The sequence below is a fragment of the Diabrotica virgifera genome, chromosome 3 (assembly GCF_917563875.1).
Source record: "Diabrotica virgifera virgifera chromosome 3, PGI_DIABVI_V3a".
Lineage (NCBI taxonomy): Eukaryota > Metazoa > Arthropoda > Insecta > Coleoptera > Chrysomelidae > Diabrotica > Diabrotica virgifera.
The window spans coordinates 113,010,303-113,293,766 of record NC_065445.1 but is presented as its reverse complement, the minus strand read 5'-3'; the positions used below and the strand labels follow the sequence as shown (position 1 = coordinate 113,293,766).

The window sequence follows — 283,464 nt, the reverse complement described above, 5'->3', positions numbered from 1 at the left end:
ATTCATCCCCTAAATATTCATCCCTAACTTACAGAGTGCTATTAAAAAAAATAAAGTAAAGGGTTGTAACTAAGGGATGAATATTTAGGAGATATTTTTTTTCTAGGCCATATTAAAGTGTATTACAAATGTAATAGATCATTTTTGTCCCATTCGAAAATCTCTATTCGTTTATGAAATATAGCCTTGATAAATTAGTCTGGGACACATAATTAACAAAACTAAACTGATATTTTCTTGGTTATTTACGAACCGATTTTATTTTCAAAAAATGTGTTGAATAGACGATAGAAGACCACATCCAAAACTATAAAAAAATATATAGGGTGCTATTAAAAAAATTAAAGTTAGGGGTTGTAACTAAGGGATGATTATTTAGGGGATGATTTTTTTGTACGTTGTATTAAAGTGTATTACAAGTAGAATATATCACCTTTTGTCCCATTCGAAAATCTCTATTCCTTTAAGAGATATAGCGTGGGTAAGTTAGTCTGGGACACCCTGTATAAAAGAAAGTCAAGTTATGTTAGTTACACCGTTAATAAGTCGAGAACGGCTCAACAGATTTTTATGAAATTTTACACGTGTATTCTACCGGACTGGGAATAGGCATAACCCTGATTTCATGCCCGTACGTCATAAGGGGGCTTGCCCCCCTGATATATTTTTTAATTTTTTGACAAACCATTTTTTCTTAATTTTGTATAATGTAGAAGCAAAAGATACATACAATCCTAAATTTTCACTTTTTTATCTTCAACCATTATTTTTTAATAGCCATTTAAATATTTTACATCTATATAAATATATAAAAGAAAGTCGAGTTATGTTAGTTACACCGTTAATAACTCGAGAACGGCTCAACAGATTTTTATGAAATTTTACACGTGTATTCTACCGGACTGGGAATAGGCATAACTCTGATTTCATGCCCGTACGTCATAAGGGGGCTTGCCCCCCCCCTGATATATTTTTTTAATTTTTTGACAAACCCTTTTTTCTTAATTTTGTATGATGTAGAAGCAAAAGATACTTACAATCCTAAATTTTCACTTTTTTATCTTCAACCGTTATTTTTTAATAACAATTTAAATATTTTACATCTTTGTTGCCATACTCCTCCAAAACGAATTGACCGATTTTTATGAAATTTGGCAGGTAGACTCCCTGCTGAATTCCGAACAAAACGCTGCTATTTTTGCTTCTCTAGCACAGTCCGTTTCCGAAATAGCGAACCGTAAGCCGTAGAAAAATTCTGAGCACAGAAGAAAAATGAACGGGAAATTTCATAAAAAAAAAGTGCAACAGATTAACTTTTGGACTCAAATTGGATAAAATATGAATTTTTTAATTTTACGCAACTTTCAAAAAATCTTGCTTTCGCCTGGGCAAACCATCCAGTTTATTTATGTTTATTAGATGAACTAACGAAAAATATCATGTACACTACCTATTGCATGTATTAAATGCATTCTTTGTTATTGTCATAATTAATTAATATTTAGAATTTTAAGCTTTAACTGCCCGCGCATCAAAATATAACATAGCTACACGCGTGGCGTACTTTATACACCACAAGAAAATACACTTAAAAACAGCGGATTTGTTTTTTTTTTTGAAAAATTACACTTATTTGTTTGTTATAAACCTTACTCGGCGTCAGCGAATACTTGGATTTCCTTCACAGTAAGAAAATTGGGATATATAACTGGAATCTGATTCCATGATAAATAAAATTGCTAATAAAAATTTTTTTTAAATATTTTTTACTTGAGAAAAAGTATTGTTTATAAAGAAAAATATATTTTGTGCCATAATGACTAAAAAACAATCGAAATATGTACTTATATTACTAATTGTATTACTATAATTGTGGCGTATGTTATCCACTACAAGAAACAACAAATAATAAACTATAAATTACGACCTTCCTAGAACGCCGATTATAACGAAACTAAATCCAGTGTAAAGCACATTCCAGTGATAGGTTAGATAAATAAACAAAGACAAAAATTAAATTTTTAAATACATTTGTAATAGAATTCTTATATGTGGCGTACAAAAATAGCGTTGTAGTTAATAGTTCAGAGAAATAAGGAAAAAAAATAGCCTGTTGGTGACACAACCCCCTCCAGGCCGAAACCAAATTTTTTGAGTAATATGGACATCTATAATAATAACCTATATATTTGCTGCAGCCGATTTTGATGGTATACATAGTTATAAACAAATGAAGATCAAAAAACGGTAAATTTTCGCTTTTTTCGTCTATTACTAAGAAAATAGGCATTTTAAACAAATTTGAGAGTAAGAAACTCATAAGCGGTATACAAAACTTCAATATGGCGTTTGCTTAATATGTCTATCCTTATTAGTTGCTTAGAAAATTGCAAAATAAATCATAAATTTTGAGTTTTTATAAATATTTATAACTTATGTAAAAATTAACTTGAACCTTCTTATTACATGGAATGCTGAGACTTATGGTGCTTAATTCATACCCTAAATTTCGAAGAAATTGATAAAATAGTTTAAAAGTTATTTAATTTGTTTATCCCAAATTTATTTTTTTTGCAACACTGTAAGTCAGAAAATGATGAAGCTACAGTAATACTTTGGATAGTTTATGGAAGAAGGAAATTTACAGTATTAATTTAATTAAAAAAAAATACAAAAAATAATTATAAATATTGCAAAATTATTTTGCAAAAACGTGTGAATTAAATAAATGGGGGGGCTAACTTTGTCCCTAATTGTCCTAGGACAGTTGAAAAATAAAAATGAAAAAATAATTTTTCTACAGGTAACGGTTAAAAAGTTATTCTAATTGTTTTTAAGTAAGCAAAAAATCGACATGTTTTTTGAAAATAATTTTACTCTGTTTAAAATAATTTTTTGTCATTTATTTTTAATAATGGTAATAGTATAAATGTTCTTCTTTCATAAACTGTCCGAAGTATGATTGTAGCCTCATAATTTTCTGACTTGTAGTGTTGCAAAAAAAATGAATTTGGGATGAACAAATTAAATAACTTTTAAACTATTTGACCAATTGCTTTGAAATTTAAAATATAATTTAAGTACAAGAAGTATCAGCATTCCGTGTAATAAGAAGGTTCTAAGTTAATTTTTACATAAGTTATGAATATTTTTAAAAATTCAAAATGTATGATTTATTTTGCAATTTTCTAAGCAACCAATAAGGATGGACATATTCAGCGAACGCCATATTGAAGTTTTTTATACGATTTATGAGTTTCTTACACTCAAATTTGTTTAAATTGCTTAACTTTTTGGTAATAGACGAAAAAAGAGAAAATTTAGCGTTTTTTGATCTTCATTTGTTTATAACTATGTATATCATCAAAATCGGCTGCAGGAAACATAGAGGTTAATAATATAGATGTCCATACTACTCAAAAAATTTGGTTTCGGCCTGGAGGGGGATGTGTCACGAGAAAAATCTTATTTCTCTGGACTATAAAGGTTAAGGTATGAATTAAAATAATAAAATTTATTTTACTTTAAAAACTAAACAGTTTTTCCATTTTCTTAGGCCAAAAATATTTAGCTACCTACTACATTCTCATATTTTGGCGTTTATTTGTGTCAGTCAAAATGATTTGTCAATTTTGAGGTTAATGCCCCTTAATGCTAACAACCATATTGTCATCGAGAAAGCTCAGTTGCCTCAATTATCTCAATATAATACAATGTATGTATTCATGTATCTATCTAAATCTATGTATTGTATGTTCCCTATGTCCAGCTGAACGATTTACGTACTGTATACGTGGAATATCATATAATTTGTCATATTATGTATCGTATTTATGTATTGTAAACTCGGAGATCGCTGGGAAAATTTACACTCAAAATAACAAAATCCAGTTTAGCAACACTGTATGAATGTTGATAGTAACATATCCCTTTTAAGATAAACAGAACTGTAATTTAGTCCAGACAAATTAATATATTTTTGCCAACAAAAATGAGATTTTTCAATAAAATATTTTTCAAATATGATGTGCAAAATAATTTTTAATTGGATTCTGCTAATGAGTTTGCTTTTTTGTCATTAAAGTAAAAAAAATAAATTTCACTCATTAAATCGTTATCGTCCAGTTATCGTCTTAATTATTTTAACTTTTAATAACCGTCGACTAATTCTGAATGATTAATGAGCTGTTAAAACATTTTATCTGTAGCGGCTTCTGGAATGCCTTAAAACTATCGAATTTCATTCGATAATACCAACAAATTTTTCATTATTGTGAAAAAATATTTGGACATATAATTTTTTTTAACCGAGCAAATTGCATTTCGATCAATTTTCATGTCTAGCAATTCATTTTCGAGCAGTTGATTTTGAGTAATTGATTTCTAGCAATTGCGTTCAAGAACTGATATAAGTTCATAAGGTCATAATCACAATTATGACAGATTATTTAATTATGACACACTACCCAGCAAACAGGTTTGAGCCCAGTTACGTGATTATTACGTTAAATTTACGGCAAATTTCAACGAATACGTAACTCGGTGATTTATGACGGGGAAAAAACGTATTTCAGTGCCAAATCATTCACCTATATATTAGTGCTTCCTTTATACATGTTTAACATTAGAATAATATAAAATCATAATGACTAATATAGTATACATGTTTTTTATAATAGGTGTGAATGTCGGTTACATCGCAAAGGTACGTTTATTTCACGTAATAATGACGAAACAGAAATAACTTCCTTTGGTTAATTTTTGAGAAATATTTTGGAAAACAAAATTTTACAACGACGTTGGTTAAATACGTATCGCTTGAATTTTACTCTCTGTATTTTATGGACGTCGAAGAATTAGATGTATTTCACGTAAAAGTAATGTAAATACGTAAATAATACCAATATTTACACAAAATGTTTATGATTTCGCTTTTAAAATCATTTAGCGTAACTATTTCAATCCAACCTTGATTTGAAGCTTTTTTTGCTATTTTTTTCTTTAAAAATATCACAGCAGCTAAAATGTTAAGTCTAATTTTCAAATCGCGCGTGGTGATGACGTACTACCAAGCATTTCTCCTCCTTTAAATACTATCACGTGACCATGGTACGTGAACATAGTTGGTTCGGAAACTAAATTAATCGATTTATCGAATAATAGATACGTTTTGATAGGATTATTTTTTTATATTATTCTGGTATTGAAATAGATTTTTAGTAAGACCAATTAGTTAATAGTAGAAGAAATTTAAAAACAAAAAGATAATACGTAATACTAATTTAAAGTAAGTAAAATAGTTTAACTGCAATTTAAAAATAAACGATTTTTATAATCGATGATCATAACCTCTAATATCAGCTTCTCACTGCTTCTCACTCACATTTTTTACAACAAAAACAAAAAGTGAAAGTGAAACGTGAAGAGCTTTATTTCCATCGTTTTATTTTAGGCGGGTTTATTTATAATAATGTCTTTCATATTAACGTTTACCTCACTGCTCGAGGGTTGAAGTGCCGATGATCCAATTAGAAAAAACAAGAAAGTGTCCTCCTCGAAATAAAAAGTGACCTGTGTTGTGTTTTGTGTTGGCAAATTTTTTAATGTGTCTTTAGGTCGGTACCATTTTTGGTTCATTATCTTGTATAATAATTATACAAGACAAATGTTTTAAAGTCTCTAAATTCTACTAAATAAATACATTGTTAATACTTTATATGCTTGTTTTATTTATATGTTAATTTATTTTATTTTAACCCCACATTTATTACAATCTATCTATACAATCTAAACCTAAATGTTTAGGTAGATAACAGACAATAAGTAATAGGACTGACAATAATTAGGAATGACATGTAGGGAGGCATCCAGTGATGCACCCCTTTTTTAAAACTTAGCCTACAACACTGACTATTTCTGACATAAACTTATACACATTAATTTAGTACCTATTGTTCACTTAACTCTAACGGAACTTTTCGTTTTAACCTACGAACAGTACGCGGTTTATTCACTAAATTTTTTGCTAACACGTTTGGATGCACTTTAAGTTTTTCTGTATGTTTTTTCGCGCACTTTTTGATGTCATCTTTGACGTATGGTAGTCCGGCGTCCCGATGGATGGCTTCATTGGTTATGAACCATGGAACTCCTAGTATTGATCTCAATATTTTGGACTGAAATCTTTGTATGATTTCAATGTTGGAATGTGCGGCGGTTCCCCATAATTCTATCCCATAAGTCCACACTGGTTTTAGGATGGATTTGTAGATTAATATTTTATTTTCAGTTGATAGTTTTGATTTTTTGCCCAACAGCCAATATATGGTTCTTAACTTATGACCCAGTTGTTTTCGCTTAGTAAATATATGCTTCCTCCAGTTTAATCTTCTGTCCAAGTACATACCTAGATATTTGACTTCATCCACTTGTGGGATTCCTTTATCGTTTAAGTATACAGCCGGACATGTTTCCCTACGCGTGGTAAATGTTAGGTGTAGCGATTTGTTTTCATTAATTTTGACTCTCCATTTTGTCATCCATTGTTGAATTTTATTTAGATTATTTTGTAAGATTTCTGAGGCTATTTTGGGATTTTTGTTCGATGATAGTATTGCCGTATCATCCGCAAATGTGGCTGTAGTGATATGTGTATCTGTCGGTAAGTCAGCAGTGAATATAAGGTATAATATAGGTCCTAGTACACTTCCTTGGGGCACCCCAGCGAGAATTTGTTGTATGTTTGTGTATTCATTCTCATACTTTACCTGGAAGTTTCTGTTGGTGATATATGACTTTAAGAGTATATAGTAATTTGTAGGTAAATTCTGTTTTAGTTTACATAATAGGCCTTTATGCCAGACTTTATCAAATGCCTGACTTACGTCCAGAAATACCGCCGAGCAGTACCTATTATTTTCAAAGTCCTCGTTGATTCTCTCTACAATTCTATGTACCTGTTGTATTGTTAAATGTTGTTTTATAAACCCAAATTGGTGTGGTGGTATTAGTTTTTTGTTTTCTAGTATAGGCATTAGCTTAGTAAGTGTCAGCTTTTCAAAAACTTTGGATACCACGGGAAGAAGACTAATAGGACGGTAGGACTGTACATTTTCTGGTTCTTTTCCTGGCTTTGGTATCATTGTTATTTGTGCTAGTTTCCACTGTGATGGGAAATGACCTAGTCTCATTATAGAGTTAAATAACTGTGTCAGAAATTGGAAGCCTTTCTCTGGGAGTTGCTGAAGAGTTTTTCCTGTAATCAGGTCGTATCCTGGAGCCTTTTTTGGATCGATGTTGTGTTGTATAATATTTTTTACCTCATTTTTTGTGAATCTTTTTTCAGGAAGTTCTAGTTGATAAGGTTTTGTGAGTATCGAAATAATTTCTTCTTCAGTTTGTAGTGAGTAACTTCCCTCATTTGATGTAAAGACTTTTTTAATGTGTGTCGCAAATGTTTCGGCCTTTTCTAGAGGACTTCTCGCCCATTGTCCTGTTTGTGTTCTTAGTGGTGGGACTGTATAGTTCTGCCTTCGTAGAGTCCTTGTAGCCTTCCATAACGAGTAGTCAGTAGCTTGAGTTGCATCTAGTTTTTGTAGGTATTCCTGAAAGCTTGCATTTTTTTCTGCTATTATCAATTTTTTTAGGTCTTTTTGTGCTTTATTGAGGTTTGTTTTACTTTGAGGTGATCTTGATAATTGCCATTGTTTTCTGAGTCTTCTTTTCTCAATTATTTTTTCATGTATTGTATTGGAACAGTGTTTGTTCATATGTCGATTTGTAGGTAATGGTGTTGAGTTCCATGCTGCTTCCTGTAAAACTGTGTTAAAATGTTCTACTGCTTGTTCGATTTGTTTATCGGTCTTTAGTGGGATGTCTAAATTGATTTGATTATTTACTTGATATCTAAAATAACTCCAATTTGTTTTGTTGTTGTGTAATATACAGCTTCTTTCTATTTTTGTTATGTTTTTGCTTACAGTTATGATAACAGGTGAATGGTCAGAGGATAAATCGTAACAAGACTTTGGTTTAAAGTATTTTTCATTTATTCCTCTCACTATAACAAAATCGAGGAGATCTGGAATTTTCGCAGGGTCTGTAGGCCAGTATGTTGGCCCCCTTGTGGTTACTATGTTCAGATTATCTATTAGTATTTCTTTTTGTAGTTCACGGCCTTTGGTATTAATAAGTCTAGATCCCCACATTAGATGTTTTGAATTGTAGTCTCCGCCACAAATAAACCTAAGTCCAAGTGTATCAAAAAAGGTTTTAAATTCTGGTTGTTTAATTGAATGTTTTGGTGGACAATATATAGCTGAAAAAGTTATAGGTCCTGTCCAGTCTTCTACAACTACATTTGTGGCCTGAATATGTGCTTTTTGATAGTGAGTTGTCTGGTAATGTTTGATGTTGTTTCTTATAATGATTGCTGTCCCACCATGTGCAGTTCCATCTGGATGTGTTGTGTGATATATTTTATAGTTGTGAAATTTTATGAAACTTTTTTTCGTGAAGTGTGTTTCTGAAATCAGTATTATGTCTAATTGGTGATTAGCTATAAATGCATACAACTCATGTTTGTGTTGTGTCAAGCCATTAGCATTCCATATGGCAAATTTTAGTGTATTAGCCATTAGTTCATTTTTGAGACAAGTGTTGTTAATAAGTTTAGCATGGTGCTCATTTGTTCCATAAGCCCTTTCATCATATTCTTTAACTCCTGCATGTCATTTGCCTGAGTGACCATTGTAATATCTTGTTGGTTGGTATTTACCATTTGAGCATATGTAGGTCTTTGTGTTGTACTTATATTTGTTGTAGCCACTGGTAGCTGTTGGTTTTGTAGTTGATTCGGTGACTCTTTCTTTCTTAAGGTTGGAAATCTTGCTTCTTGCAGTTGTTTATGTACACTGCATCCTCTGTAATTCGCTGGGTGGTTATTACCGCAAAGTACACACTTTACTAGATCAGATCTAATTTTGTTAGGGCAATCAGCTGTTTTGTGATTTAGAGCACATTTTACACACCTGTATTGATGATAGCAGAAATTTTTTGTGTGACCATATCTTTGACATCTGGTACATTGTACTAATTCTCTTTTTAGCCTTGGGGCTTCGACATCAATTTTTGCGTTGAGTAAATATTCCATCTTATAAATTTCTTTATTATTATCTTGCATTTTTAAGTCCACAAAAAATAGTGGTAGGGGTTTTTTTGTAATTCTTTGTAGTATATTCGTTATTTGTAGAACTATATGTCCTTGGCTCTCTATTTCTTTTTTGATTTCTTGTATATTCACTGTAGGATGAAGATGGCGAATCACTACTCTAAAGGGTTTATCTTGCTTCTTACGATATGTATGATATTCGGTTTTTTTCTCATCAAGTGCTTTTATTATACTGTCGTATATTTCAATTGTTTGGGCCTGTACCTTGACTTGTTCTTCATTCAACACTCTGATTAAATGTTTATCTTTGGCTATAGTGTTTAGTAGTTCGTTTAATGGTTGGATGTTTTTAACACCGGCAATAAATATTGGTGGGGGCTTCTCTTCCTGTTTTTTTTCCTGTTTAATATGTTAATTAAGGTCGAATTATTTACGTGAACCGAGGACGTATCTTTCACGTGAATACTAATATATACATTCCCTAAAAGATACGTTAATCAACACGTATTTGCAATGTGAATTTCCCGAAACATTTTATTGCTATTTAAGGTAAATAACACGTCCATTGAAGACGAGTTATTCACGTAATTTAAAGACGTATTTTCAATGTGACATTCCAACCAAATTTTCACGTGAAATTCACGTAAGCAATTTACATATATTGGTGACAAATGTACCCAAAATTCACGTAATTAACACGTCGGTCTGTTTGCTGGGATAAGGTGCAACGAAGTTCACCGGGTCAGCTATTGTTTGTTTTTTAACCAAGAGGAGTGATTCAAATTTACCGCGCCATAATGCTTGTTTCTAATTGGTCCAACCGCAGGCAAGTTTACTCCACTGTTATTAAATTTTGACACTAGTGACATTTATGAAATTTTGGCACTTCTGTCATTTTATAGGTTAATTAAGTATATCGGTGATTTTTTGTGTTTTCTGGATTATTCCTTTAATTTTTAGATTTTTAGTCTACTTTTATAAAAAAACAGTTGTTTTTAGAACTCTTTAGCGATGTGTTAGTATAATATAATATGTATGGATTATCATCGAAAGGTGATATGATCAACGAAAAAAGAAGATGAATTTGGTGACTTTTCTAGTAACTTTCTTGGATGTGAATCTGTCTTTTTAGTTTACTCCTCTTGGTTAAAAAATTAACTATAGTTACAGATAAACAGAAGATACATTGTAAAATAGTTGAAGTCATTTATAATTATTTTGCGCTGCCACCTTTTCAGATCTATTGTGGCCCTCCAAACCTAGATTACATTCTAACGACCCTTTGTAAAAGGTCTAATAACTTCGAGTTTTCCATTTAGCTCTTTCCGGTCGCTTTTCTTCGCCTAAAGGCCGGGACGTACATGGCCAGCCTTGCTCTGTCTCTGCTCGGTGCGGTTATGTGTGTTCCGGCCTTAATGGCCTAATGCAAGGAACAGCACATTTGCCAGGCAGTGGCACTGACATAATAGGCTCCACTGTTTCTTATTCTAGGTGACAGAATCTGCATAGGTTATCATCTGCCAATCACATCAGCTGTAATTGCCCATTCAGCTTACAGTGCCCTGTTAGCAGACCTACTATGGCTCTGACTGTTTTCTTGTCTTTGCTTATTAGCTCTGCGGTAAATTTTGGCGAATGTTCTATAATTAACTATTTCGCCTGTCTTGGTCCTGGTGAATTCCTCCACCATTCCAGAGATATGTGAGCTACTCACTTCCTTGTAGTTATTCCTGTTACTTCGTTTTAAACGCCGCAGAAGAGTTCCGGTCCAACGTTTTGCGTTGATGAGCATTGTTTGGCCATTTCATTTGCTTTTTTATTGCCCTTATAAACCTCGTGACCCGTTTTCCACGCTACCCAATTGTTTGAAAGCATATTCCAGAACTGCCGTAAAGAGTTTGGGAGATAAAGTGTCTCCCAAAATCTTCCTTTGGTTTTTAAATATTTTGTATCTGGGAAGTCTTAAGGCCCTGGTTGCATTATTGTATATATGTTCTCGATCAGTTTGGAGTACCGATATTCTATACAACTTTCCTCCAACGCCCTCATTACGCTGTTAATTTCTATCGTATGGTGCTTTGATATCGTAATACTTTGGGAAACTCTACGAAAGCCAGGACCAATGGTCGGTGCATTCGATAGATTTTTCCATAATCCCTTTTATGTGGATGTGGTAGTTAGTGCCAAAGTTTTTCCTAAAACCTGCCTGCTCTCTAGGTTATTAAGAATCTAATTTTATTTCCAGTCTACTTGTTATTATTCTTGTGAATAAATTTTAGAGGTGGTCAGAGTTATGGTTCGGTAATTCTCGAGGTCTGTTGGATCGCTCTTTTTGTGCAATTAGATCATAAAGTGCACTGTGTCATTCATAAATAAAAACCGTAATAATTAATAAATCAATCCTTTTTTTTTAATTGTTATTGCTGAAGTCAGGTATGTGTGTGAAAACGTGAAATGTCTTGTGTCGCTCTAGCAACACTTTTCGTTGCGGTTGTTCCTTAGTTTCCTGACCTTCCGATGAAACGCAAACCAAAAGACATAAAAAAGATAAACCCAAACTACACAAAACATATAAATAATAACTTTGTATGCATTAAGTTCCCTTAATTTTCCTAACTAGCGGGTTTATTGGGTTGAATTTGTCTGTGGTTCAAATTCCATGTCAGCTAATATATTTTTTATGTTCCAACAATTTTTTTCTTTAATTTTGGGCCGTGTTGGGGATATTTCCCCTGCCCCCCTGCAGATCCACCACTGTTCAGTAGTTTTCTGAAGATACGGCGTAACTGCAGCTATACTTCTTCTTCTTCTGGTAGCAACCCAAGTAGCAATTTTTCGACGCATTGGTTGTCAGTACAAACAAATGCACTGTATATAACGTTGCCACAGTGGACTTTCAGTTGTTTCGGCCAACGACCCCTAACCCGACTGACATTACGATGTCACAACGTTAAGTAATATCTTCAGTTATATGGGCAACTAAGTTATTACTATTGTGACAACTATACATATCACAGTTAAGTTTTTTCAACAATCGCAACTACTTAAAAACGTTATAATGCTAAACTAATTTACGCCCATGGGTTTTCTGGCCGACCAGGTAGTTGTCTCTCACGACCCCAGGGCCTTTACGTATAGTTCTATAGATGTGTGACACGTTTACGGCAACTTCAGGAGCAAAAAAAGAATTTACTTTATAACCGTACTTTTTTCTTATTATTTTATATTTTATTTTGCTGGAAATTTTCGATTTATTTAACAACCTGTTTATTTGTTTTTTATTAGCTGGTTTCTCCATTGTCCATTGTTTTATCAGTAGATTTGATAAGCTTAAATCTTTGTATCAGCTTTGCTAGACAGGGTTGCCAGGCCAGTTCTTACTCTTTCAGTACTATATCCGTTGCAAGATAATTTGGCTGAAACTCCGACAAAATATGTACTTTTTGTACATATTTTGTCTGAATTCCATCCGAATTATCTTGCAGCGGATAGTAGTTTTGCTTTCAAAAATCAATAGAAATCAGTAGATTCTTTTTAGGCCCTGTAAATACAGTAAAATCTGTGTTAACGGCTACCTGTCAAAATCGCCCGGTTTCATAATCAACTTAAAGTAAACATTAAGTAAAGTTCACTTTAAAGTTGACATTTACCCATATATGAATTGTGATAAAGGTAGGTACCAACTTACTTAAAATTTAAAATCCTTAACTGATTATGAAACCGAGCGTTACAATCATTTTGAAAATTCTCCAAACCAATTATATGAAGATTTCCTTATTTAGATCTGGTATTTACCAGTTTCATTTCTCTGTCCATCTATTATCATCATCTACGTCCTGAATCTTATTTTCGGTAATGACATTGGGAAATTGTAACAAAATGTCTGAAAATTAATTTAGAAATGGGGTGAATACTATTAAAAAGCAAATTTTATTTTAGTGATAACAAAATATGGAAATATACCAAACATCTAAAAAAAACATTGCCTACTAGAATTTTTTAAATAATATCAAAAATATACCAAAACAATAGATATCTACTAAATGTGGCAACGTTGTTAAGGAGAATGATGCACTTCATTGCACTGGTCACATGACCTCTGTCACCCAATAAGAGGGTGCGTTCTAAAGTGGTTGGGATAGTCGGTCCAGGCCGTGTTTGGTCGGCGATTGGACTTCTCGGTTGTCTCATCCGTCTATGGTTGGTAATAAGGTATATTTTAAGTAATATTGGTAATGTTGTTTAATGCACCATTTTGGTTTTTTTGGGATGTAAAAAAAAAATAAAAACACAAAATATAAAGACTAAGTTTTCACTCTAATGGCATACAACATATCCCACCAGAATGAAAACAATGGGAACCTTCTCTGGTTACACCTCCGAGGCTTCTACAATTTGCAAGCCATACGGATGCTGAGACTAAGGAAGATGAGGGAATTCTACAATTTACAATTCACGTCACATCTGCTCAGCGCGGTAAAGTTCCAACGAGACTGGTTCCCTTATACTCCACACAGAGTAAATGTAAATCAAAAATGAATAACCACTTTCAATTTCGTTGCAAAACGAAAATACAGCCGAACCATATTCCAGTCCAATCAGAGAGTGCTGCAAGCACCTCTACCGGTTTCGAAACTTATTAGTCTCTCATCAGGAGGCACATATGCTGCTCTCCCTGATCCAACCAAAACAAACCCCAGCGTGCAGTCCCGAATTGCAACGAACGAAATGGCATAGATGCCCTAGCGGCAACTGCTAGCAAAAGACTAAGTTTTCACTCTAATGGCATACAACATATCCCACCAGAATGAAAACAATGGGAACCTTCTCTGGTTACACCTCCGAGGCTTCTACAATTTGCAAGCCATACGGATGCTGAGACTAAGGAAGATGAGGGAATTCTACAATTTACAATTCACGTCACATCTGCTCAGCGCGGTAAAGTTCCAACGAGACTGGTACCTAAGGGAACCAGTCTCGTTGGAACTTTACCGCGCTGAGCAGATGTGACGTGAATTGTAAATTGTAGAATTCCCTCATCTTCCTTAGTCTCAGCATCCGTATGGCTTGCAAATTGTAGAAGCCTCGGAGGTGTAACCAGAGAAGGTTCCCATTGTTTTCATTCTGGTGGGATATGTTGTATGCCATTAGAGTGAAAACTTAGTCTTTTGCTAGCAGTTGCCGCTAGGGCATCTATGCCATTTCGTTCGTTGCAATTCGGGACTGCACGCTGGGGTTTGTTTTGGTTGGATCAGGGAGAGCAGCATATGTGCCTCCTGATGAGAGACTAATAAGTTTCGAAACCGGTAGAGGTGCTTGCAGCACTCTCTGATTGGACTGGAATATGGTTCGGCTGTATTTTCGTTTTGCAACGAAATTGAAAGTGGTTATTCATTTTTGATTTACATTTACTCTGTGTGGAGTACTAAGGGAACCAGTCTCGTTGGAACTTTACCGCGCTGAGCAGATGTGACGTGAATTGTAAATTGTAGAATTCCCTCATCTTCCTTAGTCTCAGCATCCGTATGGCTTGCAAATTGTAGAAGCCTCGGAGGTGTAACCAGAGAAGGTTCCCATTGTTTTCATTCTGGTGGGATATGTTGTATGCCATTAGAGTGAAAACTTAGTCTTTTGCTAGCAGTTGCCGCTAGGGCATCTATGCCATTTCGTTCGTTGCAATTCGGGACTGCACGCTGGGGTTTGTTTTGGTTGGATCAGGGAGAGCAGCATATGTGCCTCCTGATGAGAGACTAATAAGTTTCGAAACCGGTAGAGGTGCTTGCAGCACTCTCTGATTGGACTGGAATATGGTTCGGCTGTATTTTCGTTTTGCAACGAAATTGAAAGTGGTTATTCATTTTTGACAAAATATAAAAATTGCAGGCATTTTCTAATACCTTTAAAAGCACCATCAATACATTAAATTTATACAAAACATCTTTAACATAAATTCTGGCTTTTATATTAAAATTAGATTTTTTAAATATACATATTTTTTGTTAAAAAGGTGATAAAAAATGAGCGCGTGTGTTTTTTAAAGGTGGAATATCCATATTTGACGGTAATCTGAGATGGGTTTATAAATTTCACATCAGGTAATTTTGTTTAAGTCCTTATTTATGTATTTATATAAATTTAAATACCTGATATGCTGTCAAAATAGTTTACTTTTTATATAGGTAAAAAAACCTAACGAGCCCGACTCTTTGAGCAACCATTGCACGCAGTCACTTTTTATAGTCGCTTCAGTTGTCTTATGCAACGCTTAAGGTTGCCTAGGCAACGTCAAGACAACTCAAAAATCGTCCACCAAATTAGTGCAGAATTGGGTCGTCTTCTAGGCAATAACAACGTTGTAACTAAACGTTGCCACGCGGTAGACAACGTTATCGCGTCGACAAATTGCTACTTGGGAATACAACCCGGGGTGGGTCATGACTCATGGCTGACTGCACAACTCGCTTCCATCTCGAACGGTCGTCCATGATAGTTGGGTCAGTGGGTACCTAGCTCCATTGTTCTTAAATCTGACCATGTGGGCGTCCTAAGGGCCTTCTTCCTGTGGGGCTTCCTCCCAGATCAGCTTGGAAAGGCGGTTATTAGGGAGTCTATGGAAATGGCCATCCCATCTTAGACGCCGAGATTTAATTTCTGACCTCCGCATTTGTTCTCATTCGGTATTGGTTGCTATTAGGGTCGTGATAAGGTCCAAAGATTCTTCTGAGGATTTTTCTCTCAAAACCTCTAAGTTTTCTTTCAATTGCTTTGGTCAGAGTCCACATCTCACACTTATACATGAGCACCGGTCTAATCACTGTTTTATATATTCTGATCTTTGATGCTCGTGTTAGGCTCTTAGATTTAACAGAATTGTGGAGGCTATACATACATCTGTTTGCTGCCTGAATTCTCCCTTTAATCTCTTCCGTTACTGCAGTGATTGTTGCTCCAAGGTATTTAACATTCTCCACTTTCAAAGTTATATGGGTCTATCGTAACATTTTGTCCTATTCTATCTCGACCCTTTTTGTTGATGCACGTGTATTTGTTTTTTTCTTCATTTACCCTTAGCAGCTATACTGCTATTAGATAAGTGAAGCATTCATGAAAATATGATAATTCTTATGTCGCTCTAGCAGCATATTTTCTATCGCTCTTCTTCAGTTTTCTGAGGTCTTTTCGGAGGTTTTCTACGATGCATTTATTTTTGACCACGGATTCATATGCAGCACGAAAATATGCATGAAAGGAATGAGTCTCTGAACTTTCAATAATAAATATTTTAAACTAAAAGGGAAGTTCCCTAGGTTGGCTGTATACCATATAGTTAAAAAACTCTAACAAGAAGTAAAACCACTTCTATGTAAATTGGTATATTTATTAAAACTTAAAAATCCCAATGGATTGAATAAAATATGTCCAATTCAGAACGTTTTCAGACCTATCGGTCCATCATCAGTGAATGTGCATACTTGCTAAATAGCCCCAGAACCAAACAATGGTTGAATTTAAAATTCGATTTACATTATTTAAAAATAATATTCAACAGGCTAAACGCCGATGTTACAGGATATTGCCTATGGGAACATGGTGAAACCCTACCAAAACCTCAATCAACCATCTTAGGCCAACTTTGACTATAAAGTCTGAAAACGTTCTGAATTGGACATATTTTATTCAATCCATTGGGATTTTTAAGTTTTAATAAATATACCAATTTACATAGAAGTGGTTTTACTTCTTGTTAGAGTTTTTTAAATATTTTAAACTTAAAGGGGTAGTTCCCTGGGTTGGCTGTATACCATATAGTTAAAAAACTCGTAACATGAAGTAAAACCACTTCTATGTAAAAGGTATATTTAATAAAATTTTTAAAATCCCAATGGATTAAGTAAAATAGGTTCATTCAGAACGTTTTCGGACCTATCAGTCCATCATCAGTGAATCTAAAATCGAATAAGTAATCCCACATTAAAATTGAAAAGATGGTTGAAATTATGAACGTTAAAAATGTGGTTATGATTACTTATTCGTGAATACTTGCTAACTAGCCCCAAAACCAAACAATGGTTGTACTTAAAATTCAATCTACATTACAGTATTGTGAAATTGGATAGGCTAACCGCCGATGTTATAAGAATACCTCCGGGAACATGGTGAGACTCTAAACGAGAACCCTGACAACCATCTTGGGACAACGAGGTCTGCCAAGTGTCAAAAGTTTGTAAGGGACTACTGGTCATGAAAATGACAGTTAAGGAAAAGGTAGTCGATTTTCAAAAGTTTCAACATAAGATCATGAACCAAAACAATGATGTGGTAGAGATTTTAATATCTGAAAGGTCTGCTATTTAAATCTATTGTTTTTAAAAGAGAAAAAGACAAATGTGTTTTGCAGAATTTAGAATTTAAAATTATTTGAATTTAACTGTTACTAAAAATCGACTATAAAATTACACTGATCAAATTAATTGAAAAGAAGAATGTGATCCGATTTGTAATAAATATTTTCGTTCACCTGTGGACCGATTCTATAAGATCAACGCGAAACAATTACGTTCGTTATCCGACGGTTTGCTATTCTGTAAGCTCATTCGGGAAGAACCGGAGAAGCAGATCACGAAGCCGATTACAAAGCGAAAGCGATAACTTTTGGCTTGCGTTTCGTTTCGCTTTCGATAGTGATTGGTCGATCATTTTCACGTGGTACACAAGCGCAAGCGCTAAGCGAGTTGTTCGTTGTTGTTGATTCCACAAGAATTTTGTGTTTTTTGTTGATAATGAATTCGTGATGCTCTTACACCATATCTTCCGTAAGTTCCTGTAGCTCATCAAAAAGGAATCGAACTAGTTCTTTGCTTAAGCGAAAAATATCAATAAACCTTATATAACCTTATCTGTTAAACCAAATGGTTCACTTCTATCTCGAAGGAACCCGCTTTCCTCTCGCGTTAACCGTAGCTGGTTTCTTCGCGAGTTTTCCATAATATAGAACAAATTGCACTGGCAACATTTTTATTAAAATATAATAAAAATATAGTTAGTCAAGGAAATAATTCAATCAAACTTGTGATTATAAGACAATAAGGTTATATAAATACGTCATGTAACTGCTGTTACTCTTCTTCTTTCTTTATTTCTTCTTTTTTTACTCCCTGCACGTATATTTGCAATGTTGCCGTAATTATTTATTCATACGTCGTTTAAACTCGTATATTATCGTATGCCGCTATGATAACGAAGCGAAAACTAACCTTATAGAATATGAACATAAATCAACTTCGCTATCGTTTAGCTTAGCTTTCGCGATAATAACGAAAATTATAGAATTCGCCTACTGACTGTGAATTAGTGCACATAACGTACACTGAACACCTGAATCCAATAACTTCAGAAGGCTGTAGCTTCAGAATAATAGGTTCTCAGACCTAGGTCCCCTGGACTTTTTTAATATATACACTGAGAGCTATCATTGACCGAACTTTCGTTACAATTTGACCGAGGGCCACTTTTCAAAGGAGTGTTGCGGGGTTCTTTATGTAAAAAAATATACAACATATCGGTAATATTAAATTTATTAAACAATGTGAAAATCTTATAAAACCCATCTGTATTAACTAATTTCCTATTTTCCCCATCCCCAAAGTCCCTTAACGAAACCAGAAATACCAGCTCCCTGTTTCTGTTTGGGTTTTCCATCATCCAACTTCTCAGAAAGATCGGGAAATTCGGCAAAATTCAAAGCTAAATCGAAGAATAATGGTTTTGCTGGCACTGGTTCCATAGCAGGTGGCAGAGTAACAAGATTGGGATTTTTGGACAGCAACTGCGGATCTTCTCTAAACTCATCCAATCTTTCGACCAACGGTTTCTTGCTTTTGTAAGTTTTTTGGCTTTGTGGAAATTGTATCGTTGATTCATCCTGTTTAAGATCCAATACCATGTTAGCTTTAGCCGTTGCGATTTCAATTTGTGATTTGTCCTCAATCCTTTGTAAAATTTCTTTAACTTCCAATTCAAATTTACCTAAAATAATAACAAGTAAATCAATCATGTTTTTATTCAAAGATCATCAAGATGTAAAATCAAAAATTAATAAAAAACTAAAAACGAAGATTATACGCTGCTCCAAGAAATTAACGCACCATCTACAAAAACAAAAAAGCGATTTAATGGTGTTTTAAATTAAATTGTATTTATTTGTGTATTGAATGCACCATGTATCTGGAATGTTTTTATCAGGTTACTTGTATTGTTTTTTGTTCCAACCGGTTTCTAAGGAACACAAAACAAAGATGCTGTAAATTTGTTAATGTCTATAAAAGGCTGGTGTCATTTTTAAGTCGTTGTGTGAACTATTGCTGTTTGTTGCCAACATTTTGCTATTGTTTTAATCAAAATTTAACGCGAATCGAGAAATTTGAATAATGAAGAGTGTGCTCAAATACAGTTTATCCCAAACCCTTCTTTGAGTGCATCATTTATGTTTATATAAATATCATATAGGTCTGGATCCCGCGTATGAAAAAAAAGTTGATTAATAGCAAGCTGAAAATTTGTTAATAGCTTAAGGGTGTCTAGTCGAATAAACTTTGATATATGGGAACACTGAAACAGGGGTAGTTTTAATTGTGGAACAGGTTAAAAATTTGGAACGGTCACAGCACGAAAACGGCACATTTGTTTTGTCCGACAGAACAGACTTAAACTCTACGAACAGAGATTAAACTCTCATGAAAAAATCAGACTGCTATTTATTACCTGTCATAATTCCTGTCATTTGACATATTCTACATGTTCCACTCATTAAAACGCCCATTTGGTGATAAATAGCAGTCTGATTTTTGCATGAGAGTTTAATCTCTGTTCGAAGAGTTTAATAGCCAGTTGCACCAACAAATAAACGATTGATTTTTTGATTTGGATTGCCCGTTTATTTTAAAATGCGTTGCACCGACCATTAATCGATTAAAACCGACAGTTTTTGATCTGTCAAAAGTAACCACCCGATTTTCTGCGGTTATTTAAAAAATCGACTGTTTTTTACCTGACGTTTGACGTTTATTCCAATAACCTATAAAATTCCAGTTGTTGATAAAAATTAAAATAAGATAATTGAAAAGAGTAAAACCACGTAAAACGTTAAATTTAATTATTTTGTCATTTAAAGATGTTTAGAGAACATCATATATCCCATAATACTCATCGTTCAATATGGAAGTGTAATTGAAAATACCTACTACTTTAGTTTTTAAATACTTTTGCATTATGGGTATATAAAATGGGGAATTTCTGGAGAATATATTATTAGGGAATAGTGGATATCCCAGTCCTCAACTACAACTACCCAATGACACATGACACCATTGCAGAATATTCAGACAGAAGTTGTGTTTTACAATGGATCACAAATCCCTTCAAGAATTGTTATTGAAAGAACATTTGGTATTTTGAAGAGATTTCCCATTTTAACATAATGTAATGAGATGCAAGTTACCTTTTCTTCAAAGAATAATATCAGCTTGTTCAGTTTTACACAATATTGCAGTAGATAATAGAGAAAACCTTGAAATAGTGGCAAATGAGTGTGCTGTTGATATTTATATATTAGAAGCTGTGGCAGTACATTTTCAACCAGAAGCTAATCTAATGCAACTAAATTGTGTGTGTGTGTGTGTGTGTGTGTGTGTGTGTGTTTGTTTAAAAATATTGTTTGACATTTAAAGCTAGCTTAAATTAATTTTATTTTTATTGGACTGCAGTTTGTTAATAAATTAATATAAATATTATATTGGTGACTTTATGTTCATTAGCAGGTTTTCAATAATAAATTTATAAATATTATACATATATTATATTATTGGTGTTTGATCTTTTATCGTTTAAAATATGTTCATTACGATCCATTATGACCCTCTCTTTTCACCTCTGGATAACTAGTTATCAGGAAGTTTATCTGACAGATTAGATACTAACAGATATCTGACAGAGAAAAACTTCCTGTTAACTAGTTATCAGGAGCTGAAAAGACAGATACTAAGGATACTGCTATCTAAACTTCCCAATAATTAGTTATCTGGAAATGAAAAGACCTCTAATATCTAATCTGTCAGATAAACTTCCCGATAGACAAAAATATAATAGAAGAATTAACCTTTATGGTGGTTTTTTATTAATTTTTTTAGCAGTGTTTAAATAAACAAATACTGAGGGCATGAAATGGATCACGAACAAGGATGTTCTAGGAGGAATGAAAAAAGAATTGGAGATTGTGTTTACCATTAAACACATAAAACTGCATTATCTGGGACACATATGAGAAATCAACACTGTTACTCCCTGATGCAGTACATATTGCAAGGTACAGTCAAAGCTAAGCGAAGACCCAGTAGAGGGAGAAGATCAATGGAACTGTTTCGAATCGCAGCTAGCAAGGTTATGATTGCTAATATGATTTCCAACATTCGAAACAGATTGGAATCAAAAGAAGATGGCATGAAAATGAAAGTGTATTACCTAATACTTTTCAAAATCCACAAGGAAAAAAGTTTTCCTGTAGTTGGCTGTATACCATCAATCACAAAATTGGAAAGAAATCCTTTGTAAAAGGTATAAAAATTTTTATTAAAAAATCCCTTAAAAGGGCTACGTCACAACAAAACGTTTTCGATTTTTATAAAAAATCATCATCAGTGTTCGATAAACTGGATGCTAGCTGAGCCACAAAAGAAAAATATCTGGGTAAAAACCCTTTACATAAAATATAGATGCCTTAAAAGTGCAACTGAGTTGCCATTAAGTCATTGAAATGTGATCAACTCAATTTGGATCCCACGTGTTGGGAAACCTGTATACTTTACCTTAGGGCATTATCCTGTTTTCCATGTGACCATCACAGGCCTTTTTATTGAAGTATGCACTTTTAAGGCATCTATATTTTATGTAAAGGGTTTTTACCCAGATATTTTTCTTTTGTGGCTCAGCTAGCATCCAGTTTATCGAACACTGATGATGATTTTTTATAAAAATCGAAAACGTTTTGTTGTGATGTAGCCCTTTTAAGGGATTTTTTAATAAAAAAATTTTATACCTTTTACAAAGGATTTCTTAATTTTATTTTGGATGTTAATTAGGGGGTGATTTTCGCGATTTTTTTACCAAAAAATAAAAGCGACCAACAACATTTTGAGCGTACCTCACTTACTTTTAATGGTAAAAGTTTTTTTAAAAAACAAAAATAAACCTTTTTTAAGCACTTTAAAAAGTTATAATGAGTTTTCCCAGGAAACTGCTCCGTTTTTTTTTTGTCATTTCACTTCGAAATATTAGATTTTGGAATTGGATGAATAAGAACCTACTTTTCATTAGCTATAACTCCGCTGCTGGTGGGTATGCAGACTCTACGCATACACTATTTTTTTCACATTTTTGTAGGTTATATTTTTGTTAGGAATATTTTTTTCGATAATATCCTTACTTTTTGAGGTATTTGCGAAGAACTGTCCAAAAACATGTTTTTTTTTTTGTTAAAAATGAACGTATTCACTCGCAAATAACTCGAAAAGTATTGACTTAGTGAAAAAACTCTATAGAGCAAAAGTTGCTCAGAATTAGCCATTTTATCCAATTCCGAACTTATTTTGAATGTATATTTTTCACTCATGAGAAGGGGTAATCCCCTCCATTTTTGTAAAATGGTGGGGGTTTAGAATTGTAAACTTTCTCTTATATAATAATAGACAATTTCAACTACCCATTCCCAAATTTTCATCCTTCCTTTATTTTTTTGGAGGTTTTCGTAAATTTGTGTGTTCCTTGATCGGGCTATATCACTCAGAAATCAAATCAACGAAATTTTTTGCACAAAAAAGGGCAAACATGCACATATTTATTATTGTTAAATAAAGAATAAGCATAAAACAAAAAATATATCGACAGCGTTACCTCAAGGAATGTCAACATTCCAGGTGAGTCGGTCAAGTAGTTTTTGAGTTACAATGTCTACAGCCTTTGAAAAAGGCAGTTTTCAGGAAAAAGCCTTTAAAGTATTGTCAACTTTTATTTTCAATTTCTGTTTTATTTTCAGTTTGTCTGTCAAATGGTAAAATTATGCAACACCGGAATATCTTTTTGAATAGCGGAGTAATTTACAAAAAAATGAGAACAGCTGTTGACCATTGTTCAATACGTTCAAGCGTGCTGACGCGAACCTGCTGCAAAGCGAGTTGAAGATAGGGATATTCCACACTATTATCTCCCTACCTTCAACTCGCTTTGCAGCATCTTCGCGCCAGCGTGCTTGAGCGTAGTGAGAAACGGTCAACAGCTGTTCTCATTTTCTTTTGTAAATTACTCCGCGATTCAAAAGCATATTCCGGTGTGCATCACTTTACGATTTGACAGACAAAAAAATTGAAAATAAAAGTTGACAATACTTTAAAAGCGTTTTTCTCAAAACTTCTTTTTTCAAAGTCTGTAGACATTGTAACTCAAAAACTACTTGACCAACTCACCTGGATTTTGTAAATATTTTCTTTAGGCATTCCTTGAGCTAAACACTGTCGAGATATTTTTTGTTTTATGCTTACATTTTGTTTAACGATCATAAAGATGTTGATTTTCACCATTTTTCTGTAAAAAATTTCGTTGTTTTGACTTCTGAGTGATACTAAAAATTCACAAGATCATTAAAACTAAAAGAAACTTGACAGCGTTACCTCGAGAAACTCATAAGCTAATAAAATATTTTTGAATTTTTTGTCTACCATGATCCAATGATAAATTCCGATGTCCACCGCAAAATTCATTGTTTTTTTGAGGTGTCTTTAAAAATTTGCCACTGTTGGCTTAATTTTCAATATTTTTTCTTGAATTTTTTTTAATATTCTTTGATTAATACTTAATATGCTTATTTAATTTAAAAATAAAATTCTTCTCTCATACATTCAAAAAAATTTCTCAAAAATGTGCTTAAAATGTTGATTTCAACCCCTACGGCCCCCTTAAGGATAGCTATGACACGATTTTGATAGGCAACCCATGCTGGTCGTGTTTGTCTATGTATGAAATTTAATAAAAAAAAATGTTTCGTCCGGCAAGCAGATGGGTAGGGACGTCCTATTCGGATCCCGTACTATCAATATTTAAGTAGATATATACATATTTGCCAGAATATTAATATTTAAAATATTTTAAGGAAACAGTAAATAAATGCCTATATAATAAAATTTCACTATACAATGTCCGAATATACCAATGACATAAAATATATTTATATTTACGTCTTTGAGAAAAACTAACCTAGAATTACAATTGTCATTTTACTCGTTAACACTGTGAAAGTTCTGTCAATATATATTGCTTTTGTTTCAAATTATCTTTATTCGCATCATGGATTGAATATCTATTTAGAGTATTGTAATTGTCAACCAATTATATATCTATAAAGTATAAGTCGCTTTAATATGGAAATACCCTTCAACGAATACATAATTTTCGAAGTTCTAAGTATAATATATATTGGAAAGACACAATACATGACAAACCTGGTACCAAACGAAAATCCAAAAGTCGACGTCAACGAAATAGCATTGGCCCTAAATATAAATACTTAGGGCATGAAATCCAAATTGCCAGGGACAATCAAACTGCCGAATTACAGAGAAGAATCACCTTAGCATGGGCCGCATATGGAGCTCTATCAGACATCTTCAAGAGCAACTTGCCAAATTATTTGAAAAGGAAGACGTTCAACCAATGTGTGCTTCCAGTCAGGACTTACGGCGCCGAAATATTATCGTTAACCCAGGCCACAGCAACGAAACTTAGAGTGGCCCAAAGAAGAATGGAATGGTCACTACTTGGACTGACTCTCAGAGACAGGGTCAGAAACGAAGAAATCAGAAGAAGCACAGGCGTCACAGATGTCATAGAGCGAGTAGCACGGCTGAAGTGGAATTGGGCGGGCCATGTAGCCAGAATGAAGGACGGAGATGGACCCAAAAAATTACAGTGTGGAGACCAAGAGAAGACAGAAGAAGTAGAGGTAGACCACCTACACGACGAACAGACGACGTCAGGGAATTGGTTGCAGAAAGCCCAAGATCGACAAAACTGGAAGAAATTAGGGGAGGCCTATGTTCAACTTTGGATGCAGAAGGCTGGATGATGATGATGATGATGATGATGATGATGATGATGATGAGATGATGATGATGATGAAGTATAATACGGATTGCACGTTTTTTTCTGCCACTTCGAGCTTAATGCGTTGGAGCGAATTGGGCAAACTATGACGCACTGAAAAAAGGATTTGGGATAAACTGTAACAAGAATGTTGACCGGGCATGCACCACTAAGAGAACTTACAATGAAGACCGCAAAAAAACGAAAACTACAGATATGAAACAAACTTTAGATTGTACAATTAAACTCACCTTGTTTTAAAACTTGCGCAGAATTGTAGGCAGTATCAAAGAGAACAGCAGCTTCTTTCCAACGTTTTTGAGCTCCTTGAGATTTCGCTAGATAATAATATCTAAGAGTTTTATACGCTGCGATTTGGGACTCATAGTATTTTTGGGCATTAGTATTGTCCTTTATTATGTCATTCTGTGATAATTCATTAGTCTGTTGAATGTTGATGTCTAAAAGACGGACACAATCTTGTGATTTTCTAAAACAAAAGTTTAGTTTTAATATAATGAATCTTAACTGCAAGTATGTTGTGTTATAGACCAAGAGGCAGCGCTGAAAAATCTCTTTGAATTTACTATAACTAGATTTTTCACAGTTGATTACTGTGAGTGTCTAGAGAAACATACTGCGGTCGGTCAAGCGAAACGTAGAACAGGGGTTACTGAGAGGGTATCAAAGTTTCTTTCCTACGAAGGTAATTAAATTCATTTACTAAGGCTGAAAATCAGTACACACATTCTAAATTAAATATAAATAAAAGTTGTTATAGTCGGTCAGCTGTATGACGGGACAGAGTCGGCCCCAATAGTCGATTGTGGAAATTAAGCATTTTGGCTCGCAATTTTTCGTCCAGCATGGATTTACTTGAAATTTTCACAGAAGGTAGGGTCCATCCAAGGATCATTTTATATATCATGCCCCTATCATACGCTAAAACCTTGGGGGTGGGAATTTTTTATTACATTTTAACCATGTAATTCGATGGAAAAAGTGATTCTAAGAAAAAAATGTTTTTTGCATTTTCTTCGTAAAACTAATATTTTTCGAATTATTCGCGCTTGAAAATAACAGTTTTTCGACGAAAAAATCGACTTTTTTAGAGGGTTTTTTTGAGAATACCTCGAAAAATATTCTATATATTTTTGGTGATAAAAAGTTTCTTCAAAAACGATTTTGTAGGATTTTTAAAGAGCTATAAGACTGTGTAAATTAAATTCCGTAAGATCCCTTAGTTTTTAATTGGGGCGGGTTTAAAGGGCTCGAATAAGGGGGTGTTTGCTGGTAAATAGAGGTTTTAAACAGCTATATCTGGCTAACTATTCACTTTAATGAAAATCTATGCACAATTAAAAAAGTTACAATTTAGTAGTTTATAATTTTTTCGTATCTTCAGTATTTTCGGAGATATTTTGAAGTAAAAGATGAAAAATACCAAATTGCAAAAAATCTATTTTTCTTTAAATTCAAATTTTTCCAAAATTAGGCATTTTAAATAGGTCAAACTCCTTGAGTGTATTGATAATATAAATATAACTACAGAAAGGTGAAGACCAATTTTGAATTAGGAAGGTAGTTAGGGGGTTGTTTTCACTGATTTTTTCGTAGAGAAAAGCAGGTACCGACATTTGTTTGATTATAAGTCGCTTAATTTTCATGCTAGAAACTTTTTATTATTTTTTTTTTTGAAAGGTCTAATTGTATACTTGAAAAAAGATTATTTAAGTTTTTCTCGAAAAATGCAAATTTTTCCCATTATTTGGCTTTGAATATTTCAAATTATGCATTTGATGAAAAAAGCTAACTTTAACATGCCGTATCTCGGTTTGTATTGGTCTTAAAGATATTATTGGAAAAGAATTTGGTTTATGTTACTAAAAGATACAATTTTGATATCTACAGTTTTTTTGATAAATGCATATTTTTCGAGGTATTCTCAAAAAAGCCTCTAAAAAAGTCGATTTTTTCGTCGAAAAACTGTTATTTTCAAGCGCGAATAACTCGAAAGATATTAATTAGTTTTACGAAGAAAATGTAAAGAACATTTTTTTCTTAGAATCACTTTTTCCATCGAATAACATGGTTAAAATGTAATAAAAAATTCCCACCCCCCGAGATTGGGTAGCAACCACCCCCAAGGTTTTAGTTATGATAGCGGCATGATATACAAAATGATCCTTGGACTATTCCCTACCTTGTGTAAAAATTTCAAGTAAATCCATGCTGGACGAAAAAATTGCGAGCCAAAATGCTTCATTTCCTCAATCGACTATTGGGGCCGACCGACCGGCTCTGTCCCGTCATACAGCTGACCGACTATAATAACTTTTATTTATATTTAATTTAGAATGTGTGTACTGATTTTCAGCCTTAGTAAATGGATTTAATTACCTTCGTAGGAAAGCAACTTTGATACCCTCTCAGTAACCCCTGCTCTACGTTTCGCTTGACCGACCGCAGTATGTTTCTCTACACACTCACAGTAATCAACTGTGAAAAATGTAGCTTTAGTAAATTCAAAGAGATTTTTCAGCGCTGCCTCTGTCTATTAAGAACGCAAAAAGTGGAGTCTTGAAATTTGGCACATAGGTACCTGTTAGTGTAAGAAAGAACTCTACTGAAGTTCTATGTTTTACTTGGATCTTTCCCTGAATGATCAGATGTAAAAGATCATATTTTTCGGGGTGTCCTATAATGTGACCGAATTATTCCAGGTTGTGTCTCTTTATTATATTGACCAGTTGTGTTGTTTGGTTCAACTGTCTAAGCGCCTCCTCATTTCTTACTCTGTCAATTAGTAGTCGTCTGTATATCCACATCTCAAAGATTTCCCAGCGTTTAAGCATAGCATCACTTACTAGTCCATGCTTCCACTACATAGAGTAGAACTGGAAACTGTAACTGGGAACTGTACCGTAACTTTGTAATTTGTAAGTTTTCTAATAAAAACATTCAAAATTAAAAACGTTTACACTAATTGACTCAAAAAAATGATTATCAATCAATTATAAAATTAAAACTTAAAAGGGGTAAACCCCCCTTTCTAGCTGATGTTTTTATGGATCATTTAGAATCCAATTATATCATGAAAAATCCTGAAATTCTACATTGGTTCCGTTACGTAGACGATTGTCTCGTTTTTGTGGATAGTCAGCAAGACTCAGCTAATCACTTTTTATTCAAAATCAATCAAATCCATCCCAATATTAAATTTACTATGGAACTAGAATCATCTAATGCAATTAACTTTCTAGATCTATCTATTACCAGACTCAACAGCCAGTTCAACTTTGGTATTTACCGCAAGCCTACACAAACTGATCATGTTATCCATTCTTCATCCAACCATCCACTGTCACATAAATATTCTGCTTTTAGGAGTTTCATCCATATATTACATAAACTACCTCTATCTACAGCTGAATTTAACAAGGAACTTAATATAATCAAACAAATAGCAGTTAACAATGATTACAACCCTAATATAATCGACAAGCTCATCCGGAAAAGAGAATCCAATCGCCTTCAGCAACTAGCAATCAAATCCAGTCATCACTCCAATCTATAGGTCCCTACCGTTTCACAAATCTGTCATATCTGAGAAGTTCAAACACATTCTCTGTTCTTCGGACAATGTCCACATACCATTCAAAGTCAATAACACTCTCAACAAAACCTTATCTAACACTAAAGATCCAATCAACTATATGAATCGTAGTGGTGTTTATAGATTATCTTGTTCTGATTGTGATGCCTCTTATGTAGAAAGAACCTATAGATTACTATCTACTAGAGCAGCAGAACACACTAAACGTGACAACACATCTGCTTTCTCTCACCATCTCAAAGTCAACAAACACCACCTTAACATCCCAGATGGTGTGACTTTGATTCATAACATCCAAGATAAAAATACCCTTCGTTTAGATCTATATGAAGATTTAGAGATTGTCAGAGACACAAGGACAAGTCCAAACTGTGTTAACCGTCAACTTTCTCTTAACCGTGACTACTCCCATTCATCGACAATTATTTCCATAATTCTATATTTCAATCCACCTTCACATTGACTTTCTTTCCTATACATACCACTACAAACCTTAAATTAAAAAATCCAAACAATATACTCAATCAAATAATCCTTTAGTTTCTTTTAATTTCTTTCCCTCTGTGCTTCTGATAATACTCTATCTCTTTCATCTCATTCTCTCATTTTTTTCACTTAACATAATCATTTTCTCATTATGTCCAAATCACAACCTAGAACCCCTGATCTTTTCGGATATGACATTCTAATATAGGCAATAACCAAAATTTTGTTGAATTTCTAACATGTGTTCACTGATTCACTCTGCTTTTCGTTAATATTAAAATTAAAAATAAATCTCAGCTATCAATATTTAATAAATTTACTCCATCTCAACACTGATCAATACAATATTCAAATCTAGAATTTCAATAGTTCAATATGTGACATACTTTTTTACATTTAGAGCTTACAATCAAAAGTATTTTTTCCTTTTTGGTTAAAACATGTACATTTCTTTCAGCACAATTTTTCCTAATTTAATGTCAGTCTTAATCCATTTAATACTTCACAGAATTTATATTTTTTAATAGTATTTCTATTTTATTTATTAGTCCCCTGAAACATATACAACTGACCTTATTATCCGTTTTCAATAATTTTCAAAATTTAAAATTTCAATAGTTCAATATGCAGCAAACTTTTTACATTCAGACATCACAAATTTAAAAATTGTTCGATTAAGATATGTACATTTGTCAATTCCACTTCCCTCATTTAATATCAGTTCTTTTCCTTTAATACCTCCCATAATTTACATTACAGAACTATAGATTGATATTTTCTTATTATATTCATTAGTTCCCTGAAATATATGCAACCAACCATTCCCTTAGTTGCAATTCTTTCAAATTCTATAGATGTTACTCCATTAAAATACCATGTGTTTTTTAAATACATTTTCTAAATATTTCTAGATAATTTCAGTAATATTTATCCATCACAACTCTACTTAACTAAATATAATTATTTTCACTCAGTTACATTTGAAAAACAGTCTATGACGTCACAGCATTTGAGTAGATTTTTGCCTTTGATTTCGGTCCACTAATGAATATATTACAGCCCATTAACCTTTATTTACAAATTAGAATTCACAACAAACATTTTTAATAGTTGCATATTTCCAATATAACAATTAAAGTTAAATATTAATTCTCTTTGTCAATAATTTTTTGGATGACATTTGAAAAATCCACCTATCTTCCTTTGACATCTTGTCATAAATTTTCAGGCACCAATCTGTCTAATCAGTTGGTTGTAAACCTCTCACCTGATCACAACAACCTTGTGCAATTTCCGAGCAAGGATGACGTACATCCACATGTGATATTTATAATCTTAAGACATCGACTTAATGTCGACTACTATATAGCATATAATGTAGCAATAATGTTATTTAGAGGTTTTTACACCTATTGAAGTGGCTAGTTTCAATTACTTGTACACTGGACGTAAGTAACCACATTTTCTATTTTTAACTGTCAAAATTTCACCCCTTTTGCATTTCAATCTAAGTGGTTCACTTATTTCCAGGTTTACACTGATGATGGTCAGTTTGACCGAAAACGTTCTGTACTTCCACTCCCTTGTGGATAAATTTTAAGAATTTTAATAAATTATATACCTACATACAACAGAAGTGTTTACTTCATTCTACGTTGAATTATGAAATTGTTAAACATATGCAGTTAGGAGCTCACCTTGTCTGTAAAATTAGCAAAACATTTCTCTGGGAAGTACGCTCAATACGTATAGACAACAGATAAGCAATCAGCTGCTGATATTCCTTTGTTTGCTTGGCTGTTAACTTATCAGACCTAGAATTATCTCTTGCCAATGATATTATATCTCTCAAATCAATAAATAGATTCTCTAAAATCTTAATCTTTCCCTGATTATCTTCAGCATGGTTTAAAGATTCGTTTAAACCTTCAATACTGACTAAAAATAATCTTATTCTTTCTATTCTGACTGGAATGTTCAGGTTAAACCATTTCACCTACAAAATAAAAGTTATACTTTTAATATGAATGCTGTTTAGAATATGTAATTTTTTAATAATAAAAATGTATGTATGTATTACACCGTTCTTAGGCGTCAACGCCCTTCGGTAGGGATCTATGCGGGAGTATCACCGAGCCGCAAGCCCTTGTCCCTTGCCGTACTGCTCCCTCATAGGTCGATCAGATGCCCGCATATTCCAGTCTAAGCGCCAGATTCATATTTAGAATTTTATACTGGCGCGTTAGCCTTTTTGTTTTTCCGATGGCCTGGGCTGGGCTTGAACTCACATACCTCAAGGCGAAGTGAAGTGTGGATCAGCCGCTAGTCGCACTGAGCTATCCGATCGACTAATAATAAAAATAATGTCAAATAATAAAATCACATTATAAAAACTCCGCAAAGAACTCAAGAATCAATTCTGTATAAATTCGTCTATACAGGGTGTCCCCGAAAATAGTGCGTTCCTTTAAGGTATGGATGTAATACACAATTTAGAACAAAAAAGTCCTATAACATTTTTTTCTAAAGATAACCGTTTCCAAGAAAAAAATTACATTGTTCTCCATATAAGTGAATTTTTATTTTCATAAATTTGAATGACATGGCAACGTAGCCTAGAAGAACTTGCTGTGACTGTGGAAATTTAACCTAATAACACCTTGTTTATTTACTTTGAGGTGTGATTTTTGGGGTTGTTGACATCGTAGGTACCTACCTTCAAAATAATGGATATGGGTTTGCTTGATATTTACATTATTTTACCTACCAGATGCAACTGACCTACATACCTACTTTTTTAATCTTTATATTTTTGAGTTGCGCGTTGTTGCCAGACTTCAATCTGCATATCAAAATGTATTTTCGTTTTTTGGTCAAACGGATCAATTTAGAAAAAAATGTTATAAGACTTTTTTGCTCTACATTGTGCCTTCTACCTATACCTTTAAAGAACGCACTATTTTCGGGGACACCCTGTATAGGTGTCTTCTTCGCCTTAACCTAAACCTTTCTTCTCCCCTGCCACACAGTCCTTCCATCTTCCCCTCGGTGTTCCTCTACCTCTCCTTCCATCGAATTCTAACAGCTCTTCCTTCCTCCCACATAGTTTTCAAACCATTGCAGTCTTTGTTCTTGAACCTTTTTTGAGACTGTAGTCGCCCCTGTTCCTGCCCCTCAAGTCTTACCCAGCATCCACCATAACATTTTCATTTCAGCTACCACCATCTTCTTTTCTTGAATCTTCTTTATTGGGACCGTGCAATTCGGAAGAGCGACACCTGGTTTCATAGCTCAGCAACATTTTTAGCACTTTTAATTATTATATTGGCCAATTATAGTGATGAGCGCGCTAATAACCGGCAAAATAGCTCAAAAGATGGAAAACATAATACATTGCGAAACAAAAAGAGACGAAACTAGTGGAGGTGGAAATTATCGTTATAAACGTCTAAAATAAAGGCGGATTCTCACTTGTCAGTTTCGCTTAGGCAGTCTGGCTGATTCATTAATAATGAAAAATAAAAAGCGACGTTTGCATTCACACGTTTCATGTTTTGCTACATTCAATACGCAGTTAGTCCAAACATTTTATATTGTGGTAATGAAAATGGTTAAAAAACTTGAGACCAGCTGTTCGAGAAGTATGTTTACAATAATTAATAAATTAATTACAGAATATTCTAGTGAATCAAAAGAAAAGAAAACATCGTAGATACTGGGTCAGGTCCTGGATATGGGGTGCTAGTGAAACTATATTGAAAGAATTAGCTTTGGAAGATTGTGATTCATATACAAATCACTTAAGAACTAAGACAAATTTCAACAGATTCTGCAGAAATTGCCCAAAATTGCTTTTAAAACTTGCCACATTAAAGAAATCACGAAAATTTATGTTTTCGTGCTTCAGTTTCTAGTCATTATACGATCATGATCAGTCAAAAATGATAAAAAGTAGAACTGGTTTTCACTTTAACTGAAAGTATGAATGTACTGATCATTTAAAATGAAAATGTGTTCTCATGTTCATTATTTGTTCAGTATCACTGAATCAGCTAAACTGCGTCAGCGAAACCGACAAGTGAGAACCCGCCTTAACATTACATTACATAGTTTCCCACCTTTAGACGTATCAGAGGAGTATGACAACTGTCACTGTGGCAGTAGAATTTTACAAAATACTCCCATAGAGGTATATATTAACATAGAGGGAGCCTACCTTCCGCGCTTCCTGACGACAAGATCTCAGGGACTGGTTTGCTGCATCTCCTTCTAACACATTGTATCGAGAATCTATAATGACATTCAGTGTGATTATAGCCACGGAAGAGGAGGACAACTGTAGCAGCTTTACTATGCGTAAGAGTGAAACAGCACTAATCCAAATAAAAAAGATGGTGTCGTCACTTCGCTCTGAATGACACTCTCTCTATGCTAATATTTAACTCTATGAATACTCCTGTCACAGGCCACGGTTCTTAGACATTACTATGGTTGCCTAAATCGACTAACCAATGAACATTAAGGGTGAGATTACGTCACGAGAGTTTACTGTCATTTAAATCGTAATAAAATTTTTTTCGAATCCTGAGAAAACCAAGTATTTTAGAAAAATTTAAACGCAGCATGCAAGATTACATTATTACCGAGGGCGGAAAGCCCCTTAGAATAAACAAGCAGATTCTATTGAATGAAATATTTGAAATTAAATATCACACTTCTCTTTTATTTTCAGCCCTGTAACTTATTAAAATAAACATTATAGAAGTTTTCAGGGACTTTCAGCCCTCGGTAATAATTTAGTCTTTCATTCTGAGTTTAAATTTTTCAAAAATATTTATTAGTTTTCTCAGGATTCGAAAAAAATGAATACAATTAAAACACATTGAGAATTTTGACATGCGTCAAAATTTTGCATTAACTCAATGTAAAATTCTGAACTGTTGAATTCCACCTTCCCTAACAATTATTGTACATCAAAAGACATTAGAATTTATTTGTAGAGGATTGAAATCTGTATTGGAAATAACTGTTAAAATTGGTGTACGTAATTAAACACACTCCAAAATTTTGTAAAAATGTAATACATTTTAGTTTTCAGCCCAAACTTAGGCCACACACAATGCAATAATGTTCACATTTTTGAACTGTCAATATTTTTATTTTATCATCTATTGTTTAAAAACAATACAGTTGATAAGATACCCTCAGTTGCGGAGAAAGGATTAATAATAAAGATTTTTTTAGTCAATGGTGTGAGCACTGTCAGTTAAATAGTAACGTGTGGCCTTACTTTTACACGCATACCTACCTATTGTGGCAAATGTATCATATTTTTCAAAATTTTGGAATGCATTTAAATCGTAGAACAATTTTAACTTTTGATTTTAATACAGATTTTAATTCTCTACAAGTATTCTCTCATGACTTTTGATGTAAAATAATTAGGGAAGCAGGAATTCAACAATTCAGAATTTTACATTAAGTTTCCTTTGGCCCTTTTTACGATTCACCACCCGGTATAAGATAAAATGTGTACTATTTGTCTAATTATTTCATAATAACACAAATAATACACATATATACACAATAACACACATTCAATGATCGAAAATCATTTAAAAATATGGGAATGTAAACTCTTGTGACGTAAAGTCAAAAATATAAGTCTCCCCACCACCGTCGGACAAGACAACCGTAATAAAGTCTAATAACCGTGGTCACAGGCGTCTAAAAGTGGGAAACTATGTAATGTAATGTTAATTTAATACGTTTATAACTATAATTTCCACCTCCACAAGTTTCATCTTTTTTTGTTTCGCAATGTATTATGTTTTCCATCTTTTGAGCTATTTTGCCAGTTATTAGCGTTCTCATCACTGTATATTATCAGTAGTAATTGCACAAGAGCTCTAAAATTATTGAATTTTTCCCGATTGTCACTTTGGCAGTTTTAATTTTACGAGCCGAAGGCGAGTGAAATTATGTCAAAGTGTCACGAGGGCAAAAATTCTATACGCTGTGAGCTTCGCTGGTGTCGCTCCTAGCGGACTACTATTCAACTTTCACCGGTAATTTTTAAATTTATTATTTAATTGTTATCGCTTAATATTTACAACGCAAAAAAGTAATTAAATTGTAATGGATTTTTTTAAGATTTTGCTAATCATTTTGACGTTTTATTGACAAAATATGAATTTCTTACTTCGGATACTTTCACAATTATCGTGTAGATGGCGCTAAGATTAATGGATTAATAGATTAATAGAACATTAAAAAAACTTAATTTCAGTATTTAAAACGTAAGCATATTTAAGGTAAAAATATATACCACAGCTTTGACCAACTAATATTTTTTATAATTAATGTTTTTAATATTAATTTTAAATTAATCTCTTTGACATTTATGTCAAATTTCCGGTAAAGGTTTACAGACTTGTCACTACTGGCGTTCGCGAATTTGTAAATATCCCCTCTACGTACGAGCTCACAGCGTATATTAATTTTAGAGTTCGAGTGCAATTTGTTGCGATTATTTCATGAATAAAACTGTTCAAAACCAAAATTTTATTGTAATTTATATATGTAAGTACCAATTAGTGAAATTAAACACACAGTTGTTATAAATATGTATTTGACGGTTGAAAGTCATTACTTTTATAATTTTTAAAACATTTGTCATTAATGTCACTGAATGTATTTTTTCGTAGCAACGAAGGGCATCTGACGTAATATGCTTAACGACGGGAGATTATCAAAAATTATCACCTTAATTTGCATGTCTGTAGCTTTCTATTGGTCAGAATCTCCTATGAATGAAATAATCAATAAAATATGGTCATATTGCCTCTCAAAACAAATTACGGGATAAATCAGATTTTTATAACATTCTAAGTGCTCTAAACTTTGTTGCAAAACATGCTAAACACAGGTGCTCGAAATAACAGTGTAGTACCTCCGTGGTCCAGAAATATACTATCGAAAAAAAATCTGACTATGAAAATACAGCCATACATACAATCACAAGTTATGTAAAACATTACTTAGTTATAGCTTTTAGATAATTTTTAATATAGTTGAAGAAAGAAAGGTAGACTTACCTCATACAGAACATCCTCATTCTTTTCTTTATTCTGGGATACAAGAGCATCAAAGTTCTCCAATACTCCCTGACTACGTAGTTCCAAAAGATCTACAGCTTTTTCATCCCCGATATTATAGGCACAATATCTCAAACTTGGACTAATTTCTTCCACTCTCTGTTTATAAGGTAGCTGTTCCTCTTCAGGCAGTGTAGACGATATCTTTTCATAGATTACTTGGGCTTTCTTCAAATTTTCAGCAGCTTGCTGCCAGAGTTGAAGTTCAAATTGAAGAGAGCCTTGAATCCAAGCAAGATATGCTTGTGATTCTAGCTTAGTCCGAACATCACATCGGTCTTGCTACAAAAAAAAATAGAATATTACAAGTAAACATAGAAACTTGATTCAGATAGTGCTAACAATAATTATGAATCTCACAATAAAACACTGAAAAACGTTTGTTTTTCTATACTTTCACAAAATTTATTACAACTATGTTATTACTACAGCTGTTTCGGCAAAGTGCCTTTCTCAAGTGATATATTTTACAATGTGTTTGCCTTTTTAAAGTCTTTAACTGAAGAGGTTGAGGAGTGGGGAGCTGTTTGTCTCGAGTTGGTCATTCAGAATTATATCTGTATTTTTCAATTTATTAATTTCCATTGATTCTAAAAGTGATAGCTTAAGGCCTTTATTTTGAATATGTAGAATTTGAAACTCTTCATTGAAAGAATGATTATGATCTAGAAGGTGAAGTGCGTATGTAGAAGTGTCTGTTTTTCTATTGTTGAATGCCCTTTTGTGTTCTGCTATCCGTTTGTCAAAAGTTCTGCCAGTTTGACCGATGTAAGTTTTCGGACAGTCACCACAAGTTAGTTTGTACACACCACTCTGTAGTTGCTTTCTCTTTCGGCTTTTATTGTTTTTAATATGTTTGCTTAAGTTGTTGTTAGTTCTGAAAGCTGGTGTTATTCCTTTCTTTTTTATGTATCTGGCTATTTTTGTTGTTATTTTGCCAGTATATCTGAGAGAGCAGAAGGTACTGGGTTCTTTCTGTGGTGGTGGATACACTAATTTCAAGGCTTTCTTATGGAGTTTTTGGTTTAAAATGTTGTTAACTGTTTGTTCGTTATAGCCATTGTTTACTGCTATTTGTCTAATGATATTTAGTTCTGTCTCGAAGTTATTTTTTGTCATAGGAATTTCTGTCAGTCTATGTATCATGCTATGGTAGGCTGCTAATTTGTGTTGTGTAGGATGGGATGATGAATTGTGTATAGTTGTGTCAGTATGGGTAGGTTTATGATATACGGAGAACTCATGTTTGTTGTGTAGTCTGGTAATCGTTACATCTAGAAAGTTTATGGAATTATTCTGTTCTGTTTCTATTGTGAACTCAATATTACTATGAAGTGAATTAATGTAAGATAGAAATTGGTCAAGTTGTCTGTTAGTTCCTGTAAAGCAGACTAGTATGTCATCCACGTATCTCCACCAATATAAGAACTGTTTAAATAAGGGGTGTTTAGAAATTGTTGTTTCAAGTTGGTTCATAAATATATCTGATACTAACGTCGGATCAAGTAACGGTCGAATCCATCAATAATTATGAAGTTTTACGATTTTTTATAAATTATGAAGTTTTACGATTATGTATAGTTTATGATTTTTAGATTACGTACATTAGAAGTAATTCTGAATATTTGTCATTTCAACAAATAAATCAGTGAATAGTTACTCGTTGAATAAAATGTATTATTCAATTATATTTTTATTGTTTCAATACCATTTTGATAATTTAACGTTAAACTGACGAATTTTCTTTGTTATAGATATTTAAAGTGGAATTAACTTGTCAATTTATACGAAGAGTAAATATTTATTTACTCTTATTTGAATACAATAAGTCTTATTTGATGTTAGTGAAACGTACAGTCCGTCTAATTTACTTACCGTTACACGTCATTAACTACGTTAGAGATCTAAGTTGACATTGTTGCCCAATCACAAAAAATTCTTGAATTCATTTTAAATCAAATACATCACACAATTTTTGCGGAAGTGGATTATACAGCAAAGCAAATTAATATTCAATGTAAATAAATAAAAACTTTAGAAATAGAAAACAAGAATTAAGTTATAATCTTACGTTAAAGTACATAATAAAAACAGTAAATATAATGAAACAAATATTTATAGTAAAGAATATAAACAAATATGAAGTGTCATCACCGCAACTGTCAAATAAACGTTACCAATTTATGCCAAAATATCACCTTCGTTCGATTATAGTTACAGTGTATTCCGAACAAATGTGCTTCATAAAAACGCTTTATAATACATTTATACAAATTAAATGAAACATATTATTGCGTATTTCTTTAAGTTAACATTAATAAAAATCTTTAAATATTATTTCTGCGCGTACATAATAAAATGTCTAGTGGCTGTAATGCCAGTGTACTCGGCAAAGTGATTCTAAAAAAGAACACACCTATCGCCTAAATATTTCGTGTTGGTATCATGTGACGTCACGGGCTATGACGCGGATGACGTGCAACGGTAAGTAAATTAGATGGAGTATATACAGTACGTAAATCGTTAAGCTAGATATAGGGAATATACATTGAGAGAATTGTGGCAACTGCGCTAACCTGTGTTAGCTGAAGCTTCTGTTCGAGTACGAGTTTTTGGTGCAATAGAGCTGTTAGAACGAATAGAATAGTGAGGGTTGAAGCAAGGCTGTCCATAAATAAATCAAAAACAAAGTTTATGATTAATGAGTTAATAATTTTACTTTAATTTTTTAAATATTTTTTTATTTAAAAACTAATTTCAATACTAAACAGTTTTCCCATTCCTTAGGCCAAAAATATTTAGCTACTACCTACTACATTGTCACATTTTGACGTTTATTTGTGTCAGTCGAAATAAGTTGTCAATTTTGAGGTTAATGCACCCTTTTTTGTGTTATGGCATGGACTTTATGTCAATCAGCCAGTACGTTAATACCCCTTAATTCTAACAATGGTCATCGAGAGAGCTCAGTTGCCACAATTATCTCAATGTAATACAATCTATGGATTTGTGTATCTAAATATATACAATGTATGTTCCCTATGTCCAGCTGAACAATTTACGTACTGTATGTGTCAGTTTTATTGGTTGAATAACTTTATTCATCGAATTAACTACTATTTGTCGTTGGTGAAACCGGCCATAAGTTGAGTGATTTATGCCAAATAAATGCAGCCTATGCAGAGATAGAATTAACAGATTTCAACGTAAGACAAAGTTGACATATCTCCACATAACTCAAAACAGTTGATTTTTCTTAAGGACAAATCATTGAAATCTGTTGATTACTGTAGGAGTTCCTTATTCGCGCGCTTCCTTTATTCATGTTTTCGCTATTCGCGGATTGAAAAGTATGACCCAACTCCTGTATTCTAGGCCCAAGATTTCATTATTTGCGGATCGAATCAGTACATATATTATATCTAAATAAAAAGCATTCGGTATCCTTGTCAACACGCCGGTAAGAGTGAACTAATAAAAAACATTAAAAGCATCTTGACGCACATTTTAAAGAACCCGGGCCTCGATTTTTTACCCTTCGCTTCGTTATCGAACGTATTTGCTTCGTATATGTTTAGTATACGTAAATAATAAAAAGTTTCTAGCATGAAAATTAAGCGACTTTAATCAAAAAAATGTCGGTACCTGCTTTTCTCTACGAAAAAATCAGTGAAAACAACCCCCTAACTACCTTCCTAATTCAAAATCGGTCTTCACCTTTCTGTAGCTCCTTTTATATGGAAAAATATTATATCTCACTGTGTACTGATTTTCAGCCTTAGTAAGTGATTTAATTACCTTCGTAGGAAAGCAACTTTGATACCCTCCCAGTAATGAGACCCCTCAAAAATGATTTTGTAGGATTTTTAAAGAGCTATAAGACTGTGTAAATTAAATTCAGTAAGATGTCTTAGATTTTAATTGGGCCGGGTTTAAAGGGCTCGAATAAGGGGTGTTTGCTGGTAAATAGAGGTTTTAAACAGCTATATCTGGCTAACTATTCACTGTGATGAAAATCTATGCACAGGGCAATTTTAGTCATTAAAAAAGCTACAATTTAGTAGTATATAATTTTTTTCATATCTTCAGTATTTTCGGAGATATTTTGAAGTAAAAGGTGAAAAATACCAAATTGCAAGAAATCAATTTTTCTTTAAACTCCAATTTTTCCAAAATTATGCATTTTAAATAGGTCAAACTTCAAACTCCTTGAGTGTATTGATAATATAAATATAAAAGGAACTACAGAAAGGTGAAGACCAATTTTGAATTAGGAAGGTAGTTAGGGGGTTGTTTTCACTGATTTTTTCGTAGAGAAAAACAGGTACCGACATTTTTTTGTAAGTCGCTTAATTTTCATGCTAGAAACTTTTTATTTTTTTTTGAAAGGTCTAATTGTATGCTTGAAAAAAGATTATTTAAGTTTTTCTCGAAAAATGCAAATTTCTCCCATTATTTGGCTTTGAATATTTCAAATTGTGCATTTAACGAAAAAAGATAACCTTTAACATGCCGTATCTCGGTTTGTATTGGTCTTAAAGATATTATAGGAAAAGAATTTGGTTTGTGTTACTAAAAGATTCAATTTCGATATCTACAGTTTTTTTGATTAAATGCATATTTTTCGAGGTATTCTCAAAAAACCCTCTAAAAAAAGTCGATTTTTTCGTCGAAAACCTGTTATTTTCAAGCACGAATAACTCGAAAATATTAGTTTTACGAAGAAAATGTAAAAAACATTTTTTTCTTAGAATCACTTTTCCATCGAATTACATGGTTAAAATGTAATAAAAGATTCCCACCCCCGAGATGGGGTGGCAACCACCCCCAAGGTTTTAGCGTATGATAGCGGCATGATATTTAAAATGATCCTTGGACTATTCCCTACCTTCTGTGAAAATTTCAAGTAAATCCATGCTGGACGAAAAAATTGCGAGCCAAAATGCTTCATTTCCGTCATACAGCTGACCGACTATAATAACTTTTATTTATATTTAATTTAGAATGTGTGTACTGATTTTCAGCCTTAGTAAATGGAAATAATTACCTTCGTAGTAAAGCAACTTTGATACCCTCTCAGTAACCCCTGTTCTACGTTTCGCTTGACCGACCGCAGTATGTTTCTCTACACACTCACAGTAATCAACTGTGAAAAATCTAGCTTTAGTAAATTCAAAGAGATTTTTCAGCGCTGCCTCTTGGTCTATAACAGAAAGTTATCCAGAAGACAAACGAAAGTTTCACTTTTAATACATACTGACCATATTAAAAACAAAACTTTATCAAAACTAATCTTCTGATTACACCATTTGTGGCTTCTAAAATTTGCAAGCCAACGAATTGCCGGAGCAAAGAAAGGCTGAGGGAGATCTATCAAGTTGCATCTCACTACCCGCCTGTCCAGCACAGTAAAATGCCAACAAAGATTAGTTCCCAATACTCAGAATAGGTGTAATAAACCAATAAAAATAATAAATAATCATTTCGTTGTGAATCGAAACAAGAGTCGTCTTATTTTAGTTAGTTCATAGAGCGCCAAAACTGCTCTAACTAGTTTCAACTTTTGTTAGAGTCTCTTCAGAGAACACATATTTGATTCTCTCTGAACCACTAAAACTCTGGCCGCCAGCCTCGATCTACAAACGAAAGATTATGATGACATGGATGCCATGGCGGCATGACGAACGAAAGTTTCACTTTTAATTTTAATATTAACAATATTAAAAACAAAACTTTATTAGAACTAATTTTCTGGTTACACCATTCGTGGCTTCTAAAGTTTGCAAGCCAACGAATCGCCGGAGCAAATACGACATTGAGGCTGACGGTCAGTTTTAGTGGTTCAGAGAGAATCAAATATGTGCTCTCTGAAGAGACTCTAACAAGAGTCGAAACTAGTTAGTGCACTTTTGGCGCTCTCTGAACTAACTAAAATAAGACGGCTCTTGTTTCGATTCACAATGAAATGATTATTTATTATATCCAGAAGAATTTGTAAACCTGAAAGCTGGTGAAGGATATTCACCTGAGCAAGTATTTAATGCAGACGAAACTGCACTGTTTTGAAAGAGAATGTCAAATAAAACATTCATTTATAAAATGAACAGGCTGTCCCTGGATTTAAGGCAGCAAAGGATAGAGTGACACTGCGGCTTTGTTCTAATGTGTTATTAAAACATCGATGCTTTAAAGAACAACCTGTTAGTTTTTTGGAGTGCTAATAAGAAAGGGTGGATTAAAGTGCTATTTTTTTTATTGGTTCTCGAATTTTTTGTTTCTTCAAATTCTTTATTCAAATAGAAATCCTACTAACAATAAATATAAAAATTGGCTTAATTAAATGTAATATACAACATACAATACATGCAATATACAATTTATACAGACTTATTAAAAATGATTTTTAACCAGATAAAATATATGTTTTTAGTAATTTTTTAAAAGTTGGAACTGTCACTGCATTCTTAATACTGAGGGAAGATGGTTAAATTCATTCATACATTTGTAAAACAAGGATGTCATTGTACTATGTTTATTAGTTTTTTGAATTTCAAAATCTTCAGTATTTCTCGTGGTATATGAATGAACATGAATGTAACATATTCATTAAAATATGCAGGCAACATTCATTTTTTTAATTTAAAAATGAAAACCACAGTAAGGTACCTAGTAAAGCCTTTGTCGAAGTGAAAACCAACCTAAAGTAGAATACATAATCTCAATTGGTGCAATATTACCTCTATTTGCAAATTGAATTGAATTGCAAATTGCAAACAAAATTTGCAATAATTATTGAATTGATCCTTTATCACCTAGATATAAAACACTTGAACAGTAGTCAAAATGGGACTGAACTAAACTTCTAAATACAGTGATCCTTGAAAATAATGATAGATCTTTGCTAATTCTATTAAAGGAAAATAATTTTTTAGATATTTTCTTGCAAATATATTGAAAATGAGGTTTCAGAGAGTGTGTTATCCAGTATAAATCCAAGATATTTAATTTCGGATGACAGATGAAAAATCCACCTAACTTCCTTTGACATCTTGTCATACATTTCTGACACCAAACTGTCTAATAATCAGTTGGTTCGTAACCTCTCACTTGAACACAAGTACTTACCTTGTGCAATTTTCGAGCAAGGATGAAATACATTCACATGTGATCTGTAAAATCTTAAGACATCGACTTCATGTCGACCACTTTTTAATATAGAATGTAACAATAATGTAATTGAGAGGTTTTTATATCTATTGAAGTGGCTAGTTTCAATTACTTGTACATGGGACGTAAATAACCACATTTTCTTAAATTTTTTCAACTGTCAAAATTTCACCCTCTTTCTTTTTAATCTTAGTGGTTCACTTATTTCCAGGTTTACACTGATGATGGTCAGTTTGACCGAAAACGTTTTGTACTTCCACTCCCTTGTGGATAAATTTTAAGGATTTTTAATAAATTCATATGCCTACATACAACAGAAGTGTTTACTTCATTCCACATTGTTATATTGAAGGTATACAGCCAACTACAGGGTTTACCCCCTTTTTAAAGTTTTATATTTAATTTCATTGACCCATTCAATGCATTTATTATTAACTTCTAGTTTCAAATTCTCCATACTTATACTGTTTAATTTATACTGACTAGAGACTATCATTGACTTTCTTTTACTCACATTAAGTTTTAACTTGTTAGCATCCAAAAATATCTCAATTCTTTTAACAACCACTGCATCCTTCTAACAACCTAAACAATATCATCACCACTGCATACAATTAATGTGTCATCTTCTAAAAAAGACTAATAAATTCCAGACCCTCAACATAATTTACATCATTGATGAAAATAATAAAGCTCCAAGTACACTGCCATGTGGTACATCAAAACAATTAGGTACTTCTGTTGATTTACTTTGGCCTAACTGCACATAATGAGTTCTTTTTTGAGATATTCATTAAACCATTTTATAACATTTTGTTTAAAAATATAGTACCTCAATTTTTTAATTAACAAATATATGTCTAGAGTTTCAAAAGCTCTTCTAAAGTCTAAGAATACAGCTACTACATATTTATTGTTATCAATAATTAGTTTCCGTTTTGAGATGGTAAGTTGTATTGCTGTTTCGCATAAGTGACCCTTTCGAAACCCAGACTGATTGCTAAGAAAAAGATTATATTTAATAAAGTATTCAATTATTTGGTTGTAAACGGCTTTTTCAAGTACTTTCTCTATACAAGGCAGTGTACTGATTGGTCAATATTTAGATACATTATTCTGATTTAATTTGAGTTTTTGGGACAGGTGTAATGGAGCTAATTTTTAAGTTTTTAGAACAAAATTAAGAATAGCATAGCCAGTTGTCTCAAAAGTTTTCTTTAAAAATTGTGAATTGATATATCTAAATTTTTGCAGTTTTTTAAAGAAAATATGATGTGTTTTAGTTCACATATTGTTAAGGGCTGAAATTCACTCATGTAGCATTCAACTTCAGTAAACTATTATCAGACCAAAAAGCTAGATACTATCTCCTCAATACTCTTTGTAAAATAAGTATTAAGCAAACATACATGTAGTGTACAAACATATTTTTTATTAATTTCTTTAAGCATTTCCACATTTCCTTTGAATCATTTCTATTGTTATCAATCACACTTTCATAATATTTAACTTTTTTTTGCTTTAGCAAATTTACAACTACATTTCTCGTCTTTATTCATTCCATAAATTATATATGAAGTTAAAACGTATTTGAAATCAAAGACTTTAAAACAGTTTCAGTTTTGGACAATGCATCAGGTCATACTCTTGAACTATACATCCAAATATAAAAGTGACATTTTTATTTCCCAATATGATGGCTTTGCTTCATCCTATGGACCAAGGAATTAAGGAATAATCAAGGCCTTTAAGCTCTATTAAATATTACTTAGACGAACCTTCAAAATGACACTGAATAATATGGAATGTGATCCTGATATGGATGTTATCGAATACTGGAAGAAATTTAACATAGCAAAATGCATCATAACTATAAAAGAATCATTGCAAGAACTGAAGCTATAAACAATGAAATCATGCAGGAAAAAACTGTTGACTGTTCTTACTGCGGGAAATAAAGAAGAATCTGTGCAATTTCAAAACTTAACTGGAAACCTGAAATTGCGACTAGAAAAGCATTAGATGGATTAGAACAGATATTAATCAAGTGGCATTCAGGAGCAGCTTGAAACACAACATGAAGATTTGACTGAAACCAACTGAAGAAAATATTAAATTCACAGCTCATTGAAGGAGAGGCTTTAACAAGCACTGGCAACGTGATGTTTAATTTGAAAATTCTTAGTTAAAGTTAAAGAATGACAGATGAGCTTTGTGATTTCTTTATGAAAATGGATGGATCCATGGAACGAAGTCTTATTTTTAAGAGACAAATTACTACTGCCACCATTGCATATATCTGAATTGAGGAAGTTTTTAGAAACTGCCAAGTTCTATTTAGTAAATTATATTAACGAAAATTATTAAATTCTTTAAACCATTGCCTTAACCTGAAAGTAATATGTAATTAATTAATATTTATGGTCAAAAACTTCTATTAAACTTATATTTTTTATGTATTTGCTTTTATATTTCGTCACCTAGGAATGTATCTCCTATACACCATATAAATTACCATTCCATATTCACCGTTTCTGTATTTGAGGTATATTTACCAACATTTACCCAGCGAATAAAGAGCTTCTACTGTACTTCAAATTTTACAGTATTTCAAACTTATGTGAGTTGTATAGCTATTATGACAACTTTCGACAGAATTATCTCAATTGTACACTTTTTGTTTGAAACTTCATTTACCTTACACAGCTCATCCAACTGTAGAGCATACACACAAGCTTTTCTCATCTTCTGAACTAAATGAAACTTCTTTCTAGGCTCAGTATTGGCCTCTTGTCTCAATTGCATTGCATATGCCCAATTTCTCTCTGCTAGTATAAGAGGAATGTGTAGAAATCTATCGTCAGATTTTGGATTTATTATGTGAGCTTCAGTAACGTCTCGTTTTTTGAAGTGTCGACGATCTCCTTGAGGAATTTTGAGTACTTTACGCAGTCTGCTGATCCTTCTGGAGCAGTAACCTCTGTATCTCTGATAATCTCCATGTCGAAGACCGTGTTGTTGCTGACAGTCTTTTATTAACTTCAAAACTAAAAGAAAATAAAGAAATATTTAGTATAACTTATTTTAATTTAGTCATAAATTAGAATGCCCATAGTTAACAGATGTCAACAAATTAAGATCAGTTCTACAATATTCTTCGCTTGCACTTACTTTCTAAAGTAAATGGTAGAAGAGGTTCTTGCTGCACTGGTTTATTTTGTGTATCTCCTGATACATTATCTATGTTTTCAGTTCCCATTTGAATTTTATTTAATTTTATTAAACTCACGTTACCTGACGTCCCTCGTCCCTCAAGACGTTTCATACAGTACAAAACGTCACACAAAACGTCAACGTCAATTTTTTGACAGAAGGAATTTGCCAGTGACGTGTGAGCCACGTGAGCATTGTTAATATTCATTCAGCTGACACAGTTTATTGGTCTTAGTTTATTATCAGAGTCGTCTCGGCCATTTGCAATCGTAATTATAATAGTTTTGATCACGGTTATTAGACTTTATTACGGTTGTCTTGTCCGACGGTGGTGGGGAGACTTATATTTTTGACTTTACGTCACAAGTGTTTACATTCCCATATTTTTAAATGATTTTCGATCATTGAATGTGTGTTATTGTGTATTATTTGTGTTATTATGAAATAATTAGACAAATAGTACACATTTTATCTTATACCGGGTGGTGAATCGAAAAAAGGGCCATAGGAAACTCAATGTAAAATTCTGAATTGTTGAATTCCTGCTTCCCTAATTATTTTACATCAAAAGTCATGAGAGAATACTTGTAGAGAATTAAAATCTGTATTAAAATCAAAAGTTAAAATTGTTCTACGATTTAAATGCATTCCAAAATTTTGAAAAATATGATACATTTGCCAGAATAGGTATGCGTGTAAAAGTAAGGCCACACGTTACTATTTAACTGACAGTGCTCACACCATTGACTGAATAAAAAAATCTTTAGTATTAATCCTTTCTCCGCAACTGAGGGTATATTATCAACTGTATTGTTTTTAAACAGTAGATGATAAAATAAAAATATTGACAGTTCAAAAATGTGAACATTATGGCATTGTGTGTGGCCTAAGTTTGGGCTGAAAACTAAAATGTATTACAATTTTTACAAAATTTTGGAATATGTTTAATTACGTAGACCAATTTTAACAGTTATTTCCAATACAGATTTCAATCCTCTACAAATAGTTTCTAATGTCTTTTGATGTACAATAATTATTAGGGAAGCTGGAATTCAACAGTTCAGAATTTTACATTGAGTTAATGCAAAATTTTGACGCATGTCAAAATTCTCAATGTGTTTTAATAGGGCTTTTCATTCACAGTCATTTGTTTCGAGCTTCTGTCATATGTTGTATAATCCGTGTATACTAATATTATACACGGATTATGCGACATTTGACAGAAGCTCGAAACAAATGACAATCGATGAAAAGCCCTATTGTATTCATTTTTTTCGAATCCTGAGAAAACTAATAAATATTTTTGATAAATTTAAACTCAGAATGAAAGATTACATTATTACCGAGGGCTGAAAGTCCCTGAAAACTTATATAATGTTTATTTTAATAAGTTACAGGGCTGAAAATAAAAGAGAAGTGTGATATTTAATTTCAAATATTTCATTCAATAGAATCTGCTTGTTTATTCTAAAGACCGCGTCCCACCATCAAATAATTTGATCAAACTGGTTTGAGCAAACTGAAAGTGACAGTTAGTGACGTCACATCCTGAGTGTTCATTGTGGATAAATAATGAAAAATTTTAATTTTAAATAAAGTACAAACAAGTTAGACAACTCGATACAAAAAATTTGATCAAACTAGACTGATAGTGAGAGCACAGATTTTTAGAATTTCAAAAAACTGCAATTGTGACGTCACTTTGACGTACTTCCTCAAGTACGTCAAGTTTGCTCAAACTGTTTGATCAAATTATTTGATGGTGAGACGCGGCCTTAAGGGGCTTTCCGCCCTCGGTAATATTGTAATCTTGCATCCTGCGTTTAAATTTTTCTAAAATACTTGGTTTTCTCAGGATTCTAAAAAAATCATATTACGATTCAAATGACAGTAAACTCTCATGACGTAATCTCACCCTTAATGTTCATTGGTTAGTCGATTTAGGCAACCGTAGTAATATCTAAGAACCGTGAGTTTTGATGTTGTTTTGAAGCTATTTCCTTGTGGCCAGTGGCGTGCTGGCCATATAAATGAATCTTTGCAATGTGCCATCAGCGAGAGGCCGCGGCCTCTGGAGGCCGGTCAAATAGGTTTTCACAAAATTTTTTAGATGTATCCATGATACTATAAATAACATGTAACAAATGTTACATACTATGTAACAAAAAATACTTTTTCTACGAGCGTGCAAAAATGTCTACTTTCGCGCACGCATTTTAGTTTAGAAAGTTTCACTTTTCCGCACGCGTGTTACTTTTCCGCACGCGGTTTTTACTTTTCCGCACGCGTGTTAATTTAGATTTGTTAATACGGCCTTAAAGTAATTATAATACATGCAATAAACTAATATTTAGATATCATTTACTAATTTATTTCAAATATATCTTATTGTGTTCCTGTTTTAATGAAATTAACGCGACAGTTCGATGAAATAAAATTATTTTGACATAATATTCGAAAGTCAAATCGATAGACAATAACAGTCGTTTTGAATCATCGTCATGGAAACCAAGATCGTCGTCATGCTAACTAATTATATTGAAAGTTTGGTTTTGACAACCTTGTCAAAGAATTAATTTGTGTATGTATTTTCATATTAATTAAATTAATTGATTAAGTTTTGGTAATTTTTTAAAGACTCTTAGAAAAAATATTGTTCCTAACTCTTGCAGAAAGTCTCTTTTCCGCACTAGACTGCTTGCCGAACTCTCGCTTCGCGTCGTTCGGTAAACTGCAGTCGCGTGCGGAAAAGAATGACTTTCTGCACTTGTTAGGAAAATAACTATTTTTAATTTCTAATCAGATGTTAATCTTGCTAATAAAAATAATAAAACATTTTTGTTTAAGTACCTAAATAAGCAAGTTCGGCAAAGCGACCCCTATTTCTACGCTCTATACTAAAATTCGCACTTTTAATTATATTGGCCAATTATATTAGTCCTGGTTACTGGATAATTGTCAAGGCCATAGTCCAAAAAAATAATAAGAAGAAAAAATAAGATTCAGGTTATGTTATGAAAACGTCAACAATTGTATGTAGTAAATAAAATTAGTTATTAAAATGCAGTACTGCAAGCAAAATAAAATTAATTAAATTTACCTTTATATAATAATTGCATATCATATCAATATTGTGGAGCAATATATAATTTTTCTGCTTCATTGACAGAAGGTATGAAATATACGTCAATTTGACAATTTCAAATGACAATATGAATTATTTAAGATCGTTGCAATATTTCTCCGCGACTCGCGCAGGGTCGTTTCTCGTTTCCCCTTCCAAGTACTTGCACACCGCGAATACATAAACAGAGTATAATTAATTTTCATACGTTCAAGTATATTTATGGTTTTCCAATTTCTTTCAAACATGTATGTACTCTGCAGAATAAAAAATGGAAAAACGTCTTGCACATTTTTGACTGAATTAATGGAAGTATCGAAAAACAATTTGATTAAGACAAATCAAATCGTTTTATGATGATATAAGCAGTCTACATCCTAGAAATTATGATACAATAAAAAATGCCTTTAACGGCATTTAAATCATTTAACTGAAAAATTAAGAAATTTTTATCCTACCATATCTGCGACTGCAATTAAAGAAGAACTGGTGGATTTCTCTGATAAATGGATTGTATTAAAAATAGGATTTTGCAAAATACTGAGATTATAGAAGAAATAGTATAATATAAAGTATTTATTAACTCTTTCAGTGACACAAGTATCTTGCGAAAAAAGCTTTTCAACATTGAAATACATAAAAAAAATGGTTAAAAAGTACTTTAATACAAGATCACTTTTATGCTAGTGGCTACAGAAGCTTTGTATGAGCTTAAAAATGATGAAATAATCGATGAATTTGCTAAAAAATCTAATTTAATGCGGAAATTATTGATCGAGAGCTAAGTAATTATTTTATAAAATAATTGCAAAAGAATATTTAGATTATTGCGTTGTATTAACATTTTCATCATCATCATGCAACCTCTTCTGTCCACTGCTGGACATAGGTATCTCCCATTTTTGGCCACTCTCCACGGTTCTGTGCGTCTTGTTGCCATTTCTTGGATATTCGTTTAATATCTTCCATCCAGCGTGTTGGTGGTCGTCCTCTGCTGCGTTTGTCTTCTCTTGGACGCCAGTCAATTAGTTTTCTGGTCCATCTTGAGTCTTTCGGTCTCGCTATGTGACCTGCCCAATTCCATTTTAGCTTGGCTATACGTTCGACGACATCAGTGATAGACAGTTAGATAGACAGTTCGACGACATCCTTTTTCCTAAGGAAGAGAACAGGGAAAAAATATTAACTTTTTAAATATTGTTAAATTAAAGTATTTGCACTGTACTTGTATTTGTACTCTTCTTCTCTTCTTCTTCTTCTTGTAATAGGACTATGTCCTGTTTCTTCTGTTACAGTCTTTGCTGCGATCCGGAGCTCCAACTCTCGTACCATCGTTTTTTGGGTCTTCCTATGGGTCGCTTGGTGTTTGGCTTCTGTGTTTTCGCCCAATGCGCCATACGTTCAGGGTCCATCCGATCTACGTGGTCCCTCCACATGCGTCGTCTCGCTCTTGTCCATCTCACTACGTCCTGAACGCCTCTGTACTCTCTTGGATAATTGATTTACTAAAATTCAACTTAATGTATAATTGAAAAATTCTCAAATTTTTATTTTACCTTTATCTTAATTACATGAAATTCATATATTATATTTATTCAGAAAATTATGGTTTCTGCCTTACGGCATACAATATTGCCCTACATGTCATTTATTAATTGTAAGATTATTATTCTTAAATGAAAAAATATAGCAAATTTAAAAAAAATCATTGAATTCAAAATTTATGTTTGATTCAAAAATAATTTATATTTTTGTTTTTTTTTTAATGAAGAATAAAACATGCTGATAATGGAAGGTAAAATGAGGATGGGACTGATGGGAGGCCGGTTTTCTATAAAATCACCGGGCCGCTTGAAAAGTTCCAGCACGCCACTGCTTGTGACATTTTTATAATCAACTATTTTCAATGGGAAATTTAGTATTATTTTGTATTTTGATAACGATACCCAACTTGGGCGTCGAAACGTTAGTAAAATAATTTTTTTGGTAAAATTGTGGCTTATTTCCCATTGAAAATAGTTGATAATAGTTTTGGGAGCATACTATTGGGTCTCTACGTTTCAATTATTAAATATGTAAAGAAATTTTTAAACAATTGATTTATATAACGTAACGTGAAGCAAAACTCACTGGTGTAGTTGGTATAAAATTTATTAAGAATTAAAATTCTAAAAATCCAAAAGGATTACATTAATTGTTCAGAACGAACGTTTTCGAACTTATCAGTCCATCATCAGTGAACTCCGTGTCCTTGCATAATAGTCACAATGCCAAACACTAGATTGCCTCCAGGAGCATGTGAGTATCTGAATTCGCTCTACCGAGATTCACTTTGACACATTCGGAATAGGAAACATACAACACAAAAATTCCTCCTCACACAATAAACTGCTAAAATCAACTTAATCTTTCATTAACAAAAGAAGAATTAGAATAGCATTATGTTGTTTTATATGCCATTAGAGTGAAAACTTAGTCTTTTTGCTAGCACTTGCCGCTAGGGCATCCATGCCATTTCGTTCGTTGCAATCCGGGACTGCACGCTGGGGTTTGTTTTGGTTGGATCGGGGAGAGCAGCATATGTGCCTTCTGATGAGAGACTAATACGTTTCGAAACCGGTAGGGGTGCTTGCAGCACTCTCTGATTGGACTAGAATATGGTTCGGCTGTGTTTTCGTTTTGCAACGAAATTGAAAATGGTTATTCATTTTTATTTACATTTACTCTGTGTGGAGTATGAAGGGAACCATTCTCGTTGGAACTTTACCGCGCTGGGCAGATGGGACGTGAATTGTAAATTGTGGAATTTCCTCATCTTCCTTAGTCTCAGCATCCGTATGTCTTGCAAATTGTAGAAGCCTCGGAGGTGTAACCAGAGAAGGTTCCCATTGTTTTCATTCTGGTGGGATGTAGAATAGCATTATGTTGTTTTATATGCCATTAGAGTGAAAACTTAGTCTTTTTGCTAGCAGTTGCCGCTAGGGCATCTATGCCATTTCGTTCGTTGCAATCCGGGACTGCACGCTGAGGTTTGTTTTGGTTGGATCGGGGAGAGCAGCATATGTGCCTCCTGATGAGAGACTAATAAGTTTCGAAACCGGTAAGGGTGCTTGCAGCACTCTCTGATTGGACTAGAATATGGTTCGGCTGTGTTTTCGTTTTGCAACGAAATTGAAAATGGTTATTCATTTTTAAAAGAAGAATTATTAGAAATAGTGGAAGTGTTTACTAATCTCATAAAATTTTGTGAAGTTTATTTCTACAGAATATTTTTATTTTGTACAATAAATAATTTTCTCATTTGTTATCAATACATTATAATGGTGTAAACAAATAATTATTGATTGGCGTAAGGTTTATGTTATTTTTATGTCTGTTTACTATTAATAATATTGGCTATGAGCAGGTAAGTTGGTTGTGTAGTAATTTCCAGTCACTTCTGACAATTGAACTTCCCAAAAAAGAAATTACTAACGTCAGTGTCAAAGTGAATCTTGATAGAGCGAATTCAGTTATCTACTTTTACATTTTACTTTTAGTACAACAAGTACAACTAGACGAAAATACAAATCCCATCCCTATTAAGAGAGGCGTGAGACAAGGAGACGTAATATCGCCAAAGCTTTTCAACCTAGCACTAGAAGACGTCTTCAAAACGACAAATTGGTCAACCTATGGCATTAACGTTAATGGCAAGAAGCTAAATCACCTCAGATTCGCTGACGACATTGTGATTATAGCGAGCTCATTCGAGGAACTGCAAATTATGATAGAGGAACTCGCAGGCAGCTCCCAATGCGTCGGTCTAAAAATGAACATGAAGAAAACAAAAATAATGACAAACACAGATGACCCCAGACGCATAACTATAAATGGCAGTGAGATAGAAAAAGTCCAGGAATATATCTACCTAGGCCAAATCCTGAAACTTGACAAAGAAAACCAAAGTGCGGAAATTAATAGGAGAGCAAGACTAGCATGGGCAGGATTTGGAAAACTTGGTTGGATACTTAAGAACCGCAAAATACATCAATATTTGAGGACCAAAGTGTTCAACCAGTGCATCCTTCCTATCATGACATATGGGTGTCAAACCTGGACCCTAACCAAGGCAAATATGAATAAACTAGCTACAACAGAAAGAGCTATGGAAAGAGCAATGTTAGGTATACGACTGTCAGATAAAAAGAGGAGCGACTGGGTAAGATCAAAAACAAAAGTCGAGGACATAACAACAAAAGTTGCCAAACTTAAATGGAGCTTTGCAGGCCACACTGTTAGACAAAAAGACCAACGTTGGAATGCCACGATACAACATTGGAGACCTTACCAAAGTAAACGACCGAGAGGAAGACCACAGATGAGATGGGTTGATGATATTAAAAGAGTAGCCGGAACGAATTGGAAATATGTTGCTCAGGATAGAGACCGATGGAAGGAGTTGGGAGAGGCCTATGTCCAAACGTGGACGATAGAAGGCTAAGAAGAAGAAGAAGACTTTTACATAGTTTTAGCTTTGGTCCACGTGTCTGCCAAAATCATTGATTGATTGATTTATACCCAAAAAAAAAAGAATGTGTGTGTACTTTGTACGCACGTAAGAAGTTATACTTCTATTATATGATTTAAACGAAATTAATATACTTTTTATTTATATTTTGTTTAAATATTAAACTAATTTATACTTACTACTTCTCAAACATTTTTATTAGAACAGTGCCAAAAATTAAAATAATAAAAGAATAAAACACACACAAACACATTAAACAAGCCACAAATGATGTCTGAACATTAATTGTCGAAAATGTTTTTAACTAAATACGTATTTTCTGAAAATACAATTATATAATAAATATACTTACAATCATAAAATGTATTAAAAAAAACAAAAAAGAAAGTTTCTATTGGGACTCGAACCAGCGCTGATAAGAGCGGTTGGTATTGGAATTCATTTGCCTTCTCCGCTTAGCCACGGACACTATGTGTCATTATTTACGAAGATCAACTAACTAAACGGATTAAACTTGTGATATTTTGATATTTTGAAAATCGATCAAATTATTTTAATTTTGAATTGAAATGATTTAGAATTGAAAAAATACAACAAAACATAGAGTAAAAAAACAATATATTAGGTGAATATTGATAGAAATTTTGATGGTAATCAAATTATATAAATAAAAGTATTACATACTATGTATTTTGGCAGATCAAATAGGTAGGTTTATACCCATGATACATTAACAATTATTACGTACCTGTTGCTTTTAAAAACTATTTAAAAGTCACTACAATATTATAAACTTTTTTGTTTCTGTCCTCACAACAATAAAACTAATATATTATACATTTGTTTACCTTTACCTTTACCTCCAAACCACAGCTGCCATATAGGATAATTTTTGACATGTCATTTGAACATCCAATCAGAACAAAGTTATAATGCGCATGCGCCGGGCTGATAGGTTTTAACATAAAAAAAAATTACCCTCTATCGCCGGTAAAGAAGTATAACTTCAAAAAAAAAAAAAACGATTGTGTGTACTTTGTACGCACGTAAGAAGTTATACTTGTATTATATTATGACTTCAACGAAATAAATATATTTTAAACATTTTATTTAAATATTAAACTAATTTTAATACTTACTACGTTCCAAAAAATTTTATTAAAACAATACCAAAAAAAAGTAAGGCAAGGCAACAATGTTCTGGCGGTAACACCTGCAAAGGCAGGTGTTCCTAAGCGGTCACCCATCCAAAAATAACCCCGCTAAACCCTGCTTGACAAGGGTTATCGGGCGACAACCGTTTAAAGTCAGTGCGATATGGCCGTAAAATTGATACCAAAATGAATTATTTTGACAGATTGTACAAATAATATTAAGATTGCTTTAATCTTCTTTTCATAATATTTTAATACAAATTTATGTATTTATTATTCTATTTCTAACGCAGACAAATTCAAAGACACAAAAATTATAATAAATATATTTACTAAAAGCACCAATATATTTTTTCATACTTTATTTGCACTGATACATACGTAACTTGAAAGATTTAGCAACTAACTTCATACTGTCTGTGTACGCGTAGTTCATACTGTACGCATTTCTATAAAAACTCACACTCAACATTTTTCCCAATCGCGCCTAAAGAAGTATAAGCTCAAAAAATTAATGTTGCATTCGAAAGAACGCCAACAGAAGTGCAAACTTTTGACAGAATTGGAAAGTATAATTTTTTAAATATTTAATTTCACTTAATTCTTACAATAATAATTTAAAATGTGTTCATCATCACCTAGCCTCGTAAGTTCACTGCTGAACACTGACCTTTTCCTAACCCACCCAATGGGTAAAGATAGGATTGGTGTTTTCAACTTTATTGTCTCTATTAACTAGCTCTAATCCAGTTTTTAATTAATAAACCGGGAGATATTAACAGAACTTCAAACACGATTTTCTAAGTCATGCCCTTTGCAATACTGGAAGGTTAGAAAAAATACTTACAATTTATGGAAAAATCCACGGGTTTCCTGTGACATTTTCCTGCGAAAATTAGATTTTTCATGAGGAAAAAATGGGGAGTTGCGATGAATTTCTGAGTTCTGCCATATCCATTGAATGACAGGATACTATCAATTTTATGAAGAAAATTTTTTGGGCAGGAGGGTTGCAAAAGGACTAAGGGAGTATATAAATATACAAACATGTAATGAAAATAATGAAATTTTCATAATTTTCTGTGTCCTGCAAACTTAATCAATTAAACATAATTATTTGAAAATGATCGAAAAAAATGTTGGCATGACGTTTCCTAATGTTTAACTGCACTTGTCCCTTTTAAAATTCTGTGGAAAATTTTCAACGTGGTTCCGTGATTTTCTGAGTCATAGATTGTATTATAAAATAATTAATTTAAGTAGACATTATTTAAAATGGCAGGATGTTTAGTTACACCTTTTTTCCTATACATAGTTAAAAAATGTGTAAGAAAATTTGTGGAAAGTTACACGATTTTCTGAGTCATGCCATTTTTCACATAGGTATCTCAAGAGTATTAATATAAAGCTCTTTACAAAGAGGCATGATGGTTGTGTAGTTATTTTGTATATAAAAATAAAATTTTAAGTCTGTAAAATTATTGCTGTTTATTATACAAACATATTCATATCACCACAATTTTCTGAGTCATGGCACGTCAAGTATGCTTAAAAAACACTAATCTAAAACCGTTTACAACGTCACAAAGATATTTAATACATAAAAATTATTTTTTATATCGTTAAAACAATCGTACGGTATTAAATATTATTTTCCTGAGTAATTTCTCGGATTTTTACACACCTTTCAAATCTAATACCAAACTGTAAGATCTTTATTTTAAGCGATTAGATCATAATTTGTATCAAGTTAACGTAATAAAAGTAATAGGAAGAAAATCACTAATTTTACAATTAATTGGTTATAGGAGGGATTGTACCTATTATACAGGGTGTCCAGAAACTCTTCTAACAAACGAAGCCCGGATATCCCTCGGATAATTTTAAGAAAATTTAACTCAATTCACCTAGTCCGAAAATGCTTCCTAAGGAAGCTAAAGCTCTTTAAAGATGGCGTATTGTAATTAGTTTTTTTTTAAATAGCTCCAGAACACTTCTATTTAGAAAAACGAAAATTGGTACACCTATTTATTTTTCAAAGATAAATCGATTCCATCAATTGTCAATTTTTAGTACCGGTCATAGGCGTCCGTTTAGGGTAAGGAAACGGATATTTTATCGCATAACTTTTCTGTGTTTAAGTTTTAAGCATTTTTCACACTGGATTATTAAACTATGGGGTATTCTTGTACTAAAAGGTACTCTTGCTTTAAGTCGGTAGGATACGCCAGGTTCTAGAAAAATAGATTTGAAAAATTTTGCGGTTTTTGAATTTGAAAAAAAAAATAAAAAAAAAACTATTTAGAAAAACGAAAACTGGTACGTTTATTTCTCTTCCAGAGATGAATCGATTTTATCAATTGTGAATTTCTAGTATCGGTCATAGGCGTCCGTCTTGGGTAGATCAACGAAATCTCATAACTTGCTTTAATTTTTAAGCATTTTTGACAGTAGAGTATTAAATTATGAGGTATTCTAGTACTAAAAGTTACTCTTGCTTTAAGTCGATAAATAAACCGTTTTTTTTTATTTTTTTATTCAAATTTTTCTTAAATTCAAAATACGAAAAATTTTAAAATTGATTTTTCTAGAAAACGGTGCATCCTACCGACTTAAAGCAAGAGTACCTTTTAGTACTAAAATACCTCACAATTTAATAATATAGTGTCAAAAATGCTTAAAAGTTAAAGACAAAAAAGTTATGCGATAAAATAACCGTTGTCCTACCCAAAACGGACTTCTATGACCGGTACTAGAGATTCACAATTGATGAAATCGATTTATCTCTGGAAGATAAAAAGGCGAACCAGTTTTTGTGTATCGAAATGGAAACGTTCTGAAGATATAAAAAAAACTAATTACAAGGCGCCATCTTCAAAGAGCTCTAGCTCCATTAGGAGCTAGAACATTTTTGGATTAGGTGAATTGTGTTAAATTGTCTTAAAATGATCTTAGGAACCTTAAAATTATATACATGGTGTTCCATTTAAAAAAACATAACTTTGTGTCGCCCTGCCAATACGAGTAGCCCTGTATTAGAAAATATTTTTAAATTATGATCCAATCTTTGCCCCACGTTTTACCTAAATAACTTGTTTTCGTATCTCTTACGACAAACGAGTAATTGGACTTTGTCACACTAACGCCCCACCCTGTATACGAAATAACTATAAAACCATCCTGCCTCTTTGTAAATAGACTTATATTAAGATTCTTGAAACATATGCAAAATGGCATGACTCAGAACATGGTGGAATTTTTCACGAATTTTCTTACAAATCTAGGACTCCTGCCGTCTTACTAGAACCGTTTAACCTTCCTGCCGAGTACCGAAAAAGTATTGATTGCATTTGAGTAGTATAACTTTTTGAAGGCAGGACTCAGAAAATCACGGAATCAGGGTGAAAATTTTTCGCATGGCTCCGTGCGTCTCCCCTCTACTTACAGTCACGTGACACGCTGTCAGATTTTGTAAGGACGTTTTAACATTGAGTCTTATGGGATTATTTTGTTAAACTTGAATATTTTATTTTGTAGTGATAATAACCAAATACAATTGTTAGAATTCATTAGTTATTAATTTATACTGTAATTTATAGTGCAACAAAAATATTTTCTTTTTCGTTAATAAAGATTTATTGACATAAACTGCGATAGTGAGGTTATGTATACAAAATCAAACTGATAATCAATATTGGAAAGTAAAGAATTTATATCAGATTAAGTGCGTTTTTATTTTCTGTTTATATTAATACATAATATCACTAGCGTGACACGGCATTTTTTTAAATGTCTCATTTAAACATACACAAAGCGTCCTGATAAAATTTCAAAAAACCTCCACCAGGAGCAGGTCGGTCGATTTTGCTTTGACACTTTGTTATCGCTCAGAGCGGTTTAGGAGACATCATGCCAATATTTTTTTTTGATCATTTTGAAATAAATATATTTAATTTATTTAGTTGGCAGGACCCAGAAAATCATGAAAATTTCATTATTTTCCTTACATATTGGTATACATATATACTCCGTTAGCCCGTTTGCAACCCTCCTGCCCAAAAAATTTTCTTCATAAAATCGATAGTATCCTGTCATTCTACGGATATGGCAGGACTCAGAAATTCATCTCAAAACCCTATTTTTATTTTTGGGGAAAATCTAGTTTTTACAGGAAAATGTCACAGGAAATTTGTGGATGTTTCCACAGATTGTAAGTACTTCGTCTACCTTTCCAGTATTGCAAAAGGCAGGACTGAGAAAATCGTGGCTGAACTTCTGTATAATATCTCCCGGTCTATAACCTTATTCAATTTAAATTAAATTAAACCAGTTCATCGTGTGGGTGGTCAACCGACGCTTTTCTTGCCTTCCCTTGGTCTTCATTCTATTAATCTCTGTCAATCTCCCATCTACCATTCTAGCTGTGTGTCCTGTCGATCTACATTTAAGTCAGGCCATTCTTTCGATGTTGCTACTCACCTTGGTTCTTCTCCTGTTCTCTTAGATTTTACTTTGTCTTTGTGAATAATTTAATAGTCGAAGTTTTTGTTAAGTATTCCTGTGGTGTCCAAAAATGGAGGTCAATATATGTTTGATAGTGAGGTTTACCCTCAGGGCCAGTAACCCACATTGTGGGGTACGTTGCCGTGAGGTAAAATCAATGAAAATTTCAAACATCACAATATTTTACACAAAATTGTAACTTTATATTAAGGGAATGGGTACGTATTTTCGGCTGCAATGCTATTCAAATGGGGATTCATTTTTTTGGAATCCTGAGAAAACTAATAAATATTTTTTAAAAATTTGAAGGCAGAACGAAAGATTACGTTCTTACCGAGGGCCGAAAGTCCCTGAAAACTTCTATAATGTTTATTTTAATAATTTACAGAGGTGAAAAACTAAGAGAAAATGTAGTGTGATTTTTAATTTCAAATATCTCATTCAAAAGAAACTTTTTATTTATTCTAAGGGACTTTCGGCCCTCGATAATAATTTAGTCTTTCATTCTGCGTTTAAATTTTTTAAAAATATTTATTAGTTTTTTTAGGATTTGAAAAAAATCTACACCATGTCCGTGGTGATATTTTCCAAATCGAACATTCGCCATCTTTGCCATTCAACGCACTGAGTCAAATAGAATACGATGACAAGACACTGACAGTTTTAAATATTTGACATGGCATCGGGAATATTTTGAGTTGTTGATTAAATAATATTAATAGTATATTTGATAAATAATTTATTTAAGATGTAAACTTAATAAAAAGTTAATTGTTTGTGATTTATGGACGATCCAAGCAGAGAATTGACCAGGATATATTATGTGATCCAAGTAGTATTTTGTTGTTAAAGATGTTCAAAATTGTAAGGTTCCATAGAATGTAACAATACTATGATGAGCGCACTAATAACCGGCAAAATAACGCAAAAGATGGAAAACATATTTAGTTGTGAGATTTTTTTTTGGCTTAGACTTACCGTCATACTGCCAGACACATAAGAAGTTGTGAGATAAAAAGAGACGAACCTAGTGGAGGTGTCAAATTTAGCGATAGGAACTTATAGATTAACATTATATTGATTGTTTCCCACCTTTAGACGTATCGAACGAATTTGAGAAATGCCACTGTCACAGTGACAGTTTTAGTTGACATACTTCTCTGATACGTCTAAAGGTGGGAAACAATCAGTATAATGTCAATTTATATGTTACTACCGCTAAATTTAACAACTCTACTAGTTTTATTTCTTTTTATCTCACAATTTAATATGTTTTTCATCTTTTGCGCTATTTTGCCGGTTATTAGCACGCTCATCACGTTATATTATTAAAAAATCACTTTAACACTTTTCCTCTTTTCTCGATTGAGTATCAGTTTTTCTTATAAATTATTACAATCACTGAATACATAGCTAGTGAAAAAAAAGAATGTGTGTACTTTGTACGCACGTTAAGAAGTTATACTTCTATTATATGATTTCAACGAAATCAATATACTTTAAACAGTTTCTCTACTACTTTCCAAAAATTTTTATTAAAACAATACCAAAAATTAAAAAAATAAAAGAATAAAACACACACAAACACATTGAAAAATGCCACAAATGATTTCTGAACAATAATTGTTGCCAAACATTTTAATTAAATACGTATTTTCTGAAAAAAAATATATAATAATATACTTACAATCATAAAATCTATAAAAAAAATAAAAAAATGATATAACTTGCATTGGGCTTGAACCTACTTTTTGTGTATCCCGCCGTACGAGAGTCTAAGCGATTTCAAACTGCACCACCTTCGCGTATACGTCATGTGGGAATATACACAAACTGAACAACTTTTTGACATTTTGTTTATATGAATTTTTATTAGTTTGATTTTTGTCGAATTAAAATACAACAATATATAGAGTAAGAAAACGATACATTAGATGAAAATTTGTAGAAAGTTTGTTCGTAATCAGATTATGTAAATTAAAGCATTGCCTACTAGGGGTATAGCATAACAAGTACTAGGTAAGTACATTATTTTTTTTACATTTTCCAAATAGGTATGAAGATAATTTTTTATTGGAATACAATTTTATTACAACTTATTTATTGGAATAATAAACATTTAGAATTACGTACCTGTGGCTTTTCAAAACTATTCAAAAAGTCACTATAATTATAAATTTGATTTTATTTCTGTCCTCACAATAAAAACTAATATATTATAAAACATTTTTTTTACCGATAACCTCCATATTGAACAATTATTGACAGATCATTTCAACACCCAATCAGAGCCCGTATAAAGACTAATACCAAACTGTCGGTGTGCGCATGCTCGCAGATCAATATAAATTCACCCTCAATCTCAATCGCGCCTAAAGAAGTATAACTTCAAAAATTATCAGTAGTAATTGCACAAGAGCTCTAAAATTATTGAATTTTTCCCGAGTGACACTTTGACAGTTTTAATTTCATGAGCCGAAAGCGAGTGAAATTATGTCTAAAGTGTCACGAGGGCAAAAATTCTATATTAATTTTAGAGATCGAGTGCAATTTGTTGCGATTATTTCATGAATAAAACTGTTCAAAACCAAAAATTTATTGTAATTTATTTATGTAAGTACAAATTAGTACAATTAAACAAACAGTTGTTATAAATATTAATTTGACGGTTGAAAGTCATCACTTTAATAATTTTTAAAACATTAATTGTCATTAATGTCACTGAATGTATTTTTTCGTAGCAACGAAGGGCATCTGACGTAATATATTTGACGACGGGAAATTATCAAAAATTATCGATTTAATTTAGATTTCTGTAGCTTTCTATTGGTCAGAATCTCCTATGAATGAAATAATCAGTAGTAATTGCACAAGAGCTCTAAAATTATTGAATTTTTCCCGAGTGACACTTTGACAGTTTTAATTTTACGAGCCGAAGGCGAGTGAAATTATATCAAAAGTGTCACGAGTGCAAAAATTCTATATTAATTTTATAGATCGAGTGCAATTTGTTGCCATTATTTCATGAATAAAACTGTTCAAAACCAAAATTGTATTGTAATTTATTTATGTAAGTACAAATTAGTACAATTAAACACACAGTTGTTATAAATATTTTACGGTTGAAAGTCATCACTTTTATAATTGTTAAAACATTAATTGTCATTAATGTCACTGAATGTATTTTTTCGTAGCAACAAAGGGCATCTGACGTAATATACTTGACGACGGGAAATTATCGATTTAATTTAGATTTCTGTAGCTTTCTATTGGTCAGAATCTCCTATGAATGAAATAATCACATTAATTAACGGAATTAATAATTTACAATTGAATCGCTTATTTTAGAAACACCTAAATCACATTTTAGTGATTTTGAGTTTCAACATGTTTTTCTGTGGTTTCAGAAATAATATATGAATATTTTAAATCGTTATAAAATCAACTATGCTTACGGGACTTAGGTGTATTCTGCATTAGATTGTGCCACAGAAATATAATGGTTTAATAAACTCAAAATCGCCAAAATGTGACTTAAATTGTTTCTGAAATAAGCGAATCAATTATACAAATAACAGTTATCCAAGAACATTCAAAAGCCATCTCTTTAAAGTTAATGATGATATTATCAAGTACAATGACATTATAGTAATGTTACATCATATCCATACCAGTGCGTGAATTTTACTACACGTAATTTGCCGTGTAAAAACAGAAAAAGTAGGGATATCCGTAAAATATTTGCCAATTACGTACCGATGGTCTTAAGTTTAAACCATTTAAAGGGTTTTCACCAGAGATATGTAAAGAAAATAGATCTGGCTAGTCATATGCTACTCAATGCATCGGGGTATAACGCCGATATCAAGTACGGTGGTTTAGCTATCTTTGTCTGTCGTGCGAGTGTGAGCGTATCTACCAAGAGGTAAGAGTAACGGAACGACAGTGACACACAGGCGGCGGCCATCATATGCTAGAGAGAGAAAGTTAAGCGCCGGTAGAGAGAGATGGATAGACCACCGACCAGAACTGCTCCGCGTTACGCTATTTTTCCGAGTTGGCCAAATCTATGAGTATAAGATCTTTGGTTTTCACCCAGACATTTTTAGTGGCTCAAAGCATATATACCTGTAAGCAGCACGGATGATGGAATTAGTATTCCGAAAAAGTTCTGTTATATAGCCCGAAAGGGTCTTTTTTAATATAAATACATATACCTTTTTTAAAGGATTTTTAATTAATTGTTTCTGATTTATGGTATACAGGCCGACAAGGCCGACATGATCAATCTAAAAAGAAGATGTATTTGGTGATTTTTCTAGTGACTTTCTTGGGTGTGAATCTGTCTTTTTAGTTTACTCCTCCTAGTTTAAAAACAAACCAGAATGTTTATAGTATTTTTACTACAAAAGCAAGATTACGTAGGTCAAAATTTTTGAGGTATGAGCACTGTCAAAACATTAGATTGTGACTTTTCATCATGGCCACGTTATTATGTCATTACTTGTCAGAGATAATTTTGTTTGTTTTTGTTTACTATAAGAATAATATCTATAATTATTTATTCTAATTAATGATGTCAATTGGTTTTCATTACTTGCCGAAATATATTAATTAGCAACAATATTATCATAGTGTAGATATAATGGATATAATCATTAAAATATATTATTTCACAGCGATTGACCGCAACCAGCAACACACTGTCATTTGCGTTTGAATGTATGGGTAGTGTACGAATGTCTAAAATATTTAACTAAAATTATTATTTTTTGGAATATTGAACTTAAATAATTGTTGTAGAAAATTTATATTATTGATACCTATAATAATTTAATTATATAATAATAATTCAATATAAAATAAATAAATAAAAATAATAATTCAATAAATAATTCATTAAATTTAAAAAAAAAGACTACCAACTCTCTTCTGAAAATAGAGTCTGTCTTTATAACTTAGAAGGGAGTTGATGGTACCAAAAATATTTTAACAAATGTATATTGTTTATTTAAATTTGTTAAATGTAATTAATAGATTATGGCAAATTAGTTAATAAATTGTAAAAATAGATTTAGTAGTTTAGTAAAAAAAATGTAAAAATATAAAAAATATCTGTAATCCCATCAGGAAAAAACGACCTGGATTAGTCACTAGAGGCCAGGTCATATGTATAAACAAAAAAATAAATAAAAAAAAATAAATATTGATACCTATAATAATAAATGTTTTTGGTTATTTTCTAAAATTTTCAATGTAATCGCGATTACGTTTTTTTTTATTAAAATATCATGTGGACGCTTATACAAGATCGGGCAGTTCCGTGTTGGTGTCGTATTTTAGGTGTGTACACAAATTTCGATTCTAGAGTTGATGTTATGGAATATCATTATTTTCGTTAACATTAACAAACATATTTCGGCAATTGATGAAATCCGATTGACATCATTAATTAGAATAAAGAATTATAGATATTATTTTTCCTTGTGGGATCGGTACTCACCGGAGGGACCGCAGACGTTCGGATACAATTAGCGTCTCTTTGCAAAGACAATGACGTCGACTTTGCAAAGTAACAAGACACTTACTCAACACACACACTACACATTACTCCCCTGACTTAGTGATAAGTTATACAATTACGTGGCTAAAGGTTCTAGTTCTAAACCAAGGCCAAAATCAGAGAGAAAAAAAAGATATTATTTTTATAGTAAACAAAAACAAAGAAAAATATCTGACAAGTAATGACAATAACGTGACCATGATGAAAAGTCACATTCTAATGTTTTGACAGTGCTTTTACGTCAGAAATTTTGACCTACGTAATCTTGCTTTTGTAGTAAAAATACTATACATCTTCTGCAGCTTCCATACCAGTGAAGTAATTTGCCGTGTAAAGAAAGAAAAAGTAGTGATAGCCGTAAAATATAGTCGTTAATTAGCAGCCAAAGCGGACGGTTGTCTAAAAAGCTTTGATAAACAAATCTGGTTTCGTTATCCGAATAACAACTATTTTATTGTGTCCAATAGTGATGAGTGTTATTTAAAGTGTTTGGAGAACTTTTCACGCGAATAAAAGATGTACTTGAACATGCAAAGTCTCCGTTGTCTCATAAGAAACATTTATGTCATTTTCAAGAGTGTTTTTGTTCCGCGCGAGTACTAATTAGTGAAAAAAACTCGAACTTTGTGTCAAAACATTCTTCGGTTTGGTGTAAGTGTTGACAACAGTATAAAGGTGGGAATCACCGCTCCAAAGTAACGTATTATTTCATTATTATTATTTAAATAAATATTGCAATTTTATAAATATAGAGATTACAAAAGCATTAAAAAGGCCGACGGGGGTTAATTTTCCGCAGGGTTGAACTGAAATTAACCCCTCTCGCGGTTTTTTTTTACATCACATCAAGAAAGATAATAAAAATTAAAAAAATAAGAAAAGTAGAACAATATTTTATTATACCAAAAACTGTTAACTGTAAATAAGAGGTGTTTAGCTTCAAAATTATTGATAATAAAATATATTATTTAATAACGCATAAGAATATGCTTCAGGTCTTAACGACTTTAAACCATGAGTCAAAATTATAATACTCAGTATGTACATTATCCACAACAGGACATTACTACAAATCCATCACTAAATTCACTAAACCAATGTGCAGGACCGTACGCGCAAATTCAATATGTACCAATTCAACAGTCCTTATATAATAACACAGCTCAGAGTATTCAAAACGTGCAACCGCATTTAGTTTCACAACCGATGCAGCCTTCTACTAGTGCAGCACAATATTATCCTGTAGTACCTGTTCAATCGCAATCCCAAGCTGAATCTGCACCAGATGATTGGACACACGTACATAACAAAAAAAGAAATCGAATTGATAGCCCGGAAAAATATATTAGAGCAACAAAACAATCCAAAATAGATGATTACTGGTTAAACTCACCAATATCGACCTCCAACAAATTCTCTGTATTACAAAAAGAACAAAACGATGCAAATCAGGATACAGCTACAGAAGAACAAAACGATGCAAATCAGGATACAACTACAGAAGAAAACCAGAGCCAAAATACAAATACAACTACTAAAACGCCACCAATATTTGTCTACAGTGTTAAAAATATTACTCCGCTTACCAAACTACTACAAACGATTGCAAAAGATGCTTATGTATTAAAAACTCTCGCCAATGACCAAGTAAAAATAATGCCTCAAAATAATGAAGTCTACTCTGTCATAACAAAAGCACTAGAAGACAAAAATACTGAATTTCATACCTACCAACTCAAAGAAGATCGCTCATTCAGAGTTGTACTAAGAAATGTACATCCATCTACAGATATCAACGAAATTAAGGCGGAAATCCAAAGCGTAGGGCACGAAGTCATAAATATCAATAACATTCGTCAATCAGGTACTAAAAAGCCATTACCACTGTTCTACGTTGAACTAAAACAAGCCGAGAATAACAAAGATATATATGAGATCGATTCATTGTTGAACTATAAAGTAATTTTTGAACCTCCACATAAAAAGCGTGTAGTACCTCAGTGCATAAAATGCCAACGCTACGGCCACACCAAAAATTTTTGCTACCTTTCTCCAAGATGTGTTAAATGCGCGGGTAACCACAGATCTGATCAGTGCTCTTACAAAGAAAGAAACAACCAGGTGAAATGCGTGCTGTGTGAAGGAAATCACCCAGCAAACTATCGTGGGTGCTTAGTCCACAAAGAGCTGCAAAAAAGAGCATTTCCACAACTGAGAAGCAAACCAACAAGTCAGCCTGTCCAATCAAACCAACACTTAGTAGTCCCGAATGTAACCTATGCTCAGGTAGCAACCGCTGGTAATCAAATACCATCAAATACAGCTCCCAGTCTTCAACAATCCACTGACATGCTCGAACTTAAAAATATGATCAAACAATTGGTAGAACAAATGAGCACAATGTTAAACCTCTTAACCGCTATCATTGCTAAAAAACCCTAAGATGGAGGCGTTTCTAAAACTAGCTTCATGGAACGCCAATGGCTTATCACAACATACACAGGAAATCAAATACTTTCTACACCTTCATAAAATAGATATACTGCTAGTATCCGAAACTCACTTTACACAAAAAAGTTACCTTAAAATTCCAAACTATACTATATATACTACTAATTATCCAGATGGATCAGCACATGGAGGCTCTGCTATTATAGTTAGAAATACAATAAAACATCATAATGCTGGCGAGTACCAAACAAATCACATTCAAGCGACCAATATTGTGGTTGAAGACTGGGATGGACCACTTACAGTATCTGCGCTGTATTGCCCCCCACGACACTCTATCACAAACGAACAATTTAAAGATTATTTCAATTCACTTGGGAGCCGCTTCATAGCAGCAGGGGACTATAATGCCAAACATACCAGGTGGGGATCAAGACTAATCACTCCGAGAGGTAGAGTTCTCTTAAATATCATAGAGTCAAATAATATGGATTATTCATCAACCGGCGAACCAACATACTGGCCCTCGGACAGAAATAAAATCCCCGATTTGGTCGATTTTGCTGTAGTTAAGAACATCCCTAGGTCTAATATAAAAGCTACATCATGCTACGAATTATCTTCTGATCACTCGCCTATACTATTCACAGTTGGAACCCAGGTACTTATTAAAGAAATATCCCCCTCACTTTATAACAGACGCACACACTGGCCAAAATTCAGATCTATCCTGGAGAACAAGGTGTCTCTAGACATTCCACTAAAAATCAAAGAGGACATTTTTCTTGCTGTGGAACAACTAACTACAAATATCCAATCAGCTGCCTGGCAAGCAACACCAACAATACAAAATAAATGCATAATAAATGACTGCCCACAAGTTGTCAAAGAAAAAATTTCGCTAAAGAGAAGACTGAGGAAAAGATGGCAACAGACCAGAGATCCTGCTGATAAGCGTAGATTCAATAGTGCATCAAGGGAATTAAAAAAGCTCTTCGAAGATCTCAAAAACCAATCACTTCAGTACTACTTGGAAAATTTAGATTCCACTAAAGATACCGATTATTCGCTATGGAAAGCCACGAGAAAACTGAAACAACCCCAGAAACCGTCACCTCCAATTAGAAAATCGGACAGAGAATGGGCTCGTAGTGCACAAGAGAAAGCAAGTTGTTTTGCAGAGTATTTTTCCGAAGTATTTACTCCCAATCAAGTGAATTCACCTGTGGAAGTAGACGTATTCTCATTTCTTCAAAGTCCATATCAAATGAGTTTGCCTATTCCGAAATTTAAGTCGTCCGAAGTCATCTTGGCTATTAATAATTTAAACGATAAAAAATCTCCAGGGTACGATTTGATCAGTGGAAAAGTATTGAAAGAATTACCTATCAAATGCATAAAACTTGTAACGTTTATATTCAATGCCATATTAAACTTAGGTTACTTTCCTGATCAATGGAAAGTGTCTCAGATAATAACCATTCTAAAACCGGGGAAACCTCAAGAAGAAACTAGTATTAGTAAACCTCAAGAAGAAATTAGTAAAAAAACTCGAACCCTGGATCAAAAATCTAATTCCAGACCACCAGTTTGGATTTCGATCCCATCACTCAACAATCCAACAAGTTCACAGAGTGGTAAAACATATAAATGCTGATTTTGAGGCCAAAAGTTACTGTTCAGCGGCATTTCTTGACGTTAGGCAGGCATTTGACACGGTATGGCATGAAGGCCTCCTATACAAGCTAAAAAAGACATTACCGCACAGCTTTTACATTCTTCTTGAGTCATATTTGTCAGGTAGGTGTTACTTTATTAAATACCAAGATGCAATTTCCAAACTCTATTCTATCAAAGCTGGCGTACCACAGGGTAGCGTGCTGGGACCTACCTTGTATCTCTTGTTTACCGCAGATATACCTCCACCTCTTCAGGAACCACTAGAGGAGAGACCACTTACAGAAGAAATGATGCTAGGAACATTTGCCGACGATACTGCAATCCTAGCCTCACACACAGACCCTATTTATGCCTCGCATATCCTTCAAGCGTATCTAGACAGAGTACAAATTTGGTTTTTGGAATGGAAAATTAAAGTGAATGAAGGAAAATCTATTCAAGTTACATTTACAACACGAAGAGGAACTTGTCCTCCTGTAACTTTAAACAATCACCAATTACCATCAGCCAACGAGGTAAAATATCTTGGTATTCATTTGGACAGAAGTCTCACATGGAGGAAACATATCTGGACCAAGAGAAAGCAACTAGGTCTCCAATTCAGAAATATGTATTGGATAATGAGCCGTTCATCAAGACTATCTCTGGATAATAAATTGCTGCTCTATAAGGCAATACTTATGCCAATCTGGACATATGGGTTGGAACTATGGGGAACAGCCAGTCACTCCAACATCGAAATCATCCAACGCTTCCAATCAAAAACCCTCAGAACCATCACTAATGCACCTTGGTACATCAACAATAGAATTATTCATCGAGACCTTAAAACTGATACGGTACAAGAAGTCATCACAAAACGTAGCGCTGCTTACATTGCCAAGTTGGAGGATCATGAAAACCAGTTTGCACTTAACCTCCTAGACAATTCCCAAGAACAGCGTAGGTTAAAGAGGTTCAAACCATTGGACTTACCATTTAGAGTAAACTTTTAAACTAATGAGTTAGTAGTTATGAAATGTAATTATTTTGTACAGAACTTTATAAAAATTGTACTTTGATTTTGCCAGTGGGTAAAATCTTGCTTGTCCTTAGTCAATGTAATTACTTTTGTTTATTGTTGACACTCAACAGATTGCAAAATAAATTTAAATATAAAAAAAAAAAAAAAAGCCGTAAAATATTTGCGCCTACGCTCTTAAATATTTTACACATTTTTAAAATACTTTTCATTTTCCATTCATTTATATTATAATTTATTTTAAGTTAATCCCATTTTAAATTTTAGTCCGTCCCTGGTCCGAATCTTACAAAAATCGCAACGATGTAAAAATATGAATAATTTGTTTTACAACTGTTCGTTAAATCAAATCTGCTCAGACCAACCCTTTCCATTTGGCAACATTGTCTGTTATGTTTATTTTCGTATAAATGACGTCATCACTACATTTAAAGTTTTGGTTGGAGAAGCCGTTTTAGGTGTGATTTCCTATGAAAATTTAGGAGAATATTCATACACACGAATTAATTTTAAATGCGGTAAGTACACTAATTAATTACTCTGAGGATTTTCTATAGATTTAAAATGTTTCTGAATGTTATGTAAAATTTTGTTTTTCTGTTAGAAAGCTGAAGTTAAAAGAAGGTTGTAGTCATAAAAATTAACATAAATGTGGATATATTCTTGTTAAATCGATTCGATACACTGATATAAAACTTAAAATAGCTATATTCTGTCATGTATCCTGTGTAAAAATTAGGGCCCTAATTTGTAAAAACGGCTTAACCTTCGCCTAGTTTTCCTTTTCATTTACTCATTTATGTAATGTAAACATGTGTATGTGTTTGTTTATAACACCCATACTGTTTCCTTCTTGTAGTTGACAGATACTTCTTAAAATAATTAAAAGTGGAGGGAACTACTAGGAACTTATTTTTAGATCCATCTAAGGGGGAATTTGGCACTTTTAAATACCCTGTTATTAAAAGACTCAGTTTTAAAGTGCTTGTATTAAATCTAGCAATGGTTTTTTCTAATTTTAGGAAGTATTTATTGGTGACTTATTGACATGGATATTAGATCAAGGAGGTCAAAATCAAGGACTCCTTTTACCCAGGTGGAGGAGTTTAGTAAAGCCTTCCTGGAGAAGGAGGTAATAGTTGAAAATAATGTGCGTGTCACCAGGAGCTCTACTTCATTCAAGTAAGTTTTGAAACATTTAATAAGCTTGGTTACTAACTTTGAAAGATTTATTGCATATCAGACACTTATAAAGGGCATTACTGTGTGAAGATGAGTCCCTGAATGTGTTGACAGATTTTCTAGAGATTGTATTTAAGTATATAAAATATGTAAACATTTCCCTTTGTCATAACAAAATTATTTAAAGCAAGAAATCAATAAATTTGAACTTTTGCACTGAAGCTAAAAAACTCAGATATATTGCAAAATGTTTAAAGATAGTAATTTTATAATGTGCAAAATGTTAAAATAGTTTTGTCTATATTTATTGCAAATAACTATAAAAGTTAATGATATGGAAAACAATTTTTAATTCAACTTTAGACATATATGTTAAATAATTTTAGAAATAGTTTATTATTTGAGTCGCCCACTTGCAAAACTCGTGTCCATTTTTTAAAATTTCCACAAACATCAAAAAACTGTAGAATAAAAAATAATGTATATTGAAAGCTCCTTTTAAATTTGTACTAAAGGTGCGTACATAATGAATGACCAGTGTCCTAAAAAAGATAAGTTAACATTTAGGGGGGTTTATTTTGGACATAACGAGTTTTGTTACAGTATACTGGATTAAACGAGTTTTGCTGCACTATATGGGAGAGAAATATTAAAATAAAGAGAGAGCTCATTTTAAAAACATGTTTAATGTAACAAAACAAAAATGTTGCAGAAATATATACAAATAAAATGTGTAGATTATTTCTGTTTAAATCTATTAAATGTCCATGCTTATATATAGTCCGTCCGCCATAACTTTTCCCATGTGGTATGATTCATTTTCAATCAAATTAAGTCAAAACAGAAAGTGAAACGTACGCCGATGTGTGTAGTATATAGTATACAGTATACAAAATGTATATACACATCGACGTTCATTTCAATTTATGTTTTGACTTATTTGATTGAAAATGAATCGTACCGCATGGGGAAAGTTATAGCGGACAGACTATGGCTAACTTTTCTCCTGCATCATCGATCTCACCAATGTCTGATTCGTTGTCTTGAGGATTAGAAAGAGCTTTCTGTTGGTAAACAAGTTTTTTAAAGAAAGTGAGATCCTGGATATGTTCCCATTCCTTGTAAAATGTTTTGTCAGAAGTGTATTTAAGTCCGTTAATTTCAATTTTTTATAGATATCATTCCTTCGCAGGTTTTGAATTCAAGGTTGACAACTGTTTCCCAGGCTTAATAATACTTTTCCGACGCCTAAGCCTAAACTATAATCGTTGTCAAAAATGTTTTTTGAAAATAATCATACTTAACTTTAATGAGAGCCTTGGTACCTACTGCTGCTAAAGTCCTCTGATGGTTAATTCACTTGGGAGATATTGACTGGTTACATTTTTAGCCCCACAGTTATGTCTTGTACTTAAAGGGACTCTATAAAAGCTTTTACAGCATTTTTTTGCCTAGATATTTCAATGAGCTTGCATCCCCACCACGTTGGTCTTTGGGTACATATCCTTATTCAAAGAACTTTTTATGCAATAACTGAATTGTATCTCTTGATACACCTAGGGTGTTAACAAAGAGATTTTTGCACACTGGAACTAGTTCTGGCTGACCACATCTTAAAACAGGTATGAAATATTTCGTTGATACCTTTTTCTTCTAGTTTCCCTCATCTCCATTTTTGGCCTCCGATATCGTGTTGCTGCCAATCCGATAACATTGCGATAACACAAACCCTATAATGTCCCAGAATTTAATAAAAATAGCGTACAGCGAAGAATTGTGTAAGCAGAATCATACATATTTCAGAATGGACATAACGAATTTTGCAACAGTTTAATTATTGGTAATCCACTTTGTTATGAGACATGACGAGTTTTGAAACAGTTTTGTTATGTTGAACAAAACGAATTTTGCTGCATTATGGAAATGGATGTTACGTGTTTTGCAACATTTATTGATTTTCTGATATGTTTTAAACAGGTTTATAACGACTTTTGCAACACGACATATATGTTTTTGGATGCAGGAGAAGAAACTCTACAAAATGGCGGTCTTATCTCAATTTTGAAAAAAATGGACAAAACGAGTTTTGCAACTGGGCGACTCATTTAATATGTAACCTGTTCACTACCAAGGGGGTATTTAAATTTCGTCCTCACAGACCACAGCTTTAAATTGCCATTATGTGTAATGTGATCCCAGGCTCACCAGTGAGACGTTGGACTATGGAAAGATATGGCTCATATATGAGTCACTTGGCAGCGGGCATATTTTAACAGTAAATCACAAGTAATTTATGGTTGAAAACTTGACAGTTTTTATAATTGCTTTCTGTATTATTGTTGGGTTGGTGGACATTTTTCCCCTGTGCCACTTAAATCTACCTCATTCTTTTTTTATTTTTCTCCTGTGCGCTTATTCTTGAATCGAGAGAAAATTTTACTCCCCACTAAGCTAACTCACTTTTCTACTCCTTCATAATTTCTCTCGATTTTAAAAAGCTGTATTCTTGAACAGAGGGAGTAGAAAGGGAGGAGAGAAACTACGAACAGTGTTGCCGGATTGTTGTTGAAAATTTCAACCAATCACAAAAGTTAATTATTGGCAAATGACATGATACTGTCTTACCGTCAACTGTCAACCTGATTATTTGTTTTTGTTTACAATTACATTTTACATTATTTTTCAACAAATAAAACAGACATAGTTTTTCTGTAGATTGTAGAGTCTCTGAGTATTTTCCTAAATAGATCTCTTGGCTAGTTGTTTTGATTGTGGCTTTCAATTTCTTTGCATATACATGTGATAGTAGTATTGCACCTTTGTTTTATTTCTTTGTTGAAGTTTCTTAAACTCAACATTAAACCAAAGAATACTCCATGCAATGGATGGAGTATTCTTTGATTAAACGGTGCTTAAACTAGCCTTTATTTTCTCTTTCTGTATGTACACAACGTTGACAAAGAGTTCTCATGTTCTCACTAACTTTACATGTTTTGTTTGTTATTCAGTGTCAAAAATACGATTTATTTTTGTGAAATACAATTATTTTTGTGAAATACAATTATTTTTGTGAAACACAATTATTTTTATACTGACAGCTTTTGACATAGTTCCTCATCGTTCCACGAATGTATTAAACCAAAGTATTTTTCATACCCTCGAAAAGTTATCATGAAGGTAATACCTTTGGAATGAGGTAGAATGGAAATCATTAATGAGTGTGATACATTTTCTGCATGAATTTAGACCTGGTGTATATCCTTTTTAGTTTGAACATTGATCTTAAATTCAGTTTTTTTACTTGTAAAGCACCCTTTATATTCTGTGGAAAGTCATATATCATATATCAGGTAGCTGTTATAATATTGTTTAATATAGATACATAAAGGAAGTGTTGTAAGGAACACCCAAATACATAGAAAATATAGAAACAAGGGGACGTGTATTTTGTCAAATAGAAAATTTATAAACCATATTGGCCATTTTGTAATAGAATATTTCAAAAATATTTTAGCAAACAACCACCTATTTTGTTAATACCCCTATGAGTTACCCTTCGTGTCATAAAAAGCAATATCCTTGTTTATTATGTATATCGTAAATTGTGTAATCGTAACAGGCAAGCCCTCTTTTATAAAAAAAATCACTTCTGCCTCTGTTTGGAACAACCTGAACTGCTAGCAAGTTAAAACAACATACTACAGTTGACGAAGAAGACAGTTTTAAATCGTTTTATTTTTCTAATTGACTTTGGTTCTTTTTATTAATCTGAAGATCAAAGCTTTCCTGATTTTTCATTGGATAGATTTTTAAAATATTCACAGAAAAAATATGCATCTTTTATTGGCTGAAAAAAATTTAAATATTGTACTCAGTATTGAAAGAAAATATTTCCATATAAATGCTTTTTAATAGACTGATAATTATTTTCTTTGCACTGCTTTAGACACTACTAATATACACTTCAGATAAGTTCAAGTCCCCCGTTAAATATATTCTCTGTGTGCCAGCTCAGCAGTACTAAGATTCCATTACAGGAAAAGAATCGATATGCCTTCTTGCGAAAATATTTCTTTCATCATATATCCTTGGACATTCAGTCTTTGAAAATTTTTTTCACGTTCAAAGCCAACTCTGAAGTGTAAAATTTAGAAATCTAACTGTTTGCGACTGAGAAAATAAAACGCTTAGGAAAAAATCACTTACAAAATGAAACAACTCGAATTGTTACACTTTGGAACTAAAATAATTACCATTTTATGACAAAATACATGTGTGACATCTTCACTGAACGTTATTATAGAGTTCTGAAGCTATTTCTTGTGGCATTTTTGTAATTAACTATTCTAATTGGGAAATAAGCCACAATTTAATTGAAAAATTAATTTTGTTAACATTTCAACTTCCAATTCGGACGTCATTGTCAAAATACAAAATATATTTAATATCATTAATCCGAATTGGAAGTCGAAACGTTAATAAAATTATTGTTTCAATAAAATTGTGGCTTATTTCCCAATTAGAATAGTTAATTATAGAGTTGTTACCATTTGTAATTTGTAAATATTGGTTATTGAAGCACTTCCCAATATTTAGCAGGAAACCCCTATAATTCAAACTTTTTACTTATCGGAATATCTATGTATAGATATGTAATAGACATTATTCTATAGATACAGTCGGAAAAATGAAAGAATACCCATGAACGATCACATCAATCACTTATTTTGTATTTGCTGTCTTTTTCTATAAAAAACATTTGTCATTTATAGAAAATGACAGCAAATACAAAATAAGCGATTGATGTGATCGTTCATAGGTATTCTTTCATTTTTCCGACTGTATGTAGATAGAAACTTATCCATAAATCTGCATATAGAAGTTTGTGGATTGAAGGATAAGTTTCTGTGTAAAACAACAAGATCTAGCTATGACATTATTAACCCTCTCAATAAAAAACCTCTCTAAATTGTAATTAAAAACCAGAGGCTTAAGAGTTAGATACAATCTGATCAGCTAAAATATTTCAGACAGAAAAGATTATATTATGTGACAGGCATACATAGAAGACTTACTATTGCAAAAACAGCTATGAATATGATGAAACTGGTATATAACAATTTGGAAAAATTTAACCATAACAATGCAAACAAAGTTAAAGCTGGTAAGAGCTCTAATTTTTCCATATAGGCCATTAAAATGTTACATTTTTTAGGCCATACCTTGCATTTGTTAGAGGAGTCAATTTTATTTCTTTAATGTGTAGGGGGGATCAGTAGAAGCTTAAGTTTAAGTTTTTGGGGTCGCCACCCTTGTCCCCCGGCCGCCATCTTGGAAATGGGGTGCAAAGGGGTTTCGCGCTATATCTCGTAAACTACAAACCCTACGGAAAATCTAATTAAACATAAAATGTAGCAAATTAAATTTTCTACAATATTGTTTCTATTACTTTCTATCGTGAAGTGACCAACAAAATAGATATAAACAAAAATAAGTACAAATTTTTTAACAAGTTTCTTTTGGAGGTGATAACTTTTTTTCAGTTCATTTTAAAATAAAACAGTATATCAATTTTGTAGAGGGTGTTTCAGTGAACAATTTCCACTATAAGGTTGTTTAATTCTATTTATTTATATAGGTTTTACAGCGCTCCAAACTTGGCCAGATGCTCGAATGCTCATAGGAATACAATAAAAACAAAACGTTAGGCTTACTTTTATATCTATATATATTTCTTATTCATACAATTTATTATGATTTAACATTTCTATGCTATTATTAATCTATTTTGACCTTTCTCCCCACTATAAAACTTATAACCCTAAGCATATATAGAAAAGGCCCAAGAAGTTGTTTGAGGACAAATTCGCCCGTCCAGAAGAAGAATGACGCAACCGCAAAATGCAAAATTCTTAAGAAGAGCGAAAAAACGATTTTTGATATCAAAGTCATAAAGTATGATCAAAATTAGCCATCCACCACACCGTGACCAGGATCTCGAGATATAAGCGTTTTTTGGGGTGTGCCGCTTGTCTATGAAGTAACATAACTTTTTTCCTATTGTATATTTTGACTTAAAATTTTCCAAAAAACTTCTTCATTAATCATATTTTATTGTTGTTGGTTAAAATTATAAATTAAAAAGTTTGTCACTCAACTTTTTTAAGTAAACATGAAACTAACGGAATGTGATGACAAAATGTTTAAAAATTAACAACTCCTTTTATAATGTGTTTAAACATTTTGGACAAATTTCATTGTTATCTACATACTTCAACGATAACACAGTAAAATTTCAAAAGGAAATATTTCCAGCGACCAAAGATACAGCGAGGTAAATTTGAAAAATCATCAAAATTGATTTTTGGCATTTTTGTATAAATTTGATTTTTGAACATGCTCCACCAACTTTAGATAAAAATAAACTTCATATTCGGATTCAGCGACCTCAAAAACATAAAAAATGATCAAAATTGGTCATTTATCTTAAATTTGATTTTCGTGGTCGGCATAACGTAATTTTAATTATTAAAGTATTGTTTTTATTGTATTCCTATGAGCATTACAGAATCTGGTGAAGTTTGCAGCGCTGTAAAACCTAGATAATAAATAAAATTAAACAACTTTATAGTGAAAATTGTTCATTGAAAAATCCTCTACAAAATCGCTATGATGTTATTTTATTGTGAAATAAACGGAAAAAAAGTTATAACCTACAAAAGGAAACTTCTTACAAAATTGTCTCTTATTTTTGTTTATAACTTTTTTGTTGGTCACTTGACGATAAAAAGTAATAGACGTAAAATTGTAGAAAATTTAATTTGCTACATTTTATGTGTAATTAAATTTTCTGTAGGGTTGCTAGTTTAGGAGATACAGCGCGAAAGTCCTGTGCACCCCTTTTTCCAATATGGCGGCCGGGGGACAAGGGTGGCGACCCCAAAAACTTGAACTTAAGCTTCTACTGAACCCCCCTACAGATTAAAAAAAAAATAAAATTGACTCCTCTAAGAAATGCAAGGTAAATGTAACATTTCAATGGACTAATAGCCACATATGCATGGGAAACATGGATATTGAAGAAAGCAAATAGAAATGGTTTTGAGACCTCGCCGCTTTTTTAGGGTTATGTATTGTTATTTTCACTCCCATTTTCAATTTCTCTTACATACTATCAATAGAAAATGTTACTCCCTTGGGGAGTGACATTTCTCTCAAAAATTAAGAGAATTTGTTTCAAGAATACAGCATTTTCGGTTTTAGTTAGCCACGCCCACTTTTACGTCACTTTCTCTTACCATTTCTACTCCCCGAAATTCAAGAATAAGGGCCCTGGAATTCTTTTGGAGTCATAGTAATCAATTATTTTTACATAAGTGATTTATCTTAAGATTGTTATTCTTGCTTTTATTATTATTTTATGGATTCCATGCACGTGTTTCATGGCCTTGTTTCATTCTCTTTGACAAGCTTTTGAGTTTTGTTGTCTTTAAACATTGACAGCATTTTGAGACATGACTTATCTGTAGTACTCACTGGGTCACTTGCAGTTATAACCGGTTATTCCAACAACCCGTGTTCAGTTTTTTTAATACATTGCCTGCCATACGCCTTTTTTAAAAACTTTCATGGAGCACCACACCATAAAAGTTGTTTTTTCTTTGGGGGCCATGTTGGTCGTATATGACTTACACGATAACTTGTGAATCTCAAAATTAAGTGACAGTCTGTGGATTTTTAAATGCAATTTAGTAGTTGTGGTGCACAGTGAACGTTAAAAAATTGGTGGTGCACCAAGAAAAAATATTTTTTTCTTAGATTTTGTTTTCATGTTGCTCACACGAAACAACACTGTCACTCATATATGACTAACATGGCATGCTGCAAAAAATTTGTGTCAGTCAATTTTGGGGGACGTGGCAGGCAATGTGTTGAACAACAATACCCAATACCGAGACAAAAAAAAATGAAAAAATTAATTATTGCTGAATAAAAAACCAGTCTTACGTTAAAACCGATAGGTTTTTCCCACCCCTACTCAGCACGTCTAGGAATTTCAGAAGAAACATCCAATTTTTGTCTCAAAATGCTATAAAAATGATTGTCAAAACTGGAATTGGCTGTTGAAACTTCATCTCTTGGATGATGTTGAGTATGTTCATTATATTATGGCTTGTTGCTTTGTTTAACACATTAATGGACACGCTTCACATGTAGCCATGTCTTCTTATGGAGTAAGTGACTTCATCTCGCCGGTCTAGATTAAGAATGACGTAACTGCAAATTTTGTCAATTCCTGTTTATTGTGTAATTAACTTAAAATACTGTGTACAGATGATGCAAAAGCGACAGAACTGTAACTATGTACTGAGCCACTACAGTACAGAGTAGTTGCGCCGTTATTGAAATATGCACCATTTTAGACGTTGTTTCAGATGAATAATGACGCAACTGTAAATAGGGTTGAAAATGGGGGGGATTAAATTAAGATAATGAAATTCGGACCAATAGGGATGAAAATAAAAGCTATTGCTGTGATAATAAACGGCATACTAAATATTTACATTTACTGTTGTTAGCCAGTAGAGCCAGTAGTTATTGCAAACTTTTTGACATAAAATTAAGAATTCTATATTCACTATTGGCGCGCTTACGGATAATGGTTAGAATTAAAAAAAAAATAATACGCCACTTAGATACATATTTCAAATTAAATTTCATTTTTGAATGTGACAAAAAAAGAATGTGTGTGTACTTTGTACGCACGTAAGAAGTTATACTTCTATTATAATATAATCTAACTTCATATTATGATTTCAACGAAATCAATATACTAGGTCTGGATCCCGCGTATGAAAAAAAAGTTGATTAATAGCAAGCTGAAAATTTGTTAATAGCTTAAGGGTGTCTAGTCGGATAAACTTTGATATATGGGAACACTGGAACAGGAGTAGTTTTAATTGTGGAACAGGTTAAAAATTTGGAACGGTCACATCACGAAAACGGCCCATTTATTTTGTCCGACAGAACAGACTTAAACTTTCCGAACAGAGATTTAACTCTCATGCAAAAATCAGACTGCTATTTATCACCTGTCATAATTCCTGTCATTTGACATATTCTACATGTTCCACTCATTAAAACGCCCATTTGGTGATAAATAGCACTCTGATTTTTGCATGAGAGTTTAATCTCTGTTCGAAGAGTTTAAGTCTGTTTTGTCGGACAAAATAAATGTGCCGTTTTCGTGGTGTGACCGTTCCAAATTTTTAACCTGTTCCACAATTAAAACTGCTCCTGTTCCAGTGTTCCCATATATCAAAGTTTATCCGACTAGATACCCTTAAGCTATTAACAAATTTTCAGCTTGCTATTAATCAACTTTTTTTTCATACGCGGGATCCAGACCTATACCTATCTACTTTAAACAGTTTTTTTTGTATTGTATTCAAATATTAAACTAATTTTAGAAAGAACAAAATGAATACCAAAAATTAAAAAAAAATATATGACTTTGTCAGGATTCGAACAAGGGACCTCTCGATCCCTAGGCGAATGCTCTACCGATCAGCTACCACCGCTTTTGTATTCAGTCGATCATTTCTCGGACATAATTACAATCACGGTGACAGATACATTAATTGAAAATAAACATTTTCAATAATACTTATAAGAAGGAAGACAAATCCACAGACATAAAAATTATAATAAATATAAAAAAAATGAATGGGTTGCATGTGTTAGTCCATACTATTGTAGTAAAGAAAAGAGAGACGTTCTCACAAACAATTTATTTTACAACTGACGACCGGTTTCGCTGTCTACAATATTCACAGCATCTTCAGGTCACGGTAAAAGTAAAATTAAATGCTACAAATAACAAAAAACCAGAGTTAGTTAAGTGGTCTGGTTGAAATCAAAAGGGTAATGATCAAGCCAATATTAAAGTATATATATTCAGCATACATATAAATACTAACATGTACGTAAATATGGTTTACAACCCTCACACTCACATACATGCACGCATTCAAATGTAGTGGCAACAAAAGTATGTTAAGTATAAGTATAAAATATACACTTACTTTCCGGTATAAGGGAAGAATATAGTAGTATTCAATATCATACTTTTTCTCTATATTATGCTAAAGAGACGGTAGAGGGACAGATTTGAATGTAATGCATTAACAAAACCAAAATAATTGGCAGGATCTTGAGGGGATTAGTAAGGAAACACGACATTAAACCGTGAAACCAAAAAAATTGTTAGTTATATATAAAGTGATGTTATTTTTATATTTTTAATTAATAGTGTATATTTTAATTTAGTTGGGATTATTAGATGTTGTTCTGGATGTTCAAGAACTAATAGATGTAAGATTGGTTGTGCAATTTTCCTAAACCAGAATTGGTCAGTTGTGTATTAGTTGTGTATTAGTTGTGGTGTGATTTTGAAAATATTTTAATTTGTTTTGTTGGAGATATTGAAATTAAATTGAACAATAGTAATTAGGTAAAATTTGCTAAAAATTTTTAATATTAAAAGTGTCAAACAATAAAATCATTAATAAATAATTCAGAATTAAAGTCAAGTGTAAAGGTAACTGTACATGAAATTAAATTTATAGTAATATAAAGTTATGATTATTTGTGCAGCAATGAGATTGTATGAGATATTACTTACTAAAAAAGTTAGAAAAAGTTAGAAAAGGCAAATATGAAAAAATGAAAAAATCATGAATGATTTTTTCCTATGTCCTATCCAACGCAGCCGTCCTATTTTAATGAATGTTATGATATCCGGATCCTGGTATATTTTGTATAGTTCAAAGTTGCCATAATATATATATATATATATATATATATATATATATATATACATATATATATATATACATATATATATATATATATATATATATATATATATATATATATATATATATATATATATATATATATATATATATATATATATATATATATATATATATATATATATATATATATATATATATATGAGTTAGTTAGAAGCAACCTACCTTGCTCGTTTCGGTACGAAACCGATCTGTGCCTCCACTTTGAGGCCACGAGATGTCACCTGGTATTTATTGAAAAATACCTACGGCGTCAAACAAGCAGGAAATAATCGCAACTTTCTACTTTTTAAAAAGTATGAAAATAATATGTAAAATATTATACGGGAAATAAATATTCTACCTTCGTCTGTGCTGCCATCTTGGGAACGTTTTCGCTGTCTACAGCTCATCAGCCAAGCTCTCAGAACAGACGAAGATGCAGAATATTTCCTCCGTATACCCGAGGCCGTAAGACAGCCATGCAGTCCTTATGGGACTAGCGCAATCTGAGTTAGTTAGAAGCAACCTACCTTGCTCGTTTCGGTACGAAACCGATCTGTGCCTCCACTTTGAGGCCACGAGATGTCACCTGGTATTTATTGAAAAATACCTACGGCGTCAAACAAGCAGGAAATAATCGCAACTTTCTACTTTTTAAAAAGTATGAAAATAATATGTAAAATATTATACGGGAAATAAATATTCTACCTTCGTCTGTGCTGCCATCTTGGGAACGTTTTCGCTGTCTACAGCTCATCAGCCAAGCTCTCAGAACAGACGAAGATGCAGAATATTTCCTCCGTATACCCGAGGCCGTAAGACAGCCATGCAGTCCTTATGGGACTAGCGCAATCTGAGTTAGTTAGAAGCAACCTACCTTGCTCGTTTCGGTACGAAACCGATCTGTGCCTCCACTTTGAGGCCACGAGATGTCACCTGGTATTTATTGAAAAATACCTACGGCGTCAAACAAGCAGGAAATAATCGCAACTTTCTACTTTTTAAAAAGTATGAAAATAATATGTAAAATATTATACGGGAAATAAATATTCTACCTTCGTCTGTGCTGCCATCTTGGGAACGTTTTCGCTGTCTACAGCTCATCAGCCAAGCTCTCAGAACAGACGAAGATGCAGAATATTTCCTCCGTATACCCGAGGCCGTAAGACAGCCATGCAGTCCTTATGGGACTAGCGCAATCTGAGTTAGTTAGAAGCAACCTACCTTGCTCGTTTCGGTACGAAACCGATCTGTGCCTCCACTTTGAGGCCACGAGATGTCACCTGGTATTTATTGAAAAATACCTACGGCGTCAAACAAGCAGGAAATAATCGCAACTTTCTACTTTTTAAAAAGTATGAAAATAATATGTAAAATATTATACGGGAAATAAATATTCTACCTTCGTCTGTGCTGCCATCTTGGGAACGTTTTCGCTGTCTACAGCTCATCAGCCAAGCTCTCAGAACAGACGAAGATGCAGAATATTTCCTCCGTATACCCGAGGCCGTAAGACAGCCATGCAGTCCTTATGGGACTAGCGCAATCTGAGTTAGTTAGAAGCAACCTCCCTTGCTCGTTTCGGTACGAAACCGATCTGTGCCTCCACTTTGAGGCCACGAGATGTCACCTGGTATTTATTGAAAAATACCTACGGCGTCAAACAAGCAGGAAATAATCGCAACTTTCTACTTTTTAAAAAGTATGAAAATAATATGTAAAATATTATACGGGAAATAAATATTCTACCTTCGTCTGTGCTGCCATCTTGGGAACGTTTTCGCTGTCTACAGCTCATCAGCCAAGCTCTCAGAACAGACGAAGATGCAGAATATTTCCTCCGTATACCCGAGGCCGTAAGACAGCCATGCAGTCCTTATGGGACTAGCGCAATCTGAGTTAGTTAGAAGCAACCTACCTTGCTCGTTTCGGTACGAAACCGATCTGTGCCTCCACTTTGAGGCCACGAGATGTCACCTGGTATTTATTGAAAAATACCTACGGCGTCAAACAAGCAGGAAATAATCGCAACTTTCTACTTTTTAAAAAGTATGAAAATAATATGTAAAATATTATACGGGAAATAAATATTCTACCTTCGTCTGTGCTGCCATCTTGGGAACGTTTTCGCTGTCTACAGCTCATCAGCCAAGCTCTCAGAACAGACGAAGATGCAGAATATTTCCTCCGTATACCCGAGGCCGTAAGACAGCCATGCAGTCCTTATGGGACTAGCGCAATCTGAGTTAGTTAGAAGCAACCTACCTTGCTCGTTTCGGTACGAAACCGATCTGTGCCTCCACTTTGAGGCCACGAGATGTCACCTGGTATTTATTGAAAAATACCTACGGCGTCAAACAAGCAGGAAATAATCGCAACTTTCTACTTTTTAAAAAGTATGAAAATAATATGTAAAATATTATACGGGAAATAAATATTCTACCTTCGTCTGTGCTGCCATCTTGGGAACGTTTTCGCTGTCTACAGCTCATCAGCCAAGCTCTCAGAACAGACGAAGATGCAGAATATTTCCTCCGTATACCCGAGGCCGTAAGACAGCCATGCAGTCCTTATGGGACTAGCGCAATCTGAGTTAGTTAGAAGCAACCTACCTTGCTCGTTTCGGTACGAAACCGATCTGTGCCTCCACTTTGAGGCCACGAGATGTCACCTGGTATTTATTGAAAAATACCTACGGCGTCAAACAAGCAGGAAATAATCGCAACTTTCTACTTTTTAAAAAGTATGAAAATAATATGTAAAATATTATACGGGAAATAAATATTCTACCTTCGTCTGTGCTGCCATCTTGGGAACGTTTTCGCTGTCTACAGCTCATCAGCCAAGCTCTCAAGTCCCATAAGGACTGCATGGCTGTCTTACGGCCTCGGGTATACGGAGGAAATATTCTGCATCTTCGTCTGTTCTGAGAGCTTGGCTGATGAGCTGTAGACAGCGAAAACGTTCCCAAGATGGCAGCACAGACGAAGGTAGAATATTTATTTCCCGTATAATATTTTACATATTATTTTCATACTTTTTAAAAAGTAGAAAGTTGCGATTATTTCCTGCTTGTTTGACGCCGTAGGTATTTTTCAATAAATACCAGGTGACATCTCGTGGCCTCAAAGTGGAGGCACAGATCGGTTTCGTACCGAAACGAGCAAGGTAGGTTGCTTCTAACTAACTCAGATTGCGCTAGTCCCATAAGGACTGCATGGCTGTCTTACGGCCTCGGGTATACGGAGGAAATATTCTGCATCTTCGTCTGTTCTGAGAGCTTGGCTGATGAGCTGTAGACAGCGAAAACGTTCCCAAGATGGCAGCACAGACGAAGGTAGAATATTTATTTCCCGTATAATATTTTACATATTATTTTCATACTTTTTAAAAAGTAGAAAGTTGCGATTATTTCCTGCTTGTTTGACGCCGTAGGTATTTTTCAATAAATACCAGGTGACATCTCGTGGCCTCAAAGTGGAGGCACAGATCGGTTTCGTACCGAAACGAGCAAGGTAGGTTGCTTCTAACTAACTCAGATTGCGCTAGTCCCATAAGGACTGCATGGCTGTCTTACGGCCTCGGGTATACGGAGGAAATATTCTGCATCTTCGTCTGTTCTGAGAGCTTGGCTGATGAGCTGTAGACAGCGAAAACGTTCCCAAGATGGCAGCACAGACGAAGGTAGAATATTTATTTCCCGTATAATATTTTACATATTATTTTCATACTTTTTAAAAAGTAGAAAGTTGCGATTATTTCCTGCTTGTTTGACGCCGTAGGTATTTTTCAATAAATACCAGGTGACATCTCGTGGCCTCAAAGTGGAGGCACAGATCGGTTTCGTACCGAAACGAGCAAGGTAGGTTGCTTCTAACTAACTCAGATTGCGCTAGTCCCATAAGGACTGCATGGCTGTCTTACGGCCTCGGGTATACGGAGGAAATATTCTGCATCTTCGTCTGTTCTGAGAGCTTGGCTGATGAGCTGTAGACAGCGAAAACGTTCCCAAGATGGCAGCACAGACGAAGGTAGAATATTTATTTCCCGTATAATATTTTACATATTATTTTCATACTTTTTAAAAAGTAGAAAGTTGCGATTATTTCCTGCTTGTTTGACGCCGTAGGTATTTTTCAATAAATACCAGGTGACATCTCGTGGCCTCAAAGTGGAGGCACAGATCGGTTTCGTACCGAAACGAGCAAGGTAGGTTGCTTCTAACTAACTCAGATTGCGCTAGTCCCATAAGGACTGCATGGCTGTCTTACGGCCTCGGGTATACGGAGGAAATATTCTGCATCTTCGTCTGTTCTGAGAGCTTGGCTGATGAGCTGTAGACAGCGAAAACGTTCCCAAGATGGCAGCACAGACGAAGGTAGAATATTTATTTCCCGTATAATATTTTACATATTATTTTCATACTTTTTAAAAAGTAGAAAGTTGCGATTATTTCCTGCTTGTTTGACGCCGTAGGTATTTTTCAATAAATACCAGGTGACATCTCGTGGCCTCAAAGTGGAGGCACAGATCGGTTTCGTACCGAAACGAGCAAGGTAGGTTGCTTCTAACTAACTCAGATTGCGCTAGTCCCATAAGGACTGCATGGCTGTCTTACGGCCTCGGGTATACGGAGGAAATATTCTGCATCTTCGTCTGTTCTGAGAGCTTGGCTGATGAGCTGTAGACAGCGAAAACGTTCCCAAGATGGCAGCACAGACGAAGGTAGAATATTTATTTCCCGTATAATATTTTACATATTATTTTCATACTTTTTAAAAAGTAGAAAGTTGCGATTATTTCCTGCTTGTTTGACGCCGTAGGTATTTTTCAATAAATACCAGGTGACATCTCGTGGCCTCAAAGTGGAGGCACAGATCGGTTTCGTACCGAAACGAGCAAGGTAGGTTGCTTCTAACTAACTCAGATTGCGCTAGTCCCATAAGGACTGCATGGCTGTCTTACGGCCTCGGGTATACGGAGGAAATATTCTGCATCTTCGTCTGTTCTGAGAGCTTGGCTGATGAGCTGTAGACAGCGAAAACGTTCCCAAGATGGCAGCACAGACGAAGGTAGAATATTTATTTCCCGTATAATATTTTACATATTATTTTCATACTTTTTAAAAAGTAGAAAGTTGCGATTATTTCCTGCTTGTTTGACGCCGTAGGTATTTTTCAATAAATACCAGGTGACATCTCGTGGCCTCAAAGTGGAGGCACAGATCGGTTTCGTACCGAAACGAGCAAGGTAGGTTGCTTCTAACTAACTCAGATTGCGCTAGTCCCATAAGGACTGCATGGCTGTCTTACGGCCTCGGGTATACGGAGGAAATATTCTGCATCTTCGTCTGTTCTGAGAGCTTGGCTGATGAGCTGTAGACAGCGAAAACGTTCCCAAGATGGCAGCACAGACGAAGGTAGAATATTTATTTCCCGTATAATATTTTACATATATATATATATATATATATATATATATATATATATATATATATATATATATATATAAACAAGTGGTTTATTAGGGTTGCAGTCAGAAGTTTGGCCAGGATATCAAAGAAACACTCTTTTGACTTTTTGTCTAGCTTTCGGGGTTGTTTGACCCCTTTATCAAGACTCTGTAATATAAAACAAAAATGTAAGTATTTTAAAATATTACATTGTTTTAGTAAACCTACTAGTCGTTGAGATTATTAAAGAGAAGCTTGATGATGCTCAACATTTCAAATTAACACAAATATTGAAAACAGAAAACAAAGGACACAATACATTTTAAAATTTTTGAATAATTAGCAGAAATACAATAATTATTCTGTCATGTTAACCTACTGATAATGTAAGTCAAAACTCTGACACATAGAGAACAGAAAGAAGAAACAATCAAATTAAAAAGTATCAAATAAAAAAGTAATTAAGTGTTATGATTATTGTGGTTCTTTTTAAAGCATCAGAGGCCCATACAAGGTGTGTTCAAATTCACTAACTGTACTTAAGAGTATGCAACTCATTATACGTCCATGTGTGTTTTGTAAAACAAACAAGTATTTTTATGTTTTGGTTTTTAGTGTTGCGCAAGTAGATAACAATATATGTTGCTAAGTTTTTCTATATCTGATTTTTTATTTATACATGAGTTGCTAGATTTTATGCAACACATTTCCACAAAAACGCGTTTACAGTGGTTTGTTTCCCTTGCCAAAATACAGGAACCCTCGAAATTGAACTCATGTTTCAATGTTATAGCATGTTCTGTTAGTGCACATGCATTTATTTTGTTAACTTTTATGTCACTACGGTGACTGATGGCTCTACTATGGAAATTACGAGATGTTTCGCCAATGTACACGTTGTTACAATTGAAACAAGGTATAGAATATACAACATTCGAAGATTCCTGCATAGTGAAGGGATCCTTAGTTTTTGTGTATAACATAGACACCGTTTTCACATTCCTTGTTGCGATTTTTAAGCCATTCACATTTTTGAAAATGTTGAATAGCTTCGGTGTCAGATCAGGAATGTAGGGCAAGGAACCAAAAGTTATTTTGGGTGGTACTACTGATGTGTTGCCTGTCAGTTGTCGGACTTCATTATTATGACAATTTCGTCCGTCAGCTGATTGACAAGAAGGAGAACCAAAAATAAGTTTGTTTAGAAGCCCTATGGGATAAGAATTTTCTAATAATATGGATCTCAGCTTTTTTAGTCCCCTATCCCTAAATTCCAGGTGCGACAATTTAGTGACTCTACTTTTTAAGGCCAAAACCAAGTTTGTTTTCATCTTAGATGGGTGTTGGGAATGAAAATTTATGAAACGGTTACTAAAACAAGGCTTGCGATACCACTCAGTCTTCAGAATGCCATCCCTGCCACGATGAATGAGCATGTCTAAAAAAGGAATCATATTATCCGCCTCCCTCTCAACCGTAAACTTAAGGTGTTCACATTGGTTATTAAAAGTGTTTAAAACATCAGTTACTTTGTTCTCTGGAACCGATAAAATCAAGTCATCTACATATCGTTTAATAAAAGGTATGTGAAAAGGTATCCTTTCTTTACACGTTGTTATAAGTTCATCCAAAACAAAATGATATTTTATTTGATACTTTTTAATTTGATTGTTTCTTCTTTCTGTTCTCTATGTGTCAGAGTTTTGACTTACATTATCAGTAGGTTAACATGACAGAATAATTATTGTATTTCTGCTAATTATTCAAAAATTTTAAAATGTATTGTGTCCTTTGTTTTCTGTTTTCAATATTTGTGTTAATTTGAAATGTTGAGCATCATCAAGCTTCTCTTTAATAATCTCAACGACTAGTAGGTTCACTAAAACAATGTAATATTTTAAAATACTTACATTTTTGTTTTATATTACAGAGTCTTGATAAAGGGGTCAAACAACCCCGAAAGCTAGACAAAAAGTCAAAAGAGTGTTTCTTTGATATCCTGGCCAAACTTCTGACTGCAACCCTAATAAACCACTTGTTTGTTGATATTGACAGTCACTAATATCCAGTATTTCTTATATATATATATATATATATATATATATATATATATATATATACAGAGTGGGCCAAATAAAAGGAGCCACCCCGATATTTGGCAGTATTTATTAGATTTTAAGAAAATAAAAAAACAGGTCAATTTTTGATCTAAGGGGGACACATTTTTACGGTACAAACATCTGTCATTTGTCAACTCCCTCCCTTCCACTTCTCCCACCCCTTATTTTTAAATAGGGAATAGGGGTCGTGTGCTAGCTCATTTGAAAGGTTATTTAATTCTCTATTTAGTAATATCAACATTGACATAAAAATTTATACAGGGTGTCCAAGAAAAATTATTTCAAATTAAATTAATTGACTCAAAAAGAAGAATGTATGTAATTTATTTAACTCAGAATACATTCTACTGCTGATCAAAAACAGAAAAAAATGTTTATTTGATAAATAAACACTGTTTGTTGCTTAAATTCAATATTCAACCTACCAAGAGGCAGATGAGTGGAAGCTTGAACATTAAAATTAAGCAAAAAGCAGTGTCTATTTATCAAAAAACATTTTTTTCTGTTTTCTGTCAGCAGTAGAATGTGTTCTGAGTTAAATAAATTACATACATTCTTCTTTTTGTGTCAATTAATTTAATTCAAAATAATTTTTCTTGGACACCCTGTATACATTTTTAAGTCGATGTTGATATTACTGAATAGAGAATTAAATAACCTTTCAAATGAGCTAGCACACGACCCCTATTCCCTATTTAAAAATAAGGGGCGGGGGAAGTGAAAGGGAGGGAGTTGACAAATGACAGATGTTTGTATCGTAAAAATGTGTCCCCCTTAGATCAAAAATTGACCTGTTTTTTTATTTTCTTAAAATCTAATAAATACTGCCAAATATCGGGGTGGCTCCTTTTATTTGGCCCACTCTGTATATATATATATATATATATATATATATATATATATATATATAAACTTATAAACACTTTGTAAGCGTTAAGATGTTCTAGATTTTGCATGAAAATGGCTCGTCTTATGAAAAAATGAAAAAATTTGTGTCACAAATTGAACGAGGAATTGAAAAATGGTTTTTCGTTTGAAATATCTCAGGGGCGTACTATTTTTTTTTCTTAAAAAAATTCAAACCATTTCCCGTCAGCGCGCCAATGGTGAATATACCTAAAATTCTTAATTTTATGTCAAAAAAATTTGCACTAACTACCTCTTAAAACCCTTCTTCTTCTTCTTCTAATGGCGCTACAACCCTTTGTGAGTCTGGCCTGCTTAACAATGTTCTTCTATTCTGCCCTGTCGGATACTTTCCTTCGCCACTGCCTGGTTTTAAGATCCCCCTCTACGTCGTCTATCCTTTTACGGGGCCTTCCTCTTGTTCTATTTCCTTGGGGCTTCCATTTCTGGATTACGTTTACAGCTCGATTATATGGCATTCTTTTTAGGTGACCGAGCCAGTTTAGTTTTTGCGACTTTATAAATCTAACAATATCTGCGCCCTTCATTAGTTCATCCAGCTCATGGTTCATTTTAATTCTCCACGAACCATCGCTGCATTGGGTTGGTCCAAATATCTTCCTTAGTATTTTGAGTTCAAATATTCTCAGTTGATACCTCTTAAAACCCACCAAATTTCATTTGCATAACTCGACCAGTTTTAGAGCAACAAATAAATCGGCAGTTTTTAAGAAAAAATTTAACAATGTATAAACATTCTCAATTTCTTTGCAACACGAAAATGCAGCAGCTGCATAATACTCTGGTTAAATCGGAGAGTGCAGTAAGAGTCTATACCGGTTTCGGAGGTCTTTTCCCCCTCATCAGTAGTCCCATATCCTCTTCTCTCTGATTTCTCCACGTATCATACTTTGGGCCTTTCCGAATTGCAAAGAAAGAAATGTCACGGATGAACTAGAGCCATCTACCGAAAAACAAAGTAATTTATCAATCGAAGTAGCACAGAAAACGACAATAAATATCGTTCCCATACCACCAGATTGACAACAGGAGGAATACTTTCTTTGGTTACACCTCCTGAGATTTTCAAAATTTATAAATCAAACAGGATGCCGAGGAAATTAAGATGAGAGAATTTTGCCCAATGTATCTTACAAGATACATATATGATTTTATAATTGATTTTTTAACTATTGCAGTGCAGGCTTTTTCAATAGTTCGAACCTTGGTTGTCACAATCATCTGTTCTTTCTCTATACAGAAATAATAATAATCTCTATACGGAAATAATTTTAAATATAATTTTTGTTTAATTGGGCCCTAAAAAAATAAAACGCTAAAAGGAAATTATCATGGGTTGAGGATTTCTTCCTTTGGGAAAAAGAGAGTTAAAGTTTGTCACACTTATTTAGAAACACCCTGTATATCTCACTAAATGTTCCTTTCTGCACAGACTCTAACTTGTTGTTGTAACAAATAAATCGGCAGTTCTTAAGAAAAAATTAACACCTCGTATCTCGGAAACAAGCCATTTGCGGAGATACGTTTATAGATCAAACTGTCATTATTTTTTCATGTAGAATTACTCCTTAACCCTCTTTTGCCCAATGTATCTCACAAGATATATATGATTTTATAATTGATTTTTTAAATATTGCAGTTCACGCTTTTTCAATAGTTCGAATCTTGGTTGTCACAATCATCTGTTCTTTCTCTATACAGAAATAATAATAATCTCTATACGGAAATAATTTTAAATATAATTTTTGTTAAATTGGGCCCTAAAACAATAAAATGCTAAAAGGAAATTATCATGGGTTGAGGATTTCTTTGTTTGGGAAAAAGAGAGTTAAAGTTTGTTACACTTATTTAGAAACACCGTGTATATCTCACTAAATTTTCCTTTCTGCACAGATACTCTAACTTGTTGTTGTGTTGCACCTCCATTAGTTTGTCATGCCATCTCTTCAAGGGCGATATATGTATCACTCCAGGGATTTTACGTTCCCACACTAGCAATTTATTAATTTCATTTTTTGTTCAGCTTCTATGTTTCGCTTCCATACGCGACTGCTTGTTCTATTGTGGCCTTGTATATATATCTGGATTTTTGCACCTCGTGAGAGAAATTATTTCATTAGATAATGCATTGCTAAGAAACATGTTTCCTGCCATTATATGTGTTTTAACTTCTCATTCTATTTTGTTGTCATTGGTGATTGTAGCTCCTAACTATTTAAATTCTTTTCACTTCGAAGTTATGATCGTTTATAGTTTATAGTAACATTTTGCCTTATTCGCCCTCGTTCTCGTTTTGAAATGACTATGTACCTATTTTGTTTCGTCTTCATTTAGTCTTAGACCAATATTTAATGCAGAATCTTTAAAGCTGGGGAAAATATCTTTAACTGTAAGTGTTAATTGTGCTACTGCATCTACGTCATCGGCAAAGGCGAGTAAGATCTTTGCTCCCCGATGCTTTGGGGAGTTAAACATCAATGGGGACAATGGATCTCCCTGTCTCAGTCCAGAATTTACGCAGAAAACATTTGATGTTTTTCCCTATTCTAACTTGTGCAAATGAATAATAAACAATCTATCACAAAGATTTCATGAAAAAAGTAATCCAGAGGTTCGAGGAATTATATTGGGACCGTGCAAGTTCGGAAGAGCGACACCTAGTGTCATAGCTCATCAACATTTGTAGGTAGCACTTTTAATAATAAACTGCTCGTCAAAAGTTACGGATATAGAAAATTCCGCTGAATTTTTATAGTAGATTTTTTCGTGAACAGATTAACGGATTCCTCTAATTTTTGTTTATTATTTTAGACTTTTCTTTAGTATTTACACAGTTATGCAAAGGTTTACTCAAACTTTTTTTTGTACTTATACCGGGTGGAAGAAAAGAAATGTTTTTCTTATGTTAAGTTTGAGATGCCCTGTAGGGAGAACGAGGTACAAATGGGAGTATATATCGAAATCGTATTGTAGACTTATATTTTGTGAAAATTTTGTTTTTTGAATGTCCCTGATATCTTGAGAAATAAAAGAAATAGACGGTTTTGTAATTTAACATGTGTTTTAACCGAAACAAAACTTTGAGACACCTTGTAGGAAGAAAAAGTCACAAATGTGAGTATACCTCGATATTTTGTTGTAGTCTCATATTTTGTGAATATTTTATTTTTTTAATTTCTCTGATATCTTTAATAACAAAGAAACTAGACGATATTACTCTTTAATATGTGTTTTAACTGACGACATGCGTCACATCACACATGTGAAACATAGAAAAACATATTGAAGAGTAATACCGTCTAGTTTCTTTGTTATTAAAGATATCAGAGAAATTAAAAAAATAAAATATTCAAAAAATATAAGACTACAACATAATATCGGGGTATACTCACCTTTGTGCCTTTTTCTCCCTACAAGGTGTCTCAAGCTTTTGTTTCGGTTAAAACACATGTTAAATTACAAAACCGTCTATTTTTTTGTTTCTAAAGATATCAGGGACATTCAAACAACAGCATGTTCACAAAACATAAGACTACAATACTATTCTGATGTATACTCACATTTGTACCTCGTTCTCCCTACAGAGTGTCTCAAACTTAACACAAGAAAAAAATATTTTTTTCTTCCACAAAAAAAACTGTGTAAATACAGCAAAGGCTAAAATAAAAAAAAATAGCGGAATCCGTCTGTTCGCGAAAAAATCAACTATGAAAATCAGCATAATTTTCTATATCCCTAACTTTTGACGAGTAGTTTATTGGCCAATTATATTAGTCCTGGTTACTGGATAATTGTCAAGGCCATAGCCCAAAAAAAGAACAAAAAAAGTAAGATTGAGGTTATGTTATTAAAAGGTAAACATTGTATGTAGTAAATAAAATTAATTAAAGTAATTTTAATAATTGCATATCATATCAATATTGTGCAGCAACATTAATGCCCGATTTCATAATGACAACCTAAAGTACACTTTAACTAGGATTAGTTTTAGTTAGACTAAAATGCATAAAGTACATAAAGCTACTTACTTCTGCTTTATTATGAGAAGTCCACTTCTCTCTTTGTATTAATTTGTGCTTAGAAGTTGGAAACGAATAGAACTTAAATTGACAATTTTTTGTTGTATTTTTACAATTACACAGCATGTTACACGGCATTTGCGAAATCCCATTTTCTTCAATGACAGTAGGTATGAAATATGCCAATATGACAATTTCAATTGACAATATGAATTATTTAAGAAAGTTACACGATTTCTCCGCTACTCGCGCACGATCGTTTCTCGTATCTTCTCCAAGTACTTGCCCACAGCGAATATGTAGCCGGCTGCCACAACGTATAAAGAATCTATTGATGATGAAGATAATGATCTTCGCATTATTCCCGAAATACTAGTACCGGTCATTATTCCCGAAAAAGAATATTTATCTTTTCGAAACTACTGTAATTACCTCCCGTGAAGTATAGTATTGTCCTTTTCATGATCATTTTTCAGTGCGTAACAAATGATAGGAAAAAGGGTAAGTCCGTGATAATACACATTTATGACATATTCTAACATGACATTTTAGTTAAATCTGACAGTTGTCACATTTTATTTTCAATTTGGAATAAAAACAAATTAAATGTGTTTCTTGCATTTATAAAACGGTATTTTCTTTGATTTGTATAGTCTTATAAATTATACAGATTATATTTGTAATATTATTATCTAATTAAAAATAAATTATTTGTTTATTATGGCGCCATCTATCGACAACTAAAATAACTAGAAATAAATGTTATAAATGTCACCGACGAAATGTAATCACCGACGTGCGTTTTTTTCTGTCACATACAATTTAATGCGTTAGAAAGAAATCGAAAAACTGTGACGCACTGAAAGATGATCATGAGAAAAATAATATATTATAAATTACTGTCGAGTGCAAATTAAGGTCGAGTTGAGATTTTCACATCTTTAGAATGGCATTATGCTTACTATTAATAAATATATTAATATTTTGCTTTTTCCAATATATTCCTGGATCCCGCGTAGTAAAAAAAAGTTGGTTAATAGCAAGCTGAAAATTTGTTAACAGCTTAGCGGTGTCTAGTCAGACAAACTTTGATGTACGGGAAGACTGCAGCATGGGAAGTTTTAATTGTGGAACAGGGTAAAAATTTGGAACGTCAGACTACGAAAACGTCCCATGTATTTTGTCAGAACTTCCAATTGATTTGTTACTCTTTCATTAAACTCTCATGCAAAAATCAGACTGCTATTTTTATCAACTGTCATAATTTCTGTCATTTGACATGTTTTACGTGTCGGACTTATTAAAATGCCCAGTTGGGGATAAATACCAGTCTGATTTTTGCATGAGAGTTTAATGCAAGGGTAACAAATCAATTGGAAGTTCTGTCCGACAAAATACATGGGACGTTTTCGTAGTCTGACGTTCCAAATTTTTAACCTCTTCCACAATTTTAATACTTCCCCTGTTCCAGTGTTCCCATACATCAAAGTTTGTCCGACGAGACACCGTTAAGCTATTAACAAATTTTCAGCTTGCTATTAATCAACTTTTTTTTGGTATGCGGGATCCAGGCCTAATATTTTCCACGGAATTTTAACTGAAAAAAATCAAGTGTCAGCACTCTAAAAATTTTTTTAATGAATTACCAGAACGTTTGTTAAACATATTAGTGCAGTCACTGAAGGTTTTCACCTCCGATTTCGTTGAACCTTCATCGATTTTCATTAAAATTGGTGAGTAGTTAGAGGATACCTCAAGAAACAAAGGTGACATGATGCCAACTTGCTCTTTTACCCTGGGGGGTGGATTCCACCCCTTCTCGGGGGGTGAAAATTATTTTATCAAACATAATACCATATATCGATCTTTTAAGTGCCGTCTCCTCAATGGAGGTTGGCTACTACAATTGCAAACTCTTCTCTGTCTTCAGCTGTTCTTATTAGCTATTCAAAATTTAGCCCTGTCCATTGTCGGATATTTCTGAGCCACGATAGTCTTTTCCTTCTTAGTCCTCTCCTTCCCTCGATCTTTTCTTTCACTATAAGTTGAGCATATTGGTACTTTTTTGATTTTTTTCGAAATATTTTCTGGCCTGTTCTATTCTCGATCTTATTTCCAGATCAGGATTTAGGCTGCTGTCGATCCAACATCCCAAGTACTTAAATCTATTGACTTGTTCTAAAATGTGCCCATTTATTGTGCAAGGTTGAGGTACGTTTTGGCTTTTTCGGATTGACATCACTTTGGTTTTTTTAATGTTTATTTTCATACCAAACTGCTCACAGGTCGAGTTGGTCTTGTCGATGAGTCGTTGTAGACCCAAGTCGGAATCCGCAATCAACACCGTATCATCGGCGTATCTGATGCTGTTGATATTCACCTTGACTCCATCCTTGGAGTCCTCCAGTGCCTCTTTAAATAGAAACTCGGAGTAAAGATTAAACAGCAGAGGCGACAGAACACATCCCTGTCTAACTCCCCTCCTAATATCTACTTCTGCGGATGTGGAACCCTCGATCCTAATTCTGGCGTTTATGTTCCAGTACAAGTTCTTTAGTAAATTGATGTCTTTTCCATCTAAACCGACTTCTTCAAACGTTCTAATAGTAGGTGTGTCTTACTCTAGAGGGACTCATATATCGATAGAGGGACAAATTCTAATCAAAATTTGTTATATAAAGTTCTTCTTCTTCTTCTTCTTCTTGTAATAGGACTATGTCCTGTTTCTTCTGTTACAGTCTTTGCTGCGATCCGGAGCTCCAACTCTCGTACCATCGTTTTTTGGGTCTTCCTATGGGTCGCTTGGTGTTGGGCTTCTGTGTTTTCGCCCAATGCGCCATACGTTCAGGGTCCATCCGATCTACGTGGTCCCTCCACATGCGTCGTCGCGCTCTTGTCCATCTCACTACGTCCTGAACGCCTAGCTCTCTCAATGTGTCTTCGTTTCGTACTCTATCTCTGAGTGTGATACCTCTTATGGATCTTAGGGTTTTCATCTCTGTTGTTCTCATTATCTGTTTGGTCTTTGTTGTCTCGGCCCTTGTCTCAGCTGCGTATGTCAGTACGGGTCTAACACATGTCTTATAAATGCGGACTTTGCTTTCGGTGCTCATATATTTATTCCGCCAGATTATATCCCTCAGGAAACCAGATATTCTCGCTGCTTTCATTGCCTGCTGTTTTGATTCTTGCCACAGATGCCTGTCGCTAGATATTTCCACACCTAAGTATCTGCAATCCATTACCTGTTCGATTATATGGTCGTCCACTACTAACTTACATCTAATTGGGTTCCTGGATATTACCATCGATTGAGTTTTCTCTATAAAGTTTCTATATAAAGTTATTAATATAAATCAATACTTTTTGAGTTCTTAAAGATCAAAGATTTTATTTTTTCGTAAAAAAATGCATGTTTTAAAGCTGTTTTTCATGTATAAATAAAAAACTATAAGCTTTTACAAAAAAGTTATTATTACCAAAATTGAAGACAACAAAAAATTTAAGACACTCCTCACTTAAAGAACTAAACTAATGTTAATTCAACGTGAGTTAGGGGTCATTGAATGTATATTTTTTTCGACAAGTACTCAAATCTAAGTATTAAATCTTAAATAACGGGAAAACAATGCATTTTGTAAAATATACCTTTTAAACACTTGTCAAAGGACTTCGAAATACCTATCAAATACCTAGAAGAAGTTAATAGCATCAAAATTAAGCAGGTTATGATGAAAATAAGAGAACCCTTTCGAATTTTTTAGGAAAAAGTGAAAAATAAAACATACGCGATTTCCACAAAAATTAAAATTCATAGTAATCCTTACAAGAATTTCTTTATATTAGCAAAAGTAATCATTTCTACAGTTGTGACGGGTTTAGAATGCATATTTTTGAAAGAAAGATTTAATTTTCATTTTCTTTTGATAATACCTCCAAAAATACTCAATATACGTAAAAAATGATATATGTATAACCAAATTTTAGTTTTTTCTGTATTAAATATTTTACCTGTTTTACTATTTCTGTAGGGTAAAAAAATTACCGAGATAGAAACGTTTAAAGCTTAAATTTTGCTGCGAGAACCATGTAACCGAGGACATTTAACCTTTTATTTTAAAAAAAGTAAGGGGTTTAAAAGATTAAATTTATCGTGATGTAATAGCCATAGCCCTTGAAATTAACTTTCAAATGGTTTTTAGGTGAACCTGACATCGTAAAAATTAACGGAGGTATTTAAAAAGCAACCGTAACATTTTTTGGAAAATTTTTTAAAAGATAAATTTTGAAAAAATTTTGGAGCATAAATTTAATGCTATCAACTTGTTCGGGGCTGATTTGATAGATATTTTTAAGTACTACTAAGTGTTAAATAAGTTTCTAAAATGCATCATTTTCCCGTTATTTAAGCTTGAATACTTAGATTTGGGTACTCGCCGAAAAAATATACATTCAATTACCTAAACTTACTGTTAGTTAATTCTAAAAGGTTTTTCTAGTAAGTAGTTGATTTAATTTTTTATTAGCTTCAATTTTGGTAATTATAACTTTTTTGCAAAAACTTATAGTTTATGAGTTATTTATGAAAAATCGGTTAAAACATGCATTTTCTCACGAAAAATTAAAATTTTGGATCTTTAATAACTAATAACTCAAAAAGTTTTGATGTATTTTAATAACTTTATTCAACAAATTTTGCTTAGAGTTTATTCCTCTATCGAATTTTTATGGGATTATTTTATCCCTCTGTTATGGGATTATTTTATCCCTCTATGGGATTATAATAATTTTCACCCCCGAGAAGGGGTGGCATCCAACCCCAGGGTAAAAGCGCAAGTTGGCATCATATCACCTTTGTTCCTTGAGATATCCTCTAACCACTCAACAATTTTTATGCAAATCGATGGAGGTTCACCGAAATCGGAGGTAATAGTTCATATCCACCTTCAGTGACTGCACTATATTAAAAATTGCTACTTATGCTACCAGAATATTGATACTTATAACTTATAACTAGGTTTTTAAAAATAGTATTATATGAATACCTCCTGGGTTACGATTCAATTAAAATTAGCTAACCGACCACCTGTCATTAACAAAATTCCTAAGATTTAGGTCTCTGCGTATCTGGCCTTGTTCTCATCTTCAGACAGACCTACTTATTACTTACGCTAAAAGCTATTTATGCTACGGGAGTATTTACACATTTGTTTACGATTTGTTTCGAGTTTATAATGATGTATCTATGCACACGTGAATTGTAATGTTCCTTTTGAAAATATCACACCCTGGCAAGAAAAGTGACATGACCCAAAAACGATACTTTTGAGAAAAATTGACTAGATAATTATACAGGGTGATTCTTAATAAACTTACGTGCATAGAAATCGGCCCATTTAAAAATTTGGTGATTTTTTATGTCTCATATTTCCTAAACCTGTAGGCCGATTTAAGTGATTTTTTAAACATCTTATATAGTTTCGCTAAACTCAGACGCAACTTTCTAGATATTTTAGTCGGTAATTTTGCCAATTTTAATAAAATGGGCAAAAAATAATTACTAAATAGTTAATAATCAATAAATAGTTAGTAATTTTGCAAATTTTTGCAAAATTGGCAAAAAACAAAAAAACTATCGACTAAAATATCTAGCCAGTTGCGTCTGAGTTTAGAAAACCGACTATAGCCTAATTCTTTAACAATACCACTGTAATAATATTGTTGCTAAACAGATAAATGTTCATTGTATACCGGGTGTACCAATCAAACTGTGTTTTTTTCTAAAAGTTCGCATCACCCTCTGGAATATTCTAGCATTTAAAAAATACTGAAATTAAAACCCAACTATAGACTCAGGTTTTCTTAACATTCTGTTTTTTGATTAATTCATTTATGTTGGATAATAAAAAAGTTAGGTACTTTAACAACTAGACATGTTCTTCATCGATACACGGTGTTTCTAAATAAGTGCGACAAACTTTAAGGGGCAATTCTGCATGAAAACATAATGACAGTTGGCTTTATAAATGTATGTCCGCAGTGTTTCCGAGATACGGGATGTTGAATTTTTTCTTAGAAACTGACGATTTATTTATTGCTTTAAAACCAGTTGAGATATGCAAATGAAATTTGGTGGGTTTTAAGAGATAGTTATTGCGGATTTTTTGACATAAAATTAAGAATTATCTATTCACCATTAGCGTGCATACGGGTAATATGATCGGTCATATTACACGTATGCGCGCTAATGGTGAATATTAAATTGTTAATTGTATGTCAAAAAATGTGCAATCACTACGTCTTAAAACCCACCAAATTTCATTGACATATAACCGGTTTTAAAGCAATAAAATAAATCGTCAGTTTGTAAGAAAAAATTCAACATCCCGTATCTCGGAAACGAAACATTTGCGGACATACATTTATAAAGCCAATTGTCATTATTTTTTCATGCAGAATTACCCCTTAAAGTTTGTCGCACTTATTTAGAAACACCGTGTATTGATGAAGAACATGTCTAGTTGTTAAAGTACCTAACTTTTTTATTATCCAACATAAACGAATGAATAAAAAAACAGAATGTTAAGAAAACCTGAGTCTGTAGTTGGGTTTTAATTTCAGTATTTTATAAATGCTAGAATATTCCACAGGATGATGCGAACTTTGAGACAAAAACACAGTTTGATTGGTACACCCGGTATACAAAGAAGATTTACCTGTTTAGCAACAATATTATTACAGTGGTATTGCTAAAGAATCAGGCTATAACATGCTTAAAAAATCACTTAAATCGGCCAACAGGTTTAGGAAATATGAGACATCAAAAATGACCAAATTTAAGTGGGCCGATTTCTATGCACGTAAGTTTACATTAAAAATACCATGGACGGCTATGCTGACAAATGTGGCAGTCCTTAAAAAAGCAAATTCTACTCGCGAGCTGCTTGGTACTATCAAATGTAGAAAGTTGGCTTATTTTGGATTTGGCTTATTAAACATTTAAATTTAATTTCAAAATAATGACAGGTACTTTTCAATGCGAAACTCAGATTGATGTAATAGCTATAAATGCTACATAATGTAACAAGGGGAATCCCCGAATAGGGCTTTTCATTCACAGTCATTTGTTTCGAGCTTCTATCATGTGTCACATAATATGAATATATCTACGTCATACGTTATTGATATAACCAATGATACAAACCAAAGACGTATGACCTAGATATATTAATATTATGTGACACATGACAGAAGCTCGAAACAAATGACAATCGATGAAAAGCCCTATTGCAAACCCTCAGATTACTGACATCTGGATGGGAATAGTTAATATTAATTATATTATATAGTTGTTAATAATAGAAATTTTTGGATGAAATACAGAAATACAAACCGCACAATTTCAAAATCGCATTAAAATAATCCGCATAAAGACCTTACAATATGTAACATATAACATGGGATGATGAATTGTGTATAGTTGTGTAAATATGGGTAGGTTTATGAAATACGGAGAACTACTCATCTTTACAATAATTTTAAGACTGAAATAGTTTTTGTACACACTTATGACTACTGAATGACAGGGAGAGAAAGTACTTACCTTTTACTTACTTTTAACCTTACCATGATCAAACTTTTGTAATGTGTTTTTTGTGAGAGTCCTTTGTACCTGTATTAGATGTTTTTTCAATGTAACAAACCAAAATTTCACAACCGACAACAATTTTTCTCCAAACGTCGAACAAAGTTTTTTCAATCAATAAAAAACTGCACAAGATAAAGTTTTTTCAATCTTATATATATGGTATCCTTCTCTCGTCAGAGTGGTATTTTGAGATTATTGACGTAAGTTAAACCCTTTGAATTCTAAGACCAATGATTCATTATAGAGATCGTTTATTGTAGCATAGCTCTGAAGATGGCTTTATAAGCCGAAAGCGCTCAGCTAGGAACTAAATTTTTTACACACTTGAAAAGTACTCTTCTCTCCCTGTCATTCAGAACTCATGTTTGTTTTGCAGTCCGGAAGAAATTATTTCAGTGATACCTTTATTTTTTCTTCATTTATAAGCCGGTATTGTGTGAAAATGTTAACAGCACCTCTATCTTTTGTTACAGAGTAAAGGATAGCACATCAGAAGCGGTAGATGAGGTAACATCTACGAACGCGAGACCAATTACGAAATCCTCCTCCCATCAATCAGAACGTGTCAGTCGACAATGGCACAATACTTCGGATTATTCGTCCGAAGGAGAAAACGAAGTTTCTTCGACCAAAACTATATCACAGAATGAGAGGAATCAAATGATACAGGACGCTAGAGCTGCCGCCAACGGTGGTAGTGAAGTATCGGCGTTAGATCTCTACAAAAAATCCGGAAGATATTGGGAGTGAGTAAATTTTGTATCGAATAAGTAAAAGTAAAAATATAAAGTAAGCGGTCATTCATTAAATCAAAAGGGTTTTCAATATTTTAGAATAAATATTTGCTAGAGATAAGATTCGTTCATGCTATAAATAAGATTAATATTTTTTTGTTTTTTTGGTTGAAAAAAAAATACAAATAGGCTAGTAAACGACCGTTTTGGAATGTAATTTTCCACGTCACGAAGGATTTGCTTGAAATTATTTGGATTTAGGCTCTTTAGACTCTTACCATCTACTTCACTTTTGGACTTAAGACCTAAGGCCAGGTTTTATTTTACTTGAGGGGTGAAACACACTCCTTCTTGGGGAAAAACATACGTTCAAAATAAGTTCGGAAATGGAGAAACTGATTAATTTTAAGTAATTTTTGTTCATGTTTTTCTTTATCATTTTTTAAGTACCTACTCCAAATGTATTTTTACTATGTACATTATTCTGAAAACCGTTTTATTTTTTTAAAAAACCGTGGTCAGTCCTTTCACTTTCTAAGTTGTTCCATAAGATTGCACAAATATACAGGATTCTCATGGTTGCAAAAATTCGATATAAATATTTGTTTTTAACCCCAGGCCACCAGTATGACATACAAAGTGGCGTAGAAATTATAAATTGAGACATGGTAAATCAGTCAAAACAAATTAGGTGTCGATAAATCCTTGTTTTCGAAAAACCTTTTTTTGACGAAACCATCAAGAAAATGAAAACAACGTATCTGGGTCACATCATGCGAAACGAAAAATACCAGTTCCTTCAACTTATAATCGAGGGTAAAATAATTGAAGGCAAGAGAGCAATAGGACGCAAGAAACTGTCCTGGCTCCGAAACATAAGGCAATGGACAGGGATTAACGACATACAATATCTGCTACACATTGCAAGAAACAGAGAGTTAATGGAAAATGTGGTCGCTAACATCCATAAGTGAAGGTGCATCTGAAGAAGAAGAAGAAATCTTTGTTAAATGGTTTATAGTGCCTACAAAATAACTTTTAAAAAATTTCTAAAAATATTACACATTATACTTATTTATTAGTATAACCCAGTGTAGTCAACCTGAGGGCTGAAGGGTCTAGGACGGGCGGAGCCTGCGTGACATCTGAAGCACCTGTACTGTTCAAAACACAAACCTTCCCGTGCCTTGGAGAACATCGAGGTTGGTACTACTGCTCTCCGAAGCTCGGGAAGTATCGTCCCATGACATTGATGATTGAGAGATCAGAAGGCTTATCCCCGAGGCAATTTGGTTTTTGCAAAGGGAAAAGAACGATTGATGCAATCATGAGGGTATTCGACGTACTGCGCAACAGTGGGGATGAACACCGCTGAGCGGCCCTGCTGTTGTTCGATGTTAGGAAATACATTCAATACGCTGCAGTGGAACGAGTTAATGAAGGCAATGAAAGAAAAAGAATGTCCCGGTTACCTGATGAATGTAGTGGCGAAGTATCTGTCTGAGTTTGGTTCGAGTAAAGGCACAATCGTCGATGTGAACGCCGGTTCTCCAGGGATGTCTGTCTTCGACTAGACGCTGTGGAACCTGGCATATGACGGGGTTCTGAACTGTGACCTGTGATTACGGATAAACCGGGAGATATTAACAGAAGTTCAACCACGATTTTCCAAGTCCTGCCCTTTGCAATACTGGAAGGTTAGAGAAGGTACTTACAATTTGTGGAAAAATCCACGGGTTTCCTGTGACATTTTCCTGTGAAAATTAGATTTTCCATGAAAAAAAAATTGGGAGTTGCTATGAATTTTTAAGTCCTGCCATATCCATAGAATAACAGGACACTATCTATTTTATGAAGGAAATTTTTTGGGCAGGATGGTTGCAAAAGGACTAAGAGAATATACAGATATACAAACATGTAATGAAAATAATGAAATTTTCATAATTTTCTAAGTCCTGCCAACTTAATAAATTAATCATATTTATTTCAAAATGACCAAAAAAAATGTTGCCATGACGTCACCTAAGGTTTAACTGCACTTCTGTATAAGATTTTCACTCTGGTTCCGTGATTTTCTAAGTCATAAAATAAATTTTGTTATAAAATAAATAATTTCAGTAGACATTATTCAAAATGGCAGGATGTTTAGTTACACCTTTTTTACTATATATAGTTAAAAAATTTGTAAGAAAATTCGTGGAAAATTACACGATTTTCTAAGTCATGCCATTTCGCACATATCTCAAGAAGGTTAATATAAATCTATTTTCAAAGAGGCAGGATGGTTGTATAGTTATTTCGTATAAAAAAATTAAATTGTGTGTCTGTAAAATTATTTCAGGGTGTTATACAAACATATTCATATCACCACAATTTTCTGAGTCATACCATGTCGAGTACGCTTAAAAAACACTAATCTAAAACCGTTTACAACTTGGCAGGATAACCGCAAAGATGAATAATACAAAAAATTTATTTGTATATCATTAAAACAATCGTATCCTATTAAATATTATTTTCCTGAATAATGTCTCGGAATTTTTACACACTTTTCAAATCTAATAGCAAACTGTAACATCTTTATTTTAAGTGATTAGATCATATTTTTATCTAAGTAAAAGCAATAAAAGTAAATAAACAATTTTTACAATTTATTGGTTATAGTAGGGAATTTACCTGCCCATTATATTATACAGGGTGTCCAGAAGCTCTCATAACAAACGAAAACCGGAGATTCCTCAGATAGTTTTAAGAAAATTTAACTCAATTCACCTAGTTCAAAAATGCTTCCGTGGAAAGCTAAAGCTCTTTAAAGATGGCGTCTTGTAATTCATCATCGTCATAATTCAACCCGGATCTATCCAATGCTGGATATAGGTCTCCCTCAGTCTTCTCCATGCATTTCTGTCCTGTGCTGTCTGCATCAAGTTTCTGTCGATCTGTTTGATGTCATCAGACCATCTGGTTGGCGGACGACCTCTACTTCGATTTGCTTCGTCTAGAAGAAGCATATCGAAGTCTTGTAATTAGTTTCTTTAAAATACTGCAGAACGCTTTTATTTGGAAAAAACGAAAACTGGTACACTTATTTATCTTCCAGAGGTCAATTGTCAAATTTCAATTATCAATTGTCAATTTTTAGTACCGGTCATGGGGGTCCGTTTTGGGTACGGAAACGGATATTTTATCGAATAACTTTTCTGTCTAACTTTTAAGCTAACACAAGCATTTCTGACAATGGATTATTAAATTCTAGGATAGTTTTGTACTAAAAGGTACTTTTGCTTTAACTAAGAAGAATACGCAGTGTTCTAGAAAAATCGATTTGAAAAATTTTTCGTTTTTTGGTTTTTTGAGTTTAAAAGAATCTAGAAAAATTCTATTTAGGAAAAAGGAAAACTGCTACGTTTATTTCTCTTCCAGAGATGAATCGATTTTATCAATTGTGAATTTCTAGTACTGGTCATAAGCATCCGTCTTGGGTAGATCAACGGATATTTTATCTCATAACTTATTCGTCTTTAAATTTTTAGACATTTTTGAGAGTAGAGTATTAAATTATGAGGTATTCTAGTATTAAAAGTTACTCTTGCTTTAAGTCGGCAAATACACCGTTTTTTTTAAATTTTTTTTTAAATTTTTTTCAAATTGCGTTGGAAATTGCATTTTAGTGCATAACATGCATCCAAAAGTGCATAAACCTGTCAAAATCAGTGTATTAAGGGCAAAATTTTGTTATTTGGGAGGTTTTTGGAGTTACGAATACACAAGCAGAATCGACCTCCGAATCACCTAGTGCCCAGAGTTGCTGCTAAGGCACGTCTTCTGGAGTTTCGTGGGATATCGGCAATAAATTAAAGAAGACAGATTATTCGAGGGTTTTTGGGATGGCCGAACACGAATATGACATTACAACCGAACCTCGGAGCACCTGGTGCCCAGGGTGACTGATCTCGAATTTAGAGAGTTTTTGGAGGTCGATTGTGATGGCGTATTCATGTTCAGCAACCACAAAACTCCTCGAGAAATCTACTTGCATCACTTTAGTGTCTGAAAGCCTCGAAATTTAAGAATATGACGTGTATATTAGTCACCCCGAGCACTAGGTAAAGATCTGTTTTAATGTGACATTTTTGTTCAGAAACCCCAAAAACCACCTGAGTAATCTGTCTGTATCAATTTACTGCCGAAATTAATATATAAATATGGTACAGAAAATGCTTAACAAATAAAAAGGTACCATAAAATACCATTTTATTATAATACTAAAATACAGGGTGTCCCATTTAAGAAAACTCAGAAAATACTCATTCCAAGTTTCAACCAACCCCGTATATTAAAGTTAAACATTTTGGTATACTATTAATAACTGACAATAGTAGACTATATTAAAAATCGTTTAAACATAAATTAATAGAAGTTTATATATCAAATCACTAACAATATATATAGGGTGTGAATGTTCCTACAAAATTAACAAAAAAAAAACATAATTATATTTTAAACTACCTCGTATAATATTTCAAAACACTATATTTTATTAAAGAGAACATCGAGTAGAATCCAAAAATGTAAAAATATACAGGGTATTCCATTTAAAAAAAAAATAAATTTGTGTCACCCTGTGAAAACGGGTAGCCCTGTATATTAGAAAATACTGTTAAATCATAGTCCTATCTGTGGCCCATGTTTTACCTAAATAACTTTTTTCGTATATCTTACGACAAACGAGTAATTGGACTTTGTCACACTAATGCCCCACCCTGTATACAAAATAACCATAAAACCATCCTGCCTCTTTGTAAATAGACTTATATTAAGATTCTTGAAACATGTGCAAAATGGCATGACTCAAAAAATCGTAGACTTTTTCACGAATTTTCTTACAAATCTAGGACACCTGCCGTCTTACAAAAACCGTTTAACCTTCCTGCCGAGTACCGAAAAGGTATTGATTGTATTTGAGTATTATAACTTTTTAAAGGCAGGACTAAGAAAATCACGGAATCAGGGTGAAAATTTTCCGCAGAATTTTCCAAGGGACAAGTGTACTTAAACATTAGGAGACGTCATGCCAATATTTTTTTTGATCATTTTGAAATAAATATGTTTAGTTTATTTAGTTGGCAGGACCTAGAAAATCATGAAAATTTCATTATTTTCCTTACGTGTTTGTATACATATATACTCCGTTACCCCGTTTGCAACCCTCCTGCCAAAAAAATTTTCTTCATAAAATCGATAGTATCCTGTCTATCTACGGATATGGCAGGACTTAGAAATTTATCGCAAAACCCTATTTTTATTTTTTGGGAAAATCTATTTTTACAGGAAAATGTCACAGGAAATTTGTGGATGTTTCCACAGATTGTAAGTACATCATTTACCCTTCCAGTATTGCAAAAGGCAGGACTTAGAAAATCGTGGCTGAACTTCTGTATAATATCTCCCAGTCTAGGAGAGGATATATCCCCATTCGAATTCGCGGATGACCTCGCTGTGCTGGTAGTGGCACAGGATGAGCCAAATCTCAAATACCTGGTAGTACCTACCTGCAGTATAGGCATCCATCCGAGTCGACCTTTTCTTTCAGGAGGATTTTAGCAGGTAGTCGTTCGGCTTCAATTCAGCGATGAGAAGGCGTTTTAAAGTACCTCAAAGCACTAGGTCAGTCAGAGGGCGTCCTGAACCGAGATGTTTTTTGAAAAATTTTAGACCCCCTCTCTAAAGACAAAAAAAACTTTTTATTTTAATATCAAACAAAAGATGTATTTTAAAGGTAATTAAACATATTCTTCCGTTTCTAATCATACTGATAATGTTGTCGAATAATTAATTATATTAATAGGCCATATCAATAATTATAAAGGAAATATGTTCCGATTATGTAGGCAATATACTGTATTTTATTATATTTTTGAATACATATAATGAAATCTTTTATAGTAACAAATGGACCAAATAAAATACCTGTGCTTTCCAAATGACCATTCCCTCCGACATGGCAAAATATGACATAATGACCCAGTGCCCGTAGCGCAAAGCTCAACGGTTGAAAACCAGTCTCATCTGCGAACGGTTTATAACCAGTTTACAACCTAATTAAACCTGTCTGTCCACGGAGTGAATGGTTCTGGATCAGTTGTGTTTATTTATCCGAACATTGTCGTGGTTTTACTATGTTGAGTTCTAATGGGGCATTTAGACGGGCTAGTTTTTAAAGCAATATGTTGCCGGCAATATATATTCGGTATGTTGCTGGCAACATTGCAGGATCTAATGAAAATATCGCCGTAGCGCCGAGCCATGTGGCGGAAATATTGCTGGTATTTGAACACTATTGCAGTTAGTGGCTGATGCGTTGCCGATAAGTTCGAATTGCTGTGGAAAATCTTGCATGTTGCTCGGCTACTCTGTTGAAAGTTAACTTGGATTTGTCAAACATACAAAGAAAAATGAATTTGTGGTCAAATGAAAACACAATAAGTAATAATTGGACTTGGTAAGTCATAGGTTTCACCACTACTTTCAACCAAAGTGGACGAAAGTAGAACCGCAAGTCGATATTTGAACTTTTCGTGTAACTTTACGTCAATTCATATCGCGACGGCGGAAAAGCAGGAATTCATTAGTGGCAAGATGATGATTTTACATAAGACCAAAAAAAACCGAATCATTTTTAATGTTTAAACGGAAATGACTTCAAAACCGGAACTAAAAATTGAAGCTCGACTTTATACGCTTCGATTTATATGTCACATATACTGTTTCTGCGACTATAATATGACACTTCCGTTTTGAACTTTTTAACCGGAAATGATATAAAATCCGAAAGGATACATTCTCATCTAGCTAAGGCACGTCGAATAATATATCGCTTACGCTTTTTCGGTGACTTCAAAACGGTACTTTCGGATGCAACTTGAAAACCTGAAGCCTGAGGTCAAAAATCCTTATATTTAATACGATCTTTGGATTATAAGCTTTCATTCGACACCTCATTTGTGATTCTATTCTATCTGTATTAATAACGGAGTAGTTATATTCGCGGACGGACGGACAGACAGTCGTGAAACCGGACGTATATATTTGTTCTCGTGTTTAGTAGTCTTCGGCGACTTTAAAACAGTACTTCCGGTTACATTTCTAAAACCTAGGTCTTAGTCCTTGGATGATAAGCTTTCATTCGACAGCTCATTTGTCATTCTGACTGGTACATATTATAATGACGGAGGAATTGTGTTTACGGACGGACAGACGGACGGACGTGGATAATTCAACGTTTTTACATTTTTTCAAAATTGGGTGAAAACAATAGTTCAGCGGTTCCCAACCTGGGGTACGCGTACCCCTTGGGGTACGCAACGACCTGGTTGTGGGTACGCCGAAAATATTTGGTAATGGCGGATTTTATGTGTTTGTCGTACGTTACGTACGTGGTGGTTGAAAAGTACAGTACAGTACTGGCGCGCCGAATCGTCCGATGGTCTGACTCACGCTCGCTCGTCAAGGTCAGTTCGCCCTCTGCCGCTCCCCCTCCCCCACTCACTTAGCCACTATCACAATGCACTGCTATTTATCGTACCGTCAGGCGTCAGTCAGTGCTCGCCATAGATTAGGGGGTGAGGTAGATAGGGAACTCTATAGGCCAAATTGGTCCCATATTCCAACGCCGTCGATATTTTTGGAAGCCAACTAAGCCTTTACAGTTGGAAGATTTCTGTAACGATTTGGAAGATCTCTGTAACATTTTGGGAAGATATCTGTACCGTTTTGGAAGCTTCGCTATTCATACCAAATTCTATAATGTGCACGTTATTAATTTTTAGTTTTTGCAATAAAAATATTTTTATTACAGAAACCATAAAAATAAAAATAATTATTGCACAAACAAAAAATTAATAACATACACAAACATAGAATTTAGCATGAGCAGCGATTATATTTAAAAAATGATAAGTATGTATGTAAGAACAATAATGAAACCAACAAATGACAGTAATAATTATTATTTATATAAATTTTTACATGAATTCATTGTTTTCATAACATATAATGTAAAATAATTGTCTTTCTACCTTAGGAATTATTAACATTACCTGGAAACAACTAGGCACAGTTGAGGGAAGAAAAATAATTTATACACTGTAAAAATGTCTATTAATAACTAAAATATGAAACATTCACTTCACTAATCACTTGGGTACGGGATAAAAACTTAATACACAAATATTGTATAAAATTGATATAAAACCAATTATAAAACGCATACACAACACAACAATTACAAAATGACGCACTCAATTCAATACAAGACAACGTTGCCGTATTTTATTTAGGAAATATATTGCATGCTTGGCTAAAATCTACTAAATCAAGAATTAAAACTTTATTAACTTATTTGAATATAATTTAGGTTTTTTTATAATAAAAACAGCAGCTAACTTAACTAGAAATAAATAAGTATAACGTGAATGTAAAAAAACCAAACTTTTTTTATATTTTAACAGGGAAACAAAATGACCTAGGTACTTAATTAATTTTTATCAGTTTTATATTTAATATTTTTATATAATATTTTGTCATCCATTGATTTTAACATATGCATGTCTGGATCAAATTTGGTACAATTCCCAACCTCATTCATACCTTCTTTGACAAATAATCATGAAAATACATTTTTTTCTACAACCGTGTTAAAAATGCAATTTTTAGCACTCCATACGAGCGTTAAAAATGTTACTTCAAGGAACTAGTGCTTTAAAAATTTTAAGGCACTGCAGTTCGTATTGACCGCAATACGGCAATTTGATGTAATGTCAAAAAAATATAAAAATGGAATGTCAGTCAAGTTCAAGTAAAAGTTTTTGTAGATATTGTCCTGTAATTACGTTTGTAGAAAAAATATTGTGTGATATGCGTGTTAAAAAGTACATGTTTAAGGCACTCATGTGAATTTGCAGAACTCGCTTCGCTCATTCTGCAAACTGTGTACTCACATGCGTGCTTTAAACGTGTACTTTTAACACTTATATCATAAATAACTATTTATTCAAAAGTTTATTGCGATCATCAGTTGTAATACGATTAAAACCGGAAAAAAATCTTTCTCATTTTACGTTAATAGAAACGGGTAAACACATTATTTTTGCAAAGTTACATTTTACATACATATTTTAGTTTTCCGTGGTTAGCTTAATTTTAATAGCCTCACCGAACCGAATGTCAAAACTCTTCGTTATATAAATATTATCCGAAACACTACTGCACTGCTGCTTGAAACAAGAAAGTTTGGTATCAGACTCCAGTTTCATTTCTCTAATCTCTGTATTCATACCTACGTCCTGAATCTTATTTTCAGTAATGACATTAGGAAATTGTAACAAGATGTGAAAAATGTAAATACTATTAAAGAGTTAATTTCATTTTAGTCATAATGCATATAGCACAGAAAATGTTGATATACAGTGATGAGCGCGCTAATAACCGGCAAAATAGCTCAAAAGATGGAAAACATAATACATTGCGAAACAAAAAGAGATGAAACTAGTGGAGGTGGAAATTATCGTTAAGGCCGCGTCCCACGATCAAATAATTTGATCAAACTGGTTTGAGCAAACTGAAAGTGACAGTTAGTGACGTCACATCCTGAGTGTTCATTGTGGATAATAATGAAAAATTTTAATTTTAAATAAAGTACAAACAAGTTAGACAACTCAATACAAAAAATTTGATCAAACTAGACTGATAGTGAGAGCACAGATTTTTAGAATTTCAAAAAAACTGCAATTGTGACGTCACTTTGACGTACTTCTTCAAGTACGTCAGGTTTGCTCAAACTGTTTGATCAAATTATTTGATGGTGAGACGCGGCCTTTATAAACGTCTAAAATACCATTACATTACATAGTTTCTCACCTTTAGACGTATCAGAGGTATGACAACTGTCACTGTGAGAGTAGAATTTTATAAAATACTCCTGTCACAGACGTCTACAGGTGGAAAACTATGTAATGTAATGTTAATTAATACGTTTATAACGATAATTTCCACCTCCACTAGTTTCATCTCTTTTTGTTTCGCAATGTATTATGTTTTCCATCTTTTGAGCTTTTTTGCCGGTTATTAGCGTGCTCATCACTGTATACCAAAAACCTACTAAAAAATATTGCTTACTAGAATTAAAAAAAAATATATCAAAAATCTATCCAAAGTAGAAATCTGCCGAATGTGGCAACGCTGTTACAAAATAAACACCACTGTCCAACTCAAAATTCAATTGTCAAATATTCTTCTTCTTTTCAATTAGCCTTGTACCACATATATTAGCGATCTACATTATGTGTCGCCATCTCTAATTCCGGAAGCTCACTATATATATGGAACCAATTTTTTCCATTGAGTTCGCAGCCCATGGTGCTCGCATAGTTCGCTTGCATAGTAGTTGACTGTCGTCTGTCGCTCTTCATTACGTGTTTTTATGTTCCGTTTACTTTTTACTTGCTTATTGTGCGTGTAAGTTTTTGACTGATTTGTAAACGATTTAACTGTAATCAAGAAGATGGAAAAGTGGTTAAAAACTGGATCGGTTAAAACAAATCAGATTGATACGGCAAGTCAGGTGCTTAGCAAGCCTAGTACGTCCCGGGACTCAGCAGCAGAACATTCTTCTTGTGTTAGTACCAGTGATAGTAAACCTCAGAAATCTAGTACTAGTACTGGAACTTCCTCAAAGAAACGAAAATATTCAAATGAGTACTTGAAATATGGCTTTTCGTTTACTGGAGAGGAGGAAAGTCCAAACCCACTATGTGTTGTTTGTGGATAAGTTTTAAGTAATGGTAGCATGAAACCTTCCTTACTTTTGCGCCACCTTGAATCCAAACACGCCCAGCACAAAAATAAAGAAATTACCTATTTTGAACGACTTTCAAAAAATTATGGGAAAGATGGCGTGGATTCCTCTTATTTCGCATCAGTTAATAGAGATAATGAAAATGCTGTGGAAGCCTCTTTCAGAATTAGCTACCATATTGCAAAAAGTGGTAAAAACCACACAATAGGTGAGGATTTGATAGCCCCTTGTATAAAAGATGCTGTTCAGTGTATGTTTGGTCAGGACTTTGTTCGTAAGGTGAACTCCATCCCGCTGTCAAACAACACAGTTTCACGGCGAATTCAAGACATTTCTAAGTACATTGAAGAAAAAGTGGTTCAGCAATTAAAAGACAGTGATTTTTTTTCCATCCAAGTTGATGAAAGTACGGACATTGCTGCCCTAGCAATCTTACTTGTTACTGAAAGGTATGTAAATCCCAACAAGGAGTTTGAAGAAAATCTGTTGCTGTGCCATCCATTAACTGAGCGTACTACAGGGGAAGATGTATTCAATGTGATTTATAGCTACTTCTGTGAAAAAGAAATAGACTGGGGTAAATTGTGTGGTATATGCACTGACGGAGAAAAATCAATGTCTGGCATATATATCGGTCTTCGGGGGCCCGTAAAAGAAGTGGCCTTCCACGTAGCATGGAGCCATTGTTGCATCCACAGACAGAGTCTTGCAGCCAAAAAGTTGCCGTCTTCTTTGAATGATGTTCTCAATGAAGCAGTTAAAGTAGTCAACTTTGTTAAAGCCAATGCAACAAACTCCAGACTGTTCAAAGTGCTTTGTGAAGGTATGGGTGGCATTCACTCCACGTTGCTTTTGCACATGGAAGTAAGGTGGCTATCTCGCGGGAAGGTTCTTACAAGACTTTTTGAGCTCAGACATGAACTGAAGTATTTTTTGAAGAGCATCCTTTTTATTTAGCGTCCAAGTTTCATGATAGTGACTGGCTCCAAAAGCTTGCTTATTTAGGTGACATTTTTTCTCGGATCAATAAACTCGACTTAGAGTTACAGAACAGCTCAATTACAGTATTCAAAGTTGCTGACAAAATTGAATCCATGCTGAAGAAAATTGATTTTTGGAAAACCTGTATTCAAAACAATCAAGCTGAAGTTTTTGGCACGCTTCATGATTTCTTGAGTGACAATAATCTGCCCATATCTGACAAAGTGAAACATCAAATAGTGACACATTTGACAAACCTGAAGGACTCTTTTAGAAAGTATTTTCCTAAACGAGATGACGGAGAGAACTGGATTGCAGATCCTTTCAATGAAGAAAACGTCAAGACTGCTACATTGACCGTTCATGAGATGGAAAAGCTCCTGGAACTTTCAAGTGACTCCTCCTTGAAGTCCGAGTTCAAGAAGAAACCCCTTGGACAATTCTGGGTGAGCATTAGGGATGAATATGGACCCTTAACCACAAAAGCCCTTCTGGTTTTACTTCCTTTTACAAACACAGAACTAGTGAGATCGTTCTCTTCCTATGCTTTCATTAAGAATAAGTATAGGAATAATCTAAATGCAAGTCCTGATTTAAGAGTGTATTTATCAACCTTTGATATTGATTTCAAAATATTATGTGCAACAAAACAGGCCCAAGGGTCACACTAAAACAGTTTTGACTTGTTTTAAGAATAATTTTGATTTCTTTTTTTTTTTCAATAAACTTATTTGTTAATTCTAGTATGTTTTTGTGATAAGGAACATTGTATTTACTTTGTTATTTTTTTTATAGTTGGTATTTAGAATTTACTAAGTTTACTAGAAACATATATAGGCCTAATTTTGGAATAATAACTTTATTGTCAAATAAAAGATAAAAAAACTCTGGCGTAAATATTTACTTTCCATGATTAATGTTCTTGCAACTTTTTTTTTCTTGGGGGTACAATTTGAAATAAATTTATCTCAAGGGGTACGGCAGTGAAAAAAGGTTGGGAACCGCTGCAATAGTTCGAAATCACTTTTTGACATCCTTGTAAAATTCATAAACAAATAATTATCTAATTAGCATTATTTCCATAGTTAAATTACTCATTGTTTCGCGTTTACTTAAAAAAGGGCGTATCCACATTTTCTGCTTTTTATTTTTCTTTTTTATGTATCGTCGTAGCACGATTAAGGACGAGCAATTTGTACAATGTCGGACATCTTTATTTTTGACTTCGTCTTGTCAATATTTCAAAAAGGTATTTTTCATCTAAAACGGAAATATAATGCAACAAGCAAGGCTGGAAATATTGCAGTAAATATTTTTTATTATTGTTGACAGGCCATACGTAATATATCTGTTTTCACAAATATCGCTGAGCAATATTTCTACTAAATATTGCCGAAAATGTGCAATTTTAGTGGCCCGTCTAAAGGCCCCTTAACTGGGAGGACATGATTAATTACTATGAGTACCGCAGGGTTCGTAGGGTTCATGGAGAGTATTGGGTCCATCTTACTTTTAAACGAATGCAAAATCTATAGCAAAATATGGATTTTATATCTAGGACCAACGTATAGGAAGCAAGGGCAATAAAATAGGTACCGCAAGTGGAACTATTAAAAGAAAAAAACGAGCAAGGGACAAAAGCGTATCTGTAAGAATAAATTTTAAATATACTATAGTTTCATATAGTTTCATTAATAATTGTCCATATAGTAACTGGAGAAACCTTATCACAAAAGTAAGAAGATTTATCTAAAAAAGTGTTTTATATAAAAATTTAAAAACTATTTTTGCTCGGCATTTTAAAACTATTCGACGTATCCTTTTCATACTTAGCAGGAAGTATAGCTACTGTACAAACTACTAAATTATGTTAAACAAACGTTTCTGGCTATTACCAGAGGCGTACGACGGGGGAAAGTGAATGGCTGACTCTTTCCAAATTCTACGGCACTGGCGGAATTGCTATATTAGTTCAATTTTTGGATTCTCCAATACTTCCTATGAAAATAATATACTCTTCATTCGTAACGATAAAGTCATTAGTTTTCGAGATCTTTGAAGTTCAAAATGAAACGACTCTGTTATTTTGATTAATATTAGTCCAGGGCCCATCTGTTTTGAGATGGACGTTGAGAGGTGACTCAAATTTTTTTGCAGAAATTGCTTGAAAATAAATCAAATAATAATATTTGAGTTATCCTCCCTCTCAAAAAGGTCCGGAACATTGTTTAAATAATCAAAATGTCAAAAAATTAAGGAAAAATTCGATTTTTTTCTTCGTTTTTTAATTATAACTTTAAAAGTATTCATTTTCGAGAAAAGTTGTACTGACATAAAAGTTGCGTAATAAAATTTCCTACAATATAGAATTGGTCAAAAATTTAAAAAATAGTCACCCTAGTTTCAAAATAGCAATGATTGCGAAAAAAAACCATACAAAAACAAGTATTCGCGTTTTACGTTTTTCAACCATTTATGCTACACTTTGGACCTTCATATTTAACCCAGAAATACTTTATGATACAGTAAAACAATACTGTAAATTTCATTAAGATCGGTTTAATATATTTTGCAAAATAAATTTTGCAATCCAGCTTTCGCAAAGAAAATTCATTTTTTCAAAATGTTACAGGACTGAAAATAAAGCAGATAGCAAGTTGAATTTTTTTTTACTTATAGAAGTGTACTGTACCTTTCATTTGCAATTTGCAAAATTCAAATCGATTAATTACCACGGCGTCAGAAATTTTTTTAAATAAACAATAATTTTTGGTGCTACGCGCAGGACAACGGTGTTCGATTCACACAAGTGGATTTCCACCAAAATTTCTTCTAATGTTTATCTAATATATTATTTTCTTACTCTATATTTTGTTGTATTTTAATATTTTAATTCCACAAAAATTAAACTAATTTTATTATTGTTTGTGAGATATTGTTTAAACAATTGCATATGTTTAAAAATAATAAACTTTTATTTTTTAAGTTGAAATATATGAACAAAGAAAGTTTTTTCTAATAAAAGTGTCATTTCAAAGGATAGAGTATGTGTTTTTATTTTACAATAAACAAATTTATTTATTTATATCGAAATTTAATAAAAATTAAAATGTATTAGTTATTATCAAAGGTCATTGGAATGCCCAATCAGAGCAAACTATCCGCTGTCCTGCGCGTAGCACCAATAATTAATGTTTATTTAAAAAAATTCCTGACGCCGTGGTGTTAATCGATTTTAATTTTGCAAAATTGTAAATAAAAGGTACAGCAGACTTCTATACGCAAAAAAAATTTCAGCTTGCTATCTGCTTTATTTTCAGTCCTGTAATATTTTGAAAAAATGAATTTTTTTTACGAAAGCTGGATTGCAAAATTTATTTTGCAAAATCTATTGAACCGATCTTAATAAAATTTACAGTATTGTTTTATTGTATCATAAAGTTTTTCTGGGTGAAATGTGAGGGTCGTAAGTGTAGCATAAATGGATGAAAAACGTAAAATGCGTATACTTGTTTTTGTATAGTTTTTTCGCAATTATTGCTATTTTGCAACAAGGGTGACTATTTTTTAAATTTTTAACCAATTCTATATTGTAGGAAATTTAATTACGCAACTTTTATGTCAGTACAACTTTTCTCGGAAATGAATACTTTTAAAGTTATAATCAAAAAACGAAGAAAAAAATCTAATTTTTCCTTAATTTTTTGACATTTTGATTATTTAAACAATGTTCCGGACCTTTTTGAGAGGGAGGATAACTCAAATATTATTATTTGATTTATTTTCAAGCAATTTCTGCAAAAAAATTTGAGTCACCTCTCAACGTCCAAATGTACTAATATTTTTACAGATGCGCCCTGGTCTATATGTATTGTGTCGCTTCATTTTTAATTTCAAATATCTCGAAAACTAATCATTTTATCGTTACGAATGAAGAGTATATTACTTACATAAAAAATATTGGAAAATCAAAAAATTACACTAAAATAGCAGTTTCGTCAGTGGCGTAGAATTTGAGAAGGGTCAACCAGCCACTATCCCCTGTCGTACGCGTCTGGTAGTAGCTAGAAACGTTTATCTATCTTAGTTTGGTAGGGTGTACAGTACCTCTTTCTTAATACCACTTTTCCAATACCACTTTCTTCCAAGTATGATAAGGATACGCCAAATAGTTTTAAAGTACTGGGTACAAATAATTTTTAAATTTTAATCATATGAATCATATAAATTAATTAAAATAACTGTGACGTTTCATATTTAACTTCAGATATCTCTAAAACTAATGACTTTATCGTTACCAATGAAGAGTATATTATTTACGTAGAAAGTATTGGAGAATCTAAAAATGACACTAAAATAGTAATTCCTCCAGTGGCGTAGAATTTGAAAAGGGTCAACCATTCACTATCCCCTGTCGTACTCCTCTGGTAGTAGCTAGAAACGTTTGTTTATCATAATTTAGTAGGGTGTATAGTAGTTGCACTTTCTGCCAAGTATGAAAAGGATACGTCGAATAGTTTCCAAATGCTGAGCAAAAATAGTTTTTAAATTTTTAGATAAAACACCCGGTAACTCAGTAAGGAACTACATTTTATTTAAGTGTTTTAGGTTAAATCTTCGTATTTTGTGCTAAGGTTTCTCCAGTTACTATACGGACAATTATTAATGAAACACCCTGTATAAACAATTACTGAATTACAAAAATTTACGGACTTGCGAAAAACTTTTTGAAGGACTTTTAAAACTTCAATCGAGTAGAGCAGTATGAAAATAATTCTATGAGTAAATCGAAAAATCGTACTCGGCGTTACTTCCGGAGATTGTCAATTTCTACAATAATACAAGGAGTGGTATTGATCACTTATAGGTATATACCGGATCTGAAAGGCATTCTTGCAATAACAGAATGGTAATGGGAACGTAGTATGGCCATAATTTGGTTTTATGTATTTTTTTCCATTGTGTGAGCACTTATATGTTTTTTTCGAAGTACTGACTTATAATATAAACACTAAAATCTATACTAAAGTCACAATAAGGATGCACTAGGAATAAACAAACCAAAAGACGTTGGATGTTACGAGAAGCACTCCCGAATCATGATTTATTACATGTATCATCATCATCATCATTGGCTCGACAGCCCTTTCTGGGTCTTGGCCTGTTCCAGGATTCTTCTCCACTCTGATCTGTTTCGTGCTTTTTTTCTCCAGTTTTTTATTTTTAAGGTTTTTATATCATTTTCTATTTGTTCTAAATATCTCAGCTTCGGTCTTCCTCTTGTTCTTTTTCCTACTGGCATCTGTTTGAATATTTTGTTTGGTATTTCGCCTTCTTCCATTCTTTCTACATGTCCCATCCAACGCAGCCGTCCTATTTTAATGAATGTTATGATATCTGGATCCTGGTATATTTCGTATAGTTCAAAGTTGTACCTTCTTCGCCAAATTCCATTTTCTTTTGTGCCCTTATATATGTGTCGCAAGATTTTTCTTTCAAAGGTGGCTAGCAATGTTTCCTCTCTTTTAGTGAGTGTCCAGGTTTCTGAGCCGTATGTGAGTACCGGTCTTATTAGGGTTTTGTATATTTGGCATTTTGTTTTCCTTGCGACGTTGTCTGATGTTAGTTGCCGAATTAAGCCATGATAACTTTTATTGGCAATAAATATTCGCCTCTTCACTTCCTCTGCTACGTTATTATCAGATGTGACTAGGGATCCCAAGTATGTAAAGTTTTTTACCCCCTCAATGTTGTATTCTCCTATTGTTATATTTTGTGGCTGCCTTATTTCTGTGTTTTTACTTACCTGCATATATTTTGTTTTGTTCTGGTTGATTTTCAGGCCACTATTTTGTGCAGCTCGTTCTATTTGATTGAATGCCTCTATCATTTCTCTTCTTGATCTTGCGATTATGTCAACATCATCTGCAAATGCTAGTATTTGCACGCTTTTATTAATTATTGTTCCTCGAGTATTGACTGTTGTGTCCCTCATTATTTTCTCGAGTACAATGTTGAACAAGATGCATGATAGAGCGTCTCCCTGGCGTAGTCCCTTTTTCACATCTATTGTTTCCGTTAGTTCGTTTTGTATCCGGATTTTACTTTCTACTTTTAGAGATTCTTTTATCAGTTCTATTAGTTGTGTTGGTATATTAAATTCTTTCATTGCTTTTATTAAGAATTCTCGGTTTATATTGTCATATGCGCTTTCGAAGTCTATGAAGAGATGATGTGTGTCGATGTTATGTTCACTTGTTTTTTCAAGGATCTGTCGCAGAACAAATATCTGGTCTATTGTTGACTTCTGTCTGCAGAAGCCACTTTGGTACCTGCCAACTATTTTTTCAGCGTGTGGTCCAAGTCTTTCATAAATGACGTTGGACATTATTTTGTATGCTGCATTCAGCAGCGTGATTCCACGGTAGTTTCCACATTCTAACTGATTCCCTTTTTTATGTAATGGTACAATAATACCACTATTCCACTCCGCTGGTAGCTGTTTATTTGACCATATCTTTGTTATCAATACATGTATTGTTTTCTGTAGTGCGTCTCCTCCTTCCTTCAGTAATTCCGATGCTACTTGATCCGATCCCGGTGATTTATTGTTCTTTAATTTGTCTACTGCTGTTCTAATCTCGGCTATTGTTGGTGGACTCTTTTCTCTGTTGTCTGCTTGGTCTAATGGTATATCAGGGTTCGTCTCACTCCCATCTCCTTCAAGCTTTTCCGTAAAATGTTCTGTCCATCTTCTTAGTATCTCTTGCTGTTCTGTCAATATATTACCATCCTTATCTCTACACATCGTCGTTCTCGGTTTGAAGTCTTTTCTGCTTTTGTTCAGTTTCTGATAAAATTTTCTTGTCTCTGTCGATCTACTTAGTTCTTGCAGTTCCTGAAGTTCTTTGTTCATATATTCTCTCTTTTTTCTTCGGTGAGTTTTCTTTTCTTCTCTGCGTAGTTGTTTATATTCTTCCTCTGCTTGTCGGGTTCTGTGCCCCTGTTGCATCAGTAAATATGCTCTGTTTTTTCTGTCTGTTATAATCTGACATTCTTCGTCAAACCAGTCATTCGTTCTTGTTCTTCTTTCTTTACCTTCTATGCCTAACACTTCTTTAGCTGTCTCTTTTATGATTTCTCTGCACTCTTCCCACTCCTTATTTGGGTTTTCATGTTTTGGTCTGTTTTCTAGTTTGATGCTTATCTTTTCTTTATACTCTTTATTTTTGTTTGTTTCTTTGAGTCCTTCTACCTTGTATCGTTCATGTTTAGAGCCTCTTTCCTTTTTGATGTTTGAAATTCTAGCCCTTACTCTACTTTCGACCAGGTAGTGATCAGAATCCGCATTTGCCCCTCTTCTGGTGCGGACGTTTATTATTACATGTATAAACTTTGTAAATTATGATTTGGGATTTACAATGTGTGTATACAGGGTGTTTGGTAGGTCGATGGAAATTTTTTAAGGGATAATAGGGGACGCCATTTGCAACATTTTTTGCTAATAATGTATCGCTCAAACTGTTAAGGTTTATATACCACTTCATAGCAGGTAGATTGTTTGTTAGCATAGCAGGTAGATTGTTTTTTGTTTGTTATGCGTTCGGAGAATGACGATAGCTGATGGAAATTGTATGTGATGAGTCAGTGTTGTAGGTTTACATTTTTATTCCATTCGTAAAACTGGGAGGTAGTACGCCTAGATAATTTTTAAACGTGAAATAGACGGTTGTCGAATATTGACAAATTTAAGTTTATTTCGGAAACCTTAACAGTTTGAGCGATACATTATTAGCAAAAAATGTTGCAAATGGCGTCCCCTATTATCCCTTAAAAAATTTCCATCGACCTACCAAACACCCTGTATACATTGCAAATTATGATTTGGGAGTGCTCCTCGTAACATTCAACTTGTCTTCGTTTGTTTATTTCTAGTGCATCTTTATTGTGATTGTATAGTCTAAAACCATTATATGGCGTTGTTTCAGATTTTAAGTTATAGTTCTTTAAATATGTACTAAAATAACTATACAAGGTGTTCTAAGTAGACGGCTTATTCGATCTATCTCTGAAATTTATCGAATTTGGCACTTTCGCATAGCTGTAGCTGATCTAGAAGTTTAAAATGTTTACAGTCATCAACTTTCATAATAGACTGAATTTCGTACCAAAACTGACATACGGGGAGAAAGTTTAGTGCAAACTTATTCCATGCAGACCAGTATTACCATTTCTTAAGTTTAAGGAGGTTGTACGATAATGCCCTGGAATTACAGCTGTAAAAAACAACTTAATATATACGTATATAAGAGGATAAAATAACTTAACAACAAATAAAATCAATCGTTATTATCTCCAGACAAATAACTAAAAGTGACCTGCATTTGTTTTATTAACTTAATAAAATCATATTAATGTCCGTGTCCAATTGTAAGATGTCATACATCTTCTACACAATAGACAAAGACTGCATAAACTTACTGAACTATATAAATCCGATTAGAAATCGGATTTGCCAGGGAGGCGCATTTAATTTTCGCATTATAAGGAAGAAGTGCCTCGTTTCTCCAATTGGTAGTATGATACAGTTGATCCAAAGCAAGGCGTAACCCAGACATCCAAAGTAAAAGTTATCCTTCAACACCAAATGGTCCACATATTGTTCAGTAAAAAGTTATACCATTTTGAGCGTCGGGTTTCGGGGGGAGGTGTAGAAGAAATCGGTAAATTAGTAATTTAATGTTCTACATTAAATTTTAAACAAAAAAGGTTCTATACATAATCCTTCTAAAATGAACGGTTCCAAAGTTACGGAGGTAGTATCGTATAATTGGTCCAAAAAAGCCCTAACCCCGTCATCCCAAAGTTTTCCTCCAACACCAAATTGTTCTATATGGTCCACGTCCACATATTGTTCAGTAAACATTTACACCATTTTGAGCGTTGGATTGAGGGGGGGGGGGAGTCGGTAAATTAGTAGTTTTTTACCTTTTTCGTCAATATTTCTAAACCTAAGCGATTTAGCGTGAACAATATTCTATACAAAAATGTTCTACATTAAATTTGAAACGAAAAAGATTCTATGCGTATTCGTTATAAAATCAACGGTTCCGGAGTTACGGAGTGTAAAGTAGAGGTTTTCCATATTTTTTATATTGTTTGGACAAACTATAATATTATTACTGAAGAAACTAATCTTTTAACAGGGTTGTGTTTTTTAAATATAATTTGCTATTTCATTGGCCGGTGGTATGTTACTGATAAGCCCTTGAAGGAACGTCAATCTCACCAAGAGGCTTCTAGATCTAGAGTCCTACACAATGTTGCATGAATATCTTTCCAACAGTAAAATTTTCGTTTCAAATTTAATGTCTTCGTCTAGCCATTCACGTCCACATCTGAACATAAGCCTCTTCAAGTCTTCCTTTCCATTGTTTTTTGTTGTACGCTACTTTTAGCCAATTTTCCCGGCAGTTCGTTTCAGATCATCTGTCCATCTAATAGGAGGTCTGCCTCTGGGTCTTTTGTGTTGGTATGGTCTCCAGGTTAGAATTATTCTGTGCCATTTGTTTAGATCGCTCCTAGCTACATGTCCAGCGTATTCCCATTTCAATTTTAATGATTTTTGTACCACATCGGTGACTTTGGTTTTCTGTCTTATCCATGTGTTTGTTTTCCTGTCCTTAAGTGATATGCCAAGCATTGCTCTTTTCATCGCGTGTTATGCGCGCCAATGTTAATATCGGAATAATGCATACATCAAAAACTTTAGATCTAAGATGTAGTTGAATTTGCTGATTTCTGAGTACATATATAGTTCAGTTTGCCGAATGCTGCACATGCTAACTTTCTTCTTCTTTTTATTTCTTCCGTTTGAATTTCCCTATTTAGTATTATTTTTTGTCTTAAGTATATATATTGTTCAACTTTTTTTATAAATTTGTCGTTTATTATTGTCACGGTTTCTTCGGAGTGCATGACTTTTGTTTTGTTTAAATTAATTTTCAGTCCTATTTTAGAAGATTCTGTGTGTAGTTCTGAAAGCATGGTTTGCAGTTCTTGTAGGTCAATAGCTATCAGGATTATGTCATCCGCAAATCGTAGATTACTGAGGTAGCGGCCATTGATGTTTATTCCCTTATATTTCCAATTTAGATTTTTAAACACGTCCTCCAAAACTAAGGTGAACAGTTTGGGTGAGAGAGTGTCTCCCTGTTTGACTCCCCTGTTTAATGTTACAGGGTTCGTGTATTCATTTTCATTTAGGTAGTATGTAGCTGTAGCTGCAGCTGGTTCATAGTTTCTTTTATTAAGTTAATATATCTGCTGTCTATTCTACAATTTTGCATTGCGTTTATTACGGCCGTGTGTTCTATAGTGTCGAAAGCTTTTTCGTAGTCTACATATGCTATAAAAACTGGAAACTTGTATCCGTTACATTTTTCTATTAATATTTTTGTGGTTAACAGGTGATCGGAAGTTGAATAGCCTTTTCTAAAACCTGCCTGTTCATATGGTTGGTAATCTAATTTCCTTGTTAGTCGGGTAGTTATGACTTTGGTGAGTATTTTAAACAAGTGTGACAGTAGACTGATGGGCCTGTAGTTTCTTAACTTTCTGTTATCACCTTTCTTGTGTAATAAGATTACTTTAGAGTTGTTCCAGCTCTTAGGGACTTTGCCCTGGTGTAAACAACTGTCTATAAGCTTAGTTACAATTGCAATGAGTTCCTTACCTCCTTCTAATATCATATATATGGTAATCATATCTTCTCCTGCAGCTTTATTTCTCTTCATGTTTTCCAATGCTTCATTTCCATCTCTGAAATTGTTACCTTTGGCATTATTTCCGATCAAACCTTTTTTATTAATTTCCGTGCTGGTCTCATTTCATCGTCTTGTTGATGTGTTCTGTAGAGTTCCGTGTAAAATTCTTCTATTCGTTTCAGTATGTTTTCTCTAGTTGTGATTTCATTTTCGTCTTTTCCCATTAATGATATTATCTGACGTCGTCCTAGTGTCGGTCTGAGCCATTTCATACTCTTATTTTTTTCAATAGTTGTTGTTATTAATTTTTCTTCTTTTTTTTCTTTTTTGTTTTCTGATTCCTTTTCTAATCTGCCTATTAAGTTCTCTATATTCTTCGGTTCCCTTTTTGTTAGATTTATTTAAGATCTTCCTTTTTTATATTTGTTGTAATATTTCTTTGTCTAATTCCTTGTGTGTTGTTTTTGGTTTTTTCAGTTGCAGAATGCTTTTGTTCACTGTTTCGGTTATAAGGTTATTCAAATCATCAATATCATTGGAGTTTATCTCCTGCATGTTAACTTGATTTAATGCATGCATTATCTTTTTATTGAATTCACTATTTTTTATTTCTTCAGATGTCCATTTGTATCTTTTTTCATGTATTCTTTTTCTTTCTTTTTGTTTATTACTAGTTTTGTTCTTATTACTCTGTGGTCGCTTCCTAGGTCAAACTGATTTAATACCGGTACGTCTTTTACTAGGTTTCTATTTATTGTTAAGATATAAACTATTTTATTCTTAGTCTTTTTATCGGGGCTCATCCATGTCCATTTTCTGCTTGGTTTTTTATTGAAAAAGGAGTTCATTGAGTACATGTTATGTTCATTCATGAAATTGAGAAGCATTTCTCCTCTATCGTTTCTTTTCCCATAGCCATAATTACCAATTTAATGTTCATAATTTTCGTCTTTTTGCCCAATTTAGCATTAAAATCTCCTATTACATGCTACATTAAAATTGAATGTAGCATTTTTATATAAAACATTGTTCCCGCTAAACCGCTTAGATTTAGAAATATTGACGAAAAACGTAAAAAACTACTAATTTGCCGACTTCTCCCCTCCACTTCCCGCTAAACCCGACGCTCAAAATGGTGTAACTTTTTACTGAATAATATTTGAACCATATTATAGAACAATTTGGTGTTGAGGGAAAACTTTTAATTTAGATGACGGGGTTAGGCCTTCTTTTGGACCAATTATATTATACTACCTCCGTAACTTTGGAACTGTTCGTATTAGAAGGATTATGCACAAGACCTTTTCTGTTTAAAATTTAATGTAGAATATTTTTGTATACATCATTGTTCACGCTAGACCGCATAGTTTTAGAAATATTGACGAAAAACGTAAAAAAAACTCCTAATTTACCGACTTCTCCACCACCTCCCCCCCAAACCCGACGCTCAAAATGGTGTAACTTTTTACTGAACAACAATATGTGGACCATATAGAACAATTTGGTGTTAAAGGATAATGTGATGTAATTGTCTTTTTACGCGGTTGACTCTACTATTTTATTTATTTATATTTTTAGGCACTAATTTTAATTTAAATAAAGGAAGACTTACTTATATTATTTTATTTACATCGCTTATTTATTTAATAATTACAAATAACACCAACTAACACATCTAATTTATTTACAAACTCAAATTTATGATTTAATTAACTAAACATAATAATTCTGATAACTATAACACATTTTAACACATACGATTCGAATACATTAAATTACGCGACGCGCTTCGATGAATGAATGACTGCCCTATGCTCGAATCTCGGTTCTATATATACTTCGGCAGCGGTCGTCTCGAACGCCGTGGATAGGAATGGTATTGTCTCGTAACGCCGAGAAGCTTCGGGAAGAAATAGGCCAATCTGTGAGCGGACTAAATAGTGTCACATTGCCCCCTCCTTAAAAGATGGTTCCTCCTGAAACCTTGTCGGGACTGGAACTGGATGCTGGTATCTGCAACTGGACCCTCTTTTACAACTCCCAGTTGTATAAAAGTGGCAGGGGACGGTCTTCGCTCCGCACCAGTATCTATGCGGATTGCAACAGACTAACACCCGGACCTCGGTGTCTTTAAAAATTTCTTCTACCATATTTCGGATAACTCTCCAGTCTAATTGGCGGCATTCTAACTTTGGCATGGCTAACTTTTGCACGTCGGACTCCAACACGTGCTCTCTCAATTGAAATAATGCATCCGATACATCTTGGTAGGTAGGTTGGTCATGGATAGTGTCTTTTGTTACCAGATAGAATAGGTAACGTGATGCATCTTGGAGTTTCAATGCTTTGCCAAGAGCTGGCAGTTGGCATTGAAGTTCTGCAACTCGACCAAACTTCCTTCGAAAGGCGGATGCCAACCCTCGTGCGTCTTTGATACTGGCCGGGATGGTATGGGCCAGTGAATAATCATCGGGAAGTGCGAGTAGATCTCGCTTTTCTTCATTGGTAACACCATGTCTTGCTTTACCGGTACCTCCGTAGGCACCCATGAACTCTTCAAAGGTAAGGTCAGGTATTCCTCGAATTTGGTTGACTTCCACTTCTTCATCTACGTCGTGGTCTCCCTCGTACGGCGCCAACCGGTTATGGTGGACTATCATCGGCTTTCCCCTAGGAATCTTGCTTATTCGGTAGATAACGTCATTGATTTTCTTGACAATGAGGTACGGACCTTCCCAGAACTGCTGCAACTTAGGAGAACAACCTGTTCGCTTCTTTGGATTATAAAGCCAGACTTTGTCGTTCTCCTTGAAACATCCCTTCTCGGCTTGGGTATCGTATCGTTTCTTCATTCGGTCGCTAGCGATCTGAAGATTAGAACGGACCAACTCATGTATATCGTCCATTCTTCTTCGTAATTCATTCACGTAATCCTCACCAGCAACATCTTCTCCAGGTCGACATCCAAACTCTAGATCACAGGGTAGACGCATCTCACGTCCAAATAGGACTTTTGTTGGTGTTTGCCCAGTTGATTCATTAACAGCAGATCTATAGGCCATTGCGAAGAACGGAAGGTACTGGTCCCAGTCTCGTTGATGATTGGACACCATCTTTGTCAAATACTTGCCGACTGTCCTATTCATACGCTCCACCATTCCATCCGATTGCGGGTGATAGGCCGTGGTTCTTGTCTTCTTCATGCCTAGTTTATCACAGATTCCTTGAAATAGATCGCTCTCAAAGTTCCTTCCTTGGTCACTATGGATCTCCAGAGGTACTCCAAATCGGCTGATGCAGTCTTTGATTAACACATCTGCAATAGTGGCGGCCTTCTGGTCTGGAATTGCGTAGATCTCCACCCACTTCGTGAAGTAATCCATTACCACCAGCATGTATTTGCATCCATTGTCACTTTCTGGAAATGGCCCTGCAATATCCAAAGCTATTCTCTCAAAAGGACTTCCAACATTGTACTGTCTCATAGGAGCCTTTCTTTTCCGGTAGGGTCCGTTACTTGTAGCACAGGTAGTACATTTCTTACACCAGTCCTTCACATCGTCGGAACTATTCATCCAATAAAATCGTTCCCGAATTCTCTGAAGGGTTTTCTTTACTCCAAAATGCCCTCCTGATGGACTGTCGTGTAACTGACGAAGTACTTCGGCTACTCTGCTCTTTGGAATCACCAACTGTGTTCTCCTCGCTGAACCATCATAATTTTCCATCACTCGTTTAAGCAAGCTGTCTTCCAAGATAAATGAGTCCCACTGGGCCCAATACGTCTTAACTACTGAGCTTAGGCTTGATATTTCTTGCCAAGATGGTCGACGATTTTCTTTCCATTTTCGAATCTTCTGTAAAACTGGATCTTTTTCTTGTTCTTCCTTGATCTTGGTAGGCGTCCACTCGTCGTTGACCACTGTTGTTCTTAGTACTGCTGCTTCCTTTGACTCTGTTTTGTTGCAATGGGAACATTCTGCTGGACACGGTCTTCTAGATAGAGAATCGGCGTTCCTGTGGCTAACTCCGGCCCGATGCTCGATCTTGAAATCATATTCTTGAAGTCGTTCAATCCATCTGGCTATCTGACCCTCTGGATTCTTAAACTGCATTAACCATTTAAGGGCGGCATAGTCGGTTCGGATTAGAAACTTCCTTCCGTAGAGGTATTGATAGAAGTGTTCCACTGATTTTACTACTGCTAGAAGTTCTCTTCTCGTGACGCAATAATTTCGTTCAAGTTTTGAAAGCACTTTACTAAAATATCCAAGGACTCGTTCCTGTCCTCCTTGGATCTGCGACAGCACTCCTCCAATTCCCACATTGCTTGCATCTGTATCTAAGATGAACTCTCCTTCTGGCAGTGGATACCCTAATATTGGCGCTGTAATTAAATGCCTCTTCAAAGTTTCAAAGGCCGTTTGGCAGTCTCCATCCCAGCAATAATCCCTTGCTTCCTCTGTAAGTCGCGTTAATGGCTTAGCAATATCTGCAAACTTCTTAATGAATCTCCGGTAGTATGTACATAGTCCCAGAAAACTTCTCACTTGATGTTTATCAGTTGGTTCAGGCAATTCCTTAATGGAATCGATTTTTCCCTTATCCACGGCCACTCCTTCTTTGCTGACTATATGTCCTAAATAATTGACTTTACTTTGAAATAGCTGGCATTTCTTGGGATTTAACATTAACTGGGCAGCTTTAAGTCGATTAAAAACGTCTTCTAAATTCTTCAGGTGGTCTTCAAACGTCTCCCCCAAAACGATTATGTCGTCTAAATACACCAGGCACGTTTTCCAAGATAACCCTCTCAACACATTTTCCATAAGCCTCTCAAATGTCGCAGGAGCATTACAGAGTCCAAACGGCATAACGTTGAATTCCCATAATCCAGATCCTGTCGTGAAGGCCGTCTTCTCCTTGTCCACTGGATCCATTTCTACCTGCCAATATCCAGACTTCAAGTCCAACGTAGAAAACATTTTACTTCCAGCCAATGTGTCCAACGTGTCGTCGATCCGAGGCAGAGGATAACTATCTTTCTTGGTAACATTGTTCAACAAACGGTAGTCCACACAGAACCTCGTAGTTCCATCTTTCTTCTTGACCAGGACCACCGGAGAGACCCATGGGCTCGTAGAAGGTTCTATCACCCCGTCTTTCTTCATTTCTTGAACAATCCTTTCAGCTTCCTCTCTCTTTGCCTGTGGTAATCGTCGAGCTGTTTGACGCATTGGCCTAGCGGTACCAGTGTCAATTTTATGTTTGACAACTGTCTTTCCTCCTTTCGGTACGAATCGAGGGGTAAACCACTAGCCTCAAAATTGTACAATGATTTCCAAATTTGGCAATCATTGCTTAATGATTCCCAACTATTTCTGATGATTCCTAAGGATTTCTAGGTTTTGCAATATGATTCCTAGGTATTTCCATATGATTTCCAAGGATTTCCATATGATTTGCAAGGATTTCCATATGATTTCCATGTGGTTTCAAAGGATTTCCATATGATTCCCATTTCAGTTTTTATTATTTTATAGGATTTAAATTTAAAACCGATAATAAAAATAATTAAAAACCAATAATTAAGCAAAGTAGCTTTATTAACATAATAAATAACATAAAAAAATATGTTTAATTTTTTAATGATTTGATGGATTTGATTGTTTTGTATTTCTGTTTAATAGCAATCAAATCATTTCTTTTTAAAGAAAATGGTTCAGTTCCGCTTAGACTAACTGGTCCATAAAATATAAACTCTTTGTGAACATCTTGGATATCATCTTTTTTGGGCCACTTAAAAGTATCCAGGTCTTGTTGTAAAAATTTCACTTTAAACTTTTCTGAGCTGTAGCTGTTGATGACACGCCCTAGATACCATTGTGTATCATAAAACACAGCATAATCAGATTCTAGCTGAATTACTGGCATTTTTGTACTTTCGTTATGGCAATCTTCTAAGTCAGAGAAATCTTCACTCAAAGTTTCACTTTCTAAGCTAATCTCATCTGATTCAGATCGAGATTCAGATGTACTATCTTTATGAGCTCGTTCATGAGGTTGACGAAACATTTTTCTTTTTTTGATATTGCCTGCTGGTTGAAGTCCTTGGCCTGGCTTTTTCCTGAACTGTTTTTTTTTTGATAACCCCTTATGCGTATTTTTAACTGTCATTCCCTTTACCCGGAGCAGTCTGTCGGTTGATAAACGACCCTGTTTTTCCTGAAAAAACCAAATTAGAGTAGATTTTTTTATAATTCGTGTTTTTTTGTCTTTAAGTGTCACTGACAGACACGATTTTTGTGCTTTCTTTTGACCCGTATAGTCTCTCAAATATAAAGAGTCATAATTATTAAATGTAGAGGTATATTCAAGAAACTCCCGGTCTTCATTAGAAAAGTCTGGCTCGAGGTCTGGCTCATGTTCCTTTGAAATGGTATCAGTGATAATTATACTTCCCTGCACCTCTTCTTGCTCTTCCGGATTGTCACAAGTCGGTAAATTAATTTCTATACAACAATCCCTGTTCATTTCCATCCCAATTTTTTTAGCGTCAGATAGTGCGTCTTCTTGGGCCTTTTTAATTATGTTAATCATTTCATCAGTTGATGGAAACTCAGTTACTTTAAAGACACTTGAATTATTTCCAAGTCGTTTGTTTTCTTGCCTGGGGAATCTAAAATTGGGACCTGGAAAATAAAGGATTGATCAAATCGAGAATTAAAATAACTTTAGCAGCCAATATGTTATTTACCTAAGTCTGTGCTTATCTCATGCATAGCTTGTATACGTTTTAATCTTCTTAAAACATCCAGCAGTGTATAATTTATCATAGTTGAAAATGTGCTACTCATGGACCGAGTTTCTCTAAATACTTTTTCACATGGCTGACTGCTATACAGCCATGGAAGAAAAGCTTCTGAAATTCCATTTTGCCGAAGTTTTTCAATGACTAAAATAATTCCATGAGCGTTTATTTCTATGCATGTATAGGCATTTGTGGTGATAAAATTCTTTTGGATATTTTCACCATTTTTTTTTAGCCAGGCTTTCCAAATACGCATGAAAAAAGTTGAATACCAAATTAGGTATACTCGTCTTTCAACACTAATTTCTTTTAACAAGAATGCATCCAATATGTTGCGAGTCAGTATTAAATATTGCCTTGTAGCTTCGGCGTTGGGAACTTCCTTAAGCATATTTGTGACATGTTCAGAACTTAACTTGTCTATTGCATTGAAGTTCATTTTGTCGGAAGCTAAAAAGAAAAGTGTCAGTGCATAGCTCAAAAATGTTTTGTGGACCGAAAATTATTATCTATGTAATACAGCCAAATGCATAATAGTCCTACCATAGCTACATACATACATACATATATATCTAGTTGGGACTTTAATTTGAATAAAGCTGACAAATTGATATATTTTTACGTTTTTCTGGAAGATTCTTGATTAGAAAAGTAAGTAGCAAATTTATTCTAGTATACTTACATTCAAGGAAGCTCTTGCATAATAAGTGTTTATCTCTAGGATAGTTTTCAATTATGTACCGGATATTGTCAATAGATACTCGTTTTCCTCCCATATTCATAGAAATATTTTCATTTAATAAACGAGTCTTAAGCTTCGTTGATATATGTATAGTGTCTTGAAAAACTGCTGGATTTTCTAAATTGTAATTCGCCTAAAAATAATTACAAATTAAGTATAGAATAGTAGAGCAAAATATGTATTGTTTTCGAGATTGTTTTATAGTGAGAAAAAAAATAAAAATTTTTGAGGTTTTATAAAATTATGAATTTAGAATATCACAGTACTATATAACTAACCTGAAAATAGGGAGAGTAAGGGTTCAATGAAGTAAATGACAATTTCGATATAATTTTCATACTTTTTAAGCACCGAGTGTCACCATCGCTTGAAAAGCCCAAAATTGTAATTCCATGTTTTCCTGCTTCCTTTATGAGATATTGCCATCGTTTATAAACATCTTCTGAGGTAAATCTATTATCACTGCCAAATATTGATATACAAAATGCGGGTGATCCATCTACTAATGGCTGAGCCATAAAAATATATGCATTTATTGCTAATGTTTTATTCTTAAAAGCATTTTCAATGTCGCTAACTGAATCAACTGGGAATTTGTTAATGCGAGGAAATCTCGTCTGTTCCTGTAAAGGTGCTACAAAGCCAACCATTTGATTTGAAGCTGAATCATATTGGACTTTTTTGATGAGTGCAGTTTGATCTTCGGATATAAAAATTATGGGTGGATAATTTCTCTTTTGTAAATAAAGTTTTAAGTCTTCAATTCTCACTTCACCCTCTAATATATTATTCATTTCTTCTAGTTGTCTGTGAATAGTTGTGACAGAAGGCAGTATATTTTTTAAATTTGAGTGCAATATTTCATAACTCATCCTTCCTGCGCTAATGAATATATAAAGCCAGAATCGTTTCATTCCGTCATCAAATTTATTTGTGTGTCCTGATTTATTTTTAGAGTTTCTTATTGCTGAGTCTAATAGATATTTTAGTAGGCCTTTGGTGCCATAATTAAATTTATTAATGCCTTGATTTTCGGTAAGGATACTTAGGGTGTTTGTAACTTCTGGGTTAGTGTCTATGGCATGATTTATGGTATTTAGAAAAGTTGTTATTTGTGTTTGATGATATGGTAACTCATTTAATATGCGCAAGCTTCTTTCTCTTCTGGAATTGCTATCATCAAATAAAGATTTAGCTTTGGGAGACTTTACTTTTTCAGAACCATTATTGCTTTGATTGATTTCCGCTACATTGTCAAGAAAGAAAAAATCTTCCAATGGAGATTAATTGTCTGGATTATACTCTAATTCAGATACTGGGATATCATTTACAACTTGGCTGGCTCCTTGATGTTCCTCAGTAGAAAAATCATTAACAACAATTGTTCTTAGTTGACTCGACGATTGATTATCTGTTGGAGAGTCTGTGTCGAGGTCTGTGTTATAGTGTAAAAAAACCCCATTAGGATTATTTTGCTGTGCCTCATCATGAATTTCGTAATTTTGGTCAATGAACGAATCATTTTGACTCAATTCAGTAGTCAATTCCAAGTGCAATCCAGATGATGTCGAAGCTCCATAATTTAAATCTGTATTGGGATCGGTTAGGTCAAAGAGATTTCCTCTTGGATCTTCAAAATCTTGGTTTAAGTCACATTTTTTATTAGCATCTTTTTTTATAAAGTTAAGTATAGTGGTCTGAATTTCGGGTTTCTGCGGTTTAATCGGTAATTTTTTAGTTAAGTTGGTTCCATCATCTTTAAAATGTATTTTATAATGTCTCAGGAAGTTTGAAATCACCCATTTTCTTCCGGTTTTGGAGTTCTTCACTGAATAGGCTGAAGAAATAAATGTACATAAAGGGCAAGATATTTTTGCAGTAAATTCACCATCCATTTTGACTTTAAGGTTTTTGGAATTATTTAAAACATCTTGTAATCGTTCTTCACTAATTTTGCCTTTGTCGAATTCATTTCGTGAAAATTTATCGATATAGCTTCGACTAATATTTAAAACATGCTGCATCGCATAATTAACTTGCTCTTCATCTTGAGAAACACAACCATCATTTGGAGTACAAAAACCATCGCCTTCATTACCACTCTCAGATCGAGATGTACTTTTATTTGTCACTGTTCTTCTCTTTTTGGGGAAAGTTTTTTCAGCTGGACAGCCTTCAGACCTTTCACAAAGAAGTGGACGTTTTAGCAGTTTAATTTTTTTTCTGATTCTTCCTTTACAAAGCGCAAAAGCTTTTTATGGCCTTCCGGAATTTTAAATAGAGAGCATTCTTCGCTGACAATTCCAAACATTGCTTTTTTTTCTTCTCCTTTCAATACCTTTGAAAGGACGTCCCTTGCATAACACTCCATTCTCTCAATGTCTTCATCAATATTAAACTGTGAAAGGGAATATAAATTATCAAATCCGTTGTATATAAGAAGTGATTTGAGATAAGCGGGAACTTCAGCTTCAAAACTTTTTAACAAACCATTAATATATTCCATCGTAAGTAACCTGAAAATAATAACAAATCTAACTCTTAAATAAAGCAATGCCTTTTTACGAGTATATCTCGGAGTATATATAGTACCTATTCTTATTAGATACATTATAACAGTGCTGTCAGATTCGAGCACAGTTTGATTGCAACGACGTACTTAAGCCATACTCTCTAACTTTTACACTGTTCATAATAATTTTATTTTATTTTAATTATTATGTAATGTTAGTTCAGCTAGTCCTAACAAGAAAGGTATAAATTAGTTATCATTAAAAATGTAAAATTTATAGGGCCTGGTTGGAAATCAAAGAAGCCAGAATGTTTGCTGGGTTTGTTAATAATAAATACAAATTAATAAATTTAAATACAGTGAATGCAATATTGACCCTTTAAATTTACATAGATGCAAATCAAACAAATCTAAACAATTCAACTAGATTATTAGCTAAAGATGCTGATAATGTCGGTACAATCACATATTTTTTAAATTCCATACTCAAGAATTAGTATTACTTACCAGTTTTGTAATTTTTTAGCACTAAAAACACTCAAAAACCCACAAAATCTAAACAAAAACAAGGCAGCTAAAACATGTGTGAACACAAGTGATATTAAAAAGTGAGGTTATTTCTGTGGATTTCCACATTGATTTCCATGGATTTCCAAGTGATTCCCATGGATTTCTATGTGATTCCCATGGATTTCTATGTGATTCCCATGGATTTCTATGTGATTCCCATGATTTCCATGTGATTCCTATGGATTCCCAAGTTGATTCCCATGTATTGCCAGGTGATTACCCAAAAAATGTACAATGATTTCTAATAGTGGTTTACCCCTCGGTACGAATATGTCACGATATTGCCTAAGAAATTCCCTTAATTTTCTTTTTTCCATTTGATTTAGAGACTGGCCTGCAACTGCAACCATTTGGTCGAACTTGTCGTTGGAATTATCTGATGTTGTCGTCTGACGGATTATGGACGTCACGGGTACACAAGTTCCTACTTTTGTCTCCTTCTTGATGGTCACTGGGTAGTCATTGACATTAATCAATCTCACGGGAATTTCTTTAGCAGAAGTAACCAATTACTTTCCAATTATGATTCCTCGGCCAACCTCCTCGTCGTGGTTCCATGGCTCCATCATAACAGGTGTTCCTTCTTCCACAATTCCCTGTAGCCGCGCTACGATGATCGTTTCACTCCTCGCAGGCACAACTGTATCTTCTTTAATGGCTGCTAGCACAGTGCTGTCATCATGTGGAAGAAGAAATACCTCCTCGTTGCCAACTTTGATTACCCGGTTCTTAAAATCCAACTGAAATCCATGCAAATTCATTACGTCCATTCCTAATATAACATCTTCTTCGATGTCTGCAACTATGACAGTATGGACGAACTTTTCTGCTCCAATCCCTAATTGTATCTGGATTTCTCCGTGGATGTTGGCATTTTCACCGGTGGCAGTCCGCAGTCGCAACCGCGTTGGTAAGAGCTTCTTATGACTGTTTATAACTGACGGTCGTATAATGGTCCTGGTCGCTCCGGTATCCACCAACAATGTATACTTTTTACCATTTATTTCTCCATCTACATATACACTATCTTCACGACATTTCAAAGAAGCTATTAGTATGAGAGGGTCTTTGGAAAAGTTGCGGGTCGAAGCTGCCCCCCTAAGGCCGACCCGTTCTAGTTTTCCTGCTGGTGAGTCTCTTGACTGTTATTGTACCTAGGATACTTACATGAACTCCGTACGTGTCCCATTTCAGCAAAATTCCAGCACCTTATGGTCTTCGTTTTCTTGTATGAAATACCCTTTATCATATTGACAATCTGGTCCAGTTTGTCTTCATCCTCTTCCTCTTTCACGGTCCTAACTTTACTGTACCCGCCAGAGGCCTGGGTAGCTGATTCGTATTCGAGGGCGGCAGACAAGACATCGACCAGCGTCTTGTGACGAGCTAATCGCAGTGTTCTTTGCATTTCATGATCACGAAGGCCATCAATGAATGTTTGAACAGCCAACTTTTCCATCATGTCTTCGGGAGCTGTTGGATATGCATATCGTACCAACCTGGCAATATCGACCTCGTATTCTTGAAGAGCTTCATCTTTCTTTTGTCTTCGATTTTTAAACTGCGACTGATAGACATGCTCTAAATGTTCGTGCCCGTATCGCATATTCAGTCTCTTTTTAAGCTGCTCGAAGTCATCTGTCTCCTCTACGGCTATGGTCTGGAGGACATCCAAAGCGTCGCCTCGAAGAGCAATAGTGAGGTTTACAGCTTTTTCTTTCTCGGACCATCCGTTCGCTCTGGCCGCCGATTCGAACTGTTTCATGTAGTTGTTCCATGATGACTTTCCGTCGAAATTTGGCACCTTAACACGAGCAAGACTCACACTCCCTTTAACTATCGACTGTGGCTCCAATTTGTATTTGGTTTCATCATTTTTAATGTCTGTTAAGATGGGTTCCATACCTTTGTCTACTTTTTCCGTTTCCTGCATTTTCTTTTCTATTTCCTTGATCTTTTCTTCAAAAGTAGATTTTATGGACGATATCTTGTCGTCAAAATCCGAAGTGACCCTAGAGATCTCGTTAGTCATTTTGCTGTCAAGGGATGAAATATCACCCGAAACTTTCTTCTCTAACGATGCAATGTCTGTCGAAACTTTCAAAACATCCGAGGAAACTTGGGAAATTTCACTAGAAACCTTTTTCTCTAACGATGTAATGTCTGTCGAAACTTTAGAAACATCGGAGGAAACTTGGGAGATTTCACTAGAAACTTTGTTCTCTAACGATGTAATGTCTGTCGAAACTTTGTTCTCTAGCGATGTAATGTCTGTCGAAACCTTCGAAATCGACGAGATCACAGCAGCATGCTTGTCTTCAAACAAATAGGTTTCTGGATCTTTACCCTCTTCCTGAAGAGCGTTCTTTAGACGTTCGACCAGATCAGCCTTTTTCCCAGTAGAACTCAGATCCCTTTCTTCCAATTCAAGTCTCAGGTCTGCAATTTTTAGCTTACACAAGGTAGACATGATCACACACTTTATTTATTACGATTTATATTTTATTTATTTTTAAAGGTTCCACACTCTATTTAAACCGAAAATTTACGTTGAATTTATTTATTTCAAGTATCCTCACTTCTGCACCACTGTGATGTAATTGTCTTTTTACGCGGTTGACTCTACTATTTTATTTATTTATATTTTTAGGCACTAATTTTAATTTAAATAAAGGAAGACTTACTTATATTATTTTATTTACATCGCTTATTTATTTAATAATTACAAATAACACCAACTAACACATCTAATTTATTTACAAACTCAAATTTATGATTTAATTAACTAAACATAATAATTCTGATAACTATAACACATTTCAACACATACGATTCGAATACATTAAATTACGCGACGCGCTTCGATGAATGAATGACTGCCCTGTGCTCGAATCTCGGTTCTATATATACTTCGGCAGCGGTCGTCTCGAACGCCGTGGATAGGAATGGTATTGTCTCGTAACGCCGAGAAGCTTCGGGAAGAAATAGGCCAATCTGTGAGCGGACTAAATAGTGTCACAATAACTTTAACTTTGGATGTCTGGGTTTAGGTCTATAGTATTTTTACTACAAAAGCGATATTACGTAGGTCAAAATTTTTGACGTGGGAGAACTAATGAAAAGTCACATTCTAATGTTTTGACAGTTCTCTTACGTCAAAAATTTTGACCTACGTAATATCGCTTTTGTAGTAAAAATACTATAGTTATACCATACTAAATGTTTCATTCTAAAAATAAGCACTTTTTAATCGATTGTTAAATCCAGAGCATAAACATTTTCACTGTTACTAATAAACCAAGTATAAAAGTTATACTGAGAATAAATCAGGTATAGGCAAAATACCTACCAATAAACATGGAATAACTTAGATATAGGTTATACTTGGTATAAGAATTTAGTCCAAATTTATACCGACCCACACCCTTATTTAAGTCTGGTATAACCTATTTTATGACTGTCAATGTCATCAAAGGCAAAAATATATATTATCTTTTGATTTGTTTTGTGAGTAATTATATAATAAAAACTGAGTTAAAGGTATTGCGGCTGTAGAAGAAGTTTATAATAATTTAATTAACATGATAGAAAAAGGAAACTTTTCAAAGATAGAATAAATCCCTTTTCACAATACACCAATAAGGAATTCAGAATTAAATATCGGTTTTCTAAAGAGGATTAAACTAAGGTTTTTAAGTCCAGAGAAATAAGGTTTTTGTCGGGAAACTTGAGCAGCCAGGTTGCAGATGGGTTTTTTGGGTACTATATACCTAACACAATATAAATACAAAAATGTCAGTCACAGTTGGAACGACAATTTTAGTTATTGACAAATAAGGGTCAAAAAATGGCAGTTTTTTCGTTTAAATCGCTACAGGCAAACATGGGGTAATTAAATATCTTATTTGGGGTATTCACCTTTTAGCAGATGAGTAAAGGTTTAAAATGGCATTTTTTAAATTTTGGTCCGATTATTTGTTGCTTCGAAAATTGCAAAGTAAGACTAAAATTTCGAAAATTAAAAATTTGCTATAACTTTTGCAAAAATGAATTTAAGACTTTGATATTGCATGAAAAGTTAAGTCAAATAGTCCATATAATGCCCAGAAAATTTCAAGATGATTCGTCAGTTAGTTTAAATTTTATTCAATTTGTTTATCCCAAGAGTTCAGAAAATAATAATGATACAGCAATTCTGTGGAAACCATATGAAAAAATATTACTGCAATAAAAACTCATTTTTATCGTTCCGAAAACATTTTACAAAAATAGAGTCAATTTTGGCTTATAAACAATTTGAATAACTCTGTTAATATTGACTGTAGACTTAAATCTACTAGGTCTGGATCCCGCGTATGAAAAAAAAGTTAATTAATAGCAAGCTGAAAATTTGTTAATAGTTTTAGGGTGTCTAGTCGGACAAACTTTGATATATGGGAACACTGGAACAGGGGCAGTTTTAATTTTGGAACAGGTTAAAAATTTGGAACGGTCACACCACGAAAACGGCACATTTATTTTGTCCGACAGAACAGACTTAAACTCTTCGAACAGAGATTAAACTCTCATGCAAAAATCAGACTGCTATTTATCACCAAATGGGCGTTTTAATGAGTGGAACATTTAGAATATGTCAAATAACAGGAATTATGACAGGTGATAAATAGCAGTCTGATTTTTGCATGAGAGTTTAATCTCTGTTCGGAGAGTTTACGTCTGTTCTGTCGGACAAAATAAATGTACCGTTTTCGTGGTGTGACCGTTCCAAAATTTTAACCTGTTCCACAATTAAAACTGCCCCTGTTCCAGTGTTCCCATATATCAAAGTTTATCCGACTAGACACCCTTAAGCTATTCACAAATTTTCAGCTTGCTATTAATCAACTTTTTTTTCATACGCGGGATCCAGACCTATACTTTGGGATTTGAAAAGCTGGTATTTTTATATAGACGAATTAAAAAAAAACTTTTCGCCTATAGTCCAGAAAGCCACTGCGCATCCGCTAGAAAAAATATTCTAATTCGGATTTTTTGCACAATCTTACTCAAAAAGGACTCCTTTTAACAAATTTGCATGTTGCCAGGACCAAAAGGTGGTCAAAAATTTTTTAAACGTTTTTTTTTGTTTTTTTCCTAAAATTATTTTTTTTGCATGGAACAAAGTTTTTTTAGATTTTTTGGATCATTCCAAACAGAAAAGGTCTTTAGTAACTTTTCTCTAAAGTTGATAGTTTTTGACATATAAGCGATTAAAAATTGAAAAATTGCGAAATCGACCATTTTTAACCTTCAAAAACTATGTGAAAAACTTAAAATTTGATTGTTGCCAAGGTAGGTAGATATTCTTTAAACATCGATTGATAAAATCTCGAAAAGTTTTTTGCAATACAGTATTCAAAACTCCTTTGTTTTCTAATTTCTAATCACGCGTGCGCGACACCGTTACATGTGTATACAGTATGGTGCAAATGAAAGGAATAAATTCGTTATTTCGTAAACCGGCAACTTTAAGAAACAAACCCGAAATAGGTCGATTTTTATTTTTAAGTTATGATATTGTGGCATATATGGTATACTAGTGACGTCATCCGTCTGGGCGTGATGACGTAATCGATGATTTTTTTAAATGAGAATAGGGGTCGTGTGGTAGCTCATTTGAAAGGTTCTTTAATTCTCTATTCACTAATGTAAACATTTACATAATTATTTATACAGGGTGTCCAAAAAAATTTTATTAAATTAAATTATTTGACAAAAAAAAAGAACTAGAAGGACACCCTGTTTAAATAATTGTATAAATGCTTATATTACTGAATAGAAAATTGAAGACCCTTTCAAGTGAGCTAGCACACGACTCCTATTCTCATTTAAAAAAATCATCGATTGCGTCATCACGCCCAGATGGATGACGTCACTAGTATACCATATATGCCACAATATTATAACTTAAAAATAAAAATCGAGCTGTTTCGGGATTTTTCCTTAAAGTCGCCGGTTTACGAAATAACGAATTTATTCCTTTCATTTGCATCATACTGTCGGTGGAAAATAGTGTCGCGCAAGCTTGATTAGCAATTAAAAAACAAAGGAGTTTTGAATATTGCAGTGCAAAAAACTTTTCGGGATTTCATCAATCGATGTTTAAAGAGTATCCTCCTACTTTGGTAACATTTAAATTTTCAGCTTTTCACATAGTTTTTGAGGGTTAAAAATGGCCGATTTCGCAATTTTTCAATTTTTAATCGCTTATATGTCAAAAACTATCATTTTTATAGAAAAGTCACTAAATACCTTTTCTGTTTGGAACGATCCAAAAAACCTAAAAAAACTTTTTTCCATGCAAAAAAATAATTTTAGGAAAAAAACAAAAAATAAACGTTTAAAAAATTTTTGACCACCTTTTGGTCCTGGCAACATGCGGATTTGTTAAAAGGAGTCCTTTTTGAGTAAGATTGTGCAAAAACTCCGAATTAGAATATTTTTCCTAGCGGATGCGCAGTGGCTTTCTGGACTACTAGGTTAATTTGGTTTGTCAGTTACAGAGAAAAATCAAAATTGACATATTTGGCACAATACATCGTTGTTCTATGTATTTGTGCAGAAGATTGCGACGTTGCCAAACTATTATTTCGGAATAAAGTGGGAATACTTATATCTAACTTATACCGAGTTTATTAGTAACAAATTATTTTCGTTCTATATCTACCTTATACTTAGGATAACCATTCTAGATATAAATACGGAATAACCTTAGAATACGAGTGTTTTTTAGTAACAGTGTTATTAAAGTTTAATTTGATTCTCCTGTAAACTTAGGCTAAAGTTAAAATAGGCCTTTTCTAGAAAACAATGAATATGTAACATAATTCAATATTGTTGATGGTAAAAAATTAGTTTTTTATTATGCTTTTACTAGTCTATATTTTTTTTCTTATTCGTCAATATATTATACAGACAGAAATTTCAACACCATGAACTGGACTAAGAATAATCATTGCAAAAAAACGCAAATGAACTTTCTTATTGGTTTTTTAGAAAATGATTTTTATTTCTATAATTTAACCAAAAAGATATGTGACAGTATCTTCGTTTATTTAACATTTAAACTTAACCAAGTAAACTCATGACTTCCTGATTATTTTTAGACAAATTGTTTTTTTGATAATAATGACATTAAAATTAAGTGTTTAATATGCTAATGAATATTACATGAAATCGTTTCCATAAGTGGGTTTCGCGAAGTGTTGGATCGTGATAAAGGGCAATAAAAGGTATGTAGGTTATTTGTGGTGGATGACTGCGTTTGTTTACTTTGTTATCGACTTTTGTTATATGGCGTGCAAAGTTAACGCACAATTTAAAAAAAATGTTTTGGTGATTCTACACATCTATTTTAAATAAAATCGATAACTCCGGAACTATTTTCTTGTGGCAATCTTCCTGTTACATATATCCTGTTTTTTATTTTATTTTTAAAGCAATTATATAATACGTAATAGTTTATATTCAACTGTATCAAAAATTACTTATAGACCAGTGCATTTAGCACTAAAATCTCCGGAATAAATCGATTTTTAAATACAGCAGCTAGAAACTTGCAACTTTTTGCATTGTGTTTGGGATGATGTCAGGAAAAGTCTACAATAGAAAAATGGGTGGAAATGCATAATAGCATTTTAAAATGCATCCAAAAGTGCATAAACATGTCAAAATAAGTATATTAACGGCCAAATTTTGTTCCCCGGCGGATGGTCGCTGATCACGAATACGCCATCAGATCCGACCCCCGGAACATCTGGTGTCCAGGGTCACTGTTAAGGCACGCCATCTGGAGGTTAGAGGGTTCTATCTATCTATCTAATCAGCCCTAAACATCCATCCTTGGATATAGGCCTCCTCTTCCTTCTTCCGTGCCTCTCTATCTTGGGCAATTTGCATCCATTTTGACCCAGTGTGTTTCTTCAGGTCATCCGACCATCGCATATGTGGCCTTCCCCTTTTTCGTTTATGGTTCCACGGTCTCCAATGTATAATCTTAGTCCATCTTTCATCCTTCTGCCGTAGTGTGTCCGGCGAACTTCCATTTAAGCTTTGCTACTTGGGTAGAGACATCTTTCACTTTTGTTTTGTTACGGATCCATTCGTTTCTTTTCCTGTCTGATAGTTTAATGTTCAGCATTTGTCTTTCCGTGGATCTTTCTGTCTTTGCTATTTTTCCATATTTTCTTTTGTAAACGTCCATGTCTTATTAGAACAGGGAGTATACATTGATTGAATACTCTTGTTTTTAGGTATTGCGGGTATTGTCTGTTCTTTAGAATATAAGACAGTTTTCCGAATGATGCCCAGGCCAATCTTATTCTTCTCTTTATTTCTTCGGTTTGATTTTCTTTATTTAATCTAGTGATTTGTCCTAATGTATACTCTTTTACTTGTTCTATTCTTATTTGTGCCACTGTAAATATTAGTTCTTTTTGTTGATTGGTCATGGTTTTTGTTTTACTGTAATTTATCTTCAGTCCTATCTTTGTCGATTCTCTATCTAGTTCTTCCATCATTCTTTGTAATTCTTCACTTCTTTCTGTTATTAATACAATATCATCAGCATATCGTAAGTGATTCAGATATTGCCCGTTTATATTTATACCCAAGCCATCCCAGTGTAGTTGTTTGAACACATCTTCTAGTGCTTGGTTGAATATCTTGGGCGAGATGGTATCTCCTTGTCTTACTCCTCGGTTTATTTTAATAGGCTCCGTTTGTTTCATTAGCTTAATAGTTGTTGTTGCCTTATCATATATATTTGTAATTAAGTCGGTATATTTGTAATCTATTCCACAGTGATAGTGTTCCACACTATCAAATGCTTTTTCTAAGTCAATAAATGCCATTTCGATTAATATCTTCATCGTTAAAAGGTGGTCACTTGTACTGAAGCTCTTTCTAAATCCGGCCTGTTCTCTTGCCTGGTATCCATCTAATTTATGTAGTTGTTAATCTGTTTGTTAATATCTTGGTTAATAGTTTGTACATCACATTTAGTAAAGTTGTAGGTCTGTAATTCTTTAGATCCTTTTTATCTCCTTTCTTAAATAGTAACAATGTTACTGCCTCGTTCCAAGTGTTGGGTATTTGTTTTGTCATTAATATTTTATTCATAAGTATGTACAAAACTTCTCTAGTTGTTTTCCCATCATTTTTTAGCATTTCTACAGTTATCCCGTCTTTTCCTGGCGATTTATTATTCTTCATCTCCTTGAGTGCTCTTTTTATCTCATTCTTACTGATTTCTGGTTGTAAGTCGGAATTGACATTTTTTATTTTTATTTGTAGTTGCTTAAGGATTTGTTGTGTTGGTTTCTGTTTTGTATTGTAGAGGTTTTTATAATATTCTTGTGTTATCTGTATAATTTCTTCTATATTATTAGTCTCTATACCTTCTTTGTTCTTTATACTATTAATCTATATGGCTCCAAGCTGTTGTTTTAAGCACTTCATATTTTTATTTTGTTCAATGGTTTTTTCTATTTTTTCTTCCTGTACTCTCCTTTGACTTTCCTTGATATTCCTTCTGATAGCTTTGTTTACCTCTTTGTAATCAACTGTATTTCTCTTATCTTGTTCTATTAATGTTTTTCTTTTACTCATGAGGTTTTTTGTTTCCTGGGATATATAGTTTTCCTTTTTTATTCTTGTTTGTGCTACCTCTTTTCCCGCATTTGCTAATGTATCGGTTAATAGCTGATTTATTTCATCGATATTTTTGTTTTCCAAATCTCTATCTCTAGTGACCCGTATACTTTCCCTTATTTTTTGTTTATATTCCTCTTTTGCTTTCTTAAGTTTTCCCATATCTAGTTTCGATCTATTTTCCATTTTCTTTTTTGTTTCGAATTGGCTATTAATGCTGAGTTTGTCTCTGACAAGTCTATGGTCACTACCGGTTGAGAAACGGTTCAGTACTGTAACATCTATGATGATGGCTTTTTGTGTTGTAAGGATGTAATCTATTTCGTTTTTAGTATTACCGTTGGGACTTATCCATGTCCATTTTCTTTGAGGTTTTTTGTTAAATAACGAGTTCATAGCAAAAAGTTGTCTCTCCTCTAAGTAGTTCATTAATGTATGTCCTCTATTATTTCTTTCGCCGTATCCATATTGTCCTATTCTGTGTTCGTCTTCGTCTATTCTTTCGGTTAGAGGGTTACCAGCCCTAAATTGATGCGAACAGATTACTTAGAAATTTTTTGAGTTTCCAAACTCCAAATTTTTTTGAGGGCTGTCTGAAACATATAAAATCAACGTTAGTGTCAAAGGTGAGCGCGTTGTCTTCTTTTGATAGAGCTACGATTATCTAGCTAGACTATACTCTATTATATGTTTGCTAATATTTGCTGTTTTAGTCTTCTGTGCTTCCATCTATGGTACACATACCTTAATATCCCTCGCAGGATTCGGTTTGGGTGTTGTCCTGGTTTTCATCCATCATATCCAGTACCCTTATTTGTTTTAAGTCTCTGAACAGGAAGCGTTGAGCGACCCGTCTGGGCACATTTGCAGCTTCTCTAAGGCTGTTGTTGTGTGCTGATTGTATCTTCTTTTCATTTTTGACTTAACGACGTTCTACACCTTCGTTGCGGGGTATGCCTTTTAGAGGAAAGGGGGGAAACTTATATGCAAGCGAAAGTTGATAACAATGCATTTATAGCAGAATACTCAAATCATATGTTTCAGTATTGAATACTTTATAAAAATAAATTATAATACATTACGGAAATTACGGAATAAATTACGGAATAAATTACGGAATTAATTATAATAAATAAATAAAAAATAAATGGGACGGTAAACAATCCTCATTTTTTAATATGTTATTCCTTACCAAAAAACCTTTAATTTAAGCACAAATAATTAAAAATCGTAAATTTGGGTCAAAAGTTATCAACTTTTTAAGAATTCCCATAAGAGCCCATGTTAAAACTTAACTTTGACCCTTAATAGTAATTAAACGGCACGGTAAAACAATTTTTAAAAAATCAAGTCTTACTTTTTTGAAGTAAACTATAACATACTAAAATTTCATGCAAATCCTTAATTCTTTGCCGAAAGTGTAGAACGTCGTTAAGTGTCCCCATGCGAGAGATACATATGTAATTATTGGTAGATTGATGCTGTTTATCAGTTTTAATCTTGTTTTCATTTCTAATTTTCTTCTTAACATGTGGTATGAATGCTAGACCTTGGTCCATTATTACTCTTAGGTGTTTAGCTTCGTTTTGCAATTCGATGGGTCTTTCTTGCAGTCTTAGCTGCTCTTCTGGATTGCCCTTTTTCTTTTTGAAGGTAACCGCTTGGGTCTTCTATGCATTTATTGCTATTTTCCATTGGATACTCCATTCTTCTATTGTATCCAAAGCTTTCTGTAGATTTCTTACAGCTATATCAAGGTTCCAACGTTTTGACGCGATTGCAGTGTCGTGTGCATAAAGGCTGAGTATTTTTCGATGTATTCTTGGAACATCTGCTGTATAATATCCTATACAGAAGGGATGATAATACCGCCTCCTGCGGTACTCCAGATTCTGGGGTTCCATGTTCACATGTCCTATCAGGTAGTGATGTTGATTATAGTTACTTTCGAGAAGGTATTCGTTACAAATCGTTACTTTTGTATAAAGTATTCATTGACAGTATTCGTTACTTTGATTACTATGATTACTTTTGTATTTGAGTACCGGTAATATCGAGAATCGTATTTCTCACTAGGTAGGTATTTTGTATAGGTATTCCGATATAACAACGACCTTCACCGATCTGTTTAAGGGATAAAAATGATTTTATTACTATGATTACTTTTGTATTTGAGTACCGGTAATCATATCGAGAATCGTATTTCTCAGTAGGTAGGTATTTTGTATAGGTATTCCGATATAACAACGACCTTCACCGATCTGTTTATGGGATAACAGTGATTTGATTACTATGATTACTTTTGTATTTTAGTACCGGTAATCATATCGAGAATCGTATTTCTCAGTAGATAGGTATTTTGTATAGGTATTCCGATGTAACAACGACCTTCACCGATCTAGATAAAAATATAGAGTTCTCGCATTCGATCTTTGTTAGTGACATACATTACATATTTTACGTATACCATTATACCTCCCTCTGTTTCATCTTCTATCTTCTCCTCACCCTCACACCCTTAAAACGCTTCATACCGATAACGATATTAGATAACACTCGTAAAATACCGGTCCCGTCCGTTACTCGCTGGGATACGATTGGTAGAAAGTAATCAAGTGCACTGGTTGTAGATACAATAGTTGTTACTCGCTCTGATACGATTGGTACGAAGTAATCAGAGTAATCAAAGTAGATACAATAGTCGTTACTCGCTCTGATACGATTGGTACGAAGTAATCAGAGTAATCAAAGTATGTAGATACAATAGTCGTTACTCGCTCTGATACGACTGGTGCGAAGTAACGAAGTAATCAGAGTAATCAAAGTAACGATTTGCCTCTCCGTATAGTAATCGTTACTTTCGGTATTCTTAAGTAACGAGTACTTTGTAACGAATAGATACTTTTTCAACATCTCTAGTTTTCGGGGTATTCTTGGAACATCTGCTGTATAATATCCTTTACAGAAGGGATGATAACACCGCCTCCTGCGGTACTCCATATTCTGGGGTTCCATGTTCACATGTCCTATCAAGACATGAACCTTCGGTCGCTTAGGTACGAGGTACGAGGAGATGAGGCCCCGGTATATCCATAATCACTATGGGTTCGAACTCTGGCATATTGCGTCTAACGATCCTAATTGAAGTGGTGAATTTGTTTAATTTTGTTTGCAGATATTATCGTGTGCAACATCTTCTATGATTACACTGTTTACTTGTCTTTATAGGTCACGTTTATTATCAGCTATAATAATCGCGTTATCTGCAAATATTGTTTACATTTCTCCTTTTATATTTCCTTTTGATTATGCTGCCTGCAAGGAAGTTGACTTGAGTCATTGAGTTTAGATACTATTCTTCACATTATCAGTTCAATTTTCATTCCATCAGTCTGGAATTGAGTTTTCCCAGTTCAAATAAAATATTAATTACATACTTAAATATGGCTGTATGGGATTTGCTTAGCTTAAAATAAATCTATCTCTTCTTTCCTGTTTTGATGACAACACTGTTATCTATCATATTAGCAAGACAACGTCGGTCTAATCTAAATCCTTGTTAAAAGTCCGTCTTCCGTTCTTTTAGTTTACTTAAAACAAATATTACGCTTTCTGTTTCAAATCAGTCAAAATGATTGACAACCATTTGAAACTATGTATTCCATATTTTATGTGATAGCTGGTGATATTTTAGGTGATAGCACTGATGATGGAATATTGATTCCGAAAACGTTTTGTGATACAGCCCTTTTAGGGATTTTAAATACATATACCTTTGACAAAATAAGGTTTTTATTTTTTATTCCATATTTCTTGCAATCTAGCACGTAGTTATGGCAAAGTAGGCTGAGGGTTATTTCTTAGGCGTTGTTATTTCATTTTGTGCCAAAATGTCTATTGGATTAAGGTCGGTGCTGCTAAAAGAATGTAACCAAACTTTAATGTCATGTTCTCCTATCTATTTTTTGGTATATTTAGCCTTATTGCCCGAAGCTCTGTCCTGTTGAAAGATACAATTTCTGGATGGATGTAACTTTACCATATATCAAGCATATCTTGATATTTGTCAGCGTTTACTATGCCTTCAATAGAAAGTAAAGTTCCCAACTCTTTGGCCGATATACAACCCCACACCATGATGCCCTGTGGAAAATTTACAGTCCTTTTGAAACAATCTTTATGGAATGCTTCTGTTGTTTTGCGGATCACACGCTTTCGGTAATCTCCCCACAAACATCAAATTTTCTTTCGTCGCTATAGATAACTTCGTCCCAGTTATATTTGGTCCACGAAAATTTTGATGTAGCCTAAATGTAGCGATTCCTTTTTTGAGTTTCCGTCAACACTGGCTTTCCTTTGGCGTACTCGTGTAACTCAAAAAATAGAAAATTTATATCGTAAACAACATAAAACATATTGTATAAAAAATAAGACCGCTTTTGTAGGTATATTTGCGACAGCATTCTCTGAAAACATCCATCCCAGTTTCTCTATTCTACCTAGCAGTTGCTTTTCGCAGTGTACAGTAGAACCCCGAAAAACCCAACTAATTGGGGGGACAGCCTGTTCGGATTTCGAAAAGTTCGGACTATCCGAAAGTTCGCCTAACTAGTAATTCAAAGCTTTCATTGTTGTTGATTTTGAGTCACAAAACGTTCTCGTAAGACTGTGGACAATATTTTTTTACTCAAGTTGACTACGAGAGAATCGAAGTAAGTTTATGTTTAACCTTTATAAGTAAGTCTGGCTAATTGGTTTATGCCAAAGCCAATTATAAATAAAAAAAACCTTAATAAGCACTACATAATTATTAAACTATGTCTTCATTTTTAACAAATTTTAAACGCCAAAGTTCTATTAACCCTACATTGTTCAATTCTCTAGTTTTACTCTGTATAATGTTTTTAAGTTTTTGTCTTGAATTTTTTAATTTTTTTCACTTTCCGTTGGTTCGGATTTGCCGAACGTTTGGATTAGCGGGGTTCGGATTTGCGGGGTTCTACTGTATTTCTTCTTCCCGACCTACATATTCTAATTAAATGCCTTACACTCCTTTGAGAAACAGCTTTTGGACTGCCTGAGCTTTTGCCGCGAACATCAATATTTTTTTTATAGCAGTTTCACCATATTTTTTAAAATGTAAAACACAGTAGTTATTGCTACAGTCAATTCCCTGAGAATGTTACGCATTGTTTTCCCTTTATGGTACGATGAATAATAATTTCTCGCACTTTGGGATCAGTATTTTATTGGTAATAAAACTGACGGTTATTAATCATTCATACTCAAATATCGCATGATAATAAAATTATTGTTGGCAACAAACTACCTACTCGTATGTTTGATTTCAAAGCCTTCTTTGCGTCAGGCTGAAAATGTAAGAATCGCCAGGAAAATGGCCTTTCAAAAAATGTTACAGTATTTAATTTGCAGCAGTTTTCGATTATTAAACAATTAATAATAAATTAATCAACATAAAATATGTAATTAATAAACCTAAATCGTAAAAGATTCCATACATCATAAAAAATGTTGTTTGCGGTTTTTTTGTAATTAACTATTCTAACTGGGAAATAAGCCACAATTTAAAAAATATTTTTATTAACGTTTCGATATCCACATCGGATGTCGTTGTTAAAATACAAAATATTCTTCTGTATGCTTAGTACAAAATTGTTCTAATAATCTGACTCATGTATATCGGCAATTCAGACATATACATTTTAAGGTAGAAGACTATATTGCCAATATTTATGAGTTGCGTTCCTGGGACGACTTTATTGGAAGATAGTTCATTCGATTACATGAAATCAACTTTAACTCAAGAATATCTGTCACAAAAATCATAGCATGTGATCTGTCTTTAAAAAGACAACCACATGCAACGGTGACAGTAAAATTCTCGCGTTAGTGATTCCATAGTAAATCACGAGGAAAAACCAGGAAAAAACCTCGTGATACTATCCCGATATTGTAAGTATTTGTTCTTACATTTAGTTTACTCTCAAAACTAACACCAAATTTCAACTTTATATGTATGTTATTTAAATTATAAATAATAATAATACATAGATATATCAATAATACTAAAATAAAAAATATGTACTATCCTCGATATGTTATTGATTTACTAATCGTGGTATTTTCTTTCTATTGATTTCCTCTTTTAGTATGGGTAACCACATCCTACCGCATTCTACCGAGAAATTTGCGACACAATTGGTTTCATTTAGCAGAATTAGAGCCGCTTCTTTGATTTTTCTCTTTTTACTATCTATTTCTTTCAGGTTACTATCTATACATTTCTTGCTTGAATCTCTTCACTGAATTCTTGTTCTGAACTCCAGGAACGCAACTCATAAATATTGGCAATATCATTTTTTAAAGTCTTCTACTTTAAAATGTATAATATATGTCTGAGTTGCCGATATAAATGAGTCAGATTAAATTAAATTACATTAGAAAAAATTTTTACTTAGCAACAACATTTTTGTTTAATTTATGAATATTTTGTATTTTGACTTTGACAACGAGATCCGATGTGGATGTCGAAACGTTAATAAAATTATTTTTTCTAAGTTAAATTGTGGCTTATTTCCCAGTTAGAATAGTTAATTAAAAAAAACCGTTAATTTCATATTTATAATTGAATCGGTCATTTCACAAACAACACGAGTCACATTCCTAATTTTACAGGAGAGTAAAAAACTAACTAGTTGAAGGATTAATGAAATGGATGACATCAAAATTCAGAGTTATATTGTAGTTTTATTCCTAATGCTTTTACTGGACTGGTATCGTTTTTGCACACCACGTGAGTTTATCTTAAATGAGACTATTTCTCTCAAAAGGTTAGTTTCTGAAAATTGTGGACTTACGCGCGTTTTGAAATGACCATTTCATTTCATTCTCTCTTTCCCTTATCTCTATGCGGGGTCGGCTTCCCTAATATTTCTCCACACAATTCTGTCTTGGGTCATATCAATGTTAATCCCCTTTACCAACATGTCCTGCCTTATCGTCTCCCCCCAAGTCTTCTTTGGTCTTCCTCTCCTACTCCTTCCAGGAATCTGCACTTCAGCTATTCTTCGTATTGGGTGATTAACGTCTCGACGTTGAACATGACCAAACCATCTTAACCTATGCTCTCTCATTTTGGCATCAATTGGTGCCACACCTAGACTTCCCCTAATATACTCATTTCTAATTTTATCCTTCTTTATCACTCCACTCATCCATCTAAGCATTCTCATTTCCGCCACATGCATTCGTTGTTCCTCTTTCTTTTTCACTGCCCAACATTCAGTTCCGTACATCATAGCCGGTCTTATGGCTGTTTTATAGAATTTTCCCTTCAGCTTCATTGGAATTTTTCTGTCACACAACACACCACTCGCTTCTTTCCACTTCATCCATCCAGCCCTAATTCTACTGCATGCATCTCCATCTATTTCTCCATTACTCTGTAATACCGATCCTAGGTATTTAACACTATTGCTTTTCACAATCATTTCACCATCCAAAGATACCATTTTATTTGTAATAGCTCCATCTTTAAATGAACATTCCAAATACTCTGTTTTTGTCCTACTAAGTTTTAAGCCTTCCTCAAGTTTCCAAGTCTCTTTCACTATTTCCTACTAACACGACATCATCAGCATACATTAAGCACCATGGAATGTTACCCTGTAGTTTCGCTTATCTGGTCCAAAACTAATGAGAATAACAGAATATCGGTTATTAAAAAATTTAAATAACAGAATATCGGTAAATTGTCATTTTATTCACAAAATAATTGATTGTTCCAACATATAGGTAGTTGTTAGGGCTCGTATAGTACCTATCTGCTGTATACCCTATATTATAGGATATAGGCCTTCGTTGTGTGGATTATTTGTCGCAAAACAAAAAATATCGGTTTTTTTTTAATTTACAATTTCTCCTTGTTTATTTTTTGCCTGCGATGACTGTGTGCAGATTCAAGTATGGATGGACGATACTTTTAACAAAGCCCTAAATTATTCTCGAAGTTAATCTTACTTTATAATAATGATAATATTTGTACCAGTTATCTACCTTTTGATTGATCGATATATGGAATGATATCATTTATTTTTATCTAAAAAAAGGTGTTCGATGCTGTAATGTCTAAATTTAAATATTATATTACAGAATCTATTTCAACTCATTGCATAGGTTTTAATTTTTAAAATAAAATCAGTTTGCTACGTCATCCATTTGACAAAACCTGTTTAAAAATATAAATACAAAAATTTTGGTTGTTTCCATAATTTTAAACTAATTATTAAGCACGTTTTTGATGAAAGGTCAGTGGGAAGCAATTTAAATTTATTCTGTTTGGGAGTGTCTACCTAACCGATAGTGGTCTTACTTTAAAATTTCAAATTCACGAACAACACTAACAAAGGTTTTGCCACGACACAATAAGAAAATATGTAGTGTATGGTGTAACTAGCAAATATCATAAGGAGAAAGAAAAATGTACAATATGTACAGTACAGTGTTGAGTGCGCTAATAACGGGTAAAATCACGGAAAAGACGGAAAATATAATACGTTGTGATATAAATAAAAAGAGATGAAACTATTAGAGATGGGAAATTATCAATAGAAACCTATAAAAATTTACATTATATTGATAGTCTCCCACCTTTAGACGTATTGGAATCCAACTGTCACGGAGAATTTTATAAAATTCAGAGTCAGAATGGCAGCTGTCAAACTCCTCCGTTACGTCTAAAGGTGAGAAACTATCAATATAATGTAAATTTATATGTTTCTATTGATAATAATTTCCCACCTTTACTAGTTTTACCTTTTTTATATTCACAACATATTATGTTTGACGTCTTTTGCGTTATTTTGCCGGTTATTAGCGCACTCATCACTATATCTGATATCAAATTTTAAGTGTACATTCAAGTGACACCTTTGTGGATATATGATAAATACTATCAGGAAAATATATGCAAGAAATGTGTGGATAAAACCTCTCTCCTCTATCTTTTCTCGTTTGTAAGGATGTAATGGCGTCATGTAATTTTTTGTTTGACTATTTCTATCCAATTATCTCTCTCCTGTGCGTGTTGTTTTGCTTTGGAGAATGAGTAACCAGTCATGTCCTTTATTTGGCCCGACAATCATACTGCAGATCTTCCTCTGTATCTTTTTCCTTCTACGTTGTCTTTAACGATCATTCGTTCCATGCCTTCTCTTCTAGTTATATGTCTAAAATATCTCCGTATATTTGGGTTGATAGTTGTGTCTAGTTTTTATGTTAAATTCTGCTAATATTGAATTATTTGTGCGATGTGAGGTCCTTGGTATGCGCAACATTCTACGGTAAACGATCTGGCCATTGTGTTTCGTCTACACTACACGGATCTCGTCTTCGCATCCTCACTGGTAGGATAAATATGAGTAATAAACCTGATAAATCCATCGTTTTTGTTTTATAATGGGAAATATGTTATCGATTCCTTCGTATCAACTGTTGCCCTTTGGTTATCGACGTATCTGGTATCACTATTGTTTTTTATCTCTCTTATCAATTATAGCTTTTTTAATAACAATAAAATAATATATTATTGGATTTGAGTTAATTTGCAGATGGCGAGACATACGCTATTTTTTCTTATTGCGCCGTCTCTCTTCCAAAGTTGGCGATCCAATTCTTCTTCTGCAGTGCCTATCTGTTTCGGATGTTGGCGACCATCATTGCAATTTGTACTTTACACATTGCTGCTCTGAAAAGATATGTGGTTTTGTTGAACCACGTACGTAGATTTTTCTCCGTAAAATTAGTTGCAGTAATCCATATCTAGCTGTCGATTTTGGCTGTTTTTATTGTGGTTAACAGTTATTTTTCTTTTTGTATTCATGATTAGTAACGTGGACAGTATAAGATAATTCATGATTCGACAATAGAAAACAAGAATTAAGTTATGTAAATAATAAAAACAAATGTAATAAAACAAATACTTATAGTAAAGAATAAAAACAAATCTGAAGTGTCAATAAAGCAACTGTCAAATAAATGTTACTAATTTATGCCAAAATGTCACCTTTGTTCGATCGCAGTTAGAGTGTAATCCAAACAAGTGTGCTTTATAAAAACGCTTTATATTCCACTTACACAAATTCAATGAAACAAGTTAGGATATGTTTCTTTAAATTTACATTAAGAGGCTACAGTAGCGAGCAACAGGTGGCATCAAACGCGTTCCAAGATTGCGGCTCTAATTTTGAATATTTTGTCGAGATATTTGGCACACGTATTCGTAATATAATAAAGAATGGCGGTACAGAGCCCAATTTCAGAAATATTTTAGTATGTGGAAATTACTCTATAACTAAATAAAATATTGAAAAAAGGAGCCTGTACCGCCATTAAGAAGAAAAAAATAATAAACTTTCTTCAAATAAACTTTTTTATCCCATGCCTAGATTTTGTGTAATCTTGGAACTACTAAAATTTTTTATTTCTAACAAGAAATCGAACATATTATAACTAAATAACTAATTAGGCAACATAGAGAAATTATCACTGTCTTTTTGACAGACCTGCGTCAGATTTTCTCTAATTTGTTCTGTCATCTTTATTGATATCTGTTCAGTGCAGTAGTGTGTTAATTTAAGAATTCGTTATAGTTGTTTCATAGGAAAATAGTGTCTATTGATAGTTAATTTATTATATTTTTTTTGTTGTTGTATAAGTTATTGGCTTCTTTGAAATAATAGACTGTTGTTAATTGTGTTTTAGTTCTATGTAGGTAGGTAAGTATATTTTACGTAAAAATATTTCGAATTCTAATGCGAGTATAGAATTTTAGGAGAATTTTTTATTTTTAACATATTATCAATAGTTTAACGAAATGGGAAAAGTTAATCAAACGAAAAATAAAGCGAATCATTCCAAGAAAAAGTCTATTAAAAGCCGTGCCAAAATTATGAGAACAACGAAATTGAAACAAACCACAAATTTTAATAATGTAAGTATCTATAAGAAATAATCTACTGTTGTCATAAATAAAAAAAGTGTGAAAAGTTGTTTCCCATGAAAATGAAATTCGTAATAAATCTATGTTTAGGTACAGAAATCCTGACTACAGTACAAATGCCAATTTTTTTGAGGTAGGTATTCATAGTCCTGTCGTTAGGGGGATACAACGGCCTCCTTTATTCAGATGGTCTTACCCAAGTTTTTTATGTATTTTGACCCGTAGAACAAGAAATTTTTGGGTAACAGTTGATCCGGATGTCGATAAGATTGTTATAAACAAAGAACTTGAGGAATTACATAACAGCAATTTCTCGCAAAACAAAACATTTTTTTGTATTTTTGGGTCATTCTAAGCAAAAACTTTTCTGACAAGTGTTTTCGTAGGATACATAGTTTTCGAGATAAACGCGGTTGAACTTAAAATCGAAAAATTGCAATTTTTGAACCCGAAAAAATTTATTTTTGCTAAAAATTTATTTTTTTATTGTTAAACAAAGCTATAAACACATAACGCTTGAGTGTTGCTTTCAATGATCTCTCATGTAAAATCGAACGAGTAGGCAGAGTAGGTACAAATGCAAGCGAGGCAATTTCTATGTAGCATGCATTAAAACCAACGAACTGTCAACACTGATGGAATCGCCATAAAACGAAGTTAATGGCGCCAGGATGAGGTAGAAGATAATCAGGTAAAGGAGGGAAGATAATCGGACAGTGCTAGTCAGGTACGTTGTAGTTGTAACAAAATTTTACCTGAAAATTCTCTGTCTCTCTCATGTCTCTCTAGAAGTGCTAGAACCTCTCTCTTGTATGTTGGCGCCTATCTCGCTTCACTGTTGGAATGGGACGGGGCCATTCCATCAGTGTTGACAGTTCATTGATTAAAACGCATGTATTGGGAACGAAAAACACTATGTGTTTATAGCTTTGTTTAACAATACAAAAATAAATTTTTTAGCAATGCAAATAATCAAAACCGATATAATTTGACACCAACTTTCAAATGCGGTAAGCAGAATTGCTATTTTATTTTTTAATCAAAAGTTATTTGGGTTCAAAAATTGCAATTTTTCGATTTTTTTAAAGTTCAACCGCGATTATCTCGAAAACTTGTAAGAACAGTTTTTTTCTTAAAATGACTCAAAAAATACAAAGATTTTTTTTGCGAGAAATTGCTGTTATGTAATTCCTCAAGTTCTTTGTTTATAACAATCTTATCGACATCAAGGGCGGATCCAGGACCGATTTTCGGGAGGGGCCATGAACTTTTTTTGGGGAGGGGTACCAGGATCTGGGGGTAATTTTTAAAAATTAGGGTTACAATGGTGAGTTTTAAGGTACTTTTCACACTTTCGCACACTTTTGAGTGCCATAAAGACATTCAAAACTTATCGTTATTAAAGTCAGTACCGATTCCTACACATTCCTTCGGATCCAAGGGCAGTTCTTTTAACACGTTAAATACTGTTTTCCCAATGCTTCTCCTGCCAGGCATTGTTTCCCTCTTTCCTGATTTTCATTAATTATTTTTTTGTTCTCATAAGCGTCAATGAACATGACAAACTCTTCATGAATGTTGTTATTGCGTATGTATCTCAAATTTAGAGAAAGGTGTTCCACGTGGGATATGTCGGTCGTTTCATCAAATATGGCAGAGTAATAATTTGCACTTTAACTCTAATTCATTATTTGTTCACTTATTTCTTCACCACAACATAGACCAGGGCGCATCTGTAAAAATATTAGTACATTTGGACGTTGAGAGGTGACTCATATTTTTTTGCAGAAATTGCTTGAAAATAACTTGAAAATAATAATAATATTTGAGTTATCCTCCCTCTCAAAAAGGTCCGGAACATTGTTTAAATAATCAAAATGTCAAAAAATGAAGGAAAAATTCGATATTTTTCTTCGTTTTTTGATTATAACTTTAAAAGTATTCATTTTCGAGAAAAGTTGTACTGACATAAAAGTTTCGTAATTAAATTTCCTATAAAATATTATTGGTTAAAAATTTAACAAATAGTCACCCTTGTTGCAAAATAGCAATAATTGCGAAAAAACCATACAAAAACAAGTATTTGCATTTTACGTTTTTCAACCATTTATGCTATACTTAGGACCTTCATATTTCACCTAGAAAAACTTTCTGATGCAGTAAAACAATACTGTAAATTTCATTAAGATCGGTTCAATGGATTTTGCAAAATTAAACTTTGAAATCCAGCTTTCGCAAAAAAATTCATTTTTTCAAAATGTTACAGGACTGAAAATAAAGCAGATAGCAAGTTGAAATTTTGTTTGCGTTTATAAGTGTACTGTACCTTTCATCTGCAATTTGAAAATTAAAATCGATTAACTACCACGGCGTCAGGATTTTTTTTTAATAAACATAAATAATTGTGCTACGCGCAGGACAGCGGATAGTTTGCTCTGATTGGGCATTCCAATGACCTTTGATAATGATTGATATATTTTAATTTTTATTACATTTCGATATAAATAAATAAATTTGTTTATTGCAAAATAAAAACACATACTCTATCCTTTGAAATAACACTTTTTTTAGCAAAAACTTTTTTGTTCATATATTTTAACTTAGAGAATAAAAGTTTATTATTTTTAAACATATGCAATTGTTTAAACAATATTTCACAAACAATAATAACATCAGTTTGATTTTTGTGGAATTAAAATATGAGGATACAACAAAATATAGAGTAAGAAAATAATATATTAGATAAAGATTGGAAGAAATTTTGGTGGAAATCAACTTGTGTGAATGGAACACCGCTGTCCTGCGCGTAGCACCAAAAATTAATGTTTATTTAAAAAATTTCCTGACGCCGTGGTAATTAATCGATTTTAATTTTACAAATTGCAGATGAAAGGTACGGTACACTTCTAAACGTAAAAAAAATTCAACTTGCTATCTGCTTTATTTTCAGTCCTGCAACATTTTAATATTGGTAATATCAAAAATAAAACTTTTTTATTAGAACTAATTTTCTGGTTACATCATTCGTGGCTTCTAAAATTTGGAATCCAACGAATTGCAAGAGCTAACAATGCCGAGGAAAATCTATCAGGCTGCATCTCACTTCCCGCCTGTCCAGCACGGTAAAATTCTAACAAATATTAGTTCCCAATACTCAGATTAATAGTAGAACTAATCAAAATAATAAATAATCATTCCATGAAGTACGACTTAACCTGGTAGATTTCCCTCGGCCTTCTTAGCTGCGGCAATTCGTTGGCTTGCAAATTTTAGAAGCCACAAGCCACGATTGGTTTAACCAGAAGACTAGTTCTAATAAGTTTTATTTTATTTGTGATATTGTTAATATTAGAAGTAAAACTTTCGTTCGTCTTTAGCAGATACCGCCACGGCATTCATGCCATCATTTCGTTGTTAACCGATAACGGGACTTAGCCCGATTTTTAGTAGTTCAAAGAGAATGAAATATGCACCTCTAATAGGACCCTAAGAATGGTTGAAGGGCTGTTCTAGAGTGCCTTGGCGCTCTATGAACTAAATAAAATAAGACGGCTCGCGTTTCGTTTCACAACGAAATTATTATTTATTATTATTATTTCGTGCAAATACCTATGTTAACATAAAGTTTTCACCCATTTTGGTTTATTTTTATAAATATTTATTTACTAATAAAAAAATTGTTTTCGGTTACTTCCATTTAGCGCGCCTATGAGTTAAATTGTCAATAATATTAATCTTGGATAATGTCAAAGATTACCACTGTTGCCAAAGTTTATGATACTATCTCCCGAAGTTAAATTTTTATTGCTACCTGTTGATCGCTACTGTTTACTCTTAATAGAAATCTTCCAATATTATTTATATGCGTATATAATAAAATATGTCTAGTGGCTGTAATTGCAGTGTACTCAGCTAAACGATTCTAAAAAGGGACACACCTACGACTTAAATATTTCGTGTTGGTATCATGTGACGTCACGGGCTATGACGCGTATGACGTACAACGGTATGTATATTGGCCGGACTGTACGTGTACATATATGTAGGTATATCTGTTCCGTCTTCTATAAGAAATCTTTTGACAGAGTAGAATATACAGTCCTTTTTGACATTTTACAAGAGAACGGCCTACGTTATAACTATATTTCTTAAAAAACTTTTATTTGGAAATAGTGCATCCGTAAGGTTAGAACAAGACAAAACCCTTTGCGTGTTGCTATTCCTGTGTTTCTCCGGCTGCAGTGTGTCTGACTCTTAAGAGGATCGGTACGTATTTTCGGCTGCAATGCTATTCAAATGGGGATTCATTTTTTTCAAATCCTGAGAAAACTAACAAGTATTTTTGAAAAATTTAAACGCAGAATGAAAGATTACGTTATTAGCGAGGGCCGAAAGTCCCTGAGAACTTCTATAATGTTTATTTTAATAAGTTACAGGGGTGAAAAAACTAAGAGAAAATTTAGTGTGATTTTTAATTTCAAATATCTCATTCAAAATAAACTTTTTATTTATTCTAAGGGACTTTCGGCCCTCGGTAATAATTTAGTCTTTCATTCTGCGTTTAAATTTTTCAAAAATATTTATTGGTTTTTTCAGGATTTGAAAAAAATGAACACAATGCCGTGGTAATATTTTCCAAATCTGTCTTTGTCTTACAACGCACTCAACCGAATATAATATTGTCAGCATATATTGTCAGTCAGACACTGGCAATCAGTGACAATTTTAAATATTTGACATTGCATCGGGAATATTTTGAGAAATTAATTAAATATTATTGATATACACTGTGTCCGTAAAGTATGGAACAAATTCTTTTTTAGCTAAACAGAGCATTTTAAGAAATAATCCTGAAACCCGTCGATTTTTGATTTTAATTTACCGTATTTTAAAATAATATTCTAATATACAGGGTGAATTACTTTCGAGTAATGACGTCACCGTCATTTTTTTTAAATGGAACACCCCCATTTTGTCTCAATTTTCGGATTACTCTAGCTGAGCTGATTCCAAAAATGTATCACATGTTGATTCAAATTGGTACAGGGTGGACAAAAATACAATAGTTTTCTGTGTGCTCATAATATTAAATTTTGATTAATTTTTAATATTAAATTAAAATAATATATTAAACAATATCAAAAATTAATTAAAATCAAAAATTAATTAAAATATCAAAAATGCAATAAGTATTTTTAATAATATTGTTAATTTAACTAACGCGTTACTTTATGAACACACACAAAACAATTGTGTTTTTGTCCACCCTGTACCAATTTGAATCAACATGTGATACATTTTTGGAATCAGCTCAGCTAGAGTAATCCGAAAATTGAGACAAAATGGGGGTGTTCCATTTAAAAAAAATGACGGTGACGTCATTACTCGAAAGTAATTCACCCTGTATATAAGGATATTATTTTAAAATACGGTAAATTAAAATCAAAAATCGACGTGTTTCAGGATTATTTTTTAAAATGCTCTGTTTAGCTAAAAAAGAATATGTTCCATACTTTACGGACACAGTGTATAGTGTATTTGATAAATAATTGATTTAAGACGTGAACTTAATAAAAAGTTATTTATTGTGTATTATTTGTGGAAGATCCAAGCAGAGAATACATCAGATATATCCTGTGATCCAAGTATTTTGTTGTTAGAGATGTTCAAAATTGTAAGCGTTCCAAAATAAGAACATATTATTAAAAAATCACTTTAACACTTTTCCTCTTTTATTAGTTTTTGTTGTACAAATAAATTATTACAATCACTGAAAACATAGTTAGTGAAAAAATTATCACATTTATTAACTGAATTAATAATTTGCAATTATAAAAATAACAGTTATCCAAGAACATTCAAAAGCCATCTCTTTAAATTAATTATGACATTTTCAAGTAGAATGACATTCTAGTAATGTTTACATATCCACACCAGTGTGAATTTTACTACACGTAATTTGCCGTGTAAAGACAGAAAAAGTAGGGATACACGTAAAATATTTGCGAATTATGTACCCATAGCCTTAAGCTCAAAGTGTAAAGGCACGTATCCATTATGGTGCTCCGTGTAACTGCTCCAACGGATACGGCATGCTCTCCTCTACATATAAACCGCCACCGATTGGATGACCGAGGGTGAGAGCCGCTCCGGGAGGCATATTTACAGATGCTAGCGTGTGTAGACACCAGGGTGTTTAAATCAGTTAGGGTTTAACTATTTAGATGGGAAATAAGCCACAATGAAATTGAAAAAATAATTTTATTAACGTTTCAACATTATTTATTATATTTTTTTTAGTAGTATTTTGTATTTTGAAAACGACACCCGATTTGGGGGCGTCGAAACGTTAATAAAATAATTTTTTTTTCGATTTATTGTGGCTTATTTCCCATCAAATAGTTAATTATAAAAATGCCACAAGGAAATAGCTTCAGAACAACAGTTAGGGTCTGGAAAAACAATACATTTACAAATACTAACAGATTTGGACACCAGAGTGTTGAAACCAGCTAGCTTTTTTAGTGGCTATACATACATACTAGATGCTAACGACTATTAACATTGATTTTATACAATATGGTGCAAATGTCTGGAATAAATTCATTATTTCGGAAGCTAGCGACTTTATGGAAAAATCCTGAAACAGGCCGATTTTTAATTTTAAATTATGACTTTTTGACATACATATCAAACTAGTGACGTCATCCATCTGGGAATGATGACGTAATCGATGATTTTTTTAAATGAGAATAGGGGTCGCGTGCTGGCCAATTTAAAAGGCTGTCCAGTTCTCTATTCAGTAATATAAATATTAACATAATTATTTATACAGGGTGTACAAGAATTTTTTTTAAATTAAATTAATTGACACAAAAAGAAGATTGTATGTAATGTATTTAATTCAAAATACACTGCTGTCAGAAAACAGAAAAAAGTTTTTTGATAAATAAATATTGCCTTTCGCTTAATTTTAATGTTCAAGTTGCCACCCATCTGTCTCTTGGCAGTTTGAACATTGAATTTAAGCGAATGGCAATGTTTATTTATGAAATAAATATTTTTTTCTGTTTTCTGACAGCAATAGAATGTATTTTGAATTAAATAAATTACATATATATTATTCTTCTTTTTGTGTAAATTAATAATTTAATTCAAAATAATTTTTCTAGGACACCCTGTATAAATAATTATGTCAATGTTTGTATTACTGAATAGAGAATTGAATAACTTTTCAAATGAGCTAGCACACGATCCTTATTCTTATTTAAAAAAAAATCATCGATTGCGTCATCACTCCCAGATGGATGACGTCACTAGTATGATATATATGTGAAAAAGTCATAATTTAAGATTAAAAATGGACCTGTTGCAGGATTTTTTCTTAAAGTCGGTGGTTTCCGAAATAATGAATTTATTCTAGACATTTGCACTATACTGTATAAAATCAATGTCAATAGCCGTTAGCATCTATGCTTGTATAACCACTAAAAAAGAGCTGTTTTCAACACTCTGGTGTCCAAATCTGTTAGTATTTGTAAATGTACTGTTTTTCCAAACCCTAACCGATTTCAACACCCTGGTGTCTACACACGCTAGCATCTGTAAATATGCCTCCGGGGGCACCAACACTATTATGCGGAGCAGTTATTAAGGAGCATGGAGCACCAACGTAATGGATACGTGGTTCAATGTTTGTCGTAATATTACCCATTACTATTTTCATTTCCCTTAGTTTTAATACCATTGAACATTGCTTTCACTTCATTTTTCTATATTTAATATGTCGTTTTTTATTGTTTTCGCTTGCTTCCGCAAGTTTTTTTTTATATATTTGCAAAATCGCCGTTTGTGGTAATATAGTACAAAAATATTGTATTAAACCACAATTGATAACTTCCTGACATCTTGGAATCGCATTAAAAATATTTTTTATATAAAAATAGGTTCACAAAAAATGTTAATTTTACAGATAAGATTTACAATTAATATAATATTAGATTAAATTCCTTGATAAAAATAGTTTTATTTTGGGGAAATATCAACACGTGTTATCTGTGCAGTAGTTACGTCCGTTTAATTGTGTCATTGTCAAGATTGTTTGCAGAAATGGTTAACGGTTTTTAACGGTCTTTAAATGACCATAAACAAGCGCTTTGTATGATGCAATTAGCGAAAGTTAAAATATAAATTATTGACAAAATAATAGCAAGATTAGAATAATAGAAAAATACATAAAAATGACAAATAAAAAAGTATTTTTTCTACAACAACCACTATTCAAATTGCTCTTTTCTTCACAGTTTTATGTTAACAAAGTTGATAATTTCTCACAGTATAAGATTTATGACATTAGTGTGCAGAAAATTGACGTTTCTGTGCAGAAAAGAACTTTCCGGCACAGAAACGTCACTTTTCTGCACACTAATGTCATAAATCTTATACCGTGAGAAAATATCACAGTACCATTACATTCCACAATAAAATCATAAATATAATAATTATACCATGTTTAGATGAAGCGGTTTTATTTAAGATATTAGATTTGATAGTGCTTGTCAAAAAAAAAACCGATTTAACTCATGTCCGAGAAATCTGCAAAATTCGCACACATTATTTTTGAACACATTTGGTATTTTACAAAATGACTACTTCATTCTGAGTAACGTTATACAAGGTGTCCTGAAAAGATTGGTCATAAATTATACCACAGATTCTGGGGTCAAAAATAGGTTGATTGAACCTCACTTACCTATATACAATAGTGCACACAAAAAAAATTACAACCCTTTGAAGTTACAAAATGAAAATCGATTTTTTTGGACGAACAAAGATTGCTATGCTATAGTCAGTGAGATAGCTAAAGTTCGTTTTCTTGGACTGCTACAACATTCATATTAGAAACACTTCTTGATGCCCCTGCACCCCTGCATATTGTTTATTAACGAGGTGATTAAAGTTTTTACCAGTTTGGATGTAAATGGTTTATCACTAAAATTGTCGTCTGACTGAGGGTACATATAATTTTTTCGTTGATATGTAGCCTCTTCTAATAGTACAGACCATCTGTATAAATACTTACTATTAAATTCTGCTTGTTTTGCGCTAAGATCAGTTGCTACGGAAATGAATTTGTCAACATCTGGGACCGTTTATTATGCCCTTTTTGAGTCTCATCTTCGGTACGCCCTTCCATTCTGGGGTACGTGTTGTGCGACTCAATTTGAGCGTATTTTTAAACTACAAAAGAGAGCTCTTCGTTATTCCCTGAGACTCAATAGCAGAGTTCATTGCCAAGAATTCTTTAAAAAATTTAAAATATTAACTCTTCCTTCTTTGTTTGTTTTTGAATCCGCAAACATGCATCAGAAGGTCCAGGGAGACCCACTCACAACTATCCCCTTAGAAACGTGGAGCATAATCTTTATCTGCCAACCCCACGGTCTTAGCTGGTTAAGTGCTCTATCTATACTATACAATTCGAGAAAAATGCACAATCACCTGCCATCTAACATCAAATCTATTACAGCATTTCCCGCTTTCCGCAAGGCCTTGAAAGCTTATTTGCTAGAGAGAGCTTTTTATACAGTGAATGACTTTTTTATAAACGATTTGAATTCAGCAAATTGACTTGCAGGATTATTACTTTCGAGTACTTTTGTACATATTTGCAGCGGCATAGAACTTTTGATTTACTTTCCCTTTTCCTTTTCCTTGTTCGCCTTCTTTTTGCTCTGACGTTGTATACATATTGTTTGCAAAATTTTTTATTTTTTAATGTGTACTTAATAACTGTAAAATTATATTAAGTAGTATAACACGCCATTTACTTGGTGTCTGTTTCTGTTTTTGTTTTGTTTGTAGTTTTTTATTATTTTTTGTTTTTTATTGTATTTTTTTATTTTGTATAAGCTTTGTCCACAAATTGGTAAAATTTTATGACAATAAAGCATACCTTACTTACTTACTTATTATTTACTTACTTACTTTAGTCTGGAACGCTTATTCGCTAAATTTGCGTGTCTGTCTAAGGATCACTGAACCGGTTCCATATAAAGTTTTTGTCCCATCTTCGATCTCCATTTTTTTGTTTGTATCTTTTTTTTTCAGTGAAGATAGCTTCTAGTATTATATCGAAGTCCATCGGAAAGATAGGTTCCTCGATTAATCTTCTGTGGCTGTTCATCACATCAGTAGGTCTCCATGTTGTATTGTGAAGCTATTTTCTTGTGGCATTTTTGTAATTTACAATTTTTAATGGGAAATAAGCCACAATTTTACTAAAAAATGATTTCATTAACGTCTCGACGTCCAAATCGGATGCCGTTGTCAAAATACAAAAAATATTACAATAATTTGATGAAAAATTTTGTCCTGGTAAAAGGTATATTAGTTTAAAAAGCCCCTATAGGGCTACAAACATCTAAACAAAACGTTTTCGCTTTGTAACAAGAGCATCATCAGTGTTACAAGCACATGGTGAGCCACCCAAAAATACAAAGGGTTGAAACCTTTTACAAATAGACTAAAAGTCTTATATAAATATAAACATCCTAAAATCCAAAGAATGGATAAAATTCCTATGGATGCGGCTTTAGGGCAACATATGACTCCCACAGGTGGTAAGTGGGTCAATTAATTAGGTCATTGTGTTATAGGAGGTGACAGGCCCTCTTATAACACAATGACCTAATTAATTGACCCACTTACCACCTGTGGGAGTCATATGTTGTCCTAAAACCGCATCCAAAGGAATTTTATCCATCCTTTGGATTTTAGGATGTTTATATTTATATAAGACTTTTAGTCTATTTGTAAAAGGTTTCAACCTTTGTATTTTTGGGTGGCTCACCGTGTGCTTGTAACACTGATGATGCTCTTGTTATAGAGCGAAAACGTTTTGTTTAGATGTTTGTAGCCCTATAGGGGCTTTTTAAACTAATATACCTTTTACCAGGACAAAATTTTTTATTAAATTTTACTTGGTATACAGCCAGCTACAGGAATTTCTTCCTTGTGGATTATTACAATAATATTTTTTGTATTTTGACAACGGCATTCGATTTGGACGTCGAAACGTTAATAAAATCATTTTTTTAGTAAAATTGTGGCTTATTTCCCATTAAAACTTGTTAATTAGTAGGTCTCCATGTGTTGTTTCCTTTAAGTCTCACGATGTACGTGGTGAAACCAATAATGACCTCTAATAATGCCGTTTCTGTACCGTTCAGAGCTGTGATATTTAGGACCGCCTGCTTGTGTAGTATTTTGAGACTGGCTATATACATATTCACTGCGATCTTCTTCTATCACAATACTAATTCTGCCGTGTACAACAAACTGCCACCTTTGATTTCTACTTTCTAGAACAGTTGTGACGTTTTATTAATGTTTACTTTATGTCTTATTGTAAATCTGACTAGAGCCAATAGCAGGAAATTTTGTTTCGTAGATATGAAATTATGAGATACGCTGTTTCTATTCCTCATTACTAAGATGATAAATAGACAAATAGACAAACTAACTGAACTATCGATGGTAAAAACATTAGTATACAAGTTGTAAACAACTCATTTGAAATTATAAATTATACAATAAAATTGAAAATCTTTGAACATTTTTAATTTCGTACATATTAAAAAAATGTTCTCTAATCAGAACAAAATAAAATATCCCGATTTGTTTGCTTGTAATTGGTATTTAAACTATTGAAACTATCTATTGGTTAAAATAAATTACAATAAAAACATCTTGTTATGCACTATAAATTTCGCTAATTTCACTGTTAGTAAAAACTAACTTCACAGAACTTCCGCCAATTTCATATATAAGGAAGATTATCGTAAAGCTAATTGGGAACTTTTCCAAGACTACATCAATCATAACATTCCTCAGTTACGTAATATGTCAACCACCTATGAAGTGGACACAGGAATTTCTAAAATTGAGAGTCTTCTACAAGATGCCTCATCCCTATCAATTCCAATAACTCTATATAATCCATATACTCCAACCGACTCTCAGCGTCCATTAGGTTGGAGGTTAACAGGGGTTCGCTGGGGAGAGCCTATTCCCATGCTGTATGCATAAAGTACAATCTAGCCGCCGTTCTGCACCGGTGCCGACGCAACTTCAATAAGAGCCTGTATCCGAACACCTCCAGTCAACAGAGGCTACGTGGAGCCGAAGTCCCTCCAAGACCTGAGGACGGCAACGGAGATCCCTCGACGGACGCAAAATATAAGTAGCCCTCTTGAAGTCAGGCGTTAGCAAAGTGCTACTGAACAAATTAGTTTCCTTGACCATAAATTTCTTTTGTTCATAATCTTCAATTTCCTTTCTTCAGTATATTAAATAGCAATAATTTGTATCTGATTGATTTACCAGGGTCAATAAATGAATATGTGAAATTACTTTTGAATTTTGACTCCACGTAGCCTCTGTTGACTGGATGTGTTCGGATGCAGGCCCTTATTGCAGTTGCGTCGGCACCGGTGCAGAACGGCGGCTAGATTATACTTTATGCATAGAGCATGGGAATAGGCTCTCCCCAGCGTCTAAGAAAAAAAAACAGTGCGTATTACTATGGGTGTAATAGCACATGTGATCTACGTTTGGCAAGGAAACCCAGTTCGCGTATAAGTAGACCGTCTTACTAAAGTCAAACGGTCGCAACTCATACCACTGAACTTAATTTTCTTGCCCAACGAAGATACACAAAGGTAAAAATTGTAATTAAAAACAGAATAAAAATTAATGATAGCAATAAGCGTAAAGAAATGAAGATATAGTATAGTATAGTTGATCCAAAAGATGGCATAACCCAGACATCCAAAGTGAAAGTTATTATTCAACACCAAATTGTTCTATATGGTCCACACAATGTCCAGAAAAAAGTCACACTACTTTGAGCGTCGGGTTTGGGGGGGGGGAGAGGGGGGAGAAATCGGTAAATTCGTAGTTTTTAAGTTTTTCGCCAATATTTCTAAAACTATGCGGTTTAGCATGAACAACCTTCTATACAAAATTGTTCTACATTAAATTTAAAATAAAAAAAGGCCCTATGCATAATCTTTCTAAAATGAATGGTTCCAAAGTTACGGAGGTAGTATAGTATAACTGGTTCAAAAAAAGGCCTAACCCAAACATCCAAAGTAAAAGTTTTCCTCCAACACCAAAATGTTCTATATGGTCCACATATTGTTCAGTAAAAAGTTACACCATTTTGAGCGTCCGGTTTGGGACGGAGATGGGAGAGAAGCCGGTAAATTAGTAGTTTTTTTACGTTTTTCGTCAATATTTCTAAAACTATGCTTTAGCGTAAACAATGTTATATAAAAAAACGTTCTACATGAAATTTAAAACAAAAAATGTTCTATACATAATTGTTATAAAATCAACGGTTCCAGAGTTACGGAGGGTGAAAAGTCGAGATTTTCGATACTTTTTATATCTTTTGGGCAATATTTATGATATAACTATACCAAAAACCCAGACATCCAAAGTGAAAGTTATCCTCTAACACCAAATTGTTCTATATGGTCCACATAATGTTCAAAAAAAAGTCACACCATTTTGAGCGTCGGGTTTGGGGGGGGGGAGAGGGGGGAGAAATCGGTAAATATAAAAAGTGTCGAAAACCTCCACTTTTCACCCTCCGTAACTCTGGAACCGTTGATTTTATAACAATTATGTATAAACCTTTTTTGTTTTAAATTTTATGTAGAATATTTTTCTATAGAGCATTCCTTACACTAAAGCATAGTTTTAGAAATATTGACGAAAAACGTAAAAAAACTACTAATTTACCGAATTCTCCCCCATCTCCCTCCCAAACCGGACGCTCAAAATGGTGTAACTTTTTACTGAACAATACGTGGACCATATAGAACAATTTGGTGTTGAAGAAAAACTTTTACTTTGGATGTCTGAATTAGGCCTTTTTTTGACCAATTATACTATACTACCTCCGTAACTTTGGAACCGTTCATTTTAGAAGGAATATGCATAGGGCCTTTTTTATTTCAAATTTAATGTAGAACAATTTTGTGTAGAAGGTTTTTCATGCTAAACCGCTTAGTTTTAGAAATATTGACGAAAAATCTAAAAAACTACGAATTTGCAGATTTCTCCCCCCTCTCCCCCCCAAACCCGACGCTCAACATGGTGTGACTTTTTTCTGAACATTATGTGGACCATATAGAACAATTTGGTGTTGGAGGATAACTTTCACTTTGGATGTCTGGGTTTAGGTCTAACTATACCATACTAATAATAATAAATAAAAAAACTCAAGCATTGCTAAGGATCGCTCACTAAAATATTAGCCGAAAAGCATACGGTAAATTATAATTAAGAAAATACTCATCCTAAATAACCCCTGTTAACCTCCCGACCCTCAGCGTCCAATAGGTTGGAGGTTAACAGGTTGAAACAAGCTCAGTGGATGCGTGTTGCCTCTTAACTGGACTACAGATAAGGAAGTAAATTCTGGAACAAGTTCAAAATCCTAACAAAACAAAAATCAAAGCCTTTATCTCACCAAATAACCCAAATTTTAACGACCGACATAGACGTAATAACTAAGTGGCAACACATGGCAGCCTATCCTCTCGGAGCTTCTGTGGAGGATGAAACCGTGGTAGTTCCTGTGGAGGAGGAAACCGTCAAGCAGATGTGTAATATTGGAAAAAACACATCTCCTGGCCCAGATGGCATCCACAGAAGGTGCCTCAAAAAACTTCCTGAGAGTATTATCCCGCTGCTTACCAAAACAATCAATGCATGCCTTAAGTTGAGCTACTTTCCAACTTCATGGAAGGTAGCCAACACAGTTATGATTCCTAAGCCTAGGAAACCCCCTACCAGCACAGAATCCTATAGACCAATATCTCTTCTTAACACACTAGGTACTAGGTAAAGTCTACGAGAAAATCCTTAAGGAGAGACTCGTAGAATTCCTAGACACAAACCACATCCTTCCCAGTTTTCAATTTGGATTCGGAGCTGAACACTCCACAAACAAAGCATTGATTGAAGCAGCTATTTTCATTTCCCAAACTATCAATGAACATAAAAAATATGCTGTAGGCATTTTCCTAGACGTCCAAAAGGCCTTCGATCAGGTTTGGCACACAGACCTGATTGAGAAACTCCATCGACTTGGACTGCCTATAACTTTCATCAAACTCATTCATTCCTACCTCTCAAATCGAACAATACGCGTCAAAGTCGCCAACCAATTCTCCACACCATTCACTTCACAAGCCGGAGTGCCACAAGAGTCAATATTAGCTCCAATATTATACACAGTATACAATAGTGACATCCCCCATCCCATTAATCGAACCGAGTTAGTCCTACTATACGCCGACGATACTGCTTTGCTCACTGCAGGAACTGCATGCACAGTTAAATAAAATTGTAACCTGGTGTAACAAATGGAGAGTCACCCTCAATCCAACCAAAATCCAAATGATTGCCTTCAGACATCCTAATAGCACCCGTAACGAACGAGCTAGGATAACCCTCCAGGGTGAAACTCTTGAATTCCGTTCATCGGTGGTCTATTTGGGGGTCAACAAATATTTTTTACCAGGCTATATTGGTCTCATGGGATCAAGTACTTATACACTCCGCCAAAAAAGTATCGCATCACCTTAAAAATGGGACATTTTTAATGTCTCATATTTCCTAAACCTTTTGTTCGATATAGCTTTATTCTTCAAGAATATCGATGTAATAATATTGTTGCTAAACAGATAAGTGTCATTGTATACCGGGTGTAACAATGATAGTGTGTTTTTTCCTCAAAGTTTGGAGCACTCTGTGGAATATTCTAGCGGCTAGCGTATATAAAATATTGAAATTAAAACTCAACTGTAACCTCAGGCCATCTAAATATTTTGCTTTTTGATTCATTCGCTTATGTTGGATAATAAAATAGTTAGGTACTTTAACAACTAGCAACGTTCTTCATCAATACAGGGTGTTTCTAAATAAATGCGACAAACTTCAAGGGGTAATTCTGCATGAAAAAATAATGACAGTTTGCTTTATTAACATATGTCCGCAAATGCTTCGTTTCCGAGATACGGGATGTTGAATTTTTTCTTACAAACTGACGATTTATTTATTGCTCTAAAACCGGTTGAGATATGCAAATGAAATTTGGTAGGTTTTAAGAGTTTTAAAATTGCGCATTTTTGGCATACAATTAAGAATTTTATTTTCACCATTGACGTGCATACGGGTAATATGACCGGGTAATATGACCCGTATGCACGCCAATGGTGAATATAAAATTCTTAATTGTACGTCAAAAAATGCGCAATAACTACCTCTTAAAACCTACCAAATTTCATTTGCATATCTCAACCGGTTTTAGAGCAATAAATAAATCGTCAGTTTGTAAGAAAAAATTCAACATCCCGTATCTCGGAAACGAAGCATTTGTGGACACATGTTTATAAAGTAAACGGTCATTATTTTTTCATGCAGAATTACCCCTTAAAGTTTGTCGCACTTATTTATAAACACCCTGTATTGATGAAGAACGTTGCTAGTTGTTAAACTACCTAACTTTTTTATTATCCAACATAAGCGAATGAATCAAAAAGCAAAATATTTAGATGGCCTGAGGTTACAGTTGAGTTTTAATTTCAATATTTTATATACGCTAGAATATTCCACAGGGTTTTCCAAACTTTGAGGAAAAAACACACTATCATTGTTACACCCGGTATACAATGACACTTATCTGTTTAGCAACAATATTATTACTTCGATATTCTTGAAGAATAAAGCTATAAAAAAAATATCCCATTTTTAAGGTGATGCGATACTTTTTGGCGGAGTGTATAATAGCTGCTAGGCTGTTGAAGCATAACTAGGTAGGATTGTAGATATGGACCAACATAACCTAGACCTAGAAGTTATATAGACCCCCACATACAGAAGGGGGGTTCTGGCTTTAAAATAAACTTTATTAACAAATACATATACATGTTTGCATGAATAAAATAGTAAATAAATATTAGTCTCGATACAAAAAATGGAAATAAGCATCTTATATCCATTACAGTTCATAGTTCAACACAGCTGTTAATACTTTTCAATCAGTCAAAATTGTTGATTCTTTTCTACCAGCTGGTTTCTTCTTCTTCGTCTTCGTTTTATATAAACATGACTGTTTCAATGTGCCTCAAGTAAGTTGTGGTTCCATCGTTTTCGTGGTCTTCCCACTTATCTTCCTCCTTCTGAGGAATCGTCTCTCGCCGTCCTTATTACTCTATTTGTTGTCATTCAGCTTATGTGGGTATTCCATTTTACTCTTCTGTTTCTTACCCAATTGACGTTCTCCACCCTGCATCTCCGTCCTATATCTGTACTTCTAGCTCTGTCTTACCATCGGTTTTTCGAATGGTTTTCATCTCTGCTGTTTCTAACAATCTTTTTGTCCTCTCTCTGTCAGATCGTGTTTCTGTCGCGTATTTCATTATTGGTCTGATGACTGTTTTGTACATTCTGCCTTTTCATTTCTTTTCCGATATTTTTATTTCTCCATATTGTTTCATTCAGGGAACCTTCAGCTCTGTTTGCTTTGTTTACTTTATCGTCCATTTCTGTTTCGAGCTTTCCGTAGTTAGAAGGCTAGGCTAGATAGTGTCGTCCCTAGATATTTAAACTCTTGTTCTATTATCTGACCCTCTAGCTCTAATTTATGTCTTATTGGATTTACTGTTATAACCATGCATTTGGTGTTTTTTTAGGGAAATTAACATGCTACGGTAAATAATTTTCTTGCAGTTTTTTTCTCCCATTTGTCCCCATAATCAGGTTGAACAATAAAAGACTCAGGGAATTCACCTGTCTTATCCTACTGCCAGTTTCAATTGAGTCGAGTTATTTCATCTTCTTCTTCTTTAAGTGCCGTCTCCTAAACGGAGGTTGGATATCATCATCACTATCTTTACTCTATCTGCCGCTGCTCTGAAGAGTTCTATAGAACTGCATTTAAACCAGTCCCTTAAATTCTTCTACCATGACACTCTCCTTCTTTCTATACTCCTTCCACCTTTTATCTTTCCCTGTATTATCAGTCTCAGCATTTCATATCGCTGTCCCCTCATTACGTGTCCCAGGTATTGTAACTTTCTTATTTTTTTCTTATTTTTATTGTGTTTATTATTTCGCATTCTTTGCCCATTTTTCGCAATACTTCCGTGTTCGTTTTCTTTTGTCTGCATTTAAACCAGTCCCTTAAATTCTTCGACCATGACACTCTCCTTCTTCCTATACTCCTTCCACCTTTTATCTTTCCCTGTATTATCAGTCTCAGCATTTCATATCGCTGTCCCCTCATTACGTGTCCCAGGTATTGTAACTTTCTTATTTTTTTCTTATTTTTATTGTGTTTATTATTTCGCATTCTTTGCCCATTTCTCGCAATACTTCCGTGTTCGTTTTCTTTTGTGTCTATGCTATTCTAAGCATCCGTCTGTAACCCCACATTTCAAATGACTGTAGCTTATTTATGTGTTCTTGCTGCAATGTCCAGCTTTCAAGTCCGTATTGCAGTATCGAGAACACGCAGTTCATCTTCTACTTTTACTTTTCTTGTTTTTATTTGTATCATTTAGTTTGACGCAGTGGCGGCTCGTATCACTTTAAGTAGGTAGTGCCAGAATTCGGGCAGCTGCCTAAATTTTTAGTGACAGGTTCACGGTATTGTCAAAAAAGGTGTAAAATAGAAATTAAAAAAAAATAGGTACGGATACTTTTACATTATGTAGGTATATACCATTTCTGGGGTGTCAAGAAATTTAATCATTTAAAATGCATTCAGTGATTGATTTGACATCATTTCCGTCCAACAAGTAAAATCCAAAATCTTTCAACTTATCGCCCTTTACACAAATATCGGAAAACTATAACTAACTGAAATTCACCAGCGACGCGACGTCTGTCGTTTCATCGGCAATCACTGCAACACAAAGATAATTTTCAATGTCTTTCCTTATTTCCTCGTGATAAACATCTAAGATGCACTGAAGGAGTTCATTTTGTGTTGTTTTGAGCTACATGCTTTTAAAGATTTCGAACTTTGAATATGAACCTAAGTCGTTGTCTAATTCGGCTAACATTGAACAGTTCCATAAAGATGATTATATTTTCTGAATTCTCCTTTTCGTCGTGATTTCTCAAAACTAACTCGAAAGCTCCACAAAACCAGATATAATTTTTAATTTGATTCAAAACATATCGATTCTTTATCCACTTCTTGTTCATTGTGTTTAATTAGACTATCACGATAAGCTGAATTTAACTCGGGTTTTATTAAAAATTAAAAAATTTTAAATTACTTAAAAATATAATATTTTATAATAAAAAGTTTAATCATTAAAAATGTAATAATTATAAATACAAAAACGAGCGAGCGCGTAAAAAACTCGAAAATATAATGTACTACCCTGTACGAGAATCTTTTTGCATCTACGATCCACTATTCACTATAATAACGCTATGATCATAGTAAAAAATATTAGATCTTCCTTGTCGAGCCAGGCACGAATAGTCTGATTTAAACGTGTATTAAAAGTGCAATATAGCTCTATCTCTGTCACTTACATAGAATGCCCGTAAAATCTTTCTCTTTTCAGCTGAGCCATCTAAGCTTTTGGCACTGGCACGATGCGATCATCCCGTCCGCTTTGAGTGGCGACGGTTGTACTGCACTGCACAGTTGCCAGATTTTATATAGTTTATAAAGAGAAAAGAAATACGCACAAAAAATGAACGGGCATTAAAACGGTTTAAAGATAAAAAAAATATGTTTCTGCATAAAAATAACTACCTCACCGGCCGCCACTGGTTTGACGTACCTACTCAAATCTTTCGTTTGGATAAATTTGATAAATGTCAAATTTTATTTTATATTATGCGTTACTGATATAACTGTATTCATGACTTTTTTTTTTGTTGCAGCGTATATCCAAAAACAGATTACACCTACTCGCCGCTCTCGGGGGACAGGGTCGAATTAGCTCCTGGCGTCGTAGCTATGCCCAACATGTCCCGGAAAACCATACACTCAGTTCACTCGTCCAGCGACGAATCACACCTTTTTACAAACGTCGAACACAAGCATACCAACACCGAATCATACATATCCCGAAGTCCCTCAGAATTAAACACTAACTACAAGCCTAGGCAATTGTTTAACAATAACTATGAGAGCAGTTACTCCAAAACGAGCCACAAGACTGTTACAACGACGTGGTGGACGAGAGTGCGGACCAGCACGGTTACTACGGTCACGAAGATAGTAACCACGATTTTGTCAATTCTGTACTTTGGTTTCCGATCAACGGTATCCTGGTTCTCAAAACTGCATAAGCTTTCGAGTACGGTGATGTTACTGGATACTTGGCTGCTGTGGAAGAATGACAACAAAAATAAAGCTGCAAAGTTGGCTGCTCTTTGTCTTATTCCGTTGTTGCTTCTGGGAGGTAAGTTATTTTGGATCTTTTGGGTTTTATATCGTGTTATTGAAAAATTGTTGCAATTTTGATCATTTTTTTTTTTCGAAATTATGTATAGAATATTTCTCAGAAAGTTGGGTTCATATACATAAAGGACAGTTTCCAATAAGAATAGCCTAAGACATATTAACAAAAACAAGCTATGTGGAAGTCAAATTTCACCCAACCAATTCTGCTGTTGGTATTTCATAAATGCTGTTGGTACGAGAGAGGCTTTGTCTTCAATACAAGTCTTATTCCAGAGATGCAGAGACGTCAATCGCGACGTATACACATGTATGGTTGATTACGATAAAGCGTTTGACCGACTACAGCACGCCAAGATGATGCAAATACTAAAAGAAGCAGGAATTAACAACCAAGATCTGAAAATAATTAAAAACCTTTACTGGAATCAGACTGCAAACCTCAGAGTTGACGGTGAATAAACAGAATATGTGAAAATAATGTGTGGAGTAAGACAAGGCTGCATTTTGTCCCCTCTAATTTTCAATCTCTACTCTGAAAGAATATTTATCGAAGCTTTGCACGAAACTGAAAAGTTATTCTACTAAACGGGTACCGGCTAAATAACATCAGATATGCAGATGACACCATAGTATTTGCGGACAACCTAGAAGACCTACAAATCCTCATGAACAAAATCACGTATTCCAGTCAACAATATGGATTCAATATGAACGTAAGAAGTCAGAGCTTATGATCATTAGCAAGACAAAGATAACAGAAAGTCAACTCTACATCAACCAAACCCCTGTAGAAAAAGTGAGGCACTACAACTACCTCGGCACCATAATAAATGAAGAATGGACCAACAACTAAGAGATAAGAGCGCGCATCGGAAAAGCTAGATCAACTTTCAAACGTATGGGGCCTTTTTTCAAGAGTCACTACCTTTCTCTTAGTATAAAAGTAAGAATGCTGAGATGCTACGTCTTCTCTGTCCTTTTTTTATGGTGTTGAATCATGGACCTTAAACGAAGATATGTGCCGAAAATTGGAAGCACTTGAGATGTGGCTATATCGGAGAATTCTTAAAATCCCGTGGACTGATCGGGTCACAAATGAGGAGGTCATTAGAAGAATGGGGAAGAACCGAGAAGTACTAACCACCATCAATTCTCGAAAGTTGGAATACTTTGGACACATTATGCACAATGAATCCATATATGCCCTCCTACAAGCCATCCTACAGGAAAAATATTTGGAAAGCGAGGTCCAGGAAGAAAAAGAACATCCTGGTTAAAGAACCTCAAATCCTGGTTCAGCACAACATCTATGCAGCTTTTCCGCGTTGCTGTAGATAAAGTGAAGATCGCCAACATTCGTCACGGATAGGCACATCAAGAAGAAGAAGATATATTAAATTTCTTATTGCTTCATTTGGAACACTATCGTATAAGTACCTTTACTTTGAGAGTCTCAGTGAAAACATATTCGCTGATTGTTTTCTGTCTTTTACTGCGAAAACCGTGTGCATGTGGTGCAAAACCAATCCTTTCGGAAAAATATGGATTGAATGTACAGTAGAACCCCGATTATCCGTACGCGGATTATCCGCGCTATGGTTTTCCATTATTCAAACTGAATTTTTGAGGTTTTATTGAAATAGAGTCACAGTAAATCACTCGACGGAAACTCTATACGACGTGCGACGTGAGGGAGGCACATAATGCAATACAGATAACAGCAGTGCTTGGGAAATCCTTGTTAGCATCAATTTAGTGCCGAAATAACTCTAAACTCAAGAAGATCACGTGAGCTTAGACACCAAGTGCTCCGGGTGTTGTTCTGAATGCATATTCATTTTCAGCAACCCCAAAAACGCCCTGCGAAATCTGTTTGCATGAATTTAATGCCGAAACCCCTCGAAACTCCAGATGACGTGCCTTAGCAGTGACCCTGGGCACCAGGTGTTCCGAAGGTCGGTTTTGATGGCGTAATCATGGTCAGCGGCCCCAAAAATCCCCGATTAACAAAATCTGCCCCTTAATATGCTTAGTTTGACTATGTTTATGCACTTTAAAGTGCACTTATGCATTTCCACCCATTTTTCTATAGTAGATTCTTTTCTTGACATCATTTGCAATTCTCTAGGTGCTGTATTTAAGATCGATTTATTCCGGTGTTTTTAGTGCTAAATGCCCTGGTCTAAAAGTTCTGTTTGCTTCAGTGTATGACAAATTTTATTGTATTTTATTACTCAAAACCTGTTAAATATTTGCCAAAAGCAAACTTTTTTTATCATGAATCAAAAACAGGACCGGATTTGAAGCCTAATATACATACATTTTAATTATACCTACAACAGTATGGTACAAATGAAAGGAATAAATTATGTAGTTATTTCGTAAACCGACGACTTTAAGGAAAAATCCCGAGTAGGTCGACTTTTATTTTTAATTTATGTTTTGGCATATACAGTGATGGCATATACACTAATAACCGGCAAAATAGCAGAAAAGATGGAAAACGTATTAAGTTGTGAGATAAAAAGAAATAAAACTAGTCGAGCTGGGAAGTTTAGCGATATTAACCCATAAATATACATTATCTATATTCTTTCCCATCTTTACACGTATCAAAGGAGCATGTCAACTAAAGCTGTCACTGAGACATTGGTATTTGCCAAACTCGTGCGATACGTCTAAAGGTGGGAAACAATCAATATAATGTAAATTTATAGATTAATATCGCTAAATTTCCCAGCTCGACTAGTTTCATTTCTTTTTATCTCACAACTTAATACGTTTTCCATCTTTTCTGCTATTTTGCCGGTTATTAGAGCGCTCATCACTGTATATGTCATACATACAAATATAAACATTTACAGTGCACAGATTCTAAAGGTGCCGGTGGGGAATGGCGTCTATGCGCAGTATTATAGTCGGTGTATGAGAGAAAATTGGAAATAATGAAATATCAAATTTTATATTATTTGTTATTTTATTTCGAATACTTTCTCTCTCATACACCGACTATAATACTGCGCACAGACGCCATCCCCCACCGGCCCCTTTAGAATCTGTGCATTGTGCATAATTATTTCTACAGGGTGTGCAAAAAAATTGTGTTAATTAAATTATTTGACAAAAAGAGAAGAATGTATGTAATTTATTTAATTCAAAATACATTTGACTGTTGCCCGAAAACAGAAAAAAAAATGTTTATTTCACAAATAAACATTGCTTTTCGATTAAATTCAATGTCCAAGCCAGGTTCCGCCAACCACCTGCCTCTTGGAAGTTTGAACATTTAATTTAAGAGAAAAGCAATGTTTATTATTTGTGATATAAACATTTTTTCTGTTTTCCGAAAGCAGTGAAATACATTTTTCTTTTTTGTCAAATAATTTATTTTAAATTTCATTTGGATAAACTGTATAAGGGTCAATCCATATCAGATCACCCAGTCAGTGTTGCTCAACATTTTTAATTTTCCTGATTCTTTTATCATGGATTCCCTATAGGTAGATATTCACAAAAATCCATTTGAAAAAATTTTGTAAGCCATATTTTTTATTTGGCTGCCATTTTTAAAATGACGGCTCGGCGAATTTAATGAAAAAACGAGGTTTGCGGAAAATTTAATTGCCAAGTCATTTTTAAAGATATCAGCATAATTTAAACACCAGTGTGTTCAGCATGAAATTTCCTTCAAAAATATGTTATTTAAATTTCTCTATCATTAAAGAAAGTCAATAAAACTTTCTCCAAAACTTCGGAAAGAATTTATCAAAATCGTTCATTTTTAAGACCATTAATTCTTAGGAAGGAGAAGTATCTCACAAATAATAATTTATTTCTGTGTTGAATACTCAAGATACTATCAGCATCATAAGTTGTAGTCTTGAGAATCAACTCCTTTTTTCCCTACAATTTTTCGAAACTGGCTGAAAGCACGTTAATGCCAATTTTCAAAGGTCAATATCTGAAAAGGGACTGAATGAAAACAAGTGAAAATTTTATTAAATGTTCTTTATACTGATAAGAATATCTCACAAAAAAATTATGGCTGAGACTTAACTAAGTTTTGAGTTATAGAGTTGTGAATTCCAATAAAAACGCTATCTTTTTAATACACTCGTGCAATGCTAAATTAGCAACTGTAGGCTTAAAATTATCTTAATTGACAAAGTTAAATTATGCTGAGATCACTAAGTTACCAATACACTTTTAATTACTTCTTCTTTTCAAAAAGAATGGACAGTAATAATAGTACCACAGGTAAAATTCTTGAATTACCAGGTCGTAGAGCGCAAAACATAGAGCGACCAATTTTGTGATCTGGATATTTCTGTTTATATATGCTGTAGAGTTCATTTAGTGAGAGAAGAATTAACTTTTTCTGTTTGTGCACCTTGACATTGTCAATCACAGTTGAAACATATTCCTTTTTACCAGGGCATAAGTGACTATTTTCGTCATCTTCGTAAAACTCTTTAACACAGTTAAAAATAGCTTCACTTATTTTGTTGCCCTGTCTTTTTGAAAGATGTGGTAAGACACCTTGATCCTTTACTAGCTGCCTAGTTAACTTTACCATGTGTTCAGATGCACCTAAGTCCTCAACTATTTTTTTCTTTGACCATGAGCTTGGTAATAGACTAATTATCTTAATTTTATCATCTTTACTAGACACTTTAAATTTTTCTTTCAGTTTAGTAATGAGTATGTCATACTCACTAATTGAAGTTTCTACAGCATTTAAATTCTGAGTTTCTGTCATTATAGAATGATTCTTCCAACTTTCGCTTGACAGTGCTCGTAATTTTGTCAGTTTTTCGTTGCAAAGCTGACAGTCGTTGTTCTTTGTTAAGCTTTGTTATTTTACATAAAGGAGACAATTCCAAAGTTTCACAAATGGATTCCACTTGATGCAACGGATTCTCCTGTACTAATTCAAAAGGGCCAGGAAGAAATTCAGGATCATTTTCAACATTTTTTGTCTCATTTTCGGACAATTTTTCTACAAATATATTTGTTGCACAGGTTGGACATAGAGCCTGTCCAGGAATTAGTTTCTTGGAAAGGTGTTCAATTAGTAATTTACGCAAACCATTTTTAATTGGCCTTTTATGACGACTAAATGGGTCACAACATTTTTTCCCAAAAATGTGGTTGTACTTGTCTAAATATTTATCTCTGTGGTAATGGCAGATATTGGTAATTTCATTTGTCTTAATTTGAGCAAACATTGTTCTTCAGTTGGCAAGTAACTTACACTAATAAAATTTTCAGACACTTCTTTCTTGTAGTGTTGTTTATGACACTGTTCACTTATTAGTTCACCCACAAAACAACTCATACTGAATAATTAAACAATCAATTAAATAACATTACTAATATAAGTAAATTTAATTAAGCACATCAATGTAGTGATACAATTCCAAAACTGCACTAACAGGACATGTTCACTAGTCAAATAACTATCACCATCTGAGCCTCATCAATACCAAAGCAATGGAGATTGAGGGGGGGGGGGTGATGTGGTAATTGCGCCCTAAGTGCGGGATGTATAATAAAATACCATTCTCACTATATAATTATATTTGAACTTCACAGTGTTACAATTAAACAACGGTCTATATGTAAACAATAATTACGGTATTATTGCTTCATCGTGACTAATCCATTGATCTGAATGTCTCGTCACTTCTCTGGTTCGTTTATATATACAACACTATATTATATACATTATTTACATATTTACGTTATATTTATTTATTTTATATATTTACATTACTATAAACTATATTATATTTTATTTCGTAGAAGTTCTGTTCAATGCTAAGGGTTAACGTACCCTGTTACAGGGGGGTGTTCATGTCTCCACTTGCAGAGACATGTAGGTGCAGGTGTTATTTTAAAACTCTAATAATAATATATAGATTTAAGCATCATTTAATTTTGAAAATTAGGATAATTTTAGCCTTGAGTTGCTAATTTAGCATTGCAAGAGTGTATTAAAAAGTTAGCGTTTTTATTGGAATTCACAACACTATAACTCAAAACTTAGTTGAGTCTCAGTCATAACTTTTTTTGTGAGATATTCTTATCAGTATAAAGAACATTTAATAAAAATTTCACTTGTTTTTATTCAGTCCCTTTTCAGATATTGACCTTTGAAAATTGGCATTAACGTGCTTTCAGCCATTTTTGAAAAATTGTAGGGAAAAAAGGAGTTAATTCTCAAGACTACAACTTATGTTGCTGGTAGTATTATAAGTATTCAACACAGAAATAAATTATTATTTGTGAGATACTTCTCCTTCCTAAGAATTAATGGTCTTAAAAATGAACGATTTTGCTAAATTCTTTCCGCAATTTTGGAGAAAGTTTTATTGACTTTCTTTAATTATAGAGAAATTTAAATAACATATTTTTGAAGGGAATTTCATGCTGAACACACTGGTGTTTAGATTATGCTGATATCTTTAAAAATGACTTGGCAATTAAATTTTCCGCAAACCCCGTTTTTTCATTAAATTCGCCAAGCCGTCATTTTAAAAATGGCTGCCAAATAAAAAATATGGCTTACAAAATTTTTTCAAATGGATTTTTGTGAATATCTACCTATAGGGAATCCATGATAAAAGAATCAGGAAAATTAAAAATGTTGAGCAGCAAATTATATTTATATTGGGTGATTTAAAATGGATTGACCCATAAATAATTATGTAAATGTTTATATTGTTGAATAGAGAATTGAAAAACCTTTCAAATGAGCTAGCACACGACCCCTATTCTCATTTAAAAAAATCATCGATTACGTCATCACGACCAGATGGATGACGTCACTAGTATGACATATCTGCCAAAATATCATAATTTAAAAATAAAAATCGACCTGTTTCGGAATTTTTCCTTAAAGTCGCAGGTTTACGAAATAACGAATTTATTCTTTTCATTTGCACCATACTGTATGTTTACAATTTCAGTGTAAATTTTATAGGAAATAGTAGCTAGTAGGCTGCTGTAGAATTTGAATAAAGTTTGTCTCAAGTCAAAGTCGAAGTATGTTCTGTAGGATTTTCTGTTTTTAAGTGATTTCTTGTCTTAGGGTTATCACGTTATATCGAAAATACTTGAATTTTTATTCAATATGAATAATATTTATAATATCATAGTAAATAACAATAAAAAATATTCATATAAAATAGCAAAATTGGGGACCAAAAAGTTGATGCCACATATTGTTAACATATTGAGATTATAAATAGAATAGTAGGGGAGGCAAGTATGCTAAATTTGCAGTTACTCGAGCGTTGTGGGGACCTATTTTGTTATGAAGATTAGGTCCTAAAACTAAAAAGCTAAGTTTTCCATAAAGTGGGGGACTTTACTTTTTTTAATTTAAATTCCCATTACCAACAACCGTTTTTCCGATTATAGCGCCATCTATCCATAATTCGAAAAAATGTCTCGAATAAAAATTACTTATTTTTACGTAAGGAATCCCAAATCTGTAAAAAAAAATGGGGGCTCCTATTTAAGATTTTAAAGTAACCCTCCACCCACCTTCGTGGGGGGTCGTGTTTGGTGCCATTCGATAGATTTTTCAAAAATATTGAATACGTGAATTTTTCAGGTTTTCGATCTGATGTTCATTTCGCAAAATATCGCGGGGCTTGTATTTAAAATTTTAAATTTACCCCTCCCCTCTCTCCGTGGGAGTCGTGTTTGGTATAATTCGATAAATTTTTGATATTGAATACGTATTTTTCAGTTTTTCGATCTGATATTCATTTCGCGAAATATTCGCCTTTTTGTGATACTTTGTGAGTCTCAAAGGGTCGGACCCCTTTTAACGAACTCCCCTGCATTAATAGTCCATAATATGTTAATTAGGGGTACAAAGTTTCTCCCCATGTGATTTTATGACGCGCTCGAATAACTGCAAAAATCCCCGCTTGGGCTCCCCTACCAGAATCATGTCGGTATTAAATAAAGGAACCTTTATTTATCGATAAAGTGGTAAAACAGTGTATACTGGTTTATTTATTGACAAATTGGCAACATGAGAAATGAAGAGAATTCGTAATTTGCTAAATATTGAAAGTGAGCTGGAGGCATCAGCTGTAACATTCAATTCTGCAGATGTGGAAATACCAGTACTCAAAAATTGTATGGCAATATTCTGATTATCATTATTCTTATTATTCTGAGAGTATGGTTACAGTAGAAAATGCCTAGGGAATGGAATGGAAGCGTTATAATACCTATCATACACATAAGAAAGACGATAAAGAACAATTTTGAAACTCTAGACGCATGTCTGTCTAGTCTTAACGAAAAATAGAAACCTAGTAAAAGACGTATTGGTATTAAATCAGTTTGACCTGTGAAGCGACCATAGACTAATAAGAACAAAACTAGTAATAAACAAAAAACTAGAAAGAAAAAGAATACATGAAAAAAGATACAAATGGACATCTGAAGAAATAAAAAATAGTGAATTTAATAAAAATATAATCCATGCATTAAATCAAGTTAACATGCAGCGGATAAACTCCAATGGTATTGGTGATTTGAATAACCTGATAACCGAAACAGTGAACAAAAGCATTCTGCAACTGAAAAACACAAAAACAACACACAATGAATTAGACAAAGAAATATTACAACAAATAGAAAAAAGGAAGATCTTAAATAAATCTAACAAAAAGGGAACCGCAGAATATAGAGAACTTAATATACATATAAGAAAAGGAATCAGAAAACAAAAAAAAAAGAAGAAGAAAAATTAATAACAACAACTATTGAAAAAAATATGAGTATGAAATGCCTCAGACCGACACTAGGACGACGTCAGATAATATCATTAATAGGAAAAGACGAAAATGAAATCACAACTAGAGAAAACATACTGAAACGAATAGAAGAATTTTACACGGAACTCTACAGAACACATCAACAAGACGATGAAATGAGACCAGCACGGAAATTAATAAAAAATGTTGGATCGGAAATAATGCCAAAAGTAACAATTTCAGAGGTAACTACAGCATTGGGAAACATAAAGAGAAATAAAGCTGCAGGAGAAGATAGGATTACCACAGATATTGCACAATTGTAACTAAGCTTATAGACAGTTGTTTACACCAGGGCAAAGTCCCTAAGAGCTGGAACAACTCTAAAGTAATCTTATTACACAAGAAAGATGATAATCGAAAGTTGGAAAACTACAGGCCCATCAGTCTATTGTCACACCTATTTAAAATACTCACCAAAGTCATAACTACCCAACTAACAAGAAAATTAGATGAATACCAACGATATGAACAGGCAGGTTTTAGAAAAGGCAATTCAACTTCCGATCACCTGTTAACCACAAAAATATTAATAGAAAAATTTTAGAAAAGTTTCCAGCTTTTATAGCATTTGTAGACTACGAAAAAGCTTTCGACACACGGCCGTAATAAACGCAATGCAAAATTGTAGACTAGACAGCAGATATATTAACTTAATAAAAGAAACTATGAACCAAGCTACAGCTACATACTACCTAAATGAAAATGTCAAACAGGGAGACACTCTATCACCCAAACTGTTCACCTTAGTTTTGGAGGACGTTTTTAAAAATCTAAATTGGAAATATAAGGGAATAAACATCAATGGCCGCTACCTCAGTAATCTACGATTTGCGGATGACATAATCCTGATAGCTACTGACCTACAAGAACTGCAAACCATGCTTTCATGATTTAAAATGAATTTAAACAAAACAAACGTCATGCACTCCGAAGAAACGATGACAATAATAAACAACAAAGTTATAGAAAAAGTTGAAGAATATAATATAATATACTTAGGACAAAAATAATACTAAATAGGGAAATTCAAACGGAAGAAATAAAAAGAAGAAGAAAGTTAGCATGGGCAGCATTCGGCAAACTGAACTATATACTCAGAAATCAGCAAATTCAACTACATCTTAGATCTAAAGTTTTTGATGCATGCATTATTCCGATATTAACATATGGGGCACAAAACATGGACAATCACAAAAAAGAATATGAACATACTCAGAGTCACTCAACACGCGATGGAAAGAACAATGCTTGGCATATTACTTAAGGACAGGAAAACAAACACATGGATAAGACAGAAAACCAAAGTCACCGATGTGGTACAAAAATCACTAAAATTGAAATGGGAATACGCTGGACATGTAGTTAGGAGCGATTTTAACAAATGGCACAGAACAATTCTAAACTGGAGACCATACGAATACAAAAGACCCAGAGGCAGACCTCCTATGAGATGGACAGATGATCTGAAACGAACTGCCGGGAAAAATTGGCTACAAGTAGCGTACAACAAAAAACAATGGAAAGGAAGACTTGAAGAGGCTTATGTTCAGATGTGGACGTGAATGGCTAGACGAAGAAGACGCATGTCGCTTATTAGCACAGCATAAATATAAAGTTCTGTCATTTATCTTGCTAAAGAGGCTCACTCCGTATTTCGCAGATATTCTAGGCCACTACCAATGCGGTTTTCGTGCTGGAAGGTCAACAATAGATCAAATATTTACGATTCGACAAATATTAGAAAAACAAACTGGAAATTCAAACGAGATGTACGTCAAATTTTTGTAGATTTCTAGCAAGCATATGGTTCGATAAAAAGAAGCAGTCTATGGCTGGCAATGCTAGAAATGGGAATATGTACCAAAAAAATTAGTGGAGCTAACTCAAATGTGCGTGACAGAAATCGATGTCATTTATATAGTATAACATCAGGACAAGGAGACCTCTTTTCACCGTTGCTATTCAATTACAATAATTTTATTTAAAGTATGTTTTATAATATAATTAATTATGTCGATCGGATAGCTCAGTGGGACGAGCGGCTGGCCGCACTTCACTTCGTCGTGATGAATGTGAGTTCAATCCCCAGCCAGGTCAACGGAAAACAAAAAAGGCTAGTCAGTGTAAAATTCTAATTTGAATCTGAAGCTTAGACTGGAATATGCGGGCGTCCGATCGGCCTATGAGGGAGCAGTACGGCAAGGGATAAGGGCTTGTGGCTCAGTGATACTCCCCCATAGATCCCTACCGCAAGGGCGATGACGCCTAAATATCGGTGTATATATTTGTCTTGAAATTTGAAGGGGTAGTTATCTGAAGTATCACAAATTATTTAAAACAAGTTATTTATTATATCGTAATTTTAATTGAGACCCATATATTTCAGGTGTGCACTTGTTGTTGGTAAATGGAGTGAATCTTGCCCCTTCCTGCCACCCTAATTGCGGAAAAATTGCCTCTACTTATATAAACTCATACATAGATAGAGCATACGACTTCTTTAACAACACAGAATCATTGTAACTCATCTTTGCAAACATTTTCATTCGCCTTAATATAGTGTCTTAATGTTAACAAAACGAAAGTTACTTAGAGGAAGTCTGTTGAAGAAGCACGAACTAATAAAAGATTAATTATATTGTTGTAATATAAGACTAAATACATATTATAAAGTTTTGTACGATGTGATATATGTCGGCAGTGCCATAGATGAGTCTGTTTCTTTTTTTAAATTAGTGAAGTACTATATATATTTAAATTATATTTTAACATTTTTTAATACCTCTCAGGATCTTACTTCACCGCTTTAATGTTTGCATCTTCTTCTGTTATTATTTCAAATGTGCTACTCGCTGGCGACTATCAAATTAGAGGGATTTTAAATTAATAAGTTTATAGACACGAATAAGAGCCTCAAGTGGAAAGTCCGCACTCATGATACACCATAGACACTATACATGACAACGACAGAAGACGTAATGGTAATAGTCAAATAAGAAACAAATCACGAAGACACATTTCATAATTTGTGGCTTACTCCAACAAAATATTTGATAAAACTGATAAAATTGTTAAAAAAAAGTCACAAGGAAACAGTCTTCGAATAGTTTTACATATTTAGAAGTTTGTTCCTTCGCTCAAATATATATTTTGGCTCGAAATGTACACAATATAATGTGCACGTAGTCTCTGTTTAGCTCGATAAACTTGACCAAGCGATGCTCCAACTTCTTTAACCTGTCCGAAAAATACGTTTTTTGAACCTTGCAAAATAGGCCTCCGTGGCGGCGATGGCCATCTCATTCGACTCAAATTTCTGCCCGACGAACGACTTTTTCAAGTTTGGAAACAAATAGAAGTCGCACGGGTCCAAATTTGAAGAATAAAGTGGATAAGGCAGCAGTTCGTAACCCAATTCGACTAACTTGGTCGTGGCAAAGATGTGAGCCATGGTGTATTGCCATGGGGGACGAGCACTTTTTTCTTAGCCAAATGGGGCAGTTTTTTCTGCAATTCGTCGTCGAACCGGCCCAATCATTCGGCATAGTAGAGCCCTGCGGGTTTGTCCTTCTCCAGATCGTTATTGTATTATCTCACATCTTTTGAATCCCAGAAATCGATTGTCATCACTGTTTCGGCCAATAAGACAGCTTTCGCCTTCTTTGGACATTTCGCCTGACGAAGTCCACTGTTTCGACTATTTCTTGATCTCTGGTATGTATCAGTGGATCCATGTTTCGTCCACGGTTATTAAACAACGCAGAATGTCCTTCGGATTGCGATTAAGCACCGTCAAACACTGCTCTGAGGTGGTTCTCTTGAATTGCTCACGGTTGTGCTTGTTGTGCAGAGTAAGGAAATGCGTCACTGATCGCGCCAACAGATTTCTCATGCCCAAAATTTCATGCAGGATGATACTTTCGAGATGTCTACTGAATCTAGTCTGAAGAATTTAATCGCCGACTGATATTGCTCTTTTTCCATTTTTCTAAAATGTGGACATGCCCGCTTCCAGATGCGGTCAAAATAAAACAACGAGTCGTATTAAGCTGAAATTTTGACGTTAGCTGTCTACGAGAACGATAGTAAATTTCTCTTGCGTTAGTGGTGCCATCGGACGGTGAGACTAAGTACTTATCGAACCATCGTTGTATGTCTTCTTACATTTTATTCTTTCTTTTTGTTTTGTTCTTTAGAGATTCAGATATTTACATTATTCTTAATGTCTAATGACTATTACGGCTTTATCCCTAAGTTAATATTTACTGCTAAATTAATATCTTCATCGAAAATTAGTAAATTTTGAATATAAAAATATACAATTTCTGACATTTTTTATTAATTAAAATCACATTTAGTCTAAAGTTGGTGCTTTTTTCAACATGATACATTCAAATAGAGTTTTAGATAAGTTTTTAAAAAAGCAAAGTTTGTTTATGTTTCGTTAGTTTTCTTTAGAAAAGATTTATATTGTAGAAAATAAGTATAATATAATATATTCTATTCATTTTATTAGTCGGTTAAGGAAAAATATTAAAAAATTCGATGTTATACGAATTTTGTAGATCTATTTGAGAAAACTAAAATGTTGTTCAATTTGAAACATGGATGGCTCATTTTTGAATATTAAATATATTTTATGAGCAAATTATGTAACATTGTGTTCAATGCAAGAAAGGGTATTGATTAGTTATAATATTGCTTTGCTTTTGTTTTGTTTTATCATACAAACGTTCATATAAACCTAATTAATTAAAGGTAATTTTGTATTATGCTTTTTTGCTTTGGCTACTTATTTTTTTCAAAGTATCATCCAATCAATTCACGAGATAATACTTATAGAAAAAAAAAATTGATATTTTACTTATCCGTTTTATTTTAGATAATATATATGTTTTTTCTTATCAAAACATACTATTTAAACTATAATAATATATAAACTAAAATAAATCTGTTGCTTTAGCTCTATCGTCTTTATACAATGGGGTGTTAATTAGTGTTTCGTCAATTTTTTCTTTGTTGATATTTACTACTCTATAGTTTTAACTATACACTGTTTTAATGTCTTAAAATAGTATGACCAACCAAAGCAATATTTTCCTTTTAAGATATTCGCGTTGAAGATTTTATGAACAATAATTTTAAATCATAAGTGTAAAGTTAAAAAAATGTTGAATGGCTTGCATATGTGAGTTCATTTTAAATGAAGTAAAAGAAAGACGTACTCACAATCATTTAATTACAATGACGACCGGTTTCGATCTCTACAATATTCAGATCATCTTCAGGTTAACATTACAAGTGATTAAATGTTACAATTAAAGAAGACCAGAGTTAGAACAATGTCTGGTTATACTAAAAAGTTGCTAATGAGAAAGCCAAAATTTTAAAAAGTATGTAAATATGAAATTTTAGAATAACAAACAAATACATATGCATGCACACTCATAAGCAAAACAAGTACTCATAAGCCCGCAAACACGTGTAAATGTTTGAGGTTTATGACTATGTGTTATTTACATGTGTTTGCGGGCTTATGAATACTTGTTTTGTTTATGGGTGTGCATGCATATGTATTTGTTTGTTATTCTGTTTTTGTTGCATTGTGTTGTTTATGGGTGTGCATGCATATGTATTTGTTTGTTGTTCTAAAATTTCATATTTACATACTTTTAAAAATTTTGGCTTTCTCATTAGCACCTTTTTAGTATAACCAGACATTGTTCTAACTCTGGTTTTCTTTAATTGTAGCATTTAATCACTTGTAACGCTGACCTGAAGATGATCAGAATATTGTAGAGATCGAAACCGGTCGTCATTGTAATTAAATGATTGTGAGTACGTCTTTCTTTTACTTCATTTAAAAAAAAAAAAATGAAAAAAGAATCCAATATCCGAATGATAATACTTCAACAATTCGTGCATTTTCTAGGAATTTTGCCTTCATAATAGGCTTAATCCAATAATTGCTAAAATATACATTTTTACAATAACGTTGACAAACCCTTTATCTAATTTATTTATGAATTATTAATAGAGCATAATACAAATGCCTAAAACGTACATATATTAATTACTCTTTATTATATTACAGATAAAGTTAAGTAAAATGTTTATATGAACTTAAAAAACGGACCTATCCTAATCTGATCTAACTTATTCGCGACGTTAAGTCACATTGACGACCTCTCGACCTCTCGTGGATTTCGGCTGAACTAGCTTCGAACAGGTTTTATTGTCAAACGCTGGTAATATGTATTCAGTATTTATTTTTTCTATTTTTTTTTAATTTTATGTACATCGACGTCAACTTTTATTCAAACGTGAAGATTCCACGTTAATAATTTTATATTATTACCCAATAATTAATTGAACACATGTAAAAATAAATAATAAATATTACCTACTTGTTTCAAATGCATGTGCGCTCAGCGTTAAACATTAGGTTTGTTCTAGCATCAGTTTCAAACGGTTTGAAACCATCAGCGAATAGTCGACCAGTGCGAGTAGAGGGGATAGCACTGGTGACTGTATTATGTTCTCTCACTGACCAACTGTTTGCTGACGGTTTGTGACTAGTTTGACTGTTTGCTAGAACAAACCTAATAAAAACTCCCTCGAAGCTAGTTCCGCCGAAATCCACGAGAGGTCGTCATTGTGACGCAAAATCGCGAATTTTCATCGATACTAATGATTTTGCATTAGGTTCACCTATTAATAATCACCAATAACAAATTTTGTCTGATAAACTTTAACATTGCCTTTTAAGAATTTTATAGGCAGTGTATGTAGTTAACAGCTCATTAGTAGTTGTGGTATATACAGGGTGTCCAGAAACTCTCCTGACAAATGAAGACCGAAGATTCTTCAGATAATTTTAAGATAATTTAACCTAATTCACCTAGTCCGAAAATGCTTACTAAGGGAGCTACAGCTCTTGGAATATGGCGCCTTTCATAAGCATTTTCGGACTAGGTGAATTGGGTTAAATTGTCTTAAAATTATATGAAGAATCTCTCGTCTTCGTTTGTCAGGAAAACTTTTGGACACCCTGTATAAGATTCTGCGCTTTAGACATTTTTCTATATTGGTAATTTCATGGTAAATCCGTTGCACGTCATCCAATTTGACGTTGTCGTTTTTGCGGATAGTAGAGAATTTTGAGAATTATGAAATAATGAAAATGTAAGGTTATCATTATTAATAATTCATGTATTCAGTATATGACGATTAATAATTATTACAACGGCATAAATCACTAAATTCTATTGAAAAAGTTGAAAAATTGAGGTAAATTAAAAAAACCTATTTATAAAAATACATTTTTTTTGTACTGTTTTTCAATAAATTATTGTTTTGAGTTAATTTATCATTTTTTCAATAAATTATATTTTAATGAGAATAAGGAATTTCGAAGCAGTTGTTTGTACTGTGACGTCGTAGAAATGTGATGCAACGGATGTAATATGAAATAATATACATACCAGTTTTGAGTAACTAACATGCAGCATGCACTGCTTAATTATTAAGTTTAACAATATTAGAATAAAGCTATCAAGTTATCCAAACTAAACATAACACAAGCATAAAATGAACTTTAAAATGAATGGAATCAAATAATTACTTTATACAGAATGGTATAGGAGGAACATTGAGTGATCCTGTTTTGAGGTTGCTATAACAAATAATAATTTGTTCCAATTGTTGGCAATACGCACCAACCAACTACCGTAATTTGTGGTGTCTTCGACCGATTTTGTACTTTAATCCTATAAAAATCATATTTTAAATTTTGCTACATTTTTGTATGCAAATATGTTATGGGTTTAGGCGTCTACTTTCAGTAGCTTAGATTATATTACAAGAAAATAATCATGACTTAGAAAAAAAAATAAAAAATGCCTTTGGTCAAGTTCACCCCATTTGCATTTGGGGGAAGTTGACCGTATATGCTTTTTGGCTGTTAAACTTATTTTTCTTTTAGGATGGGTTAATTTGACCGTTTTTTAAACCATTTTTTCTTAATTGGTTATATCGGTGGATTTAACAACCCTTGGAATATTGATTCTTATTTTTTATTTAAAAATGAATTCTTAGATATTTATAAATTTTAATCGTTAAAAATGATTTTAAAAATTATACAGGGTGGCTGAAGTATATCACAATAGATTTTTTTCTATGTTTTTGGTTAAATTCACCCCAGCGGTCAAAGTAACCCCATTTTACGGTACTACTATAAACTTGTACTACTATACCTATACCTACTGCTATAAACTTATAATGGAACGATTATGATTTTGTGAGCTAAACTTCCAGAAATACTATGATTAGAACACAATGAACATAAAATAATAGTCTAGCTAATTGGTTCCTATCAAAGATTGAATTTTAATTTAGTTCAAGTTTTGTGGTGGTTTGCGCTTAGGTTTGTGTAAAGGTTTAGACATATTTATTGATGAAGATTTAGATATTGAAATTTAGAAATTTAAAAGTGGAAAATATTCTACTGAAAATTAATATTTGCAAATTGTCAGTTGCAGTAACATGTTACGTTTCATTTTTAAAATCATTTAAGTCATCAAATAGGTACCTAATTAACCTTTTAGTGCTAATTTTGTGTTTTTTACGTATGTATTATAATATCCGAGTTCAGATCGGGATAGGTAATTTTCTTTTCATCACTTGGTTCATATATTGCCAAAATAATACTTCAATCACACTTTTCATATACGTAGACCTGATATTTGTGGCTTATTGTAGTATTTAATTAGTTAACGTTTAGCTGTGTATGATTGTTCTTTTTATGACTATGTTAACACTGGTGTTTGTACTGTTTTTTATTGTGTCAATAAAGTTTAAGAGAATGCATTATGGTTTTTGTGTAACATCCTTTCTGAAAAGCAATTTGTGGTGGTTAGGAAGAGGCAACTAATTAAGCTTTTATTACGGGAATAAAAAACATTAATTCATCTAATAAAAAGTATAGGTACTCCTGAATATAATATAGAAATGTTATATATTATACTTTATTTGCAAGTACAATAAACTTGCGTTGATAGAATCAGAATTGTTTCCTAGTGGTTTACTATTGTATTTTTGTATATTGATATTGAGTTAGTATACAGGGTGTTTCATGTAGACCGTATAACAGACTTACTCTGAACATACTCTGATTTGAGATCTGAAAATTTGCACGTCCGTATAACTCAATTATTTATGCATCTGAAATATTTAAAGATCGCTTCTGGTATATATGCCAAGGTCTCCATCAACGGGTCCCTTTTTTAGTTTTTAATGGAACACCCTATATATTATCGAATTTTTAGATTCTGTATAAAATTTTAGACAAATTCTGCATAATGTACTATACAGTGATGAGCGCGCTAATAACCGGCAAAATATCGCAAAAGATGGAAAACATAATACATTGCGAAACAAAAAGGGATGAAACTAGTGGAGGTGGAAATTATCGTTATAAACGTATAAATTAACATTACATTACATAGTTTCCCACCTTTAGACGTATCAGAGGAGTATGACAACTGTCACTGTGCCAGTAGAATTTTATAAAATTCTCCTGTCACAGCCGTCTAAAGGTGGGAAACTATGTAATGTAATGTTAATTATTTATACGTTTATAGCGATAATTTCCACCTCCAGTAGTTTTATCTCTTTTTGTTTCGCAATTTATTATGTTTTCCATCTTTTGCTTTATTTTGCCGGTTATTAGCGCGCTCATCACTGTATATTAAACATGTATATTTTTTGAGTTATTTAAAAAAAATGACAGACGTACACACAGTTTGACCATTGATAACTCCATCTACAAACACCGTCTATTGAAGACTTGTTTACACAGAGAGGAAGTAATATAAAGGGGGCAAAATTACGGATCTAGTTGACCAACAACAGAATCAAAACGTTGAAAAAAAGATGATAATAGTAATAACAGGGTAGTCTGCTATCTCTGGGGCCTACGGTATACAAGGAAGGTAACAGGGCCAGTGCTACCCTTCAACCGCCTATCATTACCCCTGTATTTACCTAAAGTACCTACTCATTTTATACAGGCTGAGTCGACCTGGGGCCTGTAGATATTTAAAAATATCTAGATGTTCTCGCCAGCGCTGGGATTCGATTCCCAGCCTTTTACGTGGAAGTCAAGATAGAGACTCAAATTTTAATAGCATTCTTTATTCTTCTGAGATATGACAAAGTTTGGTTAAAAAACATCAAAGTAGGTATGTTAGTAGATTAAGAATGTATAGTCCATCTCACCTTGACTTTACAATACACGGAACATAGAGCAATGCAGTTGTTATGGAAGTTTTTAGCGCGGTGATGCCGATTTTATCTAAAAGAATTTGTAATCCAACATTAGAGGGGTTAAATTTAGACTATTTTAGAAAGACAATCAACACTTTGGATTGATGTGGGCAATAACTATGTACAGTTGAGTCCACGATTCTTTACTCGTGCGTCATCATTTAAAGCATACGAAATAATTCGGAAATCTATACCACGCAACAGCAAGTGACAGAAAGTGGATACTGTTGCGATCACGGATTATATTATAAAATTTGACGTTATCAGATAAATAAAATGTAAAATGTTAGTTTGGCTTTAAAATTTTGGTGCAGAATTACAGCTACATTTGAAGTAGCTTAATAAATCCTTTTAATATCATTAGTGTAATTAAATATTTGTTATAATATAAATATTTTACAATAAAATATATTCTTTTTGTTATTTATTTTACTAATACGAATGAAAATCATTTCTTGACTGTGAATGATGTTAACTTTGTATGAAATTAACGGAAAAATAGAATACACTTACCTTAACATTTCAATCTTTAATATAAAGTTAGTAGTGAAAATAATTATTTGTGTAATATAAATAACTTGGAACGGGAAACGTCCCGAGAATCTTTTTTGTACCTATCTCTTTTCGATGTACTGAGTCTACAGCGGTCGTAAAAATAACATGTGTCTTTACTTAATAACAGGCGGTATCTGGTTTGTCTTTAGTTTCATGCGTGGAAGAGAATGATGCTAGATAAAAAGTATGTGTTTTATCTCGCCAGGTATTAATGACGCACGGGTAAAGAACCCTGGACTCAAGTGTACATTATTATCAAAAATATTAGCAAAAATATCAATTTTTAGGCGGTCAAAAAAAGTTGCTAAGGACTCAGGACAAGAAATCCAATAAGTAGAGATTGTTGTATATATCAATACCATCATCTAAATTTTTAGGAAATTTAATATTGGTTCAGGAAAAAGTACTATCAGTTTAGTAATAACAAAAAGTGCGATTTTCGAAAAACTGGCTATTTTTAAATAGCGGTATCTTCGAGTATGCTAAAAGGATGTTAATTTACAGGTTCTCGTTTGAAAGGTATATAAAAACTCTTTCATTTGCCGGTTTTTACATTTTTTCCGTTGATTAGTTAAATTTTGACAATTAGTTGAAAATCATAAAATTTTGTGAGCTTTCTTTTCATTTTTCTTAACCTATAAAATACAACGTATCTTTTACGGCTTTACAAATTATTTAATGAAAAAGTTGACATTAGAACAAGAAAATTGACACCATATGCGATAAAATCGTTTCACTGGCCTCAGAAATAAAGCGTAAATGGGCTATTTTTAACCCTTTCGGGAGGCATATCTCAGGCCCAAGGTCACCTAAAAGAACTAAAAAATAACTAAGTATAGGCTACTTTTTTAGGGTACAATAATATACTAAAATTTGGTAAAAATGCGCCGACAGGGAATTTTGAGACATCAGACACGGAAATTGCAAAAACTAATTAAAGAATGATTTCATACAAATTGTGTCAGATGCTTAAGCAATTTAAGGAATATTCGAACAGAAACGAAAGATATTTAAGCGTTTTACTTGTCAACTCGAGGATAAAAAATTTAACTAGATGACTTGAAACGGAAAGATTAACTTGTACTTGTACAGTACCGTCTAACGGTCATATCTGGAACTCCAAAATATTTTCTACTAATTTGTCTTGGTGACTTAGTTACCAATTTTGCTCGGCATTTTATCTGTGCTAGTTCCCCAGAAATCACCAGTGATCAACGTTGTTGGGGCACCCTGTATACATAATATTAAAAAATGAAATTTTATATATCACTGGAAGTTTTAATAAGTTTTGTTTTTTATGTATTTTATTGATAACAAACTATGATTTAAATTAGTACCATATGATCATAGTTTCCATTTCACCCAATAGCGCTCTTTTCAACCACTCACATTTGCTTTTAATTTTCCTTAAACTTATTCCTCTTGCAGGTTGGTCGATATGGTCGAATCTGGGAAGCATGCTCAGCAAAGGAGAATCCGAATTATCCGTCCCAGTTATAGTTCCCGAACCTGAAGTAAAATCTACAGAAGCAATTAATATTATTCCCCCTGTACAGGTAGAGCCCGAAGTAAACAACAATGACGACAACGAGGTTTTTATTAACCAACAGAAAATAATAGATGGTCTAAAAGATGAAATAATAAAACTCCGATCTGATATGGTAGAAGCAGAACGAGTGAGGCAGGAAGATTTGAATAGGATAATGTCAGGTCTAAACTCTGATAGTAGATCCGAAAAAGCCGTTTTCTGGACACAGCGTATTAATCGATGCTGTAAGAATCCTTACATAGATATTGATAATTATATAAGCAAAGTTTTAACCAATTTTATAAACGACCCAGAGTTTCTAAGAAACCAAAAAGGCTTTAACGAATATTTGCGAACCATCTTGATAGCAAGACAAGAGTTGGAATACAAAATAGGTAATATAACTTCTAACTTCGATACAAAATATGATAACTTGGTAAATGAAAATACACTAAAGCTTATGGAGGAAGTGACTTCGAGGATAAAACGGGAAATTAGTAAAGAGTCTAAACAAATAGACAGAACTTCTGGAGAAGTATTATCAATTTCTGACCAACACATCAAAAAAATAGTGAAAGGGGTGCTTGATGTTTATGATGCAGATAAAACAGGTTTGGTAGATTACGCAATGGAGTCAATGGGAGCCCAGGTTCTAAGCACAAGATGTACAGAAAACTACCACTCGGGTAATGCTGTAGTTTCTGTATTAGGAATCCCTTTATGGTATCCAGTGAATTCTCCAAGAACCGTAATAACTCCTGGGATAAGCCCGGGCCAATGTTGGGCCTTCCAGAATTTTCCAGGATTTATTATGATTCGGTTATCCAGAAGGATCAAAGTTGAAGCTTTCTCGATGGAACACATCAACAGATTGCTGGTACCAAATAGTGAAATCGACTCTGCTCCAAAACATTTCGAAGTGTATGGTTTAAAAGACGAGAACGATAGCGATCTAGTGCTTTTAGGTGAATACGTCTATGAATATGACGGAGATGCGTTGCAGTTTTTCGATGTTGAAAAGGACGACCAGATATTCGAGATAATTGAACTTAGGATAGTATCGAATCATGGAAATCCTAAATATACCTGCTTATATCGGTTTAGGGTGCATGGAAAGTTAATTTCGTAGTTTTTTGGAATTGAATTTTGAGGGAGTATAATTATGTTGTCGGAGGTTAAGATGTTCCAGTGTAAATGTTGATAAAACTTAATTGAAAGGAGAAATTGTTGCAAGATTGATATTCAAAAACTTTCTGCATAACAATATTAAAACACATGTAGTGGTTGTCTCTTACATACTCCTCTATATAATAAATACTGGTAAATTTTCCTCATCAAACATATTTATATGTAATTATAAGAACTCAAAAATCCATATTATAGTCTTCGTATTAATAAAAAGTCAATGAGTTGCAACAAGCCATTTTGTTTATGCGTTTTCATCGAAGTACTTTTTAGGTTCATACATTGCAGTACGTGTTGTGTAATTTCCTTAAACCCTGTTTTTACGTACACTTGAAATGATATCTTAAGAGGCAGATAAAGTAGACAATTTAATTGTTTTCTTTCGTAACACCTCGGCAGTAGGTACAGGTTCTAAATATGTTTTTGTATTTTGCTTACACGAGATTAGATGTTTCAGTATCTATAAAAATTTGGTGACTTGTCCCTTTTGATATCTTGATCTTGCCCCTTGATTTTACCTGTTTAAATATTCCATTCTTTTTTCTGTTCAATGTTTATTACATTTTTTTCTGATATCTCCTCTCATTTGATCACTCAGCGTATTTCTTATTCTTCTCTATATGCCGTCTCCATTGGCTCGTATTTTGGCCGTGTCGAATCTTGTTTCGGATGTATTCCTCATTATTGGTCTTATAGTGGGTTTATAAATTCTTTCTTGTCATCTCGTTTTCGCCATATCGTTAGCTTAGTGTGAACACCTCGTATCTCATTTTTTTTTTTCGAAAATTACATTTTGGTGGTTTTAGTTTGAAAACCTTGTATCTCACGATTTACAACTGTTAGAAAAATCCAAATACACCAGACTATTTTCTACAGCCGAAAAAAGAAACCACGTATATCAATTGCTCTCTTGATTTAGTGTGAATACCACGTATATTCATAACCAAGAATTTGGTACTTAATTTAGAGTGTTTGTTTGAGAGATTCGACTAGGAGAAATGTTTTTTGTGAACAATAAAAGGTAGTCTGGCATACAGAAACATTTTATGAACCTTAAATCAAAAGATTTGTACTGTATCAAAATGTATTTGGAGGTGTGCAATAAGCTATGAAAAATGAAAACCTCGTAAATAATAATAAACACAACCTCATTTTAGATGAAAAACACGTATATCAAGATATACGAGGTTATCGTAGTTACTTGGGCAAAGGCTGTATATACTGCAAGGATATTTACGTGTTTTTCATAGTTAATATTTCTATTTCCAATTTAATAGCAACATTTGACACTTTCAGCTCTGGGCCAAATATTTGTCTCAATGTGCTCGAATTAAAAATATGTAACGGTAATTTTTGTTTTTAGGTTATATTATCAGCTTTTTGCCTCTCCTGTAAAATTGTAATTTAATGAGATACGAGGTTTTCACACTAAGCCATCGATATGGTATTATTAAAACATCCTGCCAATCTGTTGACCTTTTGTACTTGATTTTTTACTTCCCTTTTCACATCTCTATAGTTGAGCAGTGCAGTTCCTAGGTGTTTTGTCTCCAGTATTTGCTCAACACTGATGCCATCAATTTCTAATTTACATCTTGTTGGTTCTATACTAATTACTGTTGTAATTGTTTTAGTTTTCTAAGTGATGATCTACTTCTTCATGTACCATGTCCTTTCAGAACGTTGGTCACCATCATAGCTAATTTTATTCACTGCCACCCTAAATAGCATGCTTGTATCAACTCCATACCAATCTCGCAAGTTCTTCAACTATGAGGTTCTTCTTCGTCCTGGACTGCGTTTGCCTGCTATTTTTCCTTGCATAATATTTTGTATCAACCTATATTTGGGACCTCTCATTACGTGTCCGAAATTCTCCAGCTTTCTCTTCTTGATGATTTTATGATCTCAGTAATCTTGCTGAGACGTTCTAGTATTGTGGAGTTTCGAATCTTCTCCATCCAAGAAACTTTTAAAATTCTTCTATAGCACCACATTTCGAAAGCCTCAGGGCGATTTAGATCGATTTTAATCACAGTCCAAGAATCGTGATGATCGTCATATTAAATTCGTTTGCTCTTGTGTTGAATCTGCGCACTAGTTTTTTCAGACTATTGTCATCTTGGATTGTCGATGTTGTGTAGTCTGCGTAACAGAATATTTTCATTTCTTTTTTCCTATTCTATATCATCTTCCTTTGTTGAAGTTTTAGACGGCATAATACTGCGTCTGTATATGATCTTAGAACCTACATTGCCCAACTGCTAAATATATACTCTGATTTATTCGTTCGTACAAAATTTTAGTTGTAAGTTTCAGAGTGGTATTTAACAAGTTAAGACTGTAGTTTTCTGTTTTTCATATCTTGTATAGTAATATTAGTCCACCTGCCTTCCAATCTTCTGTTTTATAATTTTCATAATCAAAGCAGGGCTTTTAGTTGTTCTTTATTTCATTGTTACTTGCTTACTTTCTCCGTGGCATTACAACCCTTCGTGGGTTTTAACCCACTTGGCAACATGGCTCCATTCCTTTCTGTCTTGTGCAAACTCCGCCCAATTCTCTACGTCCATAACTTTAAGGTTTCCTGTTATATTGTCTTGCTACCAGAGTCGAGGTGGTCCACGTTGTCTTCTTGCAGTTGGGAATTCTTCAATCTCAATATTCTTTCGTCATAATGTCTTCTGAGGTGTCCTACCCACTTGAGTCCTTTGGACTTAATTTCTTTGATTTTGTTGGCTTCTGCATATAGTTCTTCTATCTCTTTGTTAGTTCTTATCCTATATTGTCCTGTTGCCAAATTAAGCGCCGCTCCAAAGATCTTGTTGCCAACATTTCAACTTTCATTTGGTATCCAGTCTATATCTGTAGCGACTTAATTTCATTGAAATACATCAGCTTTTTTGTAGGAAATATATTCAGAAATAACGCTGTAACGTTCGCAAAGTAAAAAAAGCATTCACCTATGAATAAAATATTCACAAATAGTTTATAAAATGTTAGCATCATCTCTCTGAGAGATAACAGTATGCAATTCTACTTTTTCTCCTTTTAATTAAGAGGTATATGAGTGCAAAAACGTTGTAAATATTTCGAAAATTGTACCAAAGATTTGATGTGCAAAAGAAGCGTAAAAGGAATATGATTAATCTCCGGTTTTTTGAATGAACAAAATTTTTTAGTATGGATTGTTTGAATTAGAGTGAGAGTGGATGATTCGGACTTGGCATATCTGTGATACTCTTATAGCAGGGAGGAGAATTACTTTATTGTTTTAAGCATTATAAAAAGTCATAATTTGAAGAAAAAACAGCAATGTATCCTTCTTTCTCTCCCTGCTTTTCTATTTACGGTTTTCCATAGTGGTTAGATTAGATAATTTAGCCAGTGGTTAGTTTCTTCCAAGATAAATCGATTACTATCTTGAACCAAACTGATATAGAATATATTTGTCACAGAAATTTCTTTTCTCACCGTAGGCTTAATTTTTATGGTTTAAAACTGAAGTACTTTATAGATCTTGGAAAAACAACTATATATAATTACATTATTCCAAATAAGTGGAGATAGTGACTCATTGGTGTCCATATTCAAATTATTTATTTTATAATGTTAAATTTTCTAAATCTTGCTTTAAATATCATCATCTTCAACAGCTATTTCATCCATCGTCGGATGCAAGCCTCCCTTATAGTCCAAGAGGCAGCGCTGAAAAATCTCTTTGAATTTACTAAAGCTAGATTTTTCACAGTTGATTACTGTGATTGTGTAGAGAAACATACTGCGGTAGGTCAAGCGAAACGTAGAACAGGGGTTACTGAGAGGGTATCAAAGTTGCTTTCCTACGAAGGTAATTAAATCCATTTACTAAGGCTGAAAATCAGTACACACATTATAAATTAAATATAAATAAAAGTTATTACAGTCGGTCAGCTGTATGAGGGACAGAGCCGGTCGGTCGGCCCCAGTGTATGTACAGGGTTATTCACTATAATTAAGTATTTTCTATGTGAAATAAGCCACAATTTTACTAAAAAATAATGTTTATTAACGTTTCGAAGCCCAAATCGGGTTTCGTTGTCAAAATACAAAATACTATTTATTATACAGTTATTCACTATATGTTGGCCCCCTTATAGTCTGCTTTATTTACAGCATTAAAAAAATGTGAAATACAAAAGTTATTCGATTTTTAAATTATGATTTTTTGACATATATATCGTACTAGTGACGTCATCCATCTGGGCGTGATGACGTAATCAACTATTTTTTAAATGGGAATAGGGGTCGAGTGCTAGCTCATTTGAAAGGTTATTCAATTCCCTATTCAGTAGTATAAACATTAACATGATTAATTATACAGGGTGTTCAAAAAAATGTTTTTAAATTAAATTAATTGTTTAATTAATTAAAAAAAAAATTTTTGGACACCCTGTATAAATAATGATCTTAATGTTTATAGTACTGTATATAGAATTCAATAACCTTTCAAATGAGCTAGCACACGACCCCTATTCTCATTTAAAAAAATAGTCGATTACGTCATCACGACCAGATGGATGACGTCACTAGTAAGATATATGTATATGTCAAAACATCATAATTAAAAATCGAATAACTTTTGTATTTTACATTTTTTTCTAATTCTGTAAATAAAGCAGTTACAAGGGGGTCAAAATATAGTGGATAACCCTGTTCATTCATTGGAGCCGACCGACCGGCTCTGTCCCGTCATACAGCTGACCGACTATAATAACTTTTATTTATATTCAATTTAGAATGTGTGTACTGATTTTCAGCCTTAGCAAATGGAAATAATTACCTTCGTAGGAAAGCAACTTTGATACCCTCTCAGTAACCCCTGTTCTACGTTTCGCTTGACCGACCGCAGTATGTTTCTTTACACAATCACAGTAATAAACTGTGAAAAATTTAGCTTTAGTAAATTCAAAGAGATTTTTCAGCGCTGCCTCTCCGTCTATTAGGTGAGTCCATTCGTTTCTGTTTGCTGCTTTTTGCATCCATTCGTGGCCAGCCATTCGCTTGATGTCATTAGTCTACCTAGTTTGAGGTCTGCCTCTACTTCTCTTGCTTGCCTTTGGTCGCCATTCAATATTTCGCGTCGCTTTAAACAATAAAAATATATAAATAAAAAAAATAAAAATTTAAAATAAAAAATCTTACTCACGTCTTCGTCTACAGTCTACACTCTACACCATCCTTCCACCTCAGTTTTGGCCTGCCTCTATTTCCCATAGACATTTCCTATATGCGATATGGTCGTCTGGTAATGTATTTTTGATTCGCTCTTGGCAGATCTCTTGCCATTTTACTCTACTTCTTCTTCAGGTGCCGTCCTCGTTCCGAAGTTTGGCTATCATCAAGGCTATGCGTATTTTTGATACCGTAGATTTAAATAATTGGCAGCTGCTGCACTTGTACCAATCTCTTAAATTCTTCAACCATGAATGTTTTCTTCTGCCAATGGATCTTTTACCTATTATTTTTCCCTGAATAATTAATTGTAGTAGCTGGTACTTTTGTCCCCTCATTATCTGTCCCAAGTATTGCAGTTTGCGCTTTTTAATAGTAAGCGCAAATTCTTTTTCTTTCTGCATCCTTCGCAACACTTCCATGTTTGTCCCTCTCTCTGTCCACGATATTCTCAGTATCCTGCGGTACATCCACATCTCGAATGCTTCTATTTTCCTTGTATCGATCTTTTTCAGTGTCCAAGCTTCCATTCCATAGAAAAGAACTGACAGCACGTAACATCTCATGAGGCGAATTTTAAGATTTAAACTTAGCTCTCTTCCGCATAAAACTGTTTTCATTTTGGTAAAAGTAGCTCTAGCTTTTTCTCTACTTCTAACACTCTGTTAAAAAGGATTTTCAATCCTGCAATGTGCTTTTTCTTTTGTACCTTTTAAACATTCTTGTTAAGATCTTTTGTTCTAAAATAAATAGATGGTTTGCATCTATTTTAGAAGTAGTCCATGTTTCCGACCCATATGTCGGTAATTATAGGATGGGTGTCAAATATTGTTAGTTTGGATTTTTTGGTCCAAGAATCTCTTCTCAAGATGTTTGTCTGTTCAATGGCGTTACTTCGTGCGTCTTTGCCACGTTTACAATTGCCTTCCATGTTTGTCGGTCATGTGCCCCTATTTCCCAATTGTCCCACTCCCATTTCCCCAGTTCATCTCTAACTGAATCTTTCCACCTTTTTCTGGGCTATCCTAGAGACCTTTTCCCATCTTTTTTTTTTTTTTGCCAAAACACATTGTTTATGAGGCGATTGTCGTTACTGCGTATTGTCGCTTTTATAAATCTTATTTTGTCGAAGATGTAAAATTCATTCATGGCTTCATACAGTTTACATGTCATTGCGTTGATTTCTTCTTCTTCATGTGCCATCTCCTCTAAGAAGGATGGCGAGATGCCGCTGGTCTAAAGAGATCAGCAGAAGTGCAGTTAAACCACGTTGATTTACAAACTTACAAAAAAGTTGAAAGTATTAATATTGAATTTGTTGGTTTTTTTAATAGTTGACGTAGTAATCGTAAGATGAGTTACTTTCACCAATTATTTGTTGTATTATGTATAAAATGCCTTAAAAGTTTACATGTAGATATAGTAGTTCCAGTGTCATATTCAGTGGCCTTAAAAAATGGATTGTTAACATTTTCCATCATCGTACATTCTAAAATATTTAAGTTTTAGCACATTATACACTTAAAGAGGCGGTTGGAAGAAGTGGGTCCTGTAACATTTTTGATAAGTATTGAGATATACAAAGTAAGTTGAGTCCGTAACTTTTTCGTAATTTGAATAATTTTGAAACAATAAGTATTGGGAATTAAAAAACTGTGACATAACCCCTTCTTTAATTCGCCTCTTCATTTTAATTACAGGACAATATATTGCAGTAAATTTACTGTAATGGTTTTTGTTTTTAATTTTGAGGTGATATTATTTAACAGCTCTTTTTAAAAACATTTCTTTTGCTAAACCCTGAATCAAACTAATATCAATACAGTGAAAAGGTAGTTCGACCAATTATAGAAAATACATTCACTTTTTTTATCTTTTAAATTATTTATATAGTGACGATAGTCACGAATGAAGTATTATTATCTATCTACGCTTTATTGAAGTACATCGTTTTTGACGCTGTTTTGTGGCACCCTTACTGCATGATTCAGTCTTTAAATATTCTTCTTTTTTGTGTAAACATGACTCTGTTTTTTCAATGTGTCTCCAGTAAGTTGTCGTTCCATCGCTTTCGTGGTCTTCCCACTGATCGTCTTCCTATTGTGGAATCGTCTCTCGCCGTCCTTACTACTCTATGTGTTGTCATTCGGCTTATGTGGTCATTACATTCTACTCTTCTGTTTCTTCTTCTTCTTTACGTGCCATCTCCGCGACGAAGGTTGCTATTCTCACTTTTGATACTACAGCCCGAAAGAGTTCAGTTGAGCTGCATCCAAACCATTCTCTGAGATTTCTCAGCCAGGACATTTTTCTCCTACCTATGCTGCGCCTTCTTTGAATCTTTCCCTGCATAATTAATTTTAGGAGTTCATATCTGTCACCACGTGTTTTATGACCCAAGTATTGAAGTTCTATTATTTTAATGGAATCCAGTATCTCCCTGCTGTTCTGTATTCTCCTTAGTACTTCCTCATTGGTTATTCTCAGCATTCTTCGATACGTCCACATCTCAAATGCTTCCAATCTATTGAGACATTGTTTATTGAGAGTCCATGTCTCCACACCATACCAAAGAACAGAAAATACATAACATTTTAGTACTCGCTTTCTAAGATTTGGGCTGAGGTCTCTACTACATAATATTTGTTTCATATTAGTGAATACACCTCTAGCCTTTTCTATTCTAATTCGGATTTCTTTGGTATAATCGTTTGTTTCACTAATGTTTGTCCCTAAATAGTTATAATTCTGAACTCGTTCTATCGTCTTATTATTTGCGTGTAGATTTATGTTTCTAATATTTTTCTTTGATATAACCATGAATTTCATTTTCTTTATGTTTAGTGACAGACCAAATTCTTCACTCGTTGCAACAACCTTATCTAAAATTCTGTGTAGATCTGTAATAGTTTCTGCTATTAGTATTGTGTCATCGGCGTTTCTAATTTCACATATGGGTAGGCCATTTATTTTTATGCCTGCTACTTCATCTTCTAATGCTTTTTTGAATATTTGTTCTGAGTATGCATTAAACAGTGATGGCGACAAGACACAGCCCTGTCTAACGCCTCTTTTAATTTTTATTTTATTGGTGTTTAAATTATTTTTATTCTTATGACAACTTCTTGTTCATAATATAGATTATTTATTATTCTTATATCCCGTGTGTCAATGTTCTTTGTTCTCAGTAGTTTTATTAACGGAATATGTTTCACCGTATCGAATTCCTTGTTATAATCTAGGAAGCAAACATAGATGTCCTGGTTTACATCTAAACATCTCTGTATTAGCACATTTACTGCAATTAATGCTTTTCTGGTTCCTTGAGCATTTCTAAATCCGGACTGAGTTTGTCCAATGTCTTGTTCTAACTTTTTGTATATTCTACGGTGTTCGCAACATTGTCTGGCGTTTCTCTTTTTCGGTATAGTCACGAATGTTGATAGAATCCACTCTTAAGGTAATATACCTGTTCTGTATATAATATTAAATAAATCGACAATTACATATATATTTCAATCGGCTATAAGTTGCAATATTTCTGTCGGTATTTCGTCCGGTCCTACAGCTTTCCCAGTTTTCAGTTCTTTAATGGTGTGTTTTACTTCATTTTCTGTTATTTCTGGTCCAGTCTCTTCAACGAAATATCTTCTGTTTCTTAGCTAGTTATTAATGTTATCTACCTTGCATTTCCGTCGTATATCTATACTTCTAGCTCTGTCCCATGTTGTCTTACCATCCATTTTTCAAAGGGTTTTCATCTCTGCTGTTTCTAGCATTCTTTTTGTCCTCACTGTCAGGTCGTGTTTCTGCCGTGTATGCCATTATTGGTTTGATGCCTTGTTTTGTAAATCATGCCTTCAATTTTTTTTCCGATATTTTTATTTCTCCATGTTATTTCATTCAGGCCCGATTGTACATTGGTGGCTTAAGCGATCGCTTAGTTGAACCGGGTTCAATTTTGAGCGTCAAAATTTTAAAGAAGTTCATCAAAGCCATTGATTGTAGCAGATATTAAGATATTTTTATAAATAAATACATAGTTGTATGTATTAGTTTAAATTTCTAAATTTTAAATTAACAAAGTATTCATGCAAAAGATTTTCAACCTCTTCCTACGTTTGACAAATTGTATTGCTTCTCATGATTCTCTAGACAGTTAGATTTTCTAAATTTTTGGCTAATGCCATTGCTACTTCCTCTTCTTCATGTAGTATGGCAAAGGGTTATTAAAAAGCATTGCAATATTGTGTAACTTTGATGTTCCAATTACAATTGAATGGGTCTACCGAATAACAAGTGCCATGTGATTCGTTTTTAAGAAATCGAACAAAAACTGTTAAAATTATAATAATGATAAATTTATACATTTTAAGGATTAGTAATTAATTACTTCAGCTTAGTACCATCTGTTTAATTTCAGTACTTAAATTACATCTCAACTGAACTAACTTTTCTTCGTTATTGATATTTTATGAAGTTTACGGTCTTTAACTGCCTTACTAATAAAACACTCGTATTCTAAGGTTATTCCGTATTTATATCTAGAATAGTTATTCTAAGTATAAGGTAGATATAATACAAAAATAATTTGTTACCAATAAACTCCGTATAAGTTAGTTATAAGTATTCCCACTTTATTCCGAAATATTAGTTTGGCAACGACGCAATCTTCTACACAAATGCATAAAACAACGATATATTGGGTAAAATATGTCAATTTTGACTTTTCTCTACAAATAATACACCAAATTCCGTCATTTTTTGATGAACTACCCGCAGTTGCTTTTCCCTTTATGAGTCGTATAAACTCAAAAAATATGTAGATTACATAATTTTTTGATGGACTATGGCCGTTGTGTTCTCTGCTATATTTTAATAAATCGTTATTTCTTATATTGTATGTTGAGTTTGAGCATTTCATAAAATGGCTTCGAATAAAAGGAACTTTGTATTTTCTGCTGTATTGTAATAAATCGTTATTTCGTATGTTGTATGTTATGTTTGAGCATTTCATAAAATGGCTTGAAATAAAACAGAACGTTACATTAAATGGGAAAGTGAAGAAAAAGTAAACTTTATTTATTTGACTTATAAATGCAATGTAAATATGTTAATTTCAGCATATTTTGAAGAATATTGTGAGAGATTTTCTACATATTATAGAAAATAAAAACCTTATTTTTCTTGTAGAGTGGAGGATAAGCCTCCTCCTCGCTTATTCACAATAAGTGAATCACCTACTAATTTTTCTAAAAATCTTACATCATCTTTAGGAAACCGGATTTTTATTCTGCTTTGTTTGAAAAAAAATTTATGCTTTCTTTGAAAGTTTTCCTTTTTCGTGTATTTTCCATCATGTTAATTAAATTATCAACTTCCTCGTTAGCCGCAATACCTCTTAAACACATTTTTTTATTGTATATCTACTCACAAAACAAATCAAAAAATAATATATTTTTGTCTCTGATGACTTTGACAGTCATAAAATAGGTTATACCAGACTTATACAAGGGTGTGGGTCGGTATAAACTTGGACTAAATTCTTATACCAAGTATAACCTATACCTAAGTTATTCCATGTTTATTGGTAGTGATTTTGCCTATACCTGATTTATTCTCAGTATAACTTTTATACTTCGTTTATTAGTAACAGTGTAGATGTATATTCTTCTTAACTAGTCATGTTTTGACTGGCTGATTGACATATAGTCCATGCCATTAAAAAAAGGATTAATAATACAGTACAGCTAGTTACAAACTGTATTAATAACTAACCCTTAAATGTATAAATTTACCATTATTCCAATTTTAACAGTTCGATTTCTTAAAAACGAATCACATGGCACTTAACAATTATTGTTATTCGGTATACCCATTCAATTGTGTTTATGCATTCTGCATTCTCATTGTGCCTCATTAAATAAAATTTCAGCTTGTGATGAAGGATTACGTAGTGGTGTTATTAGGTTTTTCTTGACTCCGTAACCACTATCACCAACGAAGATACTAATTCAATCTTCACATTCTCTTCTCATAAATATTTAACTGTTTACAGCTATGATTTCAAATTTAATCAAAAATGTTTATATTTGCCTTATTCTAGGGAAGTAGGTAGGGTATTTAAATAATTTTAGAATGTAAATTAATTTGTTATCATTATTAAATAAAGTGATATGTACCTATACATAAGCATGGTACAAATATAATTCATTTTAAATTTATTAATAAATTATGTACATTTAACTTAATAGATTAACAAAATCATTTTCTACATTTGCTTCAAAATCATCCACAAACCTTACATAATTTAGGGCAATAAAAACCATGTTCTTAGAAGATACAGCTTGGTTCTTGAAATGTCAATAACAAATTTGCCACTTGTTTTCGTTCTTACCTATCTGTTCGACTTTTTATTCTATGAGCAATAGTTTCATTCAAATAGTGAAGTGAACAGCACAGCATCTTAGATATCCAAAATCTTTGCAAAAATTCATTATCATTACATTTTTTAAAATGATTTTCTCTAGCCCTACACTGTTTTCTGTGTTCTCCTTCCTTCTACAATATTTATCATTTCCAGAAAATCTTCATTACTAGTTAAAATTTTCAGTGAGGTTTATTTTTAAGGTGTAAATATTATGATTTCCGTTGACAATTACAAAAATGTGAGGTTAAAAATCCTTGAACCAGCGTTAAACTGCCGAACATCGACCGCTCAGCTGAACCCGGGCTTAAACCGAGCTCAAGAATTAAACTTTGTATGTACAACGCACTTCTTGCCCTGAACTCAGTAATGGCGCTGAGCCGGAGTTGAACTTCGATTGTACAACCGGGCCTCAGACAACCTGCGGCTCTGTTTACTTGAACTTCCATTTCTGTTTCGAGCTTTCCGTAACTAGAAACCATGTTATTTCATTCAGACAACCTGCGGCTCTGTTTACTTGAACTTCCATTTCTGTTTCGAGCTTTCCGTAACTAGAAAGTGTGATGCCGAGAAGTTTAAACTCCATCACTTGTTCTATTATTTGTCCCTACAGATCTAATTTACATCTTTAACGAAGGTCGTTGTGTTGTTGCTCCAGGTAACTAAATCAGTCGAAGAAAAGAGTTCGTTTTTTAAGACATTTTTATTCGGAATCAAAACATACAAAAGATAAGATCATTAGCCTTAATTACTCGTTAATTTCGTTAATAAAATATATTTATAATCTACGCATCGAGCTTTCTGTTCGGGCCGATGTGACGATATTTTGTACATGAATGAATGATTTTGACGATCGCGCGAAATAGGAATTGCTTTTATTAATACGATACGAATGTATAAGGAAAGGGAGAAAAGGGAATCTCGCTCAGCTCGCCAGATGAATAGACATATTAGGGATATACGATCACCTCTCGTAAAGGATAGGTAAGAAGAAAACTGTCGGATTCGCTCAGCTCGCCAAAACGACAGCGGAAAAGGGTGGGGAAATACTACCTACATAAACTCACCTCTTATACCTCGCTGTTGTTTATTATTATTCGATCAACGCTCCAAGAACAATAATCAACTAGGCTTTTCGATCTGACTTTTATATCGTCCAAGACGGTACAAAAACAAGTTTTACTTAATTCATTGGCGTACTCTAGACGATAAAATTATGTTATTGTCACACATCTTAGTAGATTTGCCGTTATACCATGAATTTTGTCTTGAGGAAATTAACATGTTAAATTTTCTGGCGGTTATATTAAATTGGTGCAGCATACGTTGTAAATCATCTTCACTTTAAGAGATTTGTATTGCATCGCCTGCATATCAGATTATTTTAAATTGTTTTTCTCCCATTTGGTATCCTTTTTGAGTTCTTACTTTTTTATTGTGCCATCCATGACCAAGTTGACCAATAGGGGACTCAGGGAAACTGAATATAAGATTTTTAATTCCTTTGAAAAATAAAGTATATCTTGCTGTGTTTGGAGAATAACGTATTTGAAAAATAAGTTAATATCAAACTATAATTTTCCACAATTCAGTTTTGTCGTTTTTGTCACTTTTACAACTGTGTTGTAGACTACTAGTTAATCAATAATGAAGTATAAGACAACCTGGTGACAAATAAATCAGTTGTAGCCGACATAAAGCAGTAATTCTGTGTAATTATATAATATATGGTGGGCTTAAGTTGGAAAAGCAGTTCAATCTTATCGCATATAAAAGATATTAAAATCCCTACCATGTGTTAACTTTTTCTCTTAAATAATATCACCTCATATATCAAATTTACTTAATACATTGTAACACATCCCTCCCGAATCTGATCTCTTTGAGAACTTTATACCTATATTATTCTTCAAATTGTGACCTCAGGTCATACTTTCAGTTTGGCTACGCATTGTTCTATAGTTTTTAAAAAGATGTGTCTTATATTTTAGGTAACTTTTTTTACAGTACTAACTTTACGCTTTGAAAAAGCTGTTGATCGCTGCTTTTGTTCTTATTTGCGTTTTGGTGCACGGAGATATATATATTTTTGAGATTGCTGCACAGCTAAAACGTATATTAGGATATAAAGAACAATAGTTAAGAATTATTCGGTAATATGTAAAGTATTAGCAGACTATTGACTACATATACAGCGTGTCTACTTGAGTTGGAAATATATGGGAAACTTTTTTATTATTAATTTTACGAAAAAAAGTTATTCTTTATAAAAAGTTCTGCATGCCCCAAAACCTAAGATTCAATTATCAGATATCAAATTTTCTCAATATTATACGAGGTATGTCAAAAAATATGAATTTCGGCTAAGGGTAAAGTACCTTTATTTCTCTCAATATCGAAAATTCTTATGATAAAAAGTTGTTTGGAATTAAAAACTAAGATGAAATATGCAATTACATGCTTCTTATTGAAAAAAAAATATTTTTCTCAAATTTATGGATACCCAACATCGTTTTTAATTATTACAAATATCATAACTCGTTTATTATTCATTTTACGAAAAAAAGTTATTCTTCATAAAAAACTTTGCATGGTCTAAAATCTAAGACACAACCATGATATATCAACTTTTATTAATTTTATACGAGGTGTGTCAAAAAATATGAAATTCGCTCAATATTATAGCACCTTTATATTTCACAGTATTTCAATTAGAAGGATGTAATTGCATATTGACACATAGTTTTTAATTCTAAACAACTTTTTTAATAACCGTTTTCAATATTGTGAAAAATAAAGGTACTTTACTCTTGAGTGAAATTCATATTTTTTGACATAACTCGTATAAAATTAATAAAATGTCATATCTGTTGGTTGAATCTTCGGTCTTAGGACATACAGAGATTTTTATAAAGAATACCTTTTTTTCGTAAAAGTAATAATAAAAGAGTTATCGTATGTGTAATGAATAAAAACGAAGTTAGTATCAATAAATTTGAGAAAAATTTGGAAAATATTTTTTTCCAATTAGAAGCATGTAATTACATATTTGAGCTTGGCTTTTATTTCCAAACAACTTTTCATAATAAGAATTTTCGATATTGAGAGAAATAAAGGTACTTTACCCTTAGCCGAAATTCATATTTTTTGACATACCTCGTTATAATATTGAGAAAATTTGATATCTGATAATTGAATCTTAGGTTTTGGGGCATGCAGAACTTTTTATAAAGAATAACTTTTTTTCGTAAAATTAATAATAAAAAAGTTTCCCATATGTTTCCAACTCAAGTAGACACGCTGTATATACTTTCGGAATCGTGATTCGGAAATCGTACAATTTTTTTATACCACACTTATATTAAAATCGTTTATCTTAATAGCATTGCTTATTTTTGATATCCTATAGAGTATAGAATCTAAAAGTAATTCACATTTCAATAAACATATATGGTTTAACCGTGCCTAATTACAAGAAAGACAAATTTAAACGAAGTGCAATAGTATTAACGTTAACTGTTTGTTTTTAAACCAGGAGGAGTAAACTCAAAAGACAGATTCACACCCAATAATGTTACTAGAAAAATCACCAAATACATCTTTTTTGGTTGATCATATCGGCCTTCGACGGTAATCCATACGTAATATAGTATACTAATAGGTCGCTAAAGAGTTCTAAAAACAACTGTTTTTTATATAAAAGTAGACTAAAAATATAAAAATTAAAGGAATAACGCAGAAAACAAAAAAAATTGCCCATTTAACTTAATTAACCTATGAAATGCCAGTAGTGTCAAAATTTCATAAACGTCTTTGGTGTCAAAATTTCATAACAGTTGAGTAAACTTGCCTGAGGTTGGACCAATTACAAACAAGCATTACGGCGCGGTAAATTTGAATTACTCCTCTTGTAATTAACTAGTTTTGATGGGAAATAAGCCACAATTTTACTAAAAAAATGATTTAATTAACGTTTCGACGTCCAAATTGGATGCCGTTGTCAAAATCATTTTTTTTTTTTTTAGTAAAATTGTGGCTTATTTCCCATCAAAACTAGTTAATTAAAAAAATGCCACAAGAAAATAGCATCAGAACAACATACTCCCCTTGGTTTAAAAACAGACCATAATATAAACGATTTAGAACATTTAATGTAAGTAACTTTTTTTTAATACACAATAATGTATCTTGAATTTAAAATATATATTTTTTTATACACATACCTTTGTAAAATTCGTCAAAACTAGGAATGACTTTTAAAATCCTACCATCGGCCCGCCCACTTGATGCGAGCAATATTACGGGAACTTATTTTAGTAGAAGAAGTAAACTCCACCTGTAAATTACGTTTAATAATCACTCAGTCAAGTCCCGGCGTTCATCCAAGTCTTTCTCTTCGAATACTTTCTATGTATGTTGCGCTGACGGACAAAATCATTCCTAGTCTTAACGAGTAATACCATCATTTGATTATATTTTTATCGCAAAACAAACTATTTAATGTTTGTAATTTAATAACCATTTTCTAGTATATATTGTAACATTTTCACATCTAGTTGATTATTTTTTACGGTTTATCTTGTGCTTATTGTTGTTGTATATACATACTCAGGTATTTAATTTTCACTTGATTATTAATACAAACAGCTAGCCAATTACTATAAAATTTCGTCTTCCAAATTCGTCATTGAGTGAATGCCGAGCTTCCAATGGTTTGACCGATCAGTGAAGTCAGATCATTCGATTCTTAAATACGTCATTTCGCGCACCTCGCCATAAATGGTGTTTTGTAATTCGTCCAAAACAAGTATTGTCTCTATCGTAAGATTGATATGTTCATCTTTTATTTTATTTTGCTTTCTACGCAATTTCAATGAATACAAAAGACCCATATACATTTTTCGTTATTTTTTTTGTTAATATACAACCACATACCTCATGAAAATTTGTCAAGCTTTTAATGTGTTGATTTGTAAATATTACGATCAGATTATATAACATCCAATAAGTAATTTACGATTATTACCTTTTGTCTTTGTTTTATATATGTAGCTTTTTTACAGGCCTTTTAGTCCCAGAGCTGTGTTGTTCTTTTCCATAGCTTTCTGTTACTTGTCAATATTCTCTTTTCTTTTAGGTCTTCTACTACCGCGTCTCTCCATCGCTTTCGTGGTCTTCCTCTCTTTATTTTATAATCTGGTACTCTCCATGCTATTTTCTTGACCACTCTGTCATCGTTCCAGCCACTTCAACCTTCTTGATTTTATTACGTTATCTATTTGTGGTACTTTGTAAATATTATAAATTTCCTCATTTGTCCTTTTTATATATCCTCTGTTCTCTTTCCTCATAATATTCTTCTGAGTATTTTCCTTTCCCATCTTCTTGCTTGTCTTTGTTTTATTTTTGATTATTACCTTACTCAGAAACTTCTGATATACTTGATCTATAGAACCCTTATCAGTTGTTAAGGGATGTTACTGAAAAATCTAGTCATCTGCATCGAAAGAACGTCATCTGCCATTCCTGGTTTTATTTTGGTCTTAACTAAGGCTCAAAATCTCCTACAAGGAATTGTCTTAAAAGCTAACTACCGGTCTTCGGCCGACTCTTCTTTCTTTTGTCAGAATCGACATACAACTGCTCGTTTGCTTTTCTTTGCTTCTAGTCAAGGAATGTAGACTTTTACGACCGGTGTTTTGATAATGGTACATTGAAATGATCTCATCCTGATGTTTCGGCTGTATCTGCTGCAGACAATATTAAAGGCGATGCGGCAATGATCATACTTGTCTTTCGCAAACCCAGTTATCTTTAATAATGTCTGATTAGATCAGGGCGCATCTGTAAAAATATTAGTACATTTGGACGTTGAGAGTTGACTCATATTATTTGCAGAAATTGCTTGAAAATAACTCATATAATAATATTTGAGTTATCCTCCCACTCAAAATTGTCCGGAACATTGTTTAAATAATCAAAATGTCAAAAAATGAAGGAAAAATTCGATTTTTTCTTCATTTTTTGATAATTTTAAAAGTATTCATTTTCGAGAAAAGTTGCACTGACATAAAAGTTCTATAATTAAATTTCCTACAATATAGGATTGGTTAAAAATTTTAAAAATTGTCACCCTTGTTGCAAAATAGCAATAATTGCGAAAAAATCATCAACATTATGATATAATAAAACATGATATAATAAAAGAATACTGTGAATTTCATTAAGATCGGTTCACTATATTTTTCAAAATAAATTTTGCAATCCAGCTTTCGCAAAAAAAATTCATTTTTTAAAATTTTGCATGACTGAACATAAAGCAGATAGTAAGTTATTTTTTACATATAGAAGAATACGGTACCTTTCATTTACAATTTGCAAAATTAAAATCGGTTAACTACAACGGCGTCAGGATTTTTTTTAAATATACATTATTTTTGGTGCTACGCGCAGGACAGCGGATAGTTTGCTCTGATTGGGCATTCATATGACCTTTGATAATTATTGATAAATTTTAATTTTTAGTGCATTTCGATATAAATAAATAAATTTGTTTATTGGAAAATAAAAACACATACTATGTCCTTTGAAATAACACTTTTTTAGCAAACACTTTTTTGTTCATATATTTTAACTTAGAGAATAAAAGTTTATTATTTTTAAACATATTCAATTGTTTAAACAATATTTCACAAACAATAATCAAATTAGTTTGATTTTTGTGGAATTAAAATATTGAAATACAACAAAATATAGAGTAAGAAAATAATATATTAGATAAAGATTGGAAGAAATTTTGGTGGAAATCAACTTGTGTGAATCGAAAACCGCTGTCCTGCGCGTAGCACCAAAAATTAATGTTTTGTTTAAAAAAAAAATCCTTACGCCGTAGTAGTTAATCAATATTAATTTTGCAAATGAAAGGTACAGTATTCTTCTATACGAAAAAAAAGTTTCAACTTGCTATCTGCTTTATTTTCAGTCCTGTAACGTTTTGAAACAATTAATTTTTTTTGCGAAAACTGGATTTCAAAATTTATTTTGCAAAATCTATTGAACCGATCTTAATAAAATTTACAGTGTTGTTGTATTATATCATAAAGTTTTTCTGGGTAAAACATGAAGGTCCTAAGTATAGCATAAATGGTTGAAAAACGTAAAATGCAAATAGTTGTTTTTTATGGTTTTTTCGCAATTATTGCTATTTTGCAACAAGGGTGACAATTTTTAAAATGTTTAACCAATCCTATATTGTAGGAAATTTAATTACGCAACTTTTATGTCAGTGCAACTTTTCTCGGAAGTGAATACTTTGAAAGTTATAATCAAAAAACGAAGAAAAAAATCGAATTTTTCCTTCATTTTTGACATTTTTATTATTTAAACAATGTTCCGGACCTTTTTGAGTGGGAGGATAACTCAGTTATTGTTTTATGAGTTAATTCCAAGCAATTTCTGCAAAAAAATATGAGTCCCCTCTCAACGTCCATCTCAAAACAGATGCGCCCTGGACTAGATACAGTTACAGAAGAAACTTCGGGAAGAAATAATTAGAGATATTCAAGACTTATAAAATCAAAAACATTATTTATTTTTGTGGCCATTTTTTGAATAAATAATAAATAATTTAAATGATGTTACTAATATATGTTATGAGATTAAACTAAAAAAACCATTAAGAATAAATACAAACGTAGCTGCGAGGTATCTCGCAAGTCTTCAGACGATCGTTACTTCACTTGTGGATGTTGCTTTAGTACTAACATTTGCCTCTCCGATTTGGTAGCACACAACTATGGTGAGTATCGCTATATTTTACTATATACTGTAAATGTAACCAATAATTGTGCTCGTGTTAATAAACGTCAATAGTCTGTCTACATACAATGTCTACGTTTTATTTGGCATTAAATATTAATTTCATTTTTTTTATAGACTACTATTAGAATCAGTTTCATAAACAGATTTTTAGCTAAATATGGTGAGAGTAGTACACGTCCAAGGAAACTTCCATTACGATTTTTCCTTATAATTTTCTTTCGGTGCCTATCCGTTTCAGATGTTGGCAATCATCATAGCCACTCGTATCTTGTCCACCGCAGCTCGAAACAGTCCAATAGTTGTCATAGAAAACCATGTGCGTAAACTTTTAAGCCAGGAGATCCGTCTACTTCCTGGACGTCTTTTTCCCATTTCCTTTCCTTGCAACATCAACTGTAACAGTCTATAATGTTCGTTATTTCGCATGTACTTTAAAGTACTTCAATTTTTGTGCCTTTATAGTATTTAATATTTCAGGTTCTGTATTCATTCTGTGAAATATTTCCCCATTCGAAATATGGTGCACCAAAGATATTCTAAAAAGATGTACATCTATACAACCGCCTTTCAAATGCCTGAAGCTTCTTAACTGACGCCTTTCTGTCAGTGTCCTTGCTTCTGCTTCATATAGAAGAACGGGAAATATGTACATAGCATCGAAATATCAGTATTTTGCTACTCAGGTTTAAGTCTCTACTCTTGAATAATTTCTGGATCCATATGAAGGTGTTTCTGTCTTTTTAATTCTACCTTATTCCAGTCGAATGTTCCCACTTATTATTGACACGGTGTCCTAGATTAACATATTATTTGATTATTTCTATTTGTTTCCGGTTTATTTCTAGTCTTCCGGTTGGTGCGTTGTCTTTGCTGGTCCTTATATATTTAGTTTTCTTAATATTAAGATTTAGTAAATTGCTCTCAGTTCTGCAGCTTTATTGACTATATGTTGTAAGCCTTCTAGCCCTAGACTATCAGCAAATATGACGGTATCATCTACGTATTGGATGTTATTTAGTCTTTCTCTGTTTACTAAAATACCTTCATCCTTCTTATGTAGTGCCTCTGCGATGATTTCCTCGGTGTAGATATTAAATCATAATGCTGACAAAATATACCCTTGTCGTTTAACCCCCATAGTTTCTAACAATTGCCTATCTACATTTATGTTTACTGACTGATTCCAATACATAATTATAATGACTCGAAGCTGTGGATCTGGTACACCTACTGTTTTCAGCATTTCTATTAATTTTTCATATCTAAAGCCTTTAAAGTCAAACGCCTTTTTGAAATCTTTAAAGCATGTATGTATGTCTGCGTTGACATCTCTGCAGGGTTGAAGCAATACTTGGATAGCGAATAGTGCGTCCTTTGTACCTAGTGCTTCCCTAAGACTGCTATCAGCTCAGTTGTGTTTTTTACTTACTTAAGCCGTCGTTTTATACCTTACGGTGTCGAGGTAAGTGGAGAAATGAAACGGCTCCATGCCCTTCGGTCAGTAGCTAGTCTCTCTGCCTCTCTCCTCCCAATATTTCTTTTTGCGCAAGCCTTTCCAATATCTGCGTTCCATGTTCTTGCTGGCCTGCCTCTTCGTCGTTTTTTGTCGGATACAGCTTTCCATACCCTCTTTACAGTTCTACCTACTACCAGTTGTGTTTCTGTTAGTTTATATTATAGCCTCTTGTGTATGATTTTCAAGAATGCCACAAGGAAACGGCTTACGGGACCAGTTGTTCAGTAGTCTTCACATTTTTTGCGTCTGGCTTTTTAGGTAAAGCTATAAATATTGATTTTAGCCAAGCTTGGCGTTATTTCTAGTAATGCATATGTTTTATTGGAAATATAAACTTACGTGCATAGAAATCGGCCCACTTAAAAATTTGGTCATTTTTGATGTCTCATATTTCCTAAACCTGTTGGCCGATTTAAGTGATTGTTTGAACATGTTATAGCCTGATTCTTTAACAATACCACTGTAATAATATTGTTGCTAAACAGGTAAGTTTTCATTGTATACAGGGTGTACGAATCAAACTGTGTTTTTTTCTCAGAGTTCGCATCACCCTGTGGAATATACAAGCATTTATAAAATACTGAAATTAAACCCCAACTATAGCCTCAGGTTTTCTTAGCATTCTGTTTTTTAATTCATTCGTTTATGTTGGATAATAAAAAAGTTAGGTACTTTAACAACTAGACATGTTCTTCATCAATAGACGGTATTTCTATATAAGTGCGACAAACTTTAAGGGGCATTTCTGCATGAAAAAATAATGACCGTTTGCTTTTTAATGGTATGTCTGCGAATTGGGATGTTGAATTTTTTCTTACAAACTGACGATTTATTTTATTGCTTTAAAACCGGTTGAGATATGCCAATGAAATTTGGTGGGTTTTAAGACGTAGTTATTGTGGATTGTTTGACATAAAATTAAGAATTTTATATTCACCATTAGCGTGCATACGGGTAATATGATCTGTCATATTACACGTATGCGCGCTAATGGTGAATATTAAATTCTTAATTGTATGTCAAAAAATGTGCAATAACTACGTCTTAAAACCCACCAAATTTCATTGGCATATCTTAACCGGTTTTAAAGAAATAAAATAAATCGTCAGTTTGTAAGAAAAAATTCAACATCCCGTATCTCGAAAACGAAACATTTGCGGACGTACGTTTATAAAGTCAACTGTCATTATTTTTCATGCAGAATTACCCCTTAAAGTTTGTCACACTTATTTAGAAACACCGTGGATTGATGAAGAACATGTCTAGTTGTTAAATTACTTAACTTTTTTATTATCCAACATAAGCGAATGAATCAAAAAATATAATATTGAAAACCTGAGGCTATAGTTGGGTTTTAATTTATTTTATAAATGCTAGAATATTTCACAAAGTGATGCGAACTTTGAGAAAAAACAGTTTGATTGGTACAATCGGTATATAATGAAAATTTACCTGATTAGCAAAAATATGATTACAGTGGTATTGTTAAAGAATCAGGCTATAACATGTTCAAAAAATCACTTAAATCGGCCAACAGGTTTAGAAAATATGAGACATCAAAAATTACCAAATTTTTAAGTGGGCCGATTTCTATGCACGTAAGTTTAGTTAATATGTTTGATTTATTTATCGTCAAGCAGCTTCAGCAGTTCTGCATGAATCTTATCGGGATCTGGAGCTTTCCTGTCTCTTAGCTGTTTCCTCCGTATAAAATAGTTTTTTCATTGCACATGGTTATATGTATATGCTGGTACGTTCTTGTCCAAGAGTTTCACTCGTTTAGTTCTTATTTAATGTATTACGTTATATACGTATGTTGTGTAAATAGCCGAGTTAATAGCGATAAGCTGATGTTCTTTAAAAGGAGTGCAATATGTCGCATTATTCGCTTTTCGCCATTTTCTCGCAGACCTTCTGGACTTTTTCTCATTATACATTCTATGTTATAATATGCAATAGTCTAGGGCCTAGGGCTAGCATATTCCAATATTTTATAAGTTTAACACAGTGTATGCGTAGAAGAAAATATTTCGTGCCAAGTAAAAACGTAATAAATCGATATTTTAGTGTTGTGTGATGTTTACACATTTTTCTATTTACACTTACTAATAATAAATCTCATTTTTTTACACTAATCTTCACAAATATGTTCCCATCTGCCAAAGTAATTTGATGTTTTTTTTGTTTATTTATTGTTTTTGTGTGTATAAATTAGAAATAGCATTGAAAATGTATATATTGGTTAATGAGTACAAATTTTAGGATATGTCTAGGTGGTACATCGACAGGGTGGTATTATAATATAATAATACATTTTAACTAAGTTTATTATGTTTTTTAATGGTATAATTTATTTTTTTCCTTGATATATTTATATTTTCTTTACTCCGAATGGTTAGCTTCAAGCAGTTTGGCATATCTGACCTTTTTTTAGAAAATATACAGTGAATACTGTTATTAATACTCCTTTAGTTTTATTCTTGAAAAATATCAGAAATTAAAAAAAATACTAAAATCCTTTAAAAAAGGTATATTTTATTTAAAATCACTTAAAAGGCTACAGAACGTTTTCGATCACAGAACGTTTTCGATCTAAAAAGATCATCATCAGCGCTTTTTACCTGAAATAAGTATGTATAATCGTTTTAATGAAGGCAAACTTAAGGTTCAATTTTGACGTAAGCTTGATTACAAGGTGGTTATACATGTTAATGACATGCTTGAGCCACCAATATATGTGGGTGAAAACCCTTTAAATCCTACAGGAATTTATTTTCAAAAATGAATAACCATTTTCAATTTCGTTGCAACACGAAACTACAGCCGCATCATATTCTAGTGCAATCAGAGAGTGCAGCAAGCACCTCTACCGGTTTCGAAACTTATTAGTCTCTCATCAGGAGGCACATATGCTGCTCTCTCTGACCCAACCAGGACAAACCCCGGCGTGCAGTTACGGATTGCAACGAACGAAATGGCAGGGATGCCCTAGCGGCAACTGCTGGCAAAAGACTAAGTTTTCAATCTAATAGCACATAAAATAATACCAAAAATATTACTATACATCCCACCAGATTGAAAACAATAACCAGACTTAGTCTGAATTTATTTTCCTTGTGGACTTTAAATCCTATACAATTATTATAAAATGTTTACAATGTTGTGGTAAAATGAAAGTGATATTTAAAATATTCCCGGATATAACATCAGGCACCATAGAACTCTCCACGTCATGTGGGTTGCTTTGTCCAGAGGATGGATTCTAACATTATGGACAGTAACTAGCAACTGAATTCAATGGCATTTTGAAGGATGTCAGAACTAAACTGTCAATGCACCAGGAAGTGTGTAGGATTCATAGGATTCACTTTTTACATTTCATTTATAACGGTGTCTCGAATTTCTTACGATTTTTTTTTACCTCGCCCCTTTTTTTTTTTTTTTTTTTTTTAGCTAACTTGATCGGACTATTAGTCCTTGTAGGTCATCTTTATTTTACACCATCATGACGGTATCTCCAGGAAATTTTATTTTTTTTAACCATTTTTATAATATCCATTTTATTGTGTGCCCTACCAAGTCATTTTTATACAAATTCGCTGTTGCCATTAATGCTAAGAATTGTTATATTTTATTTTTTATAAATATTGGCCATTTCATCGATGTACCATAGATGTATTTTGTTGATTGATATCGAAATTGCATGTATATAAAATTGTAAACTAAAGATGTATTTCCGGACTTCTTATTAGGGTTTTTGTTGTGATATACACTGTAAGATTTTTAGCATTTAACATTCGATTAAAAAGTGCAAAACGTTCAGTAGAGTTATGTCTAAAATTTTTTACTGTCTTTTATTTATATAGGAATTGATATGCTTTATTGTTTATGGTAAATATATATACAAATTAAAATGGATTTTTTAAATGTATTGTACGAGATCTGTCCCAAAAGTATCCTACCTTCGCTCATAACCCCTTTATTCTTCTGATTAATTATTTATATGGGAAATAAGCCACAATTAAAATGAAAAAAATAATTTTATTTATTATTTTAAATAAATTTTTTAATTTTTATAATTTTATTAATATTATCTAACGCGAGAATTTTACTGTCGTTGCATTTGGTTGTCTTTTTAAAGACATATCACATGCTATAATTTTTTATGACGGATATTCTTGAGTTGGGGTTAATTTCATGTAATCGAATGAACTATCTTTCAGTAAGTCGTCCCAGGAACGCAACTCATAAATATTGGTAATATCATTTTAAAGTCTTCTACTTTAAAATGTATAATATATGTCTGAATTGCCAATATAAATGAGTGAGATTAAATAAATTATTAGAAGAATTTTTTTTGCTTAGCAACAACACTTTAATTTATTTTAGTAATATTTTGTATTTTGACAACGGCACCCGATTTGGGCGTCGAAACGTTAATAAAATTATTTTTTTTTTCATTTTAATTGTGGCTTATTTCCCATATAAATAATTAATCATAAAAATGCCACAAGGAAATAGCTTCAGAACAACCTTTATTCTTCGTTATTTAGCTTGTGGCATCCATCGAAGTAATGTCAATTTTACTTAACAATACACTCCCATCGGTGCGTTAGACCCGTTTTCATGACAAGCGCTTAACACGCGTTTTGACGGGAGAAAGCATGACGCAAAAGTTAGCATGTGAACGGTCTCGAGTAAAATGTATGTAATTGTAATCGCGCGTTAAGCGCCTGTCATGTGAACGGGCTCGTAAGTTACTGAAGCGGTTCTGAGGTTTTTGTGATGGTCTTCAATGATATCGTCGCATTTGAATCATCTCTATTTTGTTCATAATTTTCAGTTTTGTAAATACGAAAAAGTCATAGGGTGTTATGTCGAGACTGTAGGGAGACTGTCCCAGATGAGTAATCGTGTGTTTGGTCAGTCACAGTTAAGTAACTGTTGCATTATTGAGATATGAAGAATCTATGGGCTCTTGTTCAAAAAACGAGGATGTTTTCTTCTCACTGCGTCTCGCATTGTTTTTGGAACTAAAACCTAAAATTCTTTGGGGATTATCTGACCTATTAGGAAGTATTACTGCATCTTTTCTCTCTCTCTCTCTCTCTCTCTCTCTCTCTCTCTCTCTATCTCCCGCACCGATTTTCTCCAGGTCTAGCAAATCTTGCGCGTCCGCTGTCACTTTTTCCTCCCACCTTTTCCGTGGCCTTCCTTTTGGTCTTGCACCCTGCATTTTACTACCGAGGACTCTTCAGCGATCTTTCGGACTCTATTCTCACTACAAGACCAGCACCGAAGTCTCTAAGGTTTAATGAATTTTGAGATCGGTGTCTCTTCGAACAGTTTTGTAAACAAGAAAAAAATCACAGGATGTTAGATAGAGATTGTAAGGTGACCGACGGAGTTGAGTAATTATGTCTTTTGCTACAGTAACACTTAAGTAACTGTTGCATTATTGAGAGACGAAGAAATCTATTACCTCTTGCCCAAAAACGAGGCAGTTCTCTTCTCACTGTGTCACGCATTCTTTTTGGAAATGGAACATAAAATCATTTGTGGATTATCTGACATATTGGGAAGTATTACTGTATCTTTTCTACTCCACTGTTAACAATTTGGGAACTATTAGAGAAAAACTAGGGAATTGCCCGTGTTCTTCGTTGTTCTTTTGTTATAGTATTTTTCTGTTGTTTACTCATACTGCCTGTTTTCTTCAACGTTGCCTCTTACTGTGTTGGAATATTACCATTCCTTCTCTTTCGACGTCGATCTGCGCTTCTTCTGATTGGTGACTTCTCTTGGTCTATTTAAATATTCTGGTCTCTGCCATCCGGTTAATGTGTCAATTATATCTTTATAGTCCAGGGCGCATCTGTTTTGAGATGGACGTTGAGAGGTGACTCAATTTTTTTTGCAGAAATTACTTGAAAATAACTCAAATAATAATATTTGAGTTATCCTCCCACTCAAAATGGTCCGGAACATTGTTTAAATAATCAAAATGTCAAAATATGAAGAAAAAATTCGATTTTTTTATTGGTTTTTGGATTGTAACTTTAAAACTATTAATTTCTGAGAAAAGTTGTACTGACATAAAAGTTGCGTAATTAAATTTCCTATAATACAGAATTGGTTAAAAAATAGTCACCCTTGTTTTAAAATAGCAATAATTGCGAAAAAAAACATACAAAAACAAGTATTCGCATTTTACGTTTTTCAACCATTTGCGCTACACTTAGGACCTTCATATTTTACCCAGAAAAACTTTATGATATGTTAAAACAACACTGTAAATTTCATTAAGATCGGTTTAATAGATTTTGCAAAATAAATTTTGCAATCCAGCTTTCGCAAAAAAATTCATTTTTTTTTAATGTTGCAGGACTGAAAATAAAGCAGATAGCAAGTTAAATTTTTTTTTGCTTATAGAAGTATACCGTACCTTTCATTTGCAATTTGCAAAATTAAAATCGATTAAATACCACGGCGTCAGGAAATTTTTTAAATAAACATTAATTTTTGGTGCTACGCGCAGGACAGTGGTGTTCGATTCACACAAGTTGATTTCCACTAAAATTTCTTCCAATCTTTATCTAATATATTATTTTCTTACTCTATATTTTGTTGTATTTTAATATTTTAATTCCACAAAAATCAAACTAATTTTAGTATTGTTTGTGAAATATTGTTTAAACAATTGCATATGTTTAAAAATAATAAACTTTTATTCTCTAAGTTAAAATATATGAACAAAGTTTTTGCTAAAAAAAGTGTTATTTCAAAAGATAGAGTATGTGTTTTTATTTTGCAATAAACAAATTTATTTATTTATATCGAAATGTAATAAAAATTAAAATGTATCAATCACTATCAAAGGTCATTGGAATGCCCAATCAGAGCAAACTATCCGCTGTCCTGCGCGTAGCACCAATAATTAATGTTTATTTAAAAAAATTCCTGACAACGTGGTAGGTAATCGATTTTAATTTTGCCAATTGCAAATGAAAGGTACGCACTTCTATACGCAAAAAAAATTTCAACTTGCTATCTGCTTTATTTTCAGTCCTGTAACATTTTGAAAAAATTATTTTTTTTGCGAAAGCTGAATTGCAAAATTTATTTCGCAAAATCTATTAAACCGATCTTAATGAAATTTACAGTGTACTGTTTTACTATATCATAAAGTTTTTCTGGGTAAAATATGAAGGTCCTAAGTGTAGCATAAATGGTTGAAAAACGTAAAATGCGAATACTTGTTTTTGTATGGTTTTTTTTCGCAATTATTGCTATTTTGCAACGAGGGTGACCATTTTTTAAATTTCAACCAATTCTATATTCTAGGAAATTTAATTACGCAACTTTTATGTCAGTACAACTTTTCTCGGAAATGAATACTTTTAAAGTTATAATCAAAAAACGAAGAAAAAAATCGAATTTTTCCTTCAGTTTTTGACATTTTGATTATTTAAACAATGTTCCGGACCTTTTTGAGAGGGAGGATAACTCAAATATTATTATTTGAGTTATTTTCAAGCAATTTCTGCAAAAAATTTTGAGTTACCTCTCAACGTCCAAATGTACTAATATTTTTACAGATGCGCCCTGATCTATTATTCTTTTTTATTTGCTTGCCCGGTTTCCCTGATGTTGGTTCATTCTGGCGAATTTTTCTCGAACTTTTGCGAATTTAAAAAGTTTGTAGATACTGTAGATACCTGTCCAGTTACAAACTGTGTAAGAATTTCCTTGCTAATTAATTGGTTTTTTACTCCTTCAACATTATTCTCATATTTTAAAGTACAACACCCGTTTTTTGATACATATATAAGCTCAGAAAGGCCAATCATTTTTGGGTCCCCCTTCTGCGTCCTGTCTTCTTTCTTTTACTTTCATGTCCATTTTATTCCACCAGTTGCGACGAAATGATTTCCGACATGGTAGTGCGTCCATACAGTGCCAATGCTATAACTCTTCAAGAGTCGGCTAGATCTCTGAGACGTCTCTTCTTAATAGGCAACATTTTTCCCATCTATTATACATCTTATGGGTACAATGGTGTTACATCTCGGGATTAGAAAGGACAGTAGCCGCTGCATAAGTCTCACCTTATGAGCCAATCTGGTGATTTGCCGATTGAGCTTTTTTTATTTGTCAATGTGGTATTTGTATAATCTCCAATCAACAAATCGACAGTTGCAGCAATCGCTATGCCATGTTCCCACTTGATTAGCGGATATTTAAAATAAAAAATCATTTAGTATTTGTCGGTTGAAACTGCATATGGTTCTGTTTCCTGATTTATTTTTTATTTCTACGAATTTAGTCATTTTTTATTAAAGTCAAGCCTCCTTACAGTGTTTGGCTTAAAAAGATCGTTGGTAAATGATTTATTTATTTTGTTTTAAATATTTTAACATAAGTAGACATTAAAAATTAAATTTAAACTGTATATTTTTTAGTTCGGTGGAGGCATAAATGCGATAAAAAAACAAGGAAATTTTGTCTAATTTTTCATTTGACTTCAATATAGCTAGATATACTGAATCATTCGTAAGTACTTTCCGTTCTGTTCGTTTTTGGATTCATTGTGTTCTGTTTTTGAAATAAATTTTATTGTATCCAAAAAAACCTAGTTTAAAAATATTTTCATGAATATTAAAAATGAAAATAAACTATATATGTATCTAAATTTCAGTCAGTTATTGAATATCTTCTCTACTACTTTTAACAATAAATCTGCCGTCCTCAATTAAAACGCGGTATCTGCAAAAAATTGAAAATTGAGTTTTTGCTATATTTGGTTTCCTTGTGACCTTATTTATGCTTCTGCAATGTCCGAAAGATGTATCATTTTATTTACTACCAAAATAAACAAATTGGAATATGCCGTATGTGCTAAATTTCAATAGTTGCTTAATTAAAATGCGGTATCTACATAGTAGCGGTCAACTAAAAAGCGGTTTGTGCTAGTGGGTATCATGTACTTGCCGCGTTTTAATTGGTCACAGCGCATTTACCGCGTTTTTATCGAGACTCGTGTTGCGACCTCGTATTTTGAACATTTATGACATGCAGGTATTTTGCGTATATAATAAACAATTATAAGCTATTTATTTTTCTTTTTTGGTATCTGTTCTTCCTTGTAAAAAAATCTATTTGCAAATAAAATGCAGATACGGCACTATTTCTGATCCAGTAATATGTCCGCTGCTCAATTAAAACGCGGTATATGACTTTTTAAGTACAGCTTTGATAAAAACATGATTTTTTTAAGAATATATTTTTAAATAATGTTCAACTATCATTAGAACATGTTTTGCGTTAAAAAGTTGTCAAAACATAGAGTCCCGAGAAAAAACTTTCAGAGCCACTATCTCGGTTTTAAGTTGGCTGCACATACCGCGTTTTATTTGAGGACGGCAGAAATGATGTGCAATATTTCAATTTTATACAACAGATATTTAGATAATAATATTCATTACAACTCCGTTGCAATTTATTTTCTCCGTTTTTACTTTACGGTCTTCGTAATTTCATTAGTTTCTGTAATCATTGATCTTTTTTATACACTTGGGTAGTGGTTACTATTTTATTGGAATTCTTATTCCATGGTGGTGCCACATATTTTGCTTTTGTATTATTAATTTTTGCTTTCTTCTCTTTAAATGTCGTGTCTGTATTCAGACGTTGGCTGTCATCATGTTTAAAATTTCGTGAAACTTTCTCTATCAGCTGCTAATTTGATAAGAATTTTGGTTTTTAATGTCCATATAATAAGATAGACCGCACATAATATTTCAGGACTTTCTTGCGAATATACGTACATTGACAGGTTTCAGTCGCAAAAAAAAAAGAATATTATTTTAAATGAGTTTACTGAATGAAGCCCATGTCCATTTCGTTCGTCTTTTTGGTTTACTTGTGTAATTGTGGAATCTTCTTGATTGACAGTCCTTATTAGCTTCCAAGGCACGTATATGTGTTACAGCTTTATATTGTAGGTATATATCTTCTAATATTAAATCTTTTTGACCCATTCGTAGATATTGAGTTTTTTTTAATAATCGTGGTGAAACACAATTTTTAGTAGTTTTCCACTAATTTTCTCATCTAGCCTAGGTTGTCATCGTACGAAGCAACTATTGCTTGCTTGTCTGCGAATAACATATACAAGCTGCTCTACCTAATTTCAATTCCCATGTTTCTAAACTTTGTTCTCCAAGTTTTCAACGCTTCTTGTAAGTATTTATATTTTAAACATAGGAAACAGGCAGCAGTCCCGTTTAAAGGCTTTGTCAACTTTAAACGGACCTAAGATAAATCTTCCTGATCTTGACAACTCTCTATATTTTTATTGTCTGGGTATCTCAAATAAATTGTCGATCGGATAGCTCAGTGCGACTAGCGGCTGACCCGCACTTCACTTCGCCGTGAGGTACGAGAGTTCAAGCCCAAGCCAGGCCATCGGAAAAACAAAAAGGCTAACGCGTCAGTATAAAATTCTAAATATGAATCTGGCGCTTAGACTGGAATATGCGGGCATCTGATCGACCTATGAGGGAGCAGTACGGCAAGGGATAAGGGCTTGCGGCTCGGTGATACTCCCCCATAGATCCCTACCGAAGGGCGTTGACGCCTAAGAACGGTGTATATACATACCTCAAATAACTTTTTTTATAATGGGACACTGTCGTAAATTTTTTCGAAGTCTGCGAATACAAGGTGGCTATCTCTATTTCTTTTTGAGCATTTTTGATTGCTGTTTTTAGGACAAATATATTGTCCAGGCATGATCTGTCTAGGGCTAGTTACAATAATTTCTTTAAAGTTTGTACAACCTTTTTTACCTCCTTTATTATGTATTGCGCTTTATATGCTTCATATATATATATATATATATATATATATATATATATATATATATATATATATATATATATATTTATAATTAGTTTAAATATATATATATATATTTATAATTAGTTTAAAACGTCCTCCGACGTCTTCCGATGCCCAATCTCCATGCATCTCTTTTTTTTTCAAAGGTCTTCGTCTAAACCTCTCTCTCGGATCTCTGTCTATTCCTTCTCTCCAGCTTGTTCTGGGTCGGCCTCTTTTTCTCCTTCCATGTGGTGACCAATCTAGAATCTGTTTGGGCAGACGGTGTTCTGTCATTCTCTGCACATGTCCATACCACTTTAGTTGTTGTACTCTTATATCTTCGACAATCGTATGTGTGACTCCCATAATCTCTCGTATACGTTCGTTATTAATTCTTTCGAGTTTTGATTTTCCTGCGGCACGTCTCCAGTAGTCCATCTCCGTGGCTTGTAGTGTTCTTTCAGTAGTTGTCTTTAACTGCCACACGTCACTTCCATACATTACTATGCTCTTTATAATAGTGTTGTATATTCGATGTTTATTTTTTTTATATATGTTGGATCCCAAATAATACTATTTAGTTGAGATATGGCCCTTCTACCTTGAATGTTTCGTTTTTTTAAAGCCTGATCTGATTTGCCGTCGTCCGTGATTTCTACTCCTAAATAAGAATATTTATTATTGTACTTAATGTGTTGTCCGTCGTTTAAAACTAGATTCTGTTCGTTGTCACCGATGTTCATGTACATTGTTTTATCTATGTTAACTTCTAATCCCCATTTTTTGTATTCTTCGATTAATTTTCCAGTCGTGTATTTCAGATCGTCATATTCGTTAGCAATCACAATTTGATCATCAGCAAAACATAGAGTGTACAGGTTGTTATTATTTAATTGTATACCCATGCCGCTGCACTTCCGCCTCCAAAGTTTTAATGCTTGTTCCAGATATATTTTGAAAAGTGTCGGCCCTTCAGTCCTTTGTCTACTGCAAAACCTTTGGAAACATTCGTTCCTATTTTAACTTTGGAGTTGGCGTTATATAGTTTTTCCACTGCTGTTATGAGATTTGAGTTGATGTTCGTTTATCTTAGAGTGTTTCATAACTTATTTTGGGGGATGCTATCGTAGGCCTTTTTTAGATCAACAAACAAAAGTGGACTTCTTGATCTACAGCAACATTTTTTTCTATAAGTTGAGTGATACAAAAAAGGTGGTCTATAGTCGAACTACCAGCTCTAAAACCCCCCTGTTCTTCTGCCACCATATCAGTGTACTCTCTTTCTATTCTATTTTTGATCATTTTCCCATATATTTTACTAATGGTACTAGTAACTGCTATTCCACGGTAATTGTCGCAATTTTGTTTGTTTCCTTTTTTATGTAAAGTTGAAATGGTAGAGTTTTTATATTCGGCTGGAACCTCTACTTTGTTTATGCAGTTTTGAGGGTATATTGCCAGGTCCGGGTGCTTTTTTGTTTTTGAGTGAAGACAGATATCCTTTACTTCCTTTTTCGTGATTCTTATAGGAGATGCTTCAACGCGGATGTTTTGGTTATTTTATAACTTTTATATGCTTTATTCCACTGGGATTTAGAGTCCTTCACAAAAACATTACAAACCTTTTTAACAAATTCCCAAACAAATTGTCTTAGATTTTATAGCATATTTCACTAACTTATAGGAATGCTTCCTGGTCTTGCTGTCTTGCCACTGTTTTGCTTAGTGTCTTTGTAAAATCTGACAATAAATAAGGTCTGGCAAATTGTAATGTTATTTGTGGTGTATCAAACTGGCAGATAGATCATCGTCTTTCACACTTGACCTATTCTTGTTCCACCCATATATCAGTTCAATTCTTCGCATTTCTCTTTCATAGTTGATTTTTCCATGTTTCGATTATCCTTTTACCTCCGTATTTCAGTTTGCATATTTTTTCTATCCTTAAGCCCACTTGACTGTAGATATCTGTTGTATATGTATGCATATTTTTATAGATAATCGAACCTTAGTCCGACGTCTAAAAGGTCCTTACGAACAAAAGGAATAATATATTATTGTATTATTGTTGATATATTTTGTATTCTAATAAAAGTTTTTTACGTCCATCTAGTCGGTGTTTATCTGAAATCAAAGTTTATGTAAATTTAAATACGTTTATATTATATTTATTAAAAAAAATTTATGTTCCTTTATAAATAGTATCTTTTTCATTTGTGAATATATTACCAGTACATTATTAATTTTAACCACCTTAAGAAGGTAGCTCAAAAACTACTAGCCTAGTATTTTAGTATTATTTTGATGTAAATTTGAAGTTTCTGGAAATGCAAAATCTTTTATCCAAATTTATTCGTATTCGACAAATAAAAACTAGTAAAACTTTATAATATAAAATACTTTAATAAAAAAAGCGGTACAAAGTATGTAGTTACATGTTGATTAAAAAATATCTGAATTTTGTATGTTTTTTTAATAAAGGTTTTGTGAAAAGTTATTCAGCTATTTTTTTTGTATACCTAGCTTCCTATAAAAGTAAAAGAACTAACTGATTCAATTGATACTGGTAATGGGATCAGACAGGCGGATTCCCCTAAGTCCTCTATTGTTCAACCTGATCATGGATGAAATAATAAATAACACGACCAGGGGCGTAACAGAGGCCCCGCAGCATGAAGTTTGCGGGGGCCCCAATATATCAGGGGCCCATCTTGTCTAACATATGTAAAAATATGTCATTGATACTTATATTTTTAAGCATGCACATGCAACGTTTCAGCAGTGCCTGGAAAACTTCAAAAACTTCCCTTGATTCGATTTAGCAAACAATGCAGAAAAATGTCCAACCAAAATCGCTTACTCTAAAAACGTTATCAGTGACTAGGTGGTCATCCAGATTACAAACTGTGCTTGGTGTAAAGCAGAACTACATGACAATTTTAAAAACATTGTCTAAAATAATATTAACTACCACAGATCGTGAGTAGAGAATGACAACTAATAATTATGGAATAGTTTGAATTTTTCTTTCCATCTATTTTACAAAATAAAGTACATACCTACTACTTTTACATTACAACTGTAAAGAATTTTTAGCAAATCTTTAGACAAAACTATACGTCATTTTTACAAGAATCCAAAAATTTTGCTACTAATTGTGGCTTTCCCTGTACATACTTTTAAAATCAAAAGGTATGGTAGAGTTAAGAAGCATTTTGATAAATTACAGGCATGTTTTTCGGAAATCTCGATGTAGTCATTGAACAAATTCAAGCTGGATTTATAAGTATGTACAAAGTGAACAACGATTTTAAAGTCTTACATCCTAGAAGTGGATATCTTTTCGAATCGGATCCAGAAGTTTTTGCAGGAATCAGTAAATCAGTTGATGCGTACCCGTCAGATTTAAGTAATGAGTTTTTGGAGCAACTGCAATTTGTTAGAAAATCATTGAGGACACAGTTGGAATCGGCGAACTCTATTATTTATGATGCAGCCAAAACTATTCTTATAGATTTTCATTACACTAGTGCTTGCATCTTGCATACCAGAAGTGTGTCATGCGTACATTTTGTTTTCAACTTTACCCGTCACGACCACTAGTTCAGAGAGATATTTTTCTGAGCTTAAATTAATAAAACCCTAATGTTCGTAGTACAGAACAGTAATGTCAGAAATTCTCTAGCGCTATAAGTATTGAAAACGAAGTTGCCCATCAGATAGATATTAATATAATAATAATGAACTATTTTAAATGGGAAATAAGCCACAATTTTAGCAAAAAAAATGAATTTATTAACGTTTCGACGCCCAAGTCGGGTGTCGTTGTCAAAATACAAAATAATACTAAATAAACAAAAATGTTGTTGCTTAGTAAAAAATTCTTCTAATAATATTATTTTGTATTTTGACAACGATACCCGACTTGGGCGTCGAAACGTTAATAAATTCATTTTTTTGGTAAAATTGTGGCTTATTTCCCATTTAAAATAGTTCATTATAAAAATGCCACAAGGAAATAGCTTCAGAACAACAATATAATGATTGTAGATATATTTGCTGATAGTGCACGAAGAAAGTGGTTCATCTCATAGAATAATACCATGTAATATTGTAATAATTTAAAGAGTGTAGGCGCAAAATTTCGGACTAATAATTTTTAAATGCATTCATTTTTTTTCGAATCCTGAGAAAACTAATAAATATTTTTGAAAACTTTATACGCAAAATGAAAGATTACATTATGACCGAACGCTGAAAGTCCCTTAGAATAAACAGAAAGTTTCTTTTGAATAGGATATTTGAAATTAAAAATCATACTAAATTGTCTCTTTTTTCACCCCTGTATCTTACTGAATTAAACCTTATAGAAGTTTTCGGGACTTTCGGCTCTCGGTAATAACGTAATCTTTCATTATGCGTTTTAATTTTTCAAAAATACTTACTAGCTTTCTCAGGATTCGAAAAAAATAAAATGCTTTAAAAAGCATTGGCACGAAATTTTGCGACTACGCTCTTATTTTTGTTATATTTTATTCTATACCAATAAAGTTGTTGTAAATGATAGTTCTGTACCAACAAAATTGTTATAAACAGTGCACAAATATCTATCACTATATGTACCTAAACGGTTTTGTCACACAAGTTGCATTTAGTAATTTTTAAAGGAGGCCCCATTTTCAGTTCTGCGGGGGGGGGGGGGCAACGGAGTTTGTTATGCCACTGAACACGACCTGACACAAAGAGGACAAAAAGAATACTAGAAACAGCAGAGATGAAAAATCGATGGTAACACTATGCTACAGAAACGGAGATGCAAGGTGGAGAACATTAAGAACTCGGTAAGAAACAGAAGAGTAGAATGGAATGACCACATAAGCCGAATGATAACAAATAGAATAGTAAGGACGGCGAGAGGCGGTTCCCCAATAGGAAGAGGATCACTGGGAAGCAGTGGCGACGCGTGACTTTTTCTAAAGTGTTACCAAAACCAGATGTAAAAAATCTTATTTAAAAAAAATATTTTGAACCTCCCAAATATAAGTTTTTGTTTTCAATCCTGTGGGATAAAATTAAACAATCACTATTCCCAAATTATATATATGTAATTGTGTATATTTAACAGGTATAACAATAAATAATAAACAAACTAAACATATTATTTTACCATAAAATTAACATAAAAAAATGAATAAGTAGGAAAAAGAACAGATTTTGAAAACTATTGTTTATAATTTAATTCTTCCATTTTCAATAATATCATTTTTTTCTTTAAAATAATATACAAAAAAATATACAAGTAGAATGACTTTTCAAGTAGTTGATCAATTACGCAATACGTAGCAACACTCTTCCATGTTTAAATGTACGCACACTGTAATCTGCAATAGGTACTAAACGAACGTTACCAATCTTCAAAATGGTTACAATACTGATATGCACAGCGTGCCGCGCGCCGTCTCTAGACCCGTCGCTGCTTAAAAATTTTCAGAGCTAGTCCCGAGCGATAGCGAGGTTTCTTCTGCGTTACCGTTACCAGTGCCAGTATTGGTAACAGCATATGATAACGTGCCATGGATTCACATATCTCACCAATATTTTCGTGCGTCTAGTTGGCTATTTACTGAATTAGGTACTATTAACAAGTATTTCTTTCTGTTGGTAAAAAATATAAATGGAATTATTTCGTAGTCATAAAATATTTATTTGCAAGATTTGTAACTGTTACCAATGGTAACAGTGGTTACATGGACGCTTCGCCACTGCTGGGAAGACCACGAAAACGATGGAACGACAAGGTATGGGAGACACATTGAAAAAACAGGCAGTCATGTCTATACGAAGAGGACAAGACCTAGCTTCCGAAGATTATATTTTCTATATCTTCTATCAATCTAATTCTAGAAAAAATTAGAATGAATATAACACCAAAACATTTTCTACAGGAAATCACCGAGGAAAAATTCAATGTAGAGTCACTGTGGAACAACTCTACAAGAGAAATGTACCAAAGGAGGCTAGCACAGAAGATACAGCTGAAACAAATAGACGACATCGAAGATACAAACGCGAGCTGGGAGAAAATTAAAAACAACATTGAAGAGGCAGCAACAGAAGCTCTAGGAAAACGCAAAGTCATACTGAACAAAAGAAACAACAACAATACACCATGGTTCAGAAAAGAATTAAAAGAGAAACGAGAGGTCTACACGAAGTAAGTATAAAACATCAAATACTCTAGAATCCAGAGACAACTATAGAAGAATACGAAATGAAACAAAGCAGTTGGTAAGAAGAACAAAAAATGAACACTGGAAGTAAAGATAGCCATAAATTCAGTCAAAAATAGAAAGTCACCAGGACCACACGGAATAACCAACGAGCTTCTAAAATACGGAGGAGAAAGTATAACACTAGAGATGATAAAACTTATACAAAAACTAATATTGCACTGCAAGATACCAGACGCATGGAGAAACAGCATGATACCAATGTTCAAGAAAGGAGAGAAAGAAGACCCCAACAATTATAGAGGTATAAATCTACTGAACACCGCACTTAAGCTAACCACAAAAGTCCTAACCAACAAAATCAATAAACTAACAACTTTATTACTTTATCAGATGAACAACAAGTATTCAGATCCGGAAGATCCTGCGTAGACGCCGTATTTGTACTGAGACAAATCACAGAAAAGGCCATTGAGTACAATAAACCAGCATATTTATGTTTTATAGACCCGACAAAGCTTTTCGATCGCATTCAAGTCGAAGACGTCTTACACCTACCTACTGTACAGAAGAAACACCAATCAATATTACACAAACCATCGAAAACATCTACTTCCATAATCGAATACAGGCAAAGATAAATGGAAAACTAACACAATTTATACTAGTACAAAGCGGAGTCAGACAAGGCGACTCGTTAAGCCCACTGCTCTTTAATACAATAATGGACGAAATAATAGAAGCACTAAGTACGTAAAGGTCAGGGTTACACAATGGAGAACAAAGAAATCCAAATATTATGTAATACAGACGATGCCGCATTAATCGCCGAGACATAAGACGATCTCCAAAGATTAGCACACATCTTCAATACAACAGCCAAGAAATACAATATGATAATATCAGCAGAAAAAAAACAAATGTATGACAAGATCTAAATACCCACTATGATGTAAAATCGAAATTTGATGGGAAAATAATAAAGCAGGAAGCAAGGTTTAGATATCTAGGAATTGATATAACTAGTTACGGAGATGTTGAAGAAGAAGTACGACAACAAAGCTTAAAAGTAAGTAGAGAAGCGAAAACATAAGAAGAGCATGCAATGTAGAAGACATAAATGGATGGGTGACAAAACGCAAACAGGAGTGGAATGAACACATTAGTAGAATGGCATAGGATAGGATAATACGAATAGCACGAGATAAGTCACCATTCACCAAATGGACGAAGAAGTATTGGCAGACCAAGAAAAAGATGGTGCGATAATTTAAACAATTTTAGGAGGCTAATATTGAAGAAGAAACAGGCTTAAAGCCTACATACAAGAAAGAAGAAGCAGAAGAATCTAATTTGGTCTACGTCATAGAAGCCTTCCTTCAGGTGTTTGCTGATATACTCTATTTACACAGTCTTTCTATTTACACATCTCATAGCTCTTTTCAATTACGCTACAGACTCGACTCTTCTTGACTCGACAGAATGTCTTCGTTAGTCACTCCGGTCCAATAAAGCACCAGTAATTAAGCTAATTGACTACCGATGCACAAGGTTAATTTACAATACATACAAGAACATATCCCAATCAGCAGAGGAGTCCGACAGGGCGATACCTTATCGTCTAAACTGTTTACCGCAGTACTAGGATATGCTTGTAAAAAAGCTTAACTGGAAATAGAGAGACCTGAACATTGACGGTAGAAGATTAACAAATTTGAAATTCGCAGACGACATAGTTTTGTTCCCTGACAACCTCAAGGAGATATGTACAATGCTACATGAACTTCAGTTAGTGTGTGCCAGTGTGGGTCTTAAAATAAACATCTCCAAAACAAAATTCATGACAAACCTAGTACCTAGCGGAAATATCAATATTGGAGACAACGAAGTAAAGCTGGTGGAAAAATACATATACCTTGGACACGAAATAAAGATCACAAGAGACAACCAAACCTGCGAACTACGAAGAAGAATAAACCTAGCATGAGCAGCCTATGGAAAACTCAAAGACATCTTTAAAAGCGATATACCAATTTCTTTAAAACGTAAAACATTTGACCAATGTGTGTTACCTGTGATGATCTATGGTGCCGAAACTTTGACATTGACAAAAACAACTTCTAAAATGCTGAAAATAGCTCAGAGGAAAATGGAAAGGTCAATGCTGAGTATATCGCTTCGTGACCGAGTTAGAAATGAAGACTTAAAGAAGAAGAATATGAGTTACCGATGTAATTTACCAAATTGTCACACTGAAATGGAACTGGGCCGGACACGTCGAACAAAGCCATCTTCAGCTTTGTAACCCTAAAGCGCTCAGCAATATATAATTTTACAGCTAAGGTACATAAGGAATGGTGTATTGGTTGAAAACCCAATACATCAAAGTTAATATGGGTCTACAACAGGTTCTACGATGCAGTGCACTGCATCATGGTATCATCTTGTACATTTGGTAGAATACGTTCAGTAAAACCAAGAAGTAGAGGGATAATTCTACGACACCTACAAAGCTAGAAAGGCGGTTAGGCTTAGGCTGAAAGAAATAGATTAAATAATCTGTAGGTGGATACTGCATGCTGAATTGCCTGTTCATGGTTTTTAAGACGTTTCACTCTACAAGTAATGCACTTAGCAATTAATATTATCAATACGTGTCAATACCTTGTAGGTTGTACATACTTATTGGTTGTATTTTGACGTAAAAATATGAAAATTTTAGATGAGATTATATTTATGGTAATACCTCATTTAAGATCGCGTAAAATGTTTTCAACGATATCTATACAATTTTGAATTTCGGCAAAAATCCTCATATTTCAATAAAACAATTGGCACATTTTACATTCTAAACAATGAAACTTAAATTAAAGAAAAAGACTAAGTTTTCACTCTAATGGCATATAACATATCCCACCAGAATGAAAACAATGGGAACCTTCTCTGGTTACACCTCCGAGGCTTCTACAATTTGCAAGCCATACGGATGCTGAGACTAAGAAGATGAGGGAATTCTACAATTTACAATTCACGTCACATCTGCTCAGCGCGGTAAAGTTCCAACGAGACTGGTTCCCTTCATATTCCACACAGAGTAAATGTAAATCAAAAATGAATAACCATTTTCAATTTCGTTGCAAAACGAAAATACAGCCGAACCATATTCCAGTCCAATCAGAGAGTGCTGCAAGCACCTCTACCAGTTTCGAAACTTATTAGTCTCTCATCAGGAGGCACATATGCTGCTCTCCCTGATCCAACCAAAACAAACCCCAGCGTGCAGTCCCGAATTGCAACGAACGAAATGGCATAGATGCCCTAGCGGCAACTGCTAGCAAAATACTAAGTTTTCACTCTAATGGCATATAACATATCCCACCAGAATGAAAACAATGGGAACCTTCTCTGGTTACACCTCCGAGGCTTCTACAATTTGCAAGCCATACGGATGCTGAGACTAAGGAAGATGAGGGAATTCTACAATTTACAATTCACGTCACATCTGCTCAGCGCGGTAAAGTTCCAACGAGACTGGTTCCCTTCATACTCCACACAGAGTAAATGTAAATCAAAAATGAATAACCATTTTCAATTTCGTTGCAAAACGAAAATACAGCCGAACCATATTCCAGTCCAATCAGAGAGTGCTGCAAGCACCTCTACCGGTTTCGAAACTTATTAGTCTCTCATCAGGAGGCACATATGCTGCTCTCCCTGATCCAACCAAAACAAACCCCAGCGTGCAGTCCCGAATTGCAACGAACGAAATGGCATAGATGCCCTAGCGGCAACTGCTAGCAAAAGACTAAGTTTTCACTCTAATGGCATATAACATATCCCACCAGAATGAAAACAATGGGAACCTTCTCTGGTTACACCTCCGAGGCTTCTACAATTTGCAAGCCATACGGATGCTGAGACTAAGGAAGATGAGGGAATTCTACAATTTACAATTCACGTCACATCTGCTCGGCGCGGTAAAGTTCCAACGAGACTGGTTCCCTTCATACTCCACACAGAGTAAATGTAAATCAAAAATGAATAACCATTTTCAATTTCGTTGCAAAACGAAAATACAGGCGAACCATATTCCAGTCCAATCAGAGAGTGCTGCAAGCACCTCTACCGGTTTCGAAACTTATTAGTCTCTCATCAGGAGGCACATATGCTGCTCTCCCTGATCCAACCAAAACAAACCCCAGCGTGCAGTCCCGAATTGCAACGAACGAAATGGCATAGATGCCCTAGCGGCAACTGCTAGCAAAAGACTAAGTTTTCACTCTAATGGCATATAACATATCCCACCAGAATGAAAACAATGGGAACCTTCTCTGGTTACACCTCCGAGGCTTCTACAATTTGCAAGCCCATTGCAAAGCTTCCCATTGTTTTCATTCTGGTGGGATATGTTATATGCCATTAGAGTGAAAACTTAGTCTTTTGCTAGCAGTTGCCGCTAGGGCATCTATGCCATTTCGTTCGTTGCAATTCGGGACTGCACGCTGGGGTTTGTTTTGGTTGGATCAGGGAGAGCAGCATATGTGCCTCCTGATGAGAGACTAATAAGTTTCGAAACCGGTAGAGGTGCTTGCAGCACTCTCTGATTGGACTGGAATATGGTTCGGCTGTATTTTCGTTTTGCAACGAAATTGAAAATGGTTATTCATTTTTGATTTACATTTACTCTGTGTGGAGTATGAAGGGAACCAGTCTCGTTGGAACTTTACCGCGCTGAGCAGATGTGACGTGAATTGTAAATTGTAGAATTCCCTCATCTTCCTTAGTCTCAGCATCCGTATGGCTTGCAAATTGTAGAAGCCTCGGAGGTGTAACCAGAGAAGGTTCCCATTGTTTTCATTCTGGTGGGATATGTTATATGCCATTAGAGTGAAAACTTAGTCTTTTGCTAGCAGTTGCCGCTAGGGCATCTATGCCATTTCGTTCGTTGCAATTCGGGACTGCACGCTGGGGTTTGTTTTGGTTGGATCAGGGAGAGCAGCATATGTGCCTCCTGATGAGAGACTAATAAGTTTCGAAACCGGTAGAGGTGCTTGCAGCACTCTCTGATTGGACTGGAATATGGTTCGGCTGTATTTTCGTTTTGCAACGAAATTGAAAATGGTTATTCATTTTTGATTTACATTTACTCTGTGTGGAGTATGAAGGGAACCAGTCTCGTTGGAACTTTACCGCGCTGAGCAGATGTGACGTGAATTGTAAATTGTAGAATTCCCTCATCTTCCTTAGTCTCAGCATCCGTATGGCTTGCAAATTGTAGAAGCCTCGGAGGTGTAACCAGAGAAGGTTCCCATTGTTTTCATTCTGGTGGGATATGTTATATGCCATTAGAGTGAAAACTTAGTCTTTTGCTAGCAGTTGCCGCTAGGGCATCTGTGCCATTTCGTTCGTTGCAATTCGGGACTGCACGCTGGGGTTTGTTTTGGTTGGATCAGGGAGAGCAGCATATGTGCCTCCTGATGAGAGACTAATAAGTTTCGAAACCGGTAGAGGTGCTTGCAGCACTCTCTGATTGGACTGGAATATGGTTCGGCTGTATTTTCGTTTTGCAACGAAATTGAAAATGGTTATTCATTTTTGATTTACATTTACTCTGTGTGGAGTATGAAGGGAACCAGTCTCGTTGGAACTTTACCGCGCTGAGCAGATGTGACGTGAATTGTAAATTGTAGAATTCCCTCATCTTCCTTAGTCTCAGCATCCGTATGGCTTGCAAATTGTAGAAGCCTCGGAGGTGTAACCAGAGAAGGTTCCCATTGTTTTCATTCTGGTGGGATATGTTATATGCCATTAGAGTGAAAACTTAGTCTTTTGCTAGCAGTTGCCGCTAGGGCATCTATGCCATTTCGTTCGTTGCAATTCGGGACTGCACGCTGGGGTTTGTTTTGGTTGGATCAGGGAGAGCAGCATATGTGCCTCCTGATGAGAGACTAATAAGTTTCGAAACCGGTAGAGGTGCTTGCAGCACTCTCTGATTGGACTGGAATATGGTTCGGCTGTATTTTCGTTTTGCAACGAAATTGAAAATGGTTATTCATTTTTAAATTAAAGAGTTTTTGGGAAAGTAGGTAAATTATGATACTCGTTCACAGTTATTGATGGAATTCAGTGAGGTAATCATTAAAAATGGCAGGCAGAGATTAATATGGTAATACCTTATTTAAAATCGCTTAAAATTTTTTCAACATCTATACAATTTTGAATTTCGGCAAAAAACCTGATAACATTTCAATAAAAACAATTGGCACATTTTACATTCCAAGCAATAAAATTTAAATTAATAATTTTTGGCTATCTAAATTATGATACCCGTTTGCAGTTTTTGATAGAATTTGGTGAGGTAATCATTGAAAATGGCAGACAAGCGCAATTTTGCAACACAATTTTAATTTTTTTTTTAATGACATAGATATCTATTAATCATTCAGCCAGTCGCAATCATATTATAGTGTAGTGTGTGTTGAGTAAATGTCTTTTTACTTAATAAAGTCAACTTCATTATCTTTACAAAGAGACGCTAATTGTATGCGAACGTCTGCGGTCCCTCAGGTGAGTACCGATCCCAGAAGGATATAAATTATTTTGATTTATTAAATTTTTAATAAAGAAAAATTTCCTACCCAACTAGTATTCGAACTCATAACCCTTATGTCCAAAGTAATTTTAAATTCGATAACAAAAATTTTGGTAATGAATGTTTGAATACTAAAACTACTTTAATCATAACCATAACTTTGTGAGTGTAATGGTAATGCTGATAGTCCCCAGTACACTGTTCTTTTTTGAAAACGATTATAAAAAGTCTTAAAATGGTTTTAACTGCTTCGTTTGAGCTAGACTACCACTTTCTGAAAATTTTTAGAGTACAGGTTGGATGTTTTTCCGCACGCACAACACCTAAACCTGTAGCTCTAGCGCGGTTATGTTTTGTTATTGCAAAACTGTAATTTTTAATTTTAATCAAAAGAGTATAATTAAAATTAAAATGAAATAGCGTCCATCCAGAACTCTCAAAATTTCATAACTCGCTCAATGGAAGCAGTTAAAACCATGTTTAAGACTTTTGTAATCATTTTTAAAAAGGATGATGTACTGGAGACTGTGATAGGTACTAATTATTGAATATTTAGACGTATAATTAATAATGATGATGCAATTTCACGAAATATTTGGCGAAATAACAAATACCATGTTTTCCCCAAAATCAAAACTGCTTTATATGGTTCTCGATGAAATCATAAAATAAACCAAACCGGTCGGGAATAAATTTTTAAAAAGAAGGAAAAGAAACATTTAGTATGCAATGGATAATTCGGCATAAATGTGTTTACAGTTACGTTCTTTACCCGTGCGTCATTAATACCTGGCGAGATAAAGCACATACTTTTTATCTAGCATCATTGTCTTCCACGCATGAAACTAAAGACAAACCAGATACCGCCTGTTATTAAGTAAAGACACATGTTACTTTTATAAACGTTCTAGACTCAGTGCATCGAAAAGAGATATGTACAAAAAATACGCTTGGGGACGTTTTCAGATTTTAAGTATAAGTTGTGACGATTCTGATTTGTTTACTTGTCACTGTCAGTTTGTTGGATTTTTTGCTGTTTTTTGTCCTGTTTTTGCATTTAGAAGTTATTTATAGTAACAAACTGAAATTAGTTTAACAAACAAACAGAAGTTAGTAACAAACAGTTGTTTTCACAACCAATTTTATACTGGAGTTTGAAATTTTATGGTAAGTGTATTTTATTTTTCCATTAATTTACATAAGTACAAAGTTAACCTCATTCACAGTTAAAGAATGGTTTTGTTTAAGTTTCCGTAAAAGTGAAATAAATAACAAAATGAAAATATTTTATTTCCAAATATTTATAATATAATAAATATTTAATATCACTAATGATATTAATGTAGTTTTCGTTATTACCTATTATGCGACTATTCGCTCCGTGCGTGACCATGGTGGGAATCATAGACATATTAAGGCATACTGAGCAAAAAAGCGTAACGCGGAAGCAGTAGATCGGTGGTCTATCTATATCTATCTCTTTGAACCAAGCGACCCCACGCATGTGACAGACAAAGATGGCTAGACCACTCAATTCTTAATATTGGCTTTACACCTCGATGCACAGAGCGGCCCATACCTTGCATAATTGACTAGTTTTTATATCTATGCATATGGACGCAGCGTCCATACCGGCGAAATATGACAATTTTGGCGATTCTTTGTCATATCAGTGTCATTGTTGTTTGCATAACAAATTTTATCAAAAATGGTAAATAAATGTTGCGTAAGTAATTATGCTAATAATAGCCAAAAAATAAGTGTAATTTCTATGGATCTCCAATTATGACAAATAAATTTAGTGCATTCTTTCACGGTTTTGCTCTAAATTTTAAAGAACCGCTTGGATTGACATGAAATTCGGCATACGTATAGCTTACATGTCAAAGAAAAAAAGTGATATTGTGCAGATGTGTGCTTTTTCCCTGGGGGTGACTTTCACCCCCTCTTGGGGGTGAAAAATATATGTCCAAAATAAGTCCGGAAATGGGTAAATTGACTAATTTTAAGTAACTTTTGTTCTATAGAGCTTTTTCGCCAAGTCGACACTTTTTGAGTTATTTGCGAGTGAATATGTTCATTTTTCAACAAAATAACCACATTTTTAGACGGTTTTTCGCAAATAACTCAAAAAGTAAGTATTTTGTCGAAAAAAACATTCTTAGCAAAAATATAGCCTATAAAATAGTAAAAGAACTGGCGTACGCGTTAGGTCTCTGGATCTCGTAGAACCATAGTTATAGCCAATGAAAAATAGATTCATATTCACCAAATTTCAAATAGAATATTTCGACGTGAAATATCCAAAAAATTAAGCACTTTTTGGGGAAAACCCTTTATAACTTTTTTAAAGTGTTTAAAAAAATCTTTATTTCTGTTTTTACAAAAAGTTTCTAGTATTAAATGTAAGCAAGTTACGCTCAAAATAAAGTTGGTTCCTTTTGTTTTTGGCAAAAAAAATTCGGGAAGACCACCCCCTAATTAGCAACTTAATTGAAATTAATCGTTACCGCTCCACAAATTATTTTACTTATGTTGTATTTATATGATGTGTAAGTTTCATCGATTCAAAGTGCTTATTTTTGAAAGAATTTGGTTTCAAAGTAAAATTTTTAAAAATTTTAATTTTGAAAAATATGCTTTTTTTCAAAATAACTTAAAAATTGTTAGAGATACCAAAAATCTCGAAAAACAAAAAAAGTCAGCATTGCTTTTCTGAATATCATGTATTTTTTTGTTTTTCTGTTAGACAAAAATTGATTAAGATTTGGTGTTTCTAAATTTGCATACATTCGTGATCAGTGACTCGTTCAACCCCTTTTAACTACATCCCTTTCAATAATAAGGACTTTGAACCGATGAAACTTACAGATCATATAAACAATACATACACGAGTCAAGAAACTTATGAAGTCGTAACGATTAAGTTCATTTAAGATACTAATTAGGGGGTGATTTTCTCGATTTTTTTACCAAAACAAAAAGGGACTAACTTTATTTTGAGCGTAACTTGTTTACTTTTGATGCTAAACATTTTTTTTTATAAAACAAAAATAAAGCTTTTTTTAAACACTTTAAATAAGTTGTAATAAGTTTTCCCCGAAATGTGCTTCATTTCTGGTTATTTCACGTTAAAGTATTCCATCTGGAATTTGACGAATATGAACCTATTTTTCATTAGCTATAACTCTGCTTCTACTAGGTATAGAGGCGTGATATATACACCATTTTTTTAAATTTTTTACAGGCTATATTTTTTCTAACAATGTTTTTTCGACAAAATACTTACTATTTGAGTTATTTGCGAAAAACCGTCTGAAAGCGTGGTTATTTTGTTGAAAAATGAACATATTTACCTCCAAATAACTCGAAAAGTATTGACTTAGTGAAAAAACTCTATAGAACAAAAGTTACTTAAAATTAGCCAGTTTATCCATTTCCTGACTTACTTTGGACGAATATTTTTTCACCTCCAAGAGGGGGTGAAAACCACCCCCAGGGCAAAAGCACATATCGGCACAATATCACTTTTTTTCTTTGACTTGTTAGCTATGTGTATGCCAAATGTCATGTCAATCCAAGCGGTTCTTTAAAATTCAGAGGTTTTGCAATATTTTACCGTTAAAGAACGGACTAATTAGAGAAAATATTTAAACTAGGAGGAAAAAGCTCAAAAGAGAGGTTCACACCAAATAATGTCACTATAAACATCACCAGATTCATCTTCTTTTTTGGTTACAATGTTGATGGTAATGCAGTCATCAGTATCGGACAACTTATAAGGCTAATAACAATTTGCTTAAGAGCTTTAAAAACCAAAAATCAAAAAATTAAAGAAATAACATAGAAATCACAAAAAGTTGCCGGTGTAATTAATTAACCTAAGAAATTGAAAAGTCAACAGGGTCAAAATTTTATAAATGTTACTGTCAAAATTTCATAATTTAGTGGAGTAAACTTACCTGTGGTTGCACCAATTACAAACAAGCATTATAGCGCGGTAAATTTGAGTTACTCCCCCTAGTTTAAAAAGGAGGATACATTTGTCCCTTTTTTTCGTTTGGGGTTGAAAAGATAAATTGTAATGAATCTTTAGAAACACATTTTTTACATAAATTGTAAAAATATCGTCTAAAAACTTATTAATAATTTGCAACTTCACAATAAATTATGTATGTATCATATTACATTTACATAACTTCAAATTGTTGTCGCCAAAAATTTCAGGTGACGACGCTAGGTGTCGCGTCAGTCATGCTCGGAGCGAATATAATAATAATAATAATAATTTATTCAACAATAATAGGTACAATCTTTTTAGATATTTACAGCTAAAGTAAATAAATTAACCTGAAGGTCTCCGAGAGGTGTGGATACACCTGTTTCGGTAAATATGATATAAAATAATAAATAATAACATATTAACGTAAATAACATAAATAACATAAATAGCAACATAATACAATATAATATAATACAATAAATAGATAGGTACGTTTTTTTTAATTGTAAATACACAGTTATGTTTTAGTAAATATGATACGTAGAATAAATAATATAATGAAAACAATAAAATAAATACTTAGTTTAACAATAAAGCACGAATAATTAATTTTTTTTTAAACAATTATGTATGGCTCAATTAGTTAGTAATATTTTTGAAGAATGGTGTATATACGCATGTTTTATTAAATATGATAAAAATAATAAGCAAAATAAATCAGTTTAAAACAATATAAAATTTGAAATATAGGTATAAAAATTGGTAGTGACTCTACGAGTTTCATTTATTTTTTTAATGTATGTAAATTTAAGCTACTATAATGATGTCACAAAAATTTCTTGTTTGTTCCATCAGAAATGATTTTAATTTCTTTTTAAATAGAAGAACATTCTTAGTATTTTTGATATCACTGGGGATATGATTATATATTTTTGGGGCTAGAAATAGAAAACTTCTTTGACAGAAGGACTTTGTCATTTTCGGAATCATATAAAGGTGTTTGCCTCTTGTATCATGCTCATGTGATGGTAAATTGTTGTCTGTTTTCATGGTGTGATATTTTAAAGACACACAAAGAAAGTATAACTGTTTCAAGTCAAATATATTACTATCCTTATATAATCTATCTGTAGAGTAGGTGTATGGTTTAGACATAATAATTTTTAGAAATCTTTGTATGATTTCCAGTGGGAGAATGTGTGTTTTTAGGGCGCTTCCCCAAGCCAGTATACCATAACGGAGATGACTTTCTACTAGTCCGTAATATAGTGTGCGAAGGTATATATTAGGTATGTGTTTTTTAAGATGTTTAAACTTATACAGGATAAACTGTAGCTTTTTAATGATATATTTAATGTGAAAGTCCAATTTTAGATGTGTATCTATAAAAACTCCTAGATATTTAACATTTGTTACGGGTTTAATATAAAAATATTGTTTATTATGTGATATATGAAGGGGTTTGAAAAGATCAGTGGTCAAGTTAGAGTTAAATATTGGTAGATAAACAGTTTTCTTAAAATTGATTGTTAGTATTTTGTAGTATTTATTATATGTACGTAGTTTGTTGTAGTATCTTGTTGTTTCCTTATTATTGAAGATAGCGATTTAATCGGATGACCAATTTTGATCGATATACCTAACAAAAATAAAAAATCTACGAATAATTAATGTTTTGTTTATTTAAAATATTCATATAGTAAAAAATGGAAATAACATTAAATATATTTAACATATTATAATAACATATAATTAATAGACAACAAATCGACGGATAGATTAAACTTCGTATATTCTTAACAATATTCGTAGAAGTTCTTTTTGTTCTTTAGAGAGCACTTTCCAAAAATCAGATTCCAGGTCAACTAAGCTACTAGTGTCTAGCGACTGACAAATGGTGACTAACGAACATAGAAGGTAGAATATTTCTGAAGTCATTCTACAGGCTAAAAAGAAAAAATAATCAAATTTAACTTCAGGGGGTGTATGGTTTGAAATCAACATTTCAAACACATGTTTGTGAATTTTTTTGAAACTATGGTAGAATTATATTATTTCATAATATAAAAAAATTCATTCCAAATATTGAAAAATAAGCCAAAAGTGGCAAATTTGACTATGTGAATTGGGTTAAATTGTCTTAAAATTATCTGAGGAATCTCCGGTCTTCGTTTGTCTGGAGACTTTCTGGACACCCTCTATACATAGGATCAAAAGTTTAACAACTTTGTCTATTATTTGTACATCTTGGAGTGATTGTCTATAATTGAATCGGCCATTGCGAAAACAATATATTTATGTTACAATGTGTAAATTTTTCAGCAAACGTAAAAATCTTTCCATTATGAACCGGGAGATTTATTAACAGAACTTCAACCACGATTTTTTAAGTCCTGCCCTTTGCAATACTGGAAGGTTAGAAAAGGTACTTACAATTTATGGAAAAATCCACGGGTTTCCTGTGACATTTTCCTGTGAAAATTAGATTTTCCATGAGGAAAAAAATGGGGAGTTGCGATGAATTTCTGAGTCCTGCCATATCCATAGAATGACAGGATACTATCAATTTTATGAAGAAAATTTTTTGGGCAGGAGGGTTTCAAAAGGACTAAGGGAGTATGTGGATATACGAACATGTAATGAAAATAATGAAATTTTCATAATTTTTTGAGTCCTGCCAACTTAATAAATTAAACATAATTATTTGAAAATGATCGAAAAAAATGTTGGCATGACGTCTCCTAATGTTTAACTGCACTTGTCTCTTGGAAAATTCTGTGGAAAATTTTCACCCTGGTTCCGTGATTTTCTGAGTCATAAAATAAATTTGATTATAAAATAAATAATTTAAGTGGACATTATTCAAAATGGCAGGATGTTTAGTTACACCTTTTTTAATAAACATAGTTAAAAAATGTGTAAGAAAATTCGTGGAAAGTTACACGATTTTCTGAGTCATGCCATTTTGGACATATCTCAAGAATGTTAATATAAAGTATTTACAAAGAGGCAGGATGGTTGTGTAGTTATTTCCTATATAAAAATAAAATTTTAAGTCAGTAAAATTATTACAGGTTGTTATACAAACATATTCATATCACCACAATTTTCTGAGTCATGCCATGTCAGGTATGCTTAAAAAACACTAATCTAAAACCGTTTACAACGTGGCAGGATAACCGCAAAGATATTTAATACATAAAAATAAATTTTTATATCGTTAAAAGAATCGTACGGTATTAAATATTATTTTCCTGAGTAATGTCTCGGATTTTTACACACCTTTCAAATCTAATACCAAACTGTAGCATCTTTATTTTAAACGATTAAGAAAATCAATAATTTTACAATTAATTGGTTATAGTAGGGATTGTACCTATTATACACGGTGTCCCGAAACTCTTCTAACAATCGAAGCCCGGAGATTCCTCAGATAATTTTAAGAAAATTTAACTCAATTCATCTTGTCTGAAAATGCAACGAAGCTAGAGCTCTTTAAAGATAGCGTATTCTAATTAGTTTTTTTTAATAGCTCCAGAACACTTCTATTTAGAAAAACGAAAACTGGTACACCTATTTATCTTATAGAGATAAATTGATTCCATCATTTGTCAATTTTTAGTACCGGTCATAGGCGTCCGTTTAGGGTAGGGAAACGCATATTTTATCCCATAACTTTTCTGTGTCTAACTTTTAAGCATTTTTGACACTGGATTATTAAACTATGGAGTATTCTTATACTAAAAGGTACTCTTGTTTTAAGTCGGTAGGATACGCTGTGTTCTAGAAAAATCGATTTGAAAAATTTTTCGGTTTTTAATTTGAAAAAAAAAATAAAAAAAACTATTTAGAAAAACTATTTAGAAAAACGAAAACTGGTACGTTTATTTCTCCTCCAAAGATGAATATTTTATCAATTGTGAATTTCTAGTATCGGTTATAGGCGTCCGTCGTGGGTAGATCAGCGAAATCTCATAACTTGCTTTATTTTTTAAGCATTTTTGACAGTAGAGTATTAAATTATGAGGTATTCTAGTACTAAAAGTTACTCTTGCTTTAAGTAGGTAAATACACCGTTTTTTTATTTTTCTCAAATTTTTCTTAAATTCAAAATACGAAAAATTTTGAAATTGATTTTTCCTTAAAACGGTGCATCCTACCGACTTACAGCAAGAGTAGGGGAGAGTTGGACAAAACCGGGTAGGTTGATAAAACCGGGTACCCCTTAATTCTTCTAACTGTCTGCTGCTATCTATTAGACAACGTTAAAATTAGTGTCCCTTTACCACCAACAGTCGTGTGCATTCATTTCTACCTCATTTGAGTAATCTGTGCCGGAGCAGTAAGACCTTACCTGTTTTTTGATGCAGGAAACTCGATTTTTGAGGTAAGTTTATAGCTGTTTTCTTCTCTGATGAATAACTAATGGCCATTTCAAAATTTAATACATGTAACCTAGTATATTACCTTTAATTTGGCCAAAAATTTTAAATATTATATCATAACTTAAAAATTTAAATAACATTTAAATGTCTTGTTTACGAGTTTGACAAAACCGGGTAGTCCGAAAATCGACAAAACCGGGTACCCGATTTTATCAGACCTGTTGTTACTTCCAGTTTCTGCAGTGGTTTTTTTTGTTTTTAGTTAAATACAACGTGTGGCTTCTTCTGTTGAAGAAGCTAGTAAGAAAGCTAGTAGGAAAAATTTAAAAAAATCTCCAGTCGTAAAAAAATTAAAACTAAATGAACTGGACAAAAAAAAAAAAAGAAAAAACGTGGTAAAAAGGGCTGCACCAAAAACAAAATTTTGGCGAGGTTGGAGGAAGTAGATAATAATGACGATGCGTGTCTATATTACAATTAACTATTTTCAAATTATAGTGCGAAGGAAGGCTGGATAAAATGTGTGTCTTGCACCAAATGGGCTTATGACGCCTGTAGTGCCAATGATGATGTAGATGAAGTTTTTATTTCTGACTTCTGTTCATATATTTTCAATTTTTGTTCACATACTTTTAATAAATATTTTATTTTCTGCCCATTAGTCTTTTTACATGGTAATTAAGTTACTACCCGGTTTTATCATACCGGTTGGACAAAACCGGGTATTTTGCAATATTTTCATAAAAATAAAAAAAGTTAAGAATCTAAGAATATTCTTAAAAATTGGCATTAGCATATCAAAGTTAAGTCATTTGAGAATATTTCAATCTGCAGCAAACATTTGCTACTCTCACATAGCAAAAGATACAGACGGTTTTTGGAGTGGTACCCGGTTTTGTCCAATTCTCCCCTACCCTTTAGTACTAGAATACCTCACAATTTAATAATATAGTGTCAAAAATGCTTAAAAGTTAAAGATAAAAAAGTTATGCGATAAAATAACCGTTCCGCTACCCAAAACGGACTCCTATGACCGGTACTAGAGATTCGCAATTTATGGATTCGATTTATATCTGGAAGATAAAAAGGCGGACCAGTTTTTGTCTATCGAAACGGAAGCGTTCTGGGGATAACAAAAATCTAATTACAAGGCGCCATCTTCAAAGAGCTCTAGCTCCCTTAGGAAACATTTTTCGATTAGGTGAATTGTGTTAAATTGTCTTAAAATTATCTTAGAAATTTAAAAATTATATACAGGGTGTTCCATTAAAAAAAACATAAGTTTGTGTCACCCTGTCAATACGGGTAGCCCTGTATATTAGAAAATATTTTTAAATTATGATCCTCTCTTCGCCCCACATTTTACCTAAAGAAAAGTTTTTCGTATCTCTTACGACAAACGAGTAATTGGACTTTGTCACACTAATGCCCCACCCTGTATACGAAATAACTATAAAACCATCCTGCCTCTTTTTAAATAGACTTATATTAAGATTTATGAAACATATGCAAAATGCATGACTCAGAACATCGTGGAATTTTTCACGAATTTTCTTACAAATCTAGGACTCCTGCCGTCTTACAAGAACCGTTTAATCTTCCTGTCGAGTACCGAAAAAGTATTGATTGTATTTGAGTATTATAACTTTTTAAAGGCAGGACTCAGAAAATCACGGAATCATGGTAAAAATTTTGCGCAAAATTTTCCAAGGGACAAGTATACTTAAACAGTAGGAGACGTCATGCAAAAACATTTTTTTTTATCATTTTGAAATAAATATGTTTAATTTATTTAGTTGGCAGGACCCAGAAAATCATGAAAATTTCATTATTTTCCATACAAGTTTGTATACATATATATTCCGTTAGCCCGTTTGCAACCCTCCTGCCCAAAAAATTTTCTTCATAAAATCCATAGTATCCTGTCATTCTACGGATATGGCAGGACTCAGAAATTCACCGCAAAACCCTATTTTTATTTTTTTGGAAAATCTAATTTTTACAGGAGAATGTCACAGGAAATTTGTGGGAATTTCCACAAATTGTAAGTACCTCGTCTACCCTTCCACTATTGCAAAGGGCAGGACTTAGAAAATCGTGGCTGAACTTCTGTATAATATCTCCCGGTCTATTAGTAACTGGATATTTTAAGGTAATACTACTTACTATATTTTATATAAGTATTATGGGTTATAAATGCATCTTTTTGAAAGACAAAAAAAGTCTAAATGTTGCGTATTTTTTTTGCTATTAAATTTTTAAGTTTGTGGACTTATGTTGTTTTCGAAATGAACCATAATTTTTAATGTTTTTTCTTTATTTTCAGCAAGAAACAGTCAGAATACATATAAATTTAGATATATTATGTATGTATATATTTAATTATATTTAATATATATTATATAATATTTCGCGAAAATTTACATTAATCTTATATAATAAATCTTATAATAAAATGATAATATTATAAAACACTATGTATAAAAACAAAATTGGCATATGACATCAGCCCAAAACACATTGACTGCATTCCCCAAAATTATTCATTTTATATATATATATATACGAATTTCACTATTTTTGGGTATAGAAGTCAAACTGGGGCCTTAAAGTACACTATTATCCAATATTCAAGCTTTCGGAAATGTTTATTTCCTTTCTCAAGAATTTCTACAATGCAATAAGATAAAATTTAGAACATATGTATGAAAGAATAAAAAATATTAATGCGAATAAATATATATATATATATATATATATATATATATATATATATAATGAATATATACTGTTATCTCAGTACTTTTTTACTTTTTATATATATATATATATATATATATATATATATATATATATATATATATATATATATATATATATATATATACAAGAAAAAACTAAATGTTTCTGAGTTTTTTTGATATTAAGTTTTTAATTTTGTGGACTTATGTTGTTTTCGAAATGAACCATGATGTTTAATGTTTGTACTAAAACTTTCTTTATTGTCAGCAAGAAACAGTCAAAATAAAGTCCAGTAAAGGACAGGTGTTGTTTTCGAACTGACCGAAAAACATACCGACCTACGATAGAATATTTAAACATACAATATAAACAGTAACTGGCGTTGTTTTTGCGCGGAATGGTTGATTTAAATCTTAAAAACATCATGGCGTCGAAAAGTTATTTTACCTAAAATCTGGACTTAGATTGTTTTCGCAATGACCGATTCAATTATTATAATAGTTTTATGACAAATCAACTTCAGTAATGAATTCCAAAGAGCTCTAAACGAAAGTGACATTAACCACTGCGATTATATTGTGGTTGTTTATTATGTTTCAATTAGTAATGTTTAATTAGTAACATGATATTTTTGTAGAAATTCATTGGGGGTCGTTCAATTATTACGTAACGCAATTTAGGGGAAAGGGGGGTCGTGCAAAACGTTACGAGTTAGGAAAGCGGGTTTGAACAACGCGTTACGTAACATTGATTTTTCCTTACATACAAAAAACTATTGAATTGAAATCTGGCAGGTTGGCAATTACTTTTCGCTTATGTTTTACAGGGAATCATTCGATTGTATTGTACAGTATTGTTACTTTGTTTTTTTTTGTTTGTCTATATTGTACGGGAAATCTTTTGGCTGTATTATACGTCTCTTTTATTCTGTTTTCATTCTCAGTAATACAAAGACACACACTGCAGTAGTCAGTGTTCCTAAAGTGAATGCATCCTCTAATATCATCAAAAGTTGGAAAACGGGGAAATTAAAAGCTACAATGTTTCGGCGGAATATGGAAATCCTGAAGATAACTTGCAGGATCCAGCAGAACCTAATCTGGCATGGTATAGCACTCACGTCCGTAAATCGAAATATTGAAAGTGACTAAATACGCGGATGAATACTGCTGTTGCCGCTCGAGGAATACATTGAAATATGTCTTTCCCTGCCGCCACCCTGCCCAATCCTTCAAATCCCAAGCAAGCTTGTGGTCTAGTCAGCTAGATAAAGGATAATGCAAGTTTTAACCACTTCTTGTGAGGTTGTCAGTTGATCTGTCGTCTTCACAGAAGCATTTAAGCAGATGCCTTACAGTTTCTTTTGTCCATCAGTACAATGCGATCTCAAGAACAGAATATGTGCAACTAGTAGGATCTATTTCACATCCCGCAATAGTGTGTATATGCACAGTCATTACGTGCATGGCAAAACTGTACAAGACCATCGTGAAAGTAGAGTACGACCACAGAGACACAAAAGGATAAATGAGCCTCTGCATTTTGCGCTGGAACGAAAACTAAGTTTATGCAACTGGTTTAACATTTCTGGAACTCTCTCACTTACTATCCGGATGCTACGAACAAAGAATATAGACGTTAAGAGAGTATATTCTTTGCTACCAAGTATATTCTTTGCTACGAATGAATGAATCTATATTATACAAGTAAACGTGTTTTTTTTTGTTAAAAAATAAACATTTTCACTAGCAAATATTCATTTACTTAAAAACTCTGTAGAACAAAAGTTGCTTAGAAGTAGTCAATTTATCCATTTCCGGGCTTATTTTACAGGTATGATTTTTCACCTCCGAGAGGAGGTGGCTTTCACCCCCCAAGTAAAAGCAACCCTGGACTCAAGTCCAAAAGTGAAGTGGAGGGTGAATCTAAATCCAGATTTTCATGCAATTCGGTGATGACACTGAAAATGACATGGTAATATTTAATTACATGGCATATTTCACGTTGATTTACTGGGCTAGTAACTCAAATGTTACTATACTGAGTAGTAACTCAAATTATTTTTTTTATATACTTACCTCTTTCTTACAATCTTATCAACAAAAGGTTTAAAAACTCCATCAGTAGAATTACGTCATACTCTGGAGCAGATAATGGATCTGTTCACAACCTTTTAATCGTTGATGCAAGATTCAAAAATGGAAGAGTTAGAAAATAAGCACGACATGACATATCCACAAAAAAGTTTGTGAAGTTGCTGGCCTATATATAGAAAAACACAAATGCTCCACTAGATAATAAAGAAAAAGTTATCATTGATGAACGAGAAATACTTGAAACAGTAGAAAAATGGAAAGATGAGCAGTAAAAGTTTATTATTACGAGTTAGAAATCTGTTTTATTATTATCGCAAATGCGATTAAAACAACAAATTTATTTTATTGGCTTTCCGGTATAAACTTTTCGTAACAAAACTATTACTTTGGTAAAATGGTCACTTGGGTGTTACGTAATGTTTAGGTAGGGGGAGGGGTGTACATAAAAACGTTACGGTGCGTTACATAGGCGGGAGGGGGGTCAAAAATTTTCAAAAGTTGCGTTACGTAATACTTGAACGCCCTCTTTATTGCTATTATTTAACAGTGCGTTCAAGTTGTAAGTAGTATCTTGAATAGTGTAAATAAATGACAGCATAAATAAATTGAACCTGAAGTTTAATTTCCTATTAGAGAATTATTACTTATTACTTTTATTACTTTAAATTTTACCTTTCAGACTTTCATCATTAGTATCTCCCCATGTGTACTTTTCCAAAATTCTTGTGAGATGGGGTGCTAATTTTTGTGGATTTGGTCGGAGAATTAATAATAAGAATACACTGTTTATTTCACACTTTAATAATATTTCACTTCTGAAACCATTAGAGACACATTTCTCTAATAATTTGGATATTTCAAAGAAAGTTTCTAATGCTGCTAAATAATCACCTAAAAAAGAATTTTAGATTAATGTGACAATATGTACAGTTGAGTCCATAAGTCTTAACCCGTGCGTCATTAATACCTGGCGAGATAAAACACATACTTTTTATCTAGCATAATTCTCTTCCACGCATGAAACTAATGACAAACCAGCTGCCGCCTGTTATTAAATAAAAACACATGTTATTTTTATGAACGATCTAGACTCAGTGCATTGAAAAGAGATAGGTACAAAGAAAGACGATTGGGGATGTTTTCATATATTTTAAGTACAATTTCTGACGTTTTGGTTTGTTTGCTTTTGTGGATGTCAGTTTGTTGAATTTTTTGCTGTTATTTTGTCGAATTTTTGCATTTTGAAGTTTTTTATAGTATACAAACAGTTGTTTTCACAACTAATTTTATATTGGAGTTATTTCATGATAAGTTTATGTTATTTTACGATAAATTTTGACAATGTACAAAGCTAACCTCATTGTTGACACAGTTAAGGGATGCTTGTGTTTAATGTTCCGCCAAAGTGAATAAAATAACAAAAAGAAAATATGTTATTGAATTTTTTTATAAATTGTTTATTTATTTATTAATCAATGATAATAAAAGAACAACATTATTCAACTTATATTCTGCTAGTATTCATAGTTTGTTTGACGAAAACATTAAATGTTTACAATATGCAGATGATATCTGTATATACTCCACCCAAAAAACCTACGACGACTGTCTACGGTCATTGAGGCATATAGTTGAAATTATTATACAATGGACAAATGAAAATAATATGACAATGTCCACAGAAAAATTCAATATTATGTTTTTCACCAGGCATAGGTTGCGCGCACCGGGAAACGTAACCTCGAGTGGGCGTACTATACCAGTGGTGAATCAGTATAAGTATCTAGGGATAGTACTAGATAATAAACTTCTGTGGACTAAACATATTCAATACATCAAAGGTAAGTGTGAAAAAAAATAAATATACTAAGGTGTATTACCAACAGAAAATGGGGTGCAGACCCCAAAACAGCTTTATTGTTCTACAATGCTTGTATTCGGTCAGTCGTGAACTATGGGTGTTGGATATATGGATCAGCAAGCAATACGAACTTAAAAATATTAGATCGGATACAATACAGATGCTTGAGAATATGTTTAAGTGCAATGGTATCCACTCCAACAAACGTTATGCTAGCAGAGTGTAATGAAATCCCATTAAATTTACGTAGACAATTTTTAGCTCAAAAATACTGCATAAAGCTAAGAAACACTGAGTCAGACCTTTTAACAAATCTGGCTTTATTAAACATGGAAAACTTAACTAGCAAATATTGGAGAATAAAAAAATTCACCACCACTAACAGATGCATTCATTGAAACCAGGAATTATACAGATTTACACAACAGTAAATTATTACCAATTTATAAATTTCCGTATAAAACTTTGATTAAAAAACCAAGAATCATAATTCCTAAATATACAGAATCAAATCATTTAAATAATATTTTAGTAAAATCTATACTGAGCGACTTTGTGGATTACACAGTAATTTACACAGACGGTTCTAAAAATCAAACAGGAGTAGGATGTGCTATGTATATGCAAAATACCCATCAACATAATAATTACAAATTATCTAGTATTAGTAGTATTTTTACAGCTGAGATTATAGCCATCGAAAAAGCTCTAGAATGGATCAAAGAGAATAATATTGAAAAAGCTGTGATAATAACAGACTACAGATCTGCAATATATGCAATTGAAAACACTGATTTTAGTTCATACAAATAAAAAATTTTATGTAATATAAAAAATAATTTGTCTAAAGTGGAAGTAGTATTTATATGGGCAAAAGGGCATGCCAGTATACTGGGTTATGAGAAAGTGGTGGATGAGTTGGCCAAAGAAGCAATAAAAAATGGTGAGATTCTAACTCAGATCTTATCGACAGATGCAATAAATGACGTTAAAGCTAGAATAAATAAAATATGGAAAAAACAATGGAAAAATATTTCAAGCATATCAAAAACTTCCTCCGCCACCTGAATACATATTTAAGTATAACCTGCCAAAGCAAGATATTTCTACTATCGTCAGATTAAAAACTCGACACGGAAAATATGAGGCACATCTGCACAAATTAGGAATAGTTAATTCATCAGTAAAGACCGGATTATATGTTTTTTGCATATCGAAAACCATCAAAGATACAATCAAACGCTTCAGGATGTGGACGAATTATGATAATTAAAGGCGTTTGACACTAATTTAATTTTACATATTTAGAATATTTTCGGTTTTTTAACATATTTTGATGGTTTGAACATATTTTCGACCGTTTGACATATTTTGGCATATTTTTAACATATTTTGGCATATTTTTAACATATTTTGGCATATTTTGACATATTTTTGGCTGTAAACAGCTTGACACAGTTAACCATGTAACAATGGTTAGGTTTTTAAATGATGCATTCATGAACTTTTTCCTTCCCGACATTGTTCCAGCTAACAAAATCTTGCTTATGGTTTCCGATGCTGCGTCATACATGGTCAAATCTTGCCAACAACTAAAAGTTTTATATCCCAATTTAATTCATGTGACGTGTTTGGCGCATGGTTTAGACTTTTAGACAGAGTGGCGGAAGAAATTCGAAATTCATTTCCTACATTTAATAGTTTAATTAGTAACGTGAAGAAAATATTTTTAAAATCGCCTTTAAGGATTCAGATATATAAAGAAAAATTTCCAAATACTCCTTTGCCACCGGAGCCTATAATCACAAGTTGGGGAACATATTTAAAAGCTGCCTGTTTTTATGCGGAACATTTTCTCCCCATAAAAGAACTAATTTTATGTTTTGAAGAAGCAAATATTGGTGCGATTTTAAAATGCAAATCAATTTTAGAAAACAGAATCGTTTCCACTACAAGAGTCCCTTAATTTAATTCAGAAATTTAAGGAAAACGCTGAAGAAGTTTCTGGAAAAATTGGACAATCAATAAATAAAAAATGGATTGAAACTTTACAGAAAAATAGTGATTTAAAATTATTATTACAGGAAGCAAACCAAATTATTTGTGACGATTTTGATGTCACTACCAATTTAAATGCGGAGATTGTTAAAGTTATAAAATTTGCATCAATCACATCAGTTGATGTTAAACAAAGATTTTCAACATACAAATTACTACTAACGGATAGGCGACATAATTTTACTATTGAAAATATTTTAAAAAATTGTGAATTGTTTTTATAAGAAGGAATAAAATGTAGAAACGTAAGTAATAGTAATAGGTACTAGATAGGTATACATTCGTATATTTAGGTTAATTTTGTCAATATATGTACTTACCGTTATTTAATAAAACTTTTATACATTTTTTAATGCACATTTTCTTCTTAATTTAAAATATTTTTCACATATTCCACATATTTGGAACATATTTTAAACTTTTAGGGAATATTTTCAACATATTTTACTCATATTTCAGACATATATATGCACATATTTCAGTCAAAACAGGAACATATAATCCGGTCTTTATTCATCAGTCTGTTTTTGTGATAATGTTTCGATTAGAGATTTGAACCATATTTTCTTTGAATGCAAAATTAACGAGAGATATATAAATGAATTATATTACAATTTACGACAAACACAAGTTCATTTTTTAATTAGTATAGAATATCTAATAAGTTGTCATAAAATGGAAATATTTAAATTACTCATTAACTACTTGAGAGAAACAAATATAGTCATATAGTGAAATAGGTATAAATATAACAAAACTAATAAATTGAGGTAAAAATAAAATAAAAATCTGTGGCTAACGGACCCGCATCCAAGCCATTTTTTCTCTCACACACACACACACACACACACACACACACACACACACACACACACACACACACACACACACACACACACACACACACACACACACACACACACACACACACACACACACACACACACACACACACACACACACACACACACACACACACACACACACACACACACACACACACACACACACACACACACACACACACACACACACACACACACACACACACACACACACACACACACACACACACACACACACACACACACACACACACACACACACACACACACACACACACACACACACACACACACACACACACACACACACACACACACACACACACACACACACACACACACACACACACACACACACACACACACACACACACACACACACACACACACACACACACACACACACACACACACACACACACACACACACACACACACACACACACACACACACACACACACACACACACACACACACACACACACACACACACACACACACACACACACACACACACACACACACACACACACACACACACACACACACACACACACACACACACACACACACACACACACACACACACACACACACACACACACACACACACACACACACACACACACACACACACACACACACACACACACACACACACACACACACACACACACACACACACACACACACACACACACACACACACACACACACACACACACACACACACACACACACACACACACACACACACACACACACACACACACACACACACACACACACACACACACACACACACACACACACACACACACACACACACACACACACACACACACACACACACACACACACACACACACACACACACACACACACACACACACACACACACACACACACACACACACACACACACACACACACACACACACACACACACACACACACACACACACACACACACACACACACACACACACACACACACACACACACACACACACACACACACACACACACACACACACACACACACACACACACACACACACACACACACACACACACACACACACACACACACACACACACACACACACACACACACACACACACACACACACACACACACACACACACACACACACACACACACACACACACACACACACACACACACACACACACACACACACACACACACACACACACACACACACACACACACACACACACACACACACACACACACACACACACACACACACACACACACACACACACACACACACACACACACACACACACACACACACACACACACACACACACACACACACACACACACACACACACACACACACACACACACACACACACACACACACACACACACACACACACACACACACACACACACACACACACACACACACACACACACACACACACACACACACACACACACACACACACACACACACACACACACACACACACACACACACACACACACACACACACACACACACACACACACACACACACACACACACACACACACACACACACACACACACACACACACACACACACACGCGCACACCATTCTATTTATTTGATAACGTCAAATTTTATACTATAACCCGTGATCGGAATAATACCCACTTTCTGTCACTTGCTGTTGCGTTTAATAAATTTCCGACTTATTTTGTATGCTTTAAATGATGACGTGTAAAGACTCGTGGACTCAACTGTAACCTGTAATCAACACCAAGAAATTAACCTGTTGACTGCCACAACAATTATTTTCAGAAATCTAGCATAAAATGATAATTTGATTTAATCACATTATATTATTATTTCTCTAACTTATTAGGCTGCCTACGCAACAGTGCTCCGAATTATAAATGAAATAACGATCTTTTGTCTGATCCTAAGACTTAACAACTCACAAAAAAATACATATAGGCCAAGAAATTATGCATTTTGGCCCGCAATTTTTTCGTCCAGCATGGATGTACTTGATATTTTCACGGAAGGTAGGGAAGAGCCCAAGGATCATTTTCTATATCATGCCGCTGGACGCTAAAACCTTGGGGGTGGTTGCCACCCCAACCTCGGGGAGGAGGGGGGTGGGAATTTTTCGTTACATTTTAACCATGGAAGTCGATGAAAAAAGTAATTCTAAAAAATATTATTTACGTTTTCTTCGTAAAACTAATATTTTTCGAGTTATTCGCGGTTTAAAGTAAAAGTTTTTCGCCGAAAAAATCGACATTTTTAGAGGGTTTTTTGAGTATAACTCGAAAAATATGTATTTAATCAAAAAAACTTTAGATAATAAAATTGTATCTTTTAGAAACACAAACAAAATCCTTTTTTTATAATTTTTCTACGACCAACACCAACCGAGATACGGCATGTTAAAGGTTACCTTTTTTCGTCAAATGCATAATTTGAAATATTCAAACCTAAATAACGGGAAAACTTTGCATTTTTCGATGAAAACTTACACAATATTTTTCAAGTATACAATTAGATGTTTCAAAAAATAAAAGAAAATGTTTCTAGCATAGAAATTAAGCGACTTATGATCAAAATAACGTCGATACCTACTTTTTCCCATGAAAAAATTCGTGAAAACAACCTCCTAACTATCTTCCTAATTAAAATTGATCTTCACCCTTCTGTAATTCTTTTTTTATACGTATTATCAATACATCTAAGAAGTTAAACCTATTTAAAAGGCCCAATTTTAGAAAAATTGGAGTTTAAAGATTATTTGATTTTTTTGAAATTTCGTATTTTTTACCCTTTTCTTCAAAATATCTCCTAAAATACTGGAGATACGAAAAAAATTATTTATTTATTTTATTTAATCAATTAAGCCCATTCGTACCTTTCGGTGTTGGGCTCTTTACAACTAGTTCAATATCTACATTTCAATATATTTTAATAATTATACAATACTTATTTTAACAATACAATTTTAATGAATATAAATTACTTATTTGACCCATCTTTCTGTCCATATGTTTTAATCTTGAGGTGCTTCTTTGATACATCTTTTCCATGCTGTTCTATTTTGAGCTAATTGTTTTGCCATACTCCATTGCAGTCCTCTATTCTCTGCTTCTTGTCTAACTTGTTCTTCCCATCTCATTCTTGGGCGACCTACTTTATTTTTCCCTTGTACTCTGACTTCATATACTTTTTTTCGTTATTCTTGTGTCGTTTAGTCTATGGATGTGTCCCAACCATCCTAACTGTCGTTCCCCTATAATTGTCTCTATGGGTTTTATCTTTAGAGCTTGAATTATTGTGTCGTTTCTAATTTTGTCTCTTCGTGTGACCCCTTCTATTTTTCTCAAGAATCTCATATCTGTAGCTTTGATTTTTCTTTTGTTGTTCTTTGTTAGCGTCCACGATTCACTCCCATAGATGATTGATGGTCGAACCACTTTTTGGTACACTTGTGTTTTGACTTCTTTGGGTACCTCTTTCTTTCCAAAGAACGTATTTCTTAATGTACCTAATATAAATTGTCCCTGCTTTTCCTATTTTATTGTTTATTTCTTTGTCTATTTTACCATCTTCTTCAATAATTGTACCTAAGTAGTTGTAGCTGTTTACTTGTTCCAACACTTGTCCTTCTACCTTAATTTTTATCACTTTTTTTGTAGTTGCCATAACCATTGTTTTACTTTTATCGGTGTTTATTTTCATGTTCATTTTTCTTAGTTCTTTTATATAAGTGTTTATTATTTGTCTTCCGTGTCAGCTAACAATACCATATCTGCAAATAGTAATTCTTGTATTTTACCATATCTGCAAATAGTAATTCTTGTATTTGTACATCGTTCATTTTCCATTTTCCCAATATCATGTCTTTAGATTTCTCCTTGCATTGTTTTATTGCTTTATTGCAATAAAGCAATAAAGAAAAAAATTATACAGTACTAAATTGTAGCTTTTTTAATAACTAAAATTTCCATGTACATAGATTTTCTTTAGAGTGAATAGTTTAGCGAGGTATAGCTGTTTAAAACCTCTACTTACGAGCAAACACCCCCTTATTCGAGCCCTTTAAACTCACCCCATTTAAAAACTAAGGGATATTACGAAATTTAATTTACATATTATTATAGCTCTTCAAAAAACTCTACAAAATCATTTATGAAAAAACTTTTTATCACCAAAAATGAAGGATCTATACCTACATATGTTTATAAAACGAATTTTTTTTCAAAAAATTCGAATATTTCGAAAATTCGAGAGAAGACAAAGATGGTGTCGATCTCGATGAAGATGACTAAAAAACTATTCGTATGTGTATTTGTATTTGTAAATTCGTATTTTTGTGTAAATAAATGTTTTTGTACGTAATTCTACGTTTTTTCTGTATAGATCTATTAAATTACTACAAAAATTACAATGTTGTAAAGGGTGGTTTTTAAGGGTTGAAATATTATGACATTATATCCTAAAGCATCAAACGATCATTATTTAAACAATCAAAGCCAAATTTTACCAATATTAAGGTTTACAATGTTTTTATACCATTTTTGGCAATAAGGGGTAGTTTACACCCCTAAAAATAATCAACGTCCTTAAGCATGATAAAGAATATGAAGTACAGGATGAGATGATCCTAATCACAAATTTTTATGCACATCGATGCAAGCCGAAATCATTCTTTTAGGATAAATAAATTCTTTATATATAGCTCGAACAAGGGTGGTTTTAAGGGTTGAAATATTATGATACTATATGCTAAAGCATAAAACAATTATTTTTTAACTAATAAAAATCAGATGTTGACCATATTCAAGTTTAAAATGTTATTTTATAATTTTTTACAATTAGGGGTAGTTTTCACCCTTAAAAAACCAAAAGCGTACAACGGTGCAATATAGAAAATGAACTAGAGGGTAAAATGAGTCTAATCCCAAATTTTTGTACAAATCGATGTTGGACGAAAAAATTGCGAGGTTTTGCCATTTTTTCAGCTTCATTTTCTGGCCTAATATTAAAAATGTGGATAGTCAATGTCATACATGAGCGCAGTCCGCACATTGGTGAAGACATCATGTGTCTGACATGTATGCCATTCACATGAAACGTGTTAACAAATCGAGTTGCTGCTAAGAGACCTGGGGTGGGATTACGAACACTCGATACGAATCGTATCCGCCATGTTTTCCCGTAAGGCGCTATGGGAAAACATGGCGGATACGATTCGTATCGAGTGTTCGTAATCCCTATGCATATTTGCACGCAGGCATTGGCTGTCTCAGGACATTACATTATGTATTGCAGCAAACACTAAATCTGATGCATAGTTATCAAAAATAATAAAAAATGTGTTTTAAAAAAAGTGTCTTACAAATTATCTGTACTTTCAACTTGGCATTGGTGATTTTCTAGGAATATCACTCTTATTGTCACATCACAATGTGCGTTTAAATCTTTTAAAAACAGTAATCTGAAAATTACATATACCTACCAATGCCTAAATATATTTACATGCTCTTATTACAAAAGCCTTACCAGTTTTTATAAAATGTGAAGCCATAAGTTCTAAAGCATAAATTCTAGATCCACAATGTTCAACACTTAACTCAACAGCGTCTTCTGCGAAACTCTCAATATATTCTGGCTTATTAATTCTTTTCAAAAAATCAATAATTTCCAAATCTAAACAAAGAGGAAGTATGCAGTTTTTACTCAGTCTACTTGCTGCATGAGCACATGAACTCAACCCTGCCTAAAAACAAAACATAGAATTAATCTAACATCAAAAACACTTTTTTCTACGACCGCTTAGTAACATGGTCATTATTCGCTATTTTTTAATAGATAATAGTACCCATTACTCTGCCCGTGAGTAATAGTTCATTACTCACGGGCTGAAGTTACTCACGAGTCATTATTCACGGGCTGAAGTTAGATTCAAGTGGTGCATGCCACTTTTAATATTAATCGTATATTTTAATACAATAATTATTGTAATTTACAGAATTTATAGAATTTTAACTGTAACAATGTCAGTATATTTTTACGTTTATATTTTGTTTAGGTACTAAAAATGTTGACGGTTATCATTAATTTATTTTAGTGACAATGACATTAGCGCATTTTGCTTGTGTTAATTGGAATTAACCATGAATTAACTAATATTGTGTTTATTTTTAAGTCCATCGGGACATAATTCGCAAATATTTTACGGGTATCCCTACTTTTTCTGTCTTTACACGGCAAATTACGTGTAGTAAAATTCACATTGGTATGGATATGTAAACACTACTAGAATGTCATTCTACTTGAAAATGTCATCATTAATTTAAAGAGATGGCTTTTGAATGTTCTTGGATAACTGTTATTTTTATAATTGCAAATTACTAATTCAGTTAATAAATGTGATTATTTCATTCATAGGAGATTCTGACCAATAGAATGCTACAGAAATCTAAATTAAATCGATAATTTTTGATAATTTCCCGTCGTCAAGTATATTACGTCAGATGCCCTTCGTTGCTACGAAAAAATACATTCAGTGACATAAATGACAATTAATGTTTTAAAAATTATAAAAGTGATGACTTTCAACCGTGAAATATTTATAACAACTGTGTGTTTAATTGTAGTAATTTGTACTTACGTAAATAAATTACAATAAAATTTTGGTTTTGAACAGTTTTATTCACGAAATAATCGCAACAAATTGCACTCGATCTCTAAAATTAATATAGAATTTTTGCCCTCATGACACTTTGAAATAATTTCACTCGCTTTCGGCTCGTGAAATTAAAACTGTCAAAGTGACACTCGGGAAAAATTCAATAATTTTAGAGCTCTTGTGCAATTACTACTGATAATTTTTTCACTAACTATGTATTCAGTGATTGTAATAATTTATATGTACCTACAACAAAAACTAATACTCAATCGAGACAAGAGGAAAAGTGTTCAAGTGACTTTTTAATAATATATTGTTACCTACTATGGAACGTTTACAATTTTGAACGTCTTTAACAACAAAATACTTGGATCACAGAATATATTATCCTGATGTATTCTCTGCTTGGACCTTCCACAAATAATACACAATAAATAACTTTTTATTAAGTTCACGTCTTAAATAAATTTTTTATCAAATACACTATACAGGGTGTCCAGAAACTCTACCGACAAACGAAGACAGGAGATTCCTCAGATAATTTTAAGACAATTTAACCCAATTCACCTAGTCCGAAAATGCTTCTTAAGGGAGCTAGAGCTCTTTGAAGATGGCGCCATGAAATTAGTTTTTCTTAAATACCTCCAGAACGCTTCTATTTAGATAAACGAAAATTGGTATGCATATTTACTTTTCAGAGATGAATCGATTCCAAATCGCAAATCTATCGCAAATCTATTGCAAATTTCTAGTACCGGTCATAGGCGTCCGTTTTGGGTAGAGCAACGGGTATTTTATCGCATAACTTTTTTGTCCTTAACTTTTATGCATTTTTGACACCGGATTAATAAATTGTGAGGTATTGTAGTACTAAAAGGTACTCTTGCTTTAAGTCGGTAGAACACAACGTTTTCTAGAAAAATCGATTTGAAAGTTTTTCGTTTTTGGAATTTGAAAAAAAAATTTAAAGAACTTTTCAACAAAAAACGAAGTATTTTACCAACATAAAGTAAGAGTAACTTTTAGTACTCGAATACCTCATAATTTAATAATCTAGTGTCAAAAATGCTCAAAAATTCAAGACAAAAAAGTTATGCTATAAAATAGCTGTTGACCTACCCAAAACGGACGCCTATGACCAGTACTTATTGATAAACAATTAAATTTTAAATCCCACCTGCGTGTTCTATCATCTAATGCTAACAGATCTCTAGGTTTTGTAAAAAAGGAATACAAAAGTTTTTTCTGTATCCGTTCTTCCAGTTTTATATTGTTCAATAGTTCGATCATCCCTAGAGTATGCTTCCATTATTTGGTCTCCTTATTAGGAGGTTGACAAAGTCGTAATTGAGAATATTCAAGTAAGTTTTGCTCGATACGCTAGATTTAAATTGCAGATTCTAGATAATTTTAACAACAATGATGTTCTTCAGCATAATTTGTCTTGTAAATAGACGAATAAAACTGGAAATGCTTTTTATCTATAAACTAATAAATGGCTTTGTTAACTGTCCTGAATTACTATCGGAAATCCGATTTAATACAACCAGTTACTACTTACGAAATCCTTCTTTATTCTATATTGAGTATCACCATACTAATTATGGTAGAAATGATCCGATGACTAGAGCTCTTAGGCACTTTAACACATTATACTGTTGATCCATTCTTTAGTTCAATTTATTCTTTTAGGCAATTGTTAAATTGTGTTGATCATGTTTAGTTTGTTAAGTAATGGTGTTACATCATATTTTTAACACGTTTTACATTGCTTTTTATTGTATATGTTAGAATTTAACTATGTCAACTATTTTATAATTCATTGTATTACTTACTATTTTGAATAATGGTGAAACCATTAATAAATAAATAAATAAATAACATATTATATATACTTATATTATTATATTAGGTATAGTTAAATGTAAATAATAATATACGACATTATAACTTTAATGAAATATATCCACCAATAATAGCAATTTCCTATTTATTAGATTCAGTGACAGTAGGTACAAATTTATGCTTATAATTTTTCGGAAACTAATAGAACTTGGATTGACTATTTCTTGTTGTATTTTTATAATACATAAGAATTTGGTAATAGTAGGTAACCAATTATTCAGCCTCGTATTAGGGGTAAACAGCATTTAGCAACTTTTGTAAATTGTTATAATTTAAATCTCGAGTAGTTGATAATTAAATTTTATACTAATTAAAATAAAAAAGGTCGTAGAAAAGTATAGTATTCTACTCGCATGTAATGGCTATTACATGCTCGTGGAATAATATACTATTATACTAACTCATGTGTGTCTTAGTCCCAATTTATGATGAAACAGTGAGCTTTGAGGATAGCAGTAAGAGAAGCTTATATAGAGGTGCCGAAGTTGTAACTTGTGGTAAGCAATTCATAGTGAAGCAGCAAGTACCATGTCGAGAAGAGAGCGAAATGTTTAAAAATTATATTTCACTGAACATAATTTAACGTTTATACTGTAAAATTAACAAAGTTAATATCAAAATTAAAATTTTAGTTACTTGATACTCCCAACTCATCTTCAACCTCATTCCACAATGTTTCTAGCAAGGATCTGTTTCTGTGGTTCTTGGTTCTTATCCTTTTGATCCCATAAAGGTTGACTAACATGAAATGTACTTATTAACCCATTAGTGCCGTGCGTTGCTTTAAAGCAACAGCAGACATGCCTGTATTTGGGAGGAGCTTGAAGTCATAAGACAGTCATAAAAGAGGTGTGACCTTGCAAATTCCATCAACCATAATCGCTCACACTTGGTTATGCCTATCTATTTGCGGTGTTAAGAACTGTTTGTAAGTTTGGTGCATTTGAAGTTGAGTATAATATTAGAACGTGAAAATAATGGACTTTTGATTTGAGTAAGTACCATAATTTCGATATAAATGAAACATATTATTTATATATGTTAAATTTGTGTTGATTATACTTCTAACAGAACATATTTTAAATAATTTATATGAATTGATCAATAACTACTAGTCAGTGCCTGTTGTAACCCAGCCGTTGCATTAAAACAACGCTAGGCGCTTGTACTACCTATATTTTAAATTTTATCATTTTTGTTCTAGACGAGGATTTTCGCTTGCTCAAGCCCTTGATATAATTTATAATGATGAACTAGGTGGCGATATTTTTGTAGAACCTCCAGATACAAATAATGTAGACACTGACGAGAATTAATATGAACCATTCGCGAAAACCGAGTTCCCAGAGGATGTCCGTTAACTCCTAAAAATGAGCTTCTGAAAAAAGATCGAGGTTATTTTGAAACAGCTATTGTACAAAATGATGGACAATTATATGTCCGGTGGATGGATCATCCTGCGGCACTCAAGAAGTAGGTCAAGTAAGAAGATTTTCTCAGAAACTCAAACGAAACATACTTGTTTCTAGACCCAAATTGATCGCCAAGTATAATACATTTATGGGAGCAACTGTACAAATGGATCAGAATGAAAGTTTCTACCGGATCAGTATTCGTGGCAAAAAATGTTAATGGCCAATTTTTACGTGGATGCTCGATGTTGCATTACAAAATAGTTGGATATTGTATAATAAAATTGGCAGAGAAAAGGTATCGCAATTAGATTATATAAGAGAGATTGTAAGCACATATTTAGCGAAGCAGTGTACTTAATAAAGGAAGTGGAAGACTGTCGGCTTCCTTGACAGCATCTGTCAACAGCCGAGTATCAGATGACATTCTTTTGGACACCATACCATCAATCATTTGATACAGTACATTCCAGATGGTAAAAAGAGAAGATGTGCGTCTAAAACATATAAATCTATCGTTAGAACAATGTGTTTAAAATGTGATATTGGACTATGTACTTCTTGTTTTATACCGTTTCACTCTCGATAGTGTAAATTTTTATAATTAATCACATCTAATTACATTTTTTTTATGAATAAATATCTATTTTTGTTTTATTGCCTACTTTACTGTATCCCAAATGCTTTAATTTTTTGGTTTATTATTTTCAACAAAAACTAGGTAGTGTAAGCGCCTAGCGTTGCTTTAAGGCAACACTTAATATCTCAGAAATGAAATATCTCAGAAAAAATATTTATGAAGTTTTTTATTATTTAAACACAGTTCATTATTAATATTGCAAAAAATAATACAAAATCAATAATTTATTAATCTCGGCGCTAATGGGTTAACGAATCAGCACCTGACATACTAACAATAAACAATATTTTATTTCCTCTTCTTCCTCTTCCTTCTTGTATGAAGGCTTTAAAGCCTGTTTCTTCTTCAATATTAGCCTCCTAAATTGTTTAAGTTATCGCACCATCTTTTTCTTGGTCTGCCAATACTTCTTCGTCCATTTGGTGACTCATCTCGTGCTATTCGTATTATCCTATCCCCTGCCATTCTACTAATGTGTTCATTCCACTTATCTTCATCCATTTGTCTTCTACATTATATTATATTTTACTATTATTATATATTACATATTTTATTTAATTTGTATAAACAAACGACAAACAAGACTGGTAGATTAACACAAAATAACCTGATATCTTGATTATAAGAAGTGAGATAAGGGAACTGGCGGAAACAAGGAAGATGGTCTGATATGGTTGGGCCAGTTGGGGACGCCCAAAGGCTACCGAACTTTATGTGGACCGCTATCAAAATCAAACATTTTTGTTTCTTACGAAACTGCTGTCAGCATCACTTTTCGCTATCCTCGTAGTGTTACTATAAACATACAACAATATTTCCAGCGCATTTGTTCACATAGAGGTGAATCTCTAGGTAAACCGCTACGATATGCTCACTGCTTTACCATAAACTCAGCCTTACTTGTAAATATTCGCCATAAACTGTCTCACAACATATTTCCTTATCTATTTCTTCAGCTTTCATCAACTGTCTAGCAGAATGTATCAGGCAGGATGTTTCTCCAGTATTGTTTAATAATGAGCCTTCACACCTAGCAGCAGCAATCCAACATAGGCCTGCATAAACAGGTAGTTCTAAAGATTCGCACTGTTTGGCTAAACTGCTAAAAGATTCACAGGCTTCTGCTACATTGGGTTTTTTAAGAAATCGTCTAAAACAAATCAATCATGTAATTGATATTTTTAGAATAGTGTTACATTATTACTTTTTTAACTTATTAGATATGGTCATATACTTATCTAATAAATCGTTATCAACATATTCTGAATCCATATTCAAAATATGTAATTAACAAGATTTATTATATTATATGAAATAAATATTATGTTTTTGCCAAAAACCACTTATGTTTATGTTAGTTTATGTTTGCATTAATTAATTGAGGTTATAAAATATGATGTTCCAGAAATTCCCTATTTTGGGAGTGTATGTTACACCTATGTATCATAAATTATTTTCTACGTAGTAGGTATATAAGCTTGCCAATCTGTAAAAAAAGAACTTTATTATATAAATAGGTGGACAAATCACAGAAAAGTTATAAGAAGACATTACAACGAGAATTAAGAAGAAAAGTCACCAGAGACAGACAAAAGTACCGACTAGTAGAAGAAGAGGCAGAAAGACTGAAGCCTTAAAGAAATAATTAACCAAAGAAATAAACTGCGAAAAGGAAAAACACGGAAACACTGTGTTTAAGTTAGAGGACAACCTCAGAAGAGAATTAGCGAAAGCACTGCTCCCGCAACGAGTGGAGGACATCTTTCAAATAATACCCACAGAGCCACCAACAAATGACTTCACAGTGAAAGAGATAATGGAAGCAGGAAAGGCACGCAGACCTGATAGAATTGTGCCAGGCAGCAATATTAAAAATCATTATTGAGGTAAAGGCTGAATGGGTGAAGAAAACAGTAGACGACCTCCTTAGAAAACAGAAATTCCGCACGCTATGAAAAGCACTAGAGTAGTGTACTGAAAGAAAAAAAGAACCTGATCATTGGAATCGGAGCCCAAGATCCGGCAGGGGAGAAACAGACAAGGACTCCCAGGTCGTTAACCGGCGAAACCCTTGTCAAACACCGAAACAAGACAAATTAAAATTAATGAAAGCAAAGATAGGTACGTGGAATTCAAAAGCATGTATCAGCCGGGTAAAATGCATAACATCCTTCAAGAAATGAGAAGACTGAATATAAATATGTATACTAGGAGTAAGCGAAACATGGTGGCCTAACTCAGGATGCCTTTCGACCAAAATCGGTACCTTATATTACTCGGGAAACACTGACAACCAACATAGACGTGGAATAGCAATTATTGTCGGTACAGAGGTCAACAAGTCCATATAGGGTTTTGTCCCAATCTCAGAAAGAGTGATGCTACTACAAATAAGGACATCACACACGAAACTAAATTTGATCCAAGTATATGCACCAACGACGGATGCAACAGAAGATGAAGTAGAAACATTCTACCAACAAATTGAAGATGCACTGAAAATGACAAAAGAGCAGGGAAATCACGGTAGTTATGGGCGATTTTAATGCAAAAGTCGGCAAGGGAAGTGCTGGAACAATAATGGGAGATCAAGGACTAGGGGAACGTAACGATAGAGGTGATCGTCTAATACAATTCTGCCAAGAACAAAATCTAATAATCACAAACACGTTCTTTAAATTACCTTTGAGACGGTTATATACATGGCGCTCACCAGCAGATAAACCGGAAAAAGTGGTAAGAAACCAAATCGATTATATACTGATTAAAGAGAGATATCGTAACACCATCAAATCCGTTAAAACATATCCAGGAGTAGATGTCACATCAGACCATAACCCACTAATCGCTAATGTCACGCTTAAGCTTAAACGTATTAGAAAACCCCAAAGAACTCCAAATATAGATGTTAGAAAACTTAAAGAAGTTGATATAAAAAACAAACTTCAACAGAAAATATACGAGAACTTTGATAAATTAGATACTAACACCTACGAGATAAACCATCAATGGGAAACACTAAAAAACTGCCTACATGTTCCATGCAAAGGGATATTAAAAGAACCGATAATAAAGAGAGACAACTGGATGACCGACGAGATACTCGGTATGATGGACCAACGAAGACAAGCCAAGAACAAAGACAATCACAATTACAAAATGATTAACAATGAAATCAGAAAAAAGATAAGAGAGACAAAACAAACTTACTATGAGGAAAAATGTAAAGAGATAGAAGATCTTCAGAACAAATACGATCTATTCAACCTGCATAAAAAGGTTAAAGAAATGGCAGGGCTGCAAAAAAGAAACCACAACATAACTCTTTTAGACAAAAATGGAAACACTATTATAACGACTGAAGAAAAGCTAAAACGATGGCAAGGATATATGGAAGATCTTTTCGACGACGAAAGAGGAAACCCACAAGACATATCTTTCTAAAACAGAGAAACAAGTGTAGAAATTACAAAGGAAGAAATATTGTATGCACTAAAAAACACCAGTAACGGAAAAAGCTCGGGGCCAGATCAACTGCCTATTGATATCCTTAAAATAATAGAAAATGAGTACATAGATGTCCTCTTAAAGCTCTTTAATCAAATTTATCTGTCGGGTGACATACCCAATGAATGGTTGACCTCAACATTTATTTGTCTCCCAAGAAAGAAAAATGCTAGAGAATGCACCGACCACCGCACCATAAGCCTGATATCTCACACACTTAAAATGTTTTTAAAGATCATTCATAAACGCATTTACCAAACACTTGATATGGATATTGAAGAAACCCAATTTGGATTCCGTAGAGGCGTAGGTACCCGTGAAGCTCTCTTTGCATTCAACGTACTAATCCAGAGATGCTTGGACGTGAACCAGGATATGTACGTCTGTTTCATAGATTACAACAAGGCTTTCGATAAAGTTCGCCACAAACAGCTAATGGACGTCCTCAAAGCAAAACAATTACAATACAATGACCTTCGAATTATAACAAATCTATATTATAAACAGCAGGCACACATACGGATTAACGAACACACATCAGAAGAGTCCGAAATTAAAAGAGGAGTGCGACAGGGGTGTGTATTATCACCACTACTATTCAATGCATACTCTGAAGAAATTATGAAAAGAGCTCTTGAGGGAGAAACAGCAGGAATAAAGGTAAATGGAACGCTAATTAACAACATTAGATATGCGGACGATACTATCATAATAGCAGACAACCTTAAAGACCTCCAAAAGCTAATGAACAAGATAATTGAGTATGGAGAAGAATATGGATTATCAATAAACATCAAGAAAACTAAATTTATGAGGATATCAAAAACCCAAAATAGTGATGAAAGCCTGACAATTAAAGGTAAAACTTTAGAACAAGTAGAAAACTACAACTATCTTGGCACAATAATTAATCACACAAACTATTATTCCAAAGAAATCAAAGTTCGAATAGAGAAAGCAAGAACAAACTTCAATAAAATGAGAAAGGTACTTTGTGCAAGAGAACTGAAATTAGACTTGAGAGTTAGGCTGGCAAGGTGCTATATTTTCTCGACTCTGCTTTACGGGATAGAAGCACGGACACTTAACGCATCGACTACTACAAAGTTGGAAGCATTTGAACTGTGGGTGTATAGAAGAATCCTGAAGATATCATGGACCGAGCATATAACAAACAACGAAGTCATGAGAAGAGTCAACAAAAGACTGGAAATATTGGAAACCATCAAGACACGAAAGCTGCAGTACCTGGGGCATGTTATGCGTAATGAGAGATACAACATACTTCAGTTGATTAATTATACAGGGGAAAATCCAGGGCAAGAGAAGTGTAGGAAGGAGACGAATCTCGTGGTTACGTAACTTGAGGGAATGGTACGGATGCACATCAACCGAACTATTCAGAGAAGCAGCATCTAAGATCAGAATAGCCATGATGATTGCCAACCTCCGTCGCGGAGATTGCACGTGAAGAAGAAGATGAAAAGCAGCAAACCTTTTTTCGCATCTCTAAACCTGTGAAAGAAATGGAAGAACCGGGTGCTAAGGCAATATGCTTGCTAAATACACTAGACAAGCTATTCGAAATCCTCATAAAGTCAAGGGCCAAAGAAAAGATATGTAGAAGAAAAGGGACCGCTGGCAAGGGTTCAGTAAAGGCAGTCTTCTTGTAGTGCATATCCATTTCGGATGTTAGCGACGTCATGGCAATCTGTATTTTACATACTGCTGCTCTGAAAATAGTTGTGGTTATTGTGTTGAACTATGTACGTAGATTTTTTTAGCCAGGAAATCCTTCGTCTTCCTGGTCCTCGTTTTGCTTCTACTTTTTCTTGCAAGATTATATCCCTGCAGTCCGTATCTTTCGCTGTTCATCATAGTGTGACCTAGGTATTCGATTTTGACCGTGTTTATGGTGATTAAAGACCGCGTCCCACCATCAAATAATTTGAGCAAACTGAAAGTGACAGTTAGTGACGTCACATCCTGAGTGTTCATTGTGGATAATAATGAAGAATTTTAATTTTAAATAAAGTACAAACAAGTTAGACAACTCAATACAAAAAATTTGATCAAACTAGACTGAGAGTGAGAGCACAGATTTTTAGAATTTCAAAAAACTGCAATTGTGACGTCACTTTGACGTACTTCCTCAAGTACGTCAAGTTTGCTCAAACTGTTTGATCAAATTATTTGATGGTGAGACGCGGCCTTAACAGCTCGTCTTCCATTTGCATTCTCAACAGAACACCCTGATTAGTAACGTGGTCGGTATAAGATATGTTCAGGATTCGACGATAACGTCACATTTCTAAAGCCTCAATTTTCTCGCAGGTGGTGTCTGTGAGACTACACGACTCAACTCCGTACAATAGTGTAGGAAAGATATAACATCGTAGTAATCTGATTTTTATGGGTATTGATAGATCATGACATTTGAATAGCTTATAACCATTTTTAGATCTGACATAGACGCTATATATAGGTTAGTAAGGGAGAAAGAAGTATGCAGGAGTAGGTGGATGGTGACACTCTTCATGGACATCAGAAAGCATTCAAATTGCGAGCCGTGGGAAAATCATAAGACTATTAAAAGAAATGGAAATATCCCCGTATCTACATAACTTGGTGAGGGATTATTTCGCAGGCATGACACAATAATGCCATCTGCGGGCATCTTAATTTATATATACCACTCTTATCCAAGGTATTCATCCTGTCTTTGGTGTTAATTAGAAAGGAGCCTAAAGTATTATGTGACTTGAAAGATATCTTGATATTGTCAATTGTGGAAGTAAAAAGTTTGGATATTTTTTTAGAAATGTCACTGATGTAAGTAGATGAGAAATACTGGATGTTATTATTAGTATTGAGAGGGGTGGATGTTTGAGAATAGGCAAGCTTTTCTGCAAGTTTACGTTTTGCTCCATTGAGAAGTCTATCTATAATATTGGGGTCATAACCATTGTTGTAACCAATTTGTTTAAGAGTTCAAAGTTCTAGATTGAAGTTGTCATTCTTCTTCTTCAAGTGCCATCTTCGTTCCGAAGGTTGGCGATCATCAGTGCTATACGTATTTTCGAAACTGCTGACCGAAACAATTCGTTGTTGCTACAGCTATACCATTCCCGTAGACTCTTTAGCCAGGAGTTTCGTCTTCTTCCTATGGACCTTTTTCCTGCTATCTTCCCCTGCATAATTATTCGAAGCAGTTCATATCTTTCGCCTCTTGTAATGTGTCCCAAGTATTGCAGTTTTCGTTTTTTGATCGTAACTATGACTTCCTTTTCTTTATTCATTCTTCTCAAGACCTCGACGTTTTTGACTCTCTCCGTCCATGATATTGTTGAGTTATTACTGTACTGATTTATTTATTTGTGAACTATTACGCGAATTGACTTTTAATTATTATTAAATAAATAAAAGACTTACTTGAAATTGTTTAATTTATAACACTTACAATTTAACACTTAATTTTACAACAATATATCTAATTTATTTTAAACTTACATACTAACTTATTTAATTCATTTGCAAATATTTATTTATCTACTTTAAAAATACATTTCAAACCCGTTCACAAAAACGTAACAATATAATATCGCGTCGAAATTAGTAACTGACTGGCCTGCGGACGAATTTCGGTTCTTTATGTATACTTCGGCAGCGCTCGCCTCGAACGCCCAGGTAAGGTCTGGCCTTTTCTCGTAACGCCGAGAAGCTTCGGAAATAAATAGGCCGGGTTGTGAGCAGCATCATAAATAATGTCACAATATTCTAAAGATTCTGCGATACATCCACAGTTCAATTGCCTCTAATTTTTTGGTATCAATCTTTTTCAGCGTCCATGACTCCATTCCGTAGAACAGCACAAAAAGTACGTAACATCTCATTAGGCGAAGTTTCATTTCAAGGCTCAAATCTCTTCCACAGAACACTATCTTCATTTTAGTGAATATGGATCTGGCTTTTTCTATTCTTATTTTAATTTCTGCCTAAATATTTGTATTTGCTAACTCGATCGATAATTTCATTGTGTAAATATAAATTTTGGACATTTCGTGTTGATTTCGATATTACCATAAATTTAGTTTTTTTATGTTCAAAGATAGTCCATATTCTTCGCTGCAGTCTGCTATCTTATTCACCAATGTCTGTAGCTCTTCAAGTGTTTCTGCGATCAGAACGGTGTCGTCGGTAAATCTCAGATTGTTTAATCTAACACCATTTATTTTAATACCTATGGATTGCTCAGAGAGTGTTCTATTCATTACGTCTTCGGAATAGAGATTAAACAGGGTTGGTGACAGTATACACCCTTGTCTCACACCTCGCTTTATTTCAATTTCTTCAGTGGTATTATTCTCTACTCTTACTACTGCTTTCTGATTGTAGTACATATTTGCTATTAGTCGGATGTCTCGTTTATCTAAATTCTTTTCTGCCAGGAGTCTGATTAGATGATCATGCCGCACTTTATCAAAGGCCTTGTTATAATCTATGAAACACATGAATACATCTTGATTTATGTCAAGACATCTTTGAGACATAACGTTCAGTGCAAACAACGCCTCTCTTGTTCCGAGTGTCCGAGTCCATTTCGGAATCCAAACTGGGTATCATTGATGTCCATTTCCAGTTTTCTGTATACTCTAGTGTGTATAATTTTCAGGAATATTTTCAGTACATGGCTCATCAAACTGATTGTACGGTAATCACTACAGTGTTTGGCATTCATCTATTTTGGTATAATAACAAAGGTTGATAAAAGCCATTCTTGTGGTATTTTTCCTGATGTATAAATGCTATTGAAAAGTTCAACTAAAATGTTGCTCGAGTCTTCTTCTATCAGTTTAAGGATTTCCGTTGGTATTTCATCTGGACCTGGGGCTTTACCGTTTTTCATTCTTTTTAGTGCGAAGTTGTCATTAGAAAGTGAAAATTTGAGAAGTCTATAAATGAAACTATTGAAGGCTGTCATGTTATGTTGTATTGGATGGTTAGATATAACATGATCTATTTGAGTAGGCTTTCTATAGATATTATACTCTAAGAGAATCTTTATGGCGAGTTATGGCTATATCCAAGAAGTTCAACTTATTGTTAGACTCTGGTTCAAGTGTAAAAAAATGTTTGGATGGAGTTCATTAAGATGATGTCGTGGCCTATCTATGGCCACGACTCTGGAATATCGTGGCTTCGTGGAATACCAGACAGAAGTGAAGCTTGTTAAAAATTGGATAAAATCTAATTATTATATTACCTAACTTTATTTTTCTATGTCAATGTATTCCCTTCCTTTGTCTTTCATTTAATTTACCCCGCCTTTTTATGATTATTACTGACGAAATTCTAATTTTTATTTTTACAACATCCGAAAGTTGTGTAGCTGTGTTTAAATGAATCATATCTTTTCTTGGACTGAATATTATTTTTAAAACTTTGACAATACCTATTTATTTTTCTAAGACCATTTATCATTAAACACATACCTATGTTCCGAAATCATTTCGAAACCAAAGATAACTATAAAATGGGACCAATCCATCAGCAAAGAAAATAAAAAACAGGACTATGAGATCATAGTGAAAAGTATTGCTCTACAGCTACGAGGTATGGCCACTGAAAGAAGGGTGATGGCATGGCCATTGGCAACGCTGAGAGTAACGAAAATGGATTTTTGGAGAAGAGCAGCAGGAAGATCTAGAAGAGAGGATTAAAAATGATCGCATTAGCAGTGGCGTAGCGTAGTGGGGGCGGCAGGGGCGGCACTTTTTAGTATGCGGCAAAATTTA

General features: G+C 33.4%; 4 protein-coding genes across 4 annotated transcripts; 1 reads left to right on the top strand and 3 right to left on the bottom strand.

Moving 5' to 3' along the window:
- Positions 1-18,728: 18,728 nt before the first annotated feature.
- On the bottom strand, positions 18,729-47,120 carry LOC114327442 (signal recognition particle subunit SRP68). Its single transcript, XM_028276068.2, has 6 exons — positions 46,952-47,120; positions 46,478-46,827; positions 36,554-36,895; positions 31,154-31,452; positions 25,606-25,844; positions 18,729-19,195 (listed from the first exon to the last, which is right to left on the bottom strand). The coding sequence occupies exons 1-6, from the start codon at positions 47,103-47,105 to the stop codon at positions 18,795-18,797; spliced, it is 1,785 nt and encodes a 594-aa protein (XP_028131869.1). The 5' UTR covers positions 47,106-47,120; the 3' UTR covers positions 18,729-18,794.
- A 24,154-nt stretch (positions 47,121-71,274) lies between these two features.
- LOC114327443 (klaroid protein) lies at positions 71,275-204,633 on the top strand. Its single transcript, XM_028276069.2, has 5 exons — positions 71,275-71,517; positions 72,022-72,181; positions 103,680-103,952; positions 177,874-178,397; positions 199,555-204,633. The coding sequence occupies exons 2-5, from the start codon at positions 72,048-72,050 to the stop codon at positions 200,781-200,783; spliced, it is 2,160 nt and encodes a 719-aa protein (XP_028131870.1). The 5' UTR covers positions 71,275-71,517; positions 72,022-72,047; the 3' UTR covers positions 200,784-204,633.
- Positions 132,130-135,081, bottom strand: LOC126882046 (uncharacterized). The gene is made up of 4 exons (XM_050646847.1): positions 134,374-135,081; positions 134,036-134,228; positions 133,300-133,803; positions 132,130-133,234 (listed from the first exon to the last, which is right to left on the bottom strand). Exons 1-4 carry the CDS (start codon positions 135,007-135,009, stop codon positions 132,180-132,182), a joined length of 2,388 nt encoding a protein of 795 aa, XP_050502804.1. The 5' UTR covers positions 135,010-135,081; the 3' UTR covers positions 132,130-132,179.
- A 46,555-nt stretch (positions 204,634-251,188) lies between the features above and the next one.
- LOC114327448 (40-kDa huntingtin-associated protein) lies at positions 251,189-275,538 on the bottom strand. Its single transcript, XM_028276070.2, has 5 exons — positions 275,367-275,538; positions 275,063-275,312; positions 269,077-269,293; positions 259,422-259,640; positions 251,189-251,472 (listed from the first exon to the last, which is right to left on the bottom strand). Exons 1-5 carry the CDS (start codon positions 275,432-275,434, stop codon positions 251,306-251,308), a joined length of 921 nt encoding a protein of 306 aa, XP_028131871.1. The 5' UTR covers positions 275,435-275,538; the 3' UTR covers positions 251,189-251,305.
- Positions 275,539-283,464: the final 7,926 nt, after the last annotated feature.

Coding starts and splice junctions, on each gene's coding strand:
- LOC114327442 (XM_028276068.2), bottom strand. CDS start 47,105: ATGAAACGTCTTGAGGGACGAGGGACGTCAGGTAACGTGAGTTTAATA. Junction 46,828..46,951: donor TCTACCATTTACTTTAGAAA/GTAAGTGCAAGC, acceptor ATTTTCTTTTAG/TTTTGAAGTTAATAAAAGAC. Junction 25,845..31,153: donor TTGCTAATTTTACAGACAAG/GTGAGCTCCTAA, acceptor CTTTTGTTTTAG/AAAATCACAAGATTGTGTCC.
- LOC114327443 (XM_028276069.2), top strand. CDS start 72,048: ATGGATATTAGATCAAGGAGGTCAAAATCAAGGACTCCTTTTACCCAG. Junction 72,182..103,679: donor AGGAGCTCTACTTCATTCAA/GTAAGTTTTGAA, acceptor CTTTTGTTACAG/AGTAAAGGATAGCACATCAG. Junction 178,398..199,554: donor TCCGTTGTTGCTTCTGGGAG/GTAAGTTATTTT, acceptor TTCCTCTTGCAG/GTTGGTCGATATGGTCGAAT.
- LOC126882046 (XM_050646847.1), bottom strand. CDS start 135,009: ATGAAACGATTCTGGCTTTATATATTCATTAGCGCAGGAAGGATGAGT. Junction 133,804..134,035: donor ATGCAAGAGCTTCCTTGAAT/GTAAGTATACTA, acceptor TTTTCTTTTTAG/CTTCCGACAAAATGAACTTC. Junction 133,235..133,299: donor TGAGATAAGCACAGACTTAG/GTAAATAACATA, acceptor TTTATTTTCCAG/GTCCCAATTTTAGATTCCCC.
- LOC114327448 (XM_028276070.2), bottom strand. CDS start 275,434: ATGGATTCAGAATATGTTGATAACGATTTATTAGATAAGTATATGACC. Junction 269,294..275,062: donor TTTATGGCGAATATTTACAA/GTAAGGCTGAGT, acceptor TTTTGTTTTTAG/GCAGGGTTGAGTTCATGTGC. Junction 251,473..259,421: donor TAATGATGAAAGTCTGAAAG/GTAAAATTTAAA, acceptor TTTTCTTTTTAG/CCTGTAGAATGACTTCAGAA.